Source organism: Rhyacophila brunnea, unplaced genomic scaffold (assembly GCF_057557595.1).
Source record: "Rhyacophila brunnea isolate RB1 unplaced genomic scaffold, BYU_Rbru_1.0 scaffold_5, whole genome shotgun sequence".
Taxonomy (NCBI): domain Eukaryota; kingdom Metazoa; phylum Arthropoda; class Insecta; order Trichoptera; family Rhyacophilidae; genus Rhyacophila; species Rhyacophila brunnea.
In genome coordinates, this window is record NW_028233170.1 from 27,090,817 (window position 1) to 27,379,174 (window position 288,358).

At 32.4% G+C, this 288,358-nt stretch overlaps 1 protein-coding gene across 2 annotated transcripts; it reads left to right on the forward strand.

Annotated features, from left to right (window-relative positions):
• The first annotated feature begins 9,352 nt into the window (after positions 1-9,352).
• On the forward strand, positions 9,353-207,644 carry smog (G-protein coupled receptor 158 smog). 2 transcript variants are annotated; one of them, XM_085955365.1, is made up of 13 exons: positions 9,353-9,676; positions 37,842-38,051; positions 40,727-40,921; positions 42,157-42,329; positions 61,375-61,477; positions 79,551-79,693; positions 147,598-147,760; positions 154,433-154,501; positions 168,128-168,319; positions 183,250-183,474; positions 187,878-188,072; positions 201,708-201,965; positions 206,729-207,644. In XM_085955365.1, the coding sequence occupies exons 2-13, from the start codon at positions 37,872-37,874 to the stop codon at positions 206,900-206,902; spliced, it is 2,070 nt and encodes a 689-aa protein (XP_085811491.1). In that variant the 5' UTR covers positions 9,353-9,676; positions 37,842-37,871; the 3' UTR covers positions 206,903-207,644. The 2 variants fall into 2 exon arrangements, with proteins under 2 accessions (XP_085811491.1, XP_085811492.1); XM_085955366.1 differs by lacking the exon at positions 206,729-207,644 and adding an exon at positions 204,323-204,370 and having other exon boundaries at positions 9,415-9,676.
• Positions 207,645-288,358: the final 80,714 nt, after the last annotated feature.

Here is a 288,358-nt window from a genome sequence, read left to right on the forward strand (position 1 = left end):
GCACACGTAAATAATGATTTAATCGTGCATATGTTTAAGTTCCAACGAAAAAAGCGTTTTTTATTTTATATAAAGCCTTAGGCATGGTAATTCTCAATCCACAATAAAAAAAAACATTATGTTAAGAGTAAAATGTATAAAAACAACTAAGTAGTAGATAGAAACTGATTAAAATTCTTCGTCTACGTTCTGCATACGTGTCTACGACAGTGCGGCGTCCAATTGTCCTGGCGTCCAGTTGTCCCAGTCGAAATGAATGAACCTGTAACACACATGAAGAAAGACATCTAGTTCTCTGATCTTGCAATATTTAATCCATTAAACTATTTTTCTCAGTAATTAAGTGTGTTAAAAACTAAATTATTTATTATGCTTTAGTAGTCATCTGTTTCAATGATTTTCTAGTAGAACATAAGAAAAGCTCTTCTCTAATGCAACATCTTTGACTATATGATAGTATATACTTACTTTTAAGTATTTAAATGTTAACGAATGCTATGGGGTAAAATTTGTAAGTATAATATATGTATAAGTATAAATATATATGAATTATTGCCGGACTTATAAATTTCTGGTTAGATTGATTACATTTTAACTGATATAACAATAAGATAATATTTTGGTGAAAACACATTTTTATTCATTCATCTCTCACGTTATTTATCGAATTGGTTTTAGCATATTAATTGTCTTTATTACGTATTCAGCTATTTTATTATTCAGAATCGACACTACTGTACCTAAAAAAGTCCACTAGAGCATAATGCATTTTATGTAACCATTATTTTTTCACACTTGTGCTTTTTAAAAATATAGTCATTTAATGATTTTTTATAATATAATATATATTTGCAGCTTTAGTCTCCTTTGACAGATTATTATTGATAAAATCAAATATTATTTATTGGTATATGGATATATTAATGTATTTTTATAATCGATTGTTATTAAGAAATATATTCTATCGTGATATTAATGACACGTGTTTTAATTTATTTATGTTTCTGTATGGAAAATATGTACTAATAAAACGAACTATGAGTAATACTTGGGCCAATGAATTATTATTATCAACACAAGGTAAGTAGGTATAAGCGCGCGCCATTTACCTCAGTTCAATGCTGCGTCCCACGTTTTTTGCATCTCAGACCTGCGGCATGGGTAGATCATTCTTGTAGCAATGCTACAGCGTATTATCAGAGTTATTAGCAACAATAAATAGTAAGTATTCTTTGAATTTGTGCTAGGATATATATACCCACATTGATTAGTAGGTCATCAATACTTTCCAAATTACAAATCTTCTACTTTACACTGTCTCTATCTTTAAAATTAAGTCTACAGCAGTAAAGTTTTCACATTCGTTGTCTTAATCGTTAGCTTCAATTGCAGATATTTTTCTCTCTTTAATATGTGTAGTCTATTGTTTTTATTACCCACACTTTAGCAATGATAAACTATAAACCGACACCAAAGAGATTAAAACTACTATAACAGATACGAATTTCTTGTATTGCAATACATGCTATCGATTTCTTAACGTATTTGAATACTTAACTATTTCTTTTATTCAACGAATAATTCACAAGATTTAAGAATGTACCATTCTAATTATTGAACATACATAATTTTGAAAAACACTTTCTGAGAAAATATATTGTAACCAATAGAAAAAATCTTTTTTGAAAAAAGTAAGCCACCCCGGCAAAGTTAAAGTTTGTCGCAATTAGTATGTCACTGCGTAGCATAGAGGTAATGCGTGGATGGGGCGTAAACCCGGGAGATGCATGGTTCGATTCCTTGCCGGGGTGGCTTACTTTTTTCAAAAAAGATTTTTTCTATTGGTTATAATATATTTTCTCAGTGTTTTTCAAAATTATGTATTATTTGAATACGATTTTACATTGCGTCACTGTTCTGGCAGAATACACTAATTCGAAAAAATGACATATTGAGTTAGTTATACCAAAATGTTCCTTATTTCAAACTTTACCGTCTGGAAACCTTTTTAATACATAAACAGTCTTTATTTTAAAGTCATCCTTTTTACGATTACTTAATAAACTCACATTATAGACCATTTCAAACGTTTTAACAACTTCAAAGTCAAATTACTCAAAACTATTATTCTCCAGTTAGTGTGTTCTGCCAGAACAGAGACGATTGGTTCATTGCAGCTATATTAAAACTTATTTTAAGCTTGTATCAGTAATGTAAGGCATTTTATCTCAATGCGACCCTGACAGATAAATCTCCGATGATAAGACGTATGAATTTTGCTACGAATGAATCCGCATTGCCAAAGGACCTGTAGTAAATTTAATCATGCGTCTGCATTGAAATGGGATTTTTTCAACACCTTTGGGTGACACTGAAGCAACGTATGGTGTGAACGAAAAATATGTTGATAAATCGAATAACAATATAATTATTAAAATAACCGTTACAATTCATTTTCAATTGAATCATACAATTTAACTTATTATTATTACTGATAATGTCAAGTGAAATGAACGAAGATTATGCAAAGATTTGTTTTAATTTTCGTTATGAAAGTCGTTCCCCTCGTTTCACGCTTTGTGACTGCAGCAGCCGTGAGGTGAAATCTCTTGAAAAGTGTGACTGAATCTGAATATCATTACGTTCGTGAAGTATTACCAAAAGTAACTCTTGATTGTATTATGCTTCCCCACTAGTCTATTCTCAGATGGCGCTTTCTGATATCACTTGGCAGACATATTTTTTAACCGAAGGCATATTTACAAGCACAGGATGTTAGCTTTTCGCCCAGTCTCGATGATGAAAAAATAAAAAAAATGCCAGGAGATTATCGAGCTTCTGCAAAATAATTACAAGATAAAAAGAACTTTTTATATACAACGTTTTTAAATTTTCTGTTGAATCATATAAACTTGCTTGACTAGCTTAAACGATCAAAAAAAAATGTACTTGATAGAAATAATACTGAAATGCCATTCATATTGATTAGCCACCGCTTAGCAACCAATAATGGTGTCGAAATAACTTTTCATACAAAACAGAATTAACTGAAGTTAGTTAAAAATCGATTGCAAGATTGTACCGGACAAATAAGAATACGAGCTAAGAAAAACGTTGTAAAATACTTGATATAAATACATGGGTTTGATTACGTAATAATACAATATATTTTAAAGTTATTCATTTATTTATTATTTTGCCTTTCGGCTTTTCCAGTCACTATGCGTACTCAACAACAGTGACGCACCCAGGGGGGGAGGGGGGGGGGGGGGGGGGGGGCAAGAGGTCCTGGCACCCCAAACATGAAAATTATCAGAATGATTTTAAACATTGAAATAAACATTCGGCGAAAAGAACGACTGCACCCACTGCAGTCGGTGGTGTAAATCAAAAGAACATTTTTTTTCAGCAGAATTCGGCATACATATTGTAACTCTTCTACACCAAGCGGGTAGCACAGCCGATATTATTTGAGTAATGTTTTAGCATACTAGGCGCCACCAGTCCAGTCACCGTCCAGCATGGTCGCTGTTAGTCACTTCCAATCCGCCAGTCGCTGATGACACGCTCAACGGTTACCGCCACTATGTCTCCAATTTAATAACAACTAGGAGAAACTGTACAAATATACCACCGTGTATTGTGAAAATATGTAAAAATAATTATATGAAGAAGAAAAAGAGCCTATGGGACTAATTTACATTCTCCTCCTTGGGCCCCCCCAATATTAAATCCTGAGTGCGCCACTGCTCAACAGTCATAAATGCACCTTGACACAGAAAAAACTAATTCTCTGAAGTAAGTAATAAATTACCATGTCCAATCCTAAGCGGACCATATGGAGGTTGTATTAACAGATTTTCCACTTACTCAACATATGTGGACCATATTATGGGTCCAAATACATATTGAAAAAAACAACATGTGAATTTGTTAAACCCGGTATTCGAACCCAATTCAATTCCAACGACGTTACAAGCCAACGCATTACCGATAGGCCATCGCGGGCCGTCATCGTCATTGCGAGCCAAATTTAAATATCTATTGTTTGGATTACATATTGTGTAAGTAAAAACACATTGACTGCTGACTAGAGTTACTTTTTAATTATCACATTTAAATATCATGCTAATTATATCGAATGGCCACCAAATCGTAATTTACTACTTATTTGTTACTTACTAGTTACGTACTTTAGCGTCCAATGTATTAAAATACGAAACAGTTTCAAAAATATTTCAATATTATTACGATGTAGTAGAAATAAAACATACAATTAAATACTCTTTTCATTTCGTCGATATTTATTTTGATTTTGACTTATAAAAAACTAGATCATTTGATAACTTAACGGAAATTCGATATTCGAGCGTTGACACGATCCAAGTTGACTTGGACCGAGCGCACTCGTATGAGACATCTTCATACTAATTATTCCTATCCAAGCTAGCTTGGATGAGTAGGACGCGGTCAAAGTAGCTTGGATAGGAGTAATTTGTATGACGATGTCCCGTACGAGTGCGCTTGGATGGCGCTCAGTCCAAGTGTACTTGGATCGTGGCAACGCGGCTTTAAATATAATTTTAAAAATTACTACTACACAGAAGTGTTCTAAAAATATTTTTTTTTTGCGTTTCGCTATAACTCATTTTTCAGATAAAATGCGAACAGTTGATGATATGGTTTCTACGATATTAGAATAACAATAATTATAATATATACCTCTAGATTACATTATAAGCTGTATGGAACTTGTGTGCTAAGGTCTGTGTATGAAATACGGTCAAAGGGGGCCTATTTTGAAATATATTGTACAATGGGAAATATAAAATAGTGGGAAAAAAAAAATATTCTGAAGTGTTAGCACGTATTGGATTGAAAACCGACATTTTGAAAACCCACCGTTGCAGTTCCCAGGGGTGAGATATTTCATATGGTTCTGTAACCGTACCTTCCAGATAAATCGGTAACCATTTTTTATCGTAACTACCTACTGAAAATGTTAGATATCAGTTCCGTTATAGTAAGTAATCGAAGTTTTAACATATTTCCAGTATTGGCCGCAGTTAAAAGTACGCATTAAAATGAATAAATAACCGATTTTTGAAAAAACTTACATTATGTTATGCGAACCAAAAATAAATAATTACAAGATAAAAAGAACTTTTTATATACCACGTTTTTAAATTTTCTGTTGAATCAAAAAACTTTGACAATTCTATGTATTAATAATTTAAGACAAATAAGGCAATTGTCAACAAATCATTTTTTTGCTATTTTGCAACAAACAAACAAATATAGAATACTGAATTGTCATTTTGATTTCCATAGTAACGCACGTATATATTAATAATTTAGTTGGTAGGACCACCCCTTTTTACGGATTTCTTCCGAAATAACTTTTCATACAAAACAGAATTAACTGAAAATGAATTCAATTCCACTTAAAGATGGCTAAAAGTGTTAAAATAATGCATTAGCATCGTGTTCTGATATATTCTAAGAGTTTTAAATGTCTAGCTAGTCGGAAAGTTAGTTAAAAATCGATTGCAAGATTTGTACTCGATAAAAAACCACAGGACAAACAAGAATACGAGCTAAGGAAAACGTGGTAAAATTAAATGTGTCTGGTTAAATTTAATGAATATACATTTGAAATTTAAAACAACGATACGCACACAGGATTTTTTATTTTACCATTGCATTAGTGTCGACTAAAATATCATATAGAGTTGTGGCATTTATATTCAATTCAAAATGTATCAAAAATCGGATTTCAGATCGATGGCAAAAATGATTTTTTTAAAGGACATTTTATAGAAACCCAGTTTTGAGCACTTGGCCACCACCGAATTTTAATAGGTACCTACTGTCACCGCCTTAATGTTGCAATACTGAATTTCAAGTATCTACGATATTTAAAAATATCGTCTTATAGGTTTATTCTTATTTAATTTGAATGTATTTATATCAATGATATTAATATGGACGAAGCATCTGGAAAAAAAATGACACTCACTTTTTTGTCGGGTCTGCCGAATGGTATAATCTGTTCTAACGCCATTACTATAAATTCCCGATGCTTTTTGTCGGGTCTGCCGAATGGTTCGGTTCGAACGGGTTCGCTCAAATTAACATTGACACTAAAAACACTTTTCTAACGCCATTACAATAACGGTGACATTGCTATAAATTCACGATTCGTGATATCGCATAATGGAAATTGCGTAACGTCTACCTATACATGTGCGAATGTCGCTATACGCGAATTTACTTGCTAGCTACTGTACTGAGTGCGTTGTCGATTAATAATGTTATTGCTTTATATAGATTAGATTTTTCCAAATTCCTGTTAAATGTTGAATATACATGTAAATATTATAAATAAGAAACAAACCAATTGAAAAAACCCCGGAAAAAAAGATGGACCGAATGAGTGCTCTCGCTTTTAAACTATTGATATTTCTATGATTCATGAAAAGTATATCTTACAGTTAGGTACGTTTTAACTTTTTTGGCTTTTCTGTTGGTCTATTCTATCCACACGGCGGCTACCGACGGTGGTTTATCTTATGTACTGAGGTATTATAATTGTTTCCATAAGTTAGCCATTTGAACTGTCAAAACTGTATATATCGCTCTAAAAGTTAATACAGCCATGAGAGTGGCCGTTAAAACTTTTTGAGAGTTTTGACGGTTAACTATGTAACAATTAACCGCCTCAATACATAAATATGATAAATACCGTCGATAGCCGCATTGTGTGTAGAATGGACCCACTGATCAATTAAAATACGTACATGATATTACTAACTTAATTGCACCCACCATCTGACGCTAGCCAAGTTTTGTATTTACATTCTTGTACCGGTGAATAATGAAATATTTTTTTTAGTCATACAATACTGCATATTATATTATGTTTCTGAGGTTTTTCTAAAGTATGTATTTTATACAATTATTATTAATATACCAAAGTATATATATATATATTGCAATTATACGTAGACTAAAAATAAGATAAACATGACTACGATGTGTTTGTCTCAGACCTCGATTTTTTACTTAGTGCATTCTGCTTGTATATTCTCGATATAATAATATATAATAAATGTGTATTATATAGGTACATATTATAGATACCAAGTGAATAAAATAAAATAGCCAATAAATAAAAATGGTCTTATTGGTTTTAATAGGTTAGCTAAGAAAATAATATATCCACTGTGTATGAGAGTATTTCAGAATGTGTCTAAAAACCTTTTGATTGATTATCTGTACGAAACGTAAATAAGAATACATGTTTATAAAGAATGTGGGATTAAAAAGACACACTGGAATCCGCGGCCGTTTCAAAGTCAGGTTTTTATCAGCCATCAATTTCCTTTGACTTAAGGAAGGTCTCGGTCCTGGTGGTCCGGAAAAGCGGGTTGCGCGTGTGGCGGGCGCCGGAGCGAGAGTGGATTTGCGCCGCGTGGGCCGCGGTCAGCGCTGCGAGCGTTGTTTGTGATGATGAATCTCCCGGTTGCCATGGCGACGGCGGAAGGCGGCAGGTCGATGTTCCCGGGGCGGCGTGCGCGTGCGCCCGGCGACGCCCAGGGGTGCAGCGGGAGCGCGCCATCGCGACACCCGCCGGCCATTGAGGAACCGCCGCCGGAAACGCGTGCGTTCGCGGACGCAGCGAGATCTTCGGCGGAGATGCGCGTCGCATTATTTATGAGATGAATGAAATTGAAATCTATGCCAAATGGTTTCCTTTTAAGGTCGACCCAAGACCTATAAAGTATATCATAACAGTTTCAGTCCTTATAGAACTGATAGGTATTTAATAAAAATTGTTTCTCATGGGACTGATTATACTATAGTGTAGTGTGGGACTTTCCATATCCAAATATATGGACCTATAATTTTTCAGTGTGTAATACTACAATAATTTATTTTGAAAATTTTTCATCCAAAATTCGGTAGAAAAAATGTACATAATTATTATGTATTTCAAAATTCTAATGCATCTAATGGGTCTAACAGTACACCGTATGACTTTAATATGCTTACGTAATTGACCTGTTTCAAAGCGGAATAGTAGCTAATTCGTAAATACAATTAAGCTTGCCCACTCCACACGCAATTAATGACAGCAAATGCTAAATCAATTTCTATTGAAAATTTTCTGTCATCGAGTTTTAACTAGAAATATAAGTAAAAAGTTAGAATATTAGTGTGCCAAAAAATTTTGACTGTTCACAGCACATTCAGTTTATTTCAAATTTATTTAAATTGTATTTAAACAAAAAAAAAAAAAACCGGATATTCATTGAAATGTTCTAATTTTACAACTATAAATGCTTTAATAAAAAATCAAATTACCTATCCTAATATAGTATGTGAAAATAACATTTTATATTGTTCATATAGTTATTTTTTTTTCAGTACACAACATTTTTAAATAAATCAATGTATGCTGCAAAATGGATTAAAATTATTTTGAAATTAATATATTACAATATAATACAATCACATAAAGTAACTGTATGGTACATATAAATATTATATTTTAATCCCTCAGAGTTAGATGGTTGAGTTATGTACACTGGATGGACTAATTGCTGTCGTAAGACAACAAATTTCGGAAGCCAGATGACGGAAGAAGTATTGGGCGACCATGTGCCAGATGGATGGATAATGGAGTACAGAAATTATTTGGAAATTGGTTATGAATAGGATTCGTATTAGGCTTATTTTGTATTCCATTATAAGAAATATTATAAAATTTTACTTATTTTGTGAACAATTTGAATTAGAAACCGCTTTTACAGAAACAAAGCTACAAATTCACAGTATTATTTATCAATAATAAATAGTGAAATTAAAATTCTATTCTTAAATAAAACGAATATTTTTTTAGATTTTTGTATGTTAAAGTTATTGATATATTTAGTGTGTTTAATGGAATCGCTTCAGATATTGATATATTCCACTTACGTGAGGGTGAATTTAAGTGGACGTTGTTTTATAAGTTTTTAAGATAGGGTCTATCAATAGTTCACTCTGTGTGCTTCCATCTACTTTTATTTTTGTTATTTTATTTTATTATTAACTCACATTTCTCTGTATTTTTATTCTAAATATTGTTAACACTTATTTTATGCCATGTCGTGAACGTTTTGAATTTATAATTTGTTTTGTTCATTATAATATGTAACATAAATAAATTTGATTTTTTAGAACGATCTTCCCTCCCAATAAACTTGTACGAGATGCAGAAAATCCGTATCCGCCGAGTAGAAAAACCTGTGGAATTGTATAAAGCTTATTTTATGATCGTAATCGTCGTAAAAGCGACGGCATAGGAGTCGCGGCTGCGCCCTCGAGGGCGGAGCGACGCCTGCCCGGGACAGCGACGCCTGCGACGCCAGTCTGCCGTCGGCCATCGCCGAGACGCCCCACGCGTTCGAAGCTCACCTGCCCACCGTGCGCCTCTCGCTACCTGCCGCCTTGCGATAAGTCCAGGTGCCCGCGATGCGCGCCGATACAGTGACCGGGATCAGTGAATAAGGAATAAGTCAGTTTTTGGTACTTACAGCAAAATGTGCGTGGGATATCGCGACGCCACTTTTGGAATATTCAGCCGCAGGATGGGATACGAACCAAGGATAATGATGAAAGTTTGCGAAAGGTACGTTGCGAACACCATGGGACCGTATCGTAATTTTTTTTAGTCATCGTAAATCATAAATTTTTAATGTGATTATTTATAATACTAAAAACAAACTGACGTACAAAATGAGTTATAAATTTAATAAACTATCGTTTTTAATAACTTTTCTCAATATTTTTCATTATAGTTAAGGGTTGTTTTAAATAGTAGCTCAGTTATCATTTATATTATTAAGGCCGTTTATAAAAGTTATACCTATTGTTAGAATAAAAATTGTTACTCAAACATTGAACGTATTTAGAATAATAATATGAAAATATGATAAATAACACGATGAAACATATTTTTTGTATATATACGACACCAAAAATAAAATTAAAGTAGGTATATTATAATTAGTTATTTTAGAAACATTTATCAATATAATATTTTTAAACGTTAATAAACTTTAATACAAAATATTTTGTTCGTATTTAAAAATATCAAGCGGCATAAATAACACGGTTAGACAAGATTTTCTAATTAAACTCATGGAGTTAAATAAATATTCCTATGCTGGGCCTAGTTATCGTAAGTCCACATTAATCTTGCTGTTCAAGTTGACACGCAAGTGGCTGGTGCTTTCAGCTGATGGATTTACCGAGAACCCTTAGTCAAGTAATGCATGAGTGACCGTTGGATGTTGTATAGTTACCTACTAAATCGCCAAGTATGTAACTAAAGCAAGCGCGCTGGTTTAAAAAAACGGTAATGGATAAACTGAATCCAGTTAAAAGTGTAGTTCAGATTCGATAAACTTAATGGTGGGGTATGTACAATGTACATGCGTTAAACTGGGATAAATTCAAGATAGTTCAGGCTCAAGGACGCTTGGAAATGTTATAAAACGCTAGGGACTACGGACTAGAACGAGATAAGGCAAAATATTCGATACTGTGCCGTACACAAAATAAAATTGATGATTGTTTTTCTAAGTGTCTTTTTCTAGTGATGTAATTGAGATATGGAAATGTACGCAATTAAACATTTACTACCGTATTCGTATTATTATGTAATTACTTTTTGATTAACTAAGATTTTGCAACGGAGAAAAGTGATTAATTACTACTGAAATCAAAAATAGTGGAATTTATATTGGTACATTATTATGTCAACCTTTCAAGTATGTTCAACCGCTTTTTTTCATCGTACAATACATGTAGGTATGTGTAATACCTACATGTATTGTACAATGAAACATATAAACACCAATCAATTAATGATCTCAGTAGATTTTTGTTTTATATTAATTAAAAAAAAATAGCATCGCTTACTATTTATTAATCTTGCACACTTTCGCCTGTAATATTATATATATATATATCGTTTTTAGCAACCATGGTTTTGATTTCCGCATATTCACCTTATTTAACGACATAAAATTAATACACGAAAGCTATATCGATGGTTTTTAGTTTAATAGTTTTAAGTATACGAAATCTAGTAAGTATATCGTTTTCAGTAACCCAGGTTTTGGTTTTGTCATCGTGAATATTATATTGTCACCCCGTTTCTAACCTGCCGCAAACGAAAAAAGTTTTTTTTTTGAATATATGTCAGTTACAAAAAATCTGCGTAGTTTTGACTTCTTTTTAGTTGGCATTGATAAAATATTATATTGATTCGTCGGTTTAAGACTTTTTAGTATTTACAAGTAGTTCTACTCAAGAGATATGTATCAATATTTTAAATATCTGGTTTCAATCTTGATGACGATACATTTAATATAATGCCTGAACATGCAGAAAATTAAACTGTCATTAGGGAATAAAGATCTATAAGATGAAAAAAGGCACATTATAGTGTAAATTTTTTAAACACTTGGTGAAATATAATTATTACTCAGATTAAACAAATAAAATAGTCATATAGATATTAAAAATAAATGTGGATGTACAGCATCGTTGCAATGCAATACAGTGAAAAGAGGGTTGGAATATTGACATGTTTCTAAAATTTAAATATTTTGTAACAAAACAACCATTCTCAAGTTTAATAACCTAATGGTTCTTTAAATAAAATTGAAGTCATATAATGTTACTGGGGGTCTGTACTGAGTACTGACGCATCGAGTTTTACAATACCGCAGAAAGAATGTCCTTGCTTATGATATTTTCGTATACGTTGTCCTCCCCTAAATACTAATTAATGGGTACAGTAACTAATGTAAAAAATGTGGAAACGAACTTTAGTACCCGTAACTCTATTTAAACTCGATTTGACAACATTATCTTCATACAGTGGGCAAAACATACGAATTTGAAAAAAATGTCAATAAATCAGGAAATTAATTAATTTAAAAAAAAGACGTTACCTACCGTAATTGAATAGGCACCTGTGTAGTATATATAATATTAGATTATATTTGACAGCGTGAGATTAAAGATTGGAAGGGGCCCGGGATAATGTATCTTATAAAGGAAAAAACAACTTATTAAAACGTCATTTAAGATAAGTTTATTCTTAAATACATACTCATATTAGTTTTTGTATGCCAAAGCATTAATTATTTCATCAAAATATATTATTTTTAACATGTTGCAAAATAATAATTGTCTCATTATTTTTGTAGTCGCTTTAGCCTTTTTTTAAATCCAGTATTGCTATTTTATGTTCACATAATATTCCAAATAGACAATAGTGAAATAATTATATAATTTCAATAATTGTCAAATATTTTTTTATGATAGATATTTTGTAATAATTAATCACTCAATGGAATAGGGTAAAGCGTATTTAACAATATTTTTATAGTCAAAATGTCACTTGTATTTAATTCATCACATAATTATGTATTTATTTATATACGATACATATTTTGTTTATATACTAAGTCTGCATTTGAAAAAAGCGAGAATTGTGTGTCTTACAATATCGTAAAACAGCCAAGAATACTTTTCTTCTTATAGTGCTATCCCCTGTCTGAGGTATGATACTATGGAGTTTTTTTTACTGATTGATGTCCGGAATAGTTTATGGAGTTTCACTGCTACTAATCATCGATATTTAAGCATAAAGCTTAAAAAATCTAGTGCCTTCCTCTGCCAAACACCGTTGAATTTTCTTTGGACAATGAGCTGTTGAATGCTTTACTTTTATCGCCTCATAACGTAGTGAACTGTACTTATTAATACAATATTTACAATAAATACCCAGTGTTAAAGCTAAAAAGTAATCATATTATGAAGATAATATTATAACATCAATTTAATAGTAATTTCAAAACTATTTTTAGTATAGTTGAATTAGACAAAATTATGTTATAATGAGAAAATTGTGGCCTATTTTAACATTTTGATACGATTACTTTGATAATGTTGGTACTCTTATTTTCGGTTTTACATAACTGATAAATATATCAGATACATTTGTAGAGCTTACTAGAAATGAATCTACGTATATTACGTTAGCCTTAGTAGATATCATTTTTAATATAAAAGCTACATCTTAAGGAAGTAGAATAGAGAGATTTTCTTTAATATTTTAGAGTAGTTAAGACACATGTTAATAATTGCCACTATGTATACAATTTTAAATACCGTACAAGAAATTGTTTGGTAGGTACTAGCAGTAAAATCATTAGCAAAGAAAAATAAATATAATGATAATATAATGTTATCAACTGCTAAATTACGTCTACATGGTATGTAGAACGTTATTATAACACTTTTAAAAGCAAAGTTTTATGAAAATACATTTTTTTGAAATACCACAGAAAACATGTTTATTAATTAAAAACCGTAGATAATAAGTTAGACCAACTGTGATGTCCTGGTGACTGCTCTTTTTAGGTTGTCCATGACTCGTGCGAATTGAATCTAATAGCTATTCCATCCTAGGTGACTTTTCAACTTTGTATGGTTTTGAGTTGTTTGTAATGTTGTTCTATGTAAGGCCATGTTTTCGTAATAAGATCATAATGAGGCTTCACAGAATGGAGAGGTTATGTTAACATTTATTTGTATTTTTTACGAGAAATAGATGTTAGCCACTTGCTCAACCTATTGTTACGGTCCACGCACATTGAAAAAAAGTGAATTTATTAGACTCGGGCTTCGAAACCGGGATCCACGACATTATAAATCTGACGTGTAACCACTTAACCATCGTAGGCGTTTAATTGTACGCATTTAAGAGGAGAATTTACCATTCTTGATCCTTGTGTCTATTCAGTATTGAATACAAACATATTACTTAATTTCACAAAGTTTTTTGTCAATTTCTATGATATTTAACAGCTATTTCGTGCTATAACCCATATTCGGAACGACAATAAAATAACCTTATCTAATCCAAATAACTCAAAAATATCAAACAATCAGTTATATAAGCATTGTTTTTTCGTCGAATAATACTTATTTGACAATAATAGATACCTCATTTTTTCAAAATTTTGAAAACAGATACGTACAATTTGTAATGGTTTACTAAACTTATTAATCCTTTTGCCAGTAAGTAAATATCATTTTCATCCTTTAAATCCTTGGCTTCTTAATTCTATGTAGCTGACAAATAAACTTTACATACATTGCACGTGTAATTATTGAAAATTGGCGCTCACGTATACAACATATTTTATATTGAGCTGTGATGTGATATTAAAGTCAATAGTGATTTGATTGTACTGTATCTATAGTAGGTACCTACAAGGTTCGCTATTGTTTCGTGCGATGGAGCGCGTGTCATGCAGCATTTCTGTCCTTATTAATTATTCTCAATAACACTCGCCAGCTTTAAATACGGTGTTATATACCAATTAGTGAAGACACTTTTATTGGCTTTGAGCCTATCGCAGCGCTTCCTCTCGGAGTTGATCTGCATACGAATTGTCGGACAAGTGTTATCTGACGCTCTATCTGGGCGAGCTAATCTTGCACCTTGAAGTGTTACGTTACGCAAACAAATTTGATAATTGCCTCGGAATGGAGGTTTGTTCGTTTGTTTGTATACTTATGTAGTCAATTGGCAATTATCGTGTAGCTTACAATGGTAAATTATACATAGCGAGTACATAGTAAAATAATGTATGCATCGAATTTTGGTAATTCTTATTAACATTTTTTGTTGAGAAAGTTCGTCAAAATCGATAGTAGAAAAATCTCTCTAATGCGTCAATTATATTGAGCTATTTTACGAGTTGTTTGTTGGCGAATTTAAAAGCGGGAGATTCAGCTACTGCGATTGTCATGATGACACACAAAACATTCCATTCGCTGAGAATCTAACAAGCTAGCGTCTATTTTGACAGAACGTAGTTCGTTTTTTACCGAGAGGTCGTTACTACGCTCTACTGCGCAGACTCTACGGCGTGTAGCGTGTAAAATTGACCGGCTTTCAACTTTTCTCTGTAGATTGTTAGCTTGTTCAATGATGACACTGGGTGACTTTAGAGGCAGAATGTAAATTCGCCAACAAACAGCTAGTAAAGTAGCTCAATGTAATTGACGCATAATGAGGTGTAAGCTTTTTGATGATAGAACAATTTAGCAATTTAAATTATAATTTTTAACAATGTACCTACTATACTACGTACTCAATGTAGGTATATAATTTATTATTTCAATTTATTGTTTGATATTTTAATGTTTTCCTAGGGCGGGTTAACCGGTACTCTGACTGGGCGTCTTACGTGGGTGAAGTCGATGCGAACGCGATCGCGATACGGTTTGAAGCGATATGATCCAAAACGATGCGAAGCGGCATCGTTATCCTACGTGTAGCTGAGTCACCAGCTGTCACTATCGCACATTTATACAATTTGTTTATTACCATGGTAACGCCTAGAAATATTTAGATGTATGTAAATAATTACAACCTATGTTTATTATAAAATTGTTACCATGGCGACGCCTACACCGCCGCGTCCATTTCGCGCAAAAATATAAAACCATTTGATCGCGTCGCTGAAGCTCCGCATCGCTCGCCGTGTATTATCTGCACGTAGGCCACTACATGTGGCGTTGACTGTTTGATATTTTCGTGCCGCGCCGCGTCGCGTCGCATTCTCATTGACTTCGCCCACTTAAGACGCCGCGTGAACGTGCTCGCCCCGATCTGAAAAAGGGATTCCAAATACAAAATCTCACAAAAATATTATAAATTAACATTAAATTTACTAATGACTACAGTTATTATTATCATCTCTTAAAACATTTATTATCGAATTACGAAAAGATAAGCTGTTGATTATCGAGAGCAATGCAATGTTTTCAATAGAGTTTATAGATAATCTCAAACTGTATTTAAAAGACAAGCGTTTAAGAGAACATAAACGGATATTCAATGATACCGAACATTTTTAAATATTTTAAAAAGGAAACGTAAATTTATGATGGAAATGGAAATAATTAAAGAGTCTGTAACATTTATTTGTGACATGTAACTGTGGAGTTGTAAAAAACAAATGAATACATTAAATCGATACTACCTCTATTCTATTTCATGTCGTTTTACATGCAATATTGATCAGTTGAAGAGAAACGAGAGAATTATAAATGAATGAGTATCTGATCATAGTATATTGATTGCATATATTTAGGAAATGTAATACGGAATTTCGCGCCATTTCTAGGAACACACTGTGTAAAAAAAACTAACGTTAAAACACTAAATGGTTTTTTTCTATGAGGACATCCAATAATTGTTGCTGTGGGTAAGACCTTAGAATAGTTAAATCCGCCCCGGTGTATCTATCATTTAGTATGCACTGCAAATGTACAAAAAATATTTATCACAGCACGTGTTTCGTCCAAGCAGTGAGTTCATTAAGTATTGCAGACGAATACCAACTGAATTACTAGCAATTAAACACTGGGCCTCTGGAAAAGATTTTAATTACTTAAATACGTGTTTCCACTTAATAATGTAAGCGCGGATGAAAATCACATTTAATAGCTATTTCAATTTTGAATAGGTACTACTAAATTTTACAATAACCTGAGCGCCGTGTAACGTGTTCGCTTGTGGAGTCGAGGGTCTCGGCTTGAATTCCAGATTTGACAGATTCACATATTATTTTTCAATCGGTGTTTGGATCCAATATGTTGAGTTAGTGGCATGCAATGATCGGAATGTGGGAGGCAATGAAAAATAAATAAAATTATATATCATCAGTAGAAAAACATATTTGTATGTTCAAAAATTGCTTAATTTTATCAATTCTAAGTTCACTTGAAAAGTATTGCTTATCATTTTATTTTCATTGCCATTATTTCCTTACCAGAATTGTATGTTGTAGGTCAAAAATACAAACCCCCACTCTGTGGAGGAGCATATGATCATTATTAGGATCGGACATGGTCGGAAGGTCAAAAAAGATAATATGCACATCTTTTATTGTTGTTTTTTGACATTCATGAAATAACATCAACTTTAATGCAACTTAATACATTATTAAAAGGTTTTGTTCGCTTAGCTGATAGCTTAGAATGCTTAGATCATAGTTGTCTAATATTTTGACTTCCCTGCGGGTTAACAGGAGTACAATTCACTTGGGTTGCACACTCTATAGTTAATGTACATATTTAAGTAATAAAACCTCATTATTTAAAAAAATGTTAGATTATTAAATTAAAAGAAAAGAGGGGAATAGTATTGGAACATTTGACTTTGTTTCTGCGAAACAAATGAACCAATGTCTGGTTTGATGGAAGAAATTGCAATTTTTACTGAGTTCTCAGAGTGCTCGTCAAGTCAAGTGTTTTATCCTTTTGAAGTAAAGCGATAATACATTAAATAAGGTGTGATTGTGAAGATAGAAATCGTTATCGATTTTGTCCTCTAGTTATCCAGGGCACGCATGGCATCGCATTCAAATGACTTTCACATTGATATTATTTACATTGTATTATATAGCTGATGGCATTTGGTAGACTGAATTCAAACGATAATAGTATACTTATGTGGACACATATTATTTTACAGTTATTTGGAAAATTTTCTGTTCATTTTTCTGCAATACAGTGAATTATTTTTAATACATTGTAATGAAAAGTGAAAGAAAGTAACGTCATGGCTAATAAGTTATTTTTTGGATTCTGTCAAAATCTGACAACACGATAAGTTTGAAAACTCAACATTCTCATAAAGTACAAACCAACCCGAGAAAAATTTGAATAGCTTTATAGCTATTATATTATTATTATGTGAGTGAAATCGCATGTAAAAAGCAAATACTGTAATTTATTACTGGGAATGGTGAAATTTAAACGCTAAATGCTTGTTTTACATTACTATAAAAAAACGTTCGTAGCACGCGATCCCCCATGCGTATTTTTTCTATTATGGATCATAAAAATAAAGTATATTGGTTTTACTGGGGTTTAGTTTAATTGACATAATAATAATAGTTACCAACAATCAAAATGATCGTAATAAAAACATGGCAGTCAGTAAGTTTCTTTCCATAATTTATTTAATTTCTTTATGGGCGGTTTCGCTATAAAACTATTATTAACGGATACATAAAATTAGATTAATAACCGGAGATAATTAATTAGATATTCACAAAACCTGCCATTTGGTACTATGTAATATTATTATCAAAATGCTTTAATAGATAAAAAATTTGACGTAGCTAACAATTATTATTTTCGAAAAAAGTATCTCTCATATCCTTTGCTTTCTCACTGTGAGTGGTGATCGGTGACAATAATCTCCTTCCATCTAGTTCAGAGAATTGGAGTAAATTATACTAAATGGGATACAACTGAAAGTATTGGGGATAACGAAGTCTCAATACGTAAAGTTGCACAAAATATTATTTGATAAGTAAAGGGAATCTATTTTATAGGGCATTTTTGAAGTCGGCACTAATGTAAATCAGGATTCTGACCAAATTGACCCCGAGCGTCAATATTGACATATAAATAAATATATGTAAATGGAATATAATATGTAAATGGATTCTATAACCCATATTGAATTTATAAGCTCTTTGAGTTTTCAGCTTTATAAAAAAAAACCTATTAAAGGGGGTAATATCGTTGTAAATGAATAAATGTACCTTGCAGTAGGTGATTCTCAAAAATGTTATTCGACCTCTGGTCTAGAGCAATATTTTGTGTTGATATTGTTGGTTTGGTCATTGTTAATTCATTCGTTTTTTGATGGTGTCGCCCAACCTGGAAATCGCATGCTTCATCCTTGCATCCTCTCCAGACTGCTGGAATTTTTTCTAACAATGTCATGAAAGAAATAAAGAGTGTATCACTTGGAGGTAGATGAGAGTTTTTTGACGCCAAGCTATACGAGTATTTACGAATGGCCGTCCATGGAATGCGGACAATCTTCCCCCAGCATCACAACACAAACACATCAATTATCACTGTATCGGATTCTCCTTTCTCCGGGAAACAAGATTTCTTTATATTATACGTATTCAATGGTTTCTTTATGCTACGGTTATTTCATGTCATAATGAGACGATTCATGGTGTTTTTGGATATTGCTATTCTTCACCTAAGTCTACCTATATACATTTACAATCATTGAAGTAGGTACATACAATTATGTACTTTTAAATAATTTAGTTTCTCGGTGAGGCCAAGCTTGTCAGTTAATGCGATAACATATAGATACATGAATATACATAGGCATTATGTAGATCAAAATTATTTACAATTTAATATAGAAAGCGGTAAGCATCATTAGAAACCCGATACTTTTGATTGAATTATTCACAGTTCTTTAAATCATACAAATGCGTATAAATTATCATATTATATTACAGGGATACTTGTAACTGTGCCTGTAAGTGAAACGAATTTTCAAAATGAAATCTTAACGATTAAATTAATAATTACTAACAATGACAATTATTGAAAATATTTTAGCATAAATGAAAATAGAACTAGTATCAAAACTATTAAGTATATATAGGTATCTTCCCGAGGCAACCAGTGGTTTATTAAGTTACATAGACAATACCAGTGAATAGGTTAAAAAAGCAGTATTACTAAAAATAATATTAAAAAGGCATTTTTTTTGGAACAATCCATTTGGTAGATTATTGATAAATAATAAAGTCTCCATTGGTGAAATAAGTCTGGCTGTGATAATAATTATTTACAATTATTGTGAATAAAAATACATTGAGAAAACCACGAGAAAACTACAGATGTAACTTATTCTTAATGACTAGCTTACCTTCATTAACAGTGTGTTACTTTAACTAAATTTAGATCAGAAACAATAAAATATAATATTTAAATAAACTTAAACAAATAAACGTAATCATAATGTACTTATGTATGATTATATGATAAAAATGAGTATATGTATACTCAAAATACTTGTTAATGGCATGTTACTTTAAATATAATTGTAATATGCTTATAATTAGGTGTTCGGTTTAATATATTGTTGACTTGTAAATATTACGATAACATCATCTAACTTTGAATTTAGAATATTGTCACTTATTATCAATGTTCAATATTTAATATTCCAATACCTGGCTAATATGACAAATGATATTGTTATATCGTAATATATTTATATATAGTAAGTTTTGAATGGAAAATATTCTAACATAAGGTTATTCAATGCCCAGAAATTTCTATATTTATGAATGATATCTTTTCACACGTAATTAAAATCTGTGACAGATGTGTGGATATGAACAGTGCCTGAAAATGCCAAGAGAAGAAATTTGTGGTGCTAAAAACGAATTAAATGGATTGACACATATATGAATTAGAACCCTCATACGCTAGAATAGTTTTTTTTAAGTTATTGATTTATAATGCTCATCGAAGTACATTAATGTAATCCTAATACGTTTCGATATATTCGATAATTAAGTTCTGGGTAGTCATTTCGTATTGCCAATATTTTGATTTTGGTAGCTATTGAAAATAAATCCAAAACGCAAATCGTCTATTATTAATTATGATCGTAGTAAAAGTACAATGGCCCTAGATGTAAAATGTTCCGATATTAATAGCAGTGGTAACATTATTTACATTGGTATTTTTATCGCCTTTCCACCAGGCTGTAAACAAACTTCGATGAATATTATGACTTCGCAGCCATTATTGTGAAATTCTTCAAATTTATCGCATTGCTAAGAATAAAATTGCGGTGTGATTTTGAAACATTTTATTGGTTCAACCAATTCTACGCATAATCAATTATTTATTGAGACTGTATTAAAAAGTACACCAATTTAAAAATTAGGTTACTATTAGAAATAATTACAGTTTGGTACCAATAGTTTATGTACTAAAGTGGCCACTTACTTATTTTTTTGTTGCATCAAAGAAAACGTGCATCTTCCATGCACGTATAAGCTAAACTGATAGTACGTATTACAGTCAATATATTTTTTTGCTAACTTTGTTAGGAATTACGCTCAAATTTTACAAAAATAAAAAAAAATCTATTGCCAGACATAAGTAGTGATACTAATAAAAATGTCATCTCTTAGGGAAATCTTCCCCAGAACCCTAAAGAGGCCGGAATCATTATCGAGTTGACTCATAGATATATGAGGAGGGTTGACTATGCGACAGCAATTTTCTAGTACTTTTGTAAATTTTATTGGTCCGTTAGCTCAATAGGTTACTGGTTAGAGCACCAAACTTGTTCTGGTCTCCCTTCTACAATTTGTAATATCAAGAGTAACAGTAGGCATTATTCATCATGTAATATCATAATTATATTTGAGAGACTGGAATCGCATCAGTTATGACGTTAGTAAAAGAATTACTCTGGTAAACAAATCCTACCATGGTTTACAAAAAAACACTTCAGATCAAATCTCCTCTGAAGGAAAACTTATACAAAATCCTTAACTGGCCTATATTGACATGTGGGTCGGAATGCCGGGAATTATCGAAAGATGATAGAAAACTGAATTTCTTTGAAAAAAAGATTTTGAAAAGGGTCTTCGTAGCCGTATGTGAGGAAGATGGCACGTATCTAGAAAGGTACTGCCATACCCAGGTACCAGGTACAAAGGTACCAAGTTATCTCACATATGAAAGAGGGGCAACAACTCATGAATGGAAAACACCCAGCCAGGAAAAAGGGGGCTGGTAGATCTAGACTGTGCTGGTTTGACTATGTAGATAGAGACATAGCATCCATAAAGCTAAGGTGGTGGTAGACAGAGAGGAGTGGTGACGTTTTCTGGAAGCGGCTAAAACCCACGTTAGGTTGTAGTGCCGATGATGATGACTTTTCATCACATTTCATGTATAGCATCCATTCTTTCAAACGAGTATTGAATTTTTAAAGTCAGTTGGCGTAAGAGAATTTTAGATAATCAGAATAGAGTTGTGGCTGAAGTCGCAAGAGTTATAAAATTTTACTAAGTACTTAATAAAATTTAGCTGAAAAGATTACCATTACATTTGCCTTACAAAAGCCTGGGAGATGCACGTTTTTGCCAAGGCAGTGGATAAACGAATGCATTCGTCTTAATAGATTTTATTACTTACCAACTGACATTATTTTATTAGTTGTTTCTAATCCTGGTGTGATGTTTACAATGTTAAAATATACATGTATATTTATCTCCTTTTTTATACATGGTCAATGATAAACCTCATGATAAAGAGTAATCGAAGATGTCTATAGGTGAGGTGCCTTAAATATCACATAATGCTCAACCTACTACTGTATTAACTTCATCGCTTTAGTTTGTATGTTCACATAATATTATAGATGCAAAATCATATGTATTATTATACTATGGCATCCATTGGTGCACTTCTGAATAAATAAGTGCTGGATCACTGTTTCGGTGCTAACCTAACCACATACCACCTTTCCTTCTTTTAATGAACATTTTTCCAACATTTATATGGTTATATTATAACATATGGTTGCATAACATAATCATCAATTATTACTTTTCTCACATGTTTACGTATAAAAACGACTATAGCAGGTGGGTTCCATTATAACACACGCAATCATGCAACATTGTGATAAAAATGCTATAATTTTTCTATGCATTTAGTGTGATACGTCAAAATTTAACAGCTTTAACACAAAATTTAACACATCGAGCTGTCAATTTATTATGACGTTAGCGATAGCGCAATGCGCGACAACACACAACCTCATACGAAGCAATCACGAAACATCCACGAGTTTGAAAAAGAAGGGTACCAACTGAAAGATTCGCCTTTTATGGTGTTATTGGATGATATGGAGTTATGTATTTGGAATAAATCTGCTACTATTTGCTGTATTACTGCTAACTATTTTGAAATAATTGTAGAATTTTTGTCATAGTTCAAAATTAAACAACAGGTTTCTTTAATCTATATTTGAGTCGCTTAGAGTTTCACATTTTGCAATTTTTTTTTAGTTAAATATACCAAGTGATTTTAAAGGCATTAATCCATATAAACAAAAATAGTTGGGTATCAAAATGCACTTTAAATCATGTGAAAATCGTTAAAAAATTTACTGTTGGTGTCATAACTCACATTTTTCAATAAATAATGTGTAATGTGCGTCTGCAGCCTTAGGAGTTTTATATATATTTAAAAAAAATGTAAATCGACTCACCCACTCAATTAATATTTAAGGGAGTTCAATATTTTTCTTCTTATTACAAACAACAGCGGTCTGGTGTTTTTTTGCGATTATAACAAAACTAGATTTTTGGAATATGTGAGTTATGACTCTAGGCGACTCATTTGTAAGATTCAAAATTCAGTAAAAGAAATCAATATCCGATGACGAGGTGTGATAAAGTTCTGGGATTCTGACCCAGTATACTCCAGTCTCATTACATCATTACATTACAGTTAGAGTCAATATTAAGTGTATTGGATTTACATATTTTTCATCTTCTTTGTGCAAGGAACAGTCCTTTGTCAGAGTACATGAACACCACGCGTCGGCTCTAAATATCATGTCAGCATCCCGTGTCTTTGCCTTATAGGTATACTCTGTGGATGAAACTTACATGCTAAAAAACACTGGTATCCAATCGACTTGAAGATAATGCAGATTTGTTTGAGTTATCCGTAGCATATTGTGTCCAAACTAGGTTCAACGTCGCTTCTTCACGTTGGATCCCACAAGAGGCTTTTTTAACATGTCTTTGTTGATAACTGTATATTTAATTCCAATTTTACGCAGTAAGTTTACTAAAAGACAGAGTTTTCTTAATAACTCAGTAAAACTTTGAAAAGATACCAGAGAAATTGATAGAGAAAAATTACATTTATTAACCAATTTCTCCGAAATGTACACCACGGGGCAGAACTATATTGCATTCCATATTATTAATTTGACAGCGATGGCATTTCCAAGGTGTCACATCTCACACCGCTGACTTTAACCGCAGTCTCCGCAATCCATATTACCAGCGCTTCTCTCGTGGTTCATCTCCGATGTCATATTAAATTTAATGTATATAACGTCTTATACTGTAAATAAATATTAAATTTACCTAAATGAGTACGTAGTTATTCCAATCACAAAAGCAATTTAGGTAACAACCAATTTCGACTTTTTTGATGCCTTGACAACAAGCCCACTATAATAGCTGGGCCGTGGCACGTAACTGTACATCTCGATTCAAGTACTAGTTATTGCCAACACTTCAAGTGTGATGTTTTTTTATATTGAAATAAACGTTAATTGAATTGAACGAAATATAATTTTCATTTACTGAAAATAGTTTACCGCATTGCATTAAAAAATAATAACTCGTACTATCATCGTATCCCGCATTTCAATTCCCCGGCCTGTCTATAGTTGGCCGTATTTGACAACAATCTACCTTATAAAATGCATTCATTATTACTTTTAAAGTCGCTTTAATTACAATGATAATATTGAATTGAAATTATCGTAATATTGCATATTAAAAGTTATTTAAATTATATTTCCATTAAAAAGATGACCGCGATAGATAACGATAAGAAAATATGGAAACATGTTTACATATTATTATAAAGCATATTATGGTAAAAAAAATAAAGGTAGCCGAGAGGTTATGTTTTCGTGGTATTTGTGGCTGGAAGCTAAGCTTTTCTATTAACCTTAAAATGGTTTACTGAACATATCGAGTCAAAACGGCGTGGGTGACAGTTTCGTCATATATATTTTCACTAAAACTATAATCACTTTTTTTGTGCCTTTGTAACGAAATACTATCTCTAACATAGTTTAGTGATGCTGAAGATAATATTCTAAACTATCTAAATAAAAAATTTTCCAAAGTAAAAATACGCTTTACGTCTATATCCGTAGTACATCCTCGGTGTACGTCTATCGAATTAATAAAATACAAAATGAATACCTATGTATGCTTAGCCACCATTCTTATTATAAAAAAATACATGTACCTATAGATATTATAATTCGGCCTTTATAGCCTAGAAAAGCGTTATTGACAAATTTCCCAATTGGAGAGGAGAGAAAATTGAAAAATGAATTTGTCGATTTATTTTTACATTTTCACAAAAAAAATATGCTCAAAAATTGTTGTAACGGAATAACTCTTGCACTTCAACGCACTATGCAACTAAGCACTTTTGGTATACTACAAATGACATTTTAAATAATCTAACCGTATAAGCTATTACTTATTTTTGCTAAATCATCCTTAACACACTTTTGGCTTAACACCTCTCTATATTATATTATAGAAATAAGAACATACTGCCCTAAACTTTAAATAATGCAATATTTCAGTTTGTTTTATTACTTCATTTATACTTGTAAGCGATTTAAAATCTTGTATGTTTAACTATTATACTAGGTGAAGTACCCGGTTTCATTCATAAAAATACCTCTATCTGGGCATACAACATGTCAAAATAAAAAAAACAATTCTGACAGCCAAGTCAAACAAAAGAAATTGAAATCGATTCCAAAATAATATGGAAATATTATCTGTCGTGAAAATTCAAAATTGGAATTGGCGAACAATGTAATTTGAATAAACACACTTTGTATTTTATTACCACGTTTTTATTAGCTCGTATTCTTGTTTGTCCAGTACTAATTTTTTCTTGTTTGTCCAAGATTTGTATTGGACGATTGAAGATTTTTAACTAACTTCCCGACTAGCTAGACATTTTAAACTTTTAGAATATATCAGAACACGACGACAATGCATTCTTTTAATACTTTTAGCCATTTTTAAGCAGAATTGAATTCATTTTCAGTTATTTCTGTTTTGTATGGAAAGTCATTATTGTTGGTTGCAAAGGGGGTCCTAGCAACTAAATTATTAATAATATATGCGTGCGTTACTATGTAAATCAAAATGACATTTCAGTATTGTATATTTATTCAGTATATCAAGTACAATAAAAAGTTTTTATTAATTAATTATATTAATTGTCAAGTTTATATAATTCAACATAAAATTTAAAAAAGTGGTATATAAAAAGTTCTTTTTATCTTGTAATTATTTTATAATCATGTAGATGTTAGTTGAAACCAAGTAGGAAAATCAGATCAAAAAAATATGATAATATCTTGACTTATATAAAATATATAGATATATCAGTTTTTTAAATATATATTTTTAACATTATAACAGCGTTTTCTGTAAGTTTAACTTAATTAATTGAAAGAATATCAAAATGATAATATACATAACTAAAATGTCATATTTTTATTTGCTGTATGGAAATCTATTGTAACGTACAATATATTTCTATCATAGATTTTATCATTGTATTGTACCTGTCATATGTCAGACTTTCTAGCATATACATTGTATCAGGTAGCTGCGTGCTACGGCGTTTATTTTCAATATCGTATTTATAACGAATCCCGACATTATGTACATCATAGAAAATAAATTATTTATGAACACGTCAATAATATAGTCTTTCGGTTATTTTATACAATTGAATTATCGCAAGATACAAGTTATTGGCAGTTCACGGTCGTCGGTGAAAAGAAAAATAAAAATAAAATATTTATTGTAGCTATTAAATAAGAAATTTAGTATTAATTTTGTTTACATTTAATCAGATAATAATATATGATTTAAGATATAGATAGGATATTGCTGTACCTATTTTTAATTCAATTTAATGGTCGTATTTTCAATTAGAATAGCGTGTGTATTTATCGATTTTTCTTTCTTCTTCATGTTAAATTTTCAATTTATCCAATTTAATATTATGATATTCATTCAGGATTCAATTCTTTCATAATATAATATTTAGATTTAAATAAAAAGGTTGTATAAGAAAAAATCGTTCTAAAAATGTGATCCTATTTTAGTATATAGTTGTTTTAGTGTAAAAAATATCATTAATTATTTTAGGGGCGAATTGTTAGTATCTCTAGTTTAACATCCACCTCTGAGACCATTCTGGGAGTATTAGTCTAATCGGCAATTTGAATTAATTTGTGTGCAGCTTGATTCAAGAGATGTGAGTATTGTATCATATAGAAGCAAAAAATTGCTGTTAAGGGGGGACATGCTCGTCGAAGGTCAAAATTGAGTTGTTATTGTATTTTCAAACCATGATCCTGGACACTCCCTAAACGTTGTAGATAATCTATTTATATAATTTTGAAGCCTTATTATCCTTTATAGTTATTTTAAACATTTGATAACTGCATAAAGTATTTTTGTTACATAAAATAGTATTCTTTTAAACCTCTCGCTCTAATGTTTTAGAATATAGTCATATTTCGGTACATAACTGTGCAGTGGTGTTAAGATTTTTTACGTTTATTAATTTTTAAACGCATTTATGAAACCATTAGTATAATTTATTAAGAGATAATTTTTGTAAAATATTCACGATAAAAAATTATATTGATAATCTCTGTGATCCCAAATTTGACAAGAATTAGGCATTTTATTATTCAAAAAATCGGCAAGATTAACATATTTGAAGATGATTCTAAATATACTTATTATAAGCTATGTCTTTGACCATTCAAGTGTGATAAACATCTTATGAATAATGATTGCTTTATAATAATTATTGACCTAAGAATAAGGTAGTGTTTTTTTGAAATACGCCATTTCTTTTGTCATTACCTAGCGGTTAAGCTACAACATACGGCCGTAACCATAAATTGACAAACTATAATTAAAGGGAGTAAAATTATGTTAACACGCGTGTTTGAACATGTACCTAACCGATTTTTTTTATATTTTTTTTAAACATGATATGTTATAAAAATTATCTCGTAATAAATTATACTAATGGTTTCATAAATGCGTTTAAAAATTAATAAACGTAAAAAATCTTTACACCACTGCACAGTTATGTACCGAAATATGACTATTCTAAAACATTGGAGCGAGAGGTTTAAAAGAATACTATTTTATGTAACAAAAATACTTTATGCAGTCATCAAATGTTTAAAATAACTATAAAGGATAATAAGGCTTCAAAATTATATAAATAGATTATCTACAACATTTAAGGAGTGTCCAGGATCATGGTTTGAAAATACAATAAAAACTCAATTTTGACCTACGACGAGCACGTGGGGTTACACGTTAAGGATAACAAATTAAAAAAGAAAACTATTCTCTTCTTCCGTGACTATCGCTAAGCCTGGCCTGACGGTCTATCCCTACCCTTATAATATGCCGTTTTCTACAGACAAATCTTATACTAACATTTTAGTAGGCATGCCTTGCATACGAACAGGTATTTGCTTTGCAACTCGCCGCATGTGCAGTCTAGTTCACCAGGGATCCCCCATTTCACCATAGTGTCTTGAGTACGCCCTATTATACTTCGAAGTATGTTGAGGGTCTTCCATGTATGGTACTCGAGATTGGGACTGGCGAGTAAATTCTCTGCTGTTGTTATCCATTCTACAATACTCTACGAGGCCAATTAATTCAGTTTACCATGCGGACCGTCAGTCCTCGTCGGGTGTGATGGTCAAAGATGGTGTTGTTGTTATACAATTTCTCCTGAATTTATATCTTGTTTTTTTTCACCTTCTACACAAACATGCGTTTTACTAGTTATCTTCTTGGGCCGTCTTTTCAACGCGTGCTGCGGTCTGGTGTTAAATATACGACCGGGTGATTCCAGAAAGAACTCAAACTTCGTTGATTTGGGTTGGGTTCAGGCACCCCGTAATGATCCGGCAGGTCTTGTTGAGCTCAATATTAACGTGTATAGTATGTGCTGATATGTACCATACTGGATAGGCGTATTCGGATACTGAGTTTTGTAGTGCACGAGCTGAGACCCAGAGTGTGTATGGTTAAACTACTAGGTACTTATTTTTCGCAGGATACTATTCCTCGACGCTTTATTTTGGTGTTCAGATATTGTTGCTTAAAAATCTGCGGTCGCTCTAGATTGATACCTAAGTACTTAGGGCTAGTTATGGACGGAACTTTTAGTTTCATAGTGTAAATTGTGATTAATTATTTGTATTCACAGTATCGTATTATTGTATGACAAAAACAATTAAAATATTTTTGAAGTTATACTTCTTTTGAGACGTAGTGAAATTGAGAAACCGTCACGGAAGTGGAAATGACGTCGCCACGTTCACCTCGTCATAAATAGCTTCGTTCCGTTTTTCTATTGAAAATAATACCATATTTAAATTTTTCTTTCCCATTGTTTAGGTAAATTATTTTGTAATTGTTAAAGGATAACAAAAATATACAAAACAAATTCAATAACTATAAAAACACAATTACTATAATTTAATGTCTCTGCAATTAGCGAATAAATGATTTTTGGAGCCCGTGATTTTTCCCGATATGGTAACACTGGAGTCCAATCCACCATTAAATTTTTCTTACTAAACGTCGTAAACGTCAGATAATGTTTACATTTTTCAGAGATGCCATCATGGGGAATAGATTAGACATAATATATAGAATGATTAAAACTAATATTACCATTTTGGTGCGTAGGTAACTATTTATATATTTCAACTATCGGATGAATGTTATATTAGAAATAAACCAGCGGCGCTTCAATAATTTTATTTAACAATACAACAACAATAACTGTGTATAAATACATATCATTCTAATTTGATTTTGCTTTTTAATCAAAACTTTATTGATTGTATTAAATATTTTTTATCGTATTTTCTGCTTACGTTTTTTTGTTTTGTTATTTTTATTTTGTTACGCCAAAGAAGTATAACTTCTAACGCGCGTACATAAGTACGATTTCGAACACACCGACTATTTATGTAGGTAAAATATATTTATACGCATAAATTATTTAAAAATTAACATAACATCGCTCACCATTGTTAGTTTGTCTGCACCTTTGTCCATTAAATACCACCTTCCATCCCAAGAGAGTTTGTCTTTGATAGGGTTTTAATTACTTTTACACTGATATTAAACTTAAAATTCATAAAGGTGCATAGAGCCATTTACCGAGGGTGGTTCATTAAAAATGAAAAGCGTTGCATATCCCTTGATTGGATAGACTTTTAAAGAGACACAAGTGTGTTTATGAAAATGTAGCTGGGTGTATTTTTGTTTTTCAATACCTGTACCTAAACATTATTCAGAATCGGAAATACTTAGGTAATTAGTAATTGCGAATTCGTATAGTATTGGAACGAATTGGTAGTGTTACGCGCTGCTTACACGACGGGTCCAGATTTAAAACCTACTGGCAGAGTGAAATTTACATGTTGTTTTTTTACAACCAAAGTACTGTCGGACAAACGACTGACAATTATTCACTCAGGTACATAATTATTATGAAATATAATTTCACTGTAAATTTTAATATTGCTATCTCGATTCAAGGCATGAATATTGTTTTAAGTGTTGGTGTAATATATAAGCCAAATCTAGTGATGGAATTTTAAGACATGAAGTAAGAAAATGAAAGTAATTTATCATTTTTACTCCTAAACCGAAAAAATGGGTCTCCACGAGATGGAGGTTACTTGACAGATTTTTTATGAGGATTGTTTGTTTGCCAATCATCCAATCCATTGGGTTCTTGTACAGACGATTTGATCAAACATGCAATCCACAGCCTCATACACCATCGATCTATCAACCCGGTAACCATCTGTGTACTGCATGCAGTTAAATACAATTATTATCTAAATAATTTCTATAGCAGAGCTGTATAGGGTCCAACACCATAAAATTTATCCGATATTGATTAATATCAACTGACTGATAAATTAAACAATCAATATTTTTATCATATACAGTAAAAGTCAAATGCACTAGATGTTTAATTACCGAATGATTACTAGATTTGTACGGAAGCTTTTCTATTTTTGGTTTTATGTAATTTAAAACATTCCAAAGTCTGAAAAAATGAACAACTGCCTTTTAAACATTATATTTTACTTGTATATCCTTATTGATGGCAATAAATTTATTTTGTCAAATTCGCACATGCAATGTGCTAAGTGCAACATAATTAATTATTATAACGCCCCGGTAAGAAAGTTCTTGCTGTAATAACATGGGACAGTATGTATTATCAACCCAATTAGTTAGTATACAAATACCATAATTTTATTTTACCTAATTGAATCTAAAGAAACTGTTGCATACTTGGCTTTCATAAAAAACTATATTATTTTACACCTTTTAAAATAGTACCATATTCAATATAAAAATAAATTGTAACACTGACGCAAAATTTAGAACCAATTTAGAAGATACATCAGAGATGTACAAGTGACCTTTGCGTGTAGAGATTCTGTTATATGATTATTTACTTACGGTTTTGTATCTAATTAAATATTTGTAAGTGGCCGATTAAGTACCTAGTAGATATGACCTGTATAAGCATGTGCTGTAGTATTTCAGTTGGACATTGCTATATTCCAAAAATATTTACATAATAGTTTAGAACCGTTAGAAAAAAACGTAAATAAAATGTACCATACAATTGCAGAATAAATTACATATATATACAATATTATTACATAATACTTTAGTGATTATTTGTGGAGATGCTCCGTATCTACAACATCTATATACCTCTCGCCACTGATATATATATATATATATATATTATATCATATTTCCATTGCCATATCGACTGCTTAACCCGCAAACTGGCTAACTCCATTAGGGCAAATTGTTCGGGAAGGAGAAGATACGCAATAATTTAATTATCAAGCGGAATTTAACAATTATTGCAAAAATACACTTAGATTTTTTTTTAAATAAGCTGCACTATGAATTAATACGCTATTTTAGCTTCCCTTTTATATATAAAGAGCGGAGTTGTTCCATTTACGACATTGTAAATTTGGCACCTGTAGCTGGGTCTTTTGTGTGAAGAACGATAACGCATTTATTTATAGGAGTTTTAAATTGTGTGTGAGCATAGACAGCATGCTTTATAACAAAATACCATCAAAGTCTCATTTTTGGTCAAAAGTGCAGTTAGCTGGTTTGCAGATTAAGAGTCGATATGGGATTTTATAATACTCGTACGTGGACGCTTAAGTAATGAATAGTATTATCGGCGGTTGATATTTTATTATATCATTAATGTTAATGTTATTAAACTTTCTATTCTATATTCTATAAGCAATGGTGGGTATGTGAAAAGTGGTTCAACATTATTATTAAACAACATAAATTTAATTTTCACTCAAAACAAATCACGATTCAATTAACGAGTTTAGATAAAGATCAGTAAACTTATGCAATGTTCGATTCACTTATTCGTATTATTTCGGAATAATGACGAATCGCAAAAATTATTTTCCATTGTTGACTGGTGTAGCGATGTAAATGTTCGAGATGAAAGTAACTTCAATTAAAATCCGTAGTTCGTCGCAAAACAAAATTAGATTGCGTAAATATTAATCGATATTGAAAGAAAATTTACCGGATTTTAACAGAAACTGTTTATTCTCAATCTATTACAAAAGCATAAATGCTGGTAAATTTAATAGATTTCGGCAGATATACTTGCAATGTAGTATATTATCGATTTTTGATAATAAATTCATGAATTAGTATAGGCTAGAAATTGTATAAAATGAATATTTTACGTATATTTATAGCAGGTGCCTTATTTTATAGTGATTTCTTTCTGCATTCTGGCCTAATTACTATTAGATCTGTGAACTATATGATAATATGGTTGTCATCACCATAATAAGTGGTCCAACAGCCCATGGTGGGTCCTAACTTCCTCCTAGAACTTTCTCCACCTTCCTCTATCCTGGAACAGTGTCCTCCAGGTGTCTGTGCCGGCACGAGGCATTGTCAGTAATAATAAAAACCATAAATTCCAACAACCACCGTCAGTGACGTCCCTAAACAAAATGCCGCCCCTAGGCAGTGCCAAAATGCCGCCACGTTTTTTAATACTTGCAGTACTTTTTATCATCCTTTCATGACTTCAATATCTAAAAATGTGTTGTATGGATACATTACTAAAAATAGGTACCACCACTAATTAATCTAATTTAAATTCCATTTATGCTTCAATAGACAATATTGCGAATCTACGATTTCAGATAGGTACATTTAAAAATACACCTGACAACTTCCAAAACGAGTGACTAGCAAACACTCGTACCTACCTACAATAAAAATATTATCCATATGCAAATCTACACGTGTCATTGCTGTTCACTAAGGACGTGACGTCCAAAGACAACGGAAGTAAACAAGACATTGCGAACCCGACAAAAAAAATAAAGTCCTTTTAAAACTTATATAGTAATAATTAATACATTTTGCTTTCAACCAGTGAGCTGAATTTTTTAATGGAAATATATTTCCGTTATTACTAAGTCTATGTAGCTATTTCTATATATAAATAATAATTCTCCTCGATTTGCCGCCCTTCGGGTAACTGCCGCCCCCATGCGACGCTCAATCTGCCTACTCCCACGTGACGTCACTGATCACCGTACTAAACACCGTAAATAACAGTGTAGTTATTATCTACAAAATCATTATTTAAACGGTGACAGTGATGACACATAATAATATTAGTGGATTATTTTTTTGTATACTAGACGTACGTATCTATTTGAATGTAATTTGTAAAAAATATGCATATTTGTAAAATTTTCGTATAATTATAATTATTATTTAACATTTGGTACAAATTTATCATTTTGTTTCGTCCGCTTCATTGTAACATTATAAATAGGTATATTTATACTAACCAATTAAAAAGAAGCAAATGTATTCATTAAAACTATGAATATTTATTAAGTTAACAATTTGGTATAATTTAAAAATTGGAAAAAAACTGTTTTAAACCGTTTCGGGGTCTAATTTTAAATCATCTGACGAATCGATTGTGTCATCTGCGTCAATAAATATTAACTTTTTCATGAGTCTAACCTCAAATCACTTCAATACAAATGTAGTTACTGGCAAAAACTGGTAAAAAGACTTTCTATTGTAAAGTTTATATGGAATATTCGAGCGGAAAATTTAATTTTGATCGTTTTACTGGATGTGTAAGTGCGAGGCATGAAGCGTGTAATACAAAATCTATGTGCTATATTTAGTATAAACTCTTATGACGTGTCCTCAGTTGCTCCGACGACCCACATCACACGAGAGTAACCGCAGCGTCCGAAACAGTTCAACGAAGGAATCGCAAACCTGTTACGCTACCAATAAAGATATAATTAAGTTACTAATTGGTACCCGCTCAGGATAGATGCAGTTAAAATAAAATGAATCCGCGATCTTGTCTTTAACGGTTCGAATAATTGATTTATAGCGACGTAAATGATGTTTAACTGTTGACTAATAATAATATACATACGCACATTAATCTAGTATTTATGACATTGCAAATTGCAAAGGAAAGAAATTATGTTTATTATACTACTATTTAAGTAGGTTAATTTTTAATTTATGATAATTGTGGGGATAATTTAATTAAATGGATTGTATTTGGATGAAGTCGAGTTTTGTGGAGTAGAGCGGACATTCCAGGCACTAACATTTTGATGATGGCACTCCTGGATACTGGGTCGCACATTTTTTATGTTTATGGTGGAATTGAGTTGGTTTTATGGAGTGTTATCACTTTCGCGACGGGTTATTTTGTACTTCAGATGTATTCATTTAATTGTTGAATTTAATTTGTAATTCATTTAAGTCTAGTGGCGATCGATGTGGAATTCAATAATCGGGTGTCCATAAGGAATTAAAATCTTCGTAAGGTGGAGTGGGAATTGGCTCGACCAATAGTTTTAAGTGTTTTATGTATTGTTAATTTCTGCGCTATACTTACATAATTTTCAGTTGTTTGCTCGTTTGATTGATTCATAAATGTCGGGATAAAATTTTGTTGAATCCTGAGATTTCAGTAATTTGTCACAAATAAGATCTACCACATAAATATTGTAGTAAGTGCCCGGTTAGTTTATTTCAGGCATGTCCAACTTCAAGTAGGCTGTGATCACTATCCAGTACCTATATAAACTGCCAGTGAACTACCACACTTTCATATTGGCAAGCTTTAACATAAACAATCATTATATTTAACTGTCGAGGGGTTACAAATATTAAGCAAAAACACTTGTCTTTCACCATCATAAAGAAATTTAATACACAATATTCTATTCCTATCGAAAAAAGTTTTTGTCTTTTTTTGGGCACTCATAAAACTTATCGTCGGACTATTCTCCTACAGTGTAAAGAGCCTACTGCGCGACTGTAAGATCGAACTACGCCCAAAAGTGAAGATTTATATAATCTTCTTATCTCATTTATGCGGCAGGCCACAAGTGCGATGCGAATCAATTGATACGACGTGGTCTTCCTCATAGTTCATTTGAAAACGAATTTCACGTATGTTGGCTAAGGAAAGGTTCCCCTTAAAAATATCAATGAAATAATATTATATGACAACACATGCACGTATATACATACATATACATTTTACATTTCCACGACTAAATTCCTATGGGAGATCCATCAATCCGTCGACCGCGATCGACGCGTTAGACACACCTGGTATATTTTTATTAAAATATATTAAACTATCTATATGAATACATACTACTATTTTCTGCGAATTCTACGAGAAACGGTTTATATAATTAAATTACTATAAGAAATTGATAGCTAGTTAGTAAAATAAAAATCACCTGTTTTGAATAATCTATATTAAAAACATGTCAATCCCAATGATGTTAAAAATTTTGCTTTTTGTAAACTCTTGGCGACTTTACTCAATAACAAGCAACTGATAACTAATTAATTAAATTATGATGAATAATACTGTATTATTATTTTATTAAATTATTCGCGTAGTTTTGTTTAAAATTCCTGGCTCTTTATCACTCAGTAAAACATATTTATATAAATGCTACTTATGTATAGGTTTTCATATTATAAGTGTCATATATTATAGATTAAAAAAATAGTTTGTAGTATATGGAGATACTAATAATAATTATAAAGCTAAATTTAAAAAATGATTAGGAAAACTAATCATAACCATTTTTCAAATTATATTTCTTTTGCTTAATCCGTATAATTAATTTATCCGTATAATTAATAATTTGTATAATTAATAATGACTGTTAAAATTGCGTTTTAATATTAATTAGAATGAAATATTCAGTGGTATATTATAAAGTGAAAAGGTTTATGTTATCTGATGTGGGACACTTTGGGGATGAATCGTTATATGGGATGTCGTGTAAAAAGGTTTTGGTTTGCATTGAATATGAAATGTGAAGCATGCCAACTTTTCAAAAAGCGTGTGGTGTTTTGAAATAAATTCAATCCCATATGAATTAAAAGTTGTGTAGGTAGGCAAAGGATCATCGTGAAAAAGCCGATTGAGTGTTCCCAAATGATATGAGGGGTAATTTTAATACCCAGCCTTTTCAAGATTAATGATACAATTTGTTATTTTGCGGTACATTATATGATAATATTATTTCTCTTCAAAATGTTTTAATTTTTGACACATTTTGAAATGAATATATAAATTATGAATATATTATTATGATAAGCACATTATTTGAATTATTAAAATGTTTATTAATAGTATTTAATTACTTTTATCTAGTTTTAATTTTTTTTAATATCCTCATAAAATAACAATATACATGAGAAAACAAAATTATGTTTTCAAAAAATAAACATATCATTACAAAAAATAAGAAAATATAAAGTTTCGAAGTTAAGAGAAATATTTATTCCAAGAAGCATAAGGTAAATACATTTACGATATCCAAATACGTGAAATCAAAGTTAAAATATATTTTTAATATTATAAATACTTACATCATCGTAGTAGATGAAGGTAGCTTAATTGATAATCGTTGCAGTGTGTCGAATATGTTGAAAAAAAAAATCTTCATATAGACGGTGCTTAAATATATGAACTTGAATCTGGAAAAAGGTTACTAAGGAGGTTAATGATTAACTTAGCTATGAATCGAAATGGAGAGATTCATTTGTTGGTAACTTCACGCAGTTTTCGCTCACATCTGTCAAAAATTGCAAAACGTTTAATATAATTTGAATTTCATTCAGTTAGTCGGCTCCCTAAATCAATGATACTCAACCTTTTTTTTCTTCGGGCTAAATACATATATTTGTAAAGTAACGCGGGCCGCATCACTACTGGTGTGACGAAAAAAATCATGAAACCCCCCCTTTTTTACAAAGCATTTTTGAGAGTTTAAAAATTATGCGTGTTTTTTTTAATTAATCTCAACACTCTTATACCAGATCTGATGTGGACCATAATGACAATCCTCTTCGGGTGTCACTATCTGTGCATCAAAGTCGAAACGAATCTCAAGATATACGAAATTCCTGATAATAAATATGTTTCGGGCCGCAAATAAAAGCTTAAAGGGCCGCAGGTTGAGTATCGCTGCCCTAAATAATTAATTGTGCAAATATTGCTGATAAAATAATCATAGAAACTTGAATTTATTATAAATGGAAGGCTAATCATTATTTTTATAATATGGAAATTAATGAACAATTACAAATAACAGCACCATATAACTATAAGACGATACAACATTTATACAAATATCATCCGTGTCTTGATTAAATCCTTCTTTTTGTACGAAAACGGAGAAATCTAAATCACTAAGTATACCGTTGAGATATGCATCCAGTCTGCCCATTCAAGAATACTTGCTATGTACTGAGGCTAAATAAACGATACGCGTAATTTTATTGTTTAATTTCATACATGAAATTGAAAGTTTTTTGACATGTAATGGTGTTTATTTTGTGCAGCAATGTGCGATGAGATGACCTGAGTCGACCATGAGGAGAGCGTGGCTGTTTCTGGTGGCGGTGCTGGGCTTGGCAGGAGCCGGCGTAGGAGCTGGTGAGGAGCTGCCCTCCTCGGCCGCCGCTATGCCGGAGGAAGGGACCTCGCCGGAAGCGGATATGGCTGCCCCGTGCGAAACGCAAGCGCTTCCTGCTACACCACGCCCGCCTCCGGTCAGTTCAGTCCCCATCAGTCTAATATCAAGTCTTTTTCAAAGTATACTTTAATAGGTTTGACCTCACCTAATGACTTCCATAAGACGTACATGGTAACTCTTAGCATTTTTTTTATCGTATCATACACAGGATGACAGTAATGGTAATGCAGATAATTTTTGAACTTGTACATCGTTTTTGATGTCATAGTGAAATATGTAGGTACATATTATATAATATAAAGATTTTTCAGTACCAGTGTTCAAAAAATATATTTCGATATCACTTGAGAATATAATACAATAAAAGAGAAATTTAGCTGAATGCAGTGATTATATTTAACGAATGTTTTTTAAATTCTAAATGATTAAGTCTTTACCCAACATTGACAATTTAGTGTTTTTTTTGCCAGATCTAGCAACTTTGAATAGTCACCTATTTTGAACAATGTGTGCGGAATATACATAATGTAGAATTAAATCTAGCGTTTTTTGACACCGTAAACAAGTTTAAAACTTTTCATAATAAACAATATGCCAGATTTGCTTGAAAATCAACATGCTGATTTTTTGCTTATATTATCAATTATCATATAATTAAAATAAATGCTATAGATCGAATGATGACTAATTTACCTGCATTCATATTATGACTCAATTTATTAGTTCAAAAATAAAAATTCTTCTTTTTGTTTTTCAGTTTCTAGACGCTTTTTGAATTTTGACAAAATCTAGAATTTTTTCTGCCATCTAACTTATTTTCGTACCCTCTCCGGCATATTTTTGTGAATAGTATACAGCATTATTTGTACTAATCGTCAAAGTAATAATGTTTTACTACCCGGTTTTCGCCTTTCGGCATCTTCAGGCATTATGCACACTCGCCAATGGCAAACGCACATGGACACAGAAAATAGTAATTTCTTGTTTATATACCAGCTTTACATAATTGACCATGAAAACATTATTACGTAAATAAAAAAGTTAGCAGGTATAAATTATTTGAAAATATCGTAGGTTAATTAATATAGGTACTTAGTGTTAATACATTTAAAAACCCATTAAAATGCCATTAATCATAGGTAATGACGTTATTGTTTGTAAATGTAAAATATTTATAAAATGCTTAGTGAAATTCTTTATTTAATAATAATGTTTTTACGATTTGTCAATGTATGGATTTTGTATGTAAATGAGAATCAAATAATATAATCTTTGTCAGTGTGAGTTTTCCATCGGTGAATGTAGATAATGCCTGATGATGCCGAAATGTGAAACCAGGGTCAAATGGAATTGTATAAAATTCACAGTAGTTGGCCGACAATATTATTTTTAATGGTTTTTAATCGACCCGTCGATTATAACTAATTTATATTTTCTAAGATTCGAATATTTTGAACATGCTGATTTCTGCATTCAAGGTACCTCAATGTACTTACACGTATATACACGTACAATTTTAATATATTATGGTTGGAACTTTGCCAGACATTTGGTTTTCTACTGCTGCATCATGCAGCATATATCAAGAAATGCACGTTATTAAGATAGACTGCACCTACTTGAAAATTTGAATGCTCAAATTACACGAACCATCTCGTTAATTAGCCGACATGAGTCGGAGACTACCGTGCGATTTCAGTATTCTGGTCGACACGTAATCATGGCCAGCTGGAGAATGACCATCTGCGTGTCTCTTTCAAGTACATATATATTCCCACTCCACGATCCTATCCTTTCACACTACAACTGGGACGTTTCATCCAGTATATAGAAATCGCACTGTAGGTGATAATCGAGTAACTGATTTAAACATATTATAAGTATATATGTCATACAAAGTAGTCAAATGATAACGTAAATAATTATTGTTATATTCAAATATGTGAGTGGATATTGATGTACTATTAATAGTATGGAACAATTGTGTAAACAATAAAATGCCTACATAAATTTAGTGTGTCCTGAAATTTAGTTTGCCAGAATTAATCTACATTTTTTATTTTATTGTAATAAACAGATATACCTACACATGATAGTGATAGCAAAATATGATTGTATGGGGTTAATTTTTCCAACTCGTTAATTTGCTTATTTGCTTAATAAAAGAACATAATTAAATATTATGGGACATTTCAAAGAGAATTTTTATACTTAATAAATTTTGTAAGTACGTACAGTTGAACTCTATCACTAGTTGCAGATTTTTGTCAGATGTCTATAACTTTTTCTGGAAAAAATACCCATTTTTCTGTTCAGATATTATATGGAATGCTTTTTTCTGAAAACATATCAATGGCAGTAAATGATGATATTGTTTAAATTCAAGACTTTTATAAATATTCAAACTGCAATTCATCTTTTATCGAATATATGCCAATAAAAATACGCTATGTAAAGCCATCACCATTTTAGCCGCTATCTTCTGAAGACTTTAGTTAGTCGCGCTACAAGCGATAGTCTGCCTGTATTGGAGTAAAAGTAAAAAAAAAGTTTTATTCTATCTTCTTTCGAGAAGACGGCTGATAATAATATAACATACTATGTTTATGACGTTTATCATCTTGACAGACGAACGGTGGGGATTGAGACTGGTCGTGTAATTTTTGTATAACAATTCACCTCCGATTACATTCGATATGACGTTCAACCAAAAATAGTATTTTTAAAGAGTATTTTTTTGTTATCTTACAGTCAAGCCGTTCAGATCGAGAAGTGGCGAAGGAGCTGGCATTGTCATTGGCCCGACTGGTGTCCAGTCATTCAGCGACTCCAGAACGAGCGTCAGCCCTTGCCAAAGCTGCTCTAGCTGCCAGGCAAGACATCAAGGCAGTCGCTTTGGGAGTTCCTAAAATGAATCTAGGAGTTCTACAGTTTAGGCATCAACTGGTGAGTACATATTTTATAAGGCGGTTATATTAAAATAATGTCTACCAAGGCCACTCACGTGACTTGATTGATTAACTAGGTGGTCGTGGAAACTACAATCTTACGATGATGATCTTTCTGTAATATGGACCTCAATGTTGATGAGTATTCTGTCTATAGCAAAATGCTATCAGTTTTTTGAAATGTGTAATGTTGGTAGGTATAGGAAAAGGCTAAGATTTTTACAAACAAAAGGCAAGAGTAAATAATAAGTCAGTATTCTAGCATTGTTATTAGAAAATTGTACAGTGAAAGCAGGGCTTTTTTCTCGTAATTAATTTAATTATACATATGAATTAAACCTATTATTTACAAGAAAAAACTTCCACTGCATGTGCCAAAATAAATGTGTTTTTGTAGCTAAACATTTCCATTATTTTTGACGTATTGTTTAGATTTTAGACGATCATGTAAAATTAACCGCACAAAAATATTTTAAAGGTGTTATTATTTCAGTAAGATCATATCATAAATTGTTAGAATATTGTAATATCTATATACCAGGCGGCTCTTGTAGTACAGTGGGTAAGGCGCTGGCCTTCCACCCGAGAGTTCTGGGTTCGATTCCCGGTCATGACAAAAATATTTATGTGTTTTTCTCAAAGCCAGGGTGTTTGTGATTGTTCAATACCACCTTGTACGAAAAAGCAGGGACATGGTTATTAATAATTCAAAAAAATATATATATATCTATATACCAACATACATATTATGTTTAATATTTTTTCTTGTGTTTTTGTGAATAAATTAATGTTTTTAGAATAATAATTTACTAAACAATGTCATTATGACAATAATCATTAAAATAATCAGTGAAGTAATTAATAGTAATATCATACAATCTTATTTGATTGTAATAAATTTTAATCACTTACATACCTCGTAATAATTTAATTATTTAAAATACCTATGTACAATAAATTGTGTACGAAAGAAAAGCGAGATAGGTATGTCTGAAAATTTAAAACATGAGTTGAATAAGACAAAATGACATACAATTCAATCATAATGATTATGTATATTCGTCAAGGAGAAAAAAGAAAGTCACACATAGGGCTAAAATTTGGCTTCACAAAAAACAGTGAGTTAAGACCTCTTCCCCCTTTCTTTTTACACATAGATAGATATATTAGATTAATGTATAATATTGAGTAGAATAAATGTAAATGACTAACACGATACGGTTTTTTTTTCAGATAATCTTCCAACGAAATAACTCAGTAACGCTGGAGAAATATTGGCGCGCCCTAGCCAGCTCTTGGAATCGCTCAGAAGGTATCTGGGCGTTTCCTTGGCTGGATTGCCGACAACACGGAGCTCCAATCTGGTTGCAAGGGTTCTCCATCGCAGTGACCGTGGATAACGACAGGTAAAAAATAGTGTTTTTTTTTTTTACCACGAATTCATTAATATAAGCCAAATAATATAATTTAAATATATTATTAATTATTGTGACAAACTAGTATATTATTTATTTTTTCGTTACGCTAAGTTTCGTTCGTGGTAATGGGGATAATAAAAACTTCGGCACAATGTTCATCTTGGCTAATATTCAATCACTATACATACATATTGTCGATGTTATCCAAGGAACTGGATAAAGTTAGTTTTTATTAAATTCATACCATCGAGTGCTCTATGAATTCCAAAATTTGAAACATCCATATTTTCAAAGTTTTAGTTTTTTTATCAGATTTTTCTGGCCACATGTGAAAAAAAAAATTATTGGACTTATTTAATTTATTGATCCAGTCAGTTATGGTAGCCTTTTGGCCGCTTAATATCTCGATATGTCATAGACTTTTGCCCAGGGCTAAAACCCGCCGAGCGACAATAATTATTCTGCCAGTTTGGTGACATAACTCATTATAACGAGTATCTATTCGTCTCTGTTCTGGCAGAACACACTAACTGGAGAATACTAGTTTTGAGTAATTTGAATTTGAAGTTGTTAAAATGTTTGAAATAATGGTCTATCATGTGAGTTTATTAAGTAATCGTAAATAGGAAGACTTTAAAATAAAGACTGTTTATTTATTAAGAAGGTTTCCAGACGGTAAAGTTTGAAATAAGGAACATTTTGGTACTAACTCAATATGTTATTTTTTCGAATTAGTGTTTTCTGCCAGAACAGTGACGTATTATTGTCTGATTTCTTATAAATTGGGTTCTATTGTGGTTTTCATTCGTTATACTCAACATGCAAATTTTAACACCTCGTTGTGTTGCCAAGACGTGAGTGCAAAATACGCAGCTGGTTAAAATTTAGGTAGGTACATAGTATTTTGGATTCCAAGCAAAAATAAAGAACAGATTGCGAATAGCTAATAACTGTACATTATGTCTGTCCGAAATACCTTTCACTCTGTAAACCCCAAAATATACTCTACTTTAGAGAAAAGTTTTACCTTACATTATTATTTATGGGTTCTGGTTTTGCAAACTGGAAGAAAATATTATGCTATTACATGTATCAAAGGCCAACAATATGATTTGCAATTTTCTTTCGGTAATGGTATTATAAAAGGCGATTGAGCACAATTCAATTTGACGTAGATATCTGCATAAGTCGAAGTATGGTATTTGCACGGCGAGTCGGAAATAAGCCGTAACATCAGAGGAAAGTGAGGAGGTATTCAAATTACGTTTTGATCGACTTACTCGTAATGGCGCCTCAATTTTCAACGCTGGGTGGACCGCGTAACAATAATTGCTTTCCGAAGTTAAGTAACACTTCACTTCGATGCCTGTAAACTATCTATTATTTTGATCAAATCGTAAAGAAAATCTTTATTTAGTGAAAGTTAACACTGCTACTTAAATAGTTGTAGTAAAAGTTTAATAGTTTATAAGCTATAAAAATATAAGAAGGAACTGTGTTTATTGTTAGTAGGTATAGCGTTATTTTTCTAGTTATTACCAAAATGTAAGTTTATTATTATTATGTTACCACTATGGGGCAAAGATTATCGAGTTCGTATTAGGCTGAAGTGCGTACTCGCAAGCAACAGGTTCGGGTAATCCGTTATTGAAATTCATAAACAGCGTCCAGATATTGTTCAAGTTACAACTATCACGTGAAATTCAGAAGCTGCTGAACTTTTTTGATCATTGCATGCAATCTTGCAACTTGCACGTTAATACTTATATACACGTACATTTCATTGCTATGGCTGTGATAATACATACTGTCAACTATGAATCCCTGCGTGTAAACGGGGTATTATTTTAAAAATGTCAGCGTATATTGCTGGAAATATGCATCTGTTACACTCAGTCTATCTATAATAAATCGTTTCAATATTATTTTTTATTTGATGACCCACATTCTAAGTTATCATTAATTCCGTTTGCTTATCGAGCGTATCCACCTTTCTGACATATCTAAAATCTTGTCTGAAAACTGATACGTAAGTAATCCTTCTTTGATGCCATAAATACACGTCGAAATATTGTATCATAATATTTCATAAATCATTTCACAGTGCGTCAATGTTCCTTTTACTTATAAACAAACTTCATTGTACAGTAAAACTAAATAATAATAATTACATGTTTACCCCAGATACGTATTTATTATGATATACATGTATGGGTTTACTATGGACGTATAAATATTTTATAGTTCTTAGTTATTGAGTTATTGGCATAGCTTAAATCTTAGAACATTAACAGTTAATGGTTATTTAAAATCTATTTAAAGCAGTTTCGCAAAATTTTGCATTTGATCACCGTAGTTCTCAATAACGTATCGTACCTATTCGTCGATTTTATACTTCACCGTTAAACTGTTTAATTCAGACTATATAAGAGATGCTATTTCATTTGCGTTTTTATTCGTGCATAAATCACATAATGTTTAAGTTATACGAGTAGGTATTAAAACTCTAGCTCTAAATTATATTAAAATATTTCTAATACCTACTAAGAATAATTTACAAGATTCTCAAGTTATTCAATAATAATATTCACTGCCAGAAGAAATAAAAATTATATCTGATTGTTTATATTCTTTTGAAGAATTATGGTAAATAGGTACACGATTACAAAATTATGGATTTTATTTTTGAGATTTCGCTGTCTCCTCATAACAACATTTGCATAGAAACAGGAGTTAATATTGACTATAAAATATGCATACGTGTAAATAATTATTTATTAAACATTTGTATTTCTTTTTATATAAATAGCGTTGTGCATATTATATATTTATATATACACAAACAATACTAGTAAAAAGTTAAATGATTTAACAATATTTCAATTTGATCAAATAAATATCATTTGGTCAAAAACAAAATATACAAATTGAGCAGTATGTATGCATAAAATGTAGAGAACATGTCAATTGACAAACTATTTAATAAAAATAATGAATCTATCGCATTAAAGAAAGCGTGGAATTAAAAAAAACAATGTAAAACGATTATCCTGAAGTATCCCACATTTATTGTGATTTGAAATACATATATACCTTTGTCGGTACTTTTCTCACTCATTAGCACCACCACTCTCGCGTGGTTTATTGTGTCACTCTGTGCGCTGCGATTGACGGTCAAAACTAGTGAAGATGATGACTCACTGTTAATAGTAGGCCTGGCAAGGATAATGGTAAGACATATTACAACAGGGTCGCTATAATTGGCCCAACCATAATAATTGTCATATTTTGCGACAATTTCAGGTGTGGTAATGCGATTACAGCTGACATAAATAACACTATAATAGTAATAATAATCAATGTTTTATTATCAACAGGTGGTTCCGTTTTATTAAAAAAAATGCAAGGAGCTTTTAAGTAAGCTTATCTTATCACTATTAGATACGGAAAAAGTTCTTTCGTATAATAAGTTTGCGTTGTATAAGCAAATAAATAAAAACTTAAAATGCAAGTACATATCATGTACCTACTTATCTACGAAGCCTTAGATTAAAGTAGGGTAGTGATATTGATTTTGATTGGTCGTACTGAATAAACTCATAATATTTAAAAAAAAAAAAAAAACATCGGACACACTCTAGGTGGGTTGTGACACGGACAGGTTAAGATAGAAGGTTTATTACGAACATTATGTTGCGATAGACTTAAATTCATTTAAAACTTCACATTATATTTACTTCCTATATTATTTGTTGATGTTAAAATGTTGGTATTAAAATAATATATTTACCATAATTTACCATGAATATGTAATGTAATTTTTAACATAACATATTTTCTCGTGACTTTACGATCCGGTGTCCATCTTCGCATGTAGAGATTAGTTGGTATTATTTTACGAGGAAGGTCTATTCATCACTAGCGGAGATTTTATTTGACGCAGATGACGTAATCGATTTGTCAGAAAATTTAAAAGGGGGCCTTGAAACTGTTCAAAATAGTCATATAAATATTAAATTATAATTAAGTATGCCAAAATTAAATAAAAAATATAAGTTTACAAATTTACAAATTGAGTATAAAATATTACCCAAAGTTTAACAAAATATCTGCAACTAACACGAAATGGGCCTATAACACAGCCACACAATCTACTCAATCACAAAAAAATAAACTATTAACTTTCTAAAATCATCTCAATTTTATTTTTATTTGTTTATGTATATACAAGTACAAGCGTATTATTTTAAGATATTTTGAATTTGAAGTAAATTTTAATCGATAGTAATATCCTCTTTTGTAAGTTAAACAGCGTTGTAGGAATAGGTTGTTATCTACATCAGTGTTTCCCAACCTTATTTCTGCCAAGCCCCACTTCAACGCTCCAAAAATCTCCACCCCCCCCATATAAATTTTTTATAGTATCTAATTCTAAAAATGCCCATAGGTAATACTACGAGTATTTTACCACGTTTTTATTAGCTCGTATTCTTGTTTGTCGGGTACAGATTTTTTCGTGTGTAGTAAGTACTTCCCGACTAGCTAGACATTTGAAACTTTTAAAATATATCAGAACACGACGACAATGCATTCCTTTAACACTTTTGGTCATCTTTAAGGAGAATTGATTTCATTTTCAGTTAATTCTGTTTTGTATGTTTCGGAAAAAAATCGTTAAAAGTCATATTTACTACTCACTAGTATTGGTTGCTAAGTGGGTCCTAGCAACTAAATTATTAATATATACGTGCGTTACTATAGAAATCAATATGAAATGTCAAAATGACATTTCTGTATTCTATAATATTTATTCAGTATTTCTATCAAGTACAATAAAAAGTTTTTATTAATACATAGAATTGTCAAGTTTATATGATTCAATAGAAAATTTAAAAACGTGGTATTTAAAAAGTTGTTTTTATTTAGTAATTTTAATTTAACTTTAGTAAGTAAATATGTATATTACGTTACATGTACAACTCGGAAGAAAATTAGTGCGATCGTTGTGCTATGCTTCGTCTTCAAATGATTTTCAAGATGACCTTTTTAACCCCCAAAACATTAAAATTGCCCTTCGGTGAAAGCGTATGTCCCACGTTGGGAATCACTGACCTACTACATAAAGTATGAATCTTTTTGGACGTGTAGAACAAAAAAAGGATTTTTTTACGGAACGGTAGGTATTTATTTTAATGCAAATGTCTAAAGGATTACACGAGAAGATTAAGGGAAAAGCAAGGAGAGAATTCTGGGCAAAGAAACCATGACTGTGATTGACACTGAGCTTTGTCCAAAGAAGTATTCACTTGATATGGGTCCGTAGCCTATTACCGGCGTGATCTACTCCACTACTCACTACCCCCACCACATGACGTCACATCATTGCCTCTGTCCATTTTGGACGTGTATTACACAGAAACATCTCAACATGTTTTTTTTACTTACTCAATATGTTACGTCTTGTCTACCTACAATACAGATTTATTTTTTATTTTAATAAAATATTTTAAAAATAAACATGACTATAAAATATTATGTACCTATGATAATATGGGATACTTCAACAAATTCATATTTTATAACGATTATTTTAATTATACCTACCTTTGTCTTTCACTTTAAATATATTTTTTTTAATATTTTCAGAAACGAATTTATTAAATAAAATACGTTAAAATGTAAATTATAAAATATATTATATAATATATCTCAAATCGCAAGCTTCATATTTTTTTCCGTTAGGGTGCCTGCGGTAGTTGGAGTATCTACCTGAACGGAATGAGTTTTAAGGTGATATCTTTACTCAGCCTTTCTACCAAAGGCACCTAGTGGAGAAATATGAAGCTTGCAATTTGAGACATTTTTTGATAGTTTACAATTTCAAGTGTATTAATTTAATTAAAAGATTTTTTTGTTAATTTAAGTCAAAGATAAACCTACAATTTAAGAAAAATGTTATAAAATGTGAATTTTGTTTACGTCCCCATCTTATTATAATATATATTTTATGGTCATATTTATTATTAAAATTTAGTTTAGGCATATAGACATTTATATTATTTATATGAACAATCACGGACATTTCTAATAACAGAAAAGTAGAATTCAACGAAGATCCTCGAAGGAAATCCAGGGGGGTAAAGGCCAGTGGGAAAGCCACGCACACGATGGGGTGACAACATTACGAAAGATGCCAACCAGCTGCTAAAAATCATGAACTGGAAAAGACGTGTTGAGGACCGTTCCGGCTGGAGGACCGCGGTGGAGGAGGCCAGGGCTCGACTTGAGCTGTAGCATCATCGAAGAAGAAGAAGAATTCAACAGTAGTTCGTCATTTTCTTTGTGTGACAACGAACCCATGCAAGGGTGCCAATACAGAGAATATTAATCTGTATATAGTATCCAATTCCACCAAATTTAATCAAATCGTAAAAGACAGTTCCAATTAGATACGTACTATATTATTATAGTAGTTTTCTTCGGTGTATGTACATAATTTATTTACAATATTTCTGCTAGTGTTTCGACACTCCATTACGTAAATCTAATTTTATAAGAATAGGATAATTTCAGTTGGCATTACTAATTCCTCATTTATTTCAATTAGTCCGTGATGTGAGACAAACAACTGCGAAGAATTTATTATCATCATTGTGTCAGAGAGTTCAACGTGTAACTCAGGGCCGAACCTGCTCACTATGCAGCTAGCACGGGCGGCATATCTCTTGGGTGAAAATTTATCATTCAATTGTCGTCACTTTTTGTAGCGTCATAAAACATTTTTTTTCTGGCAGTACCTACTAATTTTATAAACTATGTGCAACATCTTGGGTCTGTTAAAGGTCATCATCATCATCATCATCAGCCTGAATCTATCCACTGCTGGATGAAGGCCTCTTCAAGTTGCTTCCACTTCTCTCGGTCCTGTGCATTGCGTTGCCACGTACTTCCGCAGAACTTTATCATTTCATCGATCCAGCGGCCTCTAGGTCTACCTTGTGGACGTTTTGTACTTCTTGGATACCACTGGATGACTAGATTTGTCCAACGATTGTCTCTTCTTCGAGCTATGTGTCCAGCCCATCTCCATTTAAGGCTTTTAATAAACTCTATTACATCGCAAACCCTTGTCTGCTTCCTTATCCACTCATTTCTCTTTTTGTCCTTTCGCGTTATGCCCAGCATGCACCTCTCCATACCACGTTGTGCTACTCTAAGTTTCTGGATCTCTCTTTTACTTAGGGTCCATGTTTCACACGCATATGTCATCACGGGAAGCACACACTGGTTGAACACTTTGCGCTTTAGGCACAGTGGAAGGTCACTTTTGAAGACATTATTCAGGCGGCCAAAAGCACTCCAGCCTAGCTTTACTCTGCGAACAATTTCATCAAATATACATCCATCTATAGATACTTGTTGTCCCAGATAGATGTAGCTTTTCACCTGTTCGAGCTGAGTGCCATTGATGAGGATCTCTTTTTGGCCTGCAAAGCAGTTGAACATGACTTTCGTCTTTGTTACATTTATTTTCAAACCTACTTTGTTGCTTACTTCAGCGAGTTCCTGCATTCTGCTTTGGAGGTCTTATGAGTCTTGCGAGAAAATTACTATATCATCGGCAAAGCGCAGATGACTCAGGTATTCTCCATTTATGGGGATCCCTTTGTCATTCCAGTCAAGTTGCCTGAATAAGTCTTCAAGGGTAGCTGTAAATAGTTTAGGTGAGATTGTATCACCTTGTCGGACTCCTTTGCTGATAGGAAATCTGCGCGATGGTTTATGGAGATTTACAGATGCTGTTGCGCTACTGTATATATTATTGAAAATATTTATATAGCGTCCAGGGATTCCTTGTTTTCTGAGTGCGTCGAGTATTGAACATTTCTTTATCGAATCAAACGCCTTCTCATAGTCTATAAAACCCATGCATAGTGGCAGTTTGTATTCCTGGTACCGCTCTATGATTTCTCTGACGACTTGGATATGGTCCATAGTGCTGTATCCTCCTCTAAATCCGGCTTGTTCTCTCGGTTGGTTCTCGTCTAGTACATTTTGCAGACGGTTTGAGAGAATTTTTGTGAACGTCTTGTAGAGAATAGGGAGTAGACTTATTGGACGATAATTTGCTAGGTCTTCTCTGTCACCTTTTTTGTGAAGAATGACAATGCTGGCATTTTTCCATACCTCTGGGACATCCTCTTTGCATATGCAGGCTGTGAACAATTGTGCAAGTACTTCATTTGCATCCTTTCCTGCTTTTTTGAGGATATCTATCGTTAAACCGTCTTCCCCGGGGGCTTTCCCACTTTTCATGTAATTTAAAGCATGGGTTACTTCCCAGGATGTAATTTCGGGAGTATGGTCTTCCGAATTTCCATTTCTCTGAAGATCTAAGTCTATAGTCGTATTGTCAGTGTCATCACTGTAGAGATCGCTGTAGAACTCTTCAACTCGGCTTAACAAGTGTTCCCAATTTCTGACGATAGAACCATCTTTTGCTTTTAGTGCTGTGATTTGACGTTTTCCTATCGACAAGCATTGCTTGTTTTTGTTTAAACTTCTGCCTGCTTTCACAATTGCTTGTATGAGGTTTACATTGAATTTACGAAGGTCTTCTCTAATCTTCCTTCGGAGGGTTTTGCAAAGTGATGAAAACTCCATATCGTTTTGCGCCTGTCTATCGCTCTTGGTTTTCCTTCTCTGCTCCATAAGATTCAATGTTGCCTTCGAAAGCTTGGTGGAAGGTGTAACTTCTGAGCTTTTTACGCCTGTTTTTTCTGCACATTGTAGAATAATATTCGTTATATCCTCCGCGTTGGATAGGGAAACGGTTTCGTTCTCATCTAAGAAAGCCGATAGTGCATTTTTGAGTTCATTTTGGAATTCAGTATTGTTCTGCAGGTATACGCGAGCATTTGACTTCTTCTGCAGTTTGGATCTTTCTGATTTGACGTTCAATCTTATCTTACATCTCACCATCCGGTGATCACTGCCGGTGTTAAACTGATTGATTACCTTACAGTTTAAAAATGTATATTTTCTGTCAGTGAGGATGTAATCGATTTCGCTGGTCCTTCCTGTCGGGCTTCTCCACGTCCATTTACGTGTAGGTTTATGTTGAAAAAAGGAATTCATGATGTGAAGATTGTTGGTTTCAGCAAACTCCACAAGCATGTCCCCTCTACCATCCCTTGAGCCATGTCCGAAATGTCCGACCGCTACGTCATCTCTTTGGTATGATCCAATACGTGCATTGAAATCTCCCATTATGATGTTGAAGTGGCATTTACTTTTATTTTTCAAGGATGTTATTTCCTCGTAAAACTCTTCCACTTTTTCATCAGGATAGCTCTGTGTCGGAGCATATACTTGCAAAATCTGAATGCGGTACCTAGCATTGATTTTAAGTATCACGCTTGCGACCCTGTCAGAAATGCAGTTGAACTCGACTATGCGGTCCCTCCAGGCTTTGTTGACAACAAATCCAACACCGCTCGTGCGTCCTTCATCGGTTCCTTTGGAGTACAGCACATGTCCGCTTTGTAAAGTAATAATACTCTCACCTTTACGCCTTACTTCGCTGAGTCCGACAACATCCCAGTGGATATTCCGGAGCTCTTCTTGAAACTCTACAAGTTTGGCATCGCTGGACAATGTTCTTGCGTTATATGTAGCAATGGTCATCTGTTGGCAGCCTTTTCCGGGTCTCCGGGGATTTTTAGCACCCTCTGCCTTCCTTCGCTGATCGCTGCCGTGATCAGTATCAGGTTGGCCTCCGGAGAATGAGGGCCGGGTTCTAGAAGTTTTTGTTTTCATATGAAGGTTTTGGACATAACACACCACGCTGTCCAGACGGGTTGGTGTGTGGTTTTTCTGTCTGGGTGATCCAACATTTTTTTTCTGGCAGTACCTACTAATTTTATAAACTATGTGCAACATCTTGGGTCTGTTAAAGGTATTATATCTTAAATCGTAAAAAAATGCAGTACATTAGTTCCGTATTATCTAAAATGAATATTATGTACATACCTATTAATATATCCCTATATGAAAAAGGTGGACGACGAATGAATCTTAATACATATTAGCAGTAATTAAAAAAGGGGACGAGTTGAAATAGTAAATTGCACACGGACATAATTTCAAATATAAATTTATATACAAAACTGTCTAATCTTATTTTAGGTCTTCTTAAAAGTTGTTATTTTCGTCTTATTTTACTTTGGTCTTTGTGCACAAGAACACTTATTTACATACATATTCTCATTGTAAACATAGTATTTTCCAACTTTTGATTACTTTTTAAAATTATTGAATGTACCATTAATCAAACTAATAATAACATCACAACAAATACCGGTTTGAGTTTATATTTTTAAGATTTATTATGATAGTGGTAACCCTATTTATTTTTATTCCTAGTGTTCAGCATAATGTATTGTTAAATTGAAATATTTTTAAATGTGTGTTTGACTATAATTTCTTTGAAATAACGCTTCATTTTTACAACATGCTGCTTTACGTCATTTGTATTTTATTACAACGTTTTTATTAGCTCGTATTCTTGTTTGTCCAGTGGTTGTTTGTCCAATACAAATTTTGCAATCGATTTTTAACTAACTTCCCGACTAGCTAGACATTTGAAACATTTAGAATATATCAAAACACGGTGCCAATGCATTCTTTTATTACTTTTAGCCATCTTTAAGCAGAATTGAATTCATTTTCAGTTAATTCTGTTTCGTATGGAAAGTTATTTCAGAAAAATCCGTAAAAAGTAAAAGACTTTTATTGGTTGCTAAGGGGGTGGTCCTAGCAACTAAATTATTAATATATACGTGCGTTACTATGGAAATCAAAATGAAATGTCAAAATGACATTTCAGTATTCTATATTTGTTTGTTCGTTTATTTACTTCATTTCAAGTAAAGTTTGAGCATATTGAGCATAATACTTCAACAGAAAATTTAAAAACGTTGTAAGTATATAAAAAGTTCTTTTTATCTTGTAATTATTTCGTTATAAATACTCAATTGTCATAGGACACAAGCCATCGACCATAATTTATATTTTTTGTTATAGTATTCTTATAATACTATTGATACTGTCATTATACTCTCAAAAACTGATTAGTTTATGGGGCAGCCTAGTTCTTAAGTTCGGTCCCACGTAACAGATTTGACTCGCTGAGCGAGATTTTACTCTCCATCTTAGGTTACCTACGTGTTTAGTGTACCTACACGTTTTGTGTATATTATTATATTTATTATGTGAGCTTTAGTACGGCCTGGCAAGTTTGCTAAACGCGCTTCCGGCGAAACGGAAGCTTTTAGAAAGGGGTGAATAAGCGACGGACAAGCCTGCGCACCTAATATGGAATGCGTTCATGCGAAGGAATCTAGTAATTTACTCCGAAAAATGACAAGATTTATGTTTACACTTAAGGGTGAAACTAGGTGTAACATATTGTACTCACAAAAAAGATTGCTTTGTGTATTTTAAAAATACTTAAATAATAATTGAACTAGGACGAAGATTTAAACTTATTTTTTGTAACATTGCAGTTAAATACGAACTGATGAAAACCATGTAAACTCACAAGAACATGGCATACCAGTTAAAACAGTGTTGTGTGTTAATATGATATGAGGTTAAGGGTACCTAAATAGGATCTACAAGGGGATATCATATGTATATATAAGAGGCAATTGGAATTATAAAATACGGAAAAGGGAATTCGGATAGAGCGAGGAGAAGTTAGTTTCAGGAAGTGGGTGTCGATCCCCGTACCTTACGCCGCTCACGTGCCTTCCAACAATATAACTTACGGTTTAGACTTATGGCCGAGAAGGTTCTGAAATAATAAATACTAGAAATGCAACCCCCGGAGGGGATAATGTCAGATGCAACTTCCGTGTTGTGACGTTTCGGCTGCCTCGTCGCTATGTTTTTTACAGGTCGCCGGGCGAAATAGTGTTGCCATCGTATCGACAGTAACAATTTTGGTGTGTCGCTAAATCTTAATTATTTTTATTTTGATATATTATTTAATTTAATTTAATTTAAATTTAATAGATTAATATTTTGCGACCTCAGAAAGGATGAAAAACACATACTTAGAAGATACGATTACGCGAAATTTGACGTGTCGGTTGTAGCTGTCACTCAAATGTTGCGAGACTTTGATTTGTTAATTTGTTAATAAAACACAGTAAATTCAACATTTATGTTTATAAATCTGGAATATAGATAATAATGAGTTAGTTTCAGTAATTTTTTAATTTAAAAAATACAAATAACAAAAAATCTGTTTTTTCAACAATGTGTTATTTGAATCTCTTGATTGATATTAAGATTTTATAATTCCCAGTCTAAAATAACGTTTATAATCCCCATGAAACATCTAAAAACAATATTCATTATTTATATATTTATTTTATTATATTTTTATTGTTAATATCATTTATTTTTATGTAATCCAAGATTTGTTGGCAAAATTTCATTAATAATATTTAGATATACTAAGTATGATATTGTCCACATTATTAGAAAAACTGCAAAGCATTTCAGCAACTTACTTATGATTAAAATTCAAATTAAGCAGGCGGGGCGGGGCGTCCCAGCCAAACATTAAATTACCCGTGTTTACTTCGCTGCATAGTTTAAAAAATATATTATTTAACAAGTGACGTAAGATACTAACCTAAGTCCTAAATTAATACGTCTAATAACGAGTGTAATACTGTGTCCATTAACATTAATATGGACGAATCATCTGGAAAAGAAAATGACACTCACTTTATTGTCGGGTCTGCCGAATGGCATAATCTGTTCTAACGCTATTACAATAAAGGTGATATTTATATAAATTCCTGATGCTTTTTGTTGGTCTGCCGAATGGTTCGGTTCGAACGGGTTCGCTCAAATGAACATTGACATTAGAAACACTTCTCTAACGCCATTACAATAAAGGTCACATTCCTATAAATTCCCGACGCGTGATATCTCATAATGGAAATTGCGTGACGTCTACCTATACATGCGAATTTACTTGCTAGCTACTGTATTGAGTGCGTCGTCCATTAATAATGTCATTGACTGTGTCCCATCGATATCAGAGATCTGAAATGCCGGTCAGTTAGATAATCAAACCGTCTCTGCCTAGACAATGTTAAGCCTTAGTGATGATTTATCTAATATTAAAGATAATGAATTATGCGCCCTTTACAACTGCACCCCTAATTTTATTGTGTCACTAATAGTAAATCCAATTCTGCGCAGCGGTATCAAATAACAAGTTCCGTGTTTTCTTCGCTTTTACTGAAACATAACTGTGTTCCAAGTCTCTGCAAACGCCTCCCACCCTTTTCCCCTTATATTCTAACCTGAAGATGAAGGACTCCCGAGCATCACCCGGGTGGGCGAAGTTATCAGTACATAATATAGTACTTAAATGTCAAGATAGCTAACAAATATGGCGCATATAAAATGGAAATCGATTATTGTCGCAAAAATATGTTTTTTTCTGTAGCTATGAATTCTACCAGTCGTTTTTGAACCAATATCTAGTGTTTTAATTCAAATTACATAACATTATTTTTTGCTTATAGTCTTTGCTGTGAATAATGATTGTTTAATTAGAAGATTCTAGAAGATCTAAAATAATTACAAGATAAAAGAACTTTTTATATATGTTTTTAAATTTTCTGTTGAATCATATAAACTTGACTTGACTAGCTTAAACGATCAAAAAAAATTGTACTTGGTAGAAATAATACTGAAATGTCATTTTGATAATCATATTGATTTCCATAGTAACGCACGTATATATTAATAATTTAGTTGCTAGGACCCCAGACCCCTAGCAACCAATAATAGTGAATTGGATTACGGATTTCTTCTGAAATAACCTTTCATACAAAACATAATTAACTGAAAATGAATTCAATTCTACTTAAAAATGCATTGGCATCGTGTTCTGATATATTCTAAAAGTTTCAAATGTATAGCTAGTCGGGAAGTTAGTTAAAAATCGATTGCAAGATTTGTACCGGATAAACAACCACTGGACAAATAAGAATACGACCTAATAAAAACGTTGTAAAAAAAGTATAATGTTAGAATTATTAATGTTTATTTCAGCCGATATTATCCATTATACAAATATATCTCTGTGGAAAAATATAAATGAGAAAAGTCTAAAATCAATGTTTATAGAAGAGCCAAAAGAAGATTTGATTTTGGACAATCCTGTATATAGTTTTGAGAATGTAGTAATGTATTTTTAATTTTCAGTTACAATTCAATTTCGCGAATTGATAGTATACGAGCGTCTACCATAACGTGTACTATTTGAATAATTGACTCAACGCTCACTTCGCGTAAGGGTTTCTATTGATAATAATTAATTGAATACTGGCTAACACGTACATCGCGGCATTCAAGTAATTTATTATTGACGTGCCGCGTGAAAGGGTGGGTATAAGAGAATTTATTTACTATATCAACATGTCTGCACGAACCATAGGCGCAACAGGCTTTCAACTTTCTTTTCTATTTAACCGATATAACTCATAGTAAGGGTTCCATATCACTTCATAATATCTATTAATACACACACGCAAACCTTTCTTACGAACACCATGATTGCGGCGCCGACAAACTAATTATACATATTTATTTAAAGTTTACTTTGACGTCATAAAAATAATATAAATACATGAATTTGTTAAATATAACATAATTGCATTATCAAAAACACTATAAATTGATTTATTATTCTTAGGCGGTGTAGCGATGGAGCGAGCGTCAGTTTTGCGAATGGTACGACCACTAAACCAAAATACAATATAAACAAAATACTACTGAGCATACAAGGCACGACACTGCGATACAGAGAAATCTATTTCATATACACGCAATGTTTTGATCAAACGGTAGTTGCCTCTCATGCCACTCGCCAACAATTTTTTTCTGTAATTGATCTGAGTTTATTTTATAAAATAAACTCATTAAACTCAGTCAGAGCTCACTTTGAGCGTAGCAATCTAAGCCTTGGGCATCTTCTTCCAGGATACTCCCAGTCCAATTGTTTCAGATGCTTGACATCACCAATTGTAGGGTCCCGCGATACGCTCGATTAAGACCGAGTATGATGCGGGGCGGGTTTTGGTGGGGGGCAATGATCTGAAATTCAGTCAGTTTCCAGAGATTTAAAATAATAAATCCTAAACCGTCGGTCTATTTTCCGAGATAATTAAAAACAAAACATTTCCTCAAAATAACTCGCCTTATGACGACACCGTAACGAGATTTCGATGACTTTTTTCGTGTACGTTCAAAGTGCCAGGTAAATCACCCGTCAGAGTCAAACAAATTCCACACAATGCCATGACATCTTCTTTAGGTGTTCGTACTTAAGTGATGATTTTTTTTTTACCATGTCCGATCCGAATAAGATCATAAATGGGCCTCCGCGGAGTGGAGGTTGTGTTTTTTTTTTTTTTAATTATTAATAACCATGTCCTTGCTTTTTCGTACAAGGTGGTTGTTAGTAATAATTTTGAACAATCACAAACACCCAGGCTTTGAGAAAAACAAAATGTGTTTTTGTCATGACCGGGAATCGAACCCAGAACTCTCGGGTGGAAGGCCAGCGCCTTACCCACTGCACCACGAGAGCCGCCTGAGGTTGTGTATTAAGGCTATACTTAATTTGGGGCACGGTCTAAAACGATCGTGACTACGCGACGCTAAGATTGTGCAAACGACGTGTGCAGAACAAAACATAATTTGTCATACAAATTCAACACGCCTCATTAATGCAACACGCATTAATGTTCTGTTTATTGTTCTATAACTAACAATAATAATAATATATTCACTGACATGTTTTCTTTTTCAAGTAAATGGGTAACGTTTTTTAGTCATCTTTACACGATTTAAGAATTAATACCCCCGTCGCCATCACGAAACAAATGTTCACAGCTCGACTTTTGCTCTCCGATTGCCAGCGAGTCCAAAATTTCGTCGCACCTTTAGTTGAAAATTATTTGCCGTTTCACTGAAATATGCACTTAAACGATTTTGTTTTTACGAGAAATGGATGTTAACCACTTGCTCAACCTATTAGGTCTATAATCTGACTCATACACAAATCAAAATCAATATGTGCACTTGCCAGACCCAGGATTCGAACCTGGGACCCACGACGTTATAGGACGACGCTTAAGCTGCGCGGCCATCGTGGGCTACATGATAAATATAATTATTGGTATGTTGTCTTTTACTAATGAAAACAACTAGCGTCGCAATGTGCTGAAATAAGAAAGATACAAACGTTTTCATACAAAAATACTATTTAAAAAAACCGAGCAAATTCAATGTATTCTGAAAATATGCTGAATATGTTTGAAAAAATTACCACGCGTATTATACTGAAGATAAAACATTATAATACATTCATTCACCAAACATAACTTTTGACGATATTAACCGGAGTGTGTCCTTTAGAATTTGAAATAAATATAATGAGTTTACATGATGAAATCTATTTACCTATATCGCCGATTTTTTATTTTTGCCCATCCCTGAATATTTTAGGAACCATAAGGTAAATAAAAAAAATATATTTTAAAAATCAAAGAATAACTTCGTTTTTCGTTTGCAGTCAATAATTTATTATTTGCCGGTGAATACATATCTTTTTCAATACTTTTAAAATATTGTTATTGGATTTGTATACATACTCTGCATACAATAATATTTTAATACTTGATCAAGTATGATAGAAATGAAGCACATACAAAATACGTCATACTTTTTACGTAGAATAGGTACGCCTTTGAAAGCAGTCTTGTTATGAAATAAGTACACAATTTTTAACAGAATAATTGCTAATAATTGATAGATAGTAACACAATTATTATCAGAACACACTGCACGTGCGTGTGAAGTGCGGGGAAGGGCGCGAAAGATAAGACTTAATTGCATGAAGACGTATTCAACGTTTAAACACACGATGTAGGATAACGCTATTTTTTTGCGTAGATGAGGGCTTTACAAACAAAAGTAAGTCACCATTTTTGAAAAATATTGGCAAGCCAATACAAATGTTTTCTGTCTTTCTTATAAGTTCATAGGTAAAATTTCTGAAAAAAGTATTTTTAAATATTGTTTGTATACTAATAATATTTTAAAATACGTTTTTATTGACTCCCGTTTTTGTTTATAGAGTTCTCATAATAATTAAAATAAACATAATTATATAGTTTGATAATTTTCACCATATAGCGTTAAAATAACGTGCCATAAAGTCTATCAAAAAATAGACACAGATAAATGATCATAGATTAGATGTAGGTATTTATATTGAAAAATTTGAAAGACTAATAATTGTACAGGGAATATTTTCCGTGAATTTTTAACGACGCTAAGTGATTTAATAGTCGTCAAGTTGGCGCAGCTGCGTCGGAAAATTTTACGGGAAACTTTCCCCGGCAAGAGAAAACGTACGGAAATTCATTATTATTTAAGAAAGCCGCGAGCAGTATGGAAGTGTTGTGTCAACTTTAAGCCGAGTTAGTCGCCAGACAAAACTTTTTTACGAGCCCTTTCGTTGAAAGCCATGCCCTGCGGTGATGGCATACCCTGTATTTATATTTATTTATACTAACCCCTTTATAAATCCGGCGTACGTATATATGCAGTAACCTATGAAATACAATTGTGGGAATTTCCAGTTTTTTATAGCTATTTCGGTATGAAACATTGTATCTGAATATTTTCGCAAATGAAATGACAGACGTGTGCCAAATGAAGTAGTAATACAATTAAGATTCTTAGGAGATTTTCTCATATGTGTTAGCCATCTCGACCAGCACATATATCTTACCAGTATAATTACAATGAATATATACTCATGAATCACACCGTATATTGAAAGCATTAATACTTTTATGACGATATTATTTCCTACAATGTTTATAAGTCATGTCATAAATAATGAAATTAGTACCAAACGCAATAAATAGAAAATATCCATTAAATAAACAATGTACACTTTTGCTAAATTTAGACGTGTATTTTTTATAAGAAATGAATTAAAATAAAAAATAATATTCCGATCAATTCTATTTTTTACTGACTAAAAGCGTGTATTTGTATATTATATTTATAGAATGTTGATCGACGTTTCGATTCCATTATGAATATGACGTCAATCGAATAGAATAATTTATGTTTACTCAGTATCGTATTACATATTTCTTAGAGACAGTGAATTATAAAAAAATCTACTTTACACAGATAAAATATTGAATTTTTACATGTTTTATTTCGTACTGAATAAATTGGATATTATTTTTCCAAAATAATGAAGTTTGATCAAAATTAATATTTTTTTTGTAGTTATGTATACATACATATTTATTCACTAATTCGCCATTTCAGTTGAAATTATAGTCAACTAATTATTATAAGAATCAAATAATACACAGGTAGGTACTCAATATGTTACGCTGGTGGGTTTAGTCCATTGTAGATCAATGATTTACTCATAGTCAGACCGTCAGACCGTCACACAAAACTATAAACTTCGTTGGCAAATGGTAAACTGTTTATAGAAAATGGTGATACCTAGTTGTATATTGAAATAGATTGTAATAATTTGAACGAAATATGCAATCAAAATTCTTCATTTATAACAGGTTACCGCATTGCATTCGAAGTTAATCACTAACTTGCACTACCAACGTAATTCGCAATTCAGAGCCACAGCCATGTTTTGTTATTATATTATATTCATTTATTATCAATGCAAATATTATGATATTTTATGTGTAGTTATTTAAAGTCGTAATTTTATATATTTACGTGTTTTAGTGGCACCTTATTACGGAGATTACTATTAGAGACTTTTGTTATAATTTACGTTGCCTGAAAACACACGAAACTAGTAGCATTTTAACCGGAGATTAATCTTACTTTGTTCATTTTAAACATTCAAAAAGCGATTTGTTTTAATCCTCAGAGCTGCCGCTGGAATATTCACGAATCTCCACCTCGATCAGTGCGACTCGGCCTTGTCTGAGCTATTCGGTGGTCCACATCGCTGCGATGCTAAGACAACAACGGTAAGAGTCATTCACTCACTATCTTACATAAATTACGAGATACTACTTACTACAACAATACGTAATTATCATGTCTGTTTTGGTTGTAAAAATATTTGCGCGAACTGCAATAACCTAATTTTATTTTATTGATAAAATCTTGCTATTCGATGCAGCTGAAAAAATGAAACGGTGGTGAATTAATTGACTTAGAATAGTTTTATATAGTTTTCAAGATTGTATCATCATTCTTCTATCGAAAGTTGTTGACCAATTTTTAAAGTTACGCCTCGGATATTGACAAAACAGAACATGGCAAAACAGAACAGCCAGGGGAAAAATGAAACATTGTTTGTGGAATCTATTTAGGTTAGGTTAGGTTAGGTCATTATTTCGTTGTACCTAGTCACCCAATCATTTCGAACATATTATTATATTGATTAAGATCAGATATCCTAAGCTTACCGGCAAAGTCCCGTTTATTTTTGGCTTTCAAGCGATTAGAAATGCAGAAATTATGTATATAATTTGATTTATTATGGCTTATTGAAAATCTGTGCTATTAAAAATCTATCAACATAATAGAGATAGGACAATTATTTCAATATTAAATCTATATTTTTCCTGAAAGGTCAAGTTATAATTATCGTTGTTATGTTTTGTCATGTTCTGTTTTGTCATTTTCTATTATGTCATGTTCTGTTTTGTCATGGAACCATAAGTATCATGTTCGATCATAAGAAGATCATATGAGCCTTCGCAGAGTGGAAGTTTTATTAAACAGATTTTTGTTTTCACGAGAAATGGATGCCAACCTATCGGATTCATACTACCTACTACTACTACTACGTAACAACATGTATTTTTTGCTAGATCCGGGATTCAAACCGACGAAACTATGAGCCAAGCTACACTTGACCTCTCGGTCATTGTGGACTTTTTAGGTGATATATCTACGTTCCCTTGGATTATTGGTAGATTCTAAAAACTCTTCATTGATTCACATCTCGAAAGCTTCCAGTTTTCATTATTAATGAACTAAAACACTGAATTACGATGATAGTAGCCAGAAAGTTTATTGATAAAAAATAAAGCTTTCGTACTTTCCCCCCCTCCTACACCCCATATACCTATTACTTATACAGTTATTGTTAATGTTATATTACCATAATTTGGTCTCTATTTACAAAAATATACATATATATTATATACCTAACTATGTATCCGCCATTCTTCCAATGCCTTTTTTGTATATTAATATTATTAATTGAACATATTATGTTAAACGGATCAATATATACTAAGCCTGAATTACGCGAAGTCAACCCTCATGCAATAAGCATAAGAAAATCCATCATAAATAAAATTACAATAATATATTTAGGATAGATTAATTAAGGTTTAAAATAATTCAGTTAAAAAAAAGTCGACTACATATGTGTAATTTGGGGGGTATAACAATTTGATACATTTGAATACATCGAATTTGATATTTGGCGGTATACATGAGCGTGTGTATGATAATATTTTGACTTGACTGTACGAGCGGCATGAAAATATGCATTTGTATATTGTGCAGAGACTTGCGTAAGTCTGAGCCAGTCGCATATTAATTATTCTCGTTGCGTTTTTAGACGACACGGTCCAACCGTAAACTGATACTGTTCATAGACTTACGTGCCGTGTGGATACTGTATTATTATAGCCGTCATGTACTTGTGCAAAAAAAATGCGCAAATGAATTGCTCAAGTATGCAGTCTGCAAACGGCTTTATTATAGATCTTGGTATTGTTAAATGATGTTTATTAAATACCTACTTCGTATTTCATGTTCGTTTTTTATACGTATAACGCATCGTTACTCCAAAATACATAAAATGATACATGTGAAGGTTGACAGTGATGCCCCGAGAGTTAGGCAGGTCATGAGTTACACGGGGGCGGCACATTATAAAGTGCGGCAAATGAAGGAACGAATACAACTACTTATTACAACTTTTGAGAGCAGTGGCAGTTTTACCATGGAGAAAACGCTGTTGTCACTTCATTATAAAGTATAGATATGTTAGTTTAGAAACCATTTAAAATCCTGACAATATATCTAACTATTATTGTATTGTAATGGCGGTTTTTCGCACAGATACAATTTTTACAAGGGTGCCTCCAAATCTGTCAGCACCATAGACCTCCATGTACCCAAAACCACCACTGTATGATAGTAGATTTCATGGAATACTCTAATTCTTAGAAGATGGCGTGTATGTGAATTTAAAGATTTTCGTTGGTGTATTTGTATGTTTATGTCCGAAATTTGAAATAAACAATAAAATGCTTAAGTAGATAGATACCCAACGAATTTGTAGACAATTTAAAACCAAAAATGAAAGGGGACTGCATTCTAAGTCTGTTTTAGGATGGCACTTTGCCTAGGGACGTCACTGAAGGTTGGAGGTATCGATTTAAATTCTTGGCACCTTTCGAGCATCCTTGTACCTCTATCTTGTCTTACAACCAGGGCTGGGCATAACAAGTGCGAGGCCCTAGGTATATTATTTTCCCCTCCAAAAACGGTTAATGGGTTTGCTTAAATTACCATGGTTTATAAGAATATTTTAACATTTTGATAATAAAATTAATATCATCACTATTTACATAATCAAGATGATATTATTATTGCCTTTATATCGGTAAATTATTTAGAGTTTTAACACCTAATTCTTCAGAAATATATATAAGTATATATATATTACCATGTCTCGATCCTAATAAGATCATATGGGCCTCCACTGAGTACAGGTTCGTATTAACAGATTTTTGTTTTTATGACAAATGGATGTTAGCCACTGGCTCAACCTATTAGGTCCATACTCTGACTCAAACAATCAAATATTGAAAAACAATATTATGTGTACTTGCCAGACTCAGGATTCGAACCTGGAACCCACAACGTTATAGGCCGACGCTTAAGGTGATTAATCAGTGAAACGGCAAATAATTTTCAACCATAGGCGCGACGAAATTTTGCACTCGCTCCCATTCGGAGAGAGAATGTAGAGCTGGAAACACGTCATTTTGCTTTGTGATGGCGACGGCCGTAATAATTCTTAAATCGTGTAAAGGTGACTTAAAACGTTACCCATTTACTTTAAAAAGAAAACATGTCAATGAATATAATAATATTGTTACTGATAAAACAATAAACAGAACAATAAATGGACACATGTTGGATTTATAAGACAAATTATATTTGGTTTGACATGCCTCATTTTCACCCGCGACCCGCAATCCGCGCATCGCCTAGCGACGATCTTTTTAGACCGTGTCTCAACTAAGGTATGGCCTTAAGCCTTCACATATAGCATTGCAAGACAGTATCATAGGTACTGACCGTTTTTTCCGTTTAACAATATTGTTTTTCACTGCATCTTGCAAAAAGATGATTCTACTGCACAATAGCCCAGAGTTGTTAATGTTTTATACTTACTCAGATATCTGATTTAAATAAAAAAAATACTAGCTTTAATATATAGTTAATTTTTATTTTTATTGCGACTCTCCATGTTATGGTGCGCATTGGGCCCAATCGGTCCAATCGCCCTTAGAACGGGCCTGCTTATAGCGTCTCCATTAAGTATTCTACCACTCCCAAAGGAGGCAGCACCAGTAACTGGGAATCATTAATCTATATAAATGTTTTTTATACTACCTAGTTGTTGATGTTATATTTACTGGCGTATTAGGTACTTACCTAAACTAGATCATACAACATAAGGTAAGTACATACCTTTCATATAATTGCAATATCCGTACTAACTGTGGTTATATTATCTGTCGTAGTTTATTGATTTCACTCCACAATCGTTGATATTATTATTTTATTCATTCTAAAACACAAGTATTTCCACTCCAATTGCGATGTGAGATAAACCAACAAAAAACAATGCACACTGACATCGACCATCCAATCATATTTGTGGCAGAAGTTCTCAATCACATATGTATTATCATTCCTTAAAATAATAATGGGCGATGTTTAAACAAAGAATTGGTTTATTTTAAAAGATATTATTGAGTTTGACATATCTATCACGAACATCAGGTACCTAGTTAAAAAAAATGTAGAATTAACAAGAAAATATATTTTGAAACGGTAAAACGCTTGATTAATTAACTAACCTACGGGGGACTTTAAAAATTGACTAGAAAGTGTTTAATGACTTCTAATCAGACCTAGTTATCAGACGGTACTTTTTTGAAAAAAAAACTCACTAAGTTGTATGGCAACTTAACGAATTAAAGAAAAAACTATCCAACTCGAAAAAACTTTATTACATGATAATATGAAGTTTTTGTAGGTAGTTAAATTGATTTATACGTCAAAAGAAACTTGAATTTATATGATAGTAGTCATGCAACAAAATTCGCTAATATGTGCGACTGGGTTTTATGGTTTGTATCAAGGTACCAATAAAAGGTTTAAGTTCTGTCCGGTGTTATGTTATATTATTTTCAGCATTTTTTCTAATATGTATCTATGTTTCTGAGGTGTTTTCAAATTATGTGTATTTAATAAGGAATGTCGTATTCTAAAATCTTAACATTAATCGTAGTAACATAAAGTAAACAATCACCACCAAGGCTTTGATAAAATTATTTAAATATATTGTGATCTCACCGAGCATCTAGTTCGGAGACCCCGGATGAAAGGCCAGCACCTAACACACTGGACTACGAAGACCACTGGGACTAGTTAGTATCCTAATCAAGGTAACCTATTATTGGTAAAATGATTGAAATCAAAAATTTTGCGAATTTATTTAAGTACTGCAGTTGCATCATTACCTGTTCATTTCATCGTAATTAAGCCATAGATATGGCAAAATTAGTAAAGAACGTGCTCGAAAAACAAGTTAGAGTGCTATCCGGCAGCATACGTCATGTGTTTCTGATGAGGTTTTTTCAATTTAAAGTTAATTTGTGTTCAATAAAGATTGTTCGATTCTTAAATGTTGTGAATTATTTGTTGAATAAAAAAACGATTACATAAATATAATAAGTAATTTTATTGTTTACTGCCAATCCTAGGTAGAAGGCAAAAAAATAGTCTGTTATTATATATACTATTGATATGCAATATTTCATAGATCCACTAATATAACTTGAAAATTCCTGCTATGTTCTGTTAATGTCACTATGTGGTTATAGAATTGCACGGTGGCATGCATTCGAGACGTAAGCGACCATGCACAGTAAGTTCTTCTGTAATCTGGTTCATATTATTCCTTACTTACGGGTATACATTATTAGGGATTTGCAATCCCGGATAGAATTCTCAATTCCGGGATTTAATTATACGATCCCTTATCTAATATTGCAGAAAATATTGACCGTCAAAAAAACCGTGTTTGTTTTGTATTTTTTTTTGCAATTTAAAGAAATTTACGACACATTGGTATTCACATTTAGTGGCATTTTTTAATATTTCGTATGATGTTTTTAGTGGGTAAGTTCATTAGTTACTTAACTTAATTTTTTACATTTTTTTGTGATGATGAACTGAAATTACCATTATAATACCGAAAAGAAATAAGTAGATAGCTAGATATATCCTCATTATTTAATAAAATAACTACTGATTTATAAAATATAAATGATATTAATCCTATCGACCGAGGGTACTTTAATTTGGTTTTAAATTCTAATGGATTTAAGTTTTGTACTATTTATTCAATTCATATTAAAAAAAAATAAAGCATATAATTTGTTAAGTTTTACTAATATAACTTTTTTAAAGTCTGACATTTTTTACCAATTATGGATTATTAATACCCATTGTTATTTATTATTAGTAGGTACCTACTTATATTATTATTATTTCTCATTAGTCAACTCCATTAAATTTACGTTACCCAGGGCCGTTGTTTTCCCAGTAATAGCGATTTTACGCATATTGAATGTATTATTAGTGATTAGGTATCTAATGATCTATATATATACATATATATATATATATATATCTATTTATTTTTTCTGTATATTTATCTATATTAGATATCTATATTTTTTTTTACCAAAACTTATAACTTTACAACTATTCATAATTTGTTTGTTATATTTTTATTGGGATCTTGACTTAATAGGTAGGTGATAAAATTTTCACCTTCTTTATTGAATTGATTATTATTATATAAGCTAGAATTAAGTGTATGTATTCGTTGTCAGTATGTATTTACTATTGGTGAGTGTGCATACTGCCTCAAGATGCTGAAAGGCGAAACCCGGATCACACAAACGACTCTATTGGACTAGTACAGAATTTAAATCAATTAGAAATTAAATATAAATAAATTAAATAACATTTCTTTGTTTATTATTGTACTAATTTATTGAGAGATTATTTTTCTTAAATAATATGTACAAACTTCATTATCGTTATCTATATTTTTTGGTTAGTTAAAAATCGTATAAAATCTCATTGGTAAATCGCGGAATCTCGGGATTAATATATCGAACGGGATTCTGGGATTCAGTATTTCAAGATTGCAAACCCTATCGTATACAGTACGATATACGATTTGCGAGTGTAGTATATGACATATTATTAACACGAGTGCCTACTCATCAGTCTCGTATATTACCGTTCTGATGCTACCTTGTAAGTGACCACGGTCAATTTAAACGGCATTCGTATCGTAATATTATCGTTATTCAAAGTAAAAAATAATAAACGATAATTTTATTGTTTTATTCCTAAAATATTTTTAGCGTATGTACGAGTATCTAGGTAATTATTTCTACTATTCTTGTAGCTAAACAATAAATTATGAAGTACCACGGTCGCTCAATATTGATAATTTTATAAAAATATTTATTATGCATGGTTTCTATATTAATATCCATAACTACATACCTATATATTCTGTATATATTTTTATTCTGCACATTTCACAGATATTCTCACTTATATTTCTACAACCAATACAAGTTAATAAAATATTTATTCGTATTCGTTGCGGTAACCGGACAAAACAGAACATGAAGAAACAGAGCAATGACAAAACATAACAGCCAGTGGAAAAAATAATTTTTGTCATCTATTTATTAATTTGTATTAATTATAAAACTTATAATAATATAATATTTATTATCACTGTATGTTGGCCATTCGGCGTAAAAACCTCAATTTACCTGCTTGATTTTTATTATAATTATGCACAACTGTTGCCACTCGATTACTATATGGATCTCATACTTTTTTTTAACCCCAAGGTGACTTGTATGAACATTGGCTAATAATAATCGCTGGGAAGCTATATCTCGTCTTAATCCGACTAATAGGTTCCAATTGCTTGGGTGACTACAATGAAACAACGATTTTAAGGCGCTGTGAAAACCTTCACAACAATTTGTAGTTTTAGGACATCTCCCAGCAGCATCCTCAAAATGATTCCATGTTCTAATTTTATTGGAAAGAGAGGTGATCTTCCTGTTTTTTTATGTCCAGAGAATTATTTAACGCATTATTTCATTATACCTAGTCACCCAAGCATTTTGAATATATTAGATTATTTAAGATGAGATATACCTAGTTTGTCCCGTTTATTTGAGGCTTTGCAGCGATTAGTAATACACAAATTATATAATTTGATTTTTTACGGCGTATTAAAAACCTATACAACATAATATAGAGATACGACAATTTCAATATCAAATTATATTTTTCCTGAAATATCATAGATCTGTTTATCGCTGTTCTGTTTTGTCACCGTTCTGTTCCTTGATGTTATGTTTATTCATGGAACAATTCTTTTAACCAGTTTATTGGAATGCATCCTACTATACATCTTTATGTATTCCCCAAAAGTATAAAAATATATATATAAGAATAAGTCTACTAACTAACCTACCACACAGATAAATACAATCGCTGTATTTAACTCAATTATTAAATAAAATTGAATATATTACTCATAGACAAACACTCATCTAATAGTTATTAAGATATGCCTTAATTTAATAAATATATGTAGGTACATAATAGTGTTTAATTTTTAATAATCCCAAAAAGTCGCATATCAATTCAGCGTTGGCCAATTTTCTGGCCAGATCTCGCATTATTGAATATGCAAAATACGCATCAGGTATAAATAGGTATAGCGATAAATCTAGAAGTTTTAAATTTCCAATAGAAACGCTAGTATATTGCACCAGATTTACTTGAAAATCAACGTGCTGACTGTTTGTGCATATTAATTACAATATTGCCAACGTACTATTATTATAATATTTGTTCTATAATATTGGCCCCGCGTACTATGTAGTAATCTCAAATGTACTGTGATTTTGAAATTTACGATACAATCTGCACAGTAATAAAAAAATGTTGAATCTGACAATTCTGATCAGTGAATCGTGAATGATAGTTATCTATACCAATGTTTCTTTACCTTTTTACATCCGCGCATCCGCATCATCAAACATTGTTTTGCGGACCATCAACATTGGAATAAAATAATAAATATTATTATTTAAACTATTTTTGAAACAATTGTAGAAATATAATACAACCCCACTTCAAATGTTGGGTTTCTAGGTAACTATTTTTGAACTGCAGAAAGTTTTTGCGGCCCACCCAAAAATCTTCGCGGACTACCGGTTAAGAAACTATGTTCTATACTACATATCATCTGGAACTGTAATTAACAATAACTCTATCTTGTGATTACGAGTATTGAATGTGTTGACAGAGTTTATTGTATGTGCCGTGTTTTTAGTAGCGTAATTATGCTGGATTGCCAGGCGTATCATCAAATCCATCCTTGATGCACTAATCACGATTGCAGAAAGAACATTAAAAGAGGTAGAGGAATACCACCCGCTGGACGATGCTGACTTGTCTCCAAGATAACTGGACGACGAACATCTGGGCGCCGCACAGATGAAGGAATCGAGTAAAGAAATACATGTTACAATTTTAACTTGCTTCGATTCGATTCGATACAGATGATTACAGGGACAACTAAAAAATAATTATAAGTAATATAAAAACTGCTCACGAAGATCACGATATCAGTAACTAGTCAACGACTGTGGAGATTATCATTAGAATTACACATGTTTCCATTTTATTATTGTTCCTAATAATATTATCAATAGTGTGTTCGAGAACTCATTACCAACGTATGTTTCGTAAGATTTATTCAATGACACATAACATGACTCTTCGTATACATAACCATCAAAGAGAAACAATACATCTTTGTTAGATAAATGCCAAAAGAATAAATCCGTTCGCAATGTTGTCTCTCCGCGATGGCGACTTAAGAAAGCAAAGGGTTAACTTAAGCCCCGATACCAGAGCATAGAGAGAGAGTGAGAGCAAAGAGAAAGAGAGGGCGGAGAGTAAAGAGACGGAGATCGCCGCACATCTGTAATGGCCGGATAAGCTTTGACCGGGCCAAAGTTAAATTAAATCCGTTAGTCTGAAAGCTCGGGTCGCGAAAGTATTTTGTCACTACACTGACCGCGCTCGAGCACCTATGTAGCTATTACATTATGTATTATTATTAGGTATAACATGATACGAGATTTCTTCTGTTACTGCGGTAGCTGGTACGACATGTGATTTTGTTTTTGAATGATCCATTTACAAACACCGCACGTGTGCATAATATGTTTTGTAATATTTTAAAATAAAATATAGATAACACTGGGAAATCAAATCATATCTACATATTAGACAGGAGTAGTAATGTCTAATAACTTCGATGTCCTTAAACTTGCCACCGGATACGATTATAAAAAAACAACACACACGTATCTAATGCTATCAAAATCAACATCAAAGTCGGTATACATCGCGCTGAACAATTATTAAGCACCCCATTTTAATATTCTAATACAGGTAAACTGTAAAAATAATATATCCTACATGTTTTTCAATAGATATCTTACAAAAGGGACTGACCAATCTCTTAGTGTGCTTTATGAATACTTACGGTATACAAATCGATGACATTCGGCTTTATCTCCTGACCGTTTTTATGATTGTATGACCTAACCAATGTCTTTAGAATCGTCGTCCCGGCAATGATATTGCATAAACGCTTTGTTCGGGGACAATGGAGTTTTACGATATCTTCGGATGTAAGATTCCCCCGAGACCGCCCCCTTTCTAATATTAGGGTAATACATTGATATTATTTCGCGATAATAAATGTCCCTTAGTAAATATATAATGTATCCACGATTGTTAAGAAAAAAAGAACTCCTTTCAATGGATCAGGCGTTAGTTTGCTTTGATGGCTTACTTAGTAAGATTAATTTAATATTATATTTTAATGAAAGATGATACGTATGTTTCCACAGGATTGCTATATGCTTGGGATACTTAGCCTAGTCTTATTAAAGGCTAAATTACACGATCCCCTGATCGATTACGCCGATTGCTCTCGATCATGAAATATCGGTTTTTTCGATCACTCATTGGTTCAGTGGCCACAGTATAATATAATCATTTCAATTTTTTGTTCACGACTCAATCGAAATTTTGTTTCGACCCAACGGTCGACAATTAGCGTATGTTCTCGGGAATCATTGACCAAACTGTCACCGATCAGAAATATGAGTGACGACTCTAGCGAACGATTCAATATGACATTTAAAGATTGTAGACAATCGGTACAGACGATCGGCTTGAGAATCTGGCGGTGTAATTTGAACTTAACGACCTATTAGGGCGGCCCAGTGGTCATATTATGCATATTAGAATATTGTCTCTTGGGTACCATTATATAACTTGATTTATCTCGATCTATTGCAATTTAAGCAGTTTTGAAACATCTATCACATTTAATTTTTCTTTTACTTTATTAATTTTGTTGAAGAATATTTGTGTAAATTGAATTTCAATTAATTAATTAGAAAATACGTCAATAATAAACTAATGTTAAAATAAACTCTTCTACAGTATTGATTCTGTATACATATCCCTAAAAACCAAAAACATGCCAGTTTTTCACAGTACTTACATAAAAAAAAATATAATAGCATTATTATGTTTGGCGGCGATGGTTTAGAAATTATGGAGTCATTTTTTTATATTAAATACATATAACACAACTGGCGAAATAAATTGCTGAATCAACAGGTGCTATTTTGGTCACCACAGGCTTCTGAAATCGCGGCACTCTTTATAAAAAAAACTAAAACAACTCTATTATATACAGTATAAACGCATGTATCAGACTGCCGAGCACTCAGAAAACATGAAGAAATAAGGATATCTTTGAGAGTAGAATCTTAAAAAGAATATTTGAGGCTGTTCAAAAAGATGAGATTTTCAGATTGAGGTGTATTGAGGAGCTGTACATACTTTATGGGAGCATAAAGATCACGTGACGTATGAAAATTCAAAGACTACCTTGCATCGGTTGCATGCTAAGAATGTGGTTATGTACGCATCTTCTGAGGTCAAAAGAATATCTGGACGGTCGAAACTGTAGCTGGCTGGACAGCGCTACAAGAGATTTACGAATGCTTGGCCAAAGAAACTGGGGAGTGATGATGATAAATGTCTTTTATAAGTTTGACTTGTTAAAAATTTTCTCATTAGGTGTGTGGATACTGCGATTTTTTGTAGATTTAACAGATCAATCAAGAGAACCTAACATGATAAAATTGTAGTATAAAAAATCTTTATTATCAATGCAATGAATAGCAAGATGGCTGTTATAATAACAGTATTTAATTATTATTGATTGCGTGGAGGATGTAAATTTCTTCTCCGGATGCTTCGATCAAAACGTTGCTAATTTTTGATTCATCGCTACCGATTCATATAGGATTTTATACAAATAAAATAGCTTACAAAATATAATAGCTTAGTAATGACTGTGCGGTTTATTTATGTAGGTTGATTCGATCGGGTTGTAAAAAGCTAATGTCGTTAGTCATCAGTTTCATCGGGGACTTTCCCGGACGGGTAGGGTCTGTCATTATCGCAATCAAGTTTCTCACAATGAAAAATATTTCTCATTGAAAATTTAAAATTCGCCCTAAAATAATAACTTAATAGAAAAGGTGTGAAAATTTTCCACAAAAGAGTCTTGCCTATTTCTTTGCATTACATTACAAATAGGTTAAAACGTACACAAGAACTTATAGGGAAAATTCAAATAATAATAGAAACTATTAGGAAAATGTTAGAAAGAGCTTTGTTAGTTTAATTATATTTCTTATACATTACAAAATTTTCAATTAATAAAGAAAATACAAACGCATAACCCTGTAAATAAACCAACAAAGTAAAAACAACAAATTCATTATTTAAAAAAAATCAATGTTGAATATACACGATTTAAAAATGTTGACTTATTCTTTTTGAAAATACACAATTTTCGAATAAAAGCCTAATACGAGTATTCTAATAATTATGACATATTTTCTTTGTAATCTGATTAAAATAAAATTAATGTATTTGTAAATCGAAATATTCAATATTTATGATAAATTGTAGGTACTTTTAAAAGATATTTCTTAGACTGTTAATAGAGACCTATAGTTACCCTATATTTTACAACGTTTTTTACAGCGTTTTTATTTGTTCGGTGGTTGTTTGTCCGGTACAAATCTTGCAATTAATTTTTAACTAACTTCCCGATTAGCTAGAGATTTTAAACTTTTAGAATATATCAGGACACGATGCCAATGCATTCTTTTAATACTTTTAGCCATCTTTAAGTAGAATTTAATTCATTTTCAGTTAATTCTGTTTTGTATGAAAAGATATTTTGGAAGCAATCCGTAATCCAATCTACTATTATTGGTTGCTAAGGGGGTGGTCCTAGCAACAAAATTATTAATATATACGTGCGTTACTATGGAAATCAAAATGACATTTCAGTATTCTATATTTGTTTGTTTGTTTGTTTTTTATTCACTTCATATCAAGTATAAGTTTGAGCATATTGAGCATAATAATTCAACAGGAAATTTAAAAACGTTCTATATAAAAAGTTCTTTTTATTTTGTAATTATTTATACCTCTAGTTTTAATGCAATCTCTCTTCATAGCCTTTGTCGCATTAGTGAGAATGGTGATCACTTAATTTACAGGCGTTTCCAATAATCTTCTTCTACTGTGGCGACCCTGCGCTGATCTTGTTTCTTCAATTATCGTTAATTCAGTCGCTTTTTGGTGATGCTGCTCCATCTAGAAGAGCGCACACCATCGCAACCTCCTCCTTTCGACGTTACCAGATATCACTATTCTCCCAGGCGTCTCGGATCTCTTCTTGTCACGTGACGGAATAATTGGAGAACTTGTCTCTTGCAGTTTTCAATCGATTAACGTACGCATAAAATCTAAATAAATTATATAACTTATTGAGAAACGTCCTAATTAGAAGAATCGTGGAACACATCTTGACCTACGCGGGGTTCGAATACGCGTCTTTCACTTGCTGGACGAGTGGTTCAACTAATAATAATTAAACTATTGATGAGTATTAGTTAAAATACTCGTTTTCGACCCCCGTTCGGGCCTAGCTTCTTTTCAAAGATTTATCTAATATGCATATTTCTGAGATTACTACATCAAATAACATTTAAATTATCAATGCATGTTTTGTACAACATCGTATATTTCTTTCGGTGCCGTCTTCTAACGAAAGTTGTGACCGAATTGTTGAAGGTACGAAGTATGTCTCCATCTTGACCCCTGCCTGCTAATATTTGCTATTTTACCGATTGAAAAATAAATACATAATTTGAGAGGGTAGTACAATCCCTAACACGGAAGATAAACAACAGTGGGAAGCATTTCGTTGCGTTAAATCCGCTTAAATTGGCCAAATCAAATGATATTTATTTATTCATACCGGGAATAAATATTTGCACTGGCGTCGGTCGCCACGAATCCGGACCGGGATACTCTGTTTGTGAAACTCCTTAACTCGTTGGGTCTCGTAAAACGGTTTAAAGAAAACTTTAAAAGATTTTTTTTAATCATCATCATCATTAGAACCCAACATGGGCTGTCTCTAGTAAACACATTCTCTTCGTTTTATGCATAGTCCAACCTGTATCCGGAAAATTGTACGTATGCTTTTCGCTGTATCACTGTTTACCGTGAGTTGTTGTATTGGAAACATGGCCAAATAGCATTGTTATCAAATTTATGTCTAAATAAAACACTTTAAAATACGTAATAAAAATCACCAGAATCAGGGCTTGAAATGGACCGGAGTGCCGTTCCTGTTGGTGAAATCGGTAAAATTATTGCTCCGTCTCGTGGAAAAAATAATTTGACCGTCTGAACCTAACTCAGGATATATTAGAAAATTTAATGAAGTACGCATAAAATTTGATAATTATGTAAATATCTTAAGAAAACTGTCGAGCGCTCCGTTTCGAATACTTTTCCATTTCGAGCGCTGACCAGAATACAAGGGAAAGACAGAAGAAAATAGTTAGGTAAGTAAATTAAAAAAATGTATATATTTATTTAATAAACCGTATATATTTAAATATAATTCTGTATGTTTCATGTTGTTTTGTGTTCCCTGATCTAAATGGATATAACTACAGGTTACAGTGGACTGTGTTACGGCGAACTGCATACGTGGTTGTACCCACCGTAGTATTCCGTATATGCCTTCGATGACCTTTCTCAATATCTTCTTATCAAACAATTACATCATAATACCCATATCATCTTTCATTAAGTAGGTTATGACAATGTATATGTTAATTTATGTAAATGGGGGAGTTTCATTCAATGGTTATGTATATTCAATTAGTATTAATTTTCTTTTTATGAATATGTTATATAATAACATTTTTTTAAATTATAAAAGTTTGATTTTTAATGATTAGTATATTAATTATTTCACACGTTATTATAGCATTTTGCCTTTTTTTGGAGAATTTATTAAAAAAAACATTTAAACTCAGATTAAGTTAAATAAACAGGTGGTGTGTTCCTATACAGTAATACAATATAGATGTGACTGTGAAATTGAAACCAATTCCAAGAATCGTAAACGCTGAACACGTCATGCCATTATTTTCCATAATGGATATTTCATTTTATTGAATTCATAATTAGTTAAATATACAGATGGAGTGTCTCTATACAAAAACCTCACGAAATAGTACTTATGCATATAATATATTGAAACCAATTTCACGAAGTATAAACGATGAACAAATAGCATACTAAAAGTTACCTTGTGTTCAATAGATGTATGGTCCGGACTTGTATTTAAATAATAATACTGTTTCCAGTGAAATTGTTTAAAAATAGTTGCGGCTGAAGGTGTTGAGTCAAGAGCGTACTTTGTGACGCACCATTTGCCCGCGTCATATTTGCATTATTCAGCTTTCAGCAGCGGAAGTGTCAACGTCCATTTCCTGCGTTCAGTCACAGTCACAGCCTTATTATTATATTACGATATGAAAAGTAGGTGCTACGTGGTGTGTCGTTAACACCGTTAAACTAAAGCCGAAGTTGGAGTTGGAACACTTTAAGTTATTTGACGGTACTCTTAACTTGAGACTTCATTCTTTAATGTCATTCCGGTAATAAATTTTAATATCACTGCTAGAATACAAATAATGCTCGGATAAAGCAGTTTTTGCATAATAATAGAATAGTAATACAGACTTAAACTATGTTTTATTTCGAAGGGTTAGTGCAGTTATTGTACCTACATAAAGTCAAATTTGGAAAGCGAGTAGTTATGAATAATTTTACTGGATTTTTAAAAACTAAATAATAATGTCGAAGTGTTGTATTATTTGCTGCCTATGTACTCATGACTCGTGACAGATTGTCTTAACATCTTCTTCTGCTTCAGGGCGCTACAGCCCTGTATGGGTCTTGGTCTCCTTCAGCATCTGCCTCCTCACCAGGTCTTCCTTTGTGTTCCGGCTTCCAGATTGTTAGTTTATTTGTCATGCGTGACTCGTGTATCTTGTGGTCTAGCCGTGTAATGCAGTCAAATTTGATATACTGCACAATATGCGGGCCCCCGTATAAAGCACACAGTTTGTAATTGTATCTTCGTCTTCACCCCAACTGTAAGACATTGATTTGTCCGAAGATTCCTCGCAGTACGCTCCGCTCAAATAAGCCCAATATTCTCCTCATGTTTTTTTAGTTATGCACTAGGTCTTATAGTCATACATGACAACTGGTCTTATTAGTGTTGTGTACAAGATGTATTTACCACCTTGTACGAAAAAGCAAGGGCATGGTTATTAAAAAAATTGCATTTCAAGTGTCGGTTCAATTCAGTGGTACTTAACACCATTATTAGACCAAAGCGACATATTATGTAACCTAGCTCAATTTTTCTTTTAATTTCGATTTCTAGGTTAATATCACTATTTATAGAGGATCTCAGGTACACGAAATTCTTGAGCCTCTCAAAAGTGCTATTGTGCGTCTTGCAAATTGGGAAATAAATCGCATGGAAAAGTGAAGTTGTTTTCAAATGAACATGCAATGCAAAGTTTCTTATATAGCAAACTTAGTTAGTTGACCGAATGTTTTTGTTTTGCTTAATTTTCATATGTTTAGGCTTCATTTATATAGAAGAACGTTTTTTTCGACCTCTTTGGCATATCCAGTTTTCACCGTAATTCAGCACTCGAAATGGAAAAACTTACGAACCGGAGCGCTCGACAGTTTTCTGAAGATTTTTATATGGTAAAGTTATCAAAGTTTATGTGTTTTTTTTTCATAAAATTAAGTGTGTTAGATTCTCTATTATATTATGGCCCATCCAGCTCAGACGGTCAAATTATTTATTCCACGAGACGGAGCGATAATTATATTACCGATTTCACGAACAGGAACGGCGCTCCGGTGCGTTCCGGTCCATTTCGAGCCCTGCCGTAATTGAGTTATAATACACAAAACGCCTGAATGCATCATACATTTAAGCTGTAAAAGTAATGTACGTCCAGATATGTTATTTGAAAAATATTGTTTCATTCAAATATGTATGTAATACTGATTCGTAATTCGATTTTTAATAAGAATACAAATGAATGCTCTTTGCTTTATGATGCTGCTTAATATTTTTTTTCACCTACACAATAAATAAATACTAGAGAGTTAATACGGACACAAAATTAAAAAAAAAAATATTACGTTTTGAATCATGTGGTATTAAATTTCATCTGCAACTAAAAACCAGAATGAGTGAGAAGTATGCCAAATACACAATTTCTGGAAAATATGTGACTCTTCTATTAGGCTCTCATAGACTGTTTGGGTAATCAAATCAAGAGCAATAAATTTAATGGTAAATAAAATGAATAATTATTCACGTTAGTCAACGTTGGTTTAATTAACGTTAAAATGGGTCAGATTTAATATGTTTTTTATCGTTAAAATTATATCAATATTTAATAGTGGATATATCCATAATTGTTACTAAGACTAGATACGTCTTAATTAATTCGCTTGTGATTTAAAAAAAAATCTAACAGTGATATCGTAATTACGTTGGATAGAGTCTCAAGTCACTACTGCAAGGTAGTCTTAAAAAACCATTAATTTCCAAACTTTCACGAAATTTTTGGATCAATAAAAGACTTAGTTGTAATACTCCGTATAAACTAAATTATCAATAAAAAGTGCTAGACACTAAATGTAAAATTGTAGTTGTATGTTTTTAGTTAATATATAGCGACTGACGAAGCAATTGATACAATTTGTTGTTTTCATCTATTACTGGGATCTCGGAATCTTGAGATTGTAAAAAATATTGATCTCGGGGTTGAATCTAATCTCCGACATTGCAATTTCTAGTAATAATTATTGTCGGACTAGTGGACTATTTTTGTAGATATTTCAATTTCCTATCAATGTAAAAATATTCATGTATTATATTTTTCTTATTCTTCTTCACAAAACATAAGAAAGTTTAATATTTTATTGTCAAAAATTATTGATTATTATTAACGTTTGCATTCTGCTGCGCCAATCTTTGTCAATTTCTCCAGTTCTATCTGTTCTATCTTTCATAATTCTGAAAAAATATATTTCATACCAAGCATTTATTTTGATTTTTTGGTGCAGTGCGAGTCGGAAGATGGTTGGGGCTTCAGGCGAGGAGGCTATATATGCGCCTGTCGACCTGGACACTATTCTCCGGGCGCCGATTCCTCTTGGCGGGGATTCTCCGGAGAACTGGTCGAGAGAGAGCCACTGGAACATCACAAGTAAGGCCACATTTATAATATGTTAATGATTTTTCAACAATAACGAATGACTTATTTTTAAGAAAAAAAATCATTTTTTCTTATTTTTTTTATCAAAAAAAAAAAAAACAAAACGTCAACACATATTTTATTAAATAAATGGTTTTCAAAACTTTCTGTACTTTATATTTTATAAATAATTTTACTAACTTTATCTTAACTTGCGTTCTATATGTGCCAACTTATTAAAATAATATTTCCATTCCATTAACATTATTTTACATTTAAAATATTATATTCATTTGACTTATTATATAATCGTTGTCGTAACGATTCTATTAAAATAATATTTCATAGCTTAAAAACTTTCTATTTTTTTAGTTTTTAAATTAAGTTCAGTTTTTGTTAAAAAAATTGTATTTATTTTTATTTCTAAAAAAACATATTTTAAAATAACCGTTACATTAATAAAACGTCAGTCATTTTTGTGGAAAGTTAATAGGGTTCTAATTATATTATTGAAATAATAATAACACAAATAAATATACTTACCATAGATTCTAATAGTAAAAAAAACACATTTGTATTACTTATTCGTTCCTATTTTGTATAGTACACATTCTGTGTGTTATTATCATTCGTCAAATTAAATAGCTATATCCTTAGGATGTTTCCTTATTGGTTGTACGCACGTTATTTGAAAATACTTGGTCATATATTTCCTAAATCTCTTCAATGGGGATATATGGATGCCATTTTATACTATTACTAAGTCCTGAATCAAAAAAACACCGTTCCTATAAATTCCGTTGTTTTTTTACAACCTATAACATATTATAGACAAGATAAATTGAAATATTCAATTCGACGTTTACATAAAACGATAATACATTAATATAATCTTGATTCCTAGGTTTTTTTTTTTAATTTGTAATATTAAAAATATTTTGAATTATTTTAGATCCTGAAATCCTAGAAAACATATTGGATCCAGTGTGATTCGAATACACATGTTTCACTTTCTGAATAATATAATATTATAATAATGACCTACGTTATATGATGTGTTCAAGATCATATTTATATTCATATTTTTAATTAAGGTTATGATATTTAGTAAGTATATAAATAATTATGACTTCTTAATGTATGTTTTATTTAAATACTATTAATGATTTTTCACTAAAATCAATTTTATGAAATTAAGGTAATATTCCTACAAAATTTCAACATCAAAAAAACATTTTCCCATTACAAAAAACTGCGATGTATATGTTATTCGCGTTGTATATTTATCTACTACTATGAACTCGCGATGGTCGAGCAGTAACGTACCGGTTTATAAAGTTGTGATTCTCATGTTTGAATCACGGATTGCAGTTTTTTCAATGTGTTTAAAATCTTTGAAGAAACCTTTTTGTGAGGCGGCCCAGCGCATCTATTATATAGACAAGACTTCTTTCGGCCGCTACAGCGGCTATCTAAGGTAGGTTTGTATCGAAATATTAAGACTTATTGTAACAATTATGTGGTAATTAATTAGTTAGTTGTAATTGTTACAATAAGTGTTATGTCTTAACAGCATCTCATTTGTCTGTGGTTAATTTTAGAGGGAGATATACAGTTTTTACTGTTTCCAGGGGTCGTCAAACTGGTCCCTACCGCCCACTAGTGGGCGTTCCAGCTTTCATGGTGGGCGGTAGGGGTTTTAAAAACATTTTCATTATGTTTTCTTAAAATTCTCCGTGACATTTAAATTTCAAAATCAGCACCAGCTTCAGGGATATCATTAATAATTTAATCATTTAAATGTAATTTCATCAGACGTCATGCTTCTATGTACCTATGCAAAGTATAAATATGGGTACCTACATACTAATTTTTATATAGAACGCCAAGAATAATCTAAATTTTAGTTTTAACGTCTTTTCGCCAGTGAATACTTCTAAATTAAATTATTTTTATTAATGTACATATTTTGTAGAATAAAGCATTCTTTAATAACAAAAGAATTCGAGATTCGAGCACATATCTCTCAATTCCATACGATTTTTTAAATAAATTTTAAAAATTATTTACGTATTCAATGTTTACAAAATGATGACAGTAAAATTGAAAAACGGCACCTGTACCTCAGTTGTATATTTTTAAAATATAAAGCTGAGGTGCCGAACTATAATACTTTTGACGTAAGACTTTCGCAAAGTTTCCTTCAATGAGCAAATTTTAGCACTGAAGTGTACAATAAACCAAGAGTATAAAGTGTATGTAGGTCCGTACTAACGTATCTAATGGGGGAGGATAATTTTATGCGATGGTGGGTCGGCCTTACCGGTGAGCGAGTCGTTCGTCTCAGCAATTTGCAATTTTATACCACCTCGGGACACGAAGATTACTGCCATTTTCCCTAAGCATACTCATAATTATTATCATTATTATTTCTCTTCGCGCTAGATTATGAACCAAAAGTTTTTGACCATAACAATGCGCTAAATATTTAAATAAAAATTTGAATATTATCAAAATAACAGCTCTCAATCTGCTAAACAAGTGAAACAAAATAGACACCAAATGAAAACGATGAACAACGTTTTTTCTGTTTTCATTTCATTTCGGCAGTTTAAAACAAACTAAAAATTTTGGGGATGATTTTTACCTTAGCAATAAAATATAATCTACCTTATAAAATACAAAATCCATAAGTTTTGACGTAAATAAAATCCTGAGTAAAAATTATTATGGAATAGGGTCAAGATACTCGTACTTATGTACTTAAAATCCTTGAAAGCATTTCGTTAATATTTTAAATATTATTGATAATTCAGAGAAAATTGAGGAAATGTTTTTATGTTGATTCATTTTGTCAGTACGGCCGTATATAAAACTGTCCGTCGCAGGATTAATTTCGTGGCGGGGCAAATAAAAATGCTTGTTTTTTGATCCAGTGCAAGAACCCAATGAGTTAGGAAAATGGCCAACAGCCATTCCTCGGGGCTGACACAGGATCTGTGTCGGCAATACCGACGACGATAATATAAAAAGGGTTCAGTATTATATTTTTTAATATTCAAGCCATGTTATTATTTATTGAAATTTTTAACTAGGATGAATAAGTACTATTTGTTATTACTACAGATTATTAATTTATATAGATATATAATTTGAAAATACCTCAACATCATCATCAGGGGCACGACAACCCGGCGTGGGTCCTGGCCTCCTCCAACAGCTCCCTCCACCTGTCCCTATCCAGTGTGGCCGCTTTCCAATTTGGTACCCCCAGAATACGGCAGTCACTGGCAGCTCCATCTAACCAGCGAATCTTTGGCCTCCCTCTTCTTCTACGTCCTATTGGATTGCTGGACATCACTCTCTTTGCCGGTTCATTGTCATTCATACGGTGCACATGACCTAGCCATCGCAGTCTCCCAATCTTAATTGATTGATTTGCGCTGCAATCTTCGTACAGTCCGTAGAGCTCAGCATTATATCTTCTCCTCCAATTGGTGCCATCCCTGATCGGTCCATATATACGGCGGAGAATTTTTCTTTCAAAGATGTTCAGGGCTCGTTCATTTCGCAGAGTTAATGTCCAGGTTTCCGATGCGTAGGTGAGCACTGGCTTTACAAGTGTCTTGTAAAGAGTGCTTTTAGTTCGACGAGATAGTAAGCGGGACTTAAAATGTCTATATACCTACTAGACAAAATATTTAAATAAATTACGACACCCGACCGGATATAAACCCGTATTCATTGGATCCGCGCCAATGTAATTTATCAATTAAGCCGCAGGCTTCTTACCTAATTACGACGAAATAAACAAGTATTTTTAGGTATTAAAATGTTTATCGAATTGCGTATTTTTTCAAATATGTTTTTCTAGTAGGTATATAATATATGGGCACACGATGACCGAACGGTTACGGCGTCGGTTTATAATGTCGAGGGTCCTCGGTTTCGAATACCGAGTCGGGAAAATTTGACATGTAGTTTTTTCAATTTGTGTTTGGACCTAATAGCTTGAGAAACTGATAATCTATCTCTGGCTCTCCATTTCTCGTAAAAAATCTTTTTATACAACTTCCACTCTGTGGCGGTTCCTGTGATCTTCTTAGGATCGAACATGGTATAATATAGATTTAGTGTTTTCAAATTATGTATTCCTATTCAATATAGAGAATGTTACATTCTCAATTCTTGTGAATTATCTGTTGAATAAGGAAACAGTTTTGTTATTAATAGGTAATTAACCAGTTCATAGTTGAAACACGCCTTTATGTATCTTTTTAAACATATTAACTCTCTAAGATATTGATTTTGTTAATATTATTCCACAACAAGAAATTGTCTCATAGTGTATTCAATCATACGATTACATTAATCAAACAATTTAAATGTCTGTGTATTAAATAAAGACACGTCAAATGAAAACCGGAAGTGTTATTTTTACTTGAATGAATACCTTCCCCGTGTCACCGGTCGTATATTAGGTGAAAGTCCTTTTAGATTGAACCCAGCTTTGTATTCCGAAATGATATTCATTTGTTTAAATAATAAATTGGCCCTCTCGTAAAGTTGCCTCGTTTTTCGTTCCGTCCTTAAATGGGTCAAGTTTTACTTTACATTGAGAAAAGTTTGAAGGCACACCCGCCCCACTCCGCGCGTTCCGCTCCCCCTTACCCGCCAAGCGACTTTCCCTTGTACAGCCTGTGAATTTAAAACATGACTGAAATAAGCAAAGATATATTTTGCAGCCCGACTCTGGGAAAAGTTTCAAATATATTGTCGCGCCAAATGGTGGGCATAATCAATAATGGCATTGATACTTTGTTTGAATTAGGAATTAAAAACATCTCTCGCGCATAAACACGCATTTTACTAATGAACAGTGAAGGGTAGATACTTTTATAGGATTCAACGAAACTAGGTTGAATTTATTACATTATGTTCTGCGATTATAGTCACGTGACATATCTAAAAAGGAATTTGGGTTGACAAGTGACAAGAGTTGTTTGTTAATCCTCCAAATACAGAATACATAATATATAAAAAATGATTTTCCTGTCAACTTTGAATTACGCGCCATTAGGTTAATTGTATATAGTATATAAGACATCACTTTCGAGCCTTTTATCTGGATTTTGCGAAAACTTTTGGCATATATCCATGATCTACTGACCATTTTATATATTGAGAGCCTGACAGGTTTGGAGGCTCCCTTACGAGAGATACTGACTTTGGTTCATTATTATAAAATGATTGTCTCATCTCTTTCATGAAAAACCGTTACTGCATGATGCGGTCCAATTGCGAAAATTGTGAAAATACTGTAATATCATGTCTTTTTATCATAGTAGATTTTTGGGTTTCCAACGTGTGTCCTTCTTCCTTCTTTACTCAACGTTTCGGGCTCGTTGCAGAGGCCATTATCAAGAAATGATATGTTTTGTGATGAAAATGTAGTGTAAGTATGTGACATATCAAACATATCTCTTGATAATGGCCTCTGCAACGAGCCCGAAAGATCGAGTAACGAAGGAAGAAGGACACACAGTGGAAACCCAAAAATCTACTATGATAAAAAAACAACCGTGGAAGCCTCAAACATTATATTATGTCTTTTTCTTTAAATTTCATCTCCTCTAAACATGCTCACAATCATTAAATCGATATCCACCTTCAAGACCAATGTATCGATAAGATAATACTATTTAGAAACCATATCTATAGATCCATCGTCTTCTTGGAGATCTTATGTCTCTTGTATTGTGCAGGAGGTTTACCACGTATCACATGTCAAAAAGACTAGTTTTATGTTACTTACGTATGGTTTGTAATAAATTATTTTCGTTCTCTATCTGTCATTTCTTACCCTATCTGCTCATCTTAAAGTAACATTATTTATATTTTATTTAATTGATCCTATTATTCTGGACGCAACAGCCTAGGGTTGGCATTAGACTTCTAAAATCGTCATTCCTAGTACAGTCTGATTTCTGCGATCTATTTTCAACCAGAAACTCTGATTGCTCACGAATCCTGGGTTAGTTTATTTTAATTAATATTATTTATAATTTAAAGGCGAGATTTATATTTCTGTATTTCATCAAATCAGTATAATGTATTTTAATCCAGTATAATATCAATATTTTTAAAGAAAAACAGTCAAACAAAAAGAAGTCTTGAAATGTACCGGAACGCGGGTCAGGTTCAATTTTATTTTTGAGAATATCGCTCGGTGGAAAATTTATAAATTGCGTTCTGATTCGTGAATTATTAAGAAAATATTAAATTAATTTACATTACATAAGTTTTTTTAAGCTTCATACAAAACGCACGGTATGTACATAACATAATTATTAATCGTTCCGTTTTTTTAAGTTTTCCATTTTGAGCACTGAAAAACATATTTGATAGAGTGGAGCATACGAATATTGCAATGAGGCAAAAATAGAATCTCTGGGAATACTGTACTGATGTTCATACAAACTATCAAATGAGGAAATACGAACTCCTATATTTTTTTCATGAAAAAAAATTTGATTGTCGATATCTTTGGTATTTATCTATATTGTTTTCCTCTTTTCTACATATTTATAGATTTGGATAGTATTGAGCAAGTACTCAATCATTGTACAAAACTCTGGCAGACAATGTTAAAAAATATAAGAACCGTTTTTGTATGTTGATTTATTTTACGGAATCACATATGAACCTTAAAATATTTCTAATATCAATTTTTATTAAGATAAGTACACGAATGTTACATTTCACAACACATTTTTTGTGGTTTTGAAAAATATATTATTCTATTTTGCGTGCTAGAAAAACCTACAAAATACACTAACAAAACCACTAACAAAACTAGCTACTTTTTTTAAAGTGAATCGTACATTCAAATGAATATGGTACATTTTGGGTGCAACTTCATTACAAATTTTCCCCTAGAACAAATTTCCGGACCTTATTTTCCGACTCGTTTGCTGCGAGAATTCGTTTGAAACTTTTTGTTGAGGAAATTTTATGCACAGCTCCTTTTGTATCTTTACAGCTATGTATATAATATAAATGAAGTTGTTTATGGTTTATGAATAAAGTAATAATTGGTAATGATGCGGTATTGTAAGAAATATTTCTTACGTGATAAAATTTTGAACAAGCGATTGAGAAAGTTTATCTTGTAGACGCTTAAATAAAGCTACATTTTATTTAAAAAAAAAATGATATGGGCCTTTTAATTTATTCACGTTTATATTCCATTTGGAGTAGTATAATATGGTGGCCTACGAATGTCTGGAAGACATAAATAATGATAAGCTGCTGATAAATATGCTGACCCATAAACGATCTCTAGCAATGGCGTATGTGAATTAACAACTACGTCCATATCGGACGAAAATACATTATATTATAGCGGTATGTCCGATTTGTATGGAGTGCATTTGTCAGAATAGTGCATTAAAACGTATCCTCTCATAGTGCCGAAAGCAAAGCCAACAATATGAATTCTGTATGGAAGAGAAATACAAATAGGATTAGAGTGGTAGTATGTAGAGCGTATGTTTGGCATTGGAAAAACGAAAAAATAAAGTAATAGATATGGAAGCAAACAAGAGTACACTTTGAGATACATGACGAAATAATAATGAATCGAACATGTTAATTATCATTATTTAAGTTATAATACATAATATATGATATACTGTTGTGATTGTTAATCTAAATAATAATGACTTACCATCCATTTACAAAATTTTCAAGATACAAGGCATTATTTTAGGAATTTGGGTTAGGCCATTTAATAATTTATAATATTGAGTGAATGTTAAATTGTGTTGAACTGTGTTTTTTGATAGATGAATGTGAGACGCAAAATGACTTCAGCCATTGCCGAATCAAATAGAAAGCCGATACATTCACAACGACTGGTCCTACTTTTTCAGCCCCTCCCGTTGTTGTCTATGGATGAGCTGTCATTGTTCTATAGAGTACTCATACTGACGCGTCTATCGATTTCACACAGGGAATGGTTTGGTTTGAATAGATAAGTTACATGATAAATAATACACTAGCATTAACACATCTACAAATGTAATGCATAGATCAATGCTACATATTTTTTGGAAATCGATATTACCACCGGTTTTTGTGTGAAGGACTAGTCTGACTTTGACAGCTGATGAATAACAGGAATGTATTTTTTATAGTATTTATAATTTATTAATATATTTGATTTGAGATTTTTTTATAATTCAATTTGAAACGAGAAAGGGCGAATCAATATGTCAAGCAATCTGGGATCTGATTTTGACAGCTGACCAGTGGACCACTCGTTGCTTGTGCAAAAATATATGCTCAGGCTTTATTAATCAAAAGATGACGCTTCTTCGGCTAATCTGATGATTAGTCTTAGTTACCGTTTTTCAATTTTTTCTTTCATATATTTAATCTCAGACTATATTGAGAAGATTTTCTTTGACGCTTCGGCTTAATTTAATTCTAATAATGAAGGTTAATAATGAGAAAACCGTGAAATGTTCCGGTAAGTACGGTTTAGTAATGGTGGCCATTTTATCCAACCTGTCACGGCTACATCATTCCAGCATCCGGTGTGGTCGTAATGCGATACAGTGACGGTCGATCAGTCTTTGTCTATTTGGCGAACGTCTTCTTTTTCTTATAACGTCCGTTTTTCCCTTCACGGATGTACATAAACAAGCCACGTAAAAAGTGGCTACCGTCTATCTACTCACCGGGAAACTTTTGGTTATAGAAAAAAACAAGTAGAGTACCTGTCCACTTAGTATTTATCTATGTATTAAAGAATCGTGTTAAAATATATATTCACACGCTGTAACCAGTGTAAACTAACAAATCAACCATTACAATATTCTTAAACTATTTGGAATACGATAAAAACAATTTTGAGTAATTCTTAGCCGGATACATTGTATATCAAAATGTATTGATAATTTTTATTTACCGTAATTACGAGTGTGTATTAATTGGATTTATAACCTTATTTAGTCTGATAAAAATATGTAATATTTTTTAGGAGCCTTCGTTTTATAATATACCTATCCATTATTAGTCGAAAAACTCAGACGTTACATTGATCATTACTTTAATGATATTACTTGCAAATTTTTGGTTCTTAGAAAGTTATTATAGGAATTGGTACTACGTAGTAGAGTCGTATTATAGTCATAGATGAATCGGTAGCTTAAAGTCATAAATAATTACAAGATAAAAAGAACTTTATAACCATATAAACTTGACTTGACTAGCTTAAACGATCAAAAAAATTTGTACTTGACATGTCATATTGATTTCCATAGTAACGCACGTATATATTAATAATTTAGTTGCTAGGACCCCAGACCCCTAGCGACCAATAATGGTGTCGAAATAACTTTTCATAGAAAACAGAATTAACTGAAAATGAATTCAATTATACTTAAAGATGGCTAAAAGTATTAAAAATGCATTGGCATCGTGTTCTGATATATTCTAAAAGTTTCAAATGTCTAGCTAGTCGGGAAGTTAGTGAAAAATCGATTGCAAGATTTGTACCGGACAAATAAAAATACGAGCTAAGAAAAACGTTGTAATAATAATAATATAATAAAATACTTATTAGAAAGACATCGAAATTCCATTCTGTGAAAATATGATTTGTACTGAATATAAGTCAATTGAAACAGATTGCATGGTTAATTATCTACCAGTGGCAAAGAATATGGGTAGGCTGTGGAGATCCAACATAAATATTACAGACTTAGAGGTTTACTTATTTATTAGAGATATTAGAGATTAGCAGACTATGTTAGTCATACGTTTTTCATTTTCATTGAACTTTGAATACAAAATGCAGATGGTGGTTATTTTTTTTTAAATTCAAATAAGCCCTTAATTGGTAAAGCATATTGGCGCGATTCTAGTAGATGTGGGCTCGAGTTCCACTGGGCGTCGTATTTTTTTCAAAGATTTTCTTAAATAGGCGTTCTGACTTATTTTCAAATAATGTGTTTGGTTTAAGCAGGATTTAATTGAAGAATTTTTAAAACTACCCAGCCGCCCAGCCCAATCTGCAATTTGTATTAAATGACAAATTCAATGACAATAGATAAGTAGGTGTGACGAACAAAGTGTGCAATATTTATGTTGTCACTGTTATTTACAAATATATAACATTGAAGTATCTGTCTGTGTTTTTGAAATATTTGCCATTTGATCAGCGTTTGACTATCTCATAATATAGTTTTTCTTTTAATTTTATCTGTATGACTTCTGTTATAACACTCAAATTACTATTAAATGAATATTAATGAAACTTTCACACTCTATATTTTTTGCTACCAACTTAGTTTCAAGATAAAAACAAAACCTCCAAGAAAACCTATCTCTTGATTGAAGAATCTACGTTAACGGTTTGATCAAATCACAGAATTAATATTCAGATCCACAGTAAATAGCAAGAAGATTAATAAAATGATAGATTACTTTCGGTTAAATGACGGTACTTAAAGAAGAAAATGAAGGTTTACTAGTTTAATGGAGAATTTTATCTATAACTAGTTAAGGTTTAAAATAAACGCTCAGCCCTTTGCCTAAAGCATCTGTCGGAAGAATATAATTTAACTTTTTATTCTTCAGAATATTTGTGCAGTTCCGATTTTCCGTCCACGCGTCATTTTTCCTTTAAAGTTTTCCGAGGAATTTTTAATTTCCTGAAAATGTGTCATATCGAGACTCGTGAGCGCCGCTATGCGTTTGACGGAGAAAGAAAATTATGTTCCGGTATTCGGAAAATTCACTTGACAATTTGTGCCTCTCTTCGCTTTCTGTATTTAATTCCCCCCTAACAAGAAATTATTATTTGGGGTAGGTAGGTATAAGCTAATCCTTTGGTAAAATTAACATACAAATTGTATTGCAGATATTCATTCAAACTCAAGCTAGTCAAACAGATGGCTTACTATATTACATTATTATCTCCGTTAACGATTTAATTATAATTCTCAATATATTTTAATTGTTATTCAAGTTAAGAATTGGTTGAAATTGAAAAGTTGGCTTTGTGTGGACGGTAAATAAGGACCAGAAACTAAATCGTAATTTAAAAAGCTATACGTATTTGGTTTAACTTAAGTATGTGTTGAATAAGTCAGAGAGTCAAGTGAGATTGAATGAGTTGAAAGAGAATAATTGATACATTTTTTCCATTCAATCTAACGCAAGTCATCAGTATATTTTAAATCATTAAAATATATTATGTGAAATAAATACACTTTCAGCATAAATTTAATTTTACCAATTCAAATTTACTTAATAAAAATTATAATACATCGGAAAAGCATGGTATTGAGGTATATGTGTACATAATTTACTTTTACTTACGTATAATTGCATTTCAAATAGAAATTTTCAAAGTTACTTATGTTTAACAAATGCTCTCCCGTGATATTAGTGTTCTCTCCATTCGTAGTTTTACCCGAACCCATCGGATTTATAGATATATATTCTTTTGTTCTTCTTTTATGGTTGGGACATAGATTTAATAGCACTTTACCGGAAGACTATGGCACTATCTCAGTAATTCGATAATCTGACAATCAAACAATTTTTACAAATGTACACAATATATACTTGTGAATATAAATAACTTACTATATTAGTTATATTATCTATAAATAATTTTATTATTCAGTTTAAAAATCTGCATACTAATTTTCATCATATAACTAGCATCGAATGACTGAGTTGGAAAATGCTTCCATCGTAATAATAATATCGTCATTGTTCTGGCAGAATACACTAATTCGAAAAAATGACATTGAGTTAGTTATACCAAAATGTTCCTTATTTCAAACTTTACCGTCTGGAAACCTTCTTAATAAATAAACAGTCTTTATTTTAAAGTCATCCTTTTTACGATTACTTAATAAACTCACATGATAGAGCATTTCAAACATTTTAACAACTTCAAAGTCAAATTACTCAAAACTAGTATTCTCCAGTTAGTGTGTTCTTCCAGAACAGAGACGATATATCGATAATCGATGGATTATTGTAATATTGAGCGGTTGATGAAATCAGACTCAGTTCACTCAATCAGATTTTATTTAAACTTGGCGCGTTTTTAGCAAGATTGATTGATTGAAGATGATTTTTATCTGAACAAACGATAACGTTAGTTAACTTAGTAAGTTTACCAGGCAGGTAGAGAAAAAAAATGATATTTGACCCTTGCGAGCACAATAAAGTGGTTCATTCAAAATGTAGCTTCCCTAGGCTTGTTTTTTTTTCGGGCCGAGAGATCATATCGCGATCTCTGCCACTATGTAAAAAACAACAATTTCTTAAGAGTGCAAGTTGTATAATTGCCATACAGATGTGTTTTGTCGAATGTGTAATTAATTAGTTTTGAAATAAATGTGTTTATTTGAAAATGAAATGCCGGTTGTCATTTAACTACCCCTCAATTCGAGATTTTGTCCAGTTTCCGACCATATTACGTAAAATACCATGAGCTTGAGTATCACTATAATATATAATATATGTATATATATTTATAAGTGAATTGAAGATGATTTTATGAAAGATAACCGTAATATTTCCACGTTTCTTTTATTAAAACGAATTATGTGTAGCCCTTTTCCCTTTTAAATTTCTTTGTCGAAGAAAACACGCAAATTTATGTGTATCATAAATATACAATATAAGGCAAGAATAGTAAAGTGTTTAAGAATGCCTTTCTATGGGCCCTCTTGGGTCACACAAAAAAAAACTTCTCGGCAAATAGATTATACGAAAAAGGTGATGTTCACCGGATGTCGGTTGTCATATCCGGTCGCCGGAGATGATCGTCAACGAAACCGGAAGAGGCCGACCTCCGGCAGCGCCTCCTCGACGCGGCAATATTAATCACGATGAAAAGTCGGCTTATGCTCGCGTAATTAATTGGATAGGCCGCCATGACAGATCTTGATGAATAGATAAGACTCCACCGCACTCTAGTCTCGTGCTGTAAGTTGCTAGTTAATGCATGAGATTGTTCATTTGGAAACAAACAGAGCTACCCGCTGCCGTCGCGCACAAAAGTGTCATTATTGTACTAAGTAAACTGCTTCATGATAATGTTCTTAAGCTTAGTACTTTATTTCTAACTGAAAATGGACAAAACATGTGCATTCATATTACATTAGTAAGTATGTATTCCTATTATAAGTTTGGACTGCACATAGAGGGAGTAATCTGAACGTTTTTGTTTTACAATATTTGATGGTGAATACAGATCGATGAAATTATGATTAAATTGGCAACCATAAAATAAATAAAATTCTATACTTTACCAGCATTTTAAAGTTAAACATTAAATATTTAATATTCATTTACTAGCAAGTTTTCATCACTTTTTATTTTAAGGTAAAGTCTAGTTCAGTTTCAGCTAGTATTTTAGTCAAGTGAATAGTAATTTAGTATCACAACTGTATGCTTAGAGAATATGTTAAAATAATTCAATAATTTTACATACTAGAAAGAGAAAAGGTAGTTTAAAACTTAGGTTCTCATTTCACTAAAATCAAAATACTTAGCAGGGAAGAATACAATCAATTTATTTATAATAAATTAGAAATTATTCACATGCATTGGATAGCGTTAAACATTTATCGAGCAAATCAAAGATAGTTATATAAAAATAAAATGAGTTGAACTGCTTCTCGCTACTCTACTATATTTCCATTATAAATCCACTTCTTGATTTAGATATATTTCCGGTTTGTCTTTATATTATATAAGATTGAATTCTAATATTTTCATTGTTGTCTTCAATGGAAGATCTTCAGCCCGAATGGACTTCATTGCTCGATGACGGCTTCTACAATCAGATTCAAATTCTCTCGGTCATGTTGCCAATAACTTCCACTGAATTTAACAATTTCATCGGCACCAGCGACTACTATTGAATGACTAGTTTTGTCAACCGGTTCACCGAGATATGTCTCCGCCCATTTTTATTTTATATTATAAGCAAACTGTTTTACATCGTATACTCTTATTTGAAGCCTTATCCAATCATTTCCTAGCGCTATGTTTAGCATGCACCTCCTCATACCATGCTGTGATAATTTATGTTTTATCATTTTCATATTATTTTATAAAGATTACGAAATGAACGAAAAAAGTATTATCCATATCATTAATATTTATTATTTAATCGAAGCAATTCCTATTTAATTTAGTTATTAGAATTTGAAGATTGTCGTGATACTGATTAAACTTGACCCTTAGTTTACTGGGATCGTGTTAACTAGGTCGCGGATTGACCGTGATGAAAAAATTGAGAAAAATCTTTTAAATATCAGCGTTGTCGCACTTCAAACGTTTGCATTAAAAATATTGTATTTGCAGTAGCCCAATTAGAAGTTCTAAGTGATTCAATATTATAATTATTATTATATTTTTAAGGACATATTTCTAGTCTGGATGATTATAATCTGTAAACTTTCATTACATGCAAAGAAATCGGGTAATAAAATTCTGACAATTGCGTAGATTTAAATTTGTTTAATATTTTTTGGGATTCACAGGGAAATCGAATATCCAGTGAATGGATTTTGACAACTATCCCGTAATACGTCTGTAAGAGGGGGCCATGAACCGGTATCTATTTTTTAACATGGGCGGATGCATTAATTGTAGTGGAGATTAGTATTTATTTGAAGTCAGGTACAGTTACAGCATATTGATTACATATTAGTGATATGGTCGGTCTATTTGGTATAAACCCTGTGTGAAGTAAAGTTCGCGTCAACTGGCGTTGTGATTAAAGGAATTTGTGCGCGCGATGACCGCGAGTATTCACGGAAAAACCGCAACATTCGGTCAGATAAATGTTTGTTATAATTCTTAAAGTAAATTTGTCTATATATAAATAAAATTTTATAAGTATTAAAAACGTTGCAGCCAACTCCTCTTATTTGACCACCAAATATTGGTTCTGGCTTATTTCATACCTCTGTCAAAAAGTAGGTAGCATCCGGTAAATGCAGTATAAAATGTGCGACACTTTTACTGTATGTTGTAGCTATGAAGTAAATCTTATAATATGAAAATATGATACCTACTGACCGATGTTATCTAATAAGTATTGGAAGTAACATATATTTATTTTTCAATTTGTCGAAATTAAATATTTAACTGATTTACATTATAATAAAATGGAGTGGTGAGAGAAAGAGGGGTTCAAGTGAGCCGGGTTTTAATTCGTTCCCCAATTTCGTTTCTTTGTGGCGAAATATTCATTACGTCAGCTCACTTTTGTAATCTCAACTCATCTTTGAGCTTGTTTGTAAGAATGCTTAATTTAACGAAGCCGAATATAAGAAACCTCGCATAAAAGGATTTGATAACGCTTTGAATACCCAACACAAATCTTTGAAGTATGAATAAAGTATTTGCCGAAGTTAATAAAACCTAGACATGTCTGAAATATAATTTCTACTTCATTTGTAAAGAAAAAAGTTTTCAACTTAATTACTCAGGAAACAGGTTAATATAAACTACATTAGTGTGTTCAGTCGAGGTTCAAGCTACGACTGAACCGAACGATTTACACAAAATGTCACGCTATTAGAAAACTTTTTTTTGCCTCTATGAGCCCTTATATGCATCCTTCTTCAGTTTTTGATAGTTTTATTGGTATTGTATAGCAGCCAGTCTCAGTATCGTGAAATTGTAAGATAAAATTTGATACAATATTGTTAAAGCATTGTTAAAGCTTTATAATAAATATGTATCACTTATCGTGTATGTTGACTGGTCCATGAGGTCCGTGTTTTAGATGGTAACAGTGTCAACATCGTAGATGATTTTGACATGGCTAACTTTTTAACGATATAATGCTGACAGTTTGATACCGCGAGAACCAATGTGACCCACCTATGTGTACCCCGAAGTGTACGACGTTTTACGTTAAAACAAATAAAATTAAAACTTGCTTTGAATTATTACAAAAACGTCCCAACTACAATTATTAATAACAATGCTGACGACATTGATTTAAATTACATACGATGATAGGGTAAAGACGAGATTTGAAAACAACCTGAGTAACGTAGATATAAAAAAAATATCATTAAGAAGGACACATGGGTTGGTATGTTAATGGTTATAGCACTCTCCAAGTAAGCATTATAGATGTTAGGTAAAATCTTGTTTTTTTTTTAAATATGTAAATATAACCTTCGATTTCAATGATTTGTATAGAATATTGTGAAAATTTCGTGTACATAATTAAACAACAAATGTATGAAAGTGTCCTCTAACTTTATGTTCACATCTTCTAAATCATAATACATACTCCCAATATTATTAAAATCCATACAAAAGTTCATTGTTTGCAGTATTTATGTTGAACGTCATTATAATATTGGTTACTTAAAAGCCGTGGGGATAACGTCTCTGAATTATACATAATTATCTTCCAATGGCATTAAACCCTTTAATTATTCTCTCAAGAAAATTTCTATACCATATTTGAATCTCTTAACATAAATTGAATACTATTATATTGTTTTGTATCTCCACGTTATACATTATTAATTATAATATTATTAGAAATGAGTCGGGGCTGTATCAAATACAGAGCACAATGTGTTGGACTTAAACCTGCATAAAGGGCAGATCCTTCAAACAGTTAAGAGGAAGCTTTTCGATGCTCTCTGTTTCCTTTTTTTTGTTGACGATACTACTTTCGACACAAAAAAGGATTTGTTTAAAAAAACCCATACTCGGTAGGTATATGCTTTTTATACAGTAAATTATGTAGCTAAGTGGTTTTCTTTGTATAATAAAGATGTGAGAATTAAGCACAAGGTATTTTTTAAACAGATCTTAGTTATATCGTTAAAATCATTCAATACTAGCTTCATAATAATATCTGTAAGGAAATAAAGTAATATTGCGTTACGTATAATATAATATCAACTGTCCTACTTTTGTTATTAAATAATTTAGTTCTAGTACCTATTTTCCATTTTCCGTTTGTTTTCGGCTGAAAATTATTTAGTTACGTATTGAAAGAATTGTATCCTGGATTGACAGATGATTATATTTTTGATTTTTCTAAATATACGAAGATTAAGACCAAGGTGATGAGTTGGATACGTCGCATTTAAATCTAGTAAACTATTACGTTGATTTAAATTGCACAATAGGTAGACTTTCCCTTACCAGAATTATTATAACAATAATTCGCATGAGCCATGGACGGCAGGACAAATTAAACTGTTTTAAGGTTTTAATCAGGAAACGAAAAGAAATATTGGGAACTGAAATATATAACGGGTAAGGCGATAGCAGGTAACCGACTCGAGTAAGGAAGAATCCGGGTTAAACTTACACAGTGTCAAGAATACGTTTCACGTCAAATACTGAAAACTGCTCTCGGTTTATGCATTTATTCTCATTTAATGTTGGTGTATTACACGCACTATTGCACGTGCATAATGCGTGCTTCATTTTCGTAGGACACTCACACATTCAAACCCTTGCATCAAGATGCGGCGTATTGAATATAGCCTATCAGTATTCTATTTATTATCTGTTCTATGGTTTTAATGAATAGTGCATCATTTGAGTCTTTCTCAATCCAACCTTTTCTAAGATTTTTTTTTAATATTATAATTATTTGTAAAATGATACATTTTCACAAATAAAATAAAACACAATAATATGTAGTTCTTATTCCACACAATATAATAATAATCAAAACCTGTGTCGTGCAATTTAATGGGACATGCTGATGACATGACAACTGACACAAAATATACAATAGATATTAAAGCTATTTACATAATAATATTTGTATTCGTTCATTGTGTTATATTATTTACACTTACCACTATCAAAAATAATATTTAATTTCAATAATAAGAATGCAACATTCAACAAACATTCAAAATTCATAATTCAAGAATATCTACTAGTCTAAAAATATCGTTACCTATGTAAATTGTTATAATATCACAAATAATCATCTGAGAACTGACTTTTTCTCCAATATAAAAAAAATATAAATTTTTCTTTTTCTTCTATTTTTTATGAATTTTATTCTAATAGAAATATATTCTTTTTAATACTACAACAAGCCTAGAGGTGCAATGACAGCAGTATATTTAGTAATATAAGTGAAACAATCACAAACATACATGCTTTGAGAAAATCACATACATATATTGTGTTCTCACCGGGAATCGAATCCGAAGCTACCGGATGAAAGTCCAGAGAATTACGCACTGCACTACGAGAACCGCCGTTTAGACGTTTAGTATAAGTGAAAATATCGCGCGCGATTGACTTGTGCTTTATAATCCCACCAATGATCATCGGCTTCAACTGCAAAGTTAACGAAATTGTCTAAATCAAAATAGTCGTGAGACTAGTTACAAATGTGTATCAGCCCTAATCTGACAATAAATATTTGAGCTGGAAATATAAGATCATGGCCCTCACAAAGGGGGGGGGGGGGCTGACAGGCCTTTAGCCTGGGGGCCCGGCTTAGCAGGTCAACCAGTTAAGTGAGATAAACACATCGTACATTTATAATCTTTAATAGTAAAAAAAGTCGCCTGCGCCGCTATAAGACGAGTAGAATTTTATTTTATAATTAATTTTAGTGTGTTTCCTTATTAATATTAATAATTATTTATCCAACATGGCGAAGGGTCACAATATGTAACTTGGCTATCACAAAAAAGGGTCGCGATCAGTGCTTCATAATAATATGATGCTGAGTGCTGACAATTATTTAAGCTGATTTATTTAAAATACCAAAAATCTCTAAAAATACACGGAATACCCTTTATAATTTTCACATTAAAAAATACACGTCATTTCGCGGAATATCATTTGGGAAACATTACATTTCCCTTAACCTTAGCGATAGGTTGAGGGCCCGTCATATATCGTGGCCTGGGGGCCCGCTTCAGTATGTGGGGGCCATGTATAAGATAATAATAGCAATGATAGTAATAAAACAGCAGTTATTATTATACTAATACTGTCAACCGAAGGTACTTGATGGAATTGGAATTTAAATCCATTAAAATTTCAGTTATTATTAGATACGATACGAAAGCAGATACCTTTAATATTATGTTCTACCATTGAATATTAATATAATATTAGCTCTATTAAGCGGTAGGCTGTATCGTGATTTACGAATACAATATCATCAGACAACTTTCGTGATAATAAAATAAACTTGTTATCAAAATTATAATACTCGTCGCGACTGTAAGAGACTTTGACGTTATAAATAAGGCGTAAAATTTGCACAGTGAAGCAGTCAAGCTGCTAGTAGATTCGCGGGGAGTCGCGGCATGCATCGATATAGGTCGTCGAACAACCCCCGCCCCACGTTTGCGCCGCGGATCGCGCAATAATAATGCCCAGCGGAGCGCGGTTGCTCTGCCACCCCCATCCCTTTCACTTGCTCACGTAGCCCCAAAGGGGAGGAGGTAGGCTTCGTTTCATTGACGTTGAATCTTTTACTCAGAATACATAGCGTGACCCTGCCCACACGACCCGATATTGTGACAATGCTGTTATTAATATGCGGCAGTGATTTCTTTTCACGCCGATGATGCAATCGATTTGTCAATAGATTTAAGAAGGGGCCTCGAAACAGTTCAAATAAGTCATACAATTATTGTATATACAAAAATCATCAAAAATATGCACATTTCTCATTTCGAAGGGTGGAGGAAGGCTGTTAAGATCCGACGTAAATAGTGCACACAAACTTTGTCAGTAATACATATTTGTTTTTATTTAACTAGAAATACAAATTGTTGATGCTATTGGCTAGTTTAAAAAAAATAATGAAACCCTGCTTAACCAAACTATCATAGTGGAGATACGCTGTGGCGATCCGACAAAAATAGTGCGAGCTTTGTCAATCATACTTATTTGATTTCGTTGAATTAATAATACATAATATGGTATTAGTTATTTTTTTTAATTCATGAAACCCTGCCTAAACCAAACCATAATAGATAAAAAATATTCTTCTATCTATAAAATATCTAAAAGTATGTATGATTTAATGGCATAATTTTATATATTTTATGGATAGGCGAATATTTTTTGTCTATTATCTAGTATGGCTTGGTTTACGTAAATTTACCAAATCATTTGCAATTTGTATTCTTAGGTCAATGAAAATAAATAAGTATGATTGATAAAGTTTAGTGTGCACTATTTGTATCAGATCTCAACAACCTACCTCCACCCTTTGCCACTGGAGTAAGTATACAATATTAACCAAAGCATAACAACATCCCGGCAACTAGACAGTGACTGATTTTGAGGCTCGCCACGATAAAATAATAAAATCCATAAGCACCATACACAACTACCATCGTAGGTACCTACCTAGTAAATTTATTAATGTATCTTGTTCATAGAATCATATCCTGTAACCTGTAACTAAAAACAATAATTATTATTGTTGAAGATGACAGTGCCGGCACATAATAATATTAGCTGTTTGTTTTTTGTGTACAAGTCCGGTGTTAGTTACCAGGATTTTGTTATGGTTTGGGTTATATTTTGTATCTGCTCAATCTCTGAAAAATATGAATCTTTTTAAAGATTATGGCATAATTTAATTATTTTATGATTGGATTGAATAGTTTCGAGGCCCCGTAAAATCGTATGACAAATCAATTGCATCATCGTCGTCAAAAAAAAAATCTCCGCTGTGTACATTTATTAAAATCCTTACGCTTTAGGTACAATTTTATGTTACTTGATAAAGATGCCTACCTATAAGGTGCACAAATCTCGTCATGCATACCTTAAATGGCTTTTTTTTGTCCGAAATATACATAGTTATCGATTCACTCGATGTCCGAGTGGCGAAGAAATACAGGATCCAAACCGCATTCTTTGAGAATGATCTAAATGTGTACGGAATGGGAGGAACTGCTCAAGTTGCTTCAACCAGCTGTTAGGCCCACCGGAGTGTCCGATTTGGTTGCCATAAATGCCATTATTTTTGCATTTAAAAAATTTGCGGTGTCAGTTTTGTAACAGTTTTAGTTATTTACCTTTTTTGCCTCTAAGTGCTCCTCGCTCCCATGGGGACATTAAACTTAAAGTCATGTAAATTTAGTCAAAACACATTTGAGTACATGACGACCTAAGTCTTGGGTAACTGTTACTGAGGCATTCCCAATCATAACAAAGATGCTTTACATCTCAATGTAGGGTCTCATGATACGCCCGATTAAGATCGGGTGTAGTTTGTTGGGGCCATTAACTTTTATGACCCACTCGATTTAAATGAATGAATGTGTTCAAATGGAGCGTCCTAAAATGTCATTATTCAATTAGGATATTTTTGTTATTTATTATCACTGCCCGTGTTTTGGGCAGGTCACTGCGCCGTCCTACTGGCCGCTTTAGTGGTCGCCCTTGTGGCCGCTGCTGTCGTAGGGTGGTTCACTTTCAATTGGAGGCTCGGCGAACGCTTCGTGGTGATTTAATTGCCATCGCTCCTGAATTGTGGGAGCTTAATCAATCACACTTGGGCGGCGGCGGTGGGCTGGATGTACTCACGTGCCCACGCGTAATTTATTATGTGTATCAAAACATGTCTACCTACTGATATAGGAAAAGGTATTGTATACGACGTAAGTGGCAGACCCGTCATATATAGACTTTTTCGTCAGATATATGAGTATAATTAATATTAAATTAAATCATCATTTTCTCTGCGTAAATAATATATCAGATAACGGGAAAGTTGCAATTCTCTTGTGAATACAATATCTTAAAATACGTGATATTGTTTTTCGGTTTTTACTTCATGGATGGATTTTTCAGTAGGTGGTAAACTCAAAAACAAACTTTCACGCTATTCACGGTTTGATCTTTACATTCTTGACGATTATCTCTGTCATATTTGATAATTGTAATTCGAGTGCTTAAAGTCAGACAACGTTATCTACAAAAATGTGTTTTTTTTTTTTTTTTTTGAGATAACGTTATTTTACATTTTCGGCTACATGATAGTCAAACAACGTTATGTCAATCTTTTCTAATTTCTTATTAAATCGTCAGTAAAGTTTAACGCTAACTACATATTAAGTTACCCTTGTTTTCATATTTTTTTAAAACTATTTTTATAAATTTCAACATCATCATTAGCAAGATAAATGTACAATACACAATAAATTATAAAATATTAACATTAGGTTTTAAATAAATATTTCCCTTGTTGAGTTACAAGAATCTAAAATAACGATTTTTGGCTCTCCTGTAAAGTTGCACTTTTGTAGATAGTGTTGTTTGACACTAAGCCCTCGAATTTACCATAGACATTGATGAAAACCTTCTTAATAGAAAGTGACGCTAACTACTAAGACTAATGATTAAGTATGCTAAAATTCATTTCCCATTGGAGTTTCAGCTGTAGCATACTTTATATTATTATCGCTCGTGTCAGTTAAAACAACAAGCATTTAAACTCAATTATGGATTCACACAAACAGTCAAATGCATAAATTACTAAAATAAATTTACAAATATTGTCTTCAAACTTGATTTCTTTATGAATGGACGGTATTATTTTTACTAGGTATATACGAGTACATTGAACATTTTGAAAGAGAGCTGCGGATTGTCCTAGTAATAATAGCAGTGATGTACGATCAGTAAGTGCGGAGCATCTACGTAAATATTCGATAAATTATTACGTATTAGTATATGTAAAAGAATATTGGCGTTTACATGGTGGTAATTCATGATAATTTATAAAATGAGTTATCAATTAGTATTCTCCATTTATATGTATTATTACTATTGAATTAGCATGCAATAACTAAAACAAAGTTTCCATCGGAATGATAGCTATAACCAAAATTTGATGGCTTCCATTTTACAATATGTCAATGCACTGCATACCAATTGCAGTTTCACAGTGGCTAATAATTTAACCATACTTAAAACGTTTAGGAATTATCATAATGTTTTGTAATAGAAAATGTTCATAATAAACCCTATAGTTATATTTTTTTTTTTTTTAATTTTTTAATTTAATTTAATTGGTGACATTGTTACTTCTCATAGGTATAAAATATATTTTTATAGTACATACAATACATGGGGCACTGGCTTTTCTTTACGGAGACTCCAGGTTAAATTTTCTGTGTAGTCATAATGTATCTATACGATTTTCTGAAAGCCTGGGTATTTTTGTGTATTATTTCACTGCTAGGTACTACTAGATTAATGTTTCACTACTACTAAACTTCTATTACTGAAGCTCAAAGCCTGTTTTAGTATAAAAAAAAACTTCTAGGCATGCACATGAACAAAATGTGGAAAAAGATGAGGGAGTAGAACACATTATAATTGCATATTCAGCACTGCGACAAGCACGCTACATATGTACTACAACTACTAACATATGAAATATATTGAAAATATTTAACATTTATATTGGCACCCATTGCCCATTGCATAATCTGCAATATAAAAGAATCGTGCATGCCATAATGCGTCGAAAACGTCAAAAACGCTGAAGTACCTAACCACGCAAGTAAAACAATAAAGAACATTATTAACTGTCGATAAAGGAGGCTTATTTTATGTCATCGTTCAATATCGATTATTATTAACTGCCTATCTTATATTGCAACACGTCACTTTATTGTCATGACATAAAGTTACGCCAGAAATTATGGTAACCATTAATATGGCCCATAATAAGGTGTAGCTTGCCCTGTTTTTAGAGGGCTGTCGTAGCAAATGATCGACCGATGTGGCGGGTAACATACGCGGAATTAATATTAAAAGATTGGCTTTTACAAATTTATTTGTGCTCAGGAAAATTTTACATAGAGAAAATTAGAAAATAAAACATGGTATTCAATTAACCATGCAAATAAAATTCAACGAAGTAGAATTTAGGATATAACACCACAATATAATATATAAATCCGTGAGCGATAGTTTTGAGATAATTATTCCAGTTTTCTTGGAAGTGATTTTGTTTTGAATTTTGATTTTGTTGAGCGGTTTTAGGCTATAAAAGGGTTGTCCTTAGAATTACATCACAATATTTAGTTCAACATATTATTATTATGTTATTACGTTCGCTTTTCTGATATTTTACTTTAGTTACAGTTAGATTGTTCTAAAAATTGGGTTATAGCTTGAAATCACTGTCAATATCTTAATGATCGTAGAGCTGTTAACTAAAACTTTTTTCAAACAATATATTGGAGTTACGACTAGTAAACGTCAGTGATGATGATTAATAATATTATATACGTGGATTATTTTATTTGAGTAAAAAAAAATGTTTGACAGAAAAAACAGCTTGTTATAATATTTAAAACATATTTCAAGACGATTCTCCATATAGTTACTTGTTACAAACAACATTCCCCTTATAGTCATGTATAATTTATTAATGTGAATACTTCTCTATGTATAATGTTGTTCGAATATATACTATGTAGAAACTGGAATAGTGGCCTTATGTATATTGTGCGTTTAACCTATGGCCCCCACATCCTGAAGCGGGCCCTGAGGCCAGGATCTTTGGCGGGCCCTCCTACCTATCGCTAAGGTTAAATGCAGTCTGTCGCTCTACAGTGGCGTTTTCTAAGTTGTGTTTGAGGTCAATAAAAATTCAGTGTATTGTTAGCGATTTTTAACACATCGAATTATGTAGTTGTCGAGTATCAACAAACAATAATCAAAAATTGCATCGCACAACCATATATTTTAAAATGGTAATAACCTCAAAGTAAAATAGCACCGCAGGCTATTTTTTTTACTATTAGAGCATATTTAAGATGTGTGTTTATCTCAATTATGTGGTCCACCCACCACGCCGGGCCCCCCTGAACCCGGGCCCCTAGACTAGAGCCCTGTCAGCCTCCCCTTATGAGGGCCGTGGTTTAACCTTTCAGTTATGGTGATAATTGCATATAGTTTCACTAGAAGTGTCAATTATAATTATTAAAAAAATGGTGCAGCTTATTCTGTATTTAGTATTAAATTTCATTAGAATGTGTGCTTATTGCCTTCTATATAATTGTGCCGAAATTTTGATTGCCATATAAATGTAAGTATATATGGAAGAATTACTGAATAAATTGTCCAGAGATCAAAATTGGCATAGAGTTCATTCGAATCTTAGAACAAAATATTCTGTGGAGACCTCCCACTAAGCCATGAAGCGGCAAGTATTAATTTAACATATGTATTCTTTCAGTACCTACTAACGTATTGAGCGTAAAACACGTAACGAGTGGCACAGCGCGGTATGTAGAGATGAATGTTGGGCACGATCAACAGAAACCAAAAATTAAATAAATCTCTCAAGGGGCATATCAAGGTATTAAAGATACTACAAAATTTAAAGACGTTGAAGTGGATATGAGCAGATAAATCGCTCGAAGAACAATTAATCATCGTATCATAAAATTCGCTATTTAGTGGTAACCAAGCTATGGGAAAAGATCAATTTTCAGAGGCTTTCATGCAGTAGAGAATCGAGAATAGATAACAGCATGAATATATACATTTCCATACATAAAATTCAGTACCACAGATAACGCAATTTAAGAAATTTTTACTGGCTTTAATGCTAATGAATTTTATATTTTTATTTTATCGATTTTATGGTTTTAGGAGTTTTTGTTGTGAATATAATATGCTCAAAAGGTTGTTTGGCTCTGAAAGACAAATCTGTACTATACTCATTTTTTCCCAAAATCTAAATTCGGACAAACTGGTTCTACGGTTCAATTTAATAAATATATTTATCAATTTCACGTAGGTACCACATACATCAGTGGCGAAGGGGGGAGGTAGGCTGTTAAGATTCGCTATAAATAGTGCACACTAAACTGTCAGTCATACGTGTTGAAATAAGACTACAATTTATAGATGGTGTTGGTTAGTTTTTAAAATTCAATAAAACCCTGCGAAATACAAACCATAATAGATAATAGTCAAAAAATACGCGTCTATCTATAAAATATCTAAAATTATGCAATTAAATCGTATATAAATTTGAATATTTTATAGATATAATAATATTTCTTATCTATTATAGTTTGGTTTAGGCAGGGCATAACGAATTTCAAAAAAATGAACCAACAATATGTGTATTATGTATTCTTAATCTCACGAAAACAAATACGTATGAATGAAAAAGTGTGCACAATTTTGTTGTATCGCCCAAAGTATACCAAAACTATTATGGTTTAGGCAGTTTAGGCAGGGTTCAATTGATTTTTAAAAACAAACCTTATACCTTATACTACCTTAACCTAAAAATATCTTTAAATTGTAGTCTTAGTTCAATAAAAACAATTACGTATAACAAAGTTTAATGTACACTATTTATAGTGGATCTTAACAGCCTGCCTCCACCCTTCGCTACTGACATACATGGAGATGTAGACTTGAAAAAAAAAGTAATTAGCTTTTGTAAATGTTACAGTCAGTACACTAATATATTTGTTTGTGTTAAGTATTGAGTAGGTGTTTCTTCCTCACGTATTCACACACTCGTAAATTATTGCAATAGCATAAAAATACAACGGTTCTTTCACATTGAAGGATGAGTTTTCGAGGGCGAATCATTTGTAAGAGCGGGGGTAGCTGGCTGGAAGGCTGTGTAGAGGTAGAGGAGCACGGGGTCGCAGTACTTCGTGCGCTACCGTTCTGATCAATACACCCCGTTCGTTTGCACCCCAGCCCCCCGCGTGGCCTGGCTCATCTCTTCGAAAATTCTTTTTACTCCTTTGGAACCCCACTCCCGCACGTTTTCCGCGACCTATTGTGCACCATACTCGAATTCGGTCCTGTTACGGACCTAATAGCGTGTCACGCACTTAGGATTTCAAGTCGTTACTTAAACTAAATAAACCATGCAAGAAATAGGCATAGGAAGGTAGTAGTGAATGTACTTCCTGTTTGAGGGAGGTAAACGATTTGTAACCGGAAGGAATAATATGTAGGTACACACATGGAGAGTAATATTATATTTACGAAATTTAACTAACCGTTTAAAATAATAAAGAAGCAGCGCAACACAGAACTAATAACATACTATCTATCTCTCTCTGTCTGGCAAAATGCATGCACAGCTAAACAATAAGCGATATTTCTCTGATAGACGTAAATTTGTATATGAAAGAGTTTGCGTCTATGTTGCGCGATCGCATAAATAGAGCACCCACGTTGTACCCCTTTCATGTACGCTGCATTTAATAGCTTAGTCACGTATATGCATTTCGCTCACACGCTTCTTAACCAATTCACTGTATTGTATTAAAGGTTTGCTTTTGTTATGAATAAATAAAAAAAATATATTTTATCGAAGTAGATACCCACCAGCCTATATTGGTATTCAAGAATTTTGACAGATGGCACAGCCACCTGGTATTCTTTTCTAGTCATTTGATATATCTCTATCGATGATATTTTTATTTGGTTGTACACTTTGATGTGAATTTTAACCGCCTCACTAGATTTACTAATATTTTTTTGTACGTGAAACGAATATAATCCAATTTTGCCAGACCCGGGATTCGAATCCGACATCCACGACTTCATAAGCGGGCACTGATAACAATCATCGCATGCGATTGAATAATTTAAATTATAAAAAAATAAAACCTTGTATTCAGCCATATTACATACTATACATTTTTACTGGTTTATACAAATAAACACATGTAGCGTAAACCCGAAATCAAGTCGTATTGGCGCCACAGTTTTTTTTATACATTTTAAACGCGATGATTGCAATTATCGCTGTAATAGATTTCGTTTAATTTAATTTTAAATACATACGATTAAATCAATTTGCATTGTCTGTGGCTCAGTTTGCATAATTATTGTCGTGAATAATTGAATTCTCTTTTTATAAGTCAAAGTAAATGTTAAATACTATCGATTCTTCGCCACGCCGGTACAAATAGTTTAATTTGTGAAAATTATGCCTACGTCAAGGTGAGTGCTGTGCCTACCAGATACGAAGCTTGTAATTTGATTTCTTGTACGGTGTTAATTGTCAATTCTTATAAGTGGAAATAAATTGTATCTCAATTTATTGATAATTTAAAACGTTTCGATTAAAAGTCAAATATTAACAAAGTTATAATATGTCATCATCATCATCATCAGCCGAGATCAATCCACTGCTGGATGAAGGCCTCCTCAAGGTTCTTCCAACTTTACCAGTTCGTTAATCCAGCGGCTTTAGGGCGACGCTGTGGCCGTTTTGTGCCCCTTGGGTACCACTGGATGACGGCATTTGTCCAGCGGCCGTCCTTTCGGCGAGCAATGTGCCCCGCTCATCTCCATTTCAGCTGTTTGGCAACGTCTATTACATCGCGTACTCTTGTCTGCTTCCTAACCCATTCGTTTCTCTTACGGAGACGCGTGATGCCCAACATACACCTCTCTATGCCTCGCTGTGTGACTCTTAGCCTTTGGACATCTCTCGTGTTGAGGATCCAGGTCTCGCAGCCATACGTGAGCACGGGTAGCACACATTGGTTGAACACCCTACGCTTAAGACATACTGGTAGCTCACACTTGAAGATACTATTCAGACGCCCGAAAGCACTCCATCCCAGCTTTGTTCTTCGAGCAATTTCATCGTGCATGCTTCCGTCTATGGGCACCTGCTGTCCGAGATAGACCTAGCTGCTGACTTGTTCGAGTTGGGTGCCATATGTAAATTCGTGTTATTATTATTATTAGGTATTATTGTGTCTTATATTTTATGACATATAATTGTATCGTTATGTTTATCTTTAAAAATAGCTTATTAAGTTTTGTTTATGCAGCGAAAATAATATATTATTTAAATAATTCATAGTTTTAATGTATTTTGTAATTACTTGAAAAACATCTATAACTAGTTCTTCGCTGCCACGTAGATCGACCGAACTGCATAAGTTCGTCGATCCAGCGGGTTTTAAGGCTTCCCTGTGGTCAATAATTATTATCCCTTGGATTCTCGGATACCACTGTATGACGGCATTTGTCCAGTGGTTATCCTCATATCCACCCAATTGGTCTGCTTGTCAGCCTATATCATATCTCGTACTCTTGTCCGACTTCTTATTCATTTGTATATTTTATGGTCTTGCCGTGTTATGCCCAACATGCATTTTTCCATGCCATGTTGCGCTACTCGTAATTTTGGATATTATTCTATTATTATTAAATATTCATATAATGCATAATCCTTCATATAAATGAAATAATATTTTTAGTTCGATGAAAATAAATAAGTATGACTAACAAAGTTTAGTGTGCACTATTTACGTAGAATCTTAATAGCATACTCTCCACCTCTTGCCACTGGTATAAGTATATAAACTCACTGAGGTAGGTAGTTACTTGATTTGTTGATCAACCAGTCCACATATAAAGCGTACATAGAATCTGTATCGAAGGATATTTTTATCTTCACCCTTGTAAAGATAAGCGTAGTAAATGAAGGAGTCTGTAGATGAACATGGCCTCGGGTGCTAGATTCAAATTTTGTATTCAGAGGAGGTATCGCAGATGGTAATAACTCAATTGGTTGGCGTGTCAAATATTCGTTTCCCCCATGGCCGAGAGAATTTACTCGGCCACTAGTTTTAATATAAGAATATTATTATGTCATTGAATTGATGTATAAATTAATTATGCACTTGGGTTTTTTAAATTTTGTATTAATCACTTTTATGTACAGAGCGGCCCCCGTAGTCCGATGCGTTCAAGCGTATTTTGGTTTCAACACAAGTGTGGCGAGAACATAATGTCAGCACATACTACATTTTGCAATACTGTCAGTAACTATCCATTTGATTAGTTCGAGAGGACTTTCATGATCTTTTGTAGGTATCCAAAAATACTGAACAAAACCTTTTCCATAATATTTATAAGAAAAGTAATTTTGAATACTCGTAATATTTATGTATGATTTTTGAAAAGGTAGGTACGCAAGAAAATTTGAATGACTAATAAATGGTTACATACGGTTACATGTAAATTGTACGTACATATTACATTTCGCCGTAACACAGTTCACCCTGAGCTGATTTACTAGAAAAAGATGTCCGCACAGCATTGAGATAAAAAAAATACTCACTGTTCGTGGAGCATTGCAGACAGTAATGTTAGAAATTTATTAGATTCAATAAGAAAATTATTTTGTTAGGTATGACTTGATAGCTACGAGCACCTACCAGAATTATATATAAATTATACGAAGACCAGAAAGAGAGAGATCCAGAAACTTAAAGTAGCACACCGTGGTATGGAGAGGTGCATGCTGGGCATAACGCGAAAGGACAAAAAGAGGAATGAGTGGATAAGGAAGCAGACAAGGGTTTGCGATGTGATAGAGTTCATCAAAAGCCTCAAATGGAGACGGGCTGGACACATAGGTCGACAAAGAGACAATCGTTGGACAAATTTAGTCATCCAGTGGTATTCAAGAGGTGTAAAACGTCCGCAAGGTAGACCTAGAGGCCGCTGGATCGATGAAATGATAAAGTTCTGCGGAAGTACGTGGCAACGCAACGCACAGGACCGAGATAAGTGGAAGCAACTTGAAAAGGTCTTCATTCTACAGTGGATAGACACAGCCTGATGATGCTGATGATTCAGGACGACTTAATCTAAGAAGGATGTAGGGTATAAAAAGGGATGTTTAAAAGCGTCGTTTTTTACACGGTGGAATTGGACTAGAAGTAAAAATAACGATTGCTATTATATCTAGGATATCTAAGACGAAAACGAAACCGGCCAACCGAATGATTTCCAATTAAATCAATATTTGAGCCGGGCTTTATCAGTTAATTGGAAGCTCTGTCTATCCATACCCTACATAATAATAATATCTTTATGTAGGTACCTACCAGTGGCAAAGGGTGGAGGTAGGCTGTTAAGATCTGCCATAAACAGTGCACATTAAACTTTTTCAGACATACATATTTGTTTTCATTGAAATAAGACTACAATTTACAGATAGTGTTGGTTAGTTTTTAAAATTCAATTAAACCCTGAGAAACCAAGCCATAATAGATAATAGTCGAAAAATACATGTCTATCTATAAAATATCTAAAATTATGCGATTAAATAATACATAACTTTGAATATTTTATAAATAGAACTATATTTTTTATTTATTATAGTTTGGTTTAGGCAGGGCTAAATGAATTTAGAAAAATTAACCAACAATATGTGTAATATGTATTTTTAATCCAACAAAAACAAATAACTATGAATGAAAAAGTGTGTACAATTTTGTCGTATTGCCCAAATTAGACCAAAACTATTATGGTTTCGTTTAGGCATGGTTTAATTGATTTTTAAAAACCAACTAACACCATCTGTAAATTGTAGTCTTAGTTCAATAAAAACAAATACATATGACTAAAAAAGTTTAGTGTGCACTATTTATAGCGAATCTTAACAGCCTACCTCCACCCTTCGCCACTGGTACCTACTGATTCTTCGTAATCTCTTTTTATATTTTATTCATACCTAACTGTCACTTTTTTTGCAACCGTTTATTCATACTTTTTTTTATAACTTTTAATCTATCATTGTTATTTTTTTGTGAATAATATAATATGGTGTAATAATTAAATTAGACAGTGATTTATAGTTAGACACTTTCATCTAATATACTGATTACTTTATGCTGTAGTTGTTCATCACTTTTTGTCGGGATTACCATTTATTTGTAGTTTGGTAATTTAATTTGGTATGATGTCCAACTACTAAGTTTATTTTATACGAATGGATACATATTTGATTCATAAACATAGAATTGTTTTTATGGTTGTTTAATTATATGCACTTATACACCGTGTTACATTTAGTTTTATCTATGTGAATTTAGTATTTAATAATGTTACGTTACAAAAACAGTATGCGAGGAACGATTATTCAATTGAGAGATTATTTGTGAACCACTTGATTGAATGGTTTGATATCGACTAATTATTATATCATTATATTTTTACCCCACGATGGCCGCGCAGCTTAAACGTCTTCTATATCGTCGTGGGTCAGACATATATGGTCGAAAAAAAAATCATTATATCTAATCGAATGACAAGTAATTATCGCCTGAGATTGTTAATTTTATTTTATGTTGATAAATGTCACTATAAAAGTGCGGCCACACCGAAAACAAGTCGCGCGACAACTCGTTAAATTTTACGATAAGCATGATGATTATCGTAAAATTTCGTAAGCAATTATGATAATTATCGTAAAATTTAACGAGTTGTCGCGCGACTTGTTGCCGGTGTGGACCCGGCATAATATACGCCCACGATGGCCACACGGTTTAAACGCCGGCCTATAACGTCGTAGATCCCAGGTTCGAATCATGAGTCTAGCAAGTACATAATATACCATTGTTTTTCAATTTGTGTATGAGTGAGGGCATGGACCTAATAGATTCAGCAAGTGGCTAACATCCATTTCTCGTAAAAATAAAATCTGTTAATAGAAATAACCTCCACTATGATCTTATTGGGATCGGACATGGTAAAAAAACCTAGTATTGCTCTCTGTGGGAGGAAATGTGATGTGGTGTGGGATGAATATTTTTTATCATATAATTTGTAAAAAGGTAATAAAATTTAGCTTGCCCACTCCACACGCAATCAATGACAGCAAAATATGCTACTTAAATTATTTGTTGTGAAAATCATCTGTCAAGTATTAAGAAAACAAAATGATTTTTTATTTAAATTGGAATATCCGGCGTGATTTTTTAAAAATAAAATATAAATATATAGGTATCTGAAAATATTCCTTGCGACATACTTAACAATACAGTTTGAAGGATAAGAATATATCCATTCTTGATAGGGATATTTAAAAACTGTCTTTTCTTCTTCTCCTCTTTGTGGCGTATTATATCAAATTTAATGTTGTCGCCCAAATTTTTGTAGATACATCTCTCTATTATCGCCAGTTACGGAGGTTGAGTAATTTGTCAAGAGAATCTATTTATACCTACTTACGTGTCCACTGTTTTCTACTTTGAGTAATAATTATTATGGGTTAGAGAAAATTGCATTTTTTACAGATGGCAACATTGTCGGTTTCTGCATTTGATGATTATTCTATCTCGGCTATTCGTCTTACAGTGGCGAAGGGTAAGAGGTAGGCTGTTATGGCGTGTTGTAGGCTGTTATGGTGGAGGTAGGTTGTGACATACAGACTGTACACTAAACTTTCTCAGTCATACGTATTTGTTTTCATTGAACTAATTTTGCTATGTGTAGATAGTGTTTGTTAGTGTTTTTAAATTCAATTAAGTCCTGCTTGATCCAAGCCATAGTAGTAGTGAAAAAATATTTGTTTGTTTATAAAATATCTAAAATTATGACATTAAATGATACATAATTTAGATGTTTTATAGATAGAACAATATTTTTAACAATAATTATGGTTTGGAAAAGGCACGGCTTAATGAATTAAAAAAAACTAACTAAAACTATTTATATATAATATGTGTCCTTAATTCAACAAAAACGAACAAGTATGACTGAAAAAATGTACACTATTTTTGTCGGATCACTTACATTATACCTCAATTATTATGGTTTGGTTTAAGCAGAATTTAATTGAATTTTAAAAACTAACCGGCACAATCTGCAAATTTTATTCTTAGTTTGATAAAAATAAATAAAAATGACTGGCAAATTTTAATATGCATTATTTATGTCGAATCGAAACAGCCTACCTCCATCCTTTGCCACTGTTGTCTTATCATTGGTGACGTTATCAATCCAAAAATTTTCATCGCACAACAACAAAGCATATTCGAATTTGATTGCCTGAAGATGTATTCAATTTTGTAGTAGACCGATACATTTATGTAACGTAGGATCTGATCGCAGTTTCCATAGGTTTACGTTTTGATTATAGTAGCAATGTTTAATTTTTAGCTAACGAATTTTGATCTGGGCTTTTGATTTTATATAATATTATTTATTTATATTTATTGGCAAATAGATACACGTATTCCAAAGCAAACAACACTATAATATATGTCATACAAACAAATAATAAAACACCGATTTAGTCTGACGGATGTTAGTATAAAAATTTGATTTCTCTCTTTCTGTATACCATAATCGTGAACAAGTGTCATAAAAATAAAATGGTGCTATAGAGATAGTTTCATTTAAGGATTCCTATCTTTATCACAATCAGTTCCTTACACCATATAATATTTAACTCAATAAATTAATAAAAGTATACGTTAAATAACTTATTATATTAAAGGTTAAATAATTTTATTTTTCAAAATGAATGAAATTATATTTTTTATACTCATTTAGAAGTAGTTTTACCTATGATTGCCGGAATCATTCCGTACAATGGTGTCTACAACCGTTATCATTTCTTCGATGCCTGCCGAATAATTTATGAATTGGGGGTTAGATGATAGGGCAGTGGGGAAAATGTACTCCATATTATTGGGTTATAAGATCGTACAGAAAAATAAATTTTGATATCACTATCGTATGATTTTAACCTTAATGTATAATTCAAATGTATTTTAATAAGTAAATAATGAAAATATGACTATATGTAATACAGTGGGCCAAGAATGACTTTTGGAAGTATGTAGGCTACGGAGAACCGAAAAACAGAGCACAATTATACAAACGATATCAAAAAAGATTAAATTTCAATTTTATTTTTAAAAAATATGATTTTACGCTATAGTTTATGAAATTATCTAGTTTTTTTCCACATACATATTGAAATCCAGAAATGTCCACAGAAAAACTAAGATCCGGCTCTATAAAACCGTCATACGCACAGTCGTTGCATACGGGTGCGAGTCATGGACGCTAAATATGAAAGCAGCTGAAATGGTGGACTGCTTTGAGAGAAAGATCCTGAGGCGGATATACGGAATCATGAATGATGGTGGGGAGTGGAGAATGAGGTACAACACGGAACTATACCGCTTATACCAAGATTCAAAACTCTCCACCTTCATAAAACTCCAGAGGCTAAGCTGGGCAGGCCATGTCTAGAGCGTGCCTGAGTCACGGATACCGAATACATTACAAAAGATGCCAACCAGCTGCTAAAAATCAGGAACTGGAAAAGACGCGCGGAAGACCGTTCCGGCTGGAGGACGACGGTGGAGGAGGCCAGTGCTCGACTTGAGCTGTAGGGCCATCGAAGAAGAGGTTTTTTTTTTACTTGAAGTCTCAAAATGAATAATCTTCATACCCGTTACAATAATTTTCTGGTAGATGACATAGTATTGTATACACAATATTTTAAATTTAGTCATGGATTATTACAGCCTTTGAACGCAAAATATATTTTTTTGGTAGTAAATAATAGTACTATCGGTAGATATGTAAATATGATGCAAATATAATTCGTTGCGTTATAATAACTATAGCTATATAAACGAGTAATAAGGAGTCTTTGTCACTGTGTCACTAATATTGCTCATAGTACGTTACAAAACTAGATACAATTTAATATGACGGCCCAAAAATAATTGAGTGTACATTAAAAACATATAAATAGGTAAATTTGTGTACTAAAAAAACAGTAAAACGTAAGTCAAATTATATAGTTGTAGTTAGTTTAATAGTTAATACTAGAAATAGTTTTAGGTATTATTGTACAGATGTTTTGAACCTAGATTTACTAATATATAATATATTATCGTCGCTGCATATGAAATATGTGGTGATTTTGACGAAAATGAGTTATTGATACTACGTGATGCGCATTTTTTTCTCTACCATAATATGTATTATATCACTTATGGAAAGATCAAAAAAAAATAATTAAATCACCAAATAAAATCCATACTAAATTAATACTATGTGAGAGCATCATAAATTGTGCACCGTAATTAATCCTATGCGAGCGTCCACCGCAATCGACCAGTACTAAAATAATCTTATGTGAACACGGCATGTTCACGTATGATTCAACGTATTTAACACGGTGCATATATAATTAATCCTATGTGATAAAGACCAGGAAAAGGCTACGATTTTACCATTCAATAATAAATATATTTAAAAAAATATGATTATACAATTTAAATTTTTTAATTAAATTAAATTTAAATTAAATGTTAAAACATAATGTATCATTTACGATTATTTTTTTAAACAGTTTTTTTCGATTACCTATCTCAGAATATGATTCAAACTACATAGGAGGTATTTAAAATACAGCGATGTTATATTGATATGGAGGAGTATGTGTGATCCTGTTAGACAAGGATAAATTTAACGGTCCAGCATTACTCGACCATTTTTTTCAAATGTTTATATTATCCCTAATTCTGATGATTACAGGATTTGCAGGGATGGGAAATTTAGGCATTTATTAAGGCAATTGGTATCAATACAATATAACCTCGATATAACGGACTTGTGAAATGTGAAAATTGTTAAAAACATCCTGTTAATGTTTATTTATTTGAAAAAGACACGTTGAGTACATAACAAATTATTAATTCAAGACGTTCACAACATGACATTTAGAATAAAAATTATAAGTAATCAGTTATAGAAAAAACAAGGTAGAGAAGAAAAAACAAAGCAAATATAGTTTTATATAAAAGAAATAAAATAAAAAAACAACGATAATTAAAAAAGATAATTAAACAATAAAATAGAATTAAAAAAACAGAATATGTAATGGATTGCCAAAAATATCTACATCTCTAGGGGGTGTATTGACCAGCCGCACAGCCCTCGCTATTGGTACCTGGTGAGCTTGACATGAGGAAACAGCTTTCACCCAAAATAGGTCATGTTATACGTCATATTTAAATATAAGTGTCACCGCTTGTAGACAATGTTATGTGCATGATAACTAGGTACGTATCATACCACTCGAATTAGAGTCATTATGCCATCCTGCTCGTAGACTAAACGTAGCACTAGCGTTCGCAACGCTGGCCGCTAATTCACACAGATTCACAGCAATTGAGTTTGTTTATTCGAAGTTAATGTATACATTTATTACTCCATTCAATGAGTTTCAATGGTTAGAAGTAAATGAAGGTGACCCTGGGTATCACATCATGACTGAAAATGAAAAAAACAGATGAAGTTATGATCTTGGAAAATGAGGAAATGAATATAGCGAGTAAGAAGAAATAACACGTCCAAAAACAAAGTTATCACTGTTGAGATCGCATTTCGATGATCTAATAATATTATTGATTAACGAAATTCAACTATATTAGACGCATTATCGTAATTTTATAGAATTGATTAAAAAAAGCAGACTTCAAAAGTGCAAACAAAACTTGATTCAAAGCAGGATTACCGATTGACATAAAAAAATAACGTCACCCCACAACGGATGTGTCTGGATATTATATTATCTGAAAACGAATAGACAAGATTTCGTTTGTGTTTTTATACAACGGACTTTCAGCTTTAACGGACACCCCCTCACTCGCATTAGTCCGTTTTGTCGAGAATTTACTCTATATAAAATTATATTTACTATACTATCCCATATCACTATAGGGTCGTATGCATGAGATTCCCAAATACTTTATAGGCTAAATACTGCTCATTTTTATGCATGAGTGCAAATGTAATCCGTTGGTTAGTGACGTCATAATGTATCACGGCGTCCATAAAATGGCAAACTTATAAAATTTCATTCCCCGATCATTAATTTAAAATTTTGAAATTGTAAATGTGTCTGAAAGTGTGGGAATGGTACCATATAAATTTAATAATTATAAATGAATAATTAGTATGAATCACATTTATTTTATAATTCTACTGTACGAAAGGATAAAGTATTCCCAGTAAAAATTTCCATTTGGTGGCAATACATACAGTTATATTATGACTAAATTCACTTCAATCACTTCTATTATGAGATGTCAAAACGGAATAAGAATAAATGAATGAATGAAATGAATAAACAGCACGACTAGAAACTGTTTTTAAAGTTCGAAAATGTTTTACAGAGTCTACAAAATGGACGAGGGCCTCGAGCAAACGTTTGTTGTAATGAATGCATTATTAAAATGACATTTGAAAGTGACATATAAAGCAGCCATTTTGAATGACGTGTGACGTCAGATTGCTTACGTCACAAACAGTGCTATACGCTATATGGTAAAAAATCGGTTAAATAGCTTATAAAGAATTTCGAAATCTCATACATACGGCATTGCATACGGCCCATAGAGTGCACAATTCGCTATTGTATCTTCATTCTGACTAGGCATCATTGACAGGTCAGAAGATACCACGAAGTAATTTCCGCTTAGACGAACCGAGAAATATTTCTATGCTCATTGTGTCCGAACCATGCAGGCATCGATTACAGAGTTGGTTAAATATTTATAAGTAATAGATTTTAATTGTCAGATTGACGCGATAATGTTGTTGGTTGCTTAACGTCTTACAAATACTGTTTAAAAAACAGAAACACCTCTCGATAGACTTGATCGATATTAATAATTTTTACTGAATATTGAATACAGTACATGTATGTATTCATAGTTTTATTTATACACCATACGCATCCTTAAGATACATGCTCTATAACCGAAACCTTGCCATCGCCTTTTCAGCAATTTTTCTTCCATTTTTTCATTGTTATCTTTTCTTCCCAGAAATATTATTCTATTCTGTCAGCCACAACTTTCTACACACCCCTTTTCTGCATTATCATATAAAAAATAAGGTATCAAAGCTTTTTGATGTAGGTTAAATGTAATATACAATTATGTTAAAAAATTGTATCGCTTCGCCTGGTTTATACTATCAGTGTTGTAGGTTTTTTCTTTTTGAGAAAATTTGATTGAACGTGTGTTGGAAAGAGTTTTAATTTCACATTAGCTTCTATCATAATTGATATTAAATTTGTAAAGGGTATTATATGTTAATATTTTTATAATATTAACAATTTAAAAATCAAAACGCACTATTTTGAAATCCACCCATTTTAAACAACATTTAAAAATAAAAGGAAAAGAAGGTCGCAAATACTATCACTTGCACTCTATAGAAAATTTAAAAAAATACAATCGAATATGTAAATAATAAATTATTTATTATTTACATATTCCATCTTTTGTCATTGACATTAGAATTACGTTTATATGACAATTTATTCCCTAATATCAGAAAGTGTTATTTTTAAAACGATTTTTTTTATTTATTACTGCGAATTATAAAATCTACAGGTGTTTGGGTGCCCTCAGATTTTTCAAAATGTATTTTCTCTGTCCACTTTTTATTCCTTTATTCTACTGTCGGTTCTCATTTAATCTTTTTCCGAGCTCACTCAGATCTAAGAATTATTGTTTATTTAATAAAATTGCATGTGGTATGGGCAAGGTAAACAAGCTGCACTAAAGAAATTCAAATGCACTACAGTAGCATACTAATACCACTACTACGAAGTGATTGGACCTACCTGAAGGAATGTGATGGTATTATCGGTTCAGCAGAATAACTTGGGTGCTCTCAGAATTTTTAAAATGTATTTTATCGGTCGACATATACTAACACATTTTTATTCAGTTTTTTGACAAGTATATTTTAATATGTAAGAATTACTATCAAAAAAATGCACGTGAAGTGGGTAAAGTAAACATTTTTAACATACACCTTATATCACTCTATTTTTATGTAATATTAAAACCAAACTTTGAAATTTTCACTGTACTAATTTTATTTTTAATGAGAAAATAGAAAATCTCACACAGTTGTTTCGGGCAGTTAGTAATTTATAAAATAAAAAAACAATATATAATATTGTTAATATTTTTTATTGTTAATTTTTGGTTGAACGATATGTTATTAGACAAGTCTTAGTATTTAGCTGTTAGCTATATCAGCATTTATTCCACAAAATATTTATTATACACCCAAGACCAGTTCATTCTGATGGAAATTCTGAATTGATAAAAAAACATTACACAACACCTTATTATTTATAAACTTCTTTATTATTTCTAACAATACATATTATATTATAATAATTATTTTACATTATTACATAATATGAGAAAAATAGGTATTATATATTATGCAGTATCAATAAAAATTTCCTATGTCTAATTTACAATTTATATGCATGCTATTAAACAGAAGACATATTTATAATAATTTGTTTATTTTTTTATTCAATTCCGAATACACACAGTATTTAAGAATGTTATATTCTTATTAATGACGTAAATATGTTTAATTCGCATGAGTCATATGCAAACCAATAGCGCAAAAGAGAGTGAAAGGTGAGAGAAAAAGTCCCACATGATTTACCTTTTTTGTATGATTGTTTTAATAGATAATGTTTTATGAGATTTTTTTTAAAATTATGTATTTTGATATTTACATAATTTTCGCAATGTTTATTTGAAATTTCTTTATATTTATAGCTGTCTCACTTTTTAATACTATAAAAGGCCACGAGAATCAATTACTGTGGTGAAATATACCTATTACAGAAATAATCTAAATCGCCGGTATGAGAAACCAGTGCCTAACATTGACTGCGAGGATATAAAAATATACATATTATAGTCGAAACGTTAGCAGAATAGATAGAAGACATCACAAAAACTGCACTATTTAACCTTATTTCAATTTAGTTAGAGTTCATTTTTAAACCACATTTATCTGTACATTCTTTTACAAAAAAAAATAATTTGTATGAACATACTCAGATGTTTATGAACAAGATAATGTATTTGTAACATCATGCTAGCAAGTCAACGGCTTTCACGTTATTCCATGATATTTTCATATAATCCGTGTCTGGGTGGAGGATTGTATTATAATAATATTTTCAATTACTTATTAAAATATTAAATGTCCAAATAGGTACCTACATCTTATTATCAATTATATCTTATTATATACATCACAGCTTTCGTTAAAAATCATGTTATATTTTCTATTTTATTTACAATAAACTCACTAACAATGGTAGGTAGCTAGGTACTTTTGGTTATACATTTCTCACGAACAAAAAACAAACTTTTTTGCTGTATGGAAATTTGTTTCAAACAAGATATATAATTCACACAACTTTTATAAAATGTGATGCAGTGCTCGGTTGTAAATAATTAAGGTCATGCGACAAAAATATCGACAATAAAAGAAAACCTCAAATTATAGGCGAAATGGCTTTCCATATATAAGTTTCCCGAAATTTGTATTTATTGCGTCATTTGGAATAACATCGCTTACATAATTTACTGAAAGTTTTATGTCAGGGATCGTAAATTTCCAGCTAGTTAGAGGATGAAAAAATAACAGATTTCAATAACAAAAACAAAAGCACGGCGTGTAGTACTAGTAAATATTGAATAACTTATTCATTTTTATTGGGTGAGCAATCAATATTATTTTCATTAAGTTACCTATATAATGTTTATAGTTTTTCCCGAAAATCTCTTTAGAGCAATGTCTGTTTATTATCTAATTATCATATTTTAGATTATATATTATTTTTTTTTTCGACCATGTCCGATCCTGATAGGATCATATGGGCCTCCACAGAGTGGAGGTTTGCATTGACAGATTTTTATTTTTTACGAGAAATGGATGTCAGCCACTTGCTCAACCTATTAGGTCCATACCCTGACACACAAAAATTGAAAAACAATATGTGTACTTGCCAGACCCAGGATTCGAACCTGGGACCCACGGCTTTATAGTCCAACGCTTATGCCGCGCGGCCACCGTGGGCTATGTGGGAGTATGTTAACGATTCTATATATTAAAATTAATAAAAAATAATGTTTCTTGTGAACATTATCGACCTTGCCAAAACCGTATCTAGGTTCCATTTTAAAACTTTAGTATCGCCGGATGATTTTATTAATTTTGACACTGCTCATACGATTCTTACGAGACACCGCCAGGCATGGCCCCCACATCCTAAAGCGGGCCCTGAGGCTAGGATCTTTGGCGGCCCCCTACCTATCGGTTAAGTTAAAAGCAGTGTCACGCACTATATTAACGTTTTTAAAATTGTGTTTTAGGTCAAATTAACGGTACTTATATAGTGTATTATTAGCGATTTTTATTACGTCCACTTTAATCATGGAGTTGTCGAGTTTCTTCTTCTTTCTTTCGACCATGTCCGATCCTAATAGGATCATATGGGCCTCCACAGAGTGGAGGTTTGTATTAACAGATTTAATTTTTTACGAGAAATGGATGTCAGCCACTTGCTCAACCTATTAGGTCCATACTCTAGCTCATACACAAATTGAAAAACAATATGTGTACTTGCCAGACCCAGGATTCGAACCTGGGACCCTCGACACTATAGACCGGTGCTTAAGCCACGCGGTCATCGTTGGGTTGTCGAGTATCGACGCACAATAATTAAAAATTACATCGCACAATCATATAAATTAAAATGTTAATGTCCAAGAAGGATAATAACGCCGCAGGCGACTTTTTTTAAAACTATTAACGCTAATTTATGATGTGTGTTTGTCTGACTTATCTGATCAACCCGCAACGCCTGGCCCTCCCAAAGCCCGGTCCCCCAAGCTAGAGCCCTGTCAGTCCCCCCCTTATGGGAGCCATGCCACCAGGTTAAGTACTACGTTATTATTATGATCATTCTGTTCGACGGTAAATCGGATACCGTTGTTGAGATCTGCGCCCTGTATTCCCTCCCTCAAGGACTCTGCTATTTACTATGCTGATGAAAATACGCTGTAATAGGTTATGAGTGTTATGACTTCATGGGTGCTTCAATAGCTATAGTGATACTGTTTTGAAAATGTTATATTGTGTTACGATGAATATGATTTTGTTAATCTCGATGCTGTTGCTTACATTCTGCCACCATGCAACGTGAATAAAAAGAATATTTCAAATTTAAAAAAATGGATTCTCATTTTTATTAAGTTATGCAGTGCAATCAATTATGATTTTTTTACGTAGGTATCACATTTATTTTTACTATTATTTCGAAATACATTTAAACATTGGAAGAATTTTGTAATACAATATGGTTGCAATGTTATATTTTAAATTCATTACTTGGCAACAAAAGTTTTATTATATTATTTTAATGAATTTTATCCGTGAGACATATTTTTCCTTTTTATAGTGACGATGCAAAAAATTTACAATGCACATAGAAGGAATCTCATACGCTCTTTCTGTTATGATATTTGAAATTATTTTGCAAGCGCATGGTGTATGGTTAAGTTGGTAAACTCAAAAAATATTAAGATCGCTCGGTAGCCATTCTGATTTAATTACTCAAGCAATGGTGGCCATTCATAATTTTTAGTTTGATTACTTACTCCAGTACTGTTATAAACGGTTCGATACAAATTTTACATGATTTTTCAAGTAAATAATAATGCCGTAGCACTTGTCTACTCATCGTGACGGATTGTTTTTTTATACATCCCGAAAAATGGCAAATAAATAAAATTAAAATGAACCTGCAATTCGAAGTCATTTTTGTAAGTACATAACTTTATCAGTGAAGTTCTTTGTTGGATCAATTTCATAAATTTAGGCTCCATTCGTATTTTTTTTCCCGACCATGTCCGATCCTAATAGGATCGTATGGGCCTCCATAGAGTAGAGGTTTGAATTAACAGATTTTGTTTTTTACGAGAAATGGATGTCAGCCACTTGCTCAACCTATTAGGTCCATACCCTGACTCACACACAAATTGAAAAACAATATGTATACTTGCTAGACCAAGGATTCAAACCTGGGACCTACAGCGTGATAGTCCAACGCTTAAGCCGCGCGGCCACTGTGGACGTTATCCGTATAGAAGAAAGTTTTTTCAATATCTTTGGTACGATGCCTATCGCATCTAGAAATTTAGTTAACTATTTACATATTATATTTTGTATGATGGACCATAAGAATTGTAGTTAATACTCGATTAAATATCTTTCTTTTTGACTTTATAGTACTTACTTTACCTATTATAGTGCAGAGCTGCAAATTAGCATAATAAAAGTTTTGTTCCTAATTTGAACATTATTATTTTATCATTTTTAGAAACTATTTGTGTAATATTCCTTACCATAAACAGCAATATATTATTCTTTGAACAAAACATAGAGATAAAATGTTCCTTCCTTAAATACCTAACTCTAAACAAAATCGTCCTCGACTAGTTGATATGTGTAGACATCATCATGTAGTGTCTCGTTTTAGTGACTATCAACATACCCCCTGAACCCAGACCGAAGTCAATCGGATTTTCCCTTTTATCATTTTCCTTTCGATGGCCGCTCAGTTGGCCTACATAGTATTGATTTTATTTTTTGAATTGGTATATGTACATACGTGCGTATGTATTTATGAAGAATCTGTGAGAACTTTTGATAAAACAGCCATATTATTAATTCAGAATTGAAATTGAAGATCCCTTCCGATTATCTTTTTATATAGTGATATGTAGATTTGTATTTTGATTCTGTAATGATCTCCTTTGACGAAAAGTTAAAGCATTGTAAAGTTAAGCAATATATTATAGAATATTGTCTTCTCGCTAATAATTTAAAAATACTCGGTTTTAGTCACTGCATAGTAAATCAGTAGTAAATAATGGGTCGAAATTCCGAATGCCTATATCCCGAAAAATAAAAAAAAATACAAACAAATAATTGCGCAATCTTAACAGTTATCTTGAATTGCGCAATTTTTACAAGTGAGACAAAACCCCATTTTCCACAAAAAATGGTTTTTTGTCTCACTCACACCCAAAGTGTTAAGATTGCGCAATTTTTGCAGGAGAGACTAAAACCCATCTGTTCCACAAAAAAATGTTTTTTTGTCTCTCTTGCAAAAATTGCGCAATTGTTGCTGTTTGTATTTTTTTATTTTTCGGGATTTCGGCCTTCGGGATTCCGGCCATTCGGGATTTCGGCTATTCGGGATTTCAGCATTGGGGATTTCGGCATTCGGGATTTCGGCTTTCGGGATTAAGGCTTTCGGGATTTCGGCCATTCGGGATTTCAGCATTCGGGATTTCGGCCTTCGTGATTTCGTCCGGCACCCAATAATAATAAATATCTACTGAAAAACTTACTATTGCCAAAGACGAGAAATTCATTTTTCTATTATGTGGTCGTAGACCACTAATTAAACCAGTTGCCGCGATCTTCCGAATCCACCATCCGAGATAACGGTGCAATGTGGCACGTTTGTGAATATCAGTCATCTGAGATGGATCATTTTGGCGTCCAAGAATTTTGGTATATCGGATCTGTTGCTTCCGGACAGTATTTCATTGCGTAGCCAAGAGAATCTCTATATATCTTTCCATGCATTATGTCATATGAATGTACTTATGTCAGTATTGCTAACTGCTCGTCGACAGAAATAATGTCAGATAGGTTTATAAAAATACGCTTATTGGAGGAAAAGACGCTAGATTTTATTGTAATTTAAAAAATGTGTAGAAAATTAGCACTTCGAAATATACATCATAATTTTGAATATTGTTTTGCGAGAATAACATATATTGAAAGACAATTAATTGTTTCGCAACCGATAAACACCTAAATCATACAACCAAAAAATAATCAGTTACAAAATTTGTTCATCACTTAAATATCGTATGTTGCATAAATTAAAATGCATTGGTAAGATATTAGAAGGTACAAGAGGTCAGCTAATTAGTGTAAGTAATGTTTTAGCTAATTTGTAAAAAAAATTGAGTTGTTTGCGGGTTTGAAAAACGCTAGATTTAACGCCATACGCTAGATGCGTATTTTGCAAGCTAGATGTCGATTCAAAAATACTAGATCTTGGCAACGCTGAATGTAATTATCGAAACCCGATAAATGATGACAAAATTTTATAATTATATCCATATTAGTTTACGGAGTGATCTAGATGTTAAAGTAGCAGAAGCCTGGAATCTTTCATTTTGGAAGAGATGTAGGTGTATCGGTATGTATATACGTTCAGATTTTTCGATGTGAGAATAGATGATTCACTCAAACTTATACTAATTTATTTTTGAATAAAATATTTTTTACTTTTTAATATAGTTCGCTAATGATACATGAATTCTAGATTTGAATTTCGGTGGCGGGTGAAATAAGTTTTTAATCAATATTATGTTAAACTTATCATGTGTGTAATTTTGTCCGTTTCTTTCTAAATCGCTATTCGTATAGCGATGATTTAAAAAAAATAACACATCATTTATATTTGACATAATATAAGTCAATTAGATATTAAGTTACACATAATATGTATTAGTTACGGTGTAGCGGCTACCTCTAAAGCTCTTAGTTGCGGATTTGAACATTGCATCGAAAAAAAAATACTCCTAATCTCTCATTGAATGATTAACCAAAAAATGATAAACTACTCTTTTTAATTTAAATAATTTATTATTTAAAATACATTCTCTTGTTTCTACCATTCATTTAATATTTTTTCAATCTACATTTTAAAACTATTTAGGTTCATTAATAATGTTTATCATTCAACAATATATCTTTGATTCTGTGACCTGATATAACCTTGTTTTGAGGAAAAATGGTAATTTACTTTACATGTAAATTTTAAATGATTTTTAAATCGATAATCTATCAAATATTTAGTTTTATTTAAAAACTTTTAAATCAGGAATATTGAGAGTATATAAAATAACCTAATGTAAGGCATCATTAGAAAAGGAGAAATGGAGTAAGTCTATTCTACCATCACCACGAGAGGTGCCCTGGTTTGTAGAGTCTCCTTTGAAGAGGAATGAGCTTAAGTTAATACTAAGGCTAAGAACAGGGCACACAATGGGCAAAAGATTTGATGTCCTCATGGGAAGAAGCAAATCGCAGCTCTGCGATGAATGTCATGTTTTAGAGGACATTGTACATATAGCACTACAATGCCCTAAATATGAACTTCACAGAGTACAGCTGCGAATTGCGGATATCTATGAGAATGTCGACGAATTGAAGGGTGTCCTGGCGGTGGGTAAGACGGAAGAGCTAGGCAAAATTGTAAAGTTATTTAACAGAATAGGAGTGAGGAGCTGATCGACGGATCCCCTTCTAGAAGAGAAGAGGCGATATGACAGCGAGTCGCAGTCAAAGCCTCGGTAAAATCACAAAAATAAAAAACTAATGTTATGTAATATGGCGACAGTTTTCAAAATCGTGGTTTGTTTTGTGTGTAAGAATTTAAGGTATTTTTAATTATTTATATAAATTATTAATATATGCATGTTTGTAAAACCGGTCGATAGATCTGCGAAATTACAGAGAACTTTTCATTAGGTACTGCTAGGTAGCCGAATGTTGACACCCGTAATTACAAACCATGGACGCAATAAATTATGACGTAGCGTAGAGCTTTATTGTTTCCATTTAGCCTGGCTCGTCCACGTAATCCGGAGCTTTTTTGTAATAAAACGAGAACGGCTACATTCGCCGCCCGTTACCTAACAATACATCGATGGTTTTATCGTGGGGATAAAAAAGCCAATATAAAATATATTTGACGCTAGTTCGTAGCACATACTATTGGCAGCCAACTAATACCGTCATATATAGTATATATACGTAGATATTCACATTACGGTGGTTTGTTAATAATGACATTAAGAAACAAACGTACACAAAATCACAGAATTCTCACTGAATTAATTATTATTTACACTTCCCATTGATAAATATACTCCCGAAATTAAGAGATTTAATTGATAATGTTACGGTCCATTGTTTGATAGTATTTATTTGAAGATTTTTCAATAACAGTTTGGAACAATACTTTAACCAAATTTACCACTGTGGATACTACTCTACTATCAATGCTTATAAATGATAAATAATTAATTAAAATAAAAAATCGTTACAAAACGTTCATACCCATCAATATAATATGTAGGTGGGTATAATAGGATACCACATCTTACATAATATTTATATTCTAACGAAGAAAAAAGAAACACGTTAAAAACCTAGAAAATAAATAATTATATTGTTTTATATAGTTTTTGACTGATTGAAAATATATTGACAGTTCTACCAAGAAGTTTATTGTATATATAATATCATCATATTTCAGATTTTTAAACTTATTGGCACTTTCTTTTTGAATCTAATTAATCATCCCCTCGTGAATGACGAGGAAAAATCTTTAAATATATCCTTATGCTGCCCCAATTATAATTTTTATCTGGGTAATTGTGTTTTTTCTTGAAACGTTTCGTCAAATGAATGTAATTTCTTGTATGCATAATGTGGCAAGTTGAGGAATAATATACCCTACAAGGTAATCCTGAAAATCAATGACACTATCGAACCGACGCGCGCGCCAATGGGTGCATCTAGTTTCACTTTCTTTGTTTTTGGACCTAGCAGCCTGATTTGCGTTGTCTTATATTTCCCCACTTCCATAAATTCACAAAATAACTTAATCTAAATAGTGTAAGAATATATGAAATTAAGCGTTGTAGAAGTCAAGTCTTATAGCCTTACTGACCCCCACATCCAGAAGCGGGCCCCCAGGCCAGAATCTTTGCCCCCCCATACGTATCACTAATGTTAAAGGCAGTATAGGGTATTTAATACACACACTTGAATTATGTAGTTGTCAAGTATCATGCAATTTCATGGCACAATCACATATTTTAAAATGTCAATATTCTTAGAGGAAAATAGCATCGCAGGCAACTTTTCGTTACTAATAGAGCACAATAATTGTGGTATGTGATTAGATCACTTATCTGGCCAAATCACCACGCCAGGCCGCCTGAGCCCGGGCCCCAACGCTAAAGCCCTGTCAGCGCCCCCCTTGTGGGGGCCATGTACTCGTGTATTGCTTTTGATCTATATACTATAGAGAATAATATTTGAGGCTTTGTGCTTTGTCCCGTGAAGTTTTGTGGGAGTTTAATGCTTTTGCTTCTAATACTTTCATTTTTCATTTCACATAACTGCATGAAATATTCTTGGTTAACTATTTGGAACTTGGAAACTAGCTCAATTAGGCAACTAGCTCAATTTGGAAAACGCTTCAGAGAGTATTAAAAGCCATTAGTTAAAATTTGTCGCAATTAACTATGACTCCTTTACCATAGTAGTCCATATGCGTGGGCGTGATACCCGAGAGATGCAGCCTTGATTTCTGCGGGGTAGGTATCTTACTTATTATAAGATTATATCTTACTTATTTCAAAAAGATTTTTTCTATTGGTTATAATATATTTTCTCAGAAGTGTTATGTATGTTAAATATTATTGGGTTTATCTGCTATATTGGTATCGCTTAAGTAACAAAAAAATCAACAGTTAGATTAGTTATAAACATAAAAACTTTTTTAAACATGTTAAAATTACCGGAGTGCCCAAGCAAACATTTTTCAGTGTTTTTTATTAGTGGCATGAAAAATTGTGTTGTATTTTAACACCTTTAACGGACCAAGTAACATGTAAAATGCCTCTACATATGGCAAACCATTTATTTCGGACATAAGTGGGCAGCTGTCAAGGGAAGGTTATAAATTGTTATAACGCATTCCGGTATAGGTAAAATGTTCGGCTAAGGACGCAGAGGAAATCATAAAACGTAATGGAGGGTGGGTATTTTGAAAGCAGTGTTGCTTTCAATTTTTTTTCACCTGCTAAGTATGTAATGATATATACGGACGAATTAAATTATATCCAGTCAGTCACACTTGTTTTTAATTCCCTTAACGAATATTACTTTTTTCCAATATATTGAGTTAATACCAATTTAAAAAAAATAATAATAGCGTTTATTATTATTTTATTTATTTTTCAATACCATCTTTAAGAGAACGTAATATTTTATATGTTGCTTTGTTATATAATATCCACTTTCTTCCTTCTATTTATAGGCTGATCTTAATATATGATATTATAAATGAAAAGGTTTTAAGATAAGTCAAAAAAACTTATAGCTACAATTATACGTAGAAAAGCTCGTATTATTATATTATTATCGATATAACGACCCAATGTGGATCTTAGATGCATCCAGGAAACGTCTTTACTTCCCTTTGCTTGCCGCAACGTTCCTCCACTCCCGTAGCTTCAAGTGGTAATTTCGTTTGGTTTTTGTTTGTTTTCTTCTTTTTTTATTAAACACCACAACACACCGTGTAGCCAAATTACAATAGAAAAACTCCTAAGCTTGAGAAATTCACATATTGGATTATGTAAATAAATTGTAACTTCGCCGGGAATGGCACCCAGAGCCCCCTGGAGAAAAGCCATCGCCTTACGCACTGGACTACGAAAACCGTTTATGCAATAATCGCACAGCACATGCATGGATTTACTGACACCAATAGTTTGTAAATTAGTTTAAGTATCGTGGTAAGCAATAATTATTGTTAAGACGCAAAAGTGCTGACTGTCTCGCCAATCTCATTTTTCAAGCGTAAGCGAGACACGTTGTTGTCGTATTGTGTTATTTGATAAGTTGTAAAAATTGACAAACGTTAAAACGATTTTCGCAGTGTAGTTCGTATTTTTTCCAGCAGGTTCGTTAATATCGCAGGCGCAGATATCGCACAAGTTCCAACTATCGTGTGAAAATTCAAAAGCTGCTGAACTTTTTTGATCCATGCAACTTGCATGATAATATGTGTTTACACGTGCAATTTCTATTATGGCCATGATAATAGGTATTGTCAGTAGTATAGTAATCTATGCACGTGTAAATATGCTATTATAAGTTGTTCAGTGCGATGATCACACCGATGAATGTACGCATTCAATTCAGTTATAATAAGTAAAATCACACTATCTGTGATATTCTAGGTCTCCCGATCGTCTTTTTATCTTCCGGTGTATTAAAAAAGCTTATTTGATGGTTGTGTGTCAACCATCCTTGCGACATGACTTGCCTGATGAAGTCGCCTCCTTTTCACGTGTGAAACGATGGATTACAGTACCATTTTAATTTTAGTATGTACCATCTTCATCACACACGGCACCAAATACCCTTTTCAATATATTCCTGTCAAATATGTTCAGCGTCCTCTCATATTATTTTGATAAGACCCTGCACTCCGATCCATACGCCAATATAGGCATGATGAGGGTTTTGTAGAGCATTTTGCGTATATTATTAAATTGGTACCTACTCTGATTTATAATATCAGTTTCGTTATACACATTACAATATATCCACAACAATAAAAAGTATTTACATGTGCAGAAAATTCGTTTGTCCATTATCCTTTTGAAAGATAAAACCGTAATATTGTCAAACACGCAAAGCGTTATAGCGTGGTGTAATTAGAACCGCGCATTTCCCGTTTATAGGTATGTTATGAGCTCGCCTATTTTAGGTAAAACCGGAAATGGATTTCTGGCTTCCGGTTAGGGAAGGGTTTGGTCGCAGCGATATCGAGTGGGTAATGGTTTACGCAGACAATTAAATAAATGCATAAAAATTGTCAACGAAAAAATTTACACAGCCGTTTAATTGCTAATCCTAATAACAGTGTTTTGTCAAGATGTCAGCACCTTTTTTTATAATAAGTAAATTAAATAAGGCCGCTTAAACTGGTGTTATTTTAAAACGATTTTTATTTTTATAACACCATTATTAATGTTATTTGTTTACAGTTAAGAGGTATTTTTATAGAAAATAATAGTTACCCCAATTTTATAAATTACATGGCTCGATTGATTTGGTTATATAATATTATAATAGTTTGCATATTAAATAAAAATATATTCACGATGATATTTGTAATTAAAATAGATATAGTAGTGAGTACAATCAAGTGAACAATTAATTGCCGTGATTATGTCTGCAATTCCGAAATTTTCCTTTTAAAGTTAAAATTTAATTTGGTATTTAATAAAATGTTTCCATTAAAAATACCTTTGATTCTCCATATTATTTTAGTGTGCAAAATAATATCATTATAATTAACATTTTTAAGGTTATATCAATAGGATGTATTGCAATGATATTATTGATATGTATAATGTTTTATTACTGTTGATTTTACAGCCTAATTTCTAGCGAAACGTGTAGGTAATATTAGAAGATGTTATGTCCAGCATTAACCAAACGACGACGCATTGGCGCCGTGTTGTCGACCACTGGTTTAGACGATAAAAAATACGTGAGCGACCTCAGTAATGTTTATTTACCGAATAATGTACGCCTTCGAAGGATATATTAGAAATATTTGCCATGGTGGCTAAGAGAGCATTGGACTTGCGTGATGGAAAAAAGAGGCATACTTTTGATCATGTTATTTACGATATAATTTATGTTTTGATCAAATGTATGACAGTACATTTGTAAAAAATCAAACACACAACCGAATTTACAAAACACAGGGCATCCTATCAACTGAGGGGAAGAGGGGTTTTCTACGAATATCTAACCGGATAATCGGTTTAAATTGTCAGAGTAAAAAATCTTTAAATATTTTGAATAGAAAACTAATAACGTCAAAAAATATTATTTAAAAAAATGTTAGGTATATTATAAATATATAAAGACCGAATTACTTTTATTACCCACTTTGTTAAATTTGTTTTTAATTAGAATTATTTTTCATTACAATACAGGGGTAGAAAATACAGCTTGATGTGTCTTTTAAAATATTTTTTTGTTCATACAAATACATACTTACTAAGAATTCGGTCGGTTAACCTTGTAAAATTTCCTAGTTTTCGGTTAATTCAGAAACGTGTAACTACCCGGTTAACCAATTTAGATTAAAACCGGTTTGAATGCTCTACCCTAACATTTAATGGTCACTGTCATGAACAGATGAACGAATTTGTGTACCTAGGCTCGTTATGTTTATAATTAACGATGAAATCATACAACGAATAAGCATCCCTAATAAGTGTTTCTACACTTTAGTAAAATACATCAAATCAAAATGGTTATCTAGAAATAAATATACGGCTGTATGAATTCTCGTGGGACTGACACGATGCATGCTGTCGTAGGGGGGTGGGGGGGGGGGGTGAATCACGCTAATCAGAAAGATTCTTGAGTTTAATCTGTGAAAATGCTCGTAGTATATCGTGGGTGGGGTATAATAATGCATTGTACAGTTTCTGCGATGAGCTTGGTATCGTCAAATTTAGAAAATCTCAATGTCACATATAAAGGATGAATGATACATCAGCATCTAAGCGCTCAGCATTCACAAAGCCGTAAGAATGACCATGACCTACCGCCTCTCAGTGTATAATATACACGCGAATATAGAAAATAATGTAATTGTAATTTTGTATTAAAAATAATTAAGAATCACAAATAGTACAGACATACATACCCAGTAAACTTAGCGAGAATATTTGAGTAAAGCGATAATTCAGTCCAATTCCAAAGTGATTATGAAAAAATGGGTTACCGGATAGAACAAAACATGACAAAACAGAACATGAAAAAACAGAACAGCCAGGGGAAAAATAAAACATTAATTTTTGTCGTATCTATTTATTTATTAAATACTTATAAAACTTATGTTTCTAAAAGAAATATATAAATATTTAATATCTAATATTATAATCACTGCATGTTGGACATTCGGCGTAAAAACCTCAATTTATCTGCTTGATTTTGATAATCATGCACAACTCCACAGAATTATTAAACTCATTATTTCGATGTACCTAGTGACCCAAGCATTTTGAACATAGATTGATTAAGGGGGGACATGCTCGTCGAAGGTCAAAATTGAGTTTTTATTGTATTTTCAAACCATGATCCTGGACACTCCTTAAACGTTGTAGATAATCTATTTATATAATTTTGAAGCCTTATTATCCTTTATAGTTATTTTAAACATTTGATGACTGCATGAAGTATTTTTGTTAAATAAAATAGTATTCTTTTAAACCTCTCGCTCTAATGTTTTAGAATATAGTCATATTTCGGTACATAACTGTGCAGTGGTGTTAAGATTTTTTACATTTATTAATATTTAAACGCATTTATAAAACCATTAGCATAATTTATTACGAGATAATTTTTGTAAAATATTCACGATAAAAAATTATATTGATAATCTCTGTGATCCCAAATTTGACAAGAATTAGACATTTTATTATTCAAAAAATCGGCAATATTAACACATTTGAAGATGATTCTAAAGATACTTATTATAAGCTATGTCTTTGACCATTCAAGTGTGATAAACATCTTATGAATAATGATTGCTTTATAATAATTATTGACCTTAGAATAAGGTAGTGTTTTTTTGAAATACGCCATTTCTTTTGTCATTCCCCAGTGGTTAAGCTACAACATACGGCCGTAGCCATAAATTGACAAACTATAATTGAAGTAGGGAGTAAAATGATATTGACGCGCGTGTTTGAACATGTACCGTTTAAAAAAAAAATTAAAAAAATTCAGTTAGGTACATGTTCAAACACGCGCGTTAACATAATTTTACTCCCTACTTTATTAAGAGTTTGTCAATTTATGGCTACGGCCGTATGTTGTAGCTTAACTACTAGGGAATGACAAAAGAAATGGCGTATTTCAAAAAAACACTACCTTATTCTTAGGTCAATAATTATTATAAAGCAATCATTATTCATAAAATGTTTATCACATTTGAATGGTCAAAGACATAGCTTATAATAAGTATCTTTAGAATCATCTTCAAATGTGTTAATATTGCCGATTTTTTGAATAATAAAATGTCTAATTCTTGTCAAATTTGGGATCACAGAGATTATCAATATAATTTTTTATCGTGAATATTTTACAAAAATTATCTCGTAATAAATTATGCTAATGGTTTTATAAATGCGTTTAAATATTAATAAATGTAAAAAATTTTAACACCACTGCACAGTTATGTACCGAAATATGACTATATTCTAAAACATTAGAGCGAGAGGTTTAAAAGAATACTATTTTATGTAACAAAAATACTTCATGCAGTCATCAAATGTTTAAAATAACTATAAAAGATAATAAGGCTTCAAAATTATATAAATAGATTATCTACAACGTTTAAGGAGTGTCCAGGATCATGGTTTGAAAATACAATAAAAACTCAATTTTGACCTTCGACGAGCATGTCCCCCCTTAAGACAAAATATACCTAGCTGGCCGGCAATACTGAGTTGATTTCCGTTTAATTGAGGCATTCCAGCGATTAGGAATCCAGAAATTATATAATTTGTTTTTTTTCTGCGTATTGAAAACCTGTGTTATTAAATAATATAATATAGAGATAAGAAAATTTCAATATTAAATGTTATATTTTTCCTGAAATGACATAGTTGTATTTATCGCTGTTCTGTTTTGTCACTGTTCTGTTTTTTCATGTTCTGTATTGTCACCGTTCTGTTTCTTCGTGTTTTGTTTATTCATGTTCTGTTTATTTATGGAACCGAGAAAATGTGTTATTTTTAACTGAGAGCAGTGAAATACAAAATTTTAGGTGGCACCTACAGATTTAAATATTGCAGAATGTGCTTTTTGGGTTGCGGGGTTGGGCGAGCGTATTGATTCGGATTTTAAACACCCACTGACCCGGCACCAGTTTTATTATTATATTAATAATATGTAATTTTAGTAGGCACTTGGGGCTCAATATTGATGAATATATCTATTCTGACGATCTAAAATACGGTATTCAGCATGCCCACAAATTATAATGTAAAGCCATAGAAACAATATTGCGAAAATAAAACGAATCAAAATAGAAACATAGACTGATTTGATATTCTAAAATAAACATGATAGTTTTCTGTATTATTAACGTATTACAAAAACCTTGCCTTCCATTTAAATCGTGAAATCAGTTGTTTAAGTGCTATAAAATTTGAAATGACATAATCTCACTCAAACTAACCTAACCCAACTAAAAGTACACTAGAGGTCCGGCGAGTTTCCCGCGCGATGAGAGGATACGACCGCTTGTACTGTTTATAATAAATCGGCAAACTGTGATATAGTAGAAGATCCTATCATAGTTTAGATTACGTGCTCAGCTAAGCACCACCAATATTGAGATAATTGAGGGAGCACACCGACCTTTGAAGAGAAGGGAAACTCACTAGAGAGTGACACATAATTACGAACTAAGATAGATATGATAAATATACCATACCGTAGGTATTACCTGTAAACTATAATGGATATTAAATAACATGGTGCATTTGACTACCTTATTCGACGTCAAAAGTTACCTACATGACGGCTATATATGACATGTTGATACCAATCTGTTGTCTAGTTAAATATAGGTATAAATTATAAAGCTATCACATTTTAGGAATCAAATCACAAGTTAAGATGTAATTATATGAATTTCATTTTGATTGACAATATGGTAATGATAATTTTTTTAAGCTCTCGGTAGTTTTATTATTTTGTATATTTTTTGATGTTTGGTTTTAAGATGTATTTTTAAACTAATGCTTCTAATTCATTACCATCACGCCACGCACTGTCACGTGCTGTCGCAGAAAGCTGCTGGTACGAGAAGAAAATGTGTAAAGTAATTTTTCTTGGTATTTAAAATGTTATCAGACTGATGCTCCCATCCCGTAACACATTTTGAAATATGAAACGAACATTGTCAGTTGCAGAATCTGTCGAAAACGTCAGAATAACAATGAGGTCACCTCATGCGTATCGCGCTACATCGTGAACCGCACTAGTTAGTGATTTTTTTTTATATTTTCAACAGGTCTACACATTTTCGACTCATGTCAAAATCATTCTTTGTTTTTAGTGGTTTTCTCTGTGGATTTTTTATTAAATTAATATCTATGTCTGACGTTTTCGTCTATTGTACATGATCTACTGGTTGGGTTCTGTTCAAAATATTATCATATATAAGTGATTTTAACGTACGCACACGTAGAAACTGTTAAAGTTAATTAAAATTACCATGAATAATGAATAATAATTAAAAAAACTATTACATTAGAGTTGACACTCTCCATCATCGAATTTTTAGAGATAGTGATCATTCCAAATATTCTGCGGAATAACGAAAACATAGACTAAATTTGTCGCTGTGACAGCACGTGACGTGATCATAATGTAATCGCCACTTAAATTACTTGCTACGCCGCTGTAAAATGTGTGACCTCGTTATGAAAAATGAACCTAATGATGTAAGACCCGACTACGGGTAGATGAATTTGTTCATTTATTTATTTATACGACACATGTTCACTCGAATGGTAAGCTTGTCCGAACACTGGAAGAATACTAGAGAACTGGAGAATACTAGTTTTGAGTATTTTGACTGTGAAGTTGTTAAAATGTTTGAAATGGTCTATCATGTGAGTTTATTAAGTAATCGTAAAAAGGATGACTTTAAAATAAAGACTGTTTATTTATTAAGAAGGTTTCCAGACGGTAAAGTTTGAAATAAGGAACATTTTGGTATAACTAACTCAATTTGTCATTTTTTCGAATTAGTGTCTTCTGCCAGAGTGACGTTATCAATTAGAAGTAGATACAAAAAAAGTTACGTATATTTTCTTTATATTTTGAATACTAAAATAAGTTTTATAACTGCCGAATGAACTACATTAATACGTGGTTTGATTCCAGCTAATGTTGCTGATGAAATTGAAAACAGTTCTCAGAAATACGAAAGTAATTCTTGTCGATTGATTTTTTAATTATTTTTTTTTCAATTCGAATTTGTTTTTATTAACATTATAAATTATATAAAAAAAATAACTGTACCCACTATACTTACTGTACGCAATTTACGTATTTTTTGTAGGATCTACTACTGTGCCTATAGCTATGTTATGTGAAGAAAACTGATATTCGATATATAATATATTACAAGCTGTCAATATTATAAACAGTAATGCATCGTAAACATATAATTAGTACATCTATTTTATGCAGAATTTTGTATGTTCAGGTTTGGCAAACCTGTAATCGTTCTTCGTTAAGTTTTAAACGTGTTTTACAAATTAATTATAAACACAAAGTTCATTAAAAATTACCGCTTTCATTTTCATTGAAAAATGGTGTTATGGAAATTAATATTCTAATATTATGATCGATGATTAAATTATAAAATGGCGACCAATGAATACTTATGGATATATGTATTGGCCAAATTTAAAGATAAACCGACTGTTCGCTTTCATTATATCACTATGTTGTTTTGAGAAGATATTTTCCCATTTAAAAAATTCGATAATAGGTATGTCCATTTTACCTTCGATTGTCAATTTTTTTGATTCTTTAGCATCTGAACGTCAGAATATGTATTCTATATTATTTGCCGGCGTATTTTTCGACTTATACGGGTTGTAAATGAGAACTACCATTCATAATAGTATCAACATACTATGTGTCCATGATAACCACCTTAGAAATCGGTTGTTTCTACTGTCAAAGATGCAGAACTAATCTGACATTAGTAATGCTAATAAGGCTGGGGGGCAATCTGTCTTCCATCGAATCGTTGCGGATATTGACATATTCCACCTGCGTGGGGTTAGGCGTTTTATAAATTCTGAAAATAGGGGTTTCTTAGCTCATTTGGTGTACTTCCATATATTTTTTATCCTGTTTTTTTTGTAAATAGTGTTATTTTTTTAGCATGTTCGAACATAAGAAGATCATATTATCGCACCGTCAGTGTAAAACCAAGGCATCTGCATTTTTTTCAATTTCGAGATTAAATGCAAAACAACTGCAAAAGTCGCGAACTTGATAATGTAAAAGTGAAGTAACTGAAAGAACATGCAATATAATGTAGGTATAAACCAAATATTATGTTTTTTTTAGAAACTCTATTTCTACTAACAAAACGAAGACTTCAAACCCTAATATATCCAAAATATGTCTTTTGCAGATGCCTTGGTTTTACACTCACGGTGCGAATGAGCATCTACTGAGTGGAGGTTGTATTAACAGATTTTTGATTTTACGAAAAATGCTAAACACACATTACCTATACATAAACACGACATGCTACTACTCGGCCATCGTTTGCGTCAATATTGTTAATACTGTTACATATTTATTTGTTTTTCTCCCTTTATTTCATGTTATGAACGTCATGATTTTAAAATTTGAAAAATTAATAAATTTTAATTTGAAAATCGAATTTCACAAAATGAACAAAACTGGATACGGCACCATGATACATCATACGAGCACTAACCAAGATCATGTAAATTTTTAATAAAATTGGCACATATCCCTGAAAGGTTTATCTCACCTTTATTCGCCAAGGCACGCTTTGATAAGTAGCAGTTCCGAGCATCGGCAGGTGCCTCGCTGGTGTCTAGTGGTCCCTCGGCATTTACACTGCTCAAACCGCAAGAGCGCCCAATTTATTCAGCGGTTCATACTTACTTAACAACTACTCAACGAGCCCGCCGAGTTTTCATATTCTCTTACTCGATGAATTATTAAATGTATTGACCCCCCGCCACTGTGTTTAGGAGATTTTCTCCATTTCATTCGTATCGAGTATTTATCCAAAGGAGTAGTAAATACTAACATAAATTACGCACAATACTTATTTTTATGCTACGCTATAGTACGACCGGAATTTTATGAAGTTTTTTTGAAAATACGTTAACGTTTAACTCATAAATGTAAATTTCCAAACGACATTGAGCTAACTGTGAACTGTTAATCAATCCAAACCAAAACCAGGACAATTATACAAGTATACAGTACAATAATGAGGAATTTTGAGTATCTACCCCAAACTGGAACAACACCGCACGTTTCCGACGGTTCTACGTGGATATATTAAATATAACATATCATAATTTTGCCGCCAATCATTCAAAAATTCGAACAACATAATGTTTAGTAGGTAACTAATTATATAGGTTTGAGATTGCGATTTGTAGATATCTTGCCTATCTAAAATGAATATAAATTATATTATACTTAGTAGGTAATTTTATAAGAAACTGAAACTTAGTATTTTGTAAACCATACACAAACACGATATACCCGCACCTCGCAATTAGGTTTTAGTTTATTCTTAAAATTAATCTAAATTTGAATTAATATGTGTGTCACTTGTGAGAAAAAATATCAAAACACACTGGCATCCACTATAATAATTCCCCCTAGGAAATTAGACCGAAACCGTCTTTGGGTGATTTTAAAATATTCAAAGTTGTTATAACTAAATGTCAGCTCAGTCGAATGTTATCGTACCCGAAATTCTAAGAAGGGCACACAGCAGTTAGCATAATGCACTGGCTTCTTAAACGGGGGTTCTGGGTTCCCGGTGAGGTCATAACACAGTTTTTATTCACTGTTTATGTGTTTGCTGGCAGATGTATGTAGATGTATACTAATAATAAGTGTCCAAGACTCCATCCCGTACCCGAGGGCCGAAAAAAATTATCATCTTACCATCTTCTGACTGATTCACAGGTTTAGACCATGGTTACATACTACTTTTCTCAATATTATATATATACAATCTATTAATTTTTTGCATTATGAATAAAAAGGAATAGTGATTTTTGAACAGTCGCGTAATTTAATGTTGTTAATCGTAAAAGTACTTAGTTATATTAAGTCTATTGGTTTCAATGTCCCACTATTACACCAAAACAAAATACTGCAAAATGAAATACGCAAATTAACTGACTCTCTGAATAAATCGTCACTGTTCTGGCAGAAGACACTAATTCGAAAAAATGACATATTGAGTTAGTTATACCAAAATGTTTCTTATTTCAAACTTTACCGTCTGGAATCCTTCTTAATAAATAAATAGTCTTTAATTTAAAGTCATCCTTTTTACGATTACTTAATAAACTCACATGATAGATCATTTCAAACATTTTAACATCTTCAAAGTCAAATTACTCAAAACTAGTATTCTCCAGTTAGTGTGTTCTGCCAGAACAGAAACGAAATTAATGAAAGTCTCATAAGTTGAATGATTTTGATATATTCGAAAACTGTTTTCAATGTTGCAGGTAATTTTATATGGCATTTGTTATCGTCCTAAGAATGAGTAGGTAGTTAGTTTGTTCTGAGGCGTGAAGCCAAAAGTTTGGAGAACTTTGGTCAACGAAGCTTTTATTTTAATTAAAACTTTTTGGCGCGTATAAAACATTGCTTAAGTAAGGAAATAATTTAAAGTCTGGCAAAGTAAGACGTTAGCGTATGAAAATAAATTTCTCAGTAAATTATTGGAGTGTTTATTGAATGAAATACTGCCATTTTAAAATAATCAAGTTATAATTGTTATTTTACAATCATACCATGTATTTTTTTCAACAAATTAATTGTATAACCAAATATTCTTCGACATATTAATTATGAAACGCAGGTAAAATAAATAATATGCATATATGTTTTAAAATCTTTCGGTCAATTGTCACAACCAGCGTCTTCTGTCATATGAGACCTGCAGCGCGTAGATTGATTTTATAGTACCGTTGCGTGGTAAATGATTGTCGGCCACGGTGACGGATTATATATGAATCAGAAACCTACTAGAAAAATCGTAGAATAAAACTTGAACCGAATAAGATCCGAACACACGCCTGTCACGTGCCGAGGGAGTGGTTTAAATAAACGGTCAACATACTAATTCGACATTACTTAAAGGCATTTCTTAATTGTGGACCTCAATGGCCGAGCGGCTTATGCGATGTCTTATAATGTCGTGGGTCCCAGGCTCGAATCTTGGGTCTGGTAAATACACATATTGTTTTCCAATGTGCGTTTAGAGTCAGGGTAAGGACCCAATTGGTTGAGAAAATGACTAACATACATTTCTCGTAAAAACAAAAATCTGTTAATACAACATAATAATATGATCTTCTTAGGATCGGATATGGTCAAAAAAAATATTTGTGACGATTTAAAAGTTATATGGTACCCATTTTTATTATAATAGATAGGTTCATATATTATTTTATAGCTACGTGTCAATTATATATATTTTACTCTGAAATAAGCTTTTGGCTTACAAGCAAAAAAATCGATAATAAAATAAGAAAATGTTAGAACACATAATAATATGTATGTATGTTTTTTGAATAAGTTTCATAGAAATGATATAAACGTATTTCCCTGTACAAATTAGTTGTTACTCGTATATTAAAATATAATTTGTTTTATTAAAAGTATAATTAGGTACTAACTTAATAGTGGTAGATTTAAAAATTTGTTTTATTTTGATAATTATTTCATGTACATGTATTTCTTTTTACAAAGATGCTCTCGCAAAGGTTACACGCTAAATTTATGTGTGTTTTCCGCTTGAAATTGTGTTTCATCGTGTTTTTTTTATATTTGATATGCAATATAATGAATATATATCTTAAAGCTTTCCGCATCAAATCTTATCTTGCCTCAAAGACCATTATAATATTTGAGTGCTCTATATTCCGTTCACCTTTTACCCGCTTTTAGCCTGAGTTACGTTTTATATAGCAAAGAGATTTTGCGAAAAATCCTCTCAGCCCTGCCTTGCATGTTTTGCAAAAACCGCTTTATTTTATTTTATATGGCATCATTCGCTGTATTATTAAATTACATAGGAAAATCAGGTAATATTTTAGAGTACCTACTCTTTTGAAACATATTCAAGATTTTTTTTCAACAGATTTTTAGAAAATACGATACAATCTGGTTTCGCGTAACGATTAGATTGGCTGATGAAACTAAAAAAATGGACTACACTTTTGTTAGAAGCCTTCGATATTCTCTATGCTCAGCATTTTTAGTATAGTTGAGTGTTAGCCATATAAAAATTACAAATATCGTCAGTGTTTTGTACAAAGGACGAATCAACCATTTTGGCGAAATCAAGATTTTAATGTAAAAGCGATATGTACCTCACTAGCTTTGTTGTTCAAAAACGGCGATCTTCGCTGGAAAGTACTTAAAAACGATAATTGAAAGGGCGAATATTCACTTAGTATCTATTTATATAAAACAAAGTCGGGTTAGTTACACCATTTATAACTCAAGAACGGCTGGACCGATTTTTATGATCTTTGATTTGTTGGATTTATCACCACCCCGAATAGCAGAATAACTATTAAAATATCGGATAAATCACGGAAAAAATAAATAAAGAAGAAAAATAATTTTCTCATACATTTTGTATGGAAAGGCTTTTGACTGACATCGATGAATTTGAACGATGAAAACCTCGCGCATTCGAAAATAAAAGAAAATCACAAAAAATTTAAATCCGTATACAACGCCATCTCTGATACATGACAGAAACAAAAAAGAAGAAACAAACAAACAAAAGAAAGAATGATAGTCGAAATGTCTAACTGTCAATGGTGTAGTGTGCCCAACATTTTGTGCTTCATGTCAACAGCTCAATTTGCTTGAAAAAGATACTCATTGGGATATGACAATCGCTGAAGCAATTGTTTCTACATCTCCAAGTCAGATACGCACATTTTTTGATATCATTATTTCGACATGCTTCCCATCGAATACACCTGAACTGTGGAACAAGTAAAAGGATGACATGTCAGAAGACATTTTAAATCGAATTTGTGTCAGTTCAGCAAATCCCGATCTCGAGGTGAATGAGGAGATACATAACCAGGCTTTGTTTTTGATCGAATACATGTGTTACCTCATGTGCGGCAGTTTTTTAGTCAAGTTAGGAATGCCAACGCCACATCGTGGAATGAACGACGCTTTCAATCAAGAATTGGAACGCGATCGTGAATATGATCGAGATGCATTGAACCAATCAGTTCGAACGAATGTACCACTGTTGAATCCTCAACAGAAGGAAGTGTACGATACGTTAATGAAGGCAATTGATGATGGAAATGGTGGCTTATTTTTCCTCGACGCGCCCGATGGAACTGGGAAGACATTCCTCATGTCAGTGATTTTGGCTACTGTTCGTGCGATATCCGAAAATGCTGCAGCAGTTGCTTCTTCTGGAATAGCGGCCACGTTGTTAGAAGGATGCCGAACGCCTCATTCAACGTTGAAATTGCCGACTGAAAAACCGACATGCAACATTGCGAAATACTCAGCAATGGCCAAAGTTTTGTTAGCAAGTAAAATCATCACCTGGGATGAATGCACAATGGCGCACAAACGCGCATTGAAAGCACTCAATCGAACTATGAAAGATCTGCGCAATGGCTCAAGAAGTTTTGGAGGCGCAATGATTCTACTATCTGGCGATTTTCGCCAAACACTACCAGTCATTCCAAGATCGACCGCTGCTGATGAAATAAATGCTTGCCTCAAATCATCGACTCTGTGGTGCTATGTGAAGACATTTCAGCTGACGACAAACATGCAAGTTGCATTGCTAAATGATCCATCTGCCGAAGATTTATCCAAGCAATTGCTGACTATCGGTAACGGCCGTGTTCCTGTCGATGAATCGAGCGAATTGATTTCGTTTCCGCTGAATTTTTCCAATTTCGTCTCAACTAAGGACGAACTCATCAACAAAGTGTTACCGAACATCATTGTTAATCACAAACATGACAATTGGTTGAGTGAACGAGCATTCTTGCGGTAAAGAACAAAGATGTGGATCACTTAAACTTCACAATTCAAAATCAAATCGTTGGTCCACTGCATTCCTTCAAATCTATCGACTGTGTAACAAACGAAGACGAAGCAACCAACTATCCAACTGAATTTTGAAACTCTTTGGATCTGCCTGGCTTGCCACCGCACAATTAACGACTGAAGGTTGGCTCGGTAGTCATCATTGAATTGAAATTGAATTACAATATGTGAACTTACCAGAAGACCCAGGATTCGAACATGGGACCCTCGACACTATATACCGGCGCTTAATCCACGTGGTCATCGTGTGTGTACAGTTCAATATAATTAAAATACTTTTCATTTTGATTTGATTTTTGCACATTTTTTGATTATGAGGCGGTACGAAGTTTGCCGGGTCAGCTAGTTATGAATAAAAAGCGAATGTGACATATTAGGGCTTTTAAAATATTACCAATATTATAATGCCTATTATAAGGAGAGTATTCTTTATAAGCTTTATTATAAACGTGTTAGACATTTATAATCATCCACATGTAATTAATACATAAATGTCAAAAGTTAAAAATCCATCTCATGTAAAATAGCATTTTGGTTATTCGGCCTTTTTACAAAGCACTGACGATATAAAATATGTGAATAATTTATAACTTATAATGTTAACTCTTTCCGCATGCGTTTTACATATTAGCCATGCGAGCTTTCAAGCTTAAAACAAATAAATACTTTGATTTACATTCACCCTCTACTAAGAATATTTTAAAACATACCCTTTTATCAATGGGCTCAAATGAAAGTTCAGGTTACAAAAATCATCTAAGATTCCCGTAATTCGCATCCGGGAAAGTCTTGTTGAATTTTTGAAAGCCCTCTTCCACTATTTCCCCATAAACACGACCTCACCTTTTTGAGAGCTCTAAGACCCTCATCTTCGGTATACATATACGTAATCCAATGGCGTAACTCACTCATGCAATGAGGGGTAAGTATTTTATTTTAGATCTGTCATCTTTTTTGAGAAAGTGTTGTAATAGTACGTTGCGTAAAACTAAACTTGGTACAATTAATAGAACTGTAAAACACATACGATTATTAAGGAAAGTTGGTATGTGATCGAATACTTTTTTTACCATATAGGGTAGGCAAAATTTGCATAGGTTTGATGCGGGCATCGTTTTTGAGAGTGTTTGTAAATGTCAAGTTACACTGGAAACTCGCAGATTCAATCAGATACAATGACGCACCCGATCATGAAATGACCAAATAAAGATTAATTACTATTACTCAGTTGACGATTTAAGGGAACGATCATTTCAAGATCAGATGCGATCTGGGCTGACGATCGTCGTTAGTCATTGGATCTAATTGGACCTGCGAGTCGGTCAATGTAATTCGAGCTTTAGGTAATCAGGATCGTTCATTAATTGGCATATAGGTATTAGGAGGTATGCAGCTAATGAGGCCTCGGTGGAACAGTTTGCAGCGAATGAGATTGTATCTATGTCAAAATTGAAAATGGGGTCTGTAAGATTTTTTCGCTTAAGTGCGTATAATAGCCCAAAATAAGTACCTACAAAGATTGTAATATAAACTGAGACATCATAAAGTTAACAATAGTTTAATTAACGTCGCGTATATTCTCATGTCTTTATTTTAGGGTGGTTTAGGATGTTTAGATAGCGTAAATATTATGCATAGCGTACAACACTGACTTTTGCATAAACATCGTCTTACCTTTACAAAAATCTGGCAAGTCGAATACGTAACCTGATTCCCCTCACGGTAGTGGATGCTTTTCTCGGGTCTCTACAATTGCAATCCTTTTTGGTTTTATTTAGTCAATTTGTACATACTTACATGAAAGAAGGAAGTCGAATACGTTTGTAGGTTAAATATTTAAATGCAATAAATTATTGGTGCTATGTTATTTTACAACGTTTTTATTTGCTCGTATTCTTATTTGTCCGGTGGTTGTTTATCCAGTACAAATATTGCAATCGATTTTTAACTAACTTCCCGACTAGCTAGACATTTGAAACTTTTAGAATATATCAGAACACGATGGCAATGCATTATTTTAATACTTTTAGCCATCTTTAAGTAGAATTCAGTTCATTTTCAGTTAATTCTGTTATGTATGAAAATTTATTTCGGATGAAATCCGTAATCCAATCAACTATTATTGGTTGCTAAGTGGGTGGTCCTAGTAACTAAATTATTAATATATACGTGCGGTACTATGTAAATCAAAATGACATTTCAGTATTCTATATTTGTTTGTTAGTTTGTTTTTTATTTGCTTCATATTTGAGCATATTGAGCATAATAATTCAACAGAAAATTTAAAAACGTTGTATATAAAAAGTTCTTTTTATCTTTATTATTTCTTTCTGCATTATTAAAATGTACGGATTTTAGAAAACTGTCTTATACAAATTATCGATTCGTTTTAGTATCATTAAATACGTAGATATTATAGCTTTTACAAACTGATGTATTTCAATCGTTATTCAATTTTCGTTTGAATGCAGAAGATATACCTTTCTCGTAAAAATGTCACGAAGCCTATTTGAAAAACAATATATAATCAGAAGCTGTATTGGTATAAAGTTTCAAGTGTAGGTACGAGTATATTGCACATGCAATAATATGTGCGTAGACTCTACGAAGAGAAATTTAGATCGCTATTAATTTATCAGTAGCTATATTGCGTCATGCAAAGGGATTGCAATACCGAATGGAAATATTAATACCGGTATCTCGGTATTTTCTATTGAATACCGGTTCCGTGAAATATATGGCAAACAGAAGTATCTACCAATAAATAAATATAAATAAATCTCTTTAAAATATTAATAGTTTATAGCAAGTGACATTGTAGGGATGTTGAAGGGCAACGAAAGTAAACCAGATATCGCGTAACCCAATAAAAATACAGTACTGTTAAACCTTTTATGTTAATTAATACATTTTGTTTCCACTTTCAATACTGAATATATCGGTACGGTTTGATTTTTAAAACCGGTATTGTGGTATCCATATATAACAGTCTTAATATTATATTAAAAGTAGTCTTTTCTTCTGTGATAATAGTTAGCATTTGCATAATATTCGTGTTATTTATCCACATGTATGTCCGAATCACTGTCGTAAGTCTTTTTGCGTTTTCCCAAAGAATGCCAGAATACCGTAGCTCTCGCATGTCACGTGTATAATATTTGGCGGTTATGAATTAGACCGGAGTCCAGCTAACTTCAAGAAAATAACCACATAATTATAATTAGTTTAATTTTAATCTAATTGGTATACTTTATCCAACGATAACTGTTTATTAGCTTAGTACCTACCTAATAATATTGAATATTTTTCTATTGTTTCAGATGCCAAAAATGTCCTTCACAGTGCGAAACTTGCGATAGTACCGGGGCTTGCGGAGCCAGGCGAGATCCCCTCGTCAGGGGGGCACTGCTCGTAGTCCAGGCTGCGTGTATGCTGGTCACCTTCGGCTTGGGGATTGTTGTCTTCAAGCAGCGGAAGTGCAAGGTAATACGAGACATTACATAATATCTTCCTTAGGTTTCTTTTTGACGAACTGATATAAGTATAGCAATTAGATGTCACGTGAAATTAAACGATCCGTCATTATAGTGGAATAAAGTAATACAAAACTATACATCATAAATAATTAAATAAAAATAAGTTAAGTATTATAAAAAAACTAATCGCTGGAAAAAGAGTCGGAAAGTTAAGAATTTATATGCCAAGAGAAATTTTTACTCAATGAACGCGACCTTAAAGCTACTTAATATTCCGCCTCACTACTTTGCATCCGATACGTTGTTATCATCATAAGATAATACAATGTTTAAAAAAAACCACGACATTCCTATACAATACGCATCCATTGACTCAGAAGTGGTATCTATACGTTTTTAGAGTCGCATGCCCTTTAGAATGAGCCGTTTCTGTGCTGTCTATCGACTGCCTTTCCCTCGATCTGAAAATAAGTCAAAATTATGATTAATTTTAAGGACATCACCGAATTCATTATGGATAAACAATAAGGTATCCATTATAGTTTCAACTTTAATTAATCTATTCTAACTTTATGTTAAGTTGATGAAAGTTTTTACATTTTCGAAAAGCTAGCTCACCATATTCACTACATTTGTAAAAGCCAAAATAACCGAATTGGCGATTTAGTCTTTGGCGTAAATGTAAGTTAGTTTCTTATTTAGCCATATTTGCCCCTTAGTTAGAGCATATGGACACCATGCTGCGCGTCCAAGAATCCGGTTATATGTAAGCTGTACGTATTACATTTCACGGTAGCACAGTTAGTTTCTAATCGGAAAGAGATGACCCTATAGTATACGGTCATCTCTATAGCACAGAGATGAATAAAATACGCGTTGTTTGTGGAACATTGTAGAGAATAATGTCCCTTCAAGAATGAAAACCTAACCTATGGCTTCCTAGTACTATGGTTCCCGATGGCTTCCTGTAAACCGAAAAGAAATATGTTTCATTTAGACATGAATTTTATCTCAGTACTATACGACCCAAAGAAGTTGAACGAATTTTAATATACGACTATATATTTCCGATTCAAAATTTCACGGTGAAGTTTGATACGGCGAACTGCATACTTACAAATTTCCGGACACGCAAGAATCCCTATCTCTAGCCAGTCTTCTTGCATCGTTCCAGGTTATACCAGCATCCCGTAATTCTGATGTATAAACGATATACCTAGATAGTGTGTAGTATAAATAAGTTTGTTTGACCCCCTTTATTATAAAAATCATGACATAGCTGTGGTAGAATGTAATTTTTCATACTTCGGAGACTTTTGAAATTGCGTTTCAAAAGTTCTTCTTTTTTGGCGCTACAACCCGGAGTGAATCATGACCGCCCCAAGAAGATTCATCCATTCTTATCGGAATTCCTCATTAATTCTTTACTTGATGTCTTCCTCCCGCAAGTATTTCTGTACAGCATTATACAACGCAATTCGCGATATTCTCTTACTAGGTACATTTTATTTCTGATCTACTTAGTGAATGTAAGCACTTAGTCAGTGGCCAGTTTATTCAACCAAATTCATCAAAGAGCTTATAGAGCGGGTTTATCAGATCCTTGCAGATTCTATGTAACTTCTGAGAATAGTTGATAATAATACTATCCACGTATCCAAACCGTACCACAATAATATACACCCGATCCTCTTTTTGCACGGCTTTTTTTGCACGGTTTAAAAAAGTACCGATTTTTTATTGTACACTTATTTTTTTGCTTTAACACGGTTTAAAAAAACTAAAAAGAATAAAAATACGTATGTATGTACATATTTTATCAAAAAATTGCGTTGCAATGGACCGCATGACACTGGTGCATACATATGTTGTCACCGGATGCCGCCTAGACGTAAATACGTACATACATGATGCCACTAGTCAGTCTTTTCGGGTTCGATATTAGAGACGCGCCACGTGCTTTGGCGTCAGCGTCATTAAATATTTCCAGCGATGAGTGATTTTTCGCCAGCGAAAAACAGCAGTAAACGGGCACGTTTATTGTCAAGTAGCGACACTGAATGAATATATTTCTCTATGCTAAATTTAATTTAAATCAAAAACTATGTATTCTTATGTATACATATTTTTATGTATAAATAATAAATAAATTTGATTTATTTTTGAGTTCAAGAATTTCGTATTTTGAGTTGATTATAAGTAATGGAACCTATCTACCATTTTTGTATGGGTACCTTACCGTAACTTTTTTTACACGGTTTTGTTTTGCACGGTAGTCTTTGGAACGTATCCCCGTGCAAAAATAGGATCGGGTGTATTTTGCCTCGAGAATGATTTATGTAAACAGACTTTTAAGTTTATTTGTAATCTGGAGGATTTGTACTGCTATAGATACTATTATTATTTGTCAACAACGTATTAGATACTAATAATTTACGTTATAATTTCAGCTATAATTATTGTTTATTACAACTGGCACATGTCGCTGTGAAAGTGTGGAATGCTGTGCATACAAATTCTTTCAATATTGGCTGTAATATCGTATTAATCTACTGCCAATTAAATTCACTGAAAAGATGTTAGGAACTAGGTACTTCTTATCTTATAAGCGATGTGTCAAATTCTAATCGTTGAAGATCGACCAGGAAATGTTCTAACGTTGCGTTGGATTGTTTCCTCAAGCGTATATATTATATAGTTAACGATGTTGTACAGATCGTATTTAAAATTAATAATGGAAATGGAAATCGTCAGAAATCACGCAATTGATGTGTAATTTAATGAACCATACAAGACGTCTTGATTGCAACACAAATATATCAAACAGAAACTGTAAAATATCTTCATATATAATAATTATTATATTATTATTATTTTAATGTAGGTACGTATTTATTTGTATTTAATCTCATCTCCTCACTACGGGTGTTTTTAAATATATTGTTTATATTATATAATTGTAAATCTTCTCCGATAGAAAGTGCATGAATAGAATTTAAAAGCGAAGCTAAAAAAAGATGAATCCAATTATTCATTTAGCACACGGATTCATATGTGACAAATTTCACCATTTTAGCCCACATCACTGTAAAAACCAGTAGGAAGCATTTCATAAAAAAAACAGATTCAATTAAACGGTCAATTTTATAAGTTTTTTAAATAAGTACATAATTGTGTAGTTTTATCGTTAAATAATAATAGTTTTAATATACGTGATAATGTTAAATAAAAATGAGAAACATCATGAAATGATAGCGTAAGAAATGAATCGTCGAATGGGTTCTCAATAATTATTATGTAATTCAATCTAAAATTTTACGGATTCGGAAGAATGTTGGTAGTTTGACAAGTGTATAATTATTTAAAATATATTGTATTTACAAATATTGCATACGCGTATGTCATCCACATATAAAAACGCAATTGCAAAAACATACAAATGACAGTTATAAATAAACCGCTATATTTCAATGTCAATCTGCAACTAACCGGATAAAATTCAATCCCACTAAAACGTTTCGGAAATACCACGAAGAAAGAACATTAGTATAATAATTATATTGTGATATAAGCAGCGGTGATTTCATTTGGTGTAGATGATGCAACCGATTCATTTTAGATTTAAAAAGGACCGCGAAACTGTTTAAACCAGTCATACAATTATTAAATTAAACAAAAATCTTAAATTTCTCACAAATTTAAGTATAAAATATTACACAAAATATAACCTGTACCTAACTAATATTAAAGATGTCCATAAAATATCTAACCACTCAAACAGGTAGGTACACAAACAAATAAACCATTAATATTATTATGTGTCACTGTCATCTTAAATTATAATAGGTTAATTTAAAAGATTGGATATTTTATTGAATTTTGTAGGAATTTACGGTACTTAATTATTTTATATTTTATCATGGGGAACTTCAAATCAGTCAATGCGTCGGGTATTCACTTGAAAATAAAAAGTTTTACCTTTTGTCCATTTTGCGAGTTATTGAAATTTGCGGAAATCCGATCAGATAACTTTTCAAATATAATTTTTAATTAAAAAAATCTAAAATATTGCACGATATAGGTACATTCGTACCATCTTTATCGGAATGGAACTATGTGACGTGACCAGTCACTGCAGCTGTTTCGTTCCTCACGTGAAAAAACTTTCATTGCTAAGGTCCAGTGCACTGAAACAGTATGCACCGACGCCTATCTATCTATAATAATAATACAATTGAAGTGCCTATCAGTACTTTAGAAATATTTGCCTTTTGATCAGTATTTTGACTTAGAAAATATACATTTTTTAAATGTTGTCTGTTTGTCTCATTGTCACTCAAAAACTACCATTCCAATATTTATGATAATTGCACACCTTATATATCTCAAAAAATTTCTAAATTAAGATAAACAACGCACTTGCAAAAATGTGTCACAAGTAGGTAAATGGTGAGATAGCAGCGGCGGAGTGGTGAGGTGAGGTGTGAGAGTATAGAGACGCGTGCATATTTAAAATTTTGTATAAGTATCTCATTGATTTAAAAAAAATCGAATTAGTCTATATTTTATTCATTCCGTATTCTGTTTTATTTTAGTTTTATTTACGTATTTCACGCGGACGAAGTCATTGGCTATCGCTCGTGGATAATGAAAACAATGAGATCTTTCGATTATTGTTAAATTTGTAAAACATTTAATTTAATTAGAGTTTTATCATAATTATCTGTCATAAATCATAATAATAACTCTGTTCAACCAAATCGCTTCGGATGTTGATTATTCCACCCACGTTAGATGAGTATACATTGTTGGGTATTGTTTCATAAATCCTTAGCATAGGGTGTACTGAGCTCATTCGGTGTACTTCCTTGTATCTAATTTATAATTTTTGTATTCACTCTGCATTACTGTATTACTGTTTAATTATCTACTTAATAGTGTATTTATATTTTTTTTATATAACATACTGTTTAAATTCTATTTATTTGTTTTAAAATGTCATGTTGTAAACGTTATAAATTAATAATTTGTAAAATTCACTATGTAAACTTAATAAAATTTGATTTGATAATATTCCTCAGTATAATTTATATTCAATAATATATGTAGGTATGTATAAGTACACTATGAAATATATTTGCTATAGGAATATATAGATTTGACATATTATTATGTAATAAATAATGTCATCATATTAAAAGTTAAACTAATGTTAACAAGCTATTTATAGAATTATAACTGCAATGTGCTATATTTTACATTTTCATTGGAGACATTTAATACCTAAGCATGTTTTTTTATGATCGCAGTATTATAAAGTCCAGTTAGCAGAGTTCAAAGTAATTCCTAAAAAATAGTCAATTAAATCAGCTTGAGGTATAAACGTCGCGTGAGTTACAGAAATAAATTCAATGGTTGTATTATGTATTATATTATTGTCATTTACAATATATAGACGTATAAAATCTTCTTATTTATTGTTATTTATTTCTAACGGCATTGCCCTCGTAACAAATTTGAATCTATTTAACTAAATAACCGTATTGTTTTTTTTTTTTTTTAAATATTAAACTCAATCAGATTTGTCATCGTAAATCGATTGATTTAACCAGATACTGAACAGAAACGATGATGACATTTTTATTAGATATAAATTTAATATTAAATATATAATTCATATAAGTTAAAGAAGTATTATTATTGTATAATTTGATTCCTCTTCTTACGATAGACCGAGAAAAGCGGTAGTCATAATAATTATCTACCATTGACAATATACTAAGTAGGTACTAAATAATAGTTCCCTCCAACCAACTGCACTCACTCTGTCTTAATCGAGCGATCACGATACCCTACGTTTGGATGTTATTTATGCTTGGGAATGTCTCCCGTGATCTCCCGAATGTCCGAAGGAGCAGATAACCAAGATTGAAATCGCCACGTACTCAAATGTGCTTTGGCTGAGTTTAAATAGACTTTCTAATAAAAGTGCCCATGATGAAAATGAATGATTCTAATTAATTTACATATTATGTAAAAACAAAACTCAAACAATACGGACATACTAAATTATGTAAAGAAATCTTCACGTCTGCAATAATATGCTGCTAATTTTTTTTAAAGCATTATAGTCTGCTTTTGTGGCGACCAGGTCGGACGGCTGGTTAAACTGACTTAAGCATTTCTTTCTTCTCGGAGCATATTCTGGGTCATTCCCAGAGGATGTGGTTTGCATTCTGTAGTTCTCCACCACATGGGCATGTTGGCCCAAACTCAAAAAGATTGGCAGTGAATCCACCGTGTCTAGTCAAAAATTGACTGTAGTACCTACGTTAGTACTAATATATCAATAAAGTTTCGAGTTTTAGCCGATGTGTCGCGCGAGGTAAGCTACGATCATTACTGATATTGTACCAGTATATATAGTCGCATCGCTGCAACTGCTATATATGATAGAATTGATAGTTGGTTGTATAAACACGTTTTTTTTAAAAAAATAAGCCACCATAGAAAATAATGCAATTGTTGTAAAAAAATCTATGGGGAATCCTGCATTGATCCTGAATTGCATTGTACTGGATTTTATTTAGTCGGTTTCATATCCGCGTTTATATAATATTATGGTTATATTTTTAAAGAATTTAGAATTTCTTATCTAATTTATGATTTTCAATTGCAGACGATTGCTTCCGGAATGTGGACTATACTGGAGACGATACTTCTTGGAATATTTTTGCTCTACTCAACGGTAAGCGTGCTATGCATTTTTTTATAAAACACTCTCTGTTATACATTCGTTTACCAAGGGTGATTGATAACATTCATCAATAATGATAAGTGAAAAACTGGTATTTTAGAAATAGATATACTACATTTTATAAGCTTGTTAATCAAACTTATCGAAATAGTGCTATCATCTGATAGTTCGGGATTACATGTTTCACATGCATACGTGAGCGTTGGTAGCATTCATTGGTTGAACACTTTACACCAGTGGTTTCCATACTTTATGTTACTACGCTTCCCTTTTAGAAAAATCTAATTTTGGCGTCTCCCCCCCTTTATTTTTATTAAATAATACACTTTTTTAAATAGCCAAAAATCTACTAATACAAAAATGAAAAAAAAAATTATAAAAATAAACAAGGTTTTACTACTTATATTATATTCATTTTTAAATTAATTTATTTTTTATGCGATGGATGTGCTTGTTTATTAGCACAAAGTGTTCTTTTACTACTAAACGGGATCGATATTTGGATTTCATTGCAGCTAATGCAGAAAATCCCGTTTCCCATAAATATGATGCAAAGAATCAATGATAGCAGTACTTTACTTACAACTTGCATTGCTTTTCTTGACAAAGTTTTATATTATTCTTCACTGTATTCACACAACAAAAATTGAACTAGGGTTTTGTTTCAATGAAATATCGCATGATAATTCAATTTTTCCTTTTCAATAGTAGTCAATCCAAATTCATCATCGTTCATTGACAAATGGATTCTATCATGGGCCCTACATCCTGAAGTGGGCCCCTAGGCCAGTATCTTTGGCGGGCCCATCTACCTATCACTGAGGTTAAGGGCAGTGTGGTGCTCTGAAGTAATGTTTCCTAAAATATACACGTTATCATTTAAATATAGCACTCATCATATAGGTATCACATCAAATAATTGCAACGCACAACCGCATATTTAAAATATTTAATAGTTCTTAAACAAAGTAGCGCCCTTTTTTAAATATTAGAGTAAATTTGTGATGTGTGTTATTCCCGGGCCCCCAAGCTTTTTATAAACTATGCATTTGCAAACTGCAAACCTGTGGCTACATTTGTGTTAAACTTTTCGCGCCTCCCTTTGCAACAATCCGCGCCTCCCAGTTTGAAAATCACTGCTTTACACAATGGGAAGTAACTTTTGAAGATACTATTCAGGCATCTAAATTGTACTCCATGCCAGTTTGGTTCTGCGAGTAATCTCGTCATAATATTATATAATACTATATAACATTGTACAAAGTTACATTGCCTTTGAAATTTATTGAATCGCTTAATCAATGATATTTCACAACTATCGATCGTGTGATACGGCAACTGTGGTGGCTTGGCGCGCTGCGTGGTGACGCCGGTGTCGCTAATGTTAGTATTAATTTTCAAAATCGCCGCATGTTAAAATGTAATTGCCGTCTTATATTAAGCCCTATGCAGGTAGCGTTACCATCTAGGCCCGCGTAAAAAACGTCACGTCTGAATTTTATAATGTTATATTCTTAAATCTTGCGTTTACGCTCCTTTCATATTATATGGTTTTGACCGTACGGCAAAAAATCGAACGGCGGTATTCTTTTAGTGGCGTGAAGAAGAACATGGCCCTTTACACATTACACGGAGACGGTTAAAAACCGAAATGTAGCCGTATAGCAGCCGTCCATTTCTATGACTCGGTGGTGTACGTGGCCTAATGCACGCTTTCACATTAGACGGTTTTAAATCATACGATCAGCACAACACACAACTACGAACTGAACTTGTGACGAAAAAAAACCGTGCATGAACCGTATAGTGTGAAAAGAGCGTAGACTTGTCGCCGATTCGGATATTTACCGTACGGTTAAAACCGTATAGTGTGAAATAAGGGTTAGTATATGATAATTCAGTTAATTTTATCGGTCATTAATTTATACCAAAAATCACTTAGGCACAGTGAAAAGAGTTACAAGTTTATTATTAATAATTTGAGGTCGGTAAACTTCCGCGGCAAGCGAGCCTAGTCTGTATTTTTATTTTCACCGCGGATTAATTTGTAAATTGCTTTGAACGATGAGATACGGTTCTGCATGTTTGGCTCGCGAATAAAATGTACGATTGATGATGGGTTTTATCGTTTTATTTTGCATACATTTTGCCTCGTTCTCGGGATAACGGGGTCCGTCGCAATTAACGCTGTCGTCTCGCTTCACTGATTGTACCGACGCGTTAGAAAATTCTAATAAGCTCTTCTGTTTCTTTTGACCAGAGGTAATTTGAATGTTAAAAAAAGTTCGTGCATAAATGAATAATTGAGGTATGCTTAGATAATGTGTCTAAGAACAATTAAAACATTGAGTTAATTCTAAACCGTTTTCGTGAAATACAAATTGCAAGGCAGACATGTAAAATCACGTGCCACAAAATACTAAAATATTCTATTATTTGTACTTGATTTTTCTGTAATAATTTTATAATTTATTGAATAGAAAAACAATACGCCTTGGGGTAATGGCCATGTTCCCAACGAGGGGTGGAGGCTGACATACTAGAGCGCACAGGCTGAACAGTCAGATAAATGAGATGAACGTTCGAAGATCGTTATATATTTTTGTTTTGTCTGTTTACATTTACATGCATTTTTCTTACAGATTTGTTCCATAAACAGTAAAGAATAGTAAGTCCATGTTATTTTCGCATATACTCAAAAGATTCGTTTAAATATTGCATTATCATATCAATTAGTATCAATTGCGTCTATAAATAATACAATATGTGCTACTGTGCGAATTTAATATTTTGTGTGACACGACAGTATAATCATTTAGGGGTTTATACCTACCGCTCACCTTTGTATCTCTGTTAGTAGTAAAATTTTCTTACCGCCCACCGGTTCCACAGTAATGGTGATTTATAAAGTAGGGAAGTAACTTTTCTTTATAAAATTTATAAAGCAGGGGGAGATGCGCGAGCTATTCTGGTTATTTAAATTGTTACGGGGAATTTTATGAAAATGTTTTTAAAACCCCTACCGCCCACCATGAAAGCTGGAATGCCCACTAGTGGGCGGTAGGGACCAGGTTGACTACCCCTGATTTAGGGAACTAAAAATCTTTCGATTTTTTATGTATATCCTATACCTTATATATATATATATATATATATATATATATATATATATATATAAGGTATAGGGTATATATAAGGTATACCTTATATATATATATATATATATGCATACCTTTGCACCCAGCTTCTGTCATTTTATAGTACATATACTGTGATGCATTGCGCCGGTATATATGTCACACCGGCATTGAAAACTTTCCTGACTACCTCATAGAAACTATTTCGAACTTCAATACTAAATCATAAAAAATGAGAATAACATAAAAATAAATACAGGATCGCTAGCATTCTCTAGTTACAAATGATGTATTTAATTCTAAATAGTGGTTAAAAGTCTTCTATAGCAGCCTGTTATTACCAGGCATGTCTAACGCGTCGATCGCATTATTATCCATTGGAATTCAATCATGAAGATGTAAAACGCATGTACATTCAGTTGTGTATGATTGATATTTTGTAGGGAAATACTTATTAACCGTTCTTAATTGTATTTCATTAACCAGCTTATGGAAAAATAGTTGTAAAATCTAAATAAGGAAACTCACGTGCTTTCGTCATATCGCTTGATTCGAATTGTATTACTCACGACCTGTCGTAAGAGTGAGAGAAAGAGAAAATGTGAATCTGCTGGCTTTAAACTGAGGCGTGGTTCGCCTTACCTTTGATCAGCAAGGTCTTTATACAGTGGGAGAATATTTTGACAATAAATCCAACGCATGCCCAACATTAAGTACCTATGTAATTATTGTGATGGTGAAAGACCAGATTTTTGTTTAATTTGTAATGCCTTAGTGTCCTCAATCAAATATAATGCACATTCATGTTGAAGAATGACAATGATATGTAGTAAATCACTGGTAGTTTTGATACTGGATGATCACAGCCTTCTTGTTGTCCTTCACAGTTGGACATGCTTGTTGTATATAGTAAAAATAATCTGTACTAATAGAGCCTCTATAATCTATCTCATAGTAAGCCATATTCATTCATTACCTACCAGTTGTTTTCTGAGCGATAATTTATTTGTGTTAACCACGAATCTTTTGGCATGATTTAATGCATTTTCATGTTCCATTCGCTGATTGCTAGGTAAATCTGAGATATTTTGTTGTTGCTTAAAGCAAATGTAAATATTGTGTTGGTTTTAATTACGTATCTAGGTGTGTAATTAATATGCATTATCACTTATTCATGTTTAATTAAACGTAATGATTTTGAAAGAATGTTATGTACTTACATAGGTAAATAGATAGACTTTGATTTATATTAATATGGTAATAACAAATCTATACGTAGTGAAAGACTTAAAAAAATATCTTACGAATTAAAGTAATCATCGGGCTCTAATGCACAGACATCTTCGTGTCGCAAATATTACTTGTTGTACGATTGAAATCATAAGTTCGAAGTAGAGATAAGTAGTACTCACAAAGACCTTTTTAATTCCGGATTTTCCATGTTATACCTACATTTTTTTTAAAATTTTTAATAAGTATTTGTTTTATTACATATTTTTTTATATTCATGTAAGTATGTTGATCCCATTATCTCAATACGATACATACCTACGCAACTTGTAGTGTGATTACCTAGTTCAACTTTATGGAAAATCTTTGAACAATCTTACCGAAAATCCTTTCCTATCATTTTAATTTTTTTTTCTATTTATTTGATAACTGTAACTCTAGTTATATTTCACGTAAATATACTCGTATTATTATTGTTGAAAAAACTAATCTCATAATCCCGGCAATTTTACATAAGTACCTATAGGATTTTCCGCATAAAGAAATCAGTCGGAATTTCGAGCTTGAGAACATTAGCGTATCAAAATTAAAATATTTTATTTTTCAATTTGTGATTTAGGACAGAAGTCCCTAACCCCCGGTCCGTGAATCAAATGGTACCGGGCCGTCGTCAATAAAATCGAAACAAAAGAATAGACTGGACGAGAATCCAGCACTTCGTCTGTCAGAGACAGCACTGCAGCTAAGAATATCCAATATATTAGCAAAGATGCTACAGCAGGTTTCGCATTAGTTTGTTGAATAAAACCCAATGTTTTTGTTAAATTTTAATTGTATCAGACTGTTATATGTATATTTTTTAGGTATAGTAAAGTCACAATATAAGATTCAAAAAATATTATGTAAACAATCATTTTTATTTCAGTATTAGTGGTCCGCGATTTTTTTCCTTTTTTTTACCGGTCCGCAGGTGTAAAAAGGTTGGGGAACACTGATTTAGTACACACCAAAAGACTTGAATGAATGTCAAAAATACTCATAAAAAGTCTGCTAATATAAAATAATATACTCGTACATTCACACTGTGGTAAATAGTTTGTCTACGAAATGACTTAGTTGATTATTTATGAAATGTGCATACATTTGTATTTTATACTGCATATTATCAGCTTCAAAATATTAATGAGATATATATACCTAACTAAATATTACATATTATAATATTATATAATAATTATTCATCGATCGATCGAAGAGTGATATGGTAACTGTCCGCTAATGAAATCGTGGATCTCGTGTTCTATTCCCGGGTCAGGCAGATTTACATGTTTGTGTGTTTGGGCTCAGAATATAGACCTAATTAGATTGATGGCGTGGCTTATATCTATTTATCGCAAAAAAACCTGTTAAGAAACCTTTACCTCTTCGTAAGGCAGCCAAAATCCACATCGGAATATAGAGACAGTGATAATCATTATCATTATGTATCTATATATTTACACCCACGATGGTCGCGTGGCTTAAGCCCCGGTCTATAGTGTCGAGGATCCCGGGTTCGAATTATGGGTCTGGCAAGTACACAAATTGTTTTTCAAATTGTGTATGAGTCAGAGTATAGACCTAATAGGTTGAGCAAGTGGCTGACATCCATTTCTCGTAAAAATAAAATCTGTTAATACAAACCTCCACTCTGTAGAGGCCCATATGATCCTATTAGGATCGGACATGGTCGAAAGAAAGAAAGATAATCATTATAATTAAAATTAAAATAAACACCTAAGCTATTATTATGTGTTCTTATAAATTTTAATCTTCTCGCTTAATTCTCAAAAGAATTAAATAACGGTTTTAAAAATCACCAACAACTTCTTATATTTGTATATGCATGTATAAATTCAGGTCACCTCTAGCATCAATTATTTACTTAGTCATCACCAAGGACAACACATTTCGCGGGCGAGAAATAGGTAACTGTTTTAACATCCAGGATTCATGCATCACGAGTCTCGACTGTCGTGATTTGACAAAATAGTCTCGTCAGTGTATTATTTTTCAACTCACTTAATAAAAATAAATTATGTAATAATTCTTATGTAAGTTCCTTGGACATTGTGTTCAAATAAAGAATTATTGTACATTTAAAAGGAATCTACTCTATAAGTAATAAGTAAATGTCTGAAATGTGAAAGTATGTACCACAGAACAGATAATAAATAGAATACCGATTGGCTATATTCAATACGCCGCACGTTGAAGCAGGGTTTTTGAATGTGTGAGTGTCCTACGAAAATGAAGCACGTATTATGCACGTGCAATAGTGTGTGTAATACACCAACATTAAATGAGGGTAAATGCATAAACCGAGAGCAGTTTTCAGTATTAGACGTACAACGTATTCTTGACAAGTGTGTAAGTTTAACCCGGATTCTTCCTTACTCGAGACGGTTACCTGCTATCGCCTTACCCGTTGGGTATTTCAGTTCCCATTATTTCTGAGTCCCTGGTATGTACACATATGCCAATACTGTTAATGCGGTGACAATGTATTAATATGTTATGAAATAGCGGAAAGGTCTCAAATACAACGTTATTTAAAAAAAAACTTATTTTTTTGCTAATGATATTACTTAAGTACCGATGTGAAATATTCACTAATTGATTCGTCATGCACGATTTCTAAAAAGAAATGTAAAAAAAATAGCATGGTTGTCGTCGCTCAACTTTTCGAGATAATAGAACTTAAAGATTGATTTATTGTATGTTGTCGTTTTGCGTGTGTAGTAATGGGCAGATAGTGGCATTGACGGGAGTCGAGAGGCTGGTGACTGTCCATTTATGTACAATAAAAATTGTTCTATTCTTTCACAGACAGTCATGATATCTACACTTGTATTATAATGTGAATACTCTGATTTTGGTACGTTTCGTGTTCGAAATGGGTAATGTATGCAATTAATAAAACGATTACGTCGGCTCATAACAATTTCCAGTTTCAAAGTTGTAGCCCATTTACAAGTGCACGAATGTACTCCTGACACTTATTTTCATAAAAATTGCAAGACGGCATTCATGCATTAAAAAAGTTTACCGACTACTGAATTTTCAGATGTGCGCATGCGCGATAGAACGGCGGCAAACTATACAAACTACACCGCGCAGCACACAAAATATACACGCAACAACAAACGCGTCTCACTTGAAATAATAACAAGATAAAAAGAACTTTTTATATAACGTTTTTAAATTTTCTGTTGAATCTTATAAACTTGACTTGACAAGCTTAAACGATCAAAAAAATTTCTACTTGATAGAAACAATACTGAAATGTTATTTTGACATTTCATATTGATTTCCATAGTAACGCACGTATATATTAATAATTTAGTTGCTAGGACCCCAGACCCCTAGCAACTAATAATAGTGGATTGGATTGCGGATTTCCTCCGAAATAACTTTTCATACAAAACAGAATTAACTGAAAATGAATTCAATTCTACTTAAAGATGGCTAACAGTATTAAAAGAATGCATTGGCATTGTGTTCTGATATATTCTAAAAGTTTCAAATGTCTAACAAGTCGAGAAGTTAGTTAAAAATCGATTGCAAGATTTGTACTGGATAAACAACCACCGGACAAATAAGAATACGACCTAATAAAAACGTTGAAAATGAGATTGGCGCGATAATCAGTTGTCTGTAAGCAGTTATTGTCGCGATAGTTTAATTTAATTTAAGCGTAATTGCAGATAGTAAATCAATGCAAGTAAACAGACGCTTTTGAGTTTCCTTGCAAGGATATCTGTCTGGATTAAATGATTCAATATACGTAAGATTACGAAATTTTATATCAATTTGTTAAAACGTTACTAATTAAATACCATTATGAGTAAATATATATAATTGCATACTTTATGTATCTAGGCGAAATCATTTGATATTATTTCAGTGTATCTACCAAGATTTTCGTAATGATACTCCAATCCGGTATTTACTGAACGGAACTACTGATGGTAGTACGATAGATTATTATTTACCGTTTGCCATACGAATATAATAATAATTAAATACGTATCTTGATAAAATCTCAACATCATTTTAAATTATTATTATAATTATAGTTGAAAGGAATAAGTTTTTATTATTTATTATATCACGCGTTGTAAAACATTAAAAAATGAAAATGTGAAAGACATCTCTGGGCAAATCTAATACAAGTCAAAAGTTAGAAAAGTCTAAATATAAATCCAGAGGCTTCTCGATAGGCAAAATTGTTAATTTATCTGGAAGAACGACACAATACATTCCACTAAAATGAATATAATCACAGTTACTAGACGCCTTCATCTAGAAATGGGTTAATCCTGGGTTAATAATAATCATTAAGATGACACTAACTTGTTACCAGGGAACTCAGAAATAATGGGAACTGAAATACCTAACGGGTGTGAAAAAGCAGGCAACCAACCTCGAGTATGGAAGATTACGGGATAAACTTAAACACGTGTCAAGAATGCGTCATACGTTGAACACTGGCAACTACTCTCGGTTTATGCATTGGCGCTCATTTAATATTGGTGTACGTATTGAAAGTTGCAAAACACATTATTGCACTCCATAATGCGTGGTTCATTTTCGTAGGACACTCACACATGCAAAACCCCGCGTCAAAATATAGTGTATTGGAATATAGCCTATCGGAATTCTATTTATTAATCTGTTCTGTGCTTGTTACCCTGATTAAAAAAAATATCTTCGTTCAATATAATCAGCTGGAATCATACTTTAACTAATAAATGCGTGTGACAATTGGAAGAACAGTAGGTACTAGGTATGACATATTTTTGAACCCGCTATGAACTACGATAACCTATATATAAAGATTTCTACGTATTGGTTTTATATCTAAATGATTGTTTTCTAACGTTAAGTATTTTGTTTTAGTAAATTGTTTTCCATCGCTCATTTTCCATTAATACATTTTCACGAGAAAATAACATACATACATACGAAGTAGTGTTTATTTTAATAAAACAACAGAGTCTACGAGAAATGTTAAATGCAATTAATTAATTAAACATTTTTTTGATTTTATCAATGCATTTCAAGCAATCAATGAAATTAATAAAGTGGTTATTTTAATGTATGCTATGAGTTGGCGAATAATTTTTGAAATCTTTATTTATTTGATGCATCGGTGCATATCAAAATAATATAGGTCAGCTAAAAAGAGTTCAGTATTGAATGAACTTTTATGTAAACTAAATAATACAATCGAAGATTTGCTATAACTATGCACTACTACCAATAATCAGAGATAAATAGGTATTTATAACATATTTTTAAGTAGCGTAGCTAGGGTTTCAAGCGGGCATGCCTAACATAACGCAAAAGGATAAAAATAATGCAATAATTCGATAAAACAACACCCACGAGTACGCGATGTAATAGAGTTTTTAGTTAAAATCTTAAATAATGTAGAAGTATGAAATGTGCGGGCCAGTTCGAAAAAGAGTCAATTTTTGGATACATTTAGTCATCCAGTGGTACCAACGAGGGCTATATTGGTGACTACTTCTAAATAAATTGCAATTAAATATGCGTAATATTGAGTGTCCAATGCCAATGCATTATTTTTTTCTTTTAATTGGCTCTGCAATCCGTTGAGAATCTATGCCACCTCACGAGGAGGTTTCTAAACAGTTTTTTGTGAGTTCTTCTTGCAATTTGTTTAACTTATTAGGAGCTTGCTCTGGATTCAAATATAGATACATTTAAAAAAAATACTTATCACATAAATCTGCTAGACGCGGGAATCAATCCCGCGATCTACACATTTTTTTCCGACCATGTCCCATCCTATTAGGATCATATGGGCCTCCACAGAGTGAAGGTTTGTATTAACAGATTTTGTTTTTTACGAGAAATGGATGTCAGCCACTTGCTCAACCTATTAAGTCCATACTATGCCACCAGTCAAATGAATGGCGCCTGTGTGGTGTACAACGTATTATAATTTTTTTTATTTAAATTTAAGAACTTTGGGTCATTATTCAATGCTGAATATTCACGAGATTTAATAATGCTATGTTAATATTAATTTTGAATAACTTATAAGAAATAAAAATTGGCTTGAACTTATATCTTTCACTATCCAGGTGAGTGGTCATATTCCAATATGTTGAAGATTCTTGCGGATTAGTTAATTCTAATAATGTTTCAATTTTCATGAATGATAAACTTTGTCATTTAATCACAGTAATGACTAATGATAGCCCTAACATGAGTATAGATATCGTCCGGTAATTTTAATAATATCCTTGGAAATTACATCGTGGATAGTGAACGATGTGTATTGGGTCCAAAGGTTTTTCTATTTTTTTCTTCTAATATGTATGTGTCTCAGGTTTTCGAAATTATGTATTATATTTAATAGTTGCGTATGTTAACAATATAATTAATACTTTATAACTAAAAGATTTTTATTAAATTATTGTATACCTATGTAGATAATTCAGTAGACCCTTCTGAACTTTCTGACAATTTGCTTTGCCAAAATTTTAACTCCTAACCTATTTACGAGGCGCAAAATCATTAAAATCATGTCTCAGATATTAATTCTGTTAACACCATTGATAATGGTGCAGTAATAGGTTAAGTGTTGCTTAATAATCATAATTGGGCGGCGACACGGGTGCTGGGCCAGAGAAAGTTTGCCGCCTGGAAAGCTTTTAAAGCATTCCCTTTCCTCTACGTGCCTCCCATCTCGGCCAAAGCTCGCGGTTCGCGGACAACTCTTCAATTATATACGTGGTGGAAAAATCACGCAACTTTAAAACAAATAATATATTCATATCTAATTCGGAGCAGTAAAAAGTTACATAAATACGCAATTAATAATACATCGCTGCCACCGTTGTCAGGTTGGTTTGGTGATGGCCAGTAAAACACGTGTAGACACTTTTGATTATTTGATCTGAACATAAGATGTTAACTCATGAACGCGTGCGTTGCGACTCAGGACAAGTTTGTATGGCTTTGCAACGTGTGTGTTACTTCTGCTGAGACCCCCAATAAACTGGTAACACCACACCACATCCCATAACTTATACAGTTACCTAATTTTAATAAATACAATCTATTTTAATCACTAATTGAAAGGTGATACCTACCATTAAAGTGATATTACACACAAGCGCCCATCGTAGTCAAGTGCGTAAGGCGTTAGACCAGGTAACTCAGAAATAATGGGAACTGAAATACACAACGGGTAAGGCAATAGCAGGTAACCGACTCGAGTAAGGATGAATCCGGGTTAAACTTACACAAGTGTCTAGAATACGTTTAACGACGAATACTGAAAACTGCTCTCGGTTTATGCATTTACGCTCATTTAATGTTGGTGTATCACACGCTATTGCACGTGCATAATGCGTGCTTCATTTTCGTAGGACACTCACACATTCAAAAACCCTGCTTCAACGTGCGGCGTATTGAATATAGCCAATCGGTATTATATTTATTATCTGTTCTGTGCGTTAGACTTTCATTCGGTGGCCTCAAGTTCGATCTCGGTGAGGTCACACTAGCTATAAGGTTTTTTCTGTTTTCCCAAAGCCTGGGTGTTTGTAATCGTTTCACTCATTTTACTAAATATACTAATGTTTCACTACACTGCTGTTATTGTGCGTCATGGCCTGTTGTAGTGTTAAAAAATATATAATATATACTTAATTAAGAATATACTTACCAAGCCTCTGTTTAAATATGGAACTTGGGTGTATCCGCCATGGAATAATTTAGGTGAGAGAAAGTATTTGCTTTTTGCGTCTGGATCAAATTTTGTTTTTTAACGACTTCTTTTCTTCAATTAATTTCTTTGTATATGCATATTGTACATACCATTAATAATACTATAGTTGAGAAATCAGCTTTTATCATACGTTATTATAACATTAAGAAAAATTAGTTTGATTCATGGATATATTGGAATTATTACGGTATATAATAATTGTTATACAGTAAATTGAGTAAATGAATTAGTATACAGTTATTTTTTACGATAACTGCTTCGAAACTCTAACACCAAACTGTGTTGGAATGATTTTTTCATATCCCATATTCGCGGGGGCGTGCTTTTTACTTTTCCCGGATGATTAATGGCTATAATTTTGTTTTATTTTGCGTCTTTTGTTGTTTAAGGTAGGTATTGTGCGTTTCGAGCGTTTACAGCTAAAAAGATGTAAGGTGTTTTCGAATAAGCACCAAGCGCTTTATAAAAAGTGTTTTACAAGCGCTGTTTTTAATAAGGTGTGAAAAAATGATTGTACATATTATATCTATGATACGTTTAATATTATAGTGTAATGGTCTAATTTAAAACATATATATATATAATTATTTGTTTGTCAGCTATTAGAGGATTATGGGGCATAGGTAGGTGGCATTTGGGTTTTGTCTGCAACGAGCCCTGAACGGTGTGATAGGAAGAATAATGACGATCACAATATATGGTAGCAACCAAAATGTCACTTACAATAACAATATTGCTTGAAAAATATACATACTAAAGCTTTGTTTAATATTAGATAAACTTTCATAAAGTCCAAGAGCAGACAAAAATAGTATTACTAGAATATAGAACTATAGAATTGTATTTGAATTTCAGAATATTTGGATCTGAGGATCTGACTGTTTACTTCATAACCTAGCTGGACTTAACATATTCTGTTAAAAATAAGTACCTATTACCTACAAATATCTTTAAAATAAAATTAACATTACATAGTAGCCTATTTTGAAAAATACACAAAATTATTAAATTAAGTGAATATGTGATTAAAAAAAATGTCGCGAGCCAGCTTTAAATTTAGAATTTTTTTCGTATTATAAATATTTTAAAATCTGGTAGTAGATAACATAATTTGATATTAAACCTCCGAATCTGCTATTACAAACTAAATTATGGATTACATAACTTTATTCAGAGTTATGAACAAATAGTTTGATAAAAGCATCAGTAATTTCTTTTCGCAGAGCTTTTTATGAACGTTTCACACTGATAATTTATTATAACCAGATTTTTATCCATCTTTTTTGGTTAAAGTTAATTTTACCTTACGTGTAATTATGTTTTAATGATTTTCTGTATATTTATTAAGTGTTAATAATGTCATTTAGTTGTGTGTATTATAGGATAGCAGTATTATATAGTATAATCTTCATCGAAATTAATTTACTACTTTGTTTCCAGGTGGTGGTGAGATTTTTCAAGCCGTCTGTTGAGCAATGCTTAGTGGAGCCTTGGTTTCGAGAGTTGGGATTCATCGTTTGCTACGGTGCCATTATTTTGAAGCTGTATAGACACCTCATAGAATTTAGAACGAGAAAAGCGCATCGGTGGGTCGTCAGAGATGTGGATTTACTCAAATATTTACTTGCAATGGTAAGCATTAATATTTTATTACTTTACGCCGTTTTGATATGCTTGTAATGATTTCCCGCCATTTATACTATCTAATTAGGTACCTTTCCTTTAATAATTGTATATCTGCTTCACTTACTTATATTATTATTTCTGCAGCACCACACATACTTACTATTAGGTCTGCCCCATCTATACACGAAATATACATTGTACACGAGCGCCTGAATTCATAGGGTGGCCAAAACTTATAAATGCTTTAAGTATTAATCATTAAAATGTTTAAAGATTAGTCAACTTTCAGAAATATATCATCACAGCTGTATAATAATCAACATAAAGATACTATTATAGAACGGAATGCACCATCAAAACATATGTGTTTAGGAAAAAAATCTTGATTAATTAAGTTTTTAAGTAAATATACGAGTATATAGTACCTACTAAGCAAATTTTTGCCACGCGCCATAACAACCCACGTGATTTTCTACTTACTGATACTTTCTCAGTGATAGGTACTTAGAGACTTTGAGTTGTTAAATAAAGAAAATGAAAGGATGTTAATTAAGTAACTCTAAAAGGAAGTGAAGTAAGGAGCATTCTAATTGAGAATGACACGACCAACTCATACCTCCACACTCACTCATGCATTCATGAATATCTGGATCACCCCGTTTAGCAGGTACTTAATTTAGAATAAGGATGGGGTGGAGAAAAATCTCTTGTTACCATCTAACATGCTGGTGTACATAAAAGAGGTATGAAGAAGTAGAAATTATAGGTGAAAAAAAATTGAGATATTCGTTTTCTAATAGAAGGGTAAGACAGAGGGTGGGCTTTTTTGATTTTGTACATTACTGGCAGGGTTCCTTAGGGTTGTTCTGCTTATCTTATATCACACGCCATGCCATGAGATGCGCTCTTTGGAGTGTTCCAGAAAGAATTTCTAGTTGTAAATGACATTTACAAAAAGGTGTGCATAATTCGTAGTTTCATTAGGAGCGTATTTGGTCGACCCACCACGCCGGTTCCTCCTGAGCGCGGGACCCCAAGCTAGAGCCCTGTAACCTCCTTCCCTTGTGGAGGCCACGGTCTAGATGTCTAATATGATCGGATTAGCGGATTGGTCAAGATGATAGCCGAAAGGTGTTTTATAGCACCAATACAGGATAAGGAAATGTAGTGACGAATGAATTCAGGAATATATAAAACTTAATATGAAAATCGAGGATAATTACAGTTAAATAAATAATCGATAAAATTGAGTACCTCTCAACTTATTGATATTTGAATATTTATGAAGATAAGAGAGTTTATGTGAGGTCAGCAGAACCCTGTTTAGAGCAGTGAAAAAGCTGTTGATCAATCATTTTTCTCAAATTCGTCATTTGAAGATATTATCAATTTTACGTACCTACCATACTTTCATTTAAAACTAAATATATCTATAACTAACTAGATATGTTGTACAAAAATTCAGGGAAATCTGCGGATTTATATTATAGATGCTTGCCATAATATAGCGAATTTTGTTAGGTAAATATATTTAAGTGCTGTAAATATTAAATTTACGTGTGGTCAATGTGTAGATTATTACATAACTGTAATTAAATGAAAGTTAATTAAAATGTTTTATAGTCTAAGCAAATCATGCAATGTTATAAAACTTTACGATTTAATTGGATTTTTAATGAGATACCTATAACATTTATTTTAATTCCGGCTAAACGCACATTGATGTATGACTAATTATGAATGATGTACAAGCATAATAAATTGTTAGGTACATATTTTTGCAGATTGAAGGTTTGCTTAGTAAAATTACAATGATTTTATACGATTACATCCATTCACGTAATAGTATGGGCATGGCCGGGAAAACGCACTGGAAGGAAACTCTCCGAGCAATCCCGACACGAATTATTTTTTTCCGCTGCGGTTAGCGAAAATTTTCCGGTCGTGTCACGTGACTCGGCATAATAATTATTATGATCGAATTAAAACTGCTTGGTAATTTTGAAGCCGCCCAATAAAGAATAAGGATATCATGTTTCGCGCCACAAACACAACACAATATTTTTTGGGAAGACTAGGTATCTTTTGTAGTTGTAACCAATAATATATTATAATTATTTATCTTTGTATTATATATTGGAATATTTAAATGTAGGCAAATGAAGTTTTAGAAAATTAGTAGGTATATATAGTTAAGTTGTATATTTACTAGTCCCTGAAGATAGTGAAAGGCCAACTTCAATATCTTTAAATACGATTCTAATTAAAGAGTACAAAACTTAAATCAATTAAAATATAAGTATTAAGCATTTATGAAATAAACGTTAACAAAATATTTCTCCGCGAGATTTGAAGTAGAATTAAAATATTTACATATGCACGAGTTTATGTTATTAATGATTAATATTCAAATATATCGTCTCTATTCTGGCAGAACACACTAACTGGAGAATACTAGTTTTGAGTAATTTGACTTTGAAGTCGTTAAACTGTTTGAAATGGTCTATCATGTGAGTTTATTAGGTAATCGTAAAAAGGATGACTTTAAAATAAAGTGTTTATTTATTAAGAAGGTTTCCAGACGATAAAGTTTGAAATAAGGAACATTTTGGTATAACTAACTCAATATGTCATTTTTTCGAATTAGTGTCTTCTGCCAGAACAGTGACGATATATAAACAGTACAATAGCCTATAACACATCGAATAATGAGTGAAAATAACAAAGGTAAAAATAAAACAAATAAAAATCGGTTAAGTTTTTGTGAGCTTTCATTTTTCTTTATATGTAAAAGTAAGTAGATATGTAATAAATTGAGTTTTAAACATTTATCATTTAAAAAACAACTGAAATACCGCGTAAATTAAAGTTCAGTTAATAAGTGCATTATTAAAAAAGTAATTTATAATAATCACTTAAGACTTGTTAGATACCTGTTATTTTTGAAATGGATATTATATTAAATAATGATAGCGATACAACAAAATAACGAATAAAAATTATATATACATATAGAATATTTTATGAAACTTTATAAATATAAGTGATATACTCTTAATATAAAGTAGATTTCAGATAATTTCTATAAATAACTAGAAAACTATGTGTGCTATATTTAGATCGAAGGGTCAAACTGACCCAAACTGACTGCGATATTATTTTATGTATGTGTACGTATTAGTATCAAAGAGAAATAATATATTATTATAAATTAGTATTTTTAGATAAGAAAAAAAAATATACGCCCTTTTCTAATATGTATGATTCAATATTTGGGTTTGTAGATATTATACAGCGGCTAAAACAAACAGAAGAAACGTATTTTAAGTTATGAATGTTGGCTCCAAATTCCTTCAATACGCATTTGGATATTGAAAATTCTTCTAGTCGTTGTGCGATCTCGCACACACGAATACAAGCGTCATAAATAAAAGCTGTAGTATTTTATGTATTTTGAATAAGTTTATTTTAAGTTCGATATAAAACACGCGTACAGATAAAATTCATGAGTGGCTGGAATATCTTTCAGATTGTATTAATATACAATTGATAAAACCACAGCAACGTTATAACATTTTTCTCATCACCACCTTTATATTGAAAGATCTTAGTCATTATAAAAAACTGATTAATTATGGAACAGTATTTAAAATTTTCTCCCCTTGTGATGGATGCTATGAATTATCCTGTGAAGTATCCGTTTTACCCGATACACTACTCAAAACAGGCATATACATTGAACAGTGTACCCGAAAGATCACATACGACGGCACAGAGGATCGTAGCGTTGGTTATGATTACATAATATATTCTGTCCATGCTCAGCAACCATCGTCTGCATTATCTTCTCTTGAGTCTTAATTGTACATAGTCTATTTCTCTGACAAAACAGCCTGGAGTAGATCTTGGCCGTATCAAGCAGCCTCCTTCTTCAGTCGATCAGTCCTAGCACTCGCACGTCTGTCTGTAGACCTTCGGGTTACCGAAGTCGTGGTCTCTCCCACTCCATTTTCTTTCTGGACTATGAAACGTGAGGGGCTTTTGTTTAGGCTTGATCGTACTTATCGTAATGATACATACGCATATGTATTTATAATTTGAATAGGTGGGTGTTAATTAAATTATATAACTATATGTATATTAGACTTCTAATCTATTCAATTGAGTCGATGTAATATATATCATATACAAATCGTGTTTCCTATTTGACACCATGCTTGTTTATACCTTTGGTCGATCTATCAAATTAATTGTAATGTCACTTAATAATTTCAATTAGCTTGTTACAATTAGTTTTATTTCACGACGCGATTAAAATAAACGATTCCTTTATTTGCGTCTAACTTTATTTTTCAAATTTAAAATTTATGTTTACCTCTATGTTTTCTCTCACCTTACCTCTTTTAATACATCTGCTCACTGTTTCGTTCTTTTCCACACCTTTTGATAAATCTTTTCTCTCATGCCATACAGATAGACAAATATATAGGTAATCTAAAATATTGTCTTGAATCACTTATCATGAGATGGAGTCACCTGTCACTTTTAAAGTCTTATTTATGCGCACTACATTTGTTCACATTTTTCGTGTATATTCCAATATATGAAATATCCGATAAATGGCAACGTAGCATATATCAATAATTTATGATATCCATGCATCTTGGACGTAGATGTTTGATAGTGTCATTTTTTCGAACAAAAATTAGTAATTAATTTAATGAATACATATTATATTGTTTAACTATTCTGTAATTAGATAATTATAAAAATTAACATGGACATTATTTGAATTTATCAGCACCGGATGCATTACATGTTAAAGTATCAACAACGTCCCAACAATATCGGGTCGACAAGATTAATTATTAATGACCACAACCCTAATGTAACGTAATCCTACATCGAATAATTGCATCGTTAAAGGAAGGTGTTGCGTAAATCAAGAAGAAAATGTTTAAATAATGACAAATAAGGCTTTAATGACAGATCAAAAGCATAATTAAAATAAATCCGTCAACAAAATGTGCCCAATAAATGCTGAATTTTTATAACATTTTTGTTGCTTTAAAAGATATTTTTATATTTAAATATAACTAATTTTATTTAAGTAATTATATTTAAAAAATATCACAATTATTCAGTGTGTTTACTTATTAATAAAAGAATTGTATTTTTCCACATTTAAAATATGCCATGATAGATTTAGACGTTCATTAGATATAAAAAATCTTTGCTACCATATCTCTCACTATTGATATCATTACTTCTTTTAAATGTACCAGTTATGTCTCTCCAGCAATCCCTATATTCCGCCGTTCCAACAGCTAAAGGTATTTAGAGGTTCGTAACGCCATTCAATTGGGAGTATAAAAATAATCTCTATAATAATAATTACTCTCTTGTAAAAATCTTTTGGATACAAAATATTTACTGTACGACATGACATGGCTTGCATTATCTTAGTAACCCTTTTTTAGTTCTTCTCCCATGTATAAAAGCTCCATCTCTAGAGAAAGGGTTTTCTTCGATAATTTTGTTTGTCATAGATTTTAGATATCTACTATATTATGTACTTTTATGTATACCATTCGTTCATTGTCATAACATCGATACAACAGAGTAGTGTTTTTATATCTACATAGACTGCTAGACCTTTTTGGCACTAGAATGTCGATAAGAAATGTGATCTATATTGTAGCCCAAGGCACATAACGCATCTATTTATAAAAGCATGAACAAGGAATCGAAATAAACCAAAACTTACTAATCCTATTTTGAGATGATTCCATATTGTTTATACGTATCTGCTATTGTAGCTTTAAATTTCATTTTTATCTACCGATATTCCACAACTTATTCCGAATGGAATACGGAAATAATAAGTAGAAATTGAAATTGAAGGCCCAACAAATCATATCATAGGATCCTACTTTTGATGGAAAGCATCACTATTTTTTATAACTGGAGCAGAATTGACAGTTAACAAAATAAAAGGAAAAAAAAATGGAGCAGTTACCTAAGACTGAGATTGACATGTACTCAAGTGTGCTTTGACCATTGATATACTACTAGATGAGGAGTTCCCATACAAGTGTCATTTTAAAAATGTACCAGAAAAAAAGATATTACGAATATCGTCTTATAATATTTCCTTAGGTATAATGCGTTAAGATGATTAACATGGATTCCCGAATTTCACCCGTATTGCCCTGGCTGTAAAACTAAATTTGCGTTCTTGGAATAGTGACCCTAAGGGTGCTGCAACCCAAAGCTTGCAAGCTACCAAATATTCATGTCTGAGCGGACAGAGCAAGTCGTCATGCGCTGACTATTAGTTAGAGTAAGATGCAAGCTAGATCGGGCTTACTCATAATTATTGCCAGGTTGTTTTCGAGACAAATATTAAGTGAGCTTATATCGAGTTAAGTCCGCTGATATTAAAACAGTAAGTTTTAACACTGGCCGAGTCGCTGAAAATCGGGCGTCATTTTAAGAAGCATATGATTCATCCAGTAGTATATCAATGGCTTTGACTGACTTAAATATTTTAAGTTAGTAAATAAAAATTGTAAAAAGTAAAAAATTTCATAAAAAACTGATGATAAATCTAAAGACATGTCCACGTTGGTATGCTACAAAATTGGACTTTGCAGCGACCAGGTCGGATGGTTTGATGGGCTGAACAGCTGGTTGAACCGACTTGATCAGCTTTTCCCTTTCCGTACAAATTTTGGAACATTTCTAGAGGATGTGATTTGCATCATGTATTTCTCGGTCACACTATATTCTGTAAACTTCCTTATCTGTCCACTACAAAAAGTAGACAGCTATACAGAATGAAGAAATATACTTATTCATTTCGATTTTTTTTCAAATCAATCATATAGACAACGATTAGATCTAGGCACCCCTCTACATAGTCGTTCCATTTATAAAAATACACTGCGCTTTTATACACGTACATCAGTATCACATTCAATTAATACCTCGAGTGAACACCCGTGATCAAAAATGAGTGTAAGTGCTCCATCTTCGATGCACACCTCACCTCACCAGTCTACCGCTACTACCCGACCACTTTACTTACTCGTGGTGAATTGTGGCAATTGCATTATTCACGAGAAGTTTCGTATTCATTATCGGAACCATATGAAGATGTACAGATTAGACTCTGATACGTGTGTTATTTTTAAACTATGCGAATTTTATTGATATTGATTAACGATTAAAAAAATTAAAATTAAAATAATTTTGTACTTACCTAAGAATCGTGGAAAATAAATATTCAATGCGCTGATTGAGAAGCAAATATATTATTTTTAAATTGCAAAGAAATGTATTATAAGTGTAGATAAACAGTGGGTAAGTAGTGTTCTTTGGTTACTGCTAATTAAAAGTTTTATTGTGTGGAAGAATATTCGTAAATAATAATAATTACAAGATTAAATGAACTTTTTATATACCACGTTTTTAAATTTCCTGTTTAATCATATAAACTTGACAATTATTATTCTATGTATTAATAATTTAGGACAAATAAGATAATTGTCAACAAATCATTTTTTTGCTATTTTGCAGTAAGCAAACAAATTAATATAGAATACTGAAATGTCACTTTGATTTCCATAAAAACGCACGTATATATTAATAATTTAGTTGCTAGGACCACCCCCTTAGAAACCAATAATAGTGGATTAGATTACCGATTTCTTCCGAAATAACTTTTCATACATAACAGAATTAACTGAAAATGAATTCAATTCTACTTAAAGATGGCTAAAAGTATTAAAAGAATGCATTGGCATCGTATTCTGATATATTCTAAAAGTTTTGAATGTCTAGCTAGTCGAGAAGTTAGTTAAAAATCGATTGTAAGATTTGTACTGGATAAACAACCACCGGACAAACAAGAATACGAGCTAAGAAAAACGTGGTAAAACACAGAACTATTTTTAATTATTCATGTTTGACGATGGAATCGAAAGGAACAAGGGAAAAAGTGTCTCATTTGTTTTTAAATCAAATGAAAATGCAGTAAATTGCATTACTGGTCGAGCTTGCGTTTATTATTTTCACCAATTGATGTCACTACAGGTGTATTAAGCCACATAGGTTTTTAATAGAAAACGAAAGTAGTAATACGATCGACGATCACCACAAAAATTGAATTACAAATAGATCATTTAATAATTTTCACAGTGACCACTTGCACTTGAATTTCACAATGGAAAACCGCAGAGACTAAATATGGGAAAGTACTATCTGTGTACCTAATTCATTTAATAGCTCACACCACTCTGTTCATTATTATAATCATAATATAATACATACATGATTATATTGCAATTACATATATAGTTACAATTTTTATTTATATTATTTAAAACTTTCTTATTGTTTGTCGAAGATGGTATTAAGTGTACTTACGCTTTATTTATCTTTATATAATTGTCATATAAATATATTCACAGACTACACTTCTGTCATAAATGTCAACATTATAATATGTCAATATATTACGTAAGCTGGCAACACCTTTAATCAATATTCGGATAGACAATGCAATTAATAGACTACAATTTTCATACGACAGTGAAATGTATTATCAGATGGTTGTATAAGCGTAACTTACACCATTTCTCCATGTTTAAAAAAAATAACTATTTTTTATCCAACGAATAATTCACAAAATTTGAGAATGAAACTCCTTTAAAAACAAAAATATGGAGAGATCCTGACGTCGGCTATGAAACAAAGTAATTGCCTATTATTGGTACCCTGATTCAAACCACAAAAGCCGATTGCCAAAATTAACGCAATTTTTCAAGCATTTAAGTATTAATTTTAAGTGTATGCTTACAAGTTAATGTCGTCATCATTAGGTAATACGCAGGTAGTTTAATTGTAGAATACATTTACGTGAATCCGATGGATGAGAGTTCGATTCCCGAGCGGGGTTGTATTTTTTTAAATGATTTTTTCTAATATGTGTTTTAAAATTCTGCATAACCGTCTTTTTTTAATGGAGTTCATACGTTGTTCCATATTAAATAACGTATTTATAAGCATATATTGTTTAATATTTCCTCCATTTAGCGGAGCATATTGTGAATTTACACGGGTTGTGGGTATTTTATAAAGGATCATTGTTATCTAATAATCTAACCTTGCTCCGATTCAAATACTCATTTAAAAAACGACAATGATTTTTACAGGAAAGAGATTCGAATCCGCATACAAGAATTATGAGACAGGCACGGTTGGGCATAGCAAGTCTGTCAAAATAAAATATATCATTAAGTTTATTTATTTATTTAGAAAAGAGTATTATGGCATTACAGCGTTTGGTCAATGCGCCATAATACATAATAAATACAAATTATAAAAATGACTTAATTACAAATAACAGCCAATATAACAAGAAAGTATGTGCTTATGTAGATATTAAAGTAAAATGATAAATATAATTATAAATTTAACCTATTTCACACGTCCACAAACATGATATAGTTAATAAAAAATAAATCAACCTTTATGTTGCTATCAAATAAGTTAATCGCACGATACACAGCATCATAAAACGTCACATCCGTCCTGCCACGGGGTATCATGAAGACGGTAGAGTTACGAGTGATATTGGTGGGAACATGAAAATTAATATTTGCAGTTTAGACGGATTGTTCATTTACATGAAGAAGTAAAAAGAAATGCTTTAAAAGAGCAATCACTCTTCGGATGGACAAGGATAGCATACCCAAAAGAAAACTAGTTGGAAAATTCATTTTATTATCATTATCATAAGGAAATCATAGAATTGGAAAATATGTATTATTATCTTTTAATACTTTCAAATTCGGTTTATGTTTTTCCTAAAAAATAATGTTCTTTTAATGGGTTGAATGTGTTTAGAAAATTCGTTTATTTCCTGTGCTTAATGTCATTATTCCAATGAATATATCGGGGCTGAGTGAAAAGAAAGCAAATCAGTAATCTGTTTAAATATTTCAATATTAAAAAGTTGCGTGCGTGTAAGTCATTTGCGGTGTGGTTCGAATAAAACCTTCACGTCACGTTTTACCCACGGAATTACTATTTACATAAAACAAACAGAAACACACGAAACTTTAGCATTGTAAAGAAACGAAACATTATCATTGTACTGTTTAATCATTACAAATATTTATTTAATACAATGCATGATTATTAATAGAAATATCCTCGTTTTCGGGCACAAGTAATACCTACCTATACGCACTTAATGTAGTTGAGAACCGATCCAAAGCGTTAGATAGAAGACTGACAAATTAAATACACGGTGTTAGAATAATTATTATAATCAGACAATACTATAAAAACGTATGTACTGTTTACTAGTACTTTGCTTACTAATACTAATACGTAATACCAATGCGAAGTGCAATTTTAATTGATAATTTTCATTTTAAATAATGAATTCGAAGATACTATCTAAAAATATTAAACATACCGAGGCCTGAACGAAAACGAACTATAAGTGCGAGTGAGAAAGCATTCGCTAGACTCTAGAGTCTAGACCAGTGGTTCTCATGTGCGGCCCTGGTGGCCTCGTGCGGCCACCAACATCAATTTCAGTATTTAATTTAATTAACTGGACTAACATTAAATATGCGTTATTGGAAATGAGTCATGACCAAGTACTTAAAAACCATTTTAATAATACCACGGTTGAAAATTTTTGGTCGAAGTTATACGTTGACCAAGAATCAAGTCAATTCAAAGAATTGGCAACAATTGCTTTATTAATATTGTCGATTTTTCCTACTACTGTATACTGCGAAAGATCATTCAGTATATTTCACTTCATAAAAAATAATTTACATCGAAGCCAGTTGACAGGTGATGTAAACGTAGAAGCAGCCATGCGGCTGGCATTGCAAAAAAGGAGTATTGAGGAATTTCCATTTGCATTATATTTTAATAAGTAGATATGTACTAAAATGTTCAAATGTATTTTATGAAATGGATTTGTCTATAAATAAATTAATCTTTTTTTTAGTAAATAAAATTTAGCTTTATTTTTTTCAATCACAAGAAAAGTGAAAATTGGTGCGGCCACTAGACGTTTCCATAGAACTGTCAATGTCAATTGTGCGGCCACAGTTAAATTTCACGTGAGAACCACTGATCTAGAGTAAGATATAATTTCTACGGGTGAATTAAATATTTTTTGTACACGTCGCTGGTAAATATTGATTTAGATGACTACAGTCATTTAAAAACTGCGAGCACGTGTTGCTGAAATTTATTGTTTTTGTGTTAAATATAAAGTTAATGGTACTTATTTAGTAGACATTTAGTAGACAATACGGTTAACTATATTGTCTTTAAAATTTGGTAGCCGTACTGAGAAGCAACATGATGGTATAACGTTTCAAAGTTAAGTTAATAATAATAAAATTGAGTTTCTAGTGTGCGTTATACACAAAAAACACGGCTTCATTTTGCAGAACAATATCCACTCACTTTATATTATTACTCTGAGAAACACACATTTTTCTTATTATCAGGTTTTTGACCAGAGGTAGAATCGTCACAAAGAATCAGCCACAAAGCTTGCAGAGTATAAGACTAAGTAAACATGGAGAAAAATGAGCAATCATTTTATAGTATTCCTGAGTGATTACAATCATCAATCATAAAGTGTGACACCGAAGAAGAGAATCTACTACTTATAGTTACTCGTAATTAGTACAAAAGTAAATTGCCATGTTTGCTCCCAACAGGAGAATAATAAGTAAAATACATCTACGGAATGTATGTAATGTATATTGAATAATGTTTTACGTTGAATATTGTTGGTCAATCGATTTGGTCCTTGCAATAGAACAAAAATACACTGAAAATCAACATGTATTTTTGTACCTTGCCGCCGGCCTCAGTTCAAACTCGCATGGCTCCAAAATTTTTGAGTATGTAATAATGAGTAGATATATGAAATTAAACCTTGAAATTAAATAACCTTAAATGACTAAGTTCGTATTTTGTGTGAACCAAATAAGATACGCAATTGGAAACTGTCCACTTAATCAGAAAGCATGCGATCAAAACAAAGCTTTGGTCGCGCATTTTCCTTTGTCGCCATTAACGTTAAAAATAGGCCAGAAAGAAAAATCTCGCCGTAAAAGCTCCCGCCAGATGCATGCCGCACTTATTATACAAGAGGTCATTATGGAAATTAGGTAGTCATTGGGGGAATTAAAACGATGGCAACATTACAAAGCTGTATGCAAATATTTAGTCGGAATTATATTTTTTTTGCTGGAGAGAGATTATTGCCCTCTAGTGGATTTTTTTAATGAATATGTATCATTAGACATACTTACAATGTTATTTTGCATTTAATTTATAAGAAGTAGGTACGTAAACATTTTGATTTACTAACTACCACTTTTCATACTCAATAGATAACACTGATAACATCAAAATGTGTAGGTACTAATATTATAAATAATTACAAGATAAAAAGAACTTTTTATATACAACGTTTTTAAATTTTCTGTTGAATCATATATAGTTGACTTGACTAGCTTAAACAATCAAAAAAATTTGCATTTGATAGAAATGATACTGAAATATCATTTTGACATTTCATATTGATTTCCATAGTAATGCACGTATATAATAATAATTTAGTTGCTAGGACCCCAGTCCCCTAGCAACCAATAATAGTGGATTGGATTACGGATTTCTTCCGAAATAACTTTTCATACAAAACAGAATTAACTGAAAATGAATTCAATTATATTTTAAGATGGCTAAAAGTATTAAAAGAATTCATCGGCATCGTGTTATGATATATTCTAAAAGTTTCAAATATCTAGCTAGTCAGGAAATTGGTTAAAAATCGATTGCAAGATTTGTACTGGATAAACAACCATCGGACAAATAAGAATACGACATAATAAAAACGTTGTAAAAATAGATAGACAATATAAACTGACTGCGCGGCACACGTTTTTTGAGTCATTAATTATTATTCCAAAACTAATCATGTCACATTTCGAAAATAATTTCATGCTTACCCCAGGCGGACACAATATTTATTTCTGTACCGAGATATGGGTTACGTCCGAGTGACTCTTGAACGCATAGTGGTAATCGACTAGAAACCAATAGCCTCATTTGAAACACCAGATTCTAACTTTAGATAAATTTGGACTTTGTTTCCTTTGCTTCTAATAGGCTTATATTAATTACCATACTACAATCAAATTAATAGACAGTACTATGATAATACAAATGTATTGAATTTAAATTTGTTTATTGGGAATTGATTTTATTGTTGATTTAATTTAATAAAACGCAATTTTTTGTAGTACTTATTCCACTTTTAATCTATAGATTAGGACCGGTTTCGTCCGCCTCAGAGGGACATTTTCAACTAATGTCCCTCTGAGGCGGACGAAACCAGTCCTAATCTATTGATTAAAAGTGGAATAAGTACTTCAAAAAAATGCGTGTTATTAAATTAAAACAACAATACAATGCAGTTCCACCATGAATTGACAGTTAACAAAATAAAAGAAATTAGAGAATTGATTGATTAAACACTAATTGTATGTAATTTTAAATGCTATGACTGGTTTACTTGAAAAGCAGTTCAATATAGCGTGAGTAATGTAAAACAATGAATAAAATTATTGAAACAATTTGTGATATACTTAAAATGAAAATATTCTCGGTTATTTATAATAACCCCTTTTGCGGATTTAGGTATAAATCTCATATCTATGCATTAAACATTTATATTTTTATTAAACTATGCTTTTATCTTTAAATTTCCAACATATTAATCTAATGTTTTTAAAAGAGCTTTTAGTCTTAAGATGTTTATAAACATTTCAAAATAACCCAAATATTTGGTTGGGTTATAATTATCCCAAGTTGAACGTACACATTTCAACTTTTTCGTGTAGAATTCTATTTTGATTTTGTCTGTATTTTTATTTATAAAATAAAAAATCATGAGCTTTCCATAAAATAAAACAATATTGCTGTAAAGAACAGGAGAAACAGATGTGCATATCATGCTCCATTTTCTCGCTATACAGAATTGAAGTGCACTCAAAATGCCTTCAACGCAATATGTTCAATTAAGTAGGAATATAGAAACGTTATTGCTATAGAATTTAAAGCATTCAAATAGTAGGTATTTATAATAAATCCTACATATAGACTTCAATTCATTTCCTGTAACTCTTAAATAACCATTCACTTAACCAATTGATTTGCTATACCAACTATAGTGAAACGATATAATATAACAGTATGTAATTAAAATAATATAATAATTGTATCGACTAGAGCTTGCAATTTTGACAATTAATCATTTTATCCTGAAATTTTGCAATTGAAATTCTGAAGTTCCAGGATTTTAGTGTTGGTTTTAAGTGACCATGTTTAATGAAATCGCTTCGGATATTGATATATTCCACTTACGTGATGGTGAATTTAGGTGGACGTTGTTTTATAGGTTTTTAAGATAGGGTCTATCAATATTTCACTCTGTGTACTTCCATATACTTTTATTTTTGTTGCTTTATTTTATTTCCTTTCTTATTTTATTTATTATCGTATTATTAAGTCACATTTCTCTGTATTTTTATTTTAACTTGTTAACACTTATTTTATGTCATGTCGTGAACGCTTTGAATTTGTAATTTGTTATGTTCATTATATGTAACATAAATAAATTTGATTGATTTGAATTTAATGTTTTTCTGTTATTCTTATTATTCGATGTAAAACTCAATAGACATAGACATGAACAAATTGCAGTACAATCTGTTTTTTTTATATCTAGTGTTGTAGCTATATTGATAAGTTTCTGAGTTTTTTTTATTGTTTTATTTATTATAATCGTTTATTTTAATAAATAATTTCAATTCCAACAGGTGGTAGCCGTACTATGCTATCTCTCCGCCTTCACTGCGTCCAGTTTGAACTTCATGAGGGAGCAATACAGTCTGATGGGAATTGGGCAAACTCATTCTGGTCAGCTGTTTCTGGCTTGCAAACCTCTCTGGTGGGATTACGTCACGGAGGCTGGCGAAATGCTGATATTGGTTTTTGGGATACATCTTAGCTATGCCAGTCGAAATGCTTCAACTCAATTTCAGGTGAAATTTACATTAATTTACCACTAAGATTACCTATATTATAGTGCCTTACCAAATGTTAATAATATGAAAAGCTATTTTTGTATTAAAATCATAATAGGTTTTGTATTAATAAGAATCATTTATATTCTGTCGTAATTACTGATTTCTATATTTTATTACTGGTTATTGCCATCTGTCATATTTAATTATTACCTTCTTATGTACTCATAGATGTCAATATCAAATAACCGATACAAATAGCATTATCTGTTGGTATTATGTGGTTTATATTATTAAACTCGACTATTTAAATATAAAAACCCTGGTAATAAATACATAAGAACTCGCATGTAAATCGATAAACGTGTATTATGTATAAGAATATAATATTATTAGGTTCACTGGACTGAATCAAAGACGATAGTTCAACATTTTTAATCTATAGCTTATTTATAAACTATTTGTACAAATAGTATGCAAAGTACCTAAATGATATATTAATTTTAACGGTGTTTAAAATTTAATCAATCGGTTACTTGACAAAATCTCGTTGGTAAGTAACACTTTTGACTGAGGTTACTTGATTGAAATTGAATTTAATATTTAGTGTTAAGTTTTATACTATTCCACACCAATCGGTTTATCTTTGAATAAATCGGGGTCGCTATAACAGATTCATATGAAATAGTACATTCCAATGTCACCAATTAGAGCTTTAAGATAACTCGATAGATCTAACACTTAACACATCTAAGACCGGTAATAAAGAAGTTTCAGTCAATAGCATATCAGTTTCCTGGACTAAAAAACTGAAATTTTGTCTTTTTTAAGAGGCGAATTCACTATTTTTATCCTTAGATTGGTATGTTTTGTCCGTGCGTGTATATTAATAGGTACGTTATAAATATTTGCAATAGAAGTATAATATTCTTTCATGAATAAAAAGTACCTATTATAATGAGGAAAAATCAAACTTATTATATTACAACTCTTAATCCCTGAAAGCTTTTAGTGTTTAGTGCCAACGCAACTGGTGCGTTGCCCATTAGGTGGCCATTAGATATAATTAGCATGTTATTTAAATGTGGTAATTAAATATTAATTAAAAGATCCGCAGTGAATGGGATTAATTATTAGAAGACAACATAGTATTCGATGCGTTGACAGCATTTGAACGCATTGTTTGTAAATAAAAAACCAAGATTGCGGCATGTAATGGTTACTTCTTATTTATAAACCCATTTTCATGAGATTTTACTTGGATTGTTTATCTTATTGCTAATGATAATTGAATAATAAAATTAATAAATACATGTATCACTAATGTTAGAATTGTTTTTTTTTTATATCAGTTCTATATAAGTGAGACTAATAGTTTCAATGTGAGTAATCTCCTTATTCCGCCATTTTGAGATAATCGGAAAAAAAACCATCAAGCAAATTAATTTATGACTGCAAAAAGAATAGTTTGTAAACATGTTTATTAAAAGTTAGAAAAAGCGGATAGCGAAGTCTTATATTTTAATGATCATTCAAATTAATAAAAAATCATGTTTAAAATTAGTCGTAAAATTAAAAAAAAATGGCGTCTGATGAATATATTAAACTGTTTTGCGATAAACCTCCGGTTCAATTCTAATTGACAGTCAAACTAAGATATATTTAAGGTTTTATCAATATACATACGTTGAAAAAGTACTTTCAGAATCAGAATCATGATAAATATATTATAAAAAAGTAAAAATGGAGATTAGCAACTTTGAAACTTTAAACTTTGTATTTTAGTCTTTATAACTTTCTCAACCTATACGTTCATATTATAAATACGTATATTAAATTTATACATGTCTATATTATATTATATATTGGTATAGAATGGGTTTTCACACATATTTGTATTTAATGTTAATTTTTGAGGTTTTGTTGAGGAAACTTCTTACCACCTGGTTTTGTTAATGCCTATCAAGTTAAGTATAACTTTGCATATTCCGTTAATCGAAAACGCTTAAGTCCAATACAACGCCAATTAACGGGGGATAACTGCACAACAACAAAAACACTCTTTTGCTGATACTGTTAAATATAATAATAATAATATGACCTCGCATAATAACGTAACTGCTCTGATACGCTAATCGTAACGATACCAGGTGGGAAATCTCTAATGGCCTTTAATAAATAATGTGGCGGTTTTTGTTTTGCAAATTTTACGTTCGCTCGTTTGTATCGTACTTTGCAGCCAAGTCCTCGCGAGCCGTTAACTCAACTAAAAGATAAGATACAGTTTGTGTACGTAAAGCAGTGTTGCCATCTTTTTATGACACAATTATGGTACATTTTACAAAAATGTAAGTATAAATAAAATTATAGAATTTCCGCAGCAATTATAGTACGTTCTTTTTGCATATTTTCTATTATAGTGCGGAACCTTTTTGTTATCTCCTGAGAAACCAAATAAAAAAATTCTAATTCTTAACACAGATTATACCCTTTTTCTGAACGGTCAATCATGAATTTCCCTCTATAATTCCTTTACTTACCACATAATTTTATTTAGTATTTCCAAACGGCCAATAGAAAATTTTGCTTTCAGAGTTACATTTCATAGCTTTTCATGAACTTAAAAATGATAGATCTTTGGCTTACTGTGTTTACTTACCCGTGCCACCTCGTTACCTTACTTTGAAAAGGTTCTAACTGACATTTTGGCCTAAAATGACTTCTGTCAACCGCCTTGTCAATACACTTAATAATACTATTTTTTTATCATAAGCAAAGCAATATAGGGTAACCAGGACTCGAAATAAACCGTAGTGCGGCGGAAAAAAATAATTTGACCGTCTCAGCTAGGTCATATAACACAAAATAAATACACTTATTTTTATAAAATTAGATAAATATGTTCATACTTCCAGAAAATTATCGAGCGCTCTGGTTTGTACAAATAACTAAAAAAAATATTTTAGAATAAAATTTATGTGTGTTATATCTCTTGACCACTGAATATTAAAATGTACAGTTGGCACACATGTGTGGTAGTCAAAAGAGTTTTGTGGCTTAAATCCATTGACCACTGCATCTTTGATGATTTTAAAATGCTTTTGTGTACTTTAGTCTTTTTTTGTCTAGCTCAAACGGTGAAAAGATTTTTTTCACGAGATGGAGCGATAGTTTCGGGGATTTCATGAACCGGAATGGCACTCTGGTGTGCCCCGGTCCATTTCGAGTCCTGCTTTCGGGTTCAGATGAGTTAAAGGATTCTGAGTACATATTGTATATGTGTACCGACAATTGATGTATATGTATACAGACAGCGTGTGAAAAAAATATTTTAATTACCCCTGAAACTTATACTGCCGGGATCATTCAGATTTTCAATTCAATAAACAGAATATAAATACAGACGAAAGTGACGGCAAAATGAACTTTACTTACATTGTAATAAGGGTCATATTTTAAACTGTGTTATTTTGTATATTATGTCAATTTTATTACTACTTTAAAAGATATTTTTAAAAAGAATTGTTATAAAAACAAATTGTATAGGTAACAATAGCGAAGGGTGGAGGTAGGCTGTTAAGATCTGCCATAAATAGTGCACATTAAACTATTTTAGTTATCCGTATTTGTTTTTATTAAGTCTACAATTTACAGATGGTATTGGTTAGTATTTAAAAATCAATTAAACCCTGCCTAACCAAACCAAAATAGTTTTGGTGTATTTTGGACGATACGACAAAATTGTGCACATTTTTTCATTCATACTTATTTGTTTTCGTTGGATTAAGATAGGTACATATTACACATATTTTTGGTTCATTTTTTAAATTCATTAAGCCCTGCCTAAACCAAACTATATCAGATAAAAAATATTATTCTATCTACAAATATCCAAAGTTATGTACGATTTAATTGCATAATTTTAGATATTTATAGATAGACGAGTATTTTTTGACTATTATCTATTATGGCTTTGTTTTCGCAGGATTTAATTGAATTTTAAACACTAACCAACACCATCTGTAAATTTTACTGTAGTCTTATTTCAATGAAAACAAATAAGTATTCACTATTTATGGCTGATTTTAAGAGCCTACCTCCACCCTTCGCCACTACCACTACCTATATGGTAATAGGGTAATTCTTATAGATTTTTGTCAGATGACTATAACCTTTTCTGGAAAAAGTAAGCATTTTTCTGTTCAATTGTATGAAACCGTATGTACCGATTATAATAATATGATGTACTTCGATAAAACGTTTTAGTTTAACCCATTTACAAATATGCAAGAGACCAACAAGCGGATCGCAATATGATGTACATCCAACAGCAGGTTTGTAAATTTAACAACCGGCTCGATAGAGATGCCTTTTGCACATTCATTAAAATATTTTTTTTAATGTATCATTGTGTGTTTTAGGAGCGAAGATTTTTGTGCGCTGCGATTTGTGTGGAGGCAGGCGTTTCTGGCATATTCTACGTACTCCGAGCGCTGTACGTAACAACACTTCACCCAGACCATGTCTACTTGGCGTACTTTCTTCGGTCGCAGCTCACATCTACGATCGTCATACTGCTCGTCTTCACTCCTAAGCTCTGGTACCAGCACAAACAGGTTTGTTTCGTGTGCAATATAATAACTACATATAGTTATTTTACGTAATATTATCATTCTTAAATCTCTTGAATAACATACTAATTTCCTGGCTAACCGCCACTTTGTTGATATTTTTTTTTATATAAAAATAGAATTACTTATAGTTTAAACAAAATCTGCATACTATACAATATTGGTTATGACTGTGTACCAATAACGAAAAAGAGCTGGTTTAGGCCAGTAGTATAACACTACCAGCTCAAAAGTTGGGACGTAGTCAGAGGACATGGTGTGTAAAATTCCCACCTCCGCTCCCGTTATGTATATGCAGCCACGTCATACGCGGCCGGCTAACATAACCCTTACGTGTGTCAGATCAAAGAATTTAAGCCCTCATTTTGTCCCGAGCAGAGCCGCACGGGACTGGTGATGCAACCTTGCACCGAAGTGCGAATGCATGATGTTAATTTATATGGCAACTATCAGAGTGACTTTAGTTTGAAGAGTCGCAAGGGGAGTCGAGAGTGTCCCGCCCCCCGTACGCTCTGGCGAATTTAGTAAAGGCCGCAAAATTGGCCTCGGTTGCCACCATGTCCGCGTGTCCTATTGGGCCCGAATGGGGTCGGACCCGGGCAAACAACTCCGCTCGTTCGGGGCCCATAAGTGGACAGTCCCACAGGACGTGCTCTGCGTCCTGCTGGTCGTGTCCACATGAGCAACCCGACCCATGTCCTGCCAAACCAAACCCCTGCAGTTTGGCCGCAAAGTTTCCATGGCCAGTCATGAATTGACTAGTCCAGTGGGTAGGCACCAGTCTCCTCGTCATGTGTCTCACCGAGACATCTGGAAAGTATAGATATAGTATAGGTCTGGCGGCCCTTAGAGGAGGCCACCCATCTCGCCTGCCATGCCGCATATGCGGTCTTGTAGACCAGCTCAGATACAGTTTTTCTGTAGCTCACGCCCTCCACTCTCGATGGCGGTGTCAGAGGGACACCGGCGAGAGTTGTATTGATCCTCCTCATAAGGAGAGTGATCGATCCTCTAATTTGAACGTGCAAGTCGAGGGGAAAGACCCCCGCAAGGACCGCCAGGGCATCCGAAGATGTGGTCCTATAGGCCTTAGTAAGGCCAATCAGAGCAGCCCTCTGTCCGCTAAGCAGAGCCCTCTTCACAATTGTCAGCGAGGCTTTGGTGTGCCACACGCTGGAGGCATAGCCAGCGATGCCCATGAATATAGTTTCGTAGGCGATTCTCAGGACCCGAGGCTTTAGGCCCCAATTGTTGCCCGCCAGGCGAGCAACCTTCTGATAGGCTGAGTTGGCCTTAGCCACAATTACTTTAGCATGCTTCAAAAAGGCCTACTTCTCGTCCAGAACGACCCCCAAGTAGGTCACCTCTCGAGAAAACCTTATAGCAGAGTCGCCGAAGCGCACTGCGGGTGATCGCTTATTTATGTTTATCCTTGAGCTGCCCTTTAGGAGGATAGCTTCCGTTTTGCCAGGTGCAAATGCAAGCTTATTAAGCTTACCCCAGTTAAGGATTCTCGATAATGCGTCCTTAGCTACGCGCTCGAGTGTCGGACGGCTCGACGAGCCAACTAGTAAAAGAAGGTCATCAGCGTACGCGACGAGCGCGCAGCCCGGTGGCAGAGGTAACGTCAAAACATCGTCAAAAAGTATATTCCATAGCAAGGGGCCAAGCACGGAACCCTGCGGACACCCCATGGTGGTCTCCCTGTAAATCAATTCAGTGCTAGAGTCGTATATAACTTCCCTTTTATTAAAATAGCTTTGCACTAGGGCAAAGAGGTCCCCCGGGATCTGTCGGAGCCGAAGCTTAGATAGAATTAATGGCCACCATGCGGTGTCGAAGGCACCGGCTATGTCCAAAAAGAAGCCTGCCACAATAACTCCTTCTGAGTCCTCAACAAATTTCTGTGCAAATCTGATAGCGTCCTCAGTAGACTTGCCGGGTCTAAAGCCAAATTGCCTCTCCGAAGTCAGAGGACAGTAAAGTTGTGTGTAGAACCCAGTGACGTCCCGTGGGGGTAGGCAAATTGAGCGTCTCTTGGGGGTGGCAGTTACTCGAAGGGCGGCAAATCAAGGAAAATCATTTGAAATATATAGAAATATGATACTTATATAGAAATAGCTAAAATTATTTTGTTTACGTTAGTAAAAATGGTATGAAAATAATAACTCTGTGTATTGATAAATAGTGCAAACAAAATGTGTCAGAAATATCAACCAAATAAGGCCTCATACTCTGGTGATTTGGGAGTCTTACCTAATTTCCGATATTATATTTATTCGCTTTTTACATCTAAATTTAATTTTGTATGTTTTAGTAGTAGGTATATATTTTGTTAGTAATGTATCGACACAATACATTTCTTAGATATTGGAGTCATGAAAGGATGATAAAAAATATGGGGCGGCATTTTGTCTAGGGACGTCACTGGTAGAACCGCATGCCTAAATCAGTTCTCGGCAGTAGTGAAATAACCAGGAGATAGTAAATCATCAAACTCGGTACTCTTGGAGCTACTAGCAATATATCGAAAAGAGCTGCTTCAAAAAAAATTAACAGCAACTACAGTAATATTATATGCGAGTTAATTTAATTATCTTTGATCGAATCTACTTGCAGGCATGTGATGGTATTATTTAAATTCAGCAGAGCAACTTGGATGCCATCAACATTTTCAAAATTTATTTTCTATGCCGACTTATGATAGTTAACTATGAATCTATGATACGGCGTAATTTAATGTATGCAATTTATATGTAACCGGTTTTATGACATCACATTTTCTACTTCATTAAAACATGGTGTCATATTATACTATGGCTTTGAAAAGGGCACATATCTAGTCATCCAGTTATCTCAAAGAAATAGAAAACAACCGAAAGGTCGATCTAGCTAGATGGTTCTAGATCGTTGAAATAGTTAAGTTCTGCGGGGTATTCGATAGCGATAGGAACAGGATAAAGAAGGATGGAATCAGTTTTCGGAGGTCTTTGTTTAACAGCGCATTAAGCCAAGGTGCTGATGTATGTATTCACCTCACTTTAACTTTTAACGAAATAAATAATCTGAACGTTCTGATAAATTTGAATTGATCGAAAAAAAAAACTATTTTTGTATTGCATCCAGCCAATGAAGTTCAACCCCCAATCCCATTTCACCATCACCCATGCCATTCCTATGACATGATGGGCGGTTAAATTTTATAATTACTCTGAATAATTTTCCTGATTTCGGCGATTAGTTTTGTGTTAAAAGCGAAGATCATTTAAAGCCATTAGTTTCCGGCACGTGCGGAACTAACGATGGGGTGTCATGTCTCACGATCCAGAATAATTAAATCCACTCGCGTAATATTATGTAGATATAGTTGGGACATAGTTTCTCCGGCATATGTAGACGACGATCGTGGCACCTCATTATGCATGGGGACGGACACAAATGCTTTGCATAACGGTGGATCGCGTATAATCCTGATTACAAGATTACACGTTCCAGTCAATCTGTTGGGAAACAATCCCTACCATGTTAGTTCTAGTGACGTACCAGTGTTGTAACATGGACATAACCCAGGTGTAAGTTATTTTAATAATATTTAATTTATATAATATATTTATTATCCGCTCCCATTTTTATAATAATATTATTGACATAGCAAGCGAATAGAATAATCAAACGCGTTGCAAAATTATTGGTTTTGTCAACCTTAATATAAATGAATGGTTTATTTATCCATGGACGTAACATAAAAGATATTATACTGAAACAAGCAGGGTCTACATTTACACACACGATATTAATAATATCATGATCAATTTGAATTCAGTTTATTGTTCGCTTTTTAAAATAAATTTATGAAGTATTCAATAGATGATATTATTATAATGTATACACTGCACACACAAAATTATTCATATTATTTATTATGCACAACAATAATGGTTATATATAAAAAGGATATCGTCAGTAATTTTCTACCAATACGTATCTCAAAAAAACACAACTTTTCAGGAGAGGCAAATAACAACTTTATTCTCTCAGTTTTTAATTAAGAAACAAATTTTCTTCTTTGAAATATCCATTTAGTATACCTATCATGAAAAATATGTTACGTTTCTTCAATCTATCGCCTATACTTTCGACTGATGAGTCATATTGTCGAAGATACGAGAATGCGTTGCAACTTTACTGTGAATATTAATTACTGCAGTAAACACATATCTTGACTTCTATTCTGTATACTTACAAATACGTAACTCAAGATACGAGTTTATAATATTTATAAAGGTCTTTTATTGTGATACGAGTTTTTGTCATTGCTTAAATCTATTTTGTTATAAAGTATCTTTTGAGATACGTGTTAGTGGAATATGTGCGTATTCAAATTCTGAATTCATTACATCAAACAACTCAAAACTGACAAAAATTAAGATACGTGTTTGTAGAAAATTAGCGACGATATGCAAATAAAAAAAAAACAATTTAAATAGAGGACGTTTTAAAAATATTTTTTTAATATCTCTTTTCGATTACCTATGTAGTTCAAACAGGTGCGTATACAAAAGAGGGGTGGGGTCCGGACTTATTCTTGGTTGATTTAGCCTTTTGAAATAGGCATTTTACTTGCAAAACGACACCGCAAACTTCTCATAAAACAACTAGAAGATTATAATTACTTACAACTATACTTTGTATGTTTGAAAACCAGTGGCTGCAGATATCTGTAGACTTTCTGTACCCCGCGGTGAGTTAATTCCTCTCGTTGAATGTTATATGGTGTTTGCGGACGTCTCATACAAATAGTATAGGAAATGTAATTCGTATAATGTAGTTACACCGGTATCACTGTCAAAATATGTACTTATTTCACAGTTGCTCATAAATTAGTGCAAACGTTGCAATATAATAAATGTCGCGCTGAGCTTTTCACAGATGCTGCCAATTGACGTCGTTTAAGCTAGCGTTCTCTTTTGGAGAGAGCTGAATACAGTTATCGCTGATAGTAATAATTAGGGATCCCGAGCTATTTTCGATACCTATGAATCCCGGGATTGATAAACATAATCCCGGGATTTCGGGATTGATTTTTTTATCAATTTTTATGGAACATATAAAATAAAAGCAAAAATATAACAGAAAAAATACTTATAATAAAAAAATAACTAGATTAGAAATAAACTGAGTTTGAGTGAAGTGTGACTTGAAACTGTGTTTGAGTGACTTAACCATGTGTAAGTTGCCGATTTATTTTATTTTTTCACATAAATTATTAAAAATGAGAAAGATTGAAAAAAACAATGCTTCGCACTTTTAACAAAGTAATTCCAACATGATCTCATACGTTTTACGGCAGTTTCATATTCGGCTGACTAATTATATTTATGAAGCGGAAAGGCCATAAGTACGCCATGATTATTTGCTTTACTATTTTAAATCTCGCTAATCCATTCGATAACCATTCCATTCTAAACAGCAATCTCATATTAAATTCACATTATTATTTATATAACAATATTATTTACTCCATTAAACTTATGTATTTCCAAGATTGAACGTATACAATATTAACAATAAATGTCTTAAATAGTATAAATTATACTAGATTTATTTTTGACCGATTTTATCAATGATATTTGTGAATATAAAAATTATATATTAACAATCGAAAAAAATGCCAATCCCGGGACCAGTCCCGGGATCCCGGGATTGTCAAATTGTAATCCCGAAATCCCGGGATCAGAATTTTGGCTCGGGATTGGATTTCCTAGTAATAATATTATGTATACATGAGAAAGCTTTTGTCGGGCGAATTAATTATTTTCAATATAACGTATATTTTCTAATAGGTACATAACAAACATAATAAACTTAGAATCTTAAATATACACATAGAAAACGTTATCTTTCAGTTGTACGAACTTTGGATTGAAAAAATCGGATTCAAAAGAAAAAGTACAAAAAAATGTATACTTTTTAAAGATAATTTTGAGAACTAATTACATTGGTAAATCTGTTGTCGTTTATAAAATAATATTTTAAACATAGAAAAACATTCTATTTCATAAAGCGAAAAATTATTTCATCAAACGAAACAGTCCCAGGCAGTCTTCGACAACGTAACGCCATTGCACGAGACTTCAAATTATTTCATATTTGTCAATTAATAAAGAATAACATTACGGTAGTAATTATACTTTTAACACAATCACTGCGTACCTTTTGATTAATTTTTAATTACCGCATTTAAATAACATGCTAATTGCATCTAATGGCCGTTAACGGGGACAGGGCAGCCGTGTCGTCCGCGTCGAACGAGTTTACTCATACCAATAAAAGCGAATATATTAATTTAACCGATGAGAAGAGCAAAACGTATTTTTCATCGATACGTCTAATCATATCCGAGTGTTATGGGTAATTAGTTACAATACTCTATTGAGAAGTGAGAACTATTTCTCCATAGTGAAAATCTACTATTTGACAGTAAAGCTGCCGCTCAATAAATTTCAAAAAAATCGTTCATTCCCGACGTGACTTTCATATTTTTCAGTGTTGTCCACTTTAGTAAAAATAGTACCTATATTATTGTGTGAATATATATTCCATTTCTTATATAATAATACATAAGGGTATTTGAAATAGCATTATTTGAAGTAAATTAGAAATACAATCATATCGTTTATATTTATATACAATTCTGAATGACTCATAATTAAGTAAGTATGTGCTCAGTATCAAATTAATGTTCTCATTGAATCTAATAGAATTGGAACATTACTGTCTGCAATGCTCCACGAACAACGCGTCATTTTTTTATCTCAATATTATACGGCCACATATATTCGGTACAACACCTCACGGTGAACTGTGATGCGGCAAATTTCATATGTACAATTTAGATGTAATTTGCTATAACATATGATTGAAAAGTAGGTACTTAGTGAACCACAATCTACAACAAAAAATCGCCTCAAATTAAATGTTTTCCGTAGTATTTATTGTTGGTTGAATTAAAACTAGGCAGTATTTTGAAAAATAATGTTAGAAACGTCGAAAATAGACTGAGAACAAAACAGAGGGCCTGCATTTAATTGAAAGCAATTTTCTAAAATACATACAAATAACATACGGAGACGGAAGTGCTTACCATTGAGCAAAGTAAATTGTTTGCACAGTGTTTTGTTTGTCTGTGAACACTGCAGACATCTGTGCTAAGATAATAGGTTGGCTGGCTTTAGAGGTAATGAATTATACCTACAAACACACCGCCTTCTTGATCGTAGTTTATTGCGCTGCTTGCCCTAGCCACCACCTACACTTGATGAAGAATCATAAGGGCTGAAGGAAAGTGATTAACTTCACTAAAGTTAATTGTTAATAATAACTACTTCTGTCCTCAGCTAGCTTCAGGGTTCTTCAATCTTTTAAAAAGTGGCAGTATAAAAGCGCATTTTAATTTCTTAAATTAGTGTCTAAATAGGTCATTCAGCGTACTGCCATGTACTTTATAATTTTTGTATTTGGTAGATCAAAAGTAAAAAGGTTTCTCTCCATCATTAAATTTGCGCATAAAACTAATAGCATAATTTTGATGGATTTTTAAAGTAAATACATCATTATTTATTTTTGAAAAAATAGTATTATAGCATTAGAGCGATTGACCAATGCGCCATAATACGTTATAAATACACAATATAAAAATACTTAATTACTAATAACAACTAATATAATAAAAAAGTCGAGGAAAACGTAATGTGCTTATATACATATTAAATTAAATTAAAGTACAAAAACCTTGTATGGTGCCATCAAATAAGTTAATCGCATGACACAAAGCATCATGAAACATGACATCCGTCCTGCGATGGGGTATTATAGACCGTAGAGTTTCGAGTGGTATTGGCGGGAACATGACAATTAATATTTGCCAGTTTAGACGGATTGTAAATGAACCCACAAAGAAGTAAAAAGAAATGATTTAAAACAGCAATCACTCGTAGGGTGGACAGGTATTTATTGCATTGAGAGCAACCCTAGAAGAAAACGAGTAGGAAAATTCTTTATAGTATCATTATTATAAGGAAACGATTCATGTGTCCTTAAGTAGAGAAACCTAAGAAATCTATTGTGAACTCATCTAACTTCATTATGTGGATGGACTGTATACAAAATTTACTCTGCCTAAGATAAAAAAAAAATGGTTTAATAATTTATTACTTCATAATCATTGAAAAATACTGTCACACCGTTTATGAATCACTGCTAGGAAAAAAGTGTTTTTAATAATTATTATCAAATCCATGTTTAGCTTCACCCTTTTATTTAATATTTTTCTACAATTAATAAAGGTACCTACTTATCACTTCAATGTTGATAACTATATAATTATTATTCATGATAAACAGCTTTATATAAATGTAAAACAAATTTAGTGAATTGCACTGTTATTAGGTAAAATGATATGGTATTTATGGAATACTTACCTATATAACTTACATATCATTTGTGATTGATTAACTTTCATTGGAACTCATAATATAACAAGATTTTGGTTTCATAATTCATAATACTGATTTATAATTCGTTTATTGGAGACTTATTAATACAAGGAATTTTTATGTCATTCTTGGAACACCGTAATTAGACTATACTAATGATAATATTATGATTTTAATTAGTAATTTTATTTAAGAAGGTTTTTGTATTTATTAATAATATTCAACTAACATCTAATAGCACAAATGTTTATCTTTATTAATATATTGTGATACCTATATAGAAGAACTGAATTAATTTTCATATGTTATATCACGTTCCATCCTCGAAACATATTGTAAGAACACGGTCATACGCCACGTCATATTCTTTATTCCATATCAATCCTTCAGCTCGTAGATCTTTCTTGTAGTATTATAAATATAAGTGCTTATAGTATCACTGATGAATCCATGGTCCACTGATCTTATAATAATTCTTTTTATAACACTACAATATGTCAAGGGGTACAATGGCAATAGTGTAGGTAGTGATACGGTAGTATATTTAGTAATAGAAGTGAAACACTCACAAAGACCCTGGCTTTGAGAAAATCATATACCTACATAATATATTGTGACCTCATCGGCAATTGAACCCAAAGATCTCGGATGAAAGCCCAGCGCCTAACGCACTGCACCACTAGAGCCGCTCAAGCGCCAATTGCCATGGTGACCCATGTTCCGCGTGTGACGACTGGGGATTAGTCAACTTGATGGCGGAGAGGTGTTTATATTAATAAGTAACAATTACAGCGTACTTATACAATAATTAACAATAATGATAATTTATACATGCACGCCGGCACAATATACCGGTATGTTAAAACGACGGAGCCGAGTGACTTCTTATAGTGGGAAAACATCTTCTTGACTACGTGTTAAAACTGTGAATTAACATGCTCCGCCTATTTTTAACCGCACTTTCATTATAAACAAACAAGCTCCTACCATTTAGTTAGACAACAGCGCCTAGAAGCGTAGCCAAGAAGATGTTTTCGCACAGTAACTGCGCGATCTCAGGTGACCGGCAAGTACTGACAATATAATTATCACCCCCTCTCATTAATCGTTTTTTACCCGAAGCTGTTGCTGAGGTGTGTGTGCCGTTAATAGAATTTTGAGCATTAATTTATAATTTATAATTCTTAAACTAGGTACTTAAACCAATTTGGACAGGAACATAAAACACCTACAACTAAATCTTAATATTATTACATATGTTATAAGATCACTCGAAGTCAGTTTCGGCCTAATCACCGAAAGGAAATCAATATATATAGTAGATGTCATACGACACTGTAGCATACACGTGCATGGATTTACTTGCACTAATAGTGTGTATTTTAAACTATCGTAATAATTAATAATTGTTTACACCAGAGATCTAAAAAATAATGGGAACTGAAGTGAACTGGTGTGGAGTAACAGGCAACCGATTTCGAGTGTGAAAGAATATGGGATAAACTTAAACGCGTGTCAAGAATACGTCGTGTACTTGTACTTTGTTCTAACAACTGCTCTCGGTTTATGCACTGACGCTCATTCATGGTGTATTTGAAGGTTGCAATACACACTATTGCACCTCTATAATGTGTGGTTCGTTTTTGTAGGATACCTACACATTCAAAACCCTGCGTCAAAATGTACTGTATTGGGGTATAGCCTATCGTAATTATATTTATTAATCTGTTCTGTTATTTACACGTAAAAGTGCTGACTGTCTCTCCAATCTTCAAGCGTAAGCGAGACACTATGTTGTCATCGAATGGTGCTATTTGACAGATTCAGACAGGTTTGGGGAGGTTTGGACAAGTTCGTAGATAATCGGTAGATGTCAAAATATTCTGTGCGATGTAGTTCGTATTTCTTACGGCAGGTTTGCACTTTATCGTTCTACTACGCATTCGAACTGCCATACTAATTAATTATTACGTGAAAATTCAGAAGCTTCTGAACTTTTTTGATACATGCATGCAGTCTTACAGCTTGCACGATAATACGTGTTTACACGTGCGTTTTTTTTATTATGACCGTGATAATACGTACTGTCACCAGTAAATCCATATACGTGTAAACGGGGGAAAATGCCACAGAAATTTACGATACTGCATATCAATAATATTTTTTTATTACCGTTCAAGCAGGTATTTTAAAATATTCCCTCTGTTCATTTGCCTAGTCGGTAATTAATTTCTCTCCAATCAATGAGAAGTGGTTTAGCTGTCCGTCCTTTCGGAATTTTGTACGGAGAATTTGGAATTTCTTAATGAAAATCAGCGACTCACTTCAACGGCCGCAGTGAGTTTTTGCGTAATATTCACTAAAGAATGCTACCTATATATATGTAAAGTATTGATACTGGTATCTATATCGAAATAAAGTACTGTATTTAAATATATTTGACACATTCATTCATTCAATATTACCTGCCTATTCGAAGTGTAGGTAATTTTTAAGAAAAAATCTTCGACTGAGAACAGTATTTGGTGGCGCTTTTTTTAGTGGACTGTAATTTGGAATGAATTGTAGATTCATTAGTTTAAACGGGAATCGATCCAGGTACTAACTAACCTTGATGTTGTTCGGCTTTCTGGCCGGAACAGGTCGCGGGTTATGAACTTGCGCACTAGTAGGCAAATACTTATGAATATAACTTTCCCTGTTATACTTATGAATATGAATGATTATGACAAGTTTGTTTGAATGATGAGACACCCTGTGGTGAGTAACACGGCTTGATATGTGGCCTGAATGACTGAGTTCGTACGAGAGACTAGAATTGAAGTATTGCTTGGACAACGGCCACACTGTAGCAAGTTGACCCGGTCGTTGTCTACGAATAACTGACTTGCTTGCCCATGATTGCGTTGAACGCCAGAACTTGCTACAATACTTTGGATTATAGGATTATAATTGGCTCAACCAGTATTGACTCCACGATATGGTATAATATGAAAATAGCTATTGATAAACATCAATAAGTACCTACTTCGATATCGTCATTTTTTTTTCGTAACGCTGGTTCAATGAAAATTTTTCTTCGAAAACAAAAATATGTAGGAATACTCGTAGTTCGATGCATGAAAGCCAAACTGAATTTATCATCGTATTTTAAACTTGCAATTGTACAACAATTGACGAAAAACTCATGGCTCTTGGTCGTGAGTCTTGGGAAAAAAGAAAATGATAGGTAATGTACACTAGTTTAATCAGGGGCGTAATAAGGTATGTTAGCGCCCAGGACGGTCACTGAAGTAAAACAAAACTTGTACTTATGTACACTTACTACCTATATATAAATATTATTAAGCATAACTGTGCTTAGTAACAATTGAAAGATCTAAATATTACAGAATTAATAAGCGTATTTTCAAATTGTAAATACCTGCCTAAAACTGGAAAAATATTCAAAATCCAGAAATTTTCATCTGATCAGAATCTGAATCTGCATCTGAAAATGATGTAAATCAAAAATGATCACACTGTGAATTTTCGACAATAAATGTAATTATTTAGGCAAAAGTGCCAAATAATAAATTGATAAACAATAATTATAACAACAAATAATAATACACTACTTTATAGAGACACTTTTTGAAAGATAATAAATAATAAAGAAATTAGCGCTGTAGGCGAATTTCTTTTTATGGTAAAAGATTAATTTTTATCATAATCATAAAGTTTATTCTCGCCATAATTTAGTCATTTCGGGATACAATTTTCCTTCACTTTTAATTCTTACATATTCAACGGCACGCCACTTCTGCGTCCCTACCAGAGTTGCGCCCGGGGGGTACTCCGCTCGCACACCCCTTAATACGCCACTGTTTGTAATGTACTTATAATGTGAAATATAATTAGAGAGTTAAATATAATGACAAATGAGAGCAATATGAATAATCTATATGGTTGGAGATATTTTTTTGTCTTTTGGTAGGTATATCGGAAAACAGGTCTATAAGAACAATATTTCTCGAGGTATCAATAACTTAGTATCGATAAAAATATGAGTACCTACTTTGAAATTATCGATACTGTTCTACCATCGCTATTGTTCAGCGCTGTTTGACCGCGTTTCCATTTTACGTACATTCCCCGGCGTCGCTTCGTTAATGAACGATTTTCTGCGCCATTGAATAAAATTTAATCAAGCCTTTATTGGAAGTTTTTAATGTACAGTCGATCTTTAAAATATTTTTGCATTGACTCATAATCTGTTTCGCATAAAAATAGATGCTTGATAAATATTTTTTCCTACAATATGCCATTATTATCTATTGACATCAATTTAAAAAAAGAATTGGAGTCGAGACAGCACAGTCAAAATAAAATATTTAATTAGGTTCTCAATATGCAATCTTGAGATTTTGTATAGTTGTTAAAAGTAATATGAAATCATCGTAAAAGAGAATTTAAAGGAGTCAACTTAGGAAATTTCTATATGGTTGAAAATTCTTTTCGTTTATCCATGACTAAAAGTCTTTGTCGCTCGTTATTCTTGTTGAATTTTCCCATACTACGCTAGTGATGGTATTTTGTAGACTCCTGGTATACTTGACTCCGATTGGGTTAGGTTAGACAAGCCAGATTGAGAACCATTTGAGGTATCCGAATTTGGTCAGCATATATGTGACGAGATTTTATATGGTGAGTTGATTTGTCTCATCATTACTGACAGAGTTATACTATCGCACACCCAATATCAGCCACAGGGTGCCATGACTCGCTAGCATAAAGCAGCACCTTCAGAATACAACCCTGATAGGTGGGGTGGAATTTGGTTGGAGTCCCAGATATTCCACATTGAGCTAAATTCTACTGCGGTAATTCTCATTTGAAGGCTAGTTCTGTTGTTTTTCAGACCATTGAAAACTTTCAATGGAGTTGTCTACTATGGAAAATATCACTTGTGTACTACTAACAGGTTGCATTGTTTTACAGTATTTAGTAATGTGTAGGTAAATGTAGGGGATGATTTAAATTGTATATCGTCTTATTCTACCTTTATTTCAAAATATCTTAGTTTATGACTTCCTACTTTTTACCGCATTATTGTTTTGTATCTACCTGCTAATTACTCTTACAGGTAAGATCATTGACGCAGGACTATTCAAGTCGCCTCCCGTTCGACGCTTTTCGGGCGAGCGAAGGCGGCGCCATAACTGCTGAGGGAGACGTCGCGGAACTAAACCTTGCAGACATGAACCCTGAGGACATCCGCGCAGAGCTGAAAAGACTATATACTCAACTCGAGGTCTTACGCAGCAAAACATTGAGGGCGGACAATCCGCACATCTCGAAGCGTCGCGGCGGCCGCAAAGCTCATCGCCGATTAAGCGTGCAGGTAACCGAAGCTTTCAAAGCTCATTTTTAATCGAATAATATATTTTATTACATACTATAAGTTATATAAGATATTATACAATTATCAGGGGATTCGGTGTATAAATTGATTACAGATTATTCACTTATATAATATTATAGTTTACTGTTTCTAGTCAATTAATTGAAATTGACGGTTTAACAGTACCTACCATTAAAAAGCATTCAAATAATTAAATTCATTTTAATTATTTATTTAAATTTTAACAAGGTATCTAACTTCAAATACTTACTAATCATTCTTTGATGTGAGTATTTTTCGTAGTACCGGATTATTTAACAAAGGGGTATTGTTGGCCTATTGCGTTGTGGGTCCCAGGTTCGAATCCTGAGTTTGGTAAGTACACATATTGTTTTTCAATTTGTGTATGAATTAGAGTATGGACCTAATAGGTTGAGCAAGTGACTGACATCCTTTTCTCGCAAAAACAAAAATCTGTTAATACAAACCTCCATTCTGTGGAGGCCCATTTATGATTTGATTAAGATCGGACATGGTCGGAGATAGTTGACTTGCAAATTGTGAGGATTGATATAATTTTTGCACATCAAAATATTAAATACGTCAAATCCCTTCGATAATTGTTTTTATAATATAAATTATTCATATTCATTTACTTTAAATACAAATATTCATTTAATCATAGTAGGTAATTTATTATAAACATTAAAATCCATGTTTATTCACCTTTCTGTAAACAGGTTGTTTGGATTGTAATAGGAGTTTGAGGTATTAGGTATTTAATAGTTCAATTGTGGTAACATAGTAGTACCTAATGTTTTTATTAAAGGTAATATAATATTTTTATTGCGATGGTAAATGAAGTAATTAGTAAACATATTTGCCCAGTAATAAATATTTGATTATAATAGTTTTAGCACACTTTTGAAATATCTGGGTAGGTAGGTTATAACTTTCCTAATATTTATATTTCCCTAAAAGTATCTTTGAACCATTCATAATCCTAAGTTTGTACATCAGCCAGTGTAGATTAAAAGTATATTCAATTTTAAGTAGTCAACCAGTATCTACAGAGGATTCGTGAGAAAATGTACATACATCCATGAATGATATTAATATTTCAAGTTCTACTTATACTCAAGCAAAGTTCATCTTTTAAATAAATAACAAAAATACTTAATTTTGTTAAATTAAAGATATCGTAGCGACGAATCTGGTCCTGAAGAGACCAAAAAAATGTGGAAATCATACTACACAATAATAATATCAAAATTAAGAGTTTGTTATTTTTTTAATACAATGTCTTTCCACCAGGAAACAGCAACTGTTTAAATATTTTGCTAGAATTTATTTTAAAGATAAATAAAAAAATTAAATAATCACAGAATAAATTTGGTGCTTTCTGTTGGAAATTTAATTATTCTGTAATAATAGAAAAAATGGTGCAATTATTTTTCATTAGGTATAAACATGTTTTAGCATTTATTTGACCAAATATTACTCATCGAATCATGGCTTTAATTTTTCGTATCGATTTGCTTATTTTTTAAAAATCCGAAACGCATTCATATTATTATGATTTCGAATAATAGTTAAAAACTTATTTTAATATATTGACTTCGATATTTTTCATACGTAGTAAGCAAATGTATGTGGCAATATAGTTTTGTTCACAAATGGGCAATGTCAATAGGAATTGGTCATACTCGTAAGTAAAGCTAGATTAACTACGTCATCATTTATAAGATTTATAAGATCAAATTTATAAGATTTTCTCTCTCAACATACTGAATTTCACTGATTTTGGTGTTTCGATTTTGTGCCTATATTATATGCCATACAATTAAGATCTCCTAAAGACTACAGATTTCTTGAAAGTTAAATTATTAAATATATTACCAAGCGCAATAAATCTGGGATTTTGTAAGTGTTATGTTATGAAAATATGTATTCGTCTTTGCAGTCTTACCAACTGTAATTTAAATTTTTGAAGCTTATAATATCGTCTGATATTGCAATTTTTAGGAACCAAAATTGTAAGCAGAAACTAACGCACACTTCCTAAATTTAATATCCGTTCCGCATTCAGCAGGCATGTTCCGAAACCATTTACGTATTTTGACAACATAAAATAACAATAAAAAAGCTTTTAAAACGACTTCTACGTTTGGTTGCTTAGCTGTAACGTAATGGTTGATATTTGTCATAAAATATAACGATTGGTAGGAAAATAATTTATTAATATTGAAGCAATAAGTTAGTAAATAATCGCGCTCTCTTTATATTGGCTATTTGTGAATAACGAGCGTTTATATTTTTCTGTTCCGTTTGCCACTAACTCGACAATCGTCCGGTAGAAAAAGGGAAGTCGAGAGAAGGTAAGAAGACTTGTTTCATTACCGTAACAAAACTGGCCCCAATCAAACAATTAACGCGCATACATGCATGGTAAGGAGTCGATTTCCTACCTTAATTTTTGAATCTTTTTATATATTTACCTAAAGAGTTTACAGTAAAGTATTTTTTTACCACAGCGATAACAAGCTCCTGATTAGAAATTGCTTGAGAATCAGATGTTTGAATTATTTATATTAACAAAATTAATCTTTGTAATAATTGATTAAACTTTGGCATGACCCCCCCTATTGACAATCCTGCGTGTTGAATGTTTAGATTTGTAGAAACCCCATTCCATGTTTTTATTTCACTGTTTTGTGTGTAACATAATTCCTACTAAAAATCTGTAACAAATTTATTTACATGTTATTATTATTTACAAAAATATTCAATGAATAGTTAAGAATGTGTAATTCATTCATAATACATACGTACTATTCATTGATACTGTGTTCATGAAAAAAGTCTTTAAAACATCAATGGCTCTTTAGACGATACATTTTCACTGCTTTTTTTAAATGTGTGCTGTTCATTCAGTTTTATTTGCTACATGTTTCCTATATTTGAATATATATTTTTTTATTATGATTACATTTTTTCACAATTGTGTCACTAGTACATGTACGCTTGTCACTTGTTTTTTTTGTCACCACATTTACTTACACGCATATTTGTATCCTAACTACTTGACCCGTCAAAATGGAAATCAGATGAAAATGTACATAAATCCTTATTCAAGAATAAAAATCTTGACGGTTTATCCGGATAATGGACAGAATTTTAATATTTTTCGTCGGGGAAGTGTACTAATGGTTTTCCCAAAAGCACGTTGCGTATACACAATAATAACCAGGTTTAATGGGACATTCGACCAAAACGCAACGACGTAAATATCATCTCGAATATTAATGAAATGTGTGCCGGAACTGCCTTTTCTCGATATAATTTTCACTCTGACTTAAAGGTAAGCTATTGTTTCCTGTACTTAATTTTTTAAAATGACCTGACATATTATACAGACATCCACCCATAATTGAAAAGAAATTAATAGCATTTATTAGAGTACATACCTGAACGAATGGAAAGTTTTTATAGGTAAGTCGTATCGTTCGTTGAACTATTTTAAATTAAAACTATTTAGATATTTTTTTCTCAATCGTAAGTATCGTGGCCCGGAAGATTGGTAGTTGACCAGCCATATCCATGGCTCGACTCCGACCATCTCGGTTTTCGGTGGCACGTAAGGTCTGTGTAAGTGGAAAACTCGTGGTATCCTCGATTTGATGTGGCCGTTTAGAGGAAGCTTTGAACTGCCCCAAAACTAGTTTTTCTAGTTAGTAATCTTGCTTTTGGACTGTGGCCAAAAAACACACAGTCCAGCACAGGTAAACCAATGAGAATGTGTCTCAAATTTTACGTTGAATGGTGATGAGCTTTCGCATGCATACCTATATACAAATGGTTTTAGTCATATTTGGTCTTCCGAACTAGTTGCAGTTTTGACAATCGATATGGAATAATTGTGCGACATTATTATGCACGTAATCATGAAACACATAATTATTAAACTTAATAAGTTTTATGACTGTGAATAGTACCTACCTACATACTATTATCGAATATTCATTATCTTTTTGATGGAAGTGTTGATGTTGTTTAGCCACACACTCTTCCCCCTACCACCCGCTATGTCACCATAACCTTTCAGGCGTATTCCTCGGCGTAAATACATAATAGTATAACAAGAAAAATGCGACTCTGATTGTTAATAGCGTACAAGTTTGATTTATTATTTTAGTCCTAGACAAGGACAGATCTTTTTCTCGCCGTTTGACGCGGAACATTTACTAAAAGCTAACTAGTTTTTTCTCGTATACCATGACGCAATAGCCCATTGACCCAATTGAAGGTAGGATTGATTTCAGTAATTCAACTGACAAATGGGGACGTTCCCGAGGGTTGTATTTAGATCTTGAAAATGCCACATATAGATAATATGTGAGATTTTTTTGGGTCAAATTGACAATGTTTGACGACTAAAGTATCGTGACCAGTTAAGAACTGAGAAGTCCAATGCAATGATCTGGATTCAGTTTAATTATCTCTATGCGCCACTTAATATTATGAAAGATCAAATTTATTTGTCTCTCCTTGTGGAGTATTTATTTTAAACATCGAAAAATTGGCAAATTATCTTTCTGATTTCCATTTGGCGGGCCGTGTTGTCAACCGGGACATGATTATTGTGGTAAGTGCTCCGCTGGCGCTTAATCAATTCACATCGCACCTCTGGAGCGCACCCCGCACCCGCAACCCGCACTTGTGCATCCTGCCTCACGTGTGCAATCGTTCTGTTCGTCGCGCAGGCGCTCTACCACAAGCAGCGGCCGCAGCGGCAGGAGCAAGAGGTGACGGAGTGCGAGCCCTCCCGGACGCCGGAGGACTCTGTCTGCTCGGCCGAGGGGCCCTCCGCGGTCACGGACGGCCCCAGCGTCGCGTATAGCGAGCCCAGCTTCGGCACGCCCAAACAGGCCAAGTGACGATATCCCCGCCTGCTGCCGTCCGTCAGGTTCACAGCCCAAGAAGCCAACTGACGATGCTCGTCCTCTCCACCGGTCGCGAGTGACGAAACCTTCGAGACAGAACTGTGACGACCGGGACTTTTTGTTGGGACTGTGCGTGTACATTGATAGCGACTGGTTAACGAAGATTTTACACATCCTTTATCATATTATGAAACAGGTATCATCGGTTATTATTATACCTAAAATGCAAGGAAACTCAACTCGGTAACTTGGTCACGAAACTAAAAGGTTTTGTTACTATAATAAAATTATTACCAATGTCGATTCAGTTTTACGAGATAGAATTTCTAACAAAGGAACTTTTAAGTTAGGTCCCCTTTATTTATAGATTAAGTGGCAATAAATTCATGTATTATATTAGTATATAGACTAGGTACCTATTTCACGCTTTGAAATATTCGATGTATTTGAAAATTTTGAATTGATTGAAAATCGTTTTCGAAGTGGACATATTATTAACTTGTTTAAATTAAAAATTCACTATTATTTGAACGTACAACACTATTATGCAGACGGGATTTTTATATATAAATTTATATGACTAGGTAGCAGATATAAAATATCTGTAGTAACCCCGTGTTAAGCTGCCTATATTGGAATAGACGCTAACATAAATGACAAAAATTCTCTATACAATATCCTCTACGCGGGTCCGCTAGGGTTATTTATTTTATACATTGTTATAATTTCAAGAAGCAAAAAAAGAAGAAAATGCCATATTTTCGATATTAATGATATTATGTAGTTGAACGAAATTTACTTAATATTTAAATCTGTGTAAGGAATTTATTCGTTATTTATTTTATCCTACCAAATGAATCAATTTATTGGACGATGGTACGAATACCACAAAATATGATGATACTTATTGTAAAATTCTTCGTTAATTACAAGTGAGTGAAATATATGCTTGTATATTTTAGAACAATTTAGTGGCTGAAGAATCGTTCGCGGATTTTTTCAATTAAGTTTTGCAAAGAACAGGCAGAGGTGGTTTTTAAAGGGACCGATACACGATTTGTGAATAAATAAAGCGACTGGTACATGTCTGATGTTATAAATTATTACTATCTGAAAATAATTTTAAATTTTATCTTGAATGGTGTGATTGAAATTTTGTATAACATGTAAGGAAAATGCATAATATTTCGATAAGGAAATTAATATTGTTCGTAAAACGCGTGTTCTCTGTGCACGCTGGTTGTATTATTTGTACGTGTTTTATACGTTTATTTTTTTACGTTTGGGGATAATACCATCTACACAAATTCACAAATATAATTTAATATCCGACCTCATTTTCCATTAGTATTTATCTTTGTGCATTGCACGCCTATGTGTAGGCAATTGTCTCTACGAAAGTGATTTAATGAATTTTTCGTTTTACTGAATTATTACGGTTGCAATAATAAATAAAATCTTTATTAAAAATGTGTATTTTTTTTAAATTATTATTTTTTATGCTGTATGGTATATTTGTCATCAGTAATCTCCAAAATGTCCGATAAAATGTAAAAAGATTCCATATGAGTTTTTACGTATTAGTCAAGTTGCATAGTGATGTACAAATAAATATTTTAAAATTTGTTATATTATATTATTAATATGAATTGCTGTTGATAGATTAGGTATATTATTTAAAATATTGAGCTTCCCTGTGTATAGATATTGTGATTTGCTGAAAAGGGGGTGAGCAAAGAAAATGACAAGATGATTTTGTTAATGAGGACACCAATAAAAAAATATTAGTTATCTTAAATAATGCATAAAAAAACAAAATATTATAAAAATATGTAGTTCATAATCGTATCGATCATAGTTTCAATACATTTAAAACAGTGAGATATTTTAAATATCCGACATTTTTAACCCTTGGTTTTTTATAACCCAAAATCTTTACTAGGTACTTACGTTGTTTTTGTTTATATATTTTAGTGAAGACGAGAGAGTTTTAAAATGGAAGTATTAATTATAATGATGTTTATTTATTTATAAATGTTAAAAAAGAAATAAAAAATAAAACGTATGTGTGTCATTATTGGTGTCCTTTATTAAATATATGCCTTGTGAAACTTATTTTGACGAATGATTACAATCAATGTGAAAATAGATTTCCCTAGATGTTCAATATATTCTTATAAATCAAATAATATATTATAGGGAACCGTGTGTCTATCTTCTTGTCGAAATTAAACCCTGTGCATTATAGAATGATATATAAAATATTTAAATCGTAATATGTGTTGTAAAAGATCGTTTTCCTGTTTGATTTTAAATGTACCTACTCAACAGTTTACACATATGAATCTTTGAACTTAATTGAAAAAAAATAGTTGTCTTTAACCTACGTGCGAACACCACTACAACACTAGATAGTGGTTGTTATATTTTATTCTGCCAAGTGCCAAAGTAATGATTTTGATATTTTTTTATTTATTAATTAGTAAATTATTTAACATTATGTTTAGTGTAACTCAAAGACTCCATTCTGAAGTAAATTAGCTTATTATTAGTGTACAATATAAATAGAGTAATTAATTTGTGATCATTGGCAAAACTATGAATATAAAGTTAACTTAATACTTATTAGAAGCTATATTACAAATGAGTACAAAAACGAAGTACAGGGCAATATTGCAAACAGCTCTAGGTGAATGTATGTAATTAAAATGTTCTACGGGTGGTGAAATTTATTAAATTAATTTTGAAAACTTTTGATTAACTAATTTGTTCCGGTCACTTCGCCGGAAGGGAGAATTGCTACGCAGCTCGGACGGCCTCACTGACGAGTGACGAACTCTGTCGGCTGCGTATCGCACTACAATGATATTAATTTAAACCAGTATGCCATCTGTGGAACGTACTGATAATTAACATCATATATTATTCACACGTCATCTACCTACTAAAACACCATAGCAATTGTATGTATTGTACAAAAATACATTGTTTAATTTGAGAAAGACGTGATAAATACGCACCGTTTTACTGTATTCACAAATTGAAATTACAATAAAATCATTCCAGGGCTCGAAATGGACGGGAACGCACCGGAGCGCCGTTCCGGTTCACACAATCCCCAAAATTATCGCTCCGTCTCGTGTAAATATTAATTTGACCGTCTGAGCGAGATATGTCATATAATAAAAAAAATGTAACACAATCTTTTTTAAATACATATATGTATAGAATTAGATAAGTAATAGTGTTAATATTTTCGTAAAATTATCAAGCGCTCCGGTTCGTAAAATTTTCCATTTCGAGCGCTGAATCATTCATTATAATTAATTATGTGAAATTGAAACCGACATATCGCACTTATTAGCCTGGAAATATTTTCGACAACACACGCATTTACTATATCCTTTTGAAGAAACCATTCCTGATAGATTAAATTATCATAGGTTTGAAATTGTCTTGTGCGGTCCCTGATATATATATATAATAATGAATACTTATTGTAAAAAATACTTTCTTTGCCACATATTAATTATTATTAGTAAATGCTGGGCCCCCTGTGGAGTGAATTTTTTTGATTTGTAACTCTTCGAGGCCCAGTCTTGATTGTTCGAAATAAATATATAAATTATATATGAAAAAATAACGGGTATTTGAATAGGTTATTATTGTTATTGTCGTTTAATATTTTGCAGTAATTTTAAGTAAGCATAATGAAGTATGTATAAAAATTGTATTTATACACGGTGCCCCTGTTATAAACGCACCAAACTTTGTAAACAGCATACAAATACATAATATATTATGTACCTCAGAGTTAAAACGCCTTAAGTCTGATTTCTTCCGTACATTTCTTAAATATCATAATAATATTGATACCTATACTTAATATTATTATCTTCACAATAGAAATCTAAAATTCCTAAAACTATAAAACAGTAAGTACTTACTCTCATGTACAGATATTATTACTTGATATTGCGATGTTTGATACTGTATAACAGAGACACCGTGTATATTCGTGTAAATGGGCTTGACAAGGCCGTCATTCATCATGCATTGGGACCAAAATCTGTCCTCTCGCTCTCACACCACACACTCGGCAGTCATTTTTGTGGTTGGGTCTCTTTCTATTATTACCAGACTGTTATTTTACATTTTCGTTTGGAAAAAAATATTTTAACTCTAAATTCAAATATATCACTAAGGACACTGATATAACCTACTCTGATCAAAAACATTAATTTATCTTTAAATTTAAAAACTAATTCACAGTTGTACTTTATATTCATTGAATCAAATACCTTATTGATAATGTTCATTATAATTTTATTTTATGTATATCAAGTAACTTTTAATGTGTATAAATTAAAACTCTAAAATACAGACCAAACACCTACATAATACTATGCATCCTTGTATATATATATTTTTAAAGATAACACTCTTTTATGTCCTTAGTGTATATTATTTACAACCTTTACAATTCAATGATATTTATAGGCAATGCGATTTACGCAACGGCAATATTTGGTAAACGCATTTTCAAAATGGGCACTACTCTGCACTGCCACTGTGTCGTATGAATCAACAAATTAATAATTAATATTTAAAATATTATGACAGGAGTAATATACAATCGAGTTTTGTAGGGACGCGGAGACATTGCACAAAATAATTTCAATTACCTACCAGTGGAAACTACATTTTTGATATTCTTACTGGGGTCGATCCACTGCTGAATAAAAATTCTTCTCGGTCTCTAGTTTTTCGCTGCCACATATCAATGAAAGTTGAGGCGAACACAGATACGAAAGATTGTGTGTACATTGGTGCATTTCTGACGCAACTGGCATTGCACAACGTCTACGAGAAACAGCCGTTTGTCTTGCTTACGCCTACTTATTGCGCTTATAGCGAAGAAAGGACAACATGCGTATACGTTGATGTCGATTTAAAAAATTGAAACATTGTTTGTAAATAATGCGTCTGTGTGAGTATAACTTCGCCTCAACTCTTGTTAACACATATATACACCCGCCGAACTTTTTGGGTTCGTCGTTTCAGTGGTTTAAGGGCGTCCTTGTGGCCGTTTAGTGCCCCTTGGGTACCACTGTCTATAAGATATTCGTACTATTCACAATTTTATTAATTGTCATTTATGACATTAAAACGTTAGTCTCGCGTATTTTTACTATATTCACAATCCTTCATTGGGATATGCTCTGCCATCCACCAGGCTGATGACTCTACTAGCACCTCTCTTATAGTTTTATCTTGACAATGTGATTGTGCGTCTGTGACTGTGGTTTGTTTGAATATCTGCATCTTGTTTTGTGCCATAACGGACGTCGGTGATTCTGATGTGAAGTTTCTCCTGTCAGTCACTGCTCTGAGCTCAAGCCAAAGACGTTCTTCTTCTTCCAAAGCTTTGCTTACCGGAAATATTCCCTTTAATGATAAAATGCAGGAGTTGATATCCCTTGGGATGCCGCACAATCATAATCATAATCGACGTCACTTCGACATTCGTAACATTGTCTTTTTAGTTAATACGGAGCATATTGTCTGTACACCCATATATCAAAAGCTTCATATTATATCTATGATATCGCTTAATTCATACTGTCACACGAGTGAAAGAATAATAAGAAAGGAGTATTGTTTATATATAAAATGAAAGTATTCTGCACCACATCTTTAACCATTGTTCGATTGAAAGGTATTGTACAAACGTATTTTTTTAATACTCTTGCAGTTCCCCCGCAATGTTCGATTGTATGTAGACCTATCAAAGTTAAGTTTGGTTCTAATGACACATGAACCCATCGTGCACAGGAGTGTCAAAAGAGTTTTAAAATCAATCTTGAACAAAAGAATTATTCATCTTGTATAAGATACTGCTTTATTATGTATGTTCAGCTTCATTGATATTATTATGAATATATTGTTTTATTTGTGTATGCAATACTGTCCACTATATTGTTATATTTTCCCCTCTTGACTGTCGTGTATACATGAACAGACAAAATTATTTAAAATTCCTTAGTGTTATGTGTAATGTTTGTTAAACGCTACATATTTGTTTAATAATTTTATAATGTTGGGAATTTACTCCATTTATAGCTAGTCATATATATTAATTTAAAAGAATAAGTAAATTGTTTATAAATTTGAAATAAGTTTAGCCGACTGTACAGTACAGTCGGCATATGAATTGTGAAAATTAAAAAAAATAAAATGTGATAAATTTTAGACCCATGAATTTGTAAAATAACATTCATAGTGTATTAAATTATTTGTTGCATTGAAATATGCATTAAAATAACAATAATATTTATTGTATTCTGCATTTTAAAAATAATGATATTTTTTTCATCAATAAAATTATGTATGCTACTTACACAAACAGGTCCACCAAATATTACGTACGATTTTTAAAATCCTCTAGATATCGAAAACAATTTGTTAAAAATATAGTAATCATGTATTATTTTAAAATGGGTGTTAAAAAAGAATATACCACAGTTGTTTTTTGCAATGAGAATGAATTATATATATATACAAACTGACATGCTTTTAAAATACTATTATTATTTCAGATGTAATTAGTTGGAACTTATTGTCATTTATCACAAACTGTAAGATAGGACCTTTTGTTAGATTGTTATTCATGTAATATTCTTCTCGATAAACAAACGTCCATAAAGTCACCAAAATGAATGATATTGTTTTATTTTTTTAATCCAATTGATATTGTAATAATAAATTGTCTTCATCCATACCTATATAGGTGGATCCAGCGCTATGATATCTTCAGAGGTCAGTATTAGGGTATGAAATCCTGGGATCTCGCTCGATTTGTTTAGCTTGAAGAGACAGAATTGAAAATGAAAAGAATCCTGATATTTCTGCATTAGCTATATTGCATATGTTTAGCTATATGAATTAAAGAAGTTCGCTTAAAAGGACCACAATTTTGAAAGGATTCAGAAACACACATATTTAAAAAGTTTCACACAATCGAACACACGTACATACTACTGATACTTCTACTACTACTTAGTCCGATAACAGTTGACATAATTGTCATATAAAATGCCGTGATTTCCCAGGAACGTCTTAGGATATTCTATAATTTTAATAATCTCATGCAATTTTAATTGAATACTAAGAGCCCGATGCTCAATTCGTACTTACCATAAAATAACAGTAAAAATTGTAAGTAGCCGAAATCCATCTGTTAACTATAGATTATAGATATAAGGAATCCTTAACCATAGACTACTTTTCGCCCCCTTGCCCCCCTTCCGTATTGCCATTTACCACTGACAGCTGCTGTCAAAATAAATTGACGTGGCTTTAAAACGGCCAATACACTCAAATTCATTTAACAATTGATCTCAATATGGGTATTGAACAACTATTAAATATCCGTGACATTTAATACGACACATTTTCCCTTATTTTCTTGATTCTGTACATGTCTTAATTTAGTAAAACCGATTATCGAATTGAAATGTCAGTATCAATGAATTATGAATTAACTTTTCTTATTCAGATTTAGATATTTATGTAATATTAAACCAATAGATAGGTAGTTGAAATATATAAGTACTTAGTTACCTACACACCAACATGGTAATATTAGTTTTAATCACTCCATATAATTATTCACATCATGGCATATATTTGTAATAATTGTAAATGACAAAATCTGACATTTCAACGGCAAGTGTTACCGTATCGGGAAAAACATGGTCAAAAAATAACTTATATTATTCACTAATTGCGGAGACATTTAATCATTTTTATTAAATATTAATTGTGTATTTATAGTTATTGAATTTATTTTGTATATTTTTCATATTTTTGTCATCGTTTAACAATTACAAAATAATTTACCTAAATTATGAAAAAGAGAATTTTTATATATGGTAATATTTTCAATAGAAAAACAGAACGAAACTATTGCAGATTTGGTGGACCATAGACAACTCGATCATAACTATGAAATGCTTTCTGCATAGTGTTTTGTTGTAATTTTGTTGTAATTATGACAGACGATTGTGCATAGGGCTCTAAATCTGATATACGATCACTTTGATTGATTCGTATATAGTTTTCTTCAGATGCTAATATAATCCTTCGTTATAAACTCATAGGAAAGTATCTACTCAGATCAAAATATATCAGCCCTATACTGAATGCAGTAGTAGTAGGTATTGGGATGTGTTGTGAATGTCGTAAATTTTATAAAAAGTTGGGCATTATAAACATACCACAAAAGCGTGAAGTTCGATAGTTTTGACAGAAAATATGGTATAGTTGGAGCGACGTCGAGCGAGAGAAAACGATGTAACAGATTTCACATAGTTAAGAGCAGTCGAAAATAGTATCGGTAACATTAATTAGTTTTGCCCTGTGTAATTTGTGCATAGTAGAAGAAAACGCAATCTGCGCAAGTTTAAGGTTAAATTCTTACACTAGAAAAACTTTTGTTGCCGATTAAAACGATGCAAGATTGTTTTTGTACAATTATCAACTCAGCAGCTAGTTTCAAAAAAATAATGGTTTATGTAAAATTGAGATAATTGAAACGTTTTAAAACTACTGGCGGATAAAATAAAATTCTTTTGGCAAATTTGGCAAAATAAAATTCTACCAAAAATACGTTTTCAATGAATAAATTTATTCAGTATGTTACTCGTATTTAATTGTTCAGGTCGTTTTATATCGTAGAGAAACGAGCTGTTTTGTGAATTATGTTCGATTGTTATTAATTATATATATATAATAATTAACATTTCGGGAAATCCCGGATATCGAGAATCTTTTCTCGGGAATCGGGATTTCTTTATTATCAAATTTTAATTATTGAAAAAACGATTTTCTACATGAAAAAAGTGGACAGAAAACACAAAACGTTCAAAGACTGACCGGAGCATTTAACACAATTAAAGCCAACGTCGACTCAAAATGAGCGCAATTTTTGTACGCAATTGTCAGACGCAGCGATTGGTAGTCTATGTTTTTTCGAAATTCCATTTTAATAAGTAATGTTTTGAATTATTTTTATTTTCTTGCTTCTATTTTGCTTGTCTTCTTACATGAATATAAAAAAAAATATTTTTTTTTGGAATTTGTCTGTTTTTACACTGATTTTAGGATTTTTATAGGTTTTTTGAATTTACCGATATCTCGAGAATTCTTTTCTAGAAATCCCGAATCTCGAGAATTCAAAATTTCATCATTTCGGGAAATCCCGAATCTCGAGATTGAGATTTTCTCGGGAAATACCCAACTCTATATGCACCTAGCAAAATAATTGGCACATGCCAGAATGCTAAAAGGGAAGCGTAATTTTCCAAGACAATGAAAAGTTTTCATCTAGTATTTCAGTGAGTAGTGGTAAAGTAGTGTTAGTAATATGCAGTGGGTGGAAAAAAGCCCACATACTCTGCATAAGCTCCTTACTTTGAAAAGTTGCACAGAGCTTTGCACTTCAACGCGGCGAAGCACTAGAATATGCCTACGTGTGTGGCACGTAAGTATGAAAAAGAAAATATATAATATGTGTAAGTACGAAAATGGAATAAATATTTTTTTTAATATCGATTTTATTTCAGTATTTCGCAAACTCGCGAAATGCTTGTATATCCTTAAAGACAAATATTTTATTTTTTACACTTTTTTCAATTTGATAGTATACACATGCAAAAATATGATATTTTTATCGTACTATACATATTTAATGTAGTATATTCAGGTTTGGGCAAGTACCCCAATAGTCCTCTCGGCTGCTGGATGGGAGGATAACGTCAAGAGGGACGCAGAGAATCTGAGCGTGAACGACTGGAGAGAGAGAGAGTATGGGATAGAGATTCCTGGAGGGCGGTTGTGCAATCGGCCATGGATCTGAATGGTCTGTGGTGCCATCCCAACTGCTATAAGTAAGTACTATAGTAGCTGCGGGCAAAACTTATATAATAGTACGGTTAGCAAAAAGTTCATGCTCGTACTTTTCAAATTTTAAGCATATCAATAGTACGCGCAACGTACCTACACTTTATATTTATAGTGAATCCAATAATTACCAGTAATTATAAATAACTAGCTGAGCCAGCTGGCGGTCGCCAGTCTGTCTCGCTAGGTCTTGCAGACGGCTTGGCGGTGTTGGATTTTAATATAATTGTGAAGTATGCATAGATGGCGCCATATTTTTCCCTTCGGGATGGGCTACCACTGACATTTTAATTTTAATACAATATGTGTAAGTATGTGAAGTTAAATATGATACATAATTATACATCTCAATCATTCGAATATAATGCAATATATTATGTGATTATTATAAATAGCGATCCAATATAACGTGATATTAATCTCCTTTGGGTCCCATTGAGATAATAGAAGAAGGTTAGCAGTGTAAAAAATGAAATTAAACATTATTTTGTTTCATTGTCTATAAAAAATAAATGCTTGCGGCCTTAGAATAATATTTACAAAATCCAAATTTGAATTAAAAATTAACCTTAAGCAATATAGTTTCCCGGTGCGGGACATTCATATCGAGACAAATGTTGATGAATAATGAAGCAATACATATTATATCTGATAAGAATAGGAATTCATAAGACCTAAAAATGTGGAATCAGCTTAAAGAGGCCTTCATCCAGCAGTGGATTGATACAGGTTGATGGCGATAATGACGATATAAATGGGTAGGTAAATATAATTACAAATTTAAAAAAATATAGCAGTTTATATGACCAAGAAGAGTAGAATTAGGTTGGGATAGCCTTCACCCAGCAGTGAATTAATCTTGGTTGATGATGATAATGACGATATTATGAATGGGTAAATATAATATCAGCAATTTTGATAAATATATTCATATGACCGACAGAAATTCAAACAACTTAGAGAGGCCTTCATCCACCGGTGGATTGATTCAGGCTCATAATGATAATGGAAATATAAATAGATATAATATAATATCACCGATTTTGATAAATACAGCTATTCAAATGACAGAAATGAGTAGAATCAGGCATGGGAGGCCTTTATCCAGCAGTAGATGGGTTCAGGTCAATGATGATAAGGACGATAGAAATAGGTATAATATAGTAGTAGAATCAGGTTGCGGAACCCTTCATCCAGCAGTGGATTGATCCTGGTTGATGATGATGACGATATGAATATGTAGATAAATATAATATCACCGATTTTGATAAATACAGAAATTTATATGACAGAAAAGAGTAGAATCAGGCTAGGGGGGTCTTGATTAAGCAGTGGATTGGTTCAAGTCGATGATGATGATAATGATAATGACGATATGAATATGTAGATAAATATAATATCACCGATTTTGATAAATACAGAAATTCATATGACAGAAAGGAGTAGAATCAAGCTAGGGAGGTCTTTATTAAACAGTGGATTAATCCTGGTTGTTGTTTTTGATGATGATGATGATGATATGAATATGCAGATAAATATAATATCACGGATTTTTATAAATACAGGGATTCATATGACAGAACGGAGTAAAATCAGGCTAGGGAGGTCTTTATTAAGCAGTGTATTGGTTCAGGTCGATGTGATGATGATGATGATGATGACGATATGAATATGTAGATAAATATAATATCACCGATTTTGATAAATACAGAAATTCATATGACAAAAAGGAGTAGAATCAGTCTATGGAGGTCTTTATTAAGCAGTGGATCCGATCTTGGTTGATGATGATGACGATGATGACAATATGAATATGTAGATAAATATAATATCACCGATTTTGATAAATACAGCAATTCATATGACAGAAAAGAGTTCTGGCTAGGGAGGCCATTATCCAGCAGTGGATTGGTTCAAGTCGATGATGATAAGATGGATAGAAATATGTATAATATCACAAATTCGTTAAACCAATAGTAGTAGAATCAGGTTGCGGAACTCTTCATCCAGCAGTGGATTGATCCTGGTTGATGATGATGATGATTATCATGACGATATGAATATGTAGATAAATAACATTAGAAATTCAATACTGTCAAGAATACAATCAACGTAGAGAGGCCTTCATCCAGCAGTGGATTTATTGAGGCTCGTGATAATAATGGCATTATATATAGATAGGTAGATAATAATATAATATCACTGATTTTGATAAATATAACAATTCATGTGTAAGTAAGGAGTCGAATAAGGCTGAGGAGGCCATCATCCAGCAGTGGATAGGTCAAGATTGATGATGATAGGGACGATAAAAATAGGTAGATATTATGCAATATGACACATTTTGATAACTATAACAATTCGTATTAATTTCTTTCGTTATTTGCAATGGCAACTTTGTTAGTTTGTATGTTGTGATCTATGGAAATTAGTAGCCGGGTAATTATTCAATAAAAAAAAGAGTGCGTCACAGCCATAAAGAAGTATTTTAAAAAATCAAATTTGGAATATCATGTTATCTATGAAATGGCGGACAGTGGCGGACGCTGCTGTTGAAAGATAATTTACGTAGTGAATTGTACCAAGATTATTGTTTTCTCACCGGAAAAAAGTGCGCCAATGCCTACATTACGATATTTGAATAAAAATAATCGATTCCGTTTGTCAATTAAAGGATTATAAGGTCTTAAGCGACGAAGACGTCATTCTGCTGTGGGTTACATGAAATATGGCGAATCGTATACGGTATATGAGAAAATATCGGATATAAACGTCACGTACCTGTAAAATCATTGAAAATTTCTGAAATGTGGTCAATTCAATCGGTAGCGCACATTTTGAAGTGAAGATGTAAAAATAACAATAAAATGTGGCTTAAATGGGCTGTTGGTGCGTTTTCCAAAATCTCTTAGGATAATAATATATAGGAGATACATATTATAATGAAAAAAATATTGAGATCTTTATATGTTTAATTTTGAACATATTTAAGAAAAATGAGATAAACAATTATGTAGAATATTTCATGACTCATAATAGTACAGTTGATTGTATTTTTTCAAATATAGCGAGATATTATTTATTTATGTACCTATCTAAAATATATTGATATGAACAATTTATTAATTCAAGACGTTCACAACATGACATTTAGAATGAAAAAAACATGTAAATCAAGTAAGTAGAGAAAAGCCAAAAAAATAAATTTAAAAACAACAATAATCCAAGAAAAATACAATTTAAGCAATAACATAGAATTTTAAAAACAAAATACATAGCGCATCACTAAAAATGTCTACGTCTATAGGGAGTGCATTGACCAGTCGCAAAGCCTGATAAGCCTGACACGCGGAAACAGTTTTCAACCAAATGACCGAAATTGCATAATATATGGTCGAAAGAGAAAATGTATGAAACAGTAATAATTATTAGGATTATATTTCGCCTTGTGGGACATAGTAAATTCTTATAAGGTTAGAAAAATTACGACAGGTGAAAGTAATCTCTGTAAACAAAAATACTTATCAATGGGTATAAATTTGGAGCCGAGAAATAAACTAGGCTATTTGAAAGCTTTATTATTGTTTTCGTTTGCCATTATTTAACGATTGTTACTTAAGGTGACGCATCAGTGAAACGCCAAATAATTTTCAACTGTACGCGCGACGAAATTTTGGACTCGCTGCCATTCACTGAGAGAATGTTGACCCGGGAACACGTCACTTTGCTGCGTGATGGCGACGGGTCAATTAATTCTAAAATCGTGTAAAGATGACTAAAAACGTTACCCATTTACTTTAAAAAGAAAACATGTCAATGAATATATTATTATTGTTACTAATAGAACAATAAACAGAACATAAAATGGACGTATGTTGGATTTATATGACAATTAATATTTCGTTTGACAGGCGTCATTTTCACCCGCCACCCGCAATCCGCGCATCGCCTAGCGACGATCTTTTTAGACCGTGCCTCAACTAATGCATGGCCTAGAAATCACATGAAGTAAATTTATTTTGTCAACACAATTGATTTTTGTGTTATAAATAATTGTGTGTTGGTTTTAACACTTTGTTGTAATACAAATTATGTACTTGTATCACAAGGTACCTATTACATATAGTGAGCAAACATCAATATATAAACTTTACTGCCCAACATGACAATAACTCTGCAAAGAAACTACCTGTAAAGTTTTCATACAAGAGTACCTATAGAGGATTTCCTCCTCATATTTTCCTACTAAGGTCCCGGACCTTCTGCTCTCATTTATGCAACTTCACCTTACAGGTGAACACTTAACGGTAGGGTTGCTACATAACTACAATAAAATACTGAGTGCTATTTATAAACACATGTTAAACATAATGTAACGTGAGTAAAAATATTGATTATTATTTTAATATTAGTTTAATATAAATATCTACTATACAATTATATTATAACTGGAATAAAACAGCCCAAAGGTAATTACGTTACGTGCGTGTATCATTGAGTTAATTAATTAATAAATTAATTTGAACATAAATACTTCTGAAAACACTCATGAGATAGCCAATAGAAAAAATAGTTTTCGAAAAAAGTAAGACATCCTGCAGGAATCGAACCAGCGTCTCTTGGGTTGCGCGCCATGTGCATTACCACTATGCTACGACTGCCATGCTTAATTGCGACAAATTTTAACTATTGGCCTTATTAATACCTGCTCATGAGCGCTCTCTAAAAATTTCTCTCCAAATTGCCTATAGTGTTTTCAGAATTATGTATGTTCAATAATTAGAATCGTACATTCTTAAATCATGTGAATTATTATTCGTTGATTAAAAATAAATAGTTAATTATCAATTAATTTCATTACTCTTAACATGCATACGTTGTAAATTCGGGATTGCTAGACAATGCTAATGAATTTTTCTGTGATTATAATAATATTACAAGCTACCGACAACTACTCTCTATGAGGGCGAATTTGGTATGAGATTTACCATTTTAAAGTGAAAAATAAAATTTGCTATAGGTAATGAAAATTTTGGTTTTAATATTACATAAAAGTGGAATAATGTAATATTACATAAATATATATAACAATTTATAAATAAGTTAATGACGTTTAGGTTGCCACTCTGGGAATTTTTTTTAACGTACGTTGTTCCTATAGGTTTTAAAAATCAAGCAATCAATAAATAAAAGTACGTTTTACAAATGACACGTCCTGAAATTAGAAAATAAATTGTCATATAAACGTAATATGTATGCAAATGACAGTTTTTTTTTTTAATTTTAAGCTTGTATTAAATGAGTGAATAGTAAGGCGACATAATAAACGACATTCACTTGTTTCTCTTTTTAATCTTGTATACAATGAGTGGATATAAAAACAATGCGTTTTGGCTTTAGAATGGTTACATCAAACTTATATCGGAAAATACCTCTTACTATTTTAATAATATAAGTATATGATGAAGGTAATAATATTATTATATGTAGAGTTGAGATATACAAGGATTGGACATACTGCTTCGTGAGCAACGTTCCCTCTTACTTTTCTATTGTGTGTGCGGATCATCAACGCATCTGGGCAATGGCGTAACTAGAGTTGGTGTCACCCAGTGCGGTAAATTTACACCCCCCCCCCCCATCATACAAACACAGATACAATTTTTCATTAAAATTTATATTTTAAAGGTATTTATTAATTTCAGTTATTTTATATAATAATAACAATAACAAAGATAATTTTTGAAGTAAATAGAAAAGGGAACTGTTGGTTACAGGGAACGTTGTATGAATGGTGAATAGTGAATATCTAGATAAATACCGTCATGTAATTGTATTTATTGTAATTTAATGTAACCAAATCATAGCGCAGGGCCTCTAACGAATTGGCGTATTGTTTTATCTTTCAGTAGATGATAATTATTCAACACGTTAATAAAAAAAAACACTTTTCACGTTTCGTAACCCTGTGATAGGCGTACAGTGTAAATGTCGCACGGGTGAAGCATGTATAGAGCATGTAATGGAGCAGCGGAGTGCGAGATGTATTACAAAACAGCTGCCAGTGAAATGAACCTCTCCCTGAGTAGATACTTGTGAAAAGCAATTACTTATACGACAATTTTCTTCCCCAAGATATCTAGGTACATTTTGTTTTAGAGAATAATGTAAAATCTGACGGTAAACAAGTGAAATTTTAATACACGAATATTCTCTATTTCTTCTTAATAGTGGGTACGTAGTAGCGAACATATAAATATAATCATTAAAAAGATTCGACATGAAAAACAATTGAAACTATCTGGATCTACAATGTTCTTATGAAATATCCGTGACATAAAATAATATTTTTTTATATTCGACCGTGTTCGATCCTAATCAGATCATTTATGGGCCTCCACAGAGTAGACTGTAGAGCAGGGGGGGGGGGCAAACTTTTTGGATGGAGGGCCAAATTCAAGAATTCAAAATGAACGGCGGGCCGCAAGTAAAATACCATTTTTAGATATAAGTACACTATTTATTATCACGAAAAATAAACATTACCAAAAAAAATTGAGAAGAATGAAACTGAAGTACATTTTTTTTAAATTCAGGTGTTAATTTTGTACTTGATATTCTCAAAACTGCTTGTAAATGGGCATCGGAGATATTTGATCGTAAAGAATTTTTATTGAGGTTCATGATCGAAAATGTTTGTTCACATATATAGGTTGATCCAAAAATAACGAACATTTTTCTTGCATAATCTTTAAGTTGGTCGAATTTGTCTGAATTAAGGACATTGTAAAATTTGGAGATTTCTTCACGACGATGCAATTATCTTAAATGAGTGTCACACTGCAGATCAATAATCTCAAGTTGTAGCTCTGTCGGCACACTATCAATATCTATTGAAATCGATGTTCAACGTAGAAAATAGTGGTTACATAGTGTGAGACGAGACGCAACGAAGACGTACTGAGATAATACATTTACGAAACAACAAATTCTTCAAATTTTAATCTATTGTCAATATTTTTTTAAAAATTATTAAAAAAGTTATTCGTAATCAGAAGTACAATTAATGATGGTGGGCCGCAAAAAAATACCCGGCGGGCCACATGCGGCTCGCGGGCCGCAGTTTGCCCCCCCTGCTGTAGAGGTTTGTATTAACAGATTTTGTTTTTACGAGAAATGGATGTCAGCCAGTTGCTCAACCTATTAGGTCCATACTCTGACTCATACACAAATTCGGATTCGAGCCTGGGACCCACGACGCTATAGGCCGAATCATAAGCCGCGCGGCTATCGTGGGTGACAATAATAATATTTCCACCATTTGTACGCATATCGAAGAAAAAAATGCCTACTGAAGTACTGTTATTTTCGATTTTTCGTGATTTTTCATCTAAATAATAATGGTTCATTGTAATGGAAAATATTCTAACCTCCGTTGTGGGAAATAAATCTCTTCAAACATAATATTTTTCTTATTATTAAAGCCACGATGACATCATTATAAATTTAATTTATAGATGGCGTCTGGATTAGTACAAATTTTAGTGTTTACGTCTTTGTACTTATCAGTGTATTTTCACTCATATTCTTTTTTTAAAAAGATGTTGATCGTTGATATTTCAAACCTTATTTAAATTACACAATGTCTAAATCTGTGATAAAGAAATGTTTTTTCCCTTTTAATATCTCCCCTTCCGATGTCGCGAATTAAAAAAGTTTTATGTTACGCTTACAAAAAAGTTTTGCTAACTTGTACAATCCTGGTGAGATTTTTACTTGAAGAATTTATCTTTATATATTATAGGTATTTAAATTTGAGTATTAGAGTATTTTTAATGAACTCACGTATTGTCTTTTTTCTTCAGTTTACGTAAACTTGGCTTTACACTTAGGCCTAGAAAAAACTCCTTGACATATTTGTAATACTCGGACTTTCAGGAAAGTAAATATAAATAATTTGATATCATTGTTCAATACTTCTTTATTAATTGTGTGCCCTAACATGCTTACACAAGCATAATGCATAATGAATTGTTTTAATATAGTAATATTTCCATCCAGTGGCGCACCCAGGATTTAATATTGGGGGGGCCCAAGGAGGAGAATGTAAATTAGTCCCATAGGCTCTTTTTCTTCTTCACAGTCTAATTTCTCGTGTATCGGTCTTTTGTCTATTGCACTCGGTGTACCTACACACCATAGTCCCCACATCCTGAAACGGGCCCTCAGGCTAGGATATTTGGCAGCCCCCTTACCTACCGCTAAGATTAAAGGCAGTGTGAAACACTAAATTAACGTTTTCCAAATTGTGTTTTAGTTAAAATTAAGGGTACTTATACGGTGAATTATTGGCGATTTTTAATACATCTACTTTAATAATGGAGCTGTCGAGTATCGACACATAATAATCAAAAAATATATTGCTCAATTATATAAGTAATTGAAAATGTTCATGGCCATGAAGTATAATAGCGCCGCAGGCGACTTTTTTTACTATTAAAGTTAATTTACAATGTGTGTTTATCTCACTTATCTGGTCAACCCGACACGCCCCCCATAACCCGGGCCCCCAGGCTAGAGCCATGTCAGCCTTCCCAAGCTATGACCTACACCACTCCGGAATTCGGGTGGACACGGAGAATTTTTTGACAGTTCCATTAGGGATTGGGTTTCTAAAAAAATCCGACATTAGTATTTCGAAATTTTTGTGTTAGAAATTAAAATCTAAGAAATTTTTCTAAAAAGGGTGCTGAAGAATAATTACAAATCATTTTTTTGCCGTCTTTTTATTTGTCTAAGCCCAAAGGTATAGTTTATTGGCTTTCAATTTCAATGTTTAAAACGGGGGTTTGTTAAAGTTTGGTAAAAGTTTAAAATGTTTTAAAATGGGGGTGCCAGGGTCCCTTGCACCCCTCACCCTGGGTGTGCCACTGACTGTTGTTCACTAAAGACTAAAATTTTTGGGGAGGTGAGCCTTGAATTTTTATTTTCTGATTTCGGGGGCCCGTGGTATGAAAAAGTTTGAGAAGCACTGGTCTAGACTCAAGAGCTACAATATTTATGCCAAATTCCACCGAAAAAAATGTTCTTTTGATTTACACCACCGCCGACTGTGGTGGTTGTAGTCGTTCTTTTCGCCGAATTTTTATTGTCGATTTTTTAATATTGAGGTTCCAAAATATTAATTGACAATGGACAAAATAAAGTATTATTGCATTTAACTTATACACAAACCTCTTCAACACAATACAGACTAATTTCTCGTTTATCGGTCGTTTGTCTATTGCACTCGGTGTACACCACTCCGGAATTCGATTGGACACCGAGAATTTTTTGACAGTTTCATTAGGGATTGGGTTTCTAAAAAACCCCGACATTTTCGAAATTTTTGTGTTAGAAATTAAAATCTAAGAAATTTTTCTATAAATGTGCTGGTGAATTACATTCTGATAATTTTTATTTTGGGGGGTGCCAGGGCCCCCTGCCCCCCCCCCTGGGTGCGCCAGGGCCCCCTGGCCCCCCCCCTGGGTGCGCCACTGTTTCCATCACAGCATTGCTACATCTATTAGAACATTGGCACGTAGGATTGGGCCGTAGACGGATTTTGTTATATTTGAATGACTATTTTTCGTATACATAATATGCAGGACGCATTCTGACAATAATTGATATAGGTTCTATGAGTCACCAAGATATCTAATATAGCTGATGTTGGCAGGTAATATTAGTGATTATTTTTTTTATTGAGATAATGAAAAAATAAATAAAAAAAACCCACCAAAAATTGTTCCGAGTTCTTCAATAAAACTAAGACCGCAGCACGGATCGATTGGAAATGCGATAATTTTTACAATGCCATCAGCACGGTCGCAAGACGGTTCGTCTCTATGGAGAAATGAAAATAGTCAGTAGTAAAATGTGTTCAAAAATATCAATTCGTAGGATCATTCTTGGCTTCGTTTGCCTGGTTTAGTAATATGTGTATGTGATCACTCAATTTGGTTTTTTATACCACATCTATAAATATGACATAGTTTTGGTAAAACGGTTAATTCTCTCAATAAGACTGATATATCAATGTCTACATTAAAATCAAGGCACCGATCAGCGCTTTTAGTTATGTTTGAAACTGTCAATTTTTGACTGCCCCGAGCCCTTAGAAGTTTAGTATCCTATCGCAAATGGAAGATTAAATAAGCACATATATCGATTGCTATGGCTTCTGTAAAATACACACGTAATAAAATTTAATCTTGTAATCTTTAAAGCCTAATTTATTCAGTAACACTATTAGAGTATTGGAATATTGACAATTTTGTAAAAACATTGAGCTATTGCTTATGTTACAATAAAACTTGAATATACTTTGTTTCTCCGTACGTTATTACAAGACAAAACTAGTTTCACAGCAGTCGATTAATGTTTTGTTTATTTTACAAGGAAAGCGATGAAATTTAATGTGCGCGAAGGGTTAACTAAAGTTGTCTCTCGGGCATGTCTTGAGCTAGCCCTTAGCATGAGCACGGTTAAGACAATGCGAAAGGGGGACTCATTCGAGACGATTTTTCAAGCCACTTTCACCGATATCTTCGCTGCTTGTCACCCTAGGCATTGTTCATTTAATTATTAATGACCCAAGTGAGCCAACTTGTTAACATCAGCGTTTTCATTCAATATTTTGAAGACGGATTTTTTCACCCGAATTATGGATCGAAAGCTATAAAAATATTATCGAAAATATCAGTGTACCTATACTTTTACGTTATTGAAGAGGATTTTAAGAATTAACAAGACATTGTTTGGAAAAAACAAAGAAATCAAAATATACCTAAGTACATAAAAACACGTAAGTAACTATAAAAATAAAAACGAGTTTAATCATGCGCATCTCAGAAAAAACTAAAGATAAGAAATTTCGGTACTGTTCGGTTATACGGATTACAGCGGAAAACGCATTTTGAAAATAGCCGATAAACTGGATTATTTGTTAGTTTGGGTTAGTTTAGTTTAGGTTAGGTTAGGTTGGGTTAGGTTAGGTTAGGTTTGGTTAGGTTAACCTAACAAATAATCCAGTTTATCGGCTATTTTCAAAATGCGTTTTCCGCTGTATTCCGTATAACCGAACAGTACCGAAATTTCATTTATATTATATCACATAATTGTATCCTGTTTATAAATTATATTACTCATTAGCTCAACCGTTATTCAAACAGAATGCAGAGGAATTAGAAAAGCTCTTATGCTCTAAATCGGGATTCTCCTGAGAAAATCTGTAAGTACTTTGGGTTTCCAATCACCAAATCTCATATTATGAAATTCCACTCGATTTAATAACCACAAAACCCTGGGATTTAAATGGTGGTATATCGGAATTAACTGCACAGAAATTATTATTAAATCTATTACAAAAAAAGAAAAAAAGGAATATTACCTACATCAATTTTCCATACTTTACTAGTTTGTTATTGCAATAAGTAACATTGATTCTATTTATTTTAAATATTGTGAATTCCCCTCAGTGTATCTGAATTCATTATTAATAGAGACAATATATTTTTTTAAAGATTGTCTCAAAGTTCATTGGTAGTAAATCTTGATATACCTATGTACATCTTCTTCGAGATTTACTCGTAGTATATAATATATAAGACGGTGGTTCGTACGTGGATAAATTCGAACTATGCAATTATTATTCCTTATCTATTCAATTTATCACTTAACCCAACTGACTCGACGATGTAGATATTATTATAATAATTATTTCTACATATAGATTCGGTTTTCGCTTCGAGTTTTATTGAAGACAGGAATCACGTTGTAAGGATTACGTGATGCCGTCAAGAGTGCTCGGAAGTGCCGACATAACCAAAGGGGGCTCGATCGACCTACAGATATTCACCACTGGTGCATTAAACATGCCTTATATCAGGGATGGTTTACCATCGCAAAAATTATCGCTAAAATATCACTTTAATGTTTTTTTTATTTTAAATCCCAACCAAAGAAAAATATATGACACTATTCGGCTTCTATATTGACATCAAATCGTCATGGCGCTGTTTGCGATTTAGGCCTTGTCCAGATGACGCGATTTGACCAGCGCGTAAAAACTCGCGCGCATTCCAGGTAAACGTGACTTCATTGAGCCGTCCACGTGTAATCGCCGCGTGTCATTTCTCGCGGTCGAGGTACAGGTGACCTCATTGAGCTGTCCACATGCACTCGCGGCGTTTCGTGGCGAGACATGCGTCACCTGGACAAACTCTTAAGTAGTTCCAGAAACGGCCGCGACGACGTGTACGTCTCGGTATAGAAGTCGAAGTCTAATAATAAAATTATTGTTTGCACCCAACAAATGGAATGTAACAAGAAAGTGATAAACTTTAGGGTGATTCTGCAACGTTTTGTGTGTCATGAAAAATAATAGTCTTTACGTTGGCGCATTGAAAATTGAAACATTGTTTTCGTCATTTCAGTATTTGGACGTAACGGTAGGTATAAGTAAAAAACTATTTGCTAAGTACATAAGTATTATCTAGGTTTTTGTAACTAATTGCATCTTCGACGATATGTAGCTGGGTAATAATTATTGCGAAACGATAGCTCTGCGATATTCAATAATAATAATAATATAGAATCGATAGAAGAAATCCTACAGTACAATTTAAAAATATATATTCAAATTATGCGCATAATAAATAATTCAATTACCACCTAGTATTTTAACGATTATTTCTGACCATGCTCCGTATCTACGGCATCAATGGACCGCACACCACTGCTACATAATATTCTTACTATAATAATGCAATGTAAATTAACCCGTGCTTTATGAATATTTTTTTCAGTTATGAAAGACATGCTATTACTACTCTGCCCTTCTTAGGAAGATGACAGTAACTGACTCTCACACACTTTCGAGATAAATGACATAATGTGTTTTTCCCAAACTTTAGTACTGTGAATTAATAAAAAACGGTTGTAATTTTTATTAGTAGGAAGTTAAAATACAAACAAATTAATAATAAACACGCAGTAACTGCAATGAATATGTGCAATTACTGCCTTTTTGCTAAAAAAACTGTATTATTTTAGAAGATGTCTGTTTTTTCACTAAGGATTTTAATTTTAGTGATAATACTGATTTGAAAGTGAACAGAATATATAGCTTTCAAAATTACCTAACGGATGGCATACATAACAAATTTTGCGAGACTGCCTTCTTCCTAAACTGTAATAATGATTTTTTTCACAAGAAATTTTATTTTAAACGTTCTATACTTATTAAAATATTTGATAACGATGTAAACTTAATATACTATGGCACTATACGCGAGATTTTTATTTTCCGTATGGATAGATTTATTAGCAGTGTGTTGTCGATAATTTTTATTATGTTATACATTGAAAACACCTGTTTATGGTTTCACGGTTTCCGCGATTGATCGTTCAGTAAAGTCAAAGGCTTGACAAAAGGTGAGCGACGTGTCGATTGTTCAGTATGAGACTATTGCGATGCCCTGCAACCTGTAAGAAATACCATTCAAGCAAAATTTCCATAAAATAACGAATAAATATTAATGTTATGCTTATTTAGATTTTAGTACTACCAGTGGCGAAGACTCCTTACTAGGCCATTATTTAAAGCCTACCTTCCTAAGAAAAAAAAATCGGTGCGTGTACTTATGTACGCGCGTTAGAAGTTATAGGTACTTCTTTGGCGTAACAAAACAAATAAGTAGAAAATACGATAAAATAAATACCGTATTGACCATTCACATGTCTCAGTCATCTGATCTGCATGAAAGGAAAACGTGGTGTGATAATTCTTTCCGAAATTAAATCGAACGCTGGTAGATCATGAGGTATTTCTGGAAATTTGAAACCATTGTACATTAACATCAATGGTATATTGTTTTTATTTAAAGCTTGAACGCATATGGTGCATAGTTTAATATTTGCTTCAGATATATTAGGTATAATATTGTTTAAAATTTCTTCATGTCCAGAAGATGGAAGTTTTAAATCGTCTTTGAACCACAACCTATCACATACGGAACACAATTATTGGATTTTTTTTTAAATTCATCATGGGCACTTCTGAAATGATTATAACCGCTGTATGGCAAAGATAATTTATGATATGATATTCAAAATAATTAATAAGAAGATAATTTAAAAAAAAAAAAAAAAGTTCTATAGGATTCAATCACATTGATTTTTGTTTTGATTTTGATTGATTTGATTTACCTAAGTCTGTGTTTTAAGTATAAAAGTATTTTAAAATGTCTAGTTTTGCGGGTTAAATTATAAATAATTGTTATGGAACAAATACACAACAACGGATTTCTTCAAAGATAACAATATATTTTGAGTGTATCTTGCATTTATAAATGTTAAAGAAAATACATAATTTAAACTAATTGCTCAATTTTATACCATCAGTGAGCTTTTGAAATTTCATCGATTTTTGTGTACCTATTCATCAGTAGTAATATCGGATTATCTTATTATTTCCCGTAAATATATCTGACAAGTGTGCTTTCTCCACAGCCTACCTCTTTCCAAAAGTCACCCTTCGCCACTGAGTAACACAGTGTGTAATTAATATTGCATTGCGTATTTTATGTTCTACTTATTGGGTTTAAAATTTGAATATTATTTCAGGTAATTTTAAGCACTTTGTAAGGAGCTTAGGAGTCAACAACTGCACAATTCGAATGGATTAAGATTCATAATAAAGGAATGTGCTTTCAGTGTCCAATGTATCCATCATGTTTTTTTCGAACGAACAATGTTGCATTGGCGCTGTACGTCGATACCGTAAGTTGCATATTATTATGTTTGAGAATGGTGATAAAATAACCTACACAAAGTTCACATGTTGCAAGCAGAGCTGGAAAAAGAACTGGAACCGAGCCCTGAGAACCTCTCGATTACTTTTGAATCAGAAAAGTTGATTCCGAAACCCTTAATAGGTACGGGGTTTGGAGGTTATTGGAGGTTATTGTTATATTATTTTTAGTCATTCATTAGTCACTGAAGTTAGAGCCACTTATTAAAAAAATAGTAATCGATATGATATTAAAATTATTATAAATTCTCAAGTTTTACAAAAGTTGTTGAAAGCCTACTAATTATGTTATCCATATACCTACTCTACCTATTTGGTAAAGTTATCTTGAAATAATAGTATTATATACTTACACATACTTTTTGAGTTTTGAAATCGAAATAAAATAAAATATACATAACACACATATACCGGTAGGAATAATATGTAAGTAAGTATATATATTATGTTTGTTAAAGAATCGAAATCGAACTCTAGAAACGGGCTTCCGATTTGTCACTCGATTGAACCAAACCCTAGAACCGAACCTCCATCGATGTATCTATCTTCAACCAAAAAGTTGAAAATTTTGGTGATTTTAACAGCTCTGGTTGCAATCGTGCTGAGTGCAGGAAAATGTCATGTACATAATATTGAGGTTTACTTTATTTTCTTATAATAATATTATGTATTATATAATATTTTATATCAAGTTTTTAGCTTTGCACTGTCAAATGGCAAAGTTTTAATCACCCCAAATTAGTGTACATAAATTGGTTTCACTTGTATTTTAATACTATGTATTGAAATAATATTTAAAGATGTTAATTTTTTTTTAAAGTCACTAGGCAGTGATAATATTAATATAATATACAGTTTTATACCTACTAATGAACATAATATAACAATTAACCACGACATTTTTATTTTTTCATATCTTTCATAGCTGTCGTTACGCTTTTTAAAATGTTTAATGAATTTAATTTATTATATTGAACACTGAAGCTTCATTTTGAAAATCCTGATACCGTAAGAAATTTAGAAACAGACTTATACGCGGCGTAAATGTGAACTCTGCCATTCTTGGTGGTGTTTGCTTTTTGCTTTGGCTTGTGTGTCTCTGATAATTACCTTAGGAATCGAGGGCATCCGTTGTTTGTTCTCCCACGGTGCAGAACTAACCTGCCATTAGTAACGCCAATTGGGAGGGCAGTAACCATGTATAATAAAATCGCTTCGGATATTGATATATTCCACTTACGTGAGGTTGAATTTAGGTGGACGTTATTTTAAGATTACTATGTGTGCTTCCATCTACTTTTATTTTGTTACTTATTTTATTTATTTTCTTATTTTATTACTTATTCTCTGTATTTTTATTTTTAAAAATTATTAACACTTATTTTATGTCATGTCGTGAACGCTTTGAATTTATAATTTGTTATGCTCATTATATGTAAAATAAATAAATTTGATTTGATTTGATTTGATTTGAATTGAATAAACCCCAAAGTTACAATAATTGTAGTATAATATATTATATATATTTGGTTTGTGTGTAACAACCACATGTACTTTTTTGTGATTCACATTCATGCTTAACAACCTGTGATTCCTATACATTATAAAATAAAATATTTTTAAGGTTCATGTATACCTACATAAGAATACGACATCAGATAATTTGCATTTTCTGATAGTAACGTTCGATGAAGGTAGTCGGGTCATATTATCCAGGGAGGCGTTAAACAAAGAAGTAACCTGAATAATACAACGATTGAGAGTAAATCACTGACAAAGTAAGTCTGTCCGATTCAAATACCATAGAATATAGAAGACACCTCATATAACACAACAGGTAATTTAAGACCAGTAATAGGGGTGCCATCTTATTTTTTTGTATGGCGGTATTTTTCCTAGAGGTGTCACTGCATTGAACTGATAAATGCACATGTCACTGAATAGCGCACAAGTACCTATATGTACTAAAGTAAGAAAGTTTTGATAGACGTTTGGGGAAATCATTGAAAATTGAATAGATAACTTTACTGTTGTACTGTTGATACCAAGGTATGGAAGTATCGATGATTTTGTCGGCCCTACTTAAAACGCATTTACACACTTAAACGATCACAATACAGTATGCTATGAAATAATCTATCAATCAAATGTGTTTAAATTGTCTATGCTTGAGGGAAACTGTATACTTGAATAGCTACTTTATTTCCCATTACAGTTAACGTTCAAAGTGACCAATCATGAACCGTTTGAGGTTTGAGAGAAATGACCGTAATCCCGTAGGAAGTTTTTTTCTTCTGGCGTAAGGCATTGGTTTCCTTTGTTTTCATTGTGCGTCATTTACCGGAATGAGCGGCGATTCAAACCGACTCACGTGATCGCTTATCGGTGCGAGATTGAGACCTAGGATCAACGATTGGTTTTTGTGGGTTTTAGCGTGTGGGGTTGACTTTGTAGTGGTTCACACGGCCGCCTATAGAATACAATATCAATGTCCAATATTATGTAAATTACCACGTATTAAGGATATTACATTTAATTTATTTAATCTATGTAATGTGTGTTACACTATATTATAAAATTTAATTATATCGTGCAATAGCCAAAAAACAAATACTTACTTAATTATTAATGACTAGGCATATTATGAAACAGTAATTATATAATTGAGTAATATGGATTATATAAATGCTTCAGTAACAGTACAATTTAATTGATAAAAAATATTATAAACATAACCTGTTTAGTATTTCAATTGTTTAAGAAAAATAGATCAATATCAACGGTGTTATCAAATCAGACAATATATTATACAGAACTATGAATAATCGAATAAGCCGAATGAGGTAGATAATATAATATATATAATAATATAGACCGCATATACTCATATATTATGATATAAAAATTTGACATTACTTCTTAAAAATAATAATTAAATGTTGAAATTTTAAAATATATTTATTTATTTAAATAAGCAAATCATATCATTTTTATTCCTAACGAAAAACATCAGATATGGTTAATTAATGGTTAATCCAAAACAGATGTACGAGGAATGGTTATTAGAATTTTGCCCAACCCTCATATTGGAACCCTGTCATTACTCCACTGTAGGGCGTTATTATTTTAATTTCATTGAATAATGAGGTAGGTAACGCTGTTCTATTAATTTTCCTCTTATAATGAGGCTAAGACACTGCAGTTTTCTGATTTATTGTTTTTTTTCCATTCGGTGAGAACGTCAACATTTGTGGTCCTGCCAATCTTGTCTACAGTCTATAGTTATCTATATAATCTACATCTCGAAGGCTTCAACTAGCAGTAGTTCATTGGTTCATATTTATTTCAATATGCGGTTATTGTAGTGTTTGAGTGAAGTTCATATAATTATACATATTCGACTAGTCTTCATCTTTGAGCTGTTAATATAAGATATTATAATATTATATTCTCATTCCACGTCAGCCGATCCTTGAAGTCAAATTGGGAATTATTCAATAATTAAACCACTTCTGACCTAGATGTATAATATGAACTCCTTTTATTTCATAATACATCATTAATTTATTAACGTAGATAAATCTTTTAATAATCAATTATTTAAGTAGCCAAGTGACTCATATCAAAACCACTACACTCAACACATACCATAGATCAGCTTCACAACGAAATAATTTACATTCTATCCTTTTAATAGTATATGGTTAAGACGTTTATGGCGCATAATAAATTTGATTGTGATCAGGGATGGATTGGTAGTCTGAGAGTGGCACGCAAAGTTTATTAATTAATATTCCCAAACTTTAATTAAGCACCTACATATTTAATATAAAATATATTATATTGTTTTAATAATCATAAACACACATGCCGTCGTCTTTTTTATTTATAAAATACTCAATACTCCAAATGCATCAAATATTATTTTTATACTTTAAATAATTTGGAGCAACCTTAGACAGATATCAGAAAAAGTCATAGAAAAAAAATGTACCGATTGGGAAGACATCGATACAATTAGGTAAGCATATACCAACTAATCACACAAAAAAATCATTTAAAATCTATGCATTTGACGTATTATTTATAAATTATGTATGCTAAATAAAGAATGTTGCATTATGAATTCTTGTGTATTATTCTTTGATTAAAAAATAGCAATTTTCTATATGTAGATAATAATTCAATCACATTAAATCATTTTATACAAAAATATCTGTTAATACAGTTGAAAATATTTTTAATCTATACCTACATAAATAAATACGGTATTCTTGAAATGCAATACAAATCGTCACCTGAATGAATAACTATTCTAAACCACATAATTTTAAATATTTTACGTGAGAGTTCTTTGAAACAGCCTACTTAAATTATTTATAATTTGTATTAGAAGTGTAAACATTAATTTTAATAGTACTATTAATTGCTGAAAAAAATATGGATTCATTTGACTACATATTAAGTAATAAGTGGTTGTTTCGAAGAATTTTCCTGTTTTTGTTTGAGTTTTAATAAATTTAATGTACTTGCTTTGAGCTGATGAAATGTTTAGTAAATAAATTTGCATTTGGCATTGGATTTTCCCGGTGTCCAGGCGGACCAATCCGCCTCTGAATATGAGTAAACATTATATCATAAAGTTTACGCGGAGAAAAAATAACATCAATGGTGCTGTGCATGCAAAATGACAGGTAAGTAAATTTTCTTGATAGCGGGTCACCGTTATGCAACGAGACGTGTCGCCCGTGTACTTTGTTAACGACTGTGACTGACTGTGACTCCCAGCAAACACCCGGAACTTTCAATCACAATGCCTACTCAATGGCGTACTTACACATTTTCATTTATATTCTGTATAATATGTAAGTCTTTTGTCATGTGTTGGCTCCGAATAGAAGAAACCGTCGATTTACTTACCGGCGCAGAGAGCCACTTCCAATACCTACCTAAAAAGATAACCAATACCAGGAAAACACATTTATAATAATAATATTAATATAGATATATAATTATTAAATTCGTCACTAAAACTGATTATTGTGTAGAAATATATTACAATATTATGTTTATACGTAAGTTGCTTCTCGACGAAGAATATTACATATTATGTTAAAAAATACACCAATAATCCTATTTAGGAGTGTACCTACGTTATATACAAAAATACAGAAAAGGATTTTCTCAAAGTCTCAATAATAAAAAGTCCAAAAGACCAAATATAAACCAAAAGAGGGGGATTTTTTCTCATTGATAGTAAAAAAAGCGATGCAATTTTCCTTTATATTGTTAAACATTATTATTTTTTTTATTAATAATCATCATCACGATCCACTGCTAGATGAGGGCCTCCCCTAGCTCTCTCCACTTTTCTTGGTCCCTAGTTCTTTGCTCCCACGTAGGTACATCCGCCGAACCTTTATCAGCGCGTCTATCCAGCGGGTTTTAAGGGTGTCCCTATGGGTGTTTAGTGTCCGGAATTTGTCCAACGGTTGTCAACATGTCCGGCCTTGCCATTTCATCTGCTTAGTGACCTCTAATACATCGCGTACTATTTATTGTCTGCTTCCTTATAAATTGGTTTATTTTTAATATATCTACATATTAATTTTCAACCGCTTTTTCTTTTGTACTATTCAAAAATATATTTATATTGTATTTGTGCAAGAGGTGGGGCATTTAAGAGTGGACGTCCGGGCGTCTTTCACTATGTTAGTCCTTGATTTACCAAAAATTTATACATTATGTACCGATATTCTCAGATTCTTGAGAGTCAAATGTTGCTGATTTGAAAAATAAATAACGAAAAAATATAAAGACACCATTATAATAACACATGTTAGCGCTTACAATCCGTTTTTTAATTTTGTCGACGATATATATACACAATGATAAAAAAAAATATTTCCACTTTTTATAAATTGGTAAAACGCCACTGTCCTCCAGTAAAGTTAATGCGACACCTTGAATTTTGACAACGGAGCTTAATTCGGTTTTAAATTGCAGTTAAGCATTGTACCTAACCTTTTTTCAAACAACATCTATTTCAATAAATACTAACCACTGATTTGCGGTTTTACTGTTAGTTATTTACAAGCATTGTGTACAGGTTCAAAAGCATTTGTTGAAAATAATTGAATTTATTGTAAAAATGCAATGCTAAAAAATAAATTAAAAGAAATTGCAATTAATCGCAACGAAAACTTTTAGTTATAACAGTAGCGATATTATATAACGTAACAAATATATTATTTTGTAAGTATACCCTGTCCATTTTTTTACATGTTCGATTCTAAGAAGATCTCTACAGAATTGAGGTTCAATTATTATTAACAGATTTATGTTTTTACAAGAAATGGATGTTAGCCACTTCCTTAATCTATTAGGTCTGCAGTCTAGGTTGTTCAAAGTAATATAACATCATTGATTAATTTAATTTTTTTTAGTAATTATTCCACTTCTATTAAATAAATCTAGACCGGTTTCGTTCGCCTCAGAGGGAGATTTTCAATCATTCATTGAAAAATTAAAAGTGGAATAATTACAAAAAAAAAATCATTTTATTAAATTAATCAATAATACGATGCATTTCCACCATGAATTGACAGTTAACATAATAAAAGAAATTAATATAATATCATTGGTTCAAATACTCATTGAAAAAATACAGTGTGTATTTTTTTGTCTGATCCCGAATTCAAACCCCACGACATTATTGGCCGACACGTTACCGTTCGGCCATCGTATGCGTCAATTTCTCTATCCATTTTATGTTATAATATAAGTATATTTAGTAAAATATCGAACTTTAAAAATTAAACAAATAAAACGACATAATATAAGTAATATTAAATGGAGTGGATTGTAGTAATAATTAAGCATGCAATGATGTCTTATCATTAATTTCCCATGAAAATTTTAATAACTTCTCTAAATTTGGACAAAATAAATGATAAAGTACGTAATTATATTTATCAAGTTAATACTTTGAAAGTATTCCCTCGCGTGGGAATTCATTGTATTAAACTATTATTAACTATGATTGCTTATTAACCGCACAATCCGTTTTAATTGTATTATTTTCGTTATGTTAAACTTAATTAAAATGAGGGATGGAGAAAATTTTACCCCTGTTCTAGATCCAAATACATATTATGTGAAAAATAACAAATTATTATGAATTCCATTCAGTTGGTATTCTAACCGAATAATTAACACTTTGTAAATGCGTCACCGGCTTTCCTTTGGGCATTGCATTGGTTTAGACATTATAATATAATATTAAGTACGTAATAATAAGGTTTTACTATTGAATATTTATATAAACATATTATGTATGTGTTATATGACCAAATCATGTTAATATTAGGTTGGTAAGTTTTTTCAAAAACTTCATTGTGAAAATGGATTCTTTTGCAGATGACGCAATCGATCTGTCAGGAAATTTAGAAAGGAGCTTCGAAACAGTTCAAACCTATCATACAATTATTAATTATACGAAATGTTTAAAATATTCTTTTCTCGCAAATAAAATATAGCCCAAAGCATAACAAAATTCCTGCAACTAACATCAATGGGGTTTATAATAATATTATAATCACTCAAACAGATGCATATTCATACACAAAAAATAAAGTACTAATATTATTAGCTATATATCATCACACTCATTACTGTCATTTTCAATAATAATTACATTTGGTTACAGGGTGTGATTTAATGGAAGAAATGAAGGCGTCCCTATAAAAATGGTATATATAATACATGGTGTAGGCAACGTTCCCTCTAATTTTTCTATTGTGTGTGCGGATTTTTAACGCACCTGAGCAGTGGCGTAACTAGGGTTGGTGTCACCCGTCAGTGACGGGTCGTCACCCGGTGCGGTAAATTTACAACCCCCCCACAAACACACACATATAATTTTTCATTAAAACTTATATTTTTAAGGTATTTATTAAATTCAATGATTTCATATTATAATAATAACACTAACAACGATAATTTTTGCAGCTCCATCTGATGTAAACATAATCATATTCTGTAAATTTATTTTATTGTCATGTGCATGTCATGTTTTGTGCATTCGAGCAAAACTAAAATCTGGCAAAGGAAACTTTCTTTTACAATATTTTTGTATGAGGACTGTGCGTTGATGCAAACATGTGTGCGGACACATTTTGGTAGGTGTGCGCGCGCACACCTTACAGGAAACATTGGGTGTAGGTACATATAATAATAATATAACATTGCCACACTTCTTATCAAAATTCGCTCGAAATGGTTGACTAACGTGGATTAGAGGGGTGGGTCTACATGCGATGTACAATTTGATATTTTTACTTCGATTATTTATATTTTTATTTTTTGATCTATCTATTTGTGTTATCTTAAAATATTATTGTTAAGATAATAAAGTGCTTATCTTTCAAAATATACCCTTAAACATTGAAATTGTTGTTATTTATTTGGCTTATTATGTGTTATCTTAAAACATTGTTTTTAAGATAAGAAAATGCCCATCTTTCAAAATATACTCATAAAACATTAAAATTGTTGTTACATATTTATTTCGCTAAAGCCTCGATGACATTGAGCGAGTTTACAAGCTACAAGCCGGCGAATTTACCATTTGCTAGTAAACTCGCCCAGTGTAATCATCTAACTAGCTAACAAGCAGATTGTAAGCAATCTACGAGAAAAGTTGAAAGCCGGGCTACTTTACTCGCTACTCGCTGGCATGTGGGCTTGTTAGCTAGTAAACTAGCCGTGTGTCAACATAGTTGCTAGTGAACTAGCTGCGAGTACGAGCAAATTAAAGAAACAACACATGGTTACAACTCGCTAGTTTGTTGGCTTCTGAGCGAGTAGAAAGTTTTGTGTGTCATCATCACTATCACACTAGCTGACTGCTGACTCGCCCGCTTTTGAACTCGCTGACTAGCAGCTTGCAAACTCACTCAATGTAATTGAGCCTTAAGTGTTTTTCATCTCTCCTGAAAATTTTTGTTTTTGCATATAGACACTTTTTATAGAGACACCTTCATATACATTGATATTTTTACTAGGTACCAACGTTGGTAGTTAGAATTTATGGTTATTATTTTATTTTTTATAGTGGGGAGACTTCATAATCAGTCAATGCGTCGTGCCCGCCAGTGAGAATGTCTCAGAAATGGCTAGCAAAATTTGAGTGCTATAAATGTACACATTACTTAGGTACATTTCGTCAGCTGAATGCAGAACTATTCCAACTTACATTTGAAATTTTTCAAGAGAGAGTTTTTTGAAACAACACACTGAAATTATATATTATCTTTATAGATAAATCGCACCGTGAGTGTACAACCAAGGCATCTGCAAATTTTTCATTTTCGAGATTAAATGCAAAACAACTGCAAAAGTCGTGAACTTGATAATGTAAAAGTGAAGTAACTGAAAGAACATGCAATATAATGTAGATATAAACCAAACATTATGGTTTTTTTTTATTAACTCAAACTTCAAACCCTAATATATACAAAATATGTATTTCTCAGATGCCTTGGTTTTACACTCACGGTGCGAAATGTACGCATATTTTAGTAGGATTATTGTTGAGAAAATTGGTGCATACACTTGTCTATATAAATAATAAATAACTGAAGTAGGCTGTTTCAAAAAAATCTTCTGCAAAATATTTCAAATGTGAGTTAGAATAGTTCTGCATTCAGCAGACGAAAATTTCTTAATACATATTCTATGCAGTTAAAAAAACGTTACGGAATTTGTGGTCTGTATTATTTGGCTATAAATACCGTCATTGTTGATATTTTATTTATAACTCAAGAATACCGCTGATTTGAGATAATATATTATATCTAAAATTAGCGGTATTCTTCAGTTTCGATTTGAATTATTATATAATGCTAATTTAATACCGCTGATGCAATAATAATATTGAAAATGATCCGTTAGCCAGAGCAAAGGCGACTAACCACAGCGCAGACAAAACATGCCTTCCTGCTAACCACGTGAAAGCCGTGCGATCAACACAAAAGTTTTTTTTAATTCATTATTCATAAACCATCATCCATGCCCATGGAGTAATGTTGTGGGAAAATATTAACTTGCGAAGCGTTGAATATTATATTTTGATTATTTCGCTCAGTAATCTATTTATTGTACACTATCCAGGCGCGCACACAGAAAAATAGTATGGGGGTGTTCCATTTCGAAAAAATATTCATAATAATTTATTATTGATTTTTTAAGACAGCGGAAGTCACAAATCAACCAAATCCAAAAAATTATCAATTCCGACATTTTGCGATTTTTTAAAAAAAAAAAAAAAAATCCCTCGCGGTACCGCGATACTTGCGAGTATCGATATTTTTCTTTCGGTATGACAACCCTGCCCAGCAGACTCCCACACTTTTCCGGGTACATACCCCATACAGAGATAGCTACTCCGCACTCTGAGTGAGTGATGAACATCTGACCTGCAGCTATAACTACGGGTGCTCAACTACTAGTTATTGGGACCTGCTGCATCCTCGAAATGCCTTGATTATAATTATTATAATAAGCTTTACTGTCCGTTTGTGTCCATGGGTTTTCCGCTGATGTTGCGTGTCGTAGAATGCTTAGTGGAGTGGGGCCAACCCTCTGAAAAGAGTGTTCGACCGCTAAAGCATACATCAATCGTCAGTTATCGGGTAATGAAGAAGAAGAATAAGTAATATTCCATTTATCCAAATAATTTGTATTTTTTTCGTTCATGTGTAGGGTTCCTGACCGTAAATCTTCGCCTTGTATGCGCGCCCGATACTCGTTATTATTTTACCAATGATAATTATTAACAGACCAAAATATTATAAAAAATGAAAAAGTACTAACCAATTTTAATTTTTAATTATTTTTATTGAAAATGAATAACCATAAAATATTTCAAGACAAACTTATATCAAAATGTTTTTTTTCTTTGATTGAGTGGGGTTCGAACATATTACCTTTCGCTTAAGGGGGGACATGCTCGTCGAAGGTCAAAATTGAGTTTTTATTGTATTTTCAAACCATGATCCTGGACACTCCTTAAACGTTGTAGATAATCTATTTATATAATTTTGAAGCCTTATTATCCTTTATAGTTATTTTAAACCTTTGATGACTGCATGAAGTATTTTTGTTACATAAAATAGTATTCTTTTAAACCTCTCGCTCTAATGTTTTAGAATATAGTCATATTTCAGTACATAACTGTGCAGTGGTGTTAAGATTTTTTACATTTATTAATTTTTAAACGCATTTATAAAACCATTAGTATAATTTATTACGAGATAATTTTTGTAAAATATTCACGATAAAAAATTATTTTGATAATCTCTGTGATCCCAAATTTGACAAGAATTAGGCATTTTATTATTCAAAAAATCGGCAAGATTAACACATTTGAAGATAATTCTAAAGATACTTATTATAAGCTATGTCTTTGACCATTCAAGTGTGATAAACATCTTTTGAATAATGATTGCTTTATAATAATTATTGACCTAATAATAAGGTAGTGTTTTTTTGAAATACGCCATTTCTTTTGTCATTCCCCAGTGGTTAAGCTACAACATACGGCCGTAGCCATAAATTGACAAACTATAATTGAAATAGGGAGTAAAATGATATTGACGCGCGTGTTTGAACATGTACCGTTTAAAAAAAAATTAAAAAAAAATCGGTTAGGTACATGTTCAAACATGCGCGTTAACATAATTTTACTTCCTACTTTAATTATAGTTTGTCATTTTATGGCTACGGCCGTATGTTGTAGCTTAACCACTGGGGAATGACAAAAGAAATGGCGTATTTCAAAAAAACACTACCTTATTCTTAGGTCAATAATTATTATAAAGCAATCATTATTCATAAGATGTTTATCACACTTGAATGGTCAAAGACATAGCTTATAATAAATATCTTTAGAATCATCTTCAAATGTGTTAATCTTGCCGATTTTTTTAATAATAAAATGCCTAATTCTTGTCAAATTTGGGATCACAGAGATTAGCAATATAATTTTTTATCGTGAATATTTTACAAAAATTATCTCGTAATAAATTATGCCAATGGTTTATTAAATGCGTTTAAAAATTAATAAATGTAAAAAATCTTAACACGACTGCACAGTTATGTACCGAAATATGACTATATTCTAAAATATTAGAGCGAGAGGTTTAAAAGAATACTATTTTATGTAAAAAAAATACTTCATGCAGTCATCAAATGTTTAAAATAACTATAAAGGATAATAAGGCTTCAAAATTCTATAAATAGATCATCTACAACGTTTAAGGAGTGTCCAGGATCATGGTTTGAAAATACAATAAAAACTCAATTTTGACCTTCGACGAGCATGTCCCCCCTTAAGGGGAGAGAGCTTTATTAGCCATCTAAAACTCTGCAAACTTTCCTTTGTTTTAAATTTACGCAAGGTAAATAATTACTATAGGTATTTGATTAAAAATGCAATGGATGCACTTGTTCGTGTTTATCACAGAACAGATTAATAAAATGGAAATGTAAAAGCTAATTGTCAAGTTTTATTACTTTATGGTAGTCAGGTCATAAATTGAAGGAAACACAACCAACATTGATCGTGCGTTTAGTTTACGTGACAAAATGTATACTAAGATGCAAACGTAACTATTGAAAATATTATGTTTCTTCTCCCATATTTCCCCACGCTCGAGATTTTAAACATATTATAACCTCACCCAAAAGGCAACCCACTTTCCATTATTGTTGTGTTCCCAGGTCCTAATAATTTTAAACACCATCAGCGCATCTATTCTCTATACACAAGGCTGCTATCGGCAGCTATCGAGAGTAGTTTTTCATATGTTTGTATCGAAGTATTATAAATTGTTACAATAAGTTAGCCGCCTAAACAGTCAAAACTGTCTATCTCGCTCCAAAATTTAGCACGCACAGAGGTGCTGGTATAGCACTTATTGTAACAATTACGACTAACTTATTGTAAATATTACAATAAGTGCTAATACTTCGATACAAAATTACCCTCGATAGCTGCCGATGCACTGACTGATTTGGACCCCCCCCCACGATAAAAAACGAACAATCTAATTTTAATTTTCCAAATTGATCCATTCATACAATTTTTATTTTGTATAAATTATACAAACATGGTTTAATATTGAAACAGTCTCTTTTCTTACAAATTATAATACATACCTACAGCAGAATACCTACCAATTTAGTATTTTTGGAAAATAGCTTTCATGAATTTCTATTTAAATCGAATAGAACGGAAATGAGGATTACGTTAATGAAGGAATACTTAATAAAAAACTTCTGAATATATAATCATAGGACGCGTCATCAGCACCGCAGGCAAAAAAATCTCTGCGACTGTGTCTGTCTGGTTTTAAATCTTCGAAGGCCCCTTTAAAATTTTCTCACGAATCTGTTGCGTCATATTACGTTAGGGAAACGCGTTTTTGCTCAGATCATTATATGTATTGGACAAACCCTCGAGCCAAACCGATAAGCCGATAGCTCACTGGCTAGGTCGTCTCACCCGGCAAGTGTGAGACATGTATTCGAATCTCACTCGGCATAATATTTTATATATAAATATTTTAATAGATATATGCGATGTTATTTTAAAGTTAAGTTAACCAACAAATTCGATAATTAGATGGAAATGCAAATGACTGCCGTAATAGTTCGGATACCCATGTACCCAATTTTAAAGCGGCAACTTATGGATATGGATAAGTGGATGGTAAAACCCATCAGGTTTTGTTACTACAGAGAATGACTACTGATACTAAGGTGCTTGGAGCACATTTTGAAGATTCCGTGGATTGCAAGACAGAGTGATAGCATTCAAAAGATCAGCTGTACAAACCATTTATACAGAGAGTTTTACAATTTCATTGACAACGTATTATATAATATATAAATAATCCATTTGGAGAGGCACATTGATCGCCAAAAAATTTAGGGTCGACGCGGAAAAGGGACGTCCTTTGGCCGTTGATCTGACCGGGTGAAGGACGCTACGAGCGTCACAAACTGAAACCTTGTGAACTGAAATGATTAATTATTAGTTGCGGAGGTACCCATTTTGTAATAATATTATAACAAAAAAATAATTTGATAGGTACACGCATGAAGTTAACGCCCACCATATGTTCAAGAAGTAAAAGTAAGTAAGTATTGAAATATTTAATGCTAATGAGTTTTTAATGTTAGGTATAAGAAACAGTTAAATATTATTATATTTACTTATGCCCCAAGAAGAGTGAGACGATAATTTTTGCAAGTTTTTATTAAGGAAGTCTTCTATTAAGGAACCTTATGTTATCGACCAGTCATGTCCCACCTCTCAATCCATATCTCATTTTTTTATTATTTTTAAACATGTTCGACAAAGTGGAGGCTGCATTAACAGCGTTTTTGTATTTACGAGAAATGTATGTTAGCCACTTACTCAACCTATTAGGTCCATAGATCCAAACACACATTGAATAATAACACGAGATTTTTTCAGATCCAGTATTCGAACCCGGGACCCATGACATTATAAGCCTGACGCGTAACCGCTCAGCCATCGTAGGCACCAAATTTATAGAAAAAATATATATTTTTTTAAATTAAATTATTTTTTATTCAATGAATGTAGTATCCGTTATTAAACATACATAATTTGGAACATTTCATAAATTATGTTTTTAACTTTCCAGCGGAGCTCGAACCTGAATTCATCGGATTTCAATTAATGTGCTATATCAATTGAAATCTGTACCACAATAATCACCTTGAAATGTACTACTTAATAATTATGCGTTGGAGATGTTATCTCCCATTTCGTTAATATTGGTGACCATCATTTGTGAGATCGAATCAAGTAATTAACTTTTTACCTTGATTCCTTGAAATTCTAACACCATCTAGTAATCATAATAAGTACCAATTATAGCATAGTTGATAGTACATTTTTGCTTAATTGTTAAACCCAGGAAACACAGAATTAATGAGAATTGAAATAGGTACCTAATATGTGGTAAGTAACAGGCAGCCGATCTCGAGTGTGGAAGAATATGGGATAAACTTAAACACGTGTCAAGAATACGTCATTCTAATATTTTCCTTCGTTCTGAGAACTGATCTCGGTTTAAGCACTGACGCTCATTCAATATTGGTGTATTTGAAGGTTGTAATACACACTATTGCACGCCTATAATACTATGTGTTTCATTTTAGTATGACTCTTATTGGGGAGTGTAGAGTGTGGTATCAACTACACCGCTAATATAATTTGCGTGTAGATATGCGTCGATGTGATATTATATGGGTCTTTACAAAAGGAAACGCAACGCGCGTGAGCATTTATATCGTTTTGTATTTCGTATAAAGCACAATTAATTACACATCTGGTGATATTATATATACCTACGAAAAGTATATTCATCTATAATGTACACTTACAGGTTTAATAATACTTTTAACTTGACATTCTTGGAACGGACGCGTGTCTCGTAATCTATTAATATTTAAGCTCTCCTGACAACTAACGTTTCCGTCTCGTTAATGGCTATGCTCTAAAAATGAGAATTTACATCATCTCCTCTAAACTTCTACACACTCACACATTCAAACCCCCTGCTTCTTATTGGGGTATTTTTTTTTTCCGACCATGTCCGATCCTGATAGGATCATATGGGCCTCCACAGAGTGGAGGTTTGTATTGACCGATTTTGTTTTTTACGAGAAATGGATGTCAGCCACTTGCTCAACCTATTAGGTCCATACCCTGACACACACAAATTGAAAAATAATTTTTGTACTTGCCAGACCCAGGATTCGAACCTGGGACCCACGGCTTTGTAGTCCGACGCTTATGCCGCGCGGCCACCTTGGGCGTAAATTGGGGTATAGTCTATCTGAATTCTATTTACTAATCTGTTCTGTGGGTAAACCATATTGACCAAAATCTAATGGATGCTGATTTGAGTACCGTCCTTCTCGCAACATTTTTTTTTATAAGTTATATATTATATTTATTTTCGGAAGTGATGAATATATGGATATATTAATTATTATTTTCATAATATAATACTGGTATATCATCGAAACACACTGGCGAGTTTAATGTAGGTAATTTATTAAAAAAAAACTAATCTGTTTATAAATTAGGCTACTGTTATGAAGACTAAATTGAATCGTTTCATTGAAAATATGGTCCAGTTATGATGGGCTGGCGCCTGACCGATATAACTGCTGACGGCTATTTCCTACATACGAGAATCAGAGGTGCACCGCCCGCCCAGTCTGTGCGAGATTATCTGTGTTAGATAAGTCAAGGATGCCACCTGCCCGGGATTTTAACGGGTCTGTCGGGAAAATTATTTTGTCCGGATTTTTTTTGTTCTGTGTTTAATTCATGCAACAATGAATCTTGCCAGACATATGACTTTGTATTTTGTATGTACATTTCAAATTTACAAAATGTATTATATTATCACGGGCTTCATAATAATGTTATAACGAAAATGGCTATTCCACTAAAAAAACTAATTTGTAGAATTTAATTTAATTGTTCACTAGCATTAGTTCTACATCCGTCAGTGACGTCCCTAGATAAAATGCCGCCCCTAGTCAGCGCCAAAATGCCGCCTCATTTTTTTTATAAGTGCATTATTTTTATCATCCTTTCATGAGTCCAATGTCTAAGAAATGTGTTGTATGGATACATTACCAACAATATATCGGACTAATCACAAATCTGCAAATATGGTCTCTGGTTTCTGGTCACCAAGGACGTCGAAGGGCAACGGAAGTAAACTAGATATCGTGAACCTGATAAAATCAGTGAGTTGATTTTTTTTAATCGAAAGATATTTTCATTATTACTAAGTTTATGTAGCTATTTCCATATATTCCAAATGATTTTCCTCGATTTGCCGCCCTTAGAGTAACTGCCGCCCCCAAGCGACGCTCAATCTGCCTACCCCCACGGGACGTCACTGACATCCGTCATGTATCTTCGCCGTCTCCATGATACCTCACCACAACTGCTTCCAAGACAAAATGCCGCTCCATTTTTATACAGTAGTTTTTATCATCCATGCACGTGGCGTTTCATGTCGCCATGGACGTCGAAGGGCAACGGAAATAAACTAGAAATCGCGAACACGACAAAAAATTACAGTCCCGTTAAACCTTTTATTTTAATTAATACATTTTGTTTCCAGCCAGGGAGCTGAATTTTTTAATGGAAAGCTATTTTTAGTATTACTAAATTTATGCAGGTACCTTGCTATTTCTATATAAATTATATACCAAATGATTCTCCTCGATTTGCCGCCTTTCGAGTAACTGCCGCCCCCAAGCGATGCTCAATCTGCCTACCCACACGGGACGTCACTGTGCCTATCCCATTTTTAAAGACCCAATGTGGAGACGTTTCTATACATATTGTCAAACAATTTCAACTTATATATTCAAATTTTCCTCCGTCTGGCACCGGGAAAAATACTAACCAGTTTTCACAAACGAGTGCTAAAGCATTTAGTAGTACTTATTCTTAATAAATGATGTAAAAATTACAAAAATAATTAGATTGCGTGTTCTACACATTTTCCTAGATACTAGATCATAACATCCTTTATGTTAAAGTATAAATCAGATTTTTTTTGTCTATCTCAGGGTTTCACACAATTCAACATGGCAACCCTAGATAGGTAAGTTCTCGCATAGAAGGCCTACTTTTAAACGCATGCGAACCATGATATACAGTCATACAATATCATAGAGTCAGCTGTAACACGACACTGACAAAACCAATAACTACTTGCTACATTTTAGTGTGGTAGGTAATACACAAAATAAATGGTTTACATAGATTGGTGCTAGTTTTCTTACATTTGAAGTCATACGCATCTTATAAGTAAAGCAATCAGACCGATCTGTATTTATAGTAAAACATGCAGAATATGGATAGAATTATTATAAAAAACACAATAATATTTATAAAAATCAAAGAAAAATATCAATAATAAAAATATGGACAGAGTGGGATCCGGATTTGAATACAGCAAGTTAACTGTCAACTGAAGTAACATATTAGAATGTTTTCTAATTCCATCAAAAACAACCATGCTACCGTATTTTCAATCAAAGTGATAAAATTAATAACTTTGATTCATAGATAGCGTCAGGATTACTAACAAAATATGTTTTTATATTCCTTTACTGGCAGATATTTTTTTAAATTAATTATCACTCTTTGATATAATTAAAGTGGCAAGCGAAATGTGTGTTCGACACTTATTCGTACAAGATTTTTTATCCGATTTTTCCAATGTGTATGTAGGCTTATCCGAGTTATTTTAACCTACCTACCTTCATATTCATTGACACCATTGTTTCTATAAAATGGGTGAAAGAACAGAGCCGCTACAAAGCGTAAGCTGTTATATCCTGCACGTGAGTATATAATTTTCATAATATTATTTTCACAATAGTCGGAAGTCTTTAATTTTAGTTGCTTCCGGTACCTGCTCAAATAAATAACGCTAGACAAAGATAAATCGACAAATAAACTGTTAGCTACTTGTATTATTTTTGTGAAGACAGTTTTGATAAGAGGTGTTTTGTGATATACGAATTGTTAATGATTATATTTTCTTGTGAAAGAGCTTCCAGATGTCTATGAAGCATATACTTACTTCACTAGAAAGCCACATTGGTGATGATATGGTGCTATTTTAAGATATTACAAAATCTTAATGCCATTTTCATCAGGAAAGACCTGCATACCCAAGACAGGCTCTCAGTGTTCAAGTCAGGGGTAATAATATTTGTAGTGCAAAAATATTAATGGTAATATAAAGGGGCTGGTGGTTACCACAAACTGGAGTGACCAAATGAATGGTTCTTACTTTTAAAGGCTATCTGAAATTCATTGGGTCGTAGGCTGATGGTAGCATGGCGGAATATAATTTAGCCCAGGGGTTGGAAAACTACGAAGGATCAAATTCGGCGCAGATGCTAAGAATGTATTTTACATTTCTAAAGTTTAAATACATATGTTGTAAAAATTAAAAGACTAAGTGAAATCTCCAGTCCATACAAATTTGCAGAGGATATATGAGTCGCTTAGAATCATAACTCACATATTCCAAAAATCAAGTTTTGAGATAATCGCTAAAAACCAACAGAGCACTATTTTTTGTAATTAGAATAACAGTATTGAACTCCCTAGAATATTAATGAGTGAGAGAGGTATATATACCTAATACTCCTAACGTTGCAGACATACAGATGAGAAATAGAGCTCCCCGATTGGTTAGGAAGGCGTTGGTGACAAAACTCTATTCTTTGAAATATACGACATATTACACCAACAATGAACTTTGTCAACGATTTTCACATGGTTTAAATTGACTTTTTATACTCAACTATTTTTCGGTATATAGATTAATTCATTTAGAATCACTTGGCATATTTAACAAAAAAACGACAAAATTGCAATATGTGAGTTATGATTCTAAGCGACTCATATATCTCTGTTGAAATTTTGTGAAAAATAAAATAATTTTATACTTTTGACTAAGCGACCGTCTCATTTTTTCATGGAAAATAGCCACTGTATCGTAGGTATAAATAAGTATAGAATAATTATTAATAATATTAGTGAATCAGGTGACTCATTTCTTGTTATAATTATGAAGGTATTGTAAAACAAAGGTGTTATGCTAGTTTTATTAGCATTATACGAAAATATAACAATTTGTTTTGTCAAATTTGACCGTAAATAGGTACCTACTCATTTTGTTAAATAACAGTGCGCAGATACACACAAAAGGCAGGAAAATCATATAATTAATGTATATAGAGCGGACTTTGCTCAAGCTGTTATATTGAAAAGGTTTATTTGTGTAGTTACTAGTCACAGTTTCAATGATTTAGTTTAGAAATATTGTGTAAGTATGCAATTTAAGTACCTAGTTATACGGGTATATTCAATATGATGAAAAAATACTTTCTCAGTTATTTTAATAACTTATTCAACGTTCAAATTGTATTGTAATGAAATCATATTAACAAATAAAATGTAATGAGCAGTAGACGAAATAATATTTACGTGATATTTAATTATCACAGCCTTCCCATACATTCAACGAGGAACACAAAAACTTTTCTATGACAAAATCAAAAAAATACCTACGGCGATATAATTATTACAGTTGTATGGGTGAAAAGGAAGCGTTTGTCAAATAACATTTTATCTTGTTTTGTCTAGTTTATATACCCACATATTATGTATTATAGTAGAAAATAACTTTTTTTTATGTTTAGTAAATAATTTTAAGTATACTACCAAAGAAACAAAATTAATCCCTTAAGTACTATCCTAGCATTTTTTTTCAGTTACCTATTATAGCCTACCTTCCTCCAAAGGGTATTTTTCGTCACTGAGTTATAGTAACTATATTATATATGTAGGTAATAAGTATAATAAGAGTATTGGCTCAATAAAAAGTGAATCATTTCCTATATCTTCATGACTTCCGTTATATACAAGTTTAATCTAGTGAGTTGCGGATCAACCAGTGTTTTACATACAGTTCATTCACCAAGCATTACATTTCTGATACCAAAGAAAGTCATATTTTTTAAAATTGTGGCCAAGTGCATTATTTTCGGATAGCTATTTTAATTTATTAATTGAGTTGGCGACTACGTAGTAACTTCATTATAATGTTTTTTGTTAATTCTACGATAATTAAGTTATTTATGTTGATAGCTGTTTCGAGCTATGAAGTCATCTTAATAACGTCACTAAAGTAATTACAGGTCTCGAAATGGACCGGAGCGCCGTTCCGGTTCGTACAATCCCGAAAGTTATTGCTCCGTCTAAACGTCTCGTGGAAATATTAATTTAACTATATGAGCTAAATATGCCATATTATAATAAAAATTGTAACACTTATTTTTATAAAATACACATCCAATTAGATAACTATGATAATATTTTTTTAATTATCGAACGCTCCGGTTCGTAAATAATTCTAAGTAATTAAGAGGTTATTTTAAGTATAAGGAAATCTTGTTCGCGAAGGTTTCTGGAAGTCCAAAATAGGAAAGCGAGTATAGCGTTTATGACAAATCAATAGGTACCAATATAAATAAATTAAATTTCTCTAAAATTCATATTGATAATACACTAATTAAATGCAATTGCTGGACTTAGAGAAAAAGAGTTACCTTTATATTTCTAAGTTTTGCTACTAAATATGAAAATCTGGAGAAAGAGAAATGCATTATACTATTAACGATCTTCATAATGCAGTTCGTGGACTCTGGTGCTGAGCAGATTGCCGACGCCAATGAAGATTCTGTCGCGTTCTTCATTTTGTTCGTTCCTGCGTGTGGCTGTTCTGCTTCTTCCTTTATGTCACTCCCAACCCATGTATAAATATATATATTTAGATATAGCACTTGAAAAAAAACTAAATGTTTGAGCTACGTTAAAAGTTTATCGACCCCTGCTATAGTGTAAGTATGCATACATTGTCCGGTTTATACATAACCTTAATGTAGCACTAGTCTATTGTATGAAAGCAAACTTTATTGCTGTGTTATATTTGATGACACCACAACGAGTCACTATTCCCTAATGTCCGCCAAAATATGCGAGGCCGGTCTGACAATTGAATATAAATTATTTTGAACAGTGGCGGCGTGAATGTTCGACGATATGTGAGAGAGATTGTGAATGCTCATGAGTATGCGAATGTTGGAGTGTAGCGGCGAACGTGTGATCGCTTGGACCCAGGGGACGAAGTTCGACGGTCGCATTCAAACACATTATGTACGTCCTGATAAACAGTGGCTTACTCCAGTTTCTAACGATCTTCTTAGTATGAAATAATTTCCAATAAAATAATTATAGATTCTCTCGTCTCCTTCTCCATTATTCCTTAATGGGAAGATCGTAACCACCCTGAACTATATTCAAATTCTACGCGATTAAGACTCTCAATCTCACACAGTCCTCTCCCCCTCAGAGCAGAGTGGACACTACCCCCTGCAAGCTCCTTCACTCAAAACCACCAGTCTCTTCAGGTTATCTGGTCCGTGCCGAATATGTCCAAAAATTGAAGAATGCGGTCTCAGACATATTGTTGAGAGTCGTTCCTTTATCTGGAGTCTCTGGATGTTTGACTGATTCTTCATTGTGTTTTGTCTGAGAAATCGGAATCATGTGTATGTGGAAATTTCAATTATATAGTCCAAAACTTATAATCGACTTAAATCGAAATAATTTGTTAGGTAGATTATATAATATTATGTTTAAGTGTTCGATAGAATGACACCTTATTCATCTGTTTAAAAGTACATACCTACAAGGTATAAATTTTTATTAAAAAAATGCTACAAAAAACGTCAAGCTGTGTCTATAAGTAAAAATGACAATTAACTTCCCTCGGCGATATAGTTAACCTACGCCTTTTACTAATATTCATTATGTCTATATCGTAAGTACATTATCTACTATATTGACTATGCAGAGAAATTTGATTTCATAATGTTATTGGATTGAATGATTGCGCATGGTTTAAATTCATTTTTTTTTTTTTTTTTACATACGGTGAACATTACAAATTATAAATATAAGACGTTCACAACATGACATTCAAAAACAAAGAAATAGTATTTAAACAGTGTAAAGAAGAAATAAATATTTATGTAGTACCTATGACAAAAACAGTATGAAAAGTAAGAGGTACAAAAATTATAAAAATTATAAATTATAAAGCATGGAAGCACACCAAATGAGCGATGTGGACCCTTTATAAGAATTTATAAAAGAACGGCGTCCTATACTTATCCTCACGTAGATGGGATACATCAACATCCGAAGAGATTAGGTTGAACAGAGTTATTGCTCTCTCAATTGGTATCACCAATGGCAGGTTAGTTTTGCACCTTGGGAGAATAAAAAACCGATGCTCCCGATTCCTAAGATTACCAGAGACACACAAGTCAATACCACCAAGAATGGCAGAGTTCTCATTTACGTACACCACGTATAAGTCGAAAAAAAACGTGACCAATATTTATTATATTTACCGACAATATGTCAAATAAACACTTTCATTATTGGTACATATGTTTAGTATTATGTGATTCAGATAAAATACTAGCCAGCCATCATGGTCCCCATAAGGGGGGGGCTGACAGGGCTCTAGCCTAGGGGCCCGGGCTCAGGAAGGGCCCGGCGTGATGAGTCGACCGATAAATGAGATAAACACAGACCACAAATAGCTCGATGCTCTAATAGTATAAATATGATATAGTAGTAAAAAAGTCGCCTGCGGGGCTATTTCAGTTCAATAATTATTAATAATTAAAATATTTGATTGTACTTGATTGATTGTAATTTATAACCGTGTGCCGATACTCAACAACTCCATAATTCAAATGGATGTACATATTAAAAATACAAAAAATCGCTAAAAATACAACTTAATTTTACCGCGTACATCATGGAAAATGCTACTGTAGCGCGTCACACTGCTTTTACCCCAGGGCTCGAAATGGAACGGAACGCACCGGAGCGCCGTTCCGGCTCGTGAAATTTGTAAAACTATCGCTCCGTCTCGTGGAAAAAATATGTTGACCGTCTGAGCTAGATAGGCCATAGAATAGAAAATCTGACACTTATTTTTATAAAATACGCATACGATTTGATGACTATGTAAATATCTTCAGAAAATTTGTCGAGCGCTCCGGTTCGTAAACTTTTCCATTTCGAGCGCTGTTTTACCCGTAGCGATAGGTAGGAGAGCCCGCCAAACATCCTAGCCTGGGGGCCCGCTTATGGATGTGGGGGCCATGCCAGCCATTCATTCCAGCCAATTATTATGTGTTAGTATTCTAGCCAGCTCAAACTCAGATCAGTAAACTGTTATGGATTCGCGCATGCGTACAAAATCTATCAAATGGTCTCAAGTCGGTATGTGATTTGAATGCGGGAATAAACCTAATATAAGTCACAGGAATCCAGGATTCCAACATACATACGCTAAGGCTTTGTTATTCTGTTATTATAATCGTCGGTGGCGTTTACGAGGTTCGTGATGATACACTTACTCCCCGCCACTGACTGCAATACCCACCGACTCGACAAAAACTCGCCAACCATCATTGCAGTCTCTGACGCTCAACAAACACGCTCGCTTATGCGGATAGAGCTTCCCGTCCAACCAAAAGCGCCGTGAGTGCATACGAAAAGTGACAAAACAATATATCACACGGTGACAAAACAAAAACACGACAAGTGACTTAATTTCATCATGCAATGCAGACCGGCTGGTTTTATTTAGTTTCGAATAGTATTCAGTGACCTCGTTTGACCTAGGATCTGGAAGGACGATTCGTGACAGGAATATTTATTGAGCGAAGCCTTGTTTGGTAATCTCTCGCTACAATGGGCCGTCAAAGCTTCAGATTGTTACGTGTGCTTTTTGCGATAGGATTGTTGGAGGTGACATCAACGCACGGTCGAAAAGAGAGAGAAAACGGTATGTTATTATTGAATTATGTGTATTTTTGTGATTTCGTCTGTGATTAATGAGGCGATATTAGATTTCTTCGCCTACCAAATTAACAATATAGGTACAACATATCACTGGATAATGATCGTCAATAATAAACAGATACTATAATATATTATTTGTACAAATAAATCTTATAATTCAAATTACAATCTACAAAGTAAATGTTTTCTTTCATAAATCCTTCAATTATTAGTCCAAAACAATAATTTATTAAAACGAATGCAGGCAGATACACGATATTAGTACATACTATGTATTTGATATGCATACTGATTTATTTTTTAAATATTATTAGTGTTGCCATCTTTTATGTGCTAATTAAAGCACAAGGGTCTAAAAATCATAGTATTTGGGAAAAGCTGTAGGTACCTACTACACGGAACATTTTATCATTGAATTGAAATTATAGTATTGTATTTCGGTCCCCGTGGTCCATTGCGTAACGCGCTGGCCTTTCATCCAGGGGCTCCGCGTTCGATTCCCGGTGAGGTTACAATATATCTATGCAATTTTATCGAAGTCTATACTACGGTTCCACTACATTACTGTCATTGGGTAAACCTAATATATAAGTAAATATATATATATATATTTGTAAATATATTTATTCTAAATAAATAAATAAAAACTATAGTACTGGTGGCTTCACTGGTTACTAATGGCACTCATTTATAAATTGATAAGAAGTAAACAATATTATATTATATTATTGGATATATTTTTAAATGTATTTAATTACTCATATCTATGCATATGCACCGAATGACGATATAGTTCGACGATTCGTATATAAATAACACAAGATATAAATTTATAGGATATTATAACAAAAATATATTCTCTTTAAGTCACTTTACGTAAATACGTCACAAGTACGGTGGAAATGCGTATGGATTATGAGAAATTGACTGATAACTGACAATAAATTCAGCAAAGTCGAAAGGGGTTAATTTTAATTTCAGGACATTTAAATTTGCGGCGTCATACTGCTTCGCCAGTTTTGTCTTAGTTTTTGTTATTTATGACAATTTTTAATTTTGCCTCAACGTGCTCCTTTCTTCTATGGGAACTCTTAACTTAACGTCATGTAAATTCATTCAAAGTACATTTGAGTTCATGGTGAGGTCAGTCTTCGGTAACTAGTCCTGAAGAATTCCTAGTCATTAAAAAATATCCTTCAAACGTATAAAACTTAGGGTCCTGTTATACGCCCAATTAAGACCAAGAGTGGTGCGGGGAGGATGTGTTTGATGATGCCATTAATTTCAATGAGTATTTGAGCCATCGTATGGACTAATAGATTGAACAAGTCGCTAGTATCTATTTCTCGTAAAAACCGAAATCAGTGGTGGCCCATTCGTCGCCCTAAAAGCAAAAGGGTACTTGTAACATTTTGATGGTTTTGAGTTATGTATGTAGTTTTGTTCATATTTTTTCCGCAGTATAGGCTAAATAGCATTTGTGGAGCTAAATCTACAAAATCACAATTTACGACAGAAAATAAAGGTCACTTGTATATTGGTAAACTAATCTTCAATTAACGTATAACAAAAACTTTACATGTTGGTACACAATTTTGCCAGTCTATGTGAAGTGGTTACAAAAATAATATAAGAAAAATGTACTACTTATATCTAAAAACCTTTATAAATAAATTGCACTTCAATCTTTGAGTAATATCTGTTTTCAGAATTTTATTTCAAAATATTAAAAAATAAACTCCACAAGATTTTATTTTCACTCTCAAACTTAAAATGCATTTTTCTCAAAACTCTATTTTTGCGCAAGTGTCCTTTTGCTTTTGAGGCGACGATATGATCCTTATATGATCGAAAATGATAAAAAAAGTTTACTTCAATATTGTAGTGAGTAGGTAATAGTTTTTAGAATTAGTTCGTGAATTTGTTCACCCATGTAATCATTGTCCAAGTACGTCTACATATCTCTGATACAAATTATTTTCTAATAACTTTCTCATCGTTTTACCAATAAAATTTACCTAACCAATGTCGATGGACTGTTAAAACCTCCGTTGTGATAATTTTGTCAACATATTTTTTTTATTTAGCGTTTGTTTACATCAGATCTCAAATTTTAGTCAAAACTCTCAGTGTGCCACTCAAATAAAAAAATAATATTCAATACTGAACAATCTTAAAACTTTATGTATACAAAGTTTTAAGAACGTTAGATTCTTTATTATAGAAAAAACACAATTTTGAAAATCCTCAGAAACGTAATATAGGTACACAGTATTAGAAAAATCTTTAAAAAAAAAAAAGTTGACCGAGTAAGACTTGAACTGACGTCTTTCACTTTCCGGGTGAGTACTCGACCCCTAAGCTATAGATCCATCTATAATTAATGCGAATTATTTCTTATATTTACGTTTTGGTAGAATTTGAAGTACCCCACCCCAGGCTATTCACAATTGTGTTTTTTTTTTCAAAAATAGATTTATGAAATTAAAGAAAGCTTTCACAAATGAGACAGCAATACTTCCAATACATGTATACATTTCTTCAGAGCTTTTACAAATTTAATACTCGTTGATAACGAGTCCTTAGATTCTGTTATTTACGAGTAGATAAATTAAGTTATTCACAGAAAAAAATGATGGAAGTCTACCATCATGTTTGTGCTTATAGAGTAGTTTTTATGTCGTGTCACATCAGAGATTTTAACAGATTAAAAAAGTACCGCTACACTTTCCTTTACAAAATATGCAATTGATAATTATACAGATGAGTGATAATCTTATAGTTACAAGTTAAGTTCTTTCAAAAGTCTATTAATCTTCATTACCAGTATGAAGTTCCAATTACAAGAAGCCATCAATATTACATTAACTACCTAACTGTTGTATGGAGTCGATTACACATGTACCTACTTACTTGCATGTTATTACATTACCATAGTGTTGAGTACATTTCATATGTAGGGTTGCCATAAATGAAGAGCAAAAATATGGTTAAGCTATAAATCTGAGATGAGAATTTGGACTGGTATTTACAAAATGAAAAAACCCAGATATGTTTATTGATTTGATTGTAATAATAATATAAAACCTGTAAAAGGTATGTACAATAAATATGAATTGGAAATATAGTTAAATTGCGTTACAACAACAATCATGAACCTAACTAGGTTGGTCCTCCGTTCATAATTTGTGTAGACTAAAACGCTAGTAAAATACAGTGGTGGTCTAGTACAGGAATGAAGAAGATTTTTTGATTGATCTGGCTTATTTTTTTTGCTGATAACGAATCTGCCGCGTGCCATTTTGGCATCTTGGGTAAACGACGCCATCTTGGTAAAACGGTGGCCAAAAAGAATTTTCGGTAATATTTCCATATTTATTTTTAAATTGAAAAAAAGGATCGTTAAATTTTCCACAAAAAGAGTATGTTACATATTTTTGGTAAGATATAAGTTCGTTTAATGAAATATTACCCAAAAACCGTTTTTGACCAGCCTTTTTATCAAAATGACATCGTTTTCTAGAGTGTCAGTTTCAGTCAAAAAAATTGTCCCCCCCCCCCCCCCCCGATAGTACCAGGTAATGCTACGTTTGTATGGGCTATGGATAACCTGACTAATAATGCGCAGTCAAGATACTTCAATTATATACACGTCAAAATGTACAATGTTTTGCTAAAATTTAATTAATATGTATTACAGCTAAAAATTGAAAAAAACGCGTTTTTGCAATATTCAATTCTATTGCAATTTTCTATTATTCAATTTTATTCTTGTCAGCGTCAAATAAGAACTTTACAAGACAGTCTTCTAAAAGTTTAATCAATTTCATATGTAGTTATTTGTCCTTGGAAATATCTTAAAGCATATTAGTATTTTATTTCTGACCGTCTATTGAGCAGGATTGTTTCATAGAATCCCATCTTATATTAATATTTAGTATTTTAAATTTATATTCATTTTAAGATTTAAATAAAAAACGAATAAAAATATAATATTAAGAATAAAATGATTTGTTCTACGAAATTTGTATTTATTCACACGTGACCGGTACGGTAAATACGGGAACCTATGTGACAACGCAACGTATACATAAGATGTGTATTGAAGTCGAAAATCGTCAATATTCAAAATTGCACTTTTAAAGCTCTGTGTAATATATAAATTGAAATATTATAATTTTTTTTGTTACACCGCATCGTAAAGCTATATAAATTAAATAAAAGGTGATCCCAATTAAAAAAAAATTGTTTGAGGTATCAACGCAGGCGTACACGGATATTATATTTATGTTTTATCAAGCAGTGCAACTCAGGCAAATAAACAGGAAGTAAGTAGTTGACAGATAGTAAAAACTATCAGTTGATTTATAATAGTCCAACGGGAAAAGCAGCAGGAATAATAATTATATAATAACAAAAAAAGTCTAAAATTTTATGGGTGATGTCTTTCAGGTGAGAATAAAATTCTTATGGTGTTGTAATAATGGTTATAATAAATTATGATAAGCTATTTATTTTTTGTCCTATTGTTGCATTATGTAGTTTAAGTCTGGGAAAGTATTCAGGAAGGCTAGAAAATCGTTAAAATTAATTGACTCAATGTGAGAAATTTCTTGACTAATTAATAACTCAAATAAAAAACGAGTTACCTAAGTTAGGTTTCTTAATGTTTGCCTGAAATATAATTTAATACATACATTATTGTTAGGAAGTTTTTCAACATAATATTTTAATGTAGGTCAGATATGTGTATATACAGTTATTACGTAAAAATAAATATATAATAACGGATTGTTGACAATATATTATGCAATCCGATTAAAGATTGAACTTTTGTAATATTTTCATATATACACTAATTTTACAGTTTTATTTTTCTTGTCTTTCTAGGTAATTAATATGCACTGCCGGAAGTAGTATATTCCCACTTTGATTTATGAATATTCCGAAATCCGGGGACTAGCTTTTATTTGATTTGCATTACTTATGAAAATTATAAGTATGAAAATTGTAGTTCAAGTCTTAATAGTATAATAATTTTCTTAATTAGTAGGCCGGCTATTTTAATAAACTATATAACGGTATTCTTTATTTGAAATATCGTAGATCCTATTGATCATATAATTAGGACGATAGATAAAAATCTTGAAAAAATATAATATATTAGGTTGCTAATCTACAAAATAATATTTTGTAGATTAGCAACCTAGAATGTGTAAATATTTATTTAAAATTTGTCTGCAATCCTGGACAATGAAAATAATTTGGGATTATTGAAAAGATGAAATTTTCATACTAAAAAAATTCATATAAACATTTTTACGTTTCGGAACTTAAGCAGATTAAAATTTGATAGAAACGTAAAAATATCCCTAATAATATAGGCCTCTACTTTTGATTTCCACTTTAGTTAAATGTGATGGTAAATTAGTTTTTCTCCTTATTTACTTTTGTACGAAGACCCAATTATATTAAAAATATTTGAATAAAATATTCACTATTTCCCGTATTTTAGATTTGTGTGCGTATGATTAGTTATTGAAATTTAATGCAAATATTACCGATCGATTAAGATTAAAGTTACTAACTTTCACGTAATTAAAATTTGTGATTGACAGCATATTTTACAAATAGTTACGAGCAATAAAACATTTACAAGAATTTCTTCTCAGATTCTGGTGTTCGAATAGCGCAACATTTTTTAAACTAGTAAACAAATAAATAATAGCTAACTATTTTACTGCGATAACCATTCAGTTTAATCACATTCCAATATTGCTTACAAATAAAAACGGTGGCAACTTTCTCTCGACCACATAAAAATGCATCCATTTTAAATGAGTTTAAGCCTACTTATTGAATGTTATCAATAAGCCTCTTTTTAGCCACAAACATGAATCACGTTTTTATTTATATTTCCATTGTGAACTCATTTTATTCATTTTTGTGGTAAATTATCGCTTTAAATAAATTTTATTCGCTTTTGAGTTTTCTTCGGATTTAAGTGAGCGTTTCGTGTTTATTCGTGTTATTTATTTAAGTAGTGCAATAAAATAGATTGCCGGAAACCACTCAGCCGATCGCAAAACTATTTGCTACGGAAGTGCAATGATCAATATTGATATCATCATTAACGGACTCGCCCATAAATGTTGTCAGTAACTAGCTACGCCATCCAGAGTGTTTCAATCACTGAGTATAGAGTCAGTCTGAATAAAGCCATACAATTACATCTTTAGATTGTAAGTCATATATTGTGTTACTGGAAATCTAGCTCAATATTTAGTTATATACAACGGCGCGCGCACTAGGGTCCGGACATATTATTTCTTTTTATTCTTCATCATGACCGTATGTCTGAGGATCGTAACCCGGATTACGTGGCTGTCGAACAGTCTTGTAAATGGGTTTATCCTGCTTCTCTCGGCATTCTATATAAGACCTGTGGTACTAATAAATTGTGCAGGTGGCTCTCGTGGTGCAGTGTGTAAGGCGCTTGCCTTCCACCCGAGATTTCTGGGTTCGAGGACACAATATTTATGTGTTTTTCTCAAAGCCTGGGTGTTTGTGATTGTTCAAAATTACTAACAACCACCTTGTACAAAAAAGCAAGGACATGGTTATTAATAATGGAAAAAAAAAATTGGTGCATTTATCTTCCAATGTTTGCTTAAATATTTCAATGGGACATGTCCAAAATAAAAGACAGTGTAAACAACACAAACGGACACTGACGATCCTAATAATTATGGTCATTAAGCCTCGTGCACTCGACAACCACTTATCGATGCGATAACCACTTGTTGGTGAACACCTTTAGTTATACTTTCAGGGCTGGTTTTTATCACTAGACCCAAAGTGTGGAGTGTCTGGATATGGGGAATATATCCGGAATATACGGGGTCCACGGTTGAAGTGATGTGAAGCTTATAAGTGAAGGCTACTACCAGTATGTCCCTTCACTTAGTCGCTCCAGCGCGTTGACTTCCTCTACTTTGCATTCCCTGGACGCTACCTAAATCCACCAGTCGTTATCCGGTCCGCGCCGAACAATATGTCAAAAAAATTCCAGAATGCGTCTCAAACATGTTGTCGAAAGCAGTTACTTTATCTGGAGTCTCTGGATAATTGACTGGTTCATCCTGTGCTCTATCCAATAAATACAAAGCATTCGACGCCAATACTATGTTTGCCCTTTCCCGCAGACTCCATGACTCGATACCTTAAAAAAATATGGAGAACACTAATGTTTGTGCAAGCATCATTGTCATGGCAATTGAAATTCTCCGATCCTTCCAGATAGTGGTAAGACGTGTCATCACATTTTTCGCGATCTGTCTGAGCCTTCTTATTTCTGCTTCACATCCGTCTTTTCCACATATAGTCGATTGTATAATATTACAATACATTTCAATGATATACTTACAAATACCAATATTCTGTGCAACATACGGAACGCTTTTTTTTTAATTTTACAAAGAAAAGAACAAATATGGTATGAAATAATACTGAAAAGTCCTATCAAAACATGGTTTTGAATAGACTAAAAAATCTCTGAACAAAATTGCATTTCACTGAAAGGTCTCGCATTGACGATACGGTTCACATCTCGCGAAATTGTTTCCAGCATGTCGAGTGAAAACTAAACGGACATTGTTGGAACAGTCCGTTTTCCATTAGGGCGAGTGTCGTGTACTTCCGGACACGGCGATAACAAAGCAATGCACTGACATGTTTTAATATTCCAGTTATTACAATTTCTCTTGGAGACCAGGTGTAATTTCCCAAAGGAAATGGGTACGCTCAAAAGTTTGATAAGAGAAAATGAAAAGGATATAAATTTTGCAAATATATATAATTAATATATGTATTATTGTTCGTTGCATGTTATTATTAGACAAAATACTAGTACGTAAATATTACATTAAGTATATATTTGTATTGATGTATCTGTATGTACGTCTGTAACGCAGAGCAATACACCACAGCGCACACACACATATGCAAAAGAGTTTGCGTCTTTGTTGCACAATCGCATACATAGTACGCTCACGTTGAATTTCGCACATACGCATTCACTGCATTATATTTAAGTTCTGTTAATTATTTTGCGACAATACTAATAAAACGCACGTAAAATATACCAGCTTTATCGAAATAGATATCTAACAATCTACCCATATCAGTACATATTCAAACTGACGCATTTTTTAGCTATGAATACATTGTTGTGCTTTGGTTATGATTTAAAAATAGTATTATTATTAGTTTAAGGGGGGACATGCTCGTCGAAGGTCAAAATTGAGTTTTTATTGTATTTTCAAACCATGATCCTGGACACTCCTTAAACGTTGTAGATAATCTATTTATATAATTTTGAAGCCTTATTATCCTTTATAGTTATTTTAAACATTTGATGACTTCATAAAGTATTTTTGTTACATAAAATAGTATTCTTTTAAACCTCTCGCTCTAATGTTTTAGAATATAGTCATATTTCGGTACATAACTGTGCAGTGGTGTTAAAATTTTTTACATTTATTCATTTTTAAACGCATTTATAAAACCATTAGTATAATTTATTACGAGATAATTTTTGTAAAATATTCACGATAAAAAATTATATTGATAATCTCTGTGATCCCAAATTTGACCAGAATTAGGCATTTTATTATTCAAAAAATCGGCAAGATTAACACATTCGAAGACAATTCTAAAGATATTTATTATAAGCTATGTCTATGACCATTCAAGTGTGATAAACATCTTATGAATAATGATTGCTTTATAATAATTATTGACCTAAGAATAAGGTAGTGTTTTTTTTAAATACGCCATTTCTTTTGTCATTCCCCAGTGGTTAAGCTACAACATACGGCCGTAGCCATAAATTGACAAACTATAATTAAAGTAGGGAGTAAAATGATATTGACGCGCGTGTTTGAACATGTACCGTTTAAAAAAAATAAAAAAAAATTCGGGTAGGTACATGTTCAAACACGCGCGTTAACATAATTTTACTCCCTACTTTAATTATAGTTTGCCAATTTATGGCTACGGCCGTATGTTGTAGCTTAACCACTAGGGAATGACAAAAGAAATGGCGTATTTCAAAAAAACACTACCTTATTCTTAGGTCAATAATTATTATAAAGCAATCATTATTCATAAAATGTTTATCACACTTGAATAATCATAGACATAGCTTATAATAAATATCTTTAGAATTGTCTTGAAATGTGTTAATCTTGCCGATTTTTTGAATAATAAAATGCCTAATTCTTGTCAAATTTGAGATCACAGAGATTATCAATATAAATTTTTATCGTGAATATTTTACAAAAATTATCTCGTAATAAATTATACTAATGGTTTTATAAATGCGTTTAAAAATGAATAAATGTAAAAAATTTTAACACCACTGCACAGTTATGTACCGAAATATGACTATATTCTAAAACATTAGAGCGAGAGGTTTAAAAGAATACTATTTTATGTAACAAAAATACTTTATGCAGTCATCAAATGTTTAAAATAACTATAAAGGATAATAAGGCTTCAAAATTATATAAATAGATTATCTACAACGTTTAAGGAGTGTCCAGTATCATGGTTTGAAAATACAATAAAAACTCAATTTTGACCTTCGACGAGCATGTCCCCCCTTAATAGTTTTATCGAGTGCATCGACAAGAGTTTTGCATGTTACAAGTCCACAACAGCAACTTTTCAGGAGACTTTATAAGGAGAATTTATAAGTTATAAACTGTGATAACTATTAATTGGTGAACTATTTTTTTATTCAGCAAATAATTTAGAAGATTTGATAATGTAACATTCTTTATTGAATATATATAATTTGGAAACAATTTATATATATAATATATCTAATAGAAAGAAATCCTCGTTGAAAAAGTCTGCTAGCAATTAAGGTAAATACCTATTATTGGTACCTTGTTTCAAACCACAAAAGCCGGTTGCCAAAATTAACTTAATTTGTTGTGAAGTGCTTCAGAAGTTCTTGTGAAGTTCTACCGGGCTTTAAAACAGCATTTATATTATAATATAGTAAATTAATGAACATGTTTTATAAAATAAAGTACCTACTATCAAACACATAATGTAATTATTATGTTTATTTTAAATTCTATATCAATACACGAAAATCATAGTTTTATTCGAAATTCAAACATATTATTTGCCTTTGTTGTTGTTGGTGAAAAACAGTTAAAATAATAGTATTATGAATATTTATTCATTTCGATAGTATAAGTTATTTTTAAAGTATTACCAATAAAAAAATATATAATTATCGTGAATATAATATTACGATAACATCTGATATATTTTACATTGGTCTATTAATCTTGTACATGTATATAACTAAGTTCGATCGATTCACGTCAAGAACGCCGAAGAACTAGTTCCTATTCTCACGATCATATTTATGCAGTTGCACGACTATTTCAAATAATGCAAACTTCAATAACGTTGAATGTTGTTGATTCTGCAAAATTGTGCAGCCCTGATAAAATATATGTACATGTTATATGCACGAAAATGTAAAATAAGCTTCGATTATATTGTAAATTCAACTTACAATGGATTACATTGTTGTAAAATAATATAATAAGGTACTATTCTAACGATCGGGCGCTGTAGATAACTATAGTGAAAATACATTTGCTCAATTATTAGAAGGTCTTGAGTTGGAGTCTCTGTTAAGTCACCTTACATAAAAGATAGTTACTTACCCTTATGTTGTCTCTTTATTAGAAGTATATATTTAGAATCGAAACATGAATTTTCATCACAACATAGAAGAAAGGTTTCTTGTATCAATAATATGTTATATTGTCAGATATTCATTAAGGTACATGCTCATTTAAAAAATAACCATGTCCGATCCCAAAAAGATCATAATATGAGCCTCTACAGGGAGGTTGTATTAACAAATTACGAGAAATGGCTGTTAGCCACTTGTTAAAACTGTTGGGTCCGTATACTCTGGTTCCAAAACAACATGAAAAATTTCCAAATCCAGGATTCCAACCTCGGTCATCGTGGGCGTGGTTAGTAGATACATAGCATTATATATTTATTTCAATTATTAAATAAATATAAGCCAGATATAGAATAAACTTTAATCACGGAAATTTCCGGGTCCGGTATGATAAGTAGTATAAGTATTTAAAAGCATTGTATTAAACTCTTCTTATCCAATGTTTCGTCATGGCTAAGAATCGTGACCACCTTGAAATTCAATTGTCTTCTGCGTGACTAAGACCCTCCTCTCCACCCCTCACGGTTTTCTAGTTCTCACAGGGTAGAGTGAATGTAGCCCCCAGTAACCTCGTTCAGCGATGCTCTTCATCTGCTTCGCGTTCCTTAGAAGGTACTTAAAACCACCATTCGATTCAGGTTATTTGTAAATAAATAAATATGAATGATTCGGTAACAGCATCATATTTCAAAGGCATTAATTTCCTTTCGATTCCTTGCCCTCGTTGTCCATGACTAGACACCGTACAAAAATATGGAGAACACTAATGTTTTCACAATTATAATTTAGTGGCAATTAAGATGTCTCAATTCTTTCAAATAGTTCTCAGACGTGTCATCGCATTTTGTGTTTTGTTATTTCTTCTTCACATCCTCTTTTTCCACTAATGATCGATACCAAAATAAATATACCTACAAACTCGTCCACTTTTACTCGATCTTGGAGTGTACTTGTACTGCGGGTAGAAGGTTACCCTGGTGCCCTATGTTATAACTTGTGACATGAAGTCACCCGACGACATGACGTAATTGTGACGTAAGCTCAATACACGCATCGACAATGCGCACGGCTCACCATAGATATTATTATGCTGAAACACCTATGTGTGTATGGGGACGATGGATAACGCCAGTATTAGTGTAGCGTTAATTTCTTGAATGGTATTGACTCACTCCGGTAGTACGTCACAATGATGTCATATGACGTCATGTCGACCGGGCGACTTCAACTCGCAAGTTACAACATAAGGCCCCTGATCGATAACCATTAACTTGGTTCTATTCCTATTAATAAGGAATGTAGGTATATGATCTACGTAATAGTATTATAATGTTTTTATCACCACTATTTTACATTGCATTACGCCAATTGGATAATATTGTATTGTAACATTTTTGGTGGAATAGATAAAAAAAACTCGTTCATAACATACATTAGCCCACGATGCATGATAGATTATAGCGTGCACAGCACACTAATCTATTGAGCCATTTAATTATTGGTATGCAACGCCTGTATTACCTGGATAATACGATATTCGTGCAGTGTGTTTCATTTTTGAGTTTAAGTAAGACATCCATAGTCGTTAACCGGGCTGGATAATTCATAACCGTGAAAAATATTTCCAGTAGAGTTAACTCACCTAATTATTGTGCCTGGTTAAGTACTTATAAAGCTATCGCTATCACTCTAGTCAAAGGCGTGAAATCGTTAAAGAAGCAATGAAAATATTAGAGTTATTATTAGGAACGTTGCCTCTAATAATCGTTAATTTTTATCAACGTATAAGCTGGGATACTTTCTAGACACACACAAATAAACAAGTAAACTTTGTACTGAGAAATTTATAAGCACAAAAAGATGCAGTTAAGTAATTATTTTAAATGTGAAATAAACCGATCTCAAACTCTTACATTACTTGTTTGATATATGTGTAAAAATGCATACTCATCGTTATAGGTCTTGGTACCAATTTTTTTAGGTATTGTGAATTTCGGCATCCATGTAAAAAGGTTAATAATTATATTATTCTCTTCTTTGTTTTATCATGCGGTGCTCTAGTGAGTTTAATAACATATTAACAATTAGATTCTTATATACTTATCGTGTGCGCCCACTTCTTCAATACATTTGTACAATATTACGATATCTACATTATATAAATTTCACATCCAAACAATAGTTTGGATAGAAAGATGTTAAGAAGAAAGATGTTTTCGCAGTAGAAAGATGTTAAACTTGGTAATCCAGCTGAATCTATTGTCTATAATAATTTCTTAGAGATAATTAATCGGTCGAAATTAAAATCAAAGCGGCAAATAGCTGACCTTTTGGTTATTTTTAAGATCGTAAATTCATTTTTTACTGACCTGAACTATTGAGTGTGATTCGGTTACGTGTCCTAGTCATGACCCCCACAAGGGGGGGCTGACAGGGCTCTAGCCTGGGGGCCCGGCGTGGTGAGTCGACCAGATATGTGAGATAAAAACACATCACGAATTTGCTTTAATAGTGAAAAAAGTCGCCTGCGGAACTATTTTACTTCAATAGTGTTATTATATTGAAATATATGGTTGTGTGATACAATTTTTCATTGTGTGTCGATGATACTCGGCAACTCCGTAATTCAAATGGATGTATTAAAAATACACTCTAATTTTACTGAATACACAATTTAGAAAACACTGCTGTAAAGCGTCACACCGACGTTACCCTTATCGATAGACAGGGGGGGGCGTCAAAGATCCTAGCCTGGGGGCCCGCTTCAGGATGTGGGGGGCCATGGTCCTAGGTACTAGGTCCTAGTACTAGGCAGACAAAAAATTGCGACCCTTTCCACGTAATTTTTTAAAGCCAACTCCTCTGTTTATTATTTAAAAACAAGGATTCATTCTCTTTCTAATAGTGCTTCTATGAACATGTTCAATACCGGTAATCAAGCATTTTAATAAATGATTTTTTTCTGGTGTACCTACTTACTCAACTTTTTTTTATAATTTATATGCTGATTTTATGTTATTGTATTTTTTCTATTATATTTCAAATTTAATGACACATTGTATTTTGTTGCTGCTGTATAAATTGTACATACCTGCAATATTTATTATTGTGTGTGGTCTGTTTTACTGTTGTATTTTATATATTTTGTTTTATAGGTGCAGGCGCCTTTTATAAATAAATAAAATTATAAGAGATGGTTGCACTTGACAGAATTTAAAAACACTTCAGATGCGTATGTCTAGGGATATTTCCGCATTTGAGTCATTAGATTATTTGATATAGCTTTCCACCGGAAATCGATGTAGGTATATTATGTTCAAATTTCATTCGCTTTCAGATGGTTTTGAAGGATTCTTCTATTAGTTAGGTTTCTAAAGTTGTTAAAAATATAATATGATATTTATACTAATTTAAGAAATCTCCAGAGTTGATGATCTCCAGTATATTTAGCAGTTAGTACTTGAGTATGAAATATGGTATATAACGGATGATAATCTTATATATAATGGATATCCAAAAATGGATAGGATGTGGACGAAATATGTAGGTACTGAAAACGGTAAGTTTAAAATATAAACGTACGATTACAAATCTTGTGAATTATTAGCGAATAAGAAAAATATTATTTTTTAACTAAGATTTGGAGAGAAACTGACGCTGACTAGGAATCAAGATAAGTACCTTTTATTGGTATCTTGATTCAAACCACAAAAGTCAGTTAGGAAGAAATTAGTGTACCACCTGAGTTGCATGATTATTAGTTAATTTCACCGTAATTTGGTAGGATGCAGGTTGCTAAATCGGTGATGCGTATTGGCCGGAATCTATTGGATGCGGGTTCGACTCCTGCCCATAAATAATATTTTTCTGAGGTATTTTCGAACTATGCATATTGATTTAAAAGTTGAGTTTTCTTGTTGAAATGAAATAATAAACATATTTTGTGACCAAAATAAATATTTGAAAGACTGTTACTCCTTTAAATCATTTGAAATTGCTGTCAATGTTTAATGATATTTTTTTTACTTCAAGTGTGAAAAAACTCGTTAGGGTACATTTGAGATGTAAGTTAATTGCTTCATTAAAATTACTTAGCATGTAGATAATACCCGTCTACTCTAAGAGTCTTAAAAAGTAAACCGCTGATACTTTGTAAAGAATAATAGTGTATCATTAACGTTCACAGTTAGTTTTCTTTTGAGTTTTAATGACATCTAGGTGTCATTATTCAAAACGCCGGTATATCACATGTCTCACTGTGTTGGCATCGTCCAATATAAAAGAACAATTTTCTAATATGAGAGCCTGGTGTAAAACACTCATACTCCACTATGTATATATGTATGTGGTAGATTCTTTCACATTCATTGGTTTGATTATGAAAGATCAGCTGTAATACTTATTATCTTATATGCACATATTGCATGATAATTATAATTATGGATATAGATACCTACATAGTTTTTTCACGTTTCGAAACCGTAATAATTGAGATTTAAAAAACCTAAATTATTTTATAATTGTCAATGTCATATTGACATATTGGTATGCTGAGTATTGATTATTATGGTTAATATATTATTATTCTTATAATTATATTTACTACATTTCTACATTTATACTAATGTATATTTTATTAGAATTTACAAAAGTAGTTATCACAATAATTTATAATACCAGAATGTATCAGCACATAAACAGTTAATAGAATTAATTTTAAAAAAATCTATCATTTGCTAAATTATCCGTTTCACCCATAGATGTATTAAAAGTGTTTCACCCATTTTACCGTTTATTGTGAGGATGGTGGTGGCGATCAATCGTCGGTTTGCCTGTCAGCTAAATAAGTGCCGCTCAGGTGGGTAAGACAAGGAATCAATATATAAATTTAAAGATATAAAGAGATCTTAGCTCCCTCCAGAAGATGTATATTAACAGTTTTGAATACGAAAATTGGGTGATAGCCACTCTTCAATTTAATGGGTTTATGATCTAGATCCAATCACACATGTAAATTCGCCAAACGCTGGATTTGAGCTCATAATCTACGACTTCATAGATGGACGTATTAGCACTAATATTTTTTATAACTTAATTTAATGAGATTTTATGATGAATTATTTTAATTAGACGTTAATAAAAATTGCTGATGAACATAAAGTCATTTTTAATTAGTAAACTGTTTTAAAAATCATCTATGACCTCTTGTCATTAGTACCATGTATTGTTTCCCTCCATGTATTGGCTGTTTTAATTACAACTGTCACCTCACAAAGCTTTTTAAAAAGCAATTAGTTGGGCCTCCGCGATCGGCTTCTGTATTGAAAAACAAGGTCGATCGATTGCATACTATCTTGATGTGTTCAATTAATTGTGACAAAGTTAGAAAGTATACTAAATTTTAATTGAAAAGGCTTGTTTGTACATTCATAATTGCGTTTCATAGCATCTGATTATGCATCAATCAGTAGATATAAAAAATAAATATAATGAGAGAGTGCAAAATATACATTTATTGATTATAATAATATAATCTTTGATTATGATATTATTATCTGTACTTCAGAGCTAGCTTTTCTTGAGTCAGATAAATTGTCATATTTTGTAGCCTATTTAACCTATAAGTGAATATATTAATTACAGAGAACCCCGCGCCTCACCTAATGTTGTTGCATGTGCGTTATTTTTAGTTGTTCTTTTTGAGATATCGAGAATTGGGATAAAAAAATATCTTAGTAAATAATAAGAATGTAGTTTAAAAGCTGTAAAAACTTAATTGATATTAGTCCAGTAGTTTTTGAGTTTCCTATTTATTTTTTATTTAAGACAATAAAACATTGTGGACATATGTAACAAATCAAAATTCAGGACGTTCATAACATGAGATTTATATTATAATAAATATTACTCTCACAAGAGAGAAGAAGAAAAAATAAAAAGACATTAACGATTTTATACAGTAAAATAAAGTTTCAAAAACAAAATACTCATCATTGAAAATGTCCATGATTTAAGAAGCGCATTGGCTAGTCTAACCGTTATAACCGGACAAATGGACAGACAGACAATTCAATTTATTTATTTATAATTATATAATATTATATTGACGTGGAAATGTTACTATAAATTAATAAAACTATTTAACAGACATATTAATAATTATAATGATAATTTCGAACACACCAGTCCTCATTCTTGAAGGTTCTTATCTGATTATTGTTTTTCTTATAAATTCCACCAGAGATAATATTACAAGTAGGCACCTAAACTGTTACAGTGTGATAATCTTGATTAAATGTCAAAAGTGTGAATTTAATTTAAGGTCCGAGTTTATTAAACCAAAGATGATAGCGGTTGAAACCTAATAATCGATGTTATTAATTGTTTCCGACAGATCAGCTATTGGGCAGCAGGAAAAAATGTACGAATAAAAGAAAGCATTGCATTCAATTATACTTTGACTGCAATCAATTGGCGCGGCGCGGCCTTAATATTTTATAGAAATACAGTTAGTTTTTCATGGCATTGTGTTAAAATAGCAAAAACTGATTAAAATCGTCGGCGAGAATATTAATTTAAATAAAAATTGTTTGGAATTGTCATGTTTTTTTTTGTTTTGTTATTTTTTTATAGAAACGGTGAAACAATTTAATTGAAAAGGTAGCATACTATTATCATTCATCGCATTAAGTTTTTAATACAATATGTATAGTAGTAACAGCCAAACTTTAGAGTCAACTGTCAAGTGCTATCAATGTCAGTCGGGATAAAGAGCTCCTCAAGCTAATTCCATTCCTCTCGGTTATGTAAGTTAATCTAGCCAGCCTTAAGGTTTAACTTTCGGAAGTTTTCTGCCAACTGGATACCATTGGATGATTATATTATATCCAGCAACTGTATCTTATTTACGCTTTGTTCCAGCCTATTTCGATTCATTGGGGTTTTTAACTATTTTATAATATATTATGTCGCATAATCTTGCTAACCTTCATGTTATAGTATGGTAAAAGTGCTAATTCGAGTCCCGACTAGACATTTAAAAACTATATTGTTCTAAGGAATACAGTATATTGACACCCTATTTATTTTTTTACTAATATATAGTGCCATAATTCTATTGGAGATATAAACTCTGACTTGCTTATGTGTCGAATTGAAAGATGTCGATCACATCCTCTGTGAATGTCCCAATTTGTCAGTTGAAAGGGGACAGCTTTTAAAGTCAGTCCGACCGTCAGTTGGATTGGTTCATTAAAGAAAAGTTTTCTCATCTTTCAAAACGTTTGCGGCATGTCACGGCGTGCGAGGTCTTTTCTCATCGATAATTGACCGTCATATATCATACCAGAATAGGAATCACGTACACTCTAGTGCACGGCAACCAAGGTCTTGGTAAATTGGTCATGAAATACTCTCAGCATAACTTTTAAGGGCGCCTAACGTTCGTTACGACGTGGTATATACTCGCAAAACTAGTGTGGAGACGTAGCAAGTGGTGAAGGTAATATCAAGTAGACTAACACCTACAATATATTTTTTTATGTAATTATAGGAGTATCACACTTCATATCCATCGGACGATTTCGGTAGAAAGTACACGTGCATGAATAACTGCAAGCCGTGCAAGTTAATATTTTGCAAACCCCTTAAGCGGAGAAGACGAATTGCACGTTAGAGGCTTTGAATGAAAGCTTCGGGGCCCATGTATGTGTAAGTTCATTTCGACTTTTAAAAGACGAAATCGAATTGCCTTGCAACTGTCATTAAAAAGTGTTGAAATTGTATGCTTTTTCACGTCGCAAAAACATGATTTTAAATTCAAATATTATTTAGAATTCACTTTGTTTTCTCGACTGAAAAAGCAGTAATCTTGACGTGTGTGGTTTTATTTTTCAACTTTCGATTTGTACCTAGGATTGGCGATCGGAAGGTTGAAATGTTATTATTTGATGAGACCGACAACCGCCATGGTTTGTGGAGCTAAAGATGATGATGATGACGATGACAATATGTTATACCATGATAACCTCATGTGTAGTGGACACCTACATATAATGTAGCCATCATATCCTGTTGGTTAACTGAGGCGGAACACTATTTACGCGAAACTCCGCTTTCAAAAATAATCTATTATTATGCCTCCATGTTTTACATAGGTACCAACAGTACGGTGTGTGACAAACTGGTCAGTGAGGTAAAATTTGTCATTAGTTTACCTATTCAAATTTAATCATGGTAACCTTGAAATTATAATTATGTTGACCATTATATAGATATGTACATTATGTGCAATTGGTAAATTTGTCATCAAATAATGATTTTAATTAGTTTAACATAATAATATATGTCATAACATTTTTCTCAAAATCATATTCACGTCATCAATCTTACATATAATTTTACATTTTCCAAAATAATAAAGTTAGAATAAAACAAATGAAAATAGCGGTAGGTACTGTCACATCACAAACTAATGAAATAGTAAGTTATTACCTAATTAAATTATACGTGCATAATATTATTATGTGTATATTATAGTGGTTCTTTAAATAATGGTGAATATTTTGCGAAGCATGAAAAAGTTTTGTTGAAAGGTTTTGGATGGGTTCATTAATTATTATCTAGGTAGTGGTAAAAATGTTGATATCATTAGTGACAAACTTTACATGGGGAATATTTTTCTGTTATTTTAAATGAGGCGCGTTCCTAAATCATAAAGATCCAAATAATTAACAAGTAGTTTATATTATTCATACATTCTTGGATGGGCCCCTATCTCGTGATTAAAAAAACATATTAATTGAAGTGTTAACTCCTTATTATCATTTTATTTATAATATAAGATTACTAATCCACAAAATAGTTTTTTAGTCGATACAACTTAAATAGTTATGGACTAAAAACTTATGTTTAGAATTATTTAATAAGATTGTTTTGCAATATAAAGTCATTTGTATTTTATTAATTTTAATTGACCCTATCATTTTTAGCAGAGCACTCCAGGGGGATTTTTCCCAGATACCTAACGATATTTTCATATTATTTTAATCAATGTAATATTAACCACAAAATAATTTTAAAATATGTTTATTGGTCACTTGCTGCGGACTGGTGGTTGATAATAAATTCAAAGACTGGCGCCGGTTTGCAGTCCGTCACTTGAGCATCACTGATTTACTGCATGGTCTATTATATTTTATAATACATTATATTTTTAAATTCAAGTTTTTTTTTAAATGTATGTCTTATAATAATTTGATATTGTGACAATACTAAAGCTGATTTGTTATAAATAAATATTGATTTCAGATTTAGTCTCTCTACAATAATCGATGTTTTTAGAAATAATTATGTACGCGCGTTAGAAGTTATACTTATTTGGCGTAACAAAACAAAAACAAAACTTGTGATAAACTAGATTCTTTGACTAGCTCTTAATTGTCTTGTTAAACTACACACTCAAGAAAAAGGACCGCTTATTGGAACGCCGTTGGTTTATTTCTATACACTTTATCTTATATTACTAAATTATATAATGGTTTCTCGTTGTTTTTATTTTTTAAGTACCAACTGTCACTCTGACGTTTAATCGTTTGTTTACGTAAGGAATTGCAAATGGCTGACAATAATCAATTCGCTGCCTAGGCAACGGAACAATTCTAAACTATAATATTATACTGTATAATCGTCACGATTGCAGTACCATACCATGGCGTAAAGGTAGTGCGTTCGGCTGATAACCGAAAAATCGGTGGTTCGAATCCAATCGAGTGCGTTTTTTTTCATGTGAAAAAATAAATTATGTGTTACATGTCACACGCCAAAAATACACTCTGATCTGATTTCTCAAACGCACCAAAAGAAGAATAACTTCAAAAATACATTAAAACTATTAATAATTTAAATATGTATACTGAATCTTCAAAATATATTATTTTGACAAATTATATTTCAGTATTAAAAATAATTATAAAAATATGTAAAAATAAGCTGAAAGCTCCAACGAATGCTAATTTTATAACCCATAAATTTAACGTTTCGTAATTTCATCTCTGGGTGTCTCTGGTAGCACTATAGGTAGGTACGTCTTATTACTTTCTATGTTTGTTCCTATTAATCAAGTCAAATGGCCGTAAATAAACAATACTATTGGAAAGTAATAAGTACAACATAAAATATTCGATCACAGAAAAGTAGCGTATTGCTTAATTATAAATCTACTTTTATCAATTTGCTGCAAGAGGTGTTAAAATGTGCATAAAACAACTGTGTCAAAAGATGAGGCCGTTCAATCCACAAAAAGTTTTAAACCTAAAAACCGATATTTTGAATGTTTTATTCGAATCGGTGAAAGTCATTTATGTGGATCGTGGACCCAAAATGTTGTTGAATGACCAACATTACCAAATTAATAATGAAAGTTCATCTTAGCATAGATAAAGCGTCAACATTATATTATATACATAAACCAACCGCAAATACTCGCCGTGAAACGAATGCGTTATGAATAATGTTATTTCTGAGATAAATACATACAAAGACACAAGTTCTTTAACGTATTAATTATATATTTTCTTTAAAGACCGAATCCCATGACTAGTGTACTTGACGAATATTCTCCACCTGGCTCTCAGTAAATGCTGGAAGGACTGCGAATAATTTCGTGACTAAGCCATGAATATTTCACAAATACACCAGTCATGGGAATAGTTCACAATCATACACCTTTTCACTTGTCCATACCTGACACATCTAGTCGATATATGGGTGTGATCATAAATAGCATCATCATTTATGCCACTACAACCCTAGACAGGGCTTGGTCTCTTTCAAATATTTCCTAAATCCTAGATAATACAGCGCTGACAGTCTCCAGTTGCTTTGATCAAGCATTCTTCAATCTCCCGTGGCGGCGCAGTTCAGTACGTGGCCGACCTGGCGCAGTTTCTGCATTTTCATATGCCACGTGATCTTTTCGCTTCCATAAAGTGTGTACAGCTCCTCGTTTTACCTTGACTTTCGAATGCCATCATGAACAGCCCCAAAGATTCATCTTAATACTATCCTTTCAAAGATATCCATATTCTCTCTCTCTGCTTGCTGGATGCCCAGCATTCTGATTTGTGCCAAGGGACCCTAGAGAAATGAATGAATGCATAGTTTCAATAGCATCGCAGCCAACAATAAGGCTGCTATTATCATTTGCTGCACTGAGAACTGGCATGTAGGTATTTTGTTTTACTTTCGTTTATCCGGAGTCCCGTGTTTACAGCAGCTGACTTTACGGAAATAAATACCTGTTTGAGGGCTTCTGGGGATCGGGCAATAATATCAATATCATAGAGATAGATAAAATAACAGTGCAAAGTAAAGTTTATTTGCAACATATAATATCAACAGAATGGAAAAATACCACTATATTAATATTAAGCATAGTATTGGATTGAGAGAGGCAACAATATTATTTATTGTTTAAGTCAATCCATATAATTATATCACGGGGAGGACGTATTATTACATTACATGTTAAGCTTCTCACTTCAGGATCGATAATAAAATTATTACTGCTTGTCATACTTTTATATTATTAAATGAACCGACTTAGGTATTACTTGTATTTATTTTTCTCGCGTGGAAATCAACAAATTTTCAGGGTCATGGATTCTATATTGATTCTATTTTTTTAATATATGCGACAGCTTGAGTTTTGTATGTCAGTTAACTCATATAACTAATTACACGCTAACACTGTCAATATAGTGATACTTAATCAATCTACAGATTCATCCAATATTGTAAAATTATCATTAATTATATATTATAAAATATGTGGCACATAACTTATAAATATGGGTTATAGAGGTGCTAGGTGATTTGGCACTTAGCAATTATTGATGGCTTGATTAAGTGGTTTTATATGACTTAGAATGGCATTAACGGTGCATGACTCGACTCGGATAACTCACCTCTAAAAATACTGATGCTGAGCTCCAACGGTTTCTGCCCACCTATGTATTTGATACACTTGATAAGCCGAAGTGTCTCTGCAAACTGGATTCAGATGCGTGCAATATATTCAAAACGTATCCCGCAGTAGATCATTAAATTTGTCATGAAAAATCAAAAATTTATAACATTTTTTTTAAATATATTATTTTATTACTATAAACGAAAAACAATTATAACTAACTGTTTTATTACGAGGTACCTATTTCCTATAATGTAATAAAACGAATTTGAAGAAGATATCTTATTTACACCTTAGCTATTTTGTGATGTGTAACCACTAATATTAACGATACAAATGTATAATAATAATTACGAAATTGTTCATTAAATATCAATTTAAAGAAATACAGGTGACGTATTGGTAAAAAATAGTTAGGTATGCAAACATCTAACTGCGTTCTATGAAAAGTTGCATTCTTAACATAGGATGTCACTCCATAAACTTATCCAATCAACGTATCTTATCTGAATATTTTTACCTGAGATGTACAACTTGGAACATTGAACACACTTTTAATGACATAGAGGTAATGGAAAAATTGAGACTTTACCTACTAAGTACATAATGTTGAAAAAGATTATATAAAATTTACGAGAAATGGATGGCAGCCACTTGCTCAACCTATTATGTCCATACCCTGACACACACAAATTGAAAAACAATATGTGTACTTGCCAGACCCAGGATTCGAACCTGGGACCCACGGCTTTATAGTCCAACGCTTATGCCGCGCGGCCACCACACCACAACAACATAAATAATTTCGTTCTGTTTCAAATACGAACGACGGTTAAATTTGTTCATACAAAAATAATAAAACCGCGATTAAAAAATGGGAGGGTGGGGGTAGGAGGGTGAAAATTTGGGGTTATAAGTATTTTTTTATGCCAAATAATAAAAAAAATACAAAAAAAAATTGTCAAAAAAAAAAAAGAAAATTTTTCTGGATAGAGATACCCTAATCACCTAGCGGTATGAAATATAATACTTGTTGACCTATTCTCATACCTAACAAATATATATAAAAAAAAATCATAAAAATCGGTCGAGCCATTTCGGAGGAGTTCGACCACAAACATCGTGACACGAGATTTTTATATATATAGAGATAATCGAATATATTCAACTTTGAAGTCGATTTACTCAACTTAGTTACCTTATACACTTGTATCCTTTTAATCCTAAGCTTCTCAAATAGTAGTTCTGTAATATTCTTCCCACAATTAATTGATAAACGTATGTATCTTTTTTTACTTCATGTCGATAACAATGACATGATTGTTTTATTGGACATTATATCAAACTGCACACTAATTTTACGTTTACTTAATATCGGTAGGTAATACATTAAATATATGTGAATTTGTAGTATAAATTACAATATACGTCGAATGCTAAGTTGAATACTACTAGATGATAAAAGTATATTAATAAATCATAAGGCGATTGTAAAAATAATACATTCTGTTCAAAATGAAAAATACAAAAAAAAAACACACAACTAGTCATATAACATGTCACAGTCATAGTGGGACCGGCAGGGTACAAATTAACGCAACAGCCTCTGGTTTTTGTCATGTGGTTTCGGAGAAGGTACTCGCTTAGCACTAATACATAATCATATGATAATACATATTATTATTGTGTGTAGGTATATCTTACGGTCACTTTGTTTTAAATTATTAGTAATAACCATGTCCTTGCCTTTTCGTACAAGGTGGTTGTTAGTAATTTTTAGCATTGATAAAATCACATAAATATATTGTGTCCTCACTGGGAATCGAACCCAGAGCTCCCGGATTGAAGGCCAGCACCTTACGCACTGCATCACGAGAGCCGCCTTCCTCCAGTCAGTTAGAAATATCCGTTAAACCCAATGACATTAATATGGACGAAGCATCTGGAAAAAAATGACGCTCACTTTTTTGTCGGGTCTGCCGAATGGCATAATCTGCTCTAACGCCATTACAATAAAGGCGATGTTGCTATAAATTCCCGATGTTTTTTGTCGGGTCTGCCAAATGATTCGGTTCGAACGGGTTCACTCAAATGAACATTGTCATTAGAAACACTGTTCTAACGCCATTGCAATTAAGGTGATATTGCTATAAATTCTCGATGCGTGATATCACACAATGAAAATTGCGTGACGTCTACCTATACATGTGCGAATGTCGCTATGCACGAATTTACTTGCTTGCTACTGTATTGAGTGCGTTGTCCATTAATAATTTCATTGGTTAAACCACTGAAAACAGTGTTAAACATATCGTCTCTGTTCTGGCAGAACACACTAACTGGAGAATACTAGTTTTGAGTAATTTGACTTTGAAGTTGTTAAAATGTTTGAAATAATGGTCTATCATGTGAGTTTATTAAGTAATCGTAAAAATGGTGACTTTAAAATAAAGACTGTTTATTTATTAAGAAGGTTTCCTGACGGTAAAGTTTGAAATAAGGAACATTTTGGTACTAACTCAATATGTAATTTTTTCGAATTAGTGTTTTCTGCCAGAACAGTGACGATATTATGTGGAATGAATACCGAAAGTTGTGCTGCTAATTAAATAATTATTTACGATTCATTATAATTAAAAAATAACATTTTATTATCAGTTTTTTTTTGTTATTATTTATTCTTGTGCTCCATTAATGACTATTAAAAGTATCTACAGAAGATTGTATTATTATGGAATGAAATGTTATAGATTTAATCTAAACAAATCATTTGTACATACTTTCTCTCACAATTGTTTGTTTTTTTCTTATTTGTATTTCTGTGCGTGTCTTCTATTAATGACCATCAAGTACAATTAGAGCATTATAATTTACCCGTTGGTCACGCCACTGGGTAATATACAGACTAGCTACGTCGATATACTTAAGTGCATATAAAAGGCAATGGGTTAAGAGAGCCACAGTGCTATTTGCTGATTACTTGGTAAATCACCTGGTTCAATAATAGGACAACCGACAGCTCACGCTCTTGTAGGAAAATGCACCACGAAATAGCTTTGGGCTATACAGAAATAGATATAGGTATGCTAATGCAGGCGTCGGAAAACTTTTATATATTTATTGGCAGAACTTATCTCGAAAAATCATAACGCGAAGGTGTCACATGGAAGTGTCACGTTTTTTACAATACAAACGACATTTTTGAGTTCGATCGCTATTTTCGAAACCGCTATGTACCTATCACACTTAAAAATATTAAGCTTAGTTTTGACAGCTAATCACATATAAAAAGGAGTAGGTACAATTCACAGCGTGAAAGAATATTTTTCACCAAGCAAAATAATCCATACTCCTTATTCTATGATCACTATGGTCGGCTATGATCACATCTTTGCGCGAGACGTCATGTTTCAGATCTGTCAAATCATAAAGTATAATAGAATATAGAATTGACGTTTTAATAGGCTCATATCAATAAAAACTAGAATAAAGGAGGGCCGCTTATTGGAGTGCCGCTGGTTTATTTCTAGACACTTTAACTTATATCACTAAATAATATATTTAATTATTTCTCGTTGTTTTTATCTTATTTTGGCCAACAATAATAAATTCGTTTCCTAGGTAACAGAACAATTCTAAACAATAACATTATACTATACTAGCTGAGCCAGCTGGCTCTCGCCAGTCTGTCTCGCTAGGTCTTGCAGACAGCTTTTCATCATAGTGACTTGGTGTTGGATTTTAATATAATAATTGTAAAGTGTGTATAGACGGCGCCATAGTTTTCCCTTCGGGATGGATTTTCATTCACGTCAGACAATTGAAAATTTATCTGATTTGTCAGTTTTACGATATGCATGTCGTCACTGCAAATACAAATTTGGAGTCATGTGCGTAGTCTATTCCGGAGTCTGGCCTTCTCAATATCATCTGACACCATTTCAGGCTGCTAAGCCTAGCAAAACAGCTGGCAATCGCCGATTGCTACCACTGTCATTTTAATTTTAATACAATATATGTGCATTTAAATATGATAAATAGTTATACATCTCAACCGTGATTATCATAAATAGCGATCCAATATAACGCGAATATTAATCTCTTTCGGGTCCCATTTACATAATAGAAAAAGTTTAGCAGCATAAAAAATAAATTTAAACATTATTTTGTTTCATTGTCTATAAAAAATAAATGCTTGGAGCCACAGAATAATATTTTAAAAATCATATTTTGTTTTAAAAATTAACCTTAAACAATATAGTTTCCCGGTGCGGGACATTCATATCGAGACAAATGTTGATAAATAATGAAGTAGGTAATACATATTATATCTGATAAGAATAGGAATTTATAAGACCTAAAGATGTGGAATCAGCTTAAAAAGGCCTTCATCCAGCAGTGGATTGATACATGTTGATGACGATAATGACGATATAAATGGGTAGGTATATTAAATCACAAATTTAAATTAAAATATTGCAGTTTATATGACCAAGAAGAGTAGAATAAGGTTGGGATAACCTTCATCCAGCAGTGGATTAATCTTGGTTGATGATGATAATGACGATATTATGAATGTGAAAATATAATATCAGCAATTTTGATAAATACAGCAATTCATATGACAGAAAGGAGTAGAATCTGGCTAGGGAGGTCTTTATTAAGCAGTGGATTGGTTTAGGTCGATGATGATGATGATGACGATATGAATATGTAGATAAATATAATATCACCGATTTTGATAAATACAGCAATTCATATAACAGAAAGGAGTAGAATCTGGCTAGGGAGGTCTTTATTAAGCAGTGGATTGGTTCAGGTCAATGATGATGATAATGATAATGACCATATGAATATGTAGATAAATATAATATCACCGATTTTGATAAATACAGCAATGCATATGACAGAAAGGAGTAGAATCAGGCTAAGGAGGTCTTTAAGTAGTGGATTGGTTCAGGTCAATGATGATGATGATAACGATATGAATATGTAAATAAATATAATATCACCGATTTTGATAAATACAGAAATTCATATGACAGAAAGGAGTAGAATCTGGCTAGGGAGGTCTTTATTAAGCAGTGGATTGGTTCAGGTCGATGATGATGATGATGATGACGATATGAATATGTAGATAAATATAATATCACCGATTTTGATAAATACAGAAATTCATATGACAGAAAGGAAGAGAATGAGGCTAAGGGGGTCTTTATTAAGCAGTGGATTGGTTCAGGTATATGATAATGATGATGATGATGATGACGATATGAATGTGTAGATACATATAATATCACAGATTTTGATAAATACATACATTCATATGACAAAAGGAGTAGAATCAGGCTAGGGAGGTCTTTATTAAGCAGTGGATGGATCCTGGTTGATGATGATGATGACGATATGAATATTTAAATAAATATAATATCACCGATTTTGATAAATACAGAAATTCATATGACAGAAAGGAGTAGAATCTGGCTAGGGAGGTCTTTATTAAGCAGTGGATTGGTTCAGGTCAATGATGATGATGATGATGACGATATGAATATATAGATAAATATAATATCACCGATTTTGATAAATACAGAAATTCATATGACAGAAAGGAGGAGAATTAGGCTAAGGGGGTCTTTATTAAGCAGTGGATTGGTTCAGGTATATGATAATGATGATGATGATGATGATGACGATATGAATGTGTAGATACATATAATATCACAGATTTTGATAAATACATACATTCATATGACAAAAGGAGTAGAATCAGGCTAGGGAGGTCTTTATTAAGCAGTGGATGGATCCTGGTTGATGATGATAATGACGATATGAATATGTTTTTAAATATAATATCACCGATTTTGATAAATATAGCAATTCATATGATAGAAAGGAGTAGAACCGGGCTAGGGAGGCCATTATCCAGCAGTGGATTGGTTCAGGTCGATGATATAAGAATGATAGAAATAGGTATAATATCGCAAATTCGTTAAACCGATAGTAGTAGAATCAGGTTGCGGAACCCTTCATCCAGTAGTGGATTGATCCTAGTTGATGATGATGATGATGATTATGATGACGATATGAATATGTAGATAAATAACATTAGAAATTCAATACTGTCAAGAATACAATCAACGTAGAGAGGCCTTCATCCAGCAGTGGATTTATTGAGGCTCGTGATAAAAATGGCATTATATATAGATAGGTAGATTATAATATTATATCACTGATTTTGATAAATATAACAATTCATGTGTAAGTAAGGAGTAGAATAAGGCTTAGGAGGCCTTCATCCAGCAGTGTATAGGTCAAGATTGATGATGATAGAGACGAAAAAAATAGGTAGATATTATACAATATCACACATTTTGATAACTATAACAATTCGTATTAATTTCTTTCATTGTTTGCAATGGCAACTTTTTTAGTATGGAAATTAGTAGCCTAGGTAATTATTCAATAACAAAAATAGTGGGTGAACAGCCACAAAGAAGTATTTAAAAAAATCAAATTTGGAATGTCACGTTATCTATGATATGACGGACAGTGGCGGACACACCTGTCAGATTTTTATTTACGCAGTAAATTGTAGCAAGATTATGGTTTTTTCACCGGAAAAAAGTGCGCCAATGCCTACATTACGATATTTGAATAAAAATAATCGAATCCGTTTGTCAAATAAAGGATTAGAAGGTCTTAAGCGACGAAGACGTCATTCTGCTGTATGTTAAAAGAAGTATGGCGAATTGTATACGCTGTATGAGAAAATATCAGTTATAAACGTCAAGTACCTGTGAAAACATTGAAAATTTGTGAAATGTGGTCAATTCAAACGGTAGATGAATCGGTAGCGCACATTTTGAAGTGAAGATGTAAAAATAACAATAAAATGTCGCTACAATGAGCCGTTAGTGAATTTTCCAAAATCTCTTAGGATAATAATATATAGGAGATAATCGTCACGATTGCTTTATCATACTGTGGCGTAAAGGCAGTGCTTTCGGCTGATAACCGAACAATCGTGATTCGAATCCAATCAAGTGCGATTTTTTTCGTGTGAAAAAATAAATTATATGTTATACATGTCACTCGCCAAAAATACACTTCGATTTGATTTTCCAAACGCGCCTAAAGAAGTATAACTTCAATAATCAGGTATTTATTTTAGCCTGTACGCAAAACAAAATATTTGTGACAATAAAACTAAACATGTACTACATACGCATAATATTTCAGTGCATTACCAGTATCAAGCGATTTAGACATTTTCGAAAGGCATATATTTTTACATGATGGGGGGAAGAATGATAGATAGCTTGATTCAAATTTTTTTAGTGAAATGATCTTCACTTCATGGTCGTTTCCTCATGGCTGTGAATAGTGACCATTTTGAAATTCGGGCATCTTCTGATCAGCCAAGACGCTCGGTTATTTCCTTGCTAAGCTCCTTCACTTGATCGCTTCAGCATTCCGATGCTCTTCCTCTGCTTTGCTTTACCTAGATGCTACACAAAACCAAGAGTCTCTCCAGGTTATCCTGACCGCACCGAATAATATTTCCAAAACAAACTGTAGAATGCGTCTCAGACATATTGTAGAAAGCCGTTCTTTTATCTGTAGTCTTTGGATGATTGGATTGTCCATCCTGTGCTTTGTGCTTTGTCCAAGAAATACGAAGCACCCCATACCAACACCATATTTTGAAGGCATAAATTGCCTCCGCCCCCTTGTCGCCAACGTCTATGACTCGTCAACGTACAAACATATGGATAACACTAATTTTTGTACAAGCATCATTTTCGTGGCAATTGAAATTTCCCGGATGTGTCAACCCATTTTTCGCTATCTTTTGACATCCGACTTTTCCACTAATGGTCGCTCCCAGATAATTTTACATCCATGATTTCGTAGTATACTTGCTGCGGGTAGAGTGTTAACCCGATCTAAAACCATTCACTCGGTCTTATTCTTATTAATAAGGAGGCCATTTGCGCGGCTCTCTTCCTCTACTTGGTGTAGCAGCTCTGTGAGTTTTATTTTATCAGCAACGATTAACGTAATACGAGGGTGGGTCAATAAGTCCTTAGAAAAGCCGACAGGTGGCGCGACTAGTACTGCAAGCGGTTTGTTTTCATGCAGCGGCACTACCGATTCAGTATGCTGCGAAGTTTCAATCAGATTGGTCGGGTTGTTGTGTGTTTCTCGTACATTTAAAAAAAAAATTGCTTGTGGAAAATGGAAAAATGGAAAATGGAGAAAATTGAGTTTAGAGTTGTTATTAAACATTTTAATATAAAAGGGTTAACAGCAAAGGAAATAAAAAATGAGTTGGATTTAGTTCACGGCATATCTGCTCCTTCACTTGCAACTATTTATAACTGGTTAAATGAATTTAAACGTGGTCGTACATCAACAAAGGATGAACCACGCTCAGGACGTCCTGTAGAGGTGACTACACCAGAAATGATCAATAAAATCCACGATATGGTGTTAAGTGACCGAAGATTAAAGTTGAGTGAGATAATTGAGGTTACAGGGATCTCAAAAGGTAGCGTCATTTCTATTTTACATGACAAATTGGGCATGAAAAATATTTCTGCAAGATGGGTGCCGCGTTTGCTCACAGTCGACAATAAACGCAGTAGGGTGGTGGCCTCTAAAGCCCTGTTGTCGCTCATGCAACGCAATCCGGATGAATTTTTTCGTCGCTTTGTGACTGTAGATGAAACATGGATACACCACTATACTCCCGAGACGAAAGAACAGTCAAAGCAGTGGATTGCGAAGGCAAACCATGTCCAAAGAAGGCGAAAACCGTAAAATCAGCTGGTAAGGTTATGGCTACTGTATTTTGGGATGCACGTGAAATTATTTTCGTTGACTATTTGGAAAAAGGAAAAACAATAACAGGGGACTATTATGCATCTTTATTGGACCAGCTAAAAAACAAAATTGAAGAAAAACGGCCTCATTTAAACAGGAAAAAATCCTCTTTCATCAGGACAATGCCCGTGTTCACACATGTTTACGATCAATGGCTAAAATTGAAGAATTGAAGTTCGAATTGGTCGACCACCCACCGTATTCGCCAGATTTAGCCCCCAGTGACTTTTTCCTTTTCCCAAACTTAAAAAAATGGCTAAGTGGACAACGTTTTTTTTCAAATGAAGAAGTCATCGATCGGACAAATGCTTATTTTGAGGACCTTCCGAAAACTTATTTTTCTGACGGTTTTAAAAAAAATGAGAAACGTCTAACCAAGTGTATTG

What these genes read in the sequence shown, in the direction of transcription:
- smog (XM_085955365.1), top strand. Translation starts at nt 37,872, where the DNA reads ATGAGGAGAGCGTGGCTGTTTCTGGTGGCGGTGCTGGGCTTGGCAGGA. An exon ending in TACAGTTTAGGCATCAACTG is followed by an intron (nt 40,922 to 42,156) that starts GTGAGTACATAT and finishes TTTTTTTTTCAG; the next exon opens with ATAATCTTCCAACGAAATAA. An exon ending in TCAAATATTTACTTGCAATG is followed by an intron (nt 168,320 to 183,249) that starts GTAAGCATTAAT and finishes CAATTCCAACAG; the next exon opens with GTGGTAGCCGTACTATGCTA.